Source organism: Nycticebus coucang, chromosome 6 (assembly GCF_027406575.1).
Source record: "Nycticebus coucang isolate mNycCou1 chromosome 6, mNycCou1.pri, whole genome shotgun sequence".
Taxonomy (NCBI): Eukaryota; Metazoa; Chordata; class Mammalia; order Primates; family Lorisidae; genus Nycticebus; species Nycticebus coucang.
Genome location: NC_069785.1, coordinates 42,920,856 through 43,176,688, shown reverse-complemented (window position 1 = coordinate 43,176,688; position 255,833 = coordinate 42,920,856). Strand labels below are relative to the sequence as shown.

General features: G+C 43.5%; 3 protein-coding genes, 2 non-coding genes and 4 pseudogenes across 7 annotated transcripts; 5 read left to right on the top strand and 4 right to left on the bottom strand.

Moving 5' to 3' along the window:
• Nucleotides 1-33,150: 33,150 nt before the first annotated feature.
• Nucleotides 33,151-213,552, top strand: INO80 (INO80 complex ATPase subunit). 3 transcript variants are annotated; one of them, XM_053595850.1, is made up of 36 exons: nucleotides 33,151-33,779; nucleotides 65,528-65,713; nucleotides 65,955-66,124; nucleotides 66,216-66,283; nucleotides 70,510-70,677; nucleotides 74,927-75,047; nucleotides 77,545-77,759; nucleotides 84,769-84,822; nucleotides 85,493-85,696; nucleotides 90,723-90,918; nucleotides 91,785-91,852; nucleotides 92,954-93,163; nucleotides 93,997-94,077; nucleotides 94,892-94,987; nucleotides 103,169-103,228; nucleotides 103,961-104,103; nucleotides 105,697-105,781; nucleotides 107,627-107,744; nucleotides 109,973-110,058; nucleotides 115,397-115,564; nucleotides 115,762-115,895; nucleotides 116,896-116,963; nucleotides 118,482-118,575; nucleotides 120,442-120,613; nucleotides 135,243-135,383; nucleotides 143,668-143,893; nucleotides 150,217-150,344; nucleotides 164,140-164,234; nucleotides 173,889-173,961; nucleotides 196,560-196,718; nucleotides 198,437-198,539; nucleotides 199,352-199,440; nucleotides 206,644-206,796; nucleotides 207,033-207,192; nucleotides 208,162-208,377; nucleotides 211,949-213,552. In XM_053595850.1, exons 2-36 carry the CDS (start codon nucleotides 65,571-65,573, stop codon nucleotides 212,164-212,166), a joined length of 4,683 nt encoding a protein of 1,560 aa, XP_053451825.1. In that variant the 5' UTR covers nucleotides 33,151-33,779; nucleotides 65,528-65,570; the 3' UTR covers nucleotides 212,167-213,552. The 3 variants fall into 3 exon arrangements, with proteins under 3 accessions (XP_053451825.1, XP_053451826.1, XP_053451824.1); XM_053595851.1 differs by having other exon boundaries at nucleotides 33,152-33,779; nucleotides 74,933-75,047; nucleotides 206,641-206,796; XM_053595849.1 differs by having other exon boundaries at nucleotides 33,153-33,779; nucleotides 206,641-206,796.
• Nucleotides 113,962-114,777, bottom strand: LOC128589022 (thioredoxin reductase-like selenoprotein T; annotated as a pseudogene).
• LOC128587658 (protein FAM32A-like) lies at nucleotides 123,994-134,191 on the top strand (annotated as a pseudogene).
• On the top strand, nucleotides 175,069-175,175 carry LOC128589353 (U6 spliceosomal RNA). Its single transcript, XR_008380946.1, has one exon. It is a non-coding gene; the product is annotated as a U6 spliceosomal RNA (small nuclear RNA).
• On the top strand, nucleotides 203,351-203,462 carry LOC128589537 (uncharacterized; annotated as a pseudogene).
• A 273-nt stretch (nucleotides 213,553-213,825) lies between the features above and the next one.
• On the bottom strand, nucleotides 213,826-213,963 carry LOC128589280 (U4 spliceosomal RNA). Its single transcript, XR_008380882.1, has one exon. It is a non-coding gene; the product is annotated as a U4 spliceosomal RNA (small nuclear RNA).
• A 16,682-nt stretch (nucleotides 213,964-230,645) lies between these two features.
• LOC128589538 (uncharacterized) lies at nucleotides 230,646-230,725 on the top strand (annotated as a pseudogene).
• A 3,504-nt stretch (nucleotides 230,726-234,229) lies between these two features.
• Nucleotides 234,230-237,666, bottom strand: LOC128588997 (uncharacterized). The gene is given in 3 exon segments (XM_053595862.1): nucleotides 234,230-235,951; nucleotides 235,953-237,192; nucleotides 237,277-237,666. Coding segments are annotated over 2 exon segments (2,655 nt in total). The 5' UTR covers nucleotides 236,903-237,192; nucleotides 237,277-237,666; the 3' UTR covers nucleotides 234,230-234,246.
• Nucleotides 237,667-245,224: 7,558 nt separating this feature from the next.
• On the bottom strand, nucleotides 245,225-250,300 carry CHAC1 (ChaC glutathione specific gamma-glutamylcyclotransferase 1). Its single transcript, XM_053595888.1, has 4 exons — nucleotides 248,106-250,300; nucleotides 247,545-247,892; nucleotides 247,123-247,158; nucleotides 245,225-246,335 (listed from the first exon to the last, which is right to left on the bottom strand). The coding sequence occupies exons 1-4, from the start codon at nucleotides 248,151-248,153 to the stop codon at nucleotides 245,934-245,936; spliced, it is 834 nt and encodes a 277-aa protein (XP_053451863.1). The 5' UTR covers nucleotides 248,154-250,300; the 3' UTR covers nucleotides 245,225-245,933.
• Nucleotides 250,301-255,833: the final 5,533 nt, after the last annotated feature.

Here is a 255,833-nt window from a genome sequence, read left to right as displayed (position 1 = left end):
TTTAAGATCCTGACGCAAAGAACTGGTCTTACAGCATGTACCCACCTGTCCAGGGTGCCTTGATTTATTGTCCTATCAACACTGGTCACAGTGAGGGAAAAGAAATTTCCCCAAAGGAATCTAAGTGAAATGCCAAAGAAAGAGGGAACTGAAGATCTACTTTGTTGAGGAGTTGTGTTTTATCCTAACTAAAGGAAACCGTTAAGAATTATGACCAAGGACCTGAGATGATAAGAGATGTAGATTATAGATCATCCTGGTTTCAGCTGGAGGATGGATTGAAAAGGAGGATAATTTTTTTAGAGAGTGTCACTTTATCGCCCTCAGTAGAGTACTTTGGTGTCACAGCTCACAGCAACCTCCAACTCCTGGACTTAGGTGATTCTCTTCTCTCAGCCTCCTCAGTTGCTGGGACTATAGGCGCCCACCACAACACCCAGCTATTTTTTGTTGTTGTTGCAGTTTGGCCAGGGCCAGGTTCAAACCCGCCATCCTTGGTATATGGGGCTGGCGCCCTACCCACTGAGCCACAGGCCCCACCTGATTTTTTTTTTTGAGACAGAGTTTCACTTTGTTGCCCTTGGAAGAATGCCATGGCATCATAGCTCACAGCAACCTCAAACTCTTGGGCTCAAGTGATCCTCTTTCCTCAGTTTTTCATTTTTTAGTAGAGATAAGGTCTCGCTCTTGCTCAGGCTGGTCTTGTACCTTTGAGCTCAAGTGATCCACCTGCCTCAGCCTCCCAAAGTGCTAGGATTACAGGTGTGAGCCACTGCAACCAGCTCTAATACAAGATACTTTTGTAACAAAAATACTGTACTCCCTTAACATTTTGAAATTTTAAGATGGTGCCTGTGGTTCAGTGGGTAGGGTGCCGGCCCCATATACCCAGGGTGATGGGTTTGAATCTGGCCCTGGCCAAACTGCAACAATAAAAAAAAATTTTTTTTTTTGAAATTTTAAAACTTGAGGGAAAAGCTGGTATTGATACAAGTGAGAAATGATGACCGCTTGAATTTGGGGAGGGATACAGAGGAATACAGAAGTTGGTAATATGGAGACAACCACACAAATATGGATGATATTTAAGAAGTAGAACAAACCAAATGACCAGTTGAATATGGGTGGTAGAGGAGAGAGAGAAGTCTCAGTTGATTCCCAAACATCTGACTTAAGCATGTTAGGAATTTGGTGCCATTTACAGAAAGAATACATTGAGAAGATGTTTGAGGAATTGATTTAAAAAGAAGTGGAATTTTACATGTTTCACATTTAGATTGCATTTGGAATCTCTAAATGGATATGTCTAATAGGCAGTTGGGTATACAGGGATGCAGAAAAGCAAAAAACTCTGAGCTAGAAAGACTAGCAGATGTAAATGGCCCTTGAAGTCTTGGACATATATAATATTTTTCAGGGTTTGAGTATAGAGTGTAAGAGAGAAGGAATGAGAAAAATCACATTCTAAAAGCAGGGTAAATGGACAGGAGTGGTGATCACATCTGTAATCCTAGCCCTCTAGAAGGCTGAGGCAGATGGATTGCTTGAGCTCAGGAGTTTGATTCCACGGCACTCTACTGGGGGTGACAAAGTGAGACTCTGTCTCAAAAATAAATGAATAAATAATAAATAAAAACAGGGTAAAGAGGAACACACAGAGAACAGGAAGGAAAAGACAAATTAGAAGAAAATCATGGTAGTATCATGTAAACCAAACAATAACTCACTTATGGTTTGATGAACATTCATTGTGAATGTGTCAACCACAAATTATTTTTAACAGCTTTAATAAAGAAAATATAATTGATATAGCATACAAGTCATCCGTGTAAAGTGTACACATGTACAATACAATTTTTTTCTTTTTTTGCAGTTTTTGGCTGAGGCTGGGTTTGAACTCACCACCTCTGGTATATGAGACCGGCGCTCTACTCCTTTGAGCCACAGGCACCGCCCTACAATACAAGTTTTTAGTATGTTCACAAGTTGTGTAACCTTTACTGCAATCTAATTCTAGGACATTTTTGTTTCCACTAAAAGGAAGACCATACTCATTAGCAGTAACTCCTCATCTCTCCTTCACCCCTCAACAGAATTAAGCAACTGCCCATCCAGAATCATACACCTCGTGGTATTTTGTGGCTGGCTCCATTCACTTAGCATGTCAAGAGTCATTCATGTTGTAGCATGTATCAGCATGTTCCTTTGTTTGTTTAAGACAAGGTTTCACTCTGTTGCCCATGCTGGAAGCAGTGGCACAATCACAGCTCACTGTCGCCTCAAATTCCTGAGCTCAAGTGTTTCTCCAACCTCAGCCTCCCAAATAGCTGGGACTACAGATGCTTATCACCATGCCTGGCTAAATTTTTAATTTATTTTTATTTTTTCTTTCTTTCCCTTTTTTCTTTCTTTTTCTTTTTCTTTTTTGAGACAGAGTCTCATTTTCTTGCCCCCAGTAGAGTGCCGTGTTGTCATAGTTCACAGAACCTCAAACTCGCTTAACCGATCCTCCTGCCTCAACCTCCCAAGTAGCTAGAACTATAACCACAACACCTGGATGATTTTACTGTTTTTAGTAGAGACTGGGTCTCCCTCTTGCTCAGGCTGGTCTCCAACTCCTGAGCTCAAGCAATCCACCCCTGTTGACCTCCCAGAGTGCTAGGGTTACAGGCATGAGCCACTGTTTTTCAAAGTGGCTGCACCATTAACCATACATTATTCTAAACATTTCTCTAGGAATATTTGGATGTATAATTACATTGAAGAGCTATATAGTTTATAACTTAGTATAATAAAATGAACACTCTTGAAGCAAACACCTAGGTCATACAAACAAACTTTACTGGTTATCCTAGAAGATCCTCCAGATGCCTCAACTCAAGCACAGCCCCAGCTTCTGTCCAAAAGCAGCACCGTCATGATAATAATATTATATCTGTATATCTTCTACATCAAAAATTCAGGTTCTGGGCCAGGCACGGGCTCATGTCTGTAATCGCAGCACTTTGAGAGGCTAAGGCACCAAGAAAACTTGAGGCCAACCTAGGCAAAACCCTATTTCTAAAAAAAGAATTAAAATTAGCTGGGAGCGATGAAGCACAACTATAGTCCAGGTACTCAGAAGGCTGAGATGTTCCCACTTGAGCCCAGGAGTTCAAGGTTACCGTGAGCTGTGATCAAGCTCCTGCACCCCAACCTGGGTGACAGAGCGAGATGCAGTCTCTACAAATGAATAAATGAGCAAATAAATAAAATAATTTAGATTCTTAAGGACCTCAGTGATGTTAGATTACATCCTGTAACATTTGCTTTGTCCACTTTGCACATGTAGATGTTTCATAATGATAATACTAGTACTACCACCACCAGATTATGTTTACTGAAAGCAAAGAAAGTTTTTCTGCATATCTTATTCTCATTCTTCCTACATTTAAAAATAACTATTATATTTAAATTGTCACATCATGTAGCTATTATATAATATGATATCTCTTTTTTCAACCTTTATGTAGTTTTTTTTGAGACAGAACATCAAGGTGTTGCCCTTGGTGTGACATCTTAGAGTGCTATGGAATCATAGCTCACAGCAACCTCCAACTTAGGCTCAGGCGATCCTCTTGCCAAAGTTTCTTTTACTTTTTGCAGTTTTTGGCCAAGGCTGGGTTTGAACCTGCCACCTCCAGTATAAGGGGCCCACACCCTACTCCTTGAGCCACAGGCGCCGCCCCTTTTTTTTTTGTAGAGACAGAGTCTCACTGTACCGCCCTCGGGTAGAGTGCCGTGGCGTCACACGACTCACAGCAACCTCCAGCTCTTGGGCTTACGCAATTCTCTTGCCTCAGCCTCCAGAGCAGCTGGGACTACAGGCGCCCACCACAACGCCCGGCTATTTTTTTGTTGCAGTTTGGCCGGGGCCGGGTTTGAACCCGCCACCCTTGGCATATGGGGCCGGCGCCCTACTCACTGAGCCACAGGCGCCACCCTTTTTTCTTTCCTTTTTTATTAAAAAAAAAAGGAGAGACTTTTTTTATGAAAAAAGTCTGAAATGGCCATTCTGATAGCCTGGGATACACTATTCCAGCCACAAGCCCAGGAACATGTTTCCTGTTACTCCATTTTCTTCTGACACAAAATATTGCTATTTGCATCTAATAGTATTCACTTAATTTTACTGCTGACTTTATTTCACACAGTATTCTTATCTAGATAAACACAGGATTCTTTTTCTTTTCTTTCAAGCCAAATAAATTTACTAGATTATTTTTGTTGGTGGTCATTTAGTATCACCATTTTCAGAAATACAATATGATTTTTTATTTTATTTTACTTATTCTTATTTTTTTAAATAAAAAAAATTTGTCACCCTTGGTGACAAATTTAGCACTCTAGTGCTATTGTATCACAGCTCACAGCAACCTCAAACTCTTGGGCTCAAGCCTCCCTAGGAGCTGGGACTACAGGTGCCTGCCACAGTGCCAGGCTATTTTGCTTTTTCTTTCTCTTTTGGTTTAGCAGGCCCAGGCCAGGTTCGAACCCATCAGCCCCAGAGCATGTAGCCAGCACCCTAGCCACTGAGCTTCAGGCACCCAGCCTACAATATGATTTTTTTTTGAGACAGAGCCTCAAGCTGTCACCCTGGGTAGAGTGCTGTGGCATCACAGCTCACAGCAACCTCCAACTCCTGGGCTCAAGCGATTCTCCTGTCTCCGCCTCCCAAGTAGCTGGGACTACAGGCTCCTGCCACAACGCCCAGCTATTTTTTGGTTGCAGCTGTCATTGTTGTTTGGTGGCCCTGGGCTCTATTCGAACACACCATTTCAGGTGTATGTGTTAGCTGCTTGAGCCACAGCCACAATATGATTTTTTAATATCCTTTAAAAAAAAAAAAAAAAAAAGAGATGGGTTTTCACTATGTTACCCAAGCTGGACTCAAACTCCTGGGCCCAATCAATTCTGTCTCAGCCTCCTGAACAGCCGGGACTACAGGTGTGGGCCACTGTGCCAGACTTGTATAGGTTTTTGTTTTTGGCCGGGACTAGGTTTGAACCTGCCACCTCCAGCATATGGGGCCAGCACCCTACTCCTTTGAGCCACAGCTGCTGCCCACTCGTATAGGTTTTAAACTTGTTTTTATATTATTATTTTTTTTTTTGTAGAGACAGAGTCTCACTTTATGGCCCTCAGTAGAGTGCCGTGGCCTCACACAGCTCACAGCAACCTCTGATTCCTGGGCTTAAGCGATTCTCTTGCCTCAGCCTCCCGAGTAGCTGGGACTACAGGCGCCTGCCACAACGCCCGGCTATTTTTTGGTTGCAGTTTGCGGGTTTGAACCCGCCACCCTCGGTATATGGGGCTGGCGCCTTACCGACTGAGCCACAGGCGCCGCCCTAAACTTGTTTTTAAATTCTAGGAAACTTGGCTGGCTACGGCGGCTTATGCCTGTAATCCCAGCACTCTGGGAGGCCATGCAGGTGGATTGCCTGAGCTCAGGAGTTTGAGACTAGCCTGAGCAACAGCAAGACCCGTCCCTCCGCCCCCCCCACCCCCACTCCCATCTCCAAAAATAGCCAGGTGCTGTGGCGGGCTCCTATAGTCCCAGCTACTAGGGAGACTGAGGCAAGACCCAAGAGTTTGAGCTTGCTGTGAACCATGATGCCACAGCACTTTGCCCAGGCACAGAGTGATCTCAAAAAACAAAAAAAACAACAATTTTTACAGAACCATGGGCTCTATAATCACCACTTTCTGCTTATTTGAACATACTTTCTAATTTTCAGTTGAATTTGTTTTCCTGAATTTCCCATCTATTGAGTCTCCTATGTGCCATGGAGTATAAATTCATTCCCTCTCCCAAGAGATAGCCCTTTGATGGAGATAAAAATGTCATGACTTCTCTGAATCTCCTTTTCTTCCTAGTCAGACCATTTTTGGTCCTTACCCTGTTCTCCTACATCTGCTGTTTTTCAGATGGATTTGTTCAATGGAAAGCACTGGCGGAATGTAAGAAGCCAGGATGTTGCACTCCCTCATTCTGCCCTGCATAGTATCTCTAGCATTGGTTGCATCTCCTCCATGGCTCCATTACCAGCCTGCCAGGGTGGTTCTGGCTCCCAGGCCCAGTAATGTCACTTATTTTTTTTTGTTCCTCAGCCACGATCAACTGTTGGCTGCTCATCTTCTCCAGTAGCTGTGCAATTTATTTTATGCATTAAATTTCCTCTGTTTCAAATACTATCTATTTCCCTGGTTAGAGGCTACCTAAGTTTTTTTTTGAAGATAAATGCCCTAAAAGGGCATAAGGAGTGCTTATCACAATTGTCTTTCTCCCAGGGACAGGAAATTATTATGAATTTGTGTTTTCTTATTTGTGCCCTGCCACCCATGTAATTCCTGCAGGAATAAAAGAAACCCTATTTCCAGAGGTGCTTGTAATTAGATGAAGGAAACTTCCAATAATGATGTTTTAGAAAATGGTATATTAGTGAGTCGTAAGCACTGGAAAGAAAGTTTTGTTGGAGTGATATACTGTAAATGCGATTAGAAGAAACATGACAACCAAGGAAAAATTAGGGATCAGGCAGAAATTAGGTATCAGATTTCGGTCAGGCAGATGAACAAAAAGCTGACTGTATATTGAAAATCTCCCTTTAGTAAGAAAAAAAATAGGTCCAGTCACTATGATGAAATGCAAATACCAGTAATATTGGATGACTTATTGCTAATGTTTCAAAACAAACGGGGAAATCAAAATATCATTCATCAGTAGTGTTCCTCATATGACATAGGTTAAATATTCTATTTTATATTTTTATAAAATCTCAACAATGTGTCATTGTTACTTTCATACATCTGTGTGTGCCCTGCAGGCACTAAACAAATACTAGGAGTTCGGGAAGATTAAGGAATGAATACATGAATTTCAAGAAATGTTTCTGGGGCTCAGCACCCTTTGCTCAGTGGTTAGGGTGCCGGCCTGCTAAACAACAATGATAATTACAACAAAAAATTAACCAGGCGTTGTGGTGGGTGCCTGTAGTCCCAGCTACTTTGGAGGCTAAGGGAAGAGAATTGCTTAAGCCCAAGAGTTTGAGGTTGCTGTGAGCTGTGACACCATGGCACTTTACTAAGGGTAACAGTGAGATTCTGTCTCAAAAAAACCAAAAAATATTTCTGGAAATCACCATACTGCAACTATGATCTCAGCATTAAATAAAATAATGGAATAAATGTTTAAAAAGAAAAAATGTGTCAGCCTTTAAAGGATGAAGGAATTCTGACTAATCAACAGCAGTGATGAATTGTAAATAATGGACCTTGCCAGATTGGTATAAGTGGTTTTCTGGGGGGTTTTTGGGTTAAGAATTCCAGGAACAAGAGCAGGAGAGAAGTGTTAAATAGTCTATATTGGGCTGTCAGTAAAGCATTTTGATATAGTATCTTGTGAAATCTCAATTATGAAACCAATTCATTGTGATTTCCAGGTGAGAGTGATAACTGGAAACTTTCAAGGAAGACTTATAGGAACAAGTGAGCAATGCCTGGGAATTTTTTTTTTAACTTTTTTTTTTTTTCTTTTTCTGAGACAGATTCTTACTCTGTCACCCTGGGTAGAGTGGTAGAGTGCTGTGGCATCATAGCTCACAGCAACCTCAAATGATCCTCCTGCCTCAACCTCTGAAGTAGCTGGGACTATAGGCACTCTCCACCACACTAGGCTAGTTTTTCTATTTTTAGTAGAGATGGGGTCTTGCTCTTGCTCAGGCTCGCCTTGAACTCCTGAGCTCAAATGATCCTCTTGCCTAAGCCTTCCAGAGTGTTAGGATTACAGATGCGAGCCACTGCACCAGGCTAGCAACTTTTTTTCATTATGAAATATACACAGAATGGCTCGGCACCTGTGGCTCCAGCGGTTGAGGCGCCAGCCACATACACCTGAGCTGGTAGATTCGAATCCAGCCTGGGACCGCCAAACAACAATGACAGCTGCAACCAAAAAATAGCCAGGCGTTGAGGCAGGCGCCTGTAGTCCCAGCTACTTGGGAGGCTGAGGCAGGAGAATAGCTTGAGCCCAGGAGTTGAAGGTTGCTGTGAGCTGTAATGCCGCAGCACTCTACCCAGGACAACAGCTTGAGCATCTGTCTCAAAAAAAAACAAAAGAAAAAGAAATATACACAAAAGTTAATAAAATGAAAACTTACTATTTACAGAAAAATCAAAAGTGAACATCCAGTTCAAGAATTAGAATATTGCACTACTACAGAATCTCACTTTGTATTCTGTTCCGTTAGAACTCCCTCCCACCTCACCACTCCTGGAGATAACCATTATTCTGATCTTTTTTCTTTTTTTTTTTGAGACAGAGTCTTACTTTCGGTAGAGTGCTATGGCATCACAGCCCACAGCAACCTCCAGCTCTTGGGCTTAGGTGATTCTCTTATCTCAGCCTTCCAAGTAGAGTAGCTGGGACTATAGGCGCCCACTACAACGCCCAGCTATTTTTTTTTTTTGTAGAGACAGAGTCTCACTGTACCGCCCTCGGTAGAGTGCCGTGGCGTCACACGACTCACAGCAACCTCTAACTCTTGGGCTTACACGATTCTCTTGTCTCAGCCTCCCGAGCAGCTGGGACTACAGGCGTGCGCCACAATGCCCGGCTATTTTTCTGTTGCAGTTTGGCCGGGGCTGGGTCCGAACCCGCCACCCTCAGCATATGGGGCCGGCGCCCTACTCACTGAGCCACAGGCGCCGCCCTGATTTATTTATTTATTTATTTATTTATTTTTTAGAGACAGAGTCTCACTTTACAGCCCTCAGTAGGGTGCTGTGACATCACAGCTCACAGCAACCTCCAACTCCTGGGCTTAAGTGATTCTCTTGCCTCAGCCTCCTGAGTAGCTGGGACTACAGGCACCCGCCACAATACCCAAAACAAAACAAAAAGGCTTGGCGCTGGTAGCACAGTGGTTACAGTGCCAGCCACATATACTGAGACTGTTGGGTTCAAACCTAGCCTGGGCCACCTAAACAACAATGACAACTACAACAAAAAATAGCCAGGTGTTGTGGTGGGCGCCTGTAGCCCCAGGTACTTGGGAGGCTGAGGCAAGATAATTGCTTGAGCCCAGGAGTTTGAGGTTGCTGTGAGCTGTGATATTTCAGTACTCTACTGAGGGTGACATAGTGAGACTCTATCTCGAAAACAAACAAACAAACAAAACGCTCAGATTGGATTAAGGCCCACACTAACATTGTCACTTTAATGTACTTGCCTCTTTCAAGATTGTATATCCAAACACAAATTTTGCAAAGAGAGATTCAACATAAGAATTTTTATGAGACATAGTTCATTCCATATCAGTTGAATAATTTATTTTCAAATGTATAACTCTGGCTTTTAACTAAGTGTTTTAAAAGTTATACATTTATAGGCCACACCTGGGCCTATAAATGTATACAGGGATGGCTCACACCTGTAATCCCAGAACTCTGGGAGGCCAAGGCAGGTGGATTGCCTGAGCTCAGCAGTTTGAGACCAGCTTGAATAAGAGCAAGACCCCATCTTTAAAAATAGCTGGGCATTGTGGCAGGTACCTATAGTCCTAGCTACTTGGGAGGATGAGGCAAGAGGATCACTGAGCCCAAGAGTTAGTTTGAGGTTGCTGTTAGCTATGACATCATGGTACTCTACTGAGGGCAACAAAGTGAGACTCTGTCTCAAAAAAAAAAGTTATACATTTCTTCAGGATTGCAACTGTGACCCTACTTTTGTTCTTCATGGATCTCATGACTGATTGGTACTGGAACCTCGTTATTTTAAACTTTCATTATCTTTGCATTATTTAGTTTTGTTTGGACTACCTGGTTCTTGTTGATTTTCACTTTGATTTTAATTTTATTGACACCAGAACCTATTGATTTTCACTTTGATTTTAAATTTATTGACACCAGAACCTATGGCCTATTTTTTATACGTATATACATGATTTTAAATTAGCTGAAATTTTCCCAGTAGCCATTTGCAGTCATAGATGATTGATGTCATGAGCTTACTGAAGTGAAATATAAAGTCTCTACATTTTCATTAAAGCTTCAAAAAAAAAAAAAGTACAAGAACAGAAATATACAATATCTGCTTCATCCAGACCCTCTAAATCAGAATCTGCATTTTAACAAGATTATATGATCCAAATGTACATAAATTTTAGAATCACTACTTTAGATATTATTACCACCACCTATTGTGAGAAAAAAGGCAGAATTTTAGCCAGGGACTTCCTGAGAACTTTTCTAAACCTTTAGCACTGCTAACAATTGTATTGTGCTTACTAGGATATCACCAATGTAATACCCACAGGATTCAGCCAACCTACCTGAGCAATTACCTGGGTGGCGAAGTAGAAAGAGTAGACTTTGGACTAGGCAGACTTCTACTTATCCCTTTGAACGTTATCTGTAAAATGATATAATAGGCCAGGCATGGTGGCCCATGCCTATAATTGTAGCACTCTGGAGGCCAAGGCAAGTGGATTGCTTGAGCTCACAAGTTCAAGACCAACCTGAGGAAGAGTGAGGAGGCCCTGTCTCTACTAATAATAGAAAAATTGAGGCAAGAGGATCTCAAGAGTTGGAAGTTGGGCGGCGCCTGTGGCTCAGTGAGTAGGGCGCCGGCCCCATATGCCGAGGGTGGCGGGTTCGGACCCAGCCCCGGCCAAACTGCAACAACAACAACAACAACAACAACAAAAAAAAAAAAAAAAATAGCCGGGCGTTGTGGCGGGCGCCTGTAGTCCCAGCTGCTCGGGAGGCTGAGGCAAGAGAATCGCGTAAGCCCAGGAGTTGGAGGTTGCTGTGAGCCGTGTGACGCCACGGCACTCTACCCGAGGGCGGTACAGTGAGACTCTGTCTCTACAAAAAAAAAAAAAAAGAGTTGGAAGTTGCTGTGAGCTATGATGATGCCATGGCACTCTACCCAGGGCAACAGCTTGAGACTGTCTCAAAAAAAAAAAAGATATAAATAGTGTAAAGTACTTTGCACAGTGCATGGCATAGAATAGATGCAAAGGAAATGTTAGTTACTTGTCCTTCCCACAGGTTTATAGTTTTTGTACTATAAACTATTTTGATGATTTCAGAAAGACCCAGACATTACAATAACAGACCCCCACTTTAAAAGATTTTATAGTGTGGGCCCGATGAAGGAGCTCACGCCTGTAATCCCTGCACTCTGGGAAGCAGAGGTGGGTGGATTGCTCGAGTTCAGGAGTTTGAGACCAGCCTCAGCAAAAGCAAGACCCTGTCTCTACTAAATATAGAAAAACTGAGGCAAGAGGATCGTTTGAGCTCAAGAGTTGGAGGTTGCTGTGAGCTCTGATGCCTTAGCACTCTACCCAGGGTGAGAGCTTGAGACTTGATCTGATAAAAAAAAGAATACATAGATTTTATAGTGTGAAACTAAAGCGAACACTTGAAGATTGTAAATCTGTGGTTGTTAGATATTGCTCATTTTTGTTTTTGTTTTTTTGAGACAGAGTCTCAAGCTGTCGCCCTGGGTAGGGTGCCGTTGGTGTCACAACTCACAGCAACCTTAAACTCTTGAGCTCGAGCAATTCTCTTGCCTCAGCCTCCCAAGTAGCAGGGATGACAGTCACCCACCACAACACCTGCCGATTTTTTGGTTGTAGTTGTCATTGTTGTTTGGCAGGCCGGGCTGGCTTTGAACCTACCAGCTCTGGTGTATGTGGCTGGCACCCTAACCACTGAGCTTAGGCACTGAGCCTTTTTTTTTTTTAGACCGAGTTTTACTTTGTCACTCTTAGTAGAGTACCGTGGCATCCATCATAGCTCACAGCAACCTCCCACTTGGGCTCAAGTGATCCTCTTGCCTTCCTTTTCCTATTTTTAGTAGAGACAAAGTTTCGCCCTTGTTCAACCTGGTCTTGAACTCGTGAGCTGAAGCAATCCGCCTGCCTCGGCCTCCCAGAGTGCTAAGATTACAGCCATGAGCCACCGTGCCTAATCAGTTCATTTTCATAAATTATTTCTCTTTTCAATATCTGTATTATTATCTTAGTTCAAGCATTTACCTTTTTTTTTGCCTGTATTACTGCATCAATATTCTGAATTTGTCACAAAAACCACATATTAGAGGATTCCATTTACATGAAATGTCCAAAATAGGTAAATCTATAAAGACAGAAAATAGAATGATGATATCCAAGGGTTTGGGGAAGGAGAGTTCCAGAGGAAAATGAGGGAGTTTTTCAGGCTGGTAATCCTGAAAAATGGGTACATGGTCTCTTTTGGGGGACTGAAAATCACTGACTTGGGTACTTTAACAGAATGACTTTTTTTTGTTTGTTTTGTTTTGTTTTTTATTTTTTTTGGTTGCAGTTTTTGGCCGGGGTTGGGTTTGAACCTACCACCTTCGGCATATGGGGCTGGCGCCCTACTCGTTGAGCCATAGGTGCCACCCAGAATGACTTTTTTTTAATTAATTAATTTATTTTTATTGTTACATCATAGCTGTGTACATTAGTGCAATCAAGGGGTACAATGTGCTGGTTTCACATCTCAAATTTTAAAGAAGGTCAAACAACAGAGTAAGATGGAACAGCCTTAGTTGAAACTAGTAATACCATTTGGAGATCAATTTAGCAATAGTAAAAGTGACAGAAAGACATTTGAAATCTTTGATTTTGTAATTTCATTTTTAAAAATCAATTCTAAGAAATCAAACTGAAAAGCAGACACAGATATTCACCACAGCATTATTTTTAGTTGTGGAAAAAATGGCAATAATCTAGGCTTTATGAGAATAGTTAAGTAAATTATGTTAAATACTTTGAAGAATTTTACTTTATTTTATTTTATTTATTTTTTGTTCCAAAGTCTCAAAAAATAAACAACTAATATTTATAAATAAAAATAGATAATTTAAAAAAACAGATCATGCCAGATCTTATAGACAATAGAAAAAGAATACTTCAAAATCATTCTACTTCAACTGGATATACCTGATACTAAAATTGGAAAATATAAATTATTATAAAGAGAAATTACAAACATATTTTACTTATAAATGAGGGTGCAATATCCTAAACAACATATTAACAAGTTCAATTAAAAATTATTGTTCAAATAATGTATCTTGGTCAAAATTAAATCCAATTTATGTGAGAATTAGTCTTTTCTTTTTCTTTTCTGTTTTTTTTTTTTTTTTTATAGAGACAAAGTCTCACTTTATGGCCCTCGGTAGAGTGCCATGGCATCACACAGCTCACAGCAACCTCCAACTCCTGGGCTTAAGCAATTCTCTTGCCTCAGCCTCCCGAGTAGCTGGTACTACAGGAGCCTGCCACAATGCCCAGCTATTTTTTGGTTGCAGTTCAGCCGGGGCTGGGTTTGAATCCGCCACCCTTGGTATATGGGGCCGGCGCCCTACTAACTGAGCCACAGGTGCCGCCCTTTCTTTTCTGTTTTTTTTTTTTTTTTTTTTTTTCAGTTTTCGGCCAGGGCTGGGTTTGAACCTGCCACCTCAGGTATATAGGGCCAGCACCCTACTCCTTTGAACCACAGGCGCCACCCTCTTTTTCTTTTTTTTCCCCATCCCCTCCCTCCTTCTCTCTCTGTCTGCTCTCCCCTTCCCTCACCCCCACCATGTCATTAATTGTCATTAATTGTCCTCATATAAAAGTTGAATACATAAGATTCATACTTCTCCATTCCTGTGATGCTTCACTAAGGATAATGTGTTCCACCTCCATCCAGGTTAATACAAATGCTGCGAAATCTCCATTTTTTTTTAAAGTCTGAATAGTATTCCATGGTAAACATATACCACAGCTTGCCAATCCATTCCTGGGTTGAGGGGCGTTTAGGCTGTTTCCACATTTTAGCGATTGTAAATTGAGCTGCGATAAACAGTCTAGTACAAGTGTCATTATAATAAAAGTTTTTTTTTCCTTCTGGATAGATGCCCATTAATGGGATTGCAGGATCAAACAGGAGGTCTAGGTTGAGTTCTTTGAGGTTTCTCCATACTTCCTTCCGAAAAGGTTGTATTAGTTTGCAGTCCCACCAGCAGTGTAAAGGTGTTCCTTTCTCTCCACATCTGCACCAGCATCTGCAGTTTTGAGATTTTGTGATATGGGCCATACACCCTGGGGTTAGATGATATCTTAGGGTGGTTTTAATTTGCATTTCTTTAATAATTAGGGATGATGAGCATTTTTTCATATGTTTGCTAGCCATTTGTCTGTCTTCTTTGGAGAAAGTTCTGTCCATCTCTGGTCCCCATTGATGTATGGGATTGTTGGCTTTTTTTCATGTGGATTAATTTAAGTTCTCTATAGATCCTAGTTATTAAGCTTTTGTCTGATTCAAAATATGCAAATATCCTTTCCCATTGGGTAGATTGTCTATTACTTTAATTGTTTTCTCCTTAGCTGTACAGAAGCTTTTCAGGTATTTTTTTTTTCTTTTTTTTGAGACAGAGCCTCAAGCTGTTGCCCTGGGTAGAGTGCCAAGGCATCACAGCTCACAGCAACCTCCAACTCCTGGGCTCAAGTGATTCTCTTGCCTCAGCCTCCCAAGTAGCTGGGACCACAGGCACCCGCCACAACACCTGGCCATTTTTTGGTTGTAGTTATCATGTTGTTTGGCAGGCCCAGGCTGGATTTGAACCTGCCAGCTCTGGTGTATGTGGCTGGCGCTTTAGCCACTTGAACTACAGGCACCAAGCCAAGCTTTTCAGTTTAATTAAATCCTATTTGTTTATTTTTGTTATTGTTGCAATTGCCAGGCAGTCTTCTTCATGAAGTCTTTCCCCAGGCCCATGTCTTCCAGTGTTTTTCCTATGCTTTCTTTGAGGATTTTTATCATTTCATGCCTTAAATTTAAGTCCTTTATCCATCTTGAATCAATTGTTGTGAGTGCAGAAAGCTGCAGGTCCAGTTTCAGTCTTTTACATGTGGATATCCAGTTCTCCCAGCACCATTTATTGAATAGGGAGTCTTTCCCCCAGTGGATGTTCTTGTTTGGTTTATAGAAGATTAGGTGGTTGTAAGTTGTTGGTTTCATTTCCTGGTTTTCTATTCGATTTCAAATGTGGACGTCTCTATTTTTGTGCCAGTACCATGCTGTCTTGATCACTATGGCCTTGTAATACAGCCTAAAGTCTGGTATGGTGATGCCCCCAGCTTTATTTTTATTACTTAGAAATGTCTTAACTATGTGGAGTTTTTCTGGTTCCATACGAAACACAGAATCATTTTTTCCAAGTCTTGAAAATAGGATTTTTTTTTTTTTTTTTTGCAGTTTTTGGCCGGGGCTGGGTTTGAATCCACCATCTTGGGTATATAGGGCCAGCACCCTACTCCTTGAGCCACAGGTGCTGCCCAGATGTTGGTATTTTAATAGGGATGGTGTTGAATCGGTAGATTGCTCTGGAAAGTATAGGCATTTTAACAATGTTGATTCTTCCCAGCCATAAGCATGGTAGGTTCTTCCATTTGTTAAAGTCCTCTGCTATTTCCTTTCTTAGGGTTTCATAATTTTCTTTATAGAGGTCCTTCACCTCTTTTGTTAGGTATATTCCTGGGTATTTCATTTTTTTTGAAGCTATGGTGAAGGGAGTTGTGTCCTTAATTAGCCTCTCATCTTGGCTGTTTTGGCGTATACAAAGGCTACTGACTTATGGACATTGATTTTATATCCTGAGACATTACTGTATTTTTTGATGACTTCTAGGAGTCTTGCGGTTGAGTCTTTGGGATTCTCTAAGTATAAGATCATATCGTCAGCAAAGAGGGAGAGTTTGACTTCCTCTCCTCCCATTTGGATGCCCTTTATTTTCTTGTCTTGCTTAATTGTATTGGCAATAACTTCCAACACTATGTTGAATAGTAATGGCGACAGAGAACAACCTTGTCTGATTCCAGTTCTAAATGGAAAAGCTTTCAATTTAACTCCATTCAGTAAAATATTAGCTGTGGGTTTGTCATAGATAGCTTCGATCAGTTTAAGAAATGTGCCACCTATGCTTAAACTCTTGAGTGTTCTAATTAGAAAAGGATGCTGTGCCTGTGGCTCAGTCGGTACAGCGCCAGCCCCATATACCGAGGGTGGCGGGTTCAAACCTGGCCCCGGCCAAACTGCAACCAGAAAAGGATGCTGGATTTTATCAAATGCTTTTTCTGCATTTATTGAGAGGATCATATGGGCTTTGTTTTTGCTTCTGTTGATATGGTGAATAATGTGTATAGATTTATATATATTAAACCAGGCTTGCATCCCTGGGATGAAACCTACTTGATCATGATGTAGAACTTTTTTGATGATTAGCTGTAATTATTGGCTAGGATTTTATTGAGAATTTTTGCATCTGTATTCATTAGTGAAACTGGTCTGAAATTCTCCTTTTTAGTTGGGTCTTTTTCTGGTTTTGGTATTGGGGTGATGTTAGCTTCATAGAACATGTTGGGGGAGATTCCTTCCTCCTCAATTTTTTGGAATAATTTCTACAATTATTTTATTTATTTTAGACAGGGCCTCACTTGGTCACCCTGGTAGTGCTGTGGTGTCATAGCTCATAGCAACCTCAAACTCCTGGGTTCAGGTGATTCTCATGCCTCAGCCTCCCAGTAGCAGAGACTATAGGTGCCTACTATATCTGGCTAGTTTTTCTATTTTGCTTTAGCCTCCCCAGTACCTGGGACTACAGGCACCTGCCAGCATGGCTGGCTAGTTTTTCTTTTTTTCTTCTTTTTTTTTTTTTGTAGTTTTTGGCTGGGGCTGGGTTTGAACCTGCCACCTCTGGCATATGGGGCCGGCGCCCTACTCCGTTGAACCACAAGCGCCACACAAGTTTTTCTATTTTTAATAGAGGCATGGTCTCACTATTTGCTCAGGCTGGTCTCAAACTCCTGAGCTCAAGTGATCCACCCACCTTTGCCTACCAGAGTGCTAGGATTACAAGTGTGAGTCACTGTGCCTGGCCTAGTTCTCCATTTTACTACATTCCGAGAAAGAATTCTTAGTCATTGTAGGGTATGTTTCAGAGAGCCCTTAGGATTGTGATTATAATTATTGTTATATATTAACAATATATTGTTATATTTTACAATTTGGACAATATTTATCTATAATGGCTGATTTGCTGAAGTTTTTCAGGTTGGTAATTCTAATTCATCTGGGTTCATAGAAATGAGATAGTTTCTTTTTCTCTCTTTTTTTTTTTTTTTTTTTTGTAGAGACAGAGTCTCATTGTACCGCCCTCGGGTAGAGTGCTGTGGCGTCACACGGCTCACAGCAACCTCTAACTCTTGGGCTTACGCGATTCTCTCGCCTCAGCCTCCCGAGCAGCTGGGACTACAGGCGCCCGCCACAACGCCCAGCTGTTTTTTTGTTGCAGTTTGGCCGGGGCTGGGTTTGAACCCGCCACCCTCAGCATATGGGGCCGGCACCCTACTCACTGAGCCACAGGCGCCGCCCTCTTTTTTTTTTTTGTAGAGACAGAGTCTCACTGTACCGCCCTCGGGTAGAGTGCCGTGGCGTCACACGGCTCACAGCAACCTCTAACTCTTGGGCTTACGCGATTCTCTTGCCTCAGCCTCCCGAGCAGCTGGCACTACAGGCGCGCGCCATAACGCCTGGCTATTTTTCTGTTGCAGTTTGGCCGGGGCCGGGTCTGAACCCGCCATCCTCGGCATATGGGGCCGGCGCCCTACTCACTGAGCCACAGGCGCCGCCCTTCTCTTTTTTTTTTTGAGACAGCGTCTCAGTATGTCACCTTGGTAGAGTGCCATACGTCACAGCTCACAGTAACCTCAAACTCTTGGGCTTAAGTGATTCTCTTGCGTCAGCCTCCCAAGTAGCTGGGATGAGATAGTTTCTTCAATGAGAATGACAATCTCATAAATTTTCTAAAGTGATTTCTCTGTGGAAGAGAGTGGATTGTTTCACTCTGGCTCAGGCATGTCTTAAACCTGTGAGCTCAGGCAATCCACCAGCCTTGGCCTTCCAGAGTGCTAGCATTACAGGAGTAAACCAATGCCACTGGCCCTAGTTTTTTCCTTTCTTTTTTTTTTGAGACAGAGTCTCACTTTACCTTGGTAAAGGCATCATAGCTTTTACCTCGGTAAAGGCATCATAGCTCATAGCAACCTCCGACTCTTGGGCTCAAGAGATATTCTTGCCTCAGCCTCCCTCGTAGCTGGGCTACAGGCACCCACCACAATGCCTGGCTATTTTCTTTTCTTTTGTTTAGCCAGCCCAGGCCTGTTCGAACCCACTAGACCTGGAGCATGTGGCCGGCACCCTAACCAGTGAGCTATGGGAACCCAACCAAATTTCTATTTTTCGTAAAAATAAGGTCTTGTTCTTACTCAGGCTGGTCTTGAAATTCTGAGCTCAGGCAATCCACCCGTCTCGGCCTCCCAGAGTGCTAGGATTATAGGCATGAGCCATTGTACCCAGCGATGTGTTTGTATTTCTCACTAAGGTATACTTCTTAAGGGCAGAGCCAAGTTTTACTTAACTTTGCAGCCCTCATGGTATGTAGTCAATATTCAACACACATATATATAATATGTATATTATATACATAATTATTATTATTTTTTTTGAGACAGAGCCTCAAGATATCACCGTATGTAGAGTGCTGTGGCATCACAGCTCATAGCAACTTCCAACTCCTGGGCTTAAGCGATTCTCTTGCCTCAGCCTCCCAGGTAGCTGGCACTACAGGCGCCCGCCACAATGCCCAGCTATTTTTTGTTGTAGTTGTCGTTGTTTGGTAGGCCCAGGCCAGATTTGGTTCCCTTGGCAGTATATGGGGCCGGCACCCTACTCATTGAGCCACAGGCGCCACCCCACAGTAGAATTCTTGTCATTCTCTCTTGTCTGGCATCATCACAAGGAATACTTTCCATGTGTTGACATTTGGTCAATCTGAAAATATTGACCCCCTTTTTTTTTTTTTTGAGACAGGATCTTACACTGTCACCAAGGCTAGAGTATATTGGCATGATCATAGCTCACTATAACCTCAAATTTTTGGGCTAAAGCAATCCTCCTGCCTCAGAGTAGCTAAGACTATATATAGGCTGACCCCTGAAATTTAAGAATTGTTCCCTTGGCATCTCAGTGTGATTGCTTGCCAAATCCCCTCTCTGATGCTATTCCATTCTATTTCCACTCTAACCAGCTGGCCATCCTGTACAACCTGCTGACCATTATTTCATTCATTCCTTATTTCTTCATCAAATATATTGAACATTGGCTTGGCGCTTGTAGCTGAAGCTGCTAAGGTGCCAGCCACATACACCAATGGGTTCAAACCCACCCCGGGCCCGCCAAACAACAATGACAACAACAACCAAAAAGTAGCTGGGCGTTGTGGTGGGCACCTGCGGTCCCAGCTACTTGGGAGGCAGAGGCAGGAGAATCGCTTGCACCTAGGAGTTGGAGATTGCTGTGAGCTATCATGCCACGGCACTCTACCCAGAGTGACAGCTTGAGGCTCTGTCTAAAAAAAAAATTTCTTTTTTTATAGTTTAGGGACTTTACCTAATAAATGCAAACATTATAACCTCAAATAATTTTTTGTTTTATATATGTTTATATCCTTATATTAATCTGAAAAAGAAGAAAAAAAAATTTTTTTTTGAGACAGAGTCTCACTTGGTCACCCTTGGTACAGTGCCATGGCATCTTAGCTAAAAGCAACCTCACGGGTTCAAGTGATTCTCTTGCCTCAGCCTCCTATGTAGCTGGGACTACAGGTGCCTGCCACAGCACCCGGTTATTTTTTAGAGATGGGGTCTCACTCTTGCTCAGGTTGGTCTCAAACTCGTGAGCTCAGGCAATCCAACCACCTCAGGCTCCCAAGTGCTGGGATTATAGGTGTGAGCCACCGTGCCCAGCAAAAGGAAAAAAAATTTATAGTTTTGAATCTTGCATTTAAGTCTGTGATCTACCAGAGTTAATTATTTTTCCAATTTTATTTTTTTTGAGACAGAGTCTCACATTGTTGCTCTCGGTAGAGTACGGTGGCATAATAGCTCATAGCAACCTCAAACTCTTGGGCTCAAACCATTCTTTTGCCCTAGCCTCCCAAGTAGCTGGGACTACAAACACCCACCACACTGCCCGGCTAGTTTTTCTATCTTTAGTAGAAATGGGGTCTCGCTCTTGCTAGGGATGGTCTCAGACTCCTGAGCTCAAGCAATCCACCCATTGTGACCTCCTGGAGCGCTAGGATTACAGGCATGAGCCATCTCACCTGGCCAGAGTTAATTTTTAATATGATGTGAGACTTAGATCAAGGTTCATTTTTCTACCTATAAATGTCCAATTATTACAGCACATTACTTTTCCTCCATTGATTTGATTTTGCAATTCATTTGTGACCTGTATTAGGCAATAGTTGCCTAGATATCATACCAAAGGCACAAGCAACAAAGGAGAAATAAATAAATACATTGGATTTAATAAAAATTTAAAACTTCTGTACTTCAAAGGACACCATCAAGAAAGTAAAAACCCATGGTTTGGTGCCCGTAGCACAGTGGTTACAGTGCCGGCCATATACACCGAGACTGTTGGGTTCAAACCTGGCCCAGGCCAGCTCACCAACAATGACAACTGCAACAAAAAATAGCTGGGTGTTGTGGCAGGTGCCTGTAGTCCCAGCTACCTGGGAGGCTGAGGCAAGGGTATCCCTTAAGCCCAGGAGTTTGAGGTTGCTGTGAGCTGTGACATCACGACACTCTACTGAGGGTGACATAGTGAGACTCTGTCAAGAAAGAAAGAAAGAGAGAGAGAGAAAGGGAGAAAGAAAGAAAAAAGAAAGAAAGAAAACAATGTATACTAGTATATATACTATGGAGTGCTACTCTGCCATCAAAAATAAATGAAATAATGTCTGTTGCAGTCACTGCCATCAAAAATAAATGAAATAATGTCTTTTGCAGTCACTTGAGTAGAACTAGAGACTGTTATCCTAAGTGAAGTATTGCAGGAATGTAAAATAAAGACTACTTGTAATCCCTAATAACTGGGAGCTATTGGAAGATGTAAAAGGTCATTGGAAATCAAGAAGAGGGAAATGAGAAGGGAAGAGACAAAAAAGGACTTACGAGGTACAATGAACAACATTTGAGTAATGGGCACACTAAAAGCCCCAACTTAAGCCCTGTGTAAAAGGTAGCCAAATGACAAAAACATTTGCACTCCCTTAATGTTTTGAAATTTAAAAAGTGCTCTTACAACTGAAATGACAAAAATACAAATAACTCAATTTTTAAAATGAGAAAAAGATTTTAATAGTTCTCAATAAACACATGAAAAGGGAAGAGATTCAGCCATTGTTAACCTAAGGGAAATGCAAATCAAACCCACAGGGAGATACCCACTAAGAGAGCTATGATAAAAAACACATAATAACCAGTGTTGCTGAGGATGTCAGGAAATTGGAACTGTTGGCCGGGTGTGGTGGCTCATGCCTGTAATCCTAGCATTCTGGGAGGCCAAGGAGGGTGGATTGCTTAAGTTCAGGAGTTGGAGACCAGCCTGAGTAACAGTGAGACACCATCTCTAAAAAAAAAAAACAAAAAAACAAAGAAATAGCTAGGCATTGTGTTGGGTGCCTGTAGTCCCATCTACCTGGGAGGCTGAGGCAATAGAATCACTTGGGCCCAAGAGTTTGAGGTTGCTGTGAGCAATGGTACTCTACCAAGGGTTGCTGTGACACCACAGCACTCTACCATGGGAGAGACTATTTAAAAAAATTATATATATATATGGGCTCAGTACCTGTAGCACAGTGGTTACTGCACCAGCCACATATCCTAAGGGTGGCAGGCAGGTTTGAACCTGGCCCGGGCCAGCTAAAAAACAATGTCAACTGCAATAAAAAATAGCTGGGCATTGTAGTGGGTGCCTGTAGTTCCAGCTACTTGGGAGGCTGAGGCAAGAGAATCACTTGAGCCAAAGAGTTTGAAGTTGCTGTGAGCTATGATACTACGGCACTCTACTGAAGGTGACAATGTGAGATTCTGTCTCAGAAAACAAAACAAAACAAAACAAAAAACCAAAGGTGCTATACTAGATGTATACTAAAAGTATAATCTTTGTGGAATATGAAGTTCATGTATATGGAGGGCTAAGTTTTGCATGGGTACTCCAGAGCCTACTGTGGGATTTGAGTATGCTTAGTGGGTAGGGTGCCAGCTATATACACCCAGGGTGGTGGGTTTGAACCCAGCCCAGGCCAGCTAAAAACAACAATAGCAACTGCAACAACAACAACAAAATAGCTGGGCATTGTGGCGGGCGCCTGTAGTCCCAGCTACTTGGGAGGCTGAGGCAAGAGATTCGCTTAAGCCCAAGAGTTGGAGGTTGCTGTGAGCTGTGATGCTGCAGCACTCTACCGAGGGTGACAAAGTGAGACGCTGTCTCAAAAACAAAACAAACAAAAAAAAGAGAAAGAAGGGCGGCGCCTGTGGCTCAGTCGGTAGGGCGCCGGCCCCATATACCAAGGGTGGCGGGTTCAAACCCGGCCCCGGCCAAACTGCAACCAAAAAAAAAAATAGCCGGGCGTTGTGGAGGGCGCCTGTAGTCCCAGCTACTCGGGAGGCTGAGGCAAGAGAATCGCTTAAGCCCAGGAGTTGGAGGTTGCTGTGAGCTGTGTGATGCCACGGCACTCTACCGAGGGCCATAAAGTGAGACTCTGTCTCTACAAAAAAAAAGAGAAAGAAATAATCCTATTAATACAAGCAGCAAGAGAAAAGTTTTAAGTCATATATAAGTTAATCTCCAGTAGGCTAGCAGTAGATTTTATAGGCCACGGCTGGGTGTGGTGGCTCATGCCTGTAATTCTAGCACTCTGGGAGGTTGAGGCAAGGGATCCCCTGAGCAAGAGAGAAACCCCATCTCTAAAAATACCCAGGCATTGTGGTGGGCACTTATAGTCCCAGCTACTTGGGAGGCTGAGGCAAGAGAATCACTTAAGCCCAGGAGTTTGAGCTTGCTGTGAGCTATGACACCATGGCTCTCTACCAGGATGACAAAGTCAGACTCTGTCTCAAAAAAAAAAAAAAAAAAAGAAAGGGCGGCACGCCTGTGGCTCAGTCGGTAAGGTGCCAGCCCCATATACCGAGGGTGGCGGGTTCAAACCCGGCCCCGACTGAACTGCAAACCAAAAAATAGCTGGGCGTTGTGGTGGGCGCCTGTAGTTGGAGGTTGCTGTGCCTCAAGCGATTCTCTTGCCTCCAGCTACTCGGCAGGCGGAGGCAAGAGAATCGCTTCAGCCCAGGAGTTGGAGGTTGCTGTGAGCTGTGTGATGCCATGGCACTCTACCAAAGGTGATAAAGTGAGACTCTGTCTCTACAAAAAAAAAAAAAAAAAAATCCTAAAATTTGTATGGAATCACAGAAGACCCTGAGTAGACAAAGCAATTCTGAACAAAAGGATCAGAGCTGGAGGCATCATACTACCAGACTTTAAAATACACTATAGGCTGGGTGGTGCAGTGGCTCACACCTATTATCCTAGTGCTTTGGGAGGCCAAGAGTGAGACTCTTGTCTACTAAAAATAGAAAAATTACCTAGGCATTCTGGTGGGTGCCAGTAGTCCCAGTTATTTGGGAGGCTGAGGCAGGAGGATCACTTGAACTCAGGAGTTTAAGGTTACTATGAGTTACATTGACTCTATGACACTCTAGCCTAGGCAACAGAGCAAGACTGTCTCAAAACAAACAAACAAACAAACAAACAAACAAACAAACTAATCTCACCCACAAAATATGCTACAAAGCTGGTTAGATGTGGTGGCTCATGCTGAGTGAGTGTGGGAGGATTGTTGAATGAAGGAAGTCAAGATTAGTCAGGGCAACATAGTGAAACTGTATCTCTACCAATAACAAAACAAAACAAAACCGGAGATGTGCCTGGAGGTGCACACTTGTAGTCCTAGTTACTTAGGAGGCCAAGGTAGGTGGATTGCTTGAGCTTGCAATTGGAGCTCAAGTCTGAGCAAGAGTGAGATTTTCTCTCTACTAAAAATAGAAAAACTAGTTGGTTGCCGGGCACCCATTGCTCAGTGGTTAGGGTGCTGGCCACGTGCTCCAGGGCTGGTGGATTTGAATCCGGTCCCGGCCTGCTAAACAAACAAACAAACAACAACAACAACAACAACAAAAAATAGCCAGGCGTTGTGGCGGGTGCCTGTAATCCCAGCTACTAGGGAGGCTGAGGCAAGAGAATTGCTTGAGCCCAAGAGTCTGAGGTTGCTGTGAGCTAGGATGCCACAGTACTGTGCTGAGGGGGACGAAGTGAGACTCTGTCTCAATAAAAAAGAAAAAAAAGAAAGAAAGAAAAGAAAAACTAGCTGCTAATTATGGTGCATGCCTACTCAAGAGGCTGGGGCAAGAGTTTGAGGTGGCTGTGAGCTATGATGGCATGTGCTGCCCAGGGCAGCAGAGTCTGTCTCGGACTCCTCTCCCCAAACTGTACTCTTTTTATTATAGGAGTCCTTTATAAACTATAGATACAGCTTCTTTGTCAGATATATATGTATTACTAATACATATTCTCAGATTGAAAGATTATTATTATGTATCAATTCTCCCTTAAGACATCCATAGATTCAACACATTTCCAATCAAAATCCCATAAGGATTTCTGAAGAAATTGACAAGTTGAATCTAAAATTTATATGGACCAGCCTGAGCAAGAGCTCACACTTGTAATCCTAGAACTCTGGGAGGCTGAGGTGGGTGGATTGCCTGAGCCTGGCAGTTTGAAACCAGCCTAAGCAATAGTGAGACTTCGTCTCTATGCCGGGCTGCTGGCACGCTTGTAATCCTAGCACTCTGGGAGGCCAAGGTGGGTGGATCTTCTGAGCTCAGAAGTTGGGAGACCAGCCTGAGCAAGAGTGAGACCCCCTCTCTACTAAAAATAGAAAAAATAGCCAGGTGTTGTGGCTCACACCTATAGTCCCAGCTACTGAGGAGGCTGAGAATAGAGGACTGCTCAAGCCTAAGAGTTTGAGGTTGCTGTGAGCAAGATGCCAAGGTGCTCAACCGTAGGGTGAATGAGTATGATTCTGTCTCAAAAAATAAAAATAAAATCTTTGTTTATAAAAAATTTTATTTATTTTATTATCATTATTTTTTAGACAGAGAGTCTCACTTGTCATCCTAAGTAGAGTGCTCGGCATCAGAGCTCAAAGCAGCCTCAAATTCTTGGGCTCAAGGGATCCTCTTACCTTAGTCTCCCAAGTAGCTGGGGCTATAGGTGCCCATTATGCCCAGATGTTTTTAGAGATTGTGTCTTGCTCTTACTCAGGCTGGTCCTGAATGCCTCAGCTTAGGCAATCCACCTGCCTCAGCCTCCCAGAGTGCTAGGCATGACCCGCCTGGCATAGTCTTCTAAATTTTATTTATTTATTTATTTATTTTTAGTCTTCTAAATTTTTTAAATAAATAAAATAAAATAATCTGTGTGGCCAGGCGCGATGGCTCATGCCTGTAATCGCAGCACAATGGGAGGCTGATTGCCTGAGCTCACAGGTTTGAGACCAGGCTGAACCACAGTGAGACCCTGACTCTAAAAATAGTTGGGTGTTGTGGCAGTGTCTTAGTCCTAGCTACTTGGGAGGCTGAGGCAAGTGAATTGCTTGAGCTGAAGAGTTGGAAGTTGGTGTGAGCTATGACTCCATGGTGTCTACCGAGGGTGACAAAGTGAGACTCTGTCTCAAATAAATAAATAAATAAATAAATAAGAAATAAAATTTTTTCTGTTTCAGAGGACCCTATTAAGATAGTGAAAAGAGTTGGGTGGTGCCTGTGGCTCAGTGGGTAGGGCTCTGGCCCCATATACCCAGGGTGGTGGGTTCAAACCCGGCCCCAGCCAAACTGCAACGAAAAAATAGCTGGGTGTTGTGACGGATGCCTATAGTCCCAGCTACTCAGGAGGGTGAGGCAAGAGAATCGTTTAAGTCCAAGAGTTTGAAGTTGCTGTGAGCTGTGATGTTACAGCACTCTACCGAGGGCAAGATAGTGAGACTCTGTCTCAAAAAAAAAAAAAAAAAAGATAATGAAAAGACAACTCATGGAAGGAGAAATTATTTGCTAATCATATAACAGAAAAGGGACTTGTATATTGAAAATATAAAGAATTATTATAATTTAGTAGTAAAAAGAAGAATAACCCATTTTAAATATGGGCACAAGATCTGAACAGACATTTCCTTTCCTTCCTTTTCCTTGTCTCCCCCATCCACTTCTCTCTCTCCTTCATTCCTTCCTTTGTTCCCTTTTTCCCCTCTTTCTTTCATTCAAAATGGGGTCTTACTATCTTGCCAGGCAGGTCTCAAACTCTTGGGCTCAAGCCATCCTCTCATCTCATGAACCAATATATATATATATATATATATATATATATTTTTGCAGTTTTTTTTCTTGGACGGGGCTGGGTTTGAACCCTCCACCTCCAGCGTATGGGGCCGGCGCCCTACCCCTTTGAGCCATAGGCGCCACCCATGAACCAATATTTCTTTAAGGAAAATATACAGATGTCCAAGAGGCACACAAAAAGATGCTTGATATCATTAATCATTAGGGAAATGCAAATCAAAACCATAATTAGACACTGTTTCCCACCCAATAAGGGGGCTAGAATCAAAATTCAGGTAATACCAAGTGTTGATGAAGATGTAGAGAAATCGGAACCCAGGTCAACTTTTGGTAGGAATGTAAAATGGTATAGCACTTTTGAAAACAGTCTAGCAGTTCCTCAAATGATTAAATATTGACTTACCATATGACCCAGCACATCTACCCAGGAGAAGTGAAAACATATGCCCATACAAAAACTTCTACACAAATGTTCATAGTTGCATTATTCTTAGGTGAAAAAGTAGAAATAATCCAAATATTCATCAAATGGTAATGGATAACAAAAACAGTATGTCCATATAATGGAGTATTAGTCATGAAAGGGAATGAACTACTATTTTAGACACAACACAGATGAACCTTGAAAATATTACACTTTCCAGATGCCTCCATGGGCATGAGAAGAAAATAGTACAGAGAGTGAAAGAAACCAAACACAAAAAGACTATATGTTATATTATATGATTTACATGTCCAGAGTATGTGAAGCTATATAGATATAAAGTAAATTAGTGGTCACTTAGGGCTGGAGCAGATGGAGATAGGGAGTACTAGTGAACATTAGTGTAGTAAAAGAATACAGAACTGGGCATTTGAGACCTGGGTATGAGGTCCTGCTCTAGCACTTAACTATTTGTGCAACCTCCCTCAAGTTACTTGTTGCTGGCGGCACCTGTGAGTAGGGTGCTGGCCCCATATACCGAGGGTGGCGGGTTCAAACACAGCCCCAGCCAAACTGCCACAAAAAAATAGCCGGGCATTGTGGTGGGTACCTGTAGTCCCAGGTACTCGGGAGGCTGAGGCAAGAGAATCGCCTAAACCCAAGAGCTGGAGGTTGCTGTGAACTGTGACGCCATGGCACTCTACCAAGGGCAACAAAGTGAGACTCATCTCAAAAAAAAAGTTACTTGTTGCTTAATCATGTTAAGCCTCAGTTCCCTCTTCTAAAAAAATATGGTGTTTTTGTGAACATTAAATATGTATTGTCCCTATAACACTACCTAGCACAGTGTAGGTGAACATCTGTATGATGAACATCTTTATGATCATACAGATGTTCATAAAGCATTAGATATGTTTGTGTTTTCAAAACAGCATTTACAAACATGTACTAATTAAAAGAAAAAACATCTGAGATGGCTTGGTGCCCATAGCACAGTGGTTATGACGCCGGCCACATACACTGAGACTGGCGGGTTTGAACCTGGCCTGGGCCAGCTAAACAACAATGACAACTGCAACAAAAAAATAGTTGGGCATTGAGGCAGGTGCCTGTAGTCCCAGCTTCTTGGGAGGTTGAGGCAATTGAATCTCTTAAGCCCAAGAGTTTGAGGTTGCTGTGAGCTGTGATATCACAGCACTCTACCGAGGGTAGCATAGTGAGACTCTGTCTCAAAAAAAAAAAAATCTGAGACAAACTGAAATAAATGAAAACAATCTTTTATTGTAATAATTGTACACTGAAATATCTGCAGAAGTTTAGAAAAAATAGTGTCAGTGATAAACCCAAATAACTGCTAGTGATAGGGACTCACGTGAGCGGGAAAGCCTATGCCATGTCTAAAGGGAGAAACTATGGTTCACTTCCACTTAGCTATTGGACTAGTATTGCTACATCTTCCTAGTTTTCAAAAGAAGAAACACTATGCCAAACAAAACCACACATCTGAAGATCAGTTTTGGCCAAACCACCAGTTTCTGGCCCTTGCTTTAATTCTTAAAATGTGCTCGCTGTACATCCCAAGGAGAAAGCATTTTTTCTTTACCTCCCTGTTTTTCCCTGGAATATCAGAGAACAGTCAGGATGGTGGTTAACTTTTTTTTTTTTTTGCAGTTTTTTTGGCTAGGGCTGGGTTTGAACCCGCCACCTCCAGCATATGGGGCCGGCGCCCTACTCCTTTGAGCCACAGGCGCCGCCCGGTGGTTAACTATTTTAAGGAGCCAGTTGATCATAGTTTCATGTTATCATTGTTAATATTGTTTATTTATTTATTTATTCATAGAGTCTCACTATGTCGCCCTCGTAGAGTGCCATGGTGTCACAGCTCACAGCAACTTCTAACTCTTGGGCTTACGCGATTCTCTTGCCTCAGCCTCCTGGTAGCTGGGACTACAGGCACTTGCAACAATGCCCGACTACATCAGGAGCTCTTTCGGATTGGTTTCTGTGTGTTTATGCCATTTTTTTTTCTTTTTTTGAGTATTTTCTTATTTTCTGGCACCACAAGATATTTCAGTCTTATATTTTCTCTGTTTCAGCTGAAGAAATTATTTTCTGAGATTTTTCCTTGTAGTTTTCGTTGGAGAATTTTTCTTTTTTTTAAGGACACATTAAAATTTGCTTTAATACTTCTTTGGGGAAAAAAATCACACTTTTAATGAATGAACAAGAAACATTTTTACAGTGGCAGTATGCTATTATTTTTATCTACCATGCCGTGAATTCATAGGGAAGAGGTTCCAGTAGCTTAGGGAGGCACCTTGCCATTGAATGTGACAAAGTGTTTTGAATTCATGGAAAATAGGTTCCAGCACCTTGTATCACTGTTACATGGGGTCTATTGGTTATCCTGTGTGCTATGCTGTACACCTATTATGCCATGAGCTCATGGGGAATAAATAGATTCTTGTATCTAAAAACATGGGTCCACTGGTACTCCTATGTAATACTGTGTGCTATGTTACATGCTTATTATGCCGTGAATTCATAGGGAATGGGTTCCAGGAGCTCAGGTTCCTTTCCATTGGTTCTCACAAAGTGGGCTTCTTTGGGTGGCGCAGGCTGGCGCTTCAGTTGAACCCAGGTACCTTTCTCTTTGGCTTCCTTCTTTTTCTGATCATTTTCCTTCACATGTTTCAGGAAGCTATCTCAGCTCTTAGAGTGCTTAAATGCTCAATATGAACGTTAATTCTCTTGGCAAGCATCTTGCACTTAACTTGTTTACAATAATGCCAACAGCATGCTGGGTGACACTGTAGACTCTTCCAGTTTTGCCATGGTAACATTTGTGTGGCATGCCTTTTTGAATAGTACCCATTCCCTTGATGTCTACAATATCACCTTTCTTGTAGATTTGCATATATGTGGCCAAAGGAACAACTCTGTGTTTTCTAAAAGGCCTAGAGAACATGTATTGGTGCCTCTCCTCTTTCCCTTTGTGTTTGTCATTTGGTGAATTACTGGAAGATGGCATCTCTGGCCGAAAGGAAGTTTTTTCTTAAGTATTCTTTTTAAGAGACAAGAGTCTTACTTTATTGCTCTCAGTACGGTGCTGTGGGGTCACAGCTCACAGCAACCTCCAACTCCTAGGCTTAGGTGAGTCTCTTGCCTCAGCCTCCCAAGTAGGTGGGACTACAGGCACCCACCACAATGCCTGGCTATTTTTTGTTGTTGTTGTTGCAGTTTGGCCTCGGCTGGGTTTGAACCCACCACCCTCCGTATATAGGGCCAGCGCCCTACCCACTGAGCCACAGGTACCGCCCTTCACTGGAGAATATTGTTCAGACTCTTTTAACAGAGAGAATTAGGAAATATATGTATATTAATTCACACATACACACAGATCTACGGTTCTATATGTACTGTATATGTTCAAAAAAACATTTTGTTTATACTGCTACATCTATTTTCAATCCAACACCACAGTCATCATTTTAGTTTTCTTCTCTTTTTTTTTTTCAGAGACAGAGTAAAATATTACTTTGTCGCCCTTGGTAGAGTGCCTCGGCATCACAGCTCATGGCAAACTCCAGCTCTTGGGCTTAGGGATTCTCTTCCTCAGCCTCCAGAGCAGCTGGGACTACAGGCAACTGCCACAACGCCCGGCTATTTTTTTTGTTGCAGTTTGGCTGGGGCTGGGTTTGAACCCACCACCCTCAGTATATGGGGCTGGTGCCCTACTCACTGAGCCATAGGCGCAACCCATTGATTTTAGTTTTCTATTTTTTTCTCTAACAAAGAGAATCCAACACATTATCTACACTATATTTACTTATTCTTTTCAATTCTAGTATATATATAGCTTCAAATTGCTAACCCATATCCCTGTAAAAATCTTAACATGGATCATGGCATTTACACAATGGTCACTTGGTTTTATCCTTAAGTATCCAGTCAAAATACTGGTTTTTTGTTACTTAGGTGAGTTCTTTTCTTCCTCACCCCCTGTAGAGTTTACTCATATAGAGTTTTACTCTAATATAGCTAAATTTGTTTATTAGTTTTTACATTCAGTTTTGGGTCTCCCCTTACTCTTACACATTTTGGTTTTGGTTTATTACTTTACGATCTGAATAAGTTGACATATAAAGTTTTTTCAAATTGATGGTTAAATAATATTCTGTATGCTTTCTTTACTTTTCAACGTATTTTAAACAATACCTTAGCCCAGTGACATCAGTGCCAGAAGTCTGACATGGATTCTATTCTATTCTGTTCTATTGATTTATAATATAATAATTTTACGTTTCTTAAATTTTTGTACTATAGCAGAGAAAAATGTATGCTGTTTTAAGCCACTAAGTTGTGGCTGTTAACAAAACAATAGCAAACTAATAAGAGAAAACCTACATTATTATTTTTTTTTTTTGAGTCTCATTTTGTCACCCCCGGTAGAGTGCCGTAGCATCACAACTCACAGTAACCTCCAACTCTTTGGCTTAAGTGATTCTCTTGCCTCAGCCTCCTGAGTAGCTGGGACCACAGGCGCCTGCCACAACACATGGCTTTTTTTGTCCTTGCAGTTGTCATTGCTGCTTTAGCTGACCGGGGCCAGGTTCAAACCTGCCACCTTTGGTATATGGGGCTGATGTCCTACCCACTGAGCCACAGGTGCCACCTCAGAAAACCTAAATTTGAACTTTAAAGGGCTCTACAACTTGGCCTTGCTAACCTACTGATTATTCTCTTCTTATTCCTTTCCTTTTGGTTTATGCTGCAGACAGACAGAACAGCTGGTTGTTACTCAAATGTTTCTCTAATTGGGTTTTGCTGTTTATTTTGGGGGTACCTGAGCGGTATATGAAATATTACTATGGTTTAAGAATCAGCCCTATACAAAAAGATTTACCATTCCCTCCTCAATCCTGCTAGAAAATTCCTATTCCTTTCCTCCCTCCCACACTCCCAAGAAATTAAATCATGTTAATTTCTGTTTAATTTTTCTTGAATTTCTTTAACACAAATGAGCAGATGTTTGTGTTTTCTTATATTCCTCTTTTTCTTTCGGAGTAGAACAATTGTCCCGCGTATTTGAGGGGAATGGTTCCAGGACCCCAGAGGATACCAAAATCTAAGGATGCTCAAGGACCTTATATACATGTAGTATTTGCAAGTAAACTACATACCCTTCCATGTACCTCAAATAATCTGTAATTACTAATAATACCTAATTCAATATAAATTCTATGTAAATATTGTTATATTGTTTTTTTGAGACAGAACCTCAAGCTGTCACCCTGGGTAGAGTGCTGTGGCATCACAGTTCGCAGCAACCTCCAGCTCCTGGGCTCAAGGGATTATCCTGGCTCCGCCTCCCAACTAGCTGGGACTACAGGCGCCCACCACAACGCCCTACTGTCATTGTTGGTTGCAGCTGTCATTGTTGTTTGGCCGGCCTGGGCTGAATTTGAACCCGCCAGCTCAGGTGTATGTGGCTGGTGCCTTAGCCGCTTGAGCCACAGGCGACGAGCCTGTTACACTGTATTTTAAAATTTTTATTATTTTTCATTTGAGTATTTTTGATTCGATGTTCGTTGAATCCAGGGATGCAGAGCTCACGGAGCCCAGCGATAGGAAGGGCCACACTTTTTGATCTTATAGTACTAGAGACTACCTGATGACTTTAAACCAGTGGTTTTCTACTTAAACGCTAAGGGCTAGGTCGAAATGTATTAAAGCAGGTGACGTGAGGGAACTGAAATGGCATACTTAACTTTTAGGAAGTTCTAATCCTCATTTATAGCTAGGTTCTACACTAGGTTTATTTCTCACCTCAGATCCTGGTAGTCGGGTTGAATTAACAAATGTGGGTAGCAGGGGATTGAAACTTTAAAGTTAGCACAGATAAAATCAATTGTTCCCCTTTCAGAGGCTCACAGTGAGGACGTGACAACAGATCTGCGTGTTTCCAAATCCTTGAATCCTAAAACCTTCACGTGTACACCTCATCTAACTATGCCGTCTTAGCTAACCTATCGCTTTCTAGGTCCCAGAGTCTAAACGGGAGCCCCAAACTACCACACGGAAGTGACACTAAACACCAAGCACTTCCCCGGTAATCCGCAGCCCCACCTAGAGAGCCCCAAAACTGAGGATAAAATAACAGTTTCGAGCCGGTCTTTCCTCTCAAGCGATCTTATCAGGGTTGGGTAGCACCTTTCTACCTCCAGCCAGTGGCGACCAAGGTTCCCAGGAACCCTAGCGGTTTCGATTGACGTTACTTCCGGGAAAAGTAACCTTCCTTCGGCAGTTGCAAGCCAGAATTCTCGCGACATTTATCACCGCGAGATCTGCTGGCTCACTCTAGCAGTGACATCCACCTCCTCCTCCCTACCGCCTTTCGGCAATCTTAGCCAGTCCCAGCCTCGACCAATCTGCACTCAGATGGCATGGATCAGAGTCTCCCCCCGAACCCCGGTCCGCCCGGGGTGTCAGGCAACACCGGTGGGATGCGAGTTGCACGAGGCCGACGGCAGCGGCACTACGGGCAGCCACAGGCCGGCAACGAGCAGTGAGTGTGGGCGGGGCGGGGGTAAGCCAGCCGAGTAGCTGCTCGATTGTTCTGGCCTGGCTATGGCGCCTCTCCTCCCCCCCGCCATGGCTCCCCGTGTCCCTGCTCCGCTCCTCTCAGTGAGTGAAAGTGGCCGCCGCCGCCGCCGGCCCAGCGCCCGCAGCCGCCTCAGCGCCGCCGCCATCTTGGGGTCCCAGGAGCCGCCGAGGGAGCGAGCTAGGAGCGTCCACATCCAACGCAGTCACCGTCCCACGGCCTCAGAGAGCGAACCGCGGCTCCACAGTCGGCGGGGCGACCCCCCCCTCCGGACCCCGCCCGCACCCCGCCCCCCCTCCGCCGCCGTCGCGGCGGCGGGGCCCGGCGGCCCGAGGTGAGGCAACTAGACGTGGGCGGGCGAACGGAGGGGGGGGTCATGTAGGCCCTGTTGCGCCCCTCTGTACGGGCGACGACTGGGCCGCGTCTTAAAGGGGCCGTCGCCCCCGGCCCTCAGATTTGTTGGGGTTAGTATGGAGGATGGGTGTGGACACTCCCTGCCTGGTTGAGACCTTAGGGATCTGGGCGGTCTCCTTCCCCTTTTATACCTTTGGAGATCCGGGGTCACGGCGGTGACCTTAGCTATCTGGGAAAGCCCGTGGGGCGCCCACACGTGGGGTGTGTGTTAGACCAGGTGCACGTGGGACCCTGTGGGGCGGTGTCGGTCTAACACGTGTGTGGGTTTGGGGATGGGGAGGGGCAGGGCGGGGGCTGGTTGGGCTAGAGTGGGAACCTGGTGAGGGTTATACCTGTCATTTTAAACGAGATTTAAAGGCTTTTGAGTGCCAATTTGTGGGGACCAAGTTGGGATACGGTTGAATGGTGCACTCTGCTTATTAATGTTGGGTGGGGGGAGACTAACACGTGCAAAGACTTAAAGAATGTGTAGGTGACACCTCTTGTGGTTTTTTAGGCTTTTCTGGGACGTCCAGGCAAGTGTCATCCTATTTTGACATTCCTTCTTGAGCTTGCTGATTAAAAGTACTACTTCCGTAATCACTGAGGATGGAAGCCCCCTACAGTTTAGGAGTGATAGAGCCTAAGGAGGCACTTAACTATTCTAGTTAACAGCCAACTGTGCCTGGAATTGTTTGATTCACGTACTGTCTTTTAGTTTCCTGTTCTTGTTAGGAATGGGGGAGGGAATTTAGAGGTTGACCTTGTTAACATCACAGGTTAGTTTTCCAGTCAGTGACTTTCATGATTTCCTTTCCCACCAAAATTTTAATGGTGGGTTTTCAGTGGCACCTTTTTTAAAAAAGATACATTTCAGTAAGAGCTTTATTAAGATATGATTCACATACCAAAAAATTTAACCTCTTAAAGTGTGTAATTCAGTGATTTTTTTTTAGTGTATTTGTTGAATTGTACAGTTACTAATTCACTATTTAATTCGTCACCCCGAAAAGAAATTCTAGAAGTCACTTAGTAGTCATTCCTCATTCCATCTCTCCCCAGTTCCTGGCAACCACTAACCTATTTTCTATTTTGGTAAATTTGACTATTCTAAACATTTCCGTTTATATACACAGAATCATACAACGTGTGTCCTATGTCTGGCTTCTTTCAGTATGTTTTCAAGGGTCATCTGTATTGCAGCATGTATTAGGACTTTATTCCTTTTTACTGTCAAATAATATTCCATTCTGGTTGTATTTTATGCTTGAAATCTCTAAGCTCCTCTATCTAGAAAACCAAAATTTAGGCTCAGCACCTGTAGCTCAGCAGCTAGGGCACCAGCTACATGCACCAGAGCTGGGAATTTGAATCTAGCCCGGGCTTGCCAAACAACAGTGACAACTACAACCAAAAAGCAGCCGGGAATTGTAGCTGGCTCCTGTAGTCCCAGCTACTTGGGAGGCTGAGGCAAGAGAATTGTTTAAGCCCAAGAGTTGGAGGTTGCTGTGAGCTGTGACGGCATTCTACTGAGGGCGACATAGTGAGACTCTCTCAAAAAACAAAATTTAGAATTATTATTATATATGGTAAAACTTGCAAATCTTCTAGATTTTAAAATGAATTTTATTTTTTTGTCTCACTATGTTGCCCTAGGTGTATAGTGCTATGGCGTCATAGCTCACAGCAACCTCAAACTCCTGGGCTTAAGCAAGTCTCTTGCCTCAGCCTTCCAAGTAGCTGGGACCACAGGCGCCTGCCACAACGCCCAACTGTTTTTTTGTTGCAATTGTCATTATTGATTTTAACTGGGCTGGGCTGGGCTGGGTTCGAACCCACCAGCCTAGGTGTATGTGGCTGGTGCCCTATCTACTGAGCTACAGGTGCCACCCATGAATTTTGTTTTTAAGGCATTAATTTCCATTGTCTTAGTTTAACTTAGTTCTTCTGTATGTTTTGTTTCAGAAGAGTGCAAGTCAATTTTTTTTTTTTTTTGAGACAGTCTTACTCTATAATTCAGGCTAGAATGCCATGGTGTCAGACCTAGCTCCTGGGTTCAAGCAATCCTCCAGCCTTAGCTTCCTGAGTAGCTGGGACTATAGGCACCCACCACAATGCTCTGCTATTTTTTTTTCTATTTTAAGTAGAGATGGGGGTCTTACTCTTGCTTAGGCTAGTCTTCATGAACTCAAGCGATCCTGCCATCTTCATCTATCAGTCTTAGGATTTCAGGTGTGAGCCACAGCACCTGACCAAATTTTTTTTTTTTTTTTTTTTTTTTTTGAGACAGTCTCACTTTGTCACCTTTGGTAGAGTGCCGTGGCGTCACACCTCACAGCAACCTTCAGCTCTTGGGCTTAGGCGATTCTCTTGCCTCAACCTCCTGAGTAGCTGGGACTATAGGCGCCCTCCACAACTCCTGGCTATTTTTTTTGTTGCAGTTTGCAGTTTGACCAGGGCTGGGTTAGATTCCGCCACTCAGTGTATGGGGTTGGCGCCCTAGTCACTAAGCCACAGGTGCTGCCCTTTTTTTTTTTTTTTTAATGGGCTCTTGCTCTGTTGCTTGGGCTGGAGTGCAGTGGGATCATCACAGCTCATTACAACCTCAAATACCTAGGCTCAAGTGATCTTCTTGCCTCAGCCTCCCAAGTAGCTGGGACTAAAGGTACCTACAACAGTGCCTACAACTACACCAGGCTAGTTTTTCTAATTGTAGGGACAGGGGTCTCCTTTTGCTCAGGGTGGTTCTCCTAAGCTCAGCGATCCACCCGCCTCAGCCTCCCAGAGTGCTATGATTATAGGTGTGAGCCACCTTGCTGGGCTGAAAACCAAGATTATTATTGTTATTATTTTTAGAGACAGAGTCTCACTTTATCGCCTTTGGTAGAGTGCTGTGGAGTCACAGCTCATAGCAACCTCCATCTCCTGGGCTTAGGCGATTCTCTTGCCTCAGCCTCTCAAGTAGCTGGGACTACAGGCGCCCACCAGAACACCCGGTTATTTTTTGTTACAGTTTGGCTGGGGCTGGGTTTGAACCTGCCACCCTCAGTATATGGAGCTGGTACCCTACCCACTGAGCCACAGGTGCTGCCCGAAAACCAAGATTATTAATAAGATTCTTTATGTGCTTTAAGTGAGAAATGCAGTTACAGAAGCGTTAGATTCACTTGTTAGTCATGAAATGGTAGATTTACTTTAGTTTGACAAGTTGGTCACAAAGTGCATAAGGGAAGTTGCCTTATGTGTTTGGCCAGAAGTAGATCAGGAATAGTAAAATCATTCTAAAATGAGAGACAAAAAAAGCATTGTGACTAAATCCTATCCACTTTTTTTTACTGACCAGAGCAAAATTGTGTGACATTCCTTTTGGGGGGGCGGGGGCGGGCGCTAGAGTGCAGCCGCAAGATCTTAGTTCACTATAGACTCAAACTGCTGGGCTCAAGCATTTTTCCTGCCTCAATCTCTTGAATATCTGGTGCTACAGGCATGTGACATCATGCCCAGCTAATTTTTTTCTATTTTTTAAACTCAGGCTAGTCTCAAACTCCTGGCCTTAAGCAGTCTTCCCACCTCACACTCTCAGAGTGCTAGAATTACAGGCTTGAGTTACCTTGCCAGGCCAACATGGCCTTTATATAAACCTTTACCACCAAGGATTGGTATCTCCTGTGATGTCTCTAGAGCAAGGTTCTTATTTTTTTATGTGCCTTGGACCCTCAGGCAGTCTAGCGAAGGCTATAAACACCTTAGAATATGAGTTTTATTTATTTTTTATTTTGAGACAAGAGTCTTACTTTATTTCCTTGGGTAGAGTGCTGTGACATCATAGCTCATAGCAACTTCAAATTCTCTGGGTTTCAGCAGTCTTCTTGCTTCAGCCCACCCAGTAGCTGAGACCACAGGCATGTACCACAACCCCCAGCTAGTTATTATATTTTTAGTAGGGTCTGGAATCTCACTCTTGCTCAGGCATCGAACTCCTGAACTCAAGTAGTCTACCTTCCGACAGTGCTAGGATTACAACTGTGGCCACCACACCAGGCCAGAATATGACTTTTTTTTTTGAGTCAGAGTTTTGTCACCGTTGGTAGAGTGCAGTGGCATCATAGCTCACAGCAATCTCAAACTCTTGGGCTCAAGTGACCCTCTTGCCTTAGCCTTCCAAGTAACTGGGACTACAGGCACCTGTCACAAAGCCTGGCTTTTTTTTTTTTTTTTAGAGACGTAGTATTGCTCTTGCTCAGGCTGGTCTTGAATTCCTGAGCTCAGGCAATCCATCCTCCTTAGCCTCCCAGAGTGCTAGGATTAGAGGCGTGAGCCACCATGGCCGAATAGATAGAATATGACTTTTAAATGTATAAAATATAGTTCTTATATTTAAAAACAATTTGTGATATAAGAAATTTGCTTATTATTGAATTAAGTAACTAGTGATTGTCTTGTTAATACTGCTGTGTTTGCTGCCTACATTCATAATTGAAGGAAATGCTAATTTCAGTTATAAGTTAGTGTAAATTTTTTTTTTTTTAATCTAAGTTCATAGACCTTAGTTAAAGAACACCTGCCCTAAGCTAAGGGGTCCTGACCACATAGCTGAGTTATTACATATGGGGCAAACCAGTGAGCTCTGTACAAGAAGAAGGATTATTGATTTCTCAATTCTTGTTCACGAGAACATGAACATGATGACTTCTTAAAGGAAAAGACTTTAATAGTATAAGGAGAAACCTGGTAGTATAGGAAATAGACTTTGGTTTTGGACTTAAAAAGACTTGGGTGTGAGTTCTACCTACTGGGGATCATAATTTCTGCTTCTGTGATTAAATGATATGTTAACAAAAACACTCAACATACTGGGCATGGTGGCTCACGCACATAATCCTAGCACTCTGGCTGAGGCAGGTGGATTGCCTGAGCTCATAGGTTCGAGACCAGTCTGAGCCAGAGCAAGACCTCAGCTCTAAAAATAGCCAACCTTGGCCCCTGTAGCTCAGAAATTAGGGCACCGGCCATATACACTGGGGCTGGTAGGTTCAAACCCAGCCCGGCCTGCCAAACAATAGTGACAAGTACAACAAAAAAATATCCGGGCCTTGTGGCAGGCACCTGTAGTCATAGCTACTTGGGAGGCTGAGGCAAGAGAATCACTTGAACCCAAGAGTTTGAGGTTGCTATGAGCTATGATGCCATGGCACTACTGAGGGGGAGAAAGTGAGACACTGTCTCAAAAACAAAACAAAACAAACCCCAAAACTCTCAACACATCAGTGAATGTTAGTGTATTTTCTTCTTTGAAGAAATAAATATAGCAAAGACTGGCATACATTTAGTTTCAGTTTGGAAGAAGAGAAATAATTTATGTAATTGGAAGGAACAACATATATGTAGATGGATTTTTCTCAGGGTAGTCAACTACAGAATATACCTTTGGGGAATGCTATTGACAGTATTTTTGTTTCTTGTAAAAGAATAAGTGAGGTGCCTATGGATTTGCATGCAACAGTTAACTCTTCTGGTAAGAAGTTTTTAGCTACCTGATATATTTAAAGTGTGAGTAAATCTTTCATATCTGTGCACGAATGGAAAAATGGCTAGTGAACATCAGTGTGGTAAAATGAATGGTAGGCCATATGATCATTTTATGCCTGAAAATGTTGCCTAAATATATTGTTAAAAGGGCCAATTATTAGTTATTCTCAGCCAGGCGAGGTGGCTCACGCCTGTAATCCTAGCACTCTGAGAGGCTGAGGCGGGTGGATTACCTCAGCTCATGGGTTCAATACCAGCCTGAGCAAGAGAGAGACCTCGTCTCTAAAAAATAGCCAGGTGTTGTGACCACCGCCTGTAGTCCCAGCTACTCGGGAGACTGAGGCAAGAGAATCTCTTGAGCCCAAGAATTTGAGGTTGCTGTGAGCTGTGATGCCATGGCACTCTATTGAGAATGACAAAGTGAGACTCTGTCTCAAAAAAAAAAATAAATAAATAAAAGTGCACTTCATTATCTTGGTAAGAAACCTCTATATATCCACTGTTACATTATTGAATGGAGATTCCAATTACTTACCTCAATAAGAAAGAAAAAAATTGGGCAATAGTGAAGTTTCCAGAAAGCGGCAGTAAAAATGATAAAGGCACTAGTCAGGCTTTCATATGAAGATAAAAAGAGCTGAGTGTAGTGGCTCTTGCCTGTGGTCCCAGTTATTTGGGAAGCTGAAGCACGAAAATGGCTTGAGCCTAGGAGTTGGAGATTACAGTGAAGTATGATAAGGTGGACTGTGATTAGGTGGCTACTGCACTCCAGCCTGGGTGACAGAGTTGAGACCATGTCTCTTAAAGAAATTTGACCCTGGCTCGGCGCCTGTGGCTCAAGCAGCTAAGGTACCAGCCACATACAGCTGAGCTGGCAGGTTCAAATCCATCCTGGGCCCACCAAACAACAATGATGGCTGCAACCAAAAAAATAGCCGGGTGTTGTGGTGGGCGCCTGTAGTCCCAGCTACTTGGGAGGTGGAGGCAGGAGAATCGCTTGAGCCCAGGAGTTGCTGTGAGCTGTGATGCCACAGCACTCTACCCAGGGTGACAGCTTGAAGCTCTATCTCAAAAAAAAAAAAATTGACCCCAGAATGAGATAGATTGTGAATTGTACTGAGTTGGGAAAGAAGCGTGAATAATAATCCCAGAAAATTAGAACTAGCTTGAAAGATGAATATTGTTTGACAGAGCCTGAATAATGAAGGCTTCATTTTCAAAGCTTCTTAGTGCAGACGGTGGTTCAGGCTCAATAACAGACGAGACAGAATTCAACAGTTATAAAACCAGAGACTTGAGCTTTTGAGATCCAACCCTCTTTCAGTGGCTAGTATACCTTTTTTTTAAAAAAACAGAATTTTACTGTTGCCCAGGGTAAGATTGCTCACAGCAATCTCAAATTCCAGGATTTAGGTGATCCTTCTGCTTCAGGCTCCCAAATATTAGGGACTATAGGTTACATTATTGAATGGAGATTCCACAACACCTGCCACAATGCCTGACTAATTTTTTATTTATTAATAATTTATAAATTTTATTTATGAAAATAAAATTATAAGTGGGAACCACCACCGTTCCTGGCCTGGTAAACTATTTATTGATACTTGTACCTAGTGGTTTGTGAAACTCCTTATTTCTTTCATTTATGTACTTAGTAAATAAAGTTTATTGAACACCTAGTGCATGCTTTTTTTCTTTTCTTTTTGTTTAAGAGACAGAGTCTCACTTTGTTGCCCTTGGTAGATTGCTGTGGTGTCACAGCTCACAGCAACCTCCAGCTCTTGGGCTTAGGTGATTCTCTTGCCTCCGTCTCCAGAGTAGCTGGGACTATACGTGCCTGCCATAATGCCCGGCTATGGTTTTTGTTTTTTTTTTGTAGAGACAGAGTCTCACTTTGTCACCCTTGGTAGAGTGCTATAGCATCACAGCTCATGGCAACCTTCAACTCCTGGGCTTAGGCAATTCTCTTGCCTCAGCCTCCGGAGTAACTGGGACTACAGGCACCCACCACAACACCCAGCTATTTTTTTGTTGCAGTTTCGCTAGGGCTGGGTTTGAGCCTGCCACCCTCGGTATATGGGGCCGGTGCCCTTTCCCCTGAGCCACAGGCACCACCCCTGGCTATATTTTTGTTGCAGTTTGGCTGGGGTCAGGTTCGAACCCACCACCCTCAGTATGTGGGGCTGGCGCCCTACTCACTAAACCACAGGTGCTGCCCTGCTTGCTTTTTTTTTTTTTTTTAATATTAGGTCTCCCTCTATTGGCCAGGCTTTGTGCAGTGATGTGATTACAGCTCCCTGCAACCTTCTGGATTTAAGTGATCCTCCTGCTTCAGCCTCCCAGGTAACTAGGATTTTCACTTAGTCAGGGATGCCCCACCATGTTTGACTTAATTTTTTGTAGAGTTGAGGTCACATACTAGTCCTGGATTCTAGTAATCCTCCTGCCTTAGCCTTCCAAAGTTCTAGGGTACAGATGTGAGCCACTATTGCCTTGGTCAAAGAATGCCTTTTGGTCCTTCCATAAACTGATAAACTATTTTTTTGAACATCTGCCATTCAAGAGTCTGTAGGGCATACATGAATCAATCTAGTTATCTTGTGTAGAGAGTTCACATTGGCACTACAAAGGTAAACACAAAATTAGCCGTACTCTTAAGTGCCATAGAAAAGTATTAACCTAAACGGTTCTCTCTTTCTCCTTTTTATTTTTTTTTGAGACAGTCTCACTTTGTCTCTCCCTGTAGAGTGTTGTAGCGTCATAGCTCACAACAACCTCTAACTCTCAGGCTCAAGCAGTTCTCTTGTCTAAGCCTTCTGAGTAGCTGGGAGTATAGGTGCCTGCCACAACACCCGGCTGTTTTTAGAGATGGAGTCTCACTGTAACTCAGTCTGGTCTCGAACTTGTGAGCGCTGACGATCCGCCCACCTCAGCCTCTCAAAGTGCTAGGATTACAGGCATGAGCCACCTTGCCTGGCCTCTAAATGTTTCTCTTGAGGTGCAGATAGCAATTATTTGTACTTGGTTTTTTGTTTGTTTCTGAGATAGTCTTACTCTGTCCCTCTGGGTGGAGTGCATCATAGCTTACAGCAACCTCATTCTGAGTGAAGTGCTTAGCACCATTACTGACAAATAGTGTTTAGTAAATACTATATAATTATCTAATTTACCCCCCTATTTTATTTTATTATTTTATTTTGGACAGTCTTACTCTGTCAGCTTGGTAGCATGCTGTGGTATCATAGCTCATAGCTTCTTCAAACTCTTGAGCTCAAGTAATCCTCTTGCCTCAGCCTCTGAGGGTAGCTGAGATTATAGACACCTGCCACAATGGCTAGCTATTTTTAGAGATAGGCTCTCACTGTTGCTCAGGTTGGTCTTGAACTCCTGAGCTCAAGCAGTCTACCCTCCTCAGCCTTCCAGAGTGTTAGGATTGTATGTGTGAAGGTTGGTCACATGGTTTACACCTGTAATCCTACCTCTCTGGGAGGCTGAAGTGGGTGGATTGTCTGGATTCAGGAGTTTGAGACCAGCCTGAGCTAGAGTGAGACCTTGTCTCTAAAAATAGCCGGGCATTATGGAGGGTGCCTGTAGTTCTAGCTACCTGGGAGGCTGAGGCAAGAGAGATTCCTTAAACCCAGGAGTATGAGGTTGCTGTGAACTGTAATGCCATGGCACTCTACAAAGGGCAATAAAGTGAGACTCCATCTCTAAATACATAAATACATACATACATAAATAGATAGGATTACAGGCATGAGCTACCACACCCAACTAAACTCACACCTCTTGATGTTATTTCCATCAATGGTTGTAGCACCATTTAATTTAGTTAAAATTACTGGTTGGTGAAAGTGTTCTATTTGATACTATAATGTTGGATACATTGGTTAAAACCCAGAACCTATATAGAATGTTACAGTATAAAAAGTAACTCAAAAATTGTCTGTCCTACAGAGTGCAGTGGTGTCATCATACCTCACTGTGACCTGAAACTCCTGGGCTCAGGCAATCCTTTTGTCTCAGCCTCCCAAATAGCTGGAACTATGGGTGCAGATGACCATGCTTAGCTAATTTTTGTTTTCTAGTTTTTGTAGACATATGGTTTTGGTGTATAGCTCATGGTGGTCTTGAACTCCTGGTCCTCACACCTTCACTTTCTGAAGTGCTAGAATTATAGGCTACCTGACCTGGTCAAGAGTAAACTTTTAATGGGTGCGTATTTAAAAAATCATTTAAGAGGCCAAAGGATTTTAGTAACAAATGCAGACTGTGAAGGGAAAATATAGCTATCACAAATGTGTGAAACAATCTTACCCTAAGGGTGGACGGGAGGAAGATGTTGACTTAAGTAATCTTGGAAATGACAGGAATCTATGAGACAGAAGAACTGCACATTAGCACTTTACACTGATAAAGTTGTATCCTTTAGGGCAATGGTTCTCAACCTTTCTAGTACCACAGCCTTTTAATATAGTTCCTGTGAGTCAAGATCCACAGGTTGAGAACCGCAGCTTTAGGGGTATAGGTTAACAATTCTGATACTGATATACATTTATACTGCAATTGAACTATTAAGTAAGTGGATGGTAGGAGATAGATAGATAGAACGTGTTACATGTAGTCTTCTCACTGTTGGAATGAGAATTTACAGATAAGCAAGGGCAGGAGGCTGGAATGATTCATGTAATACATTGGAGTTCGAGATAACAGTAAGAACCCATGTTTACACGTAGAGATATTTGTGGAGATATATATATATATATGTTCTTGGCTTAATATACACGTACATTTCCATATTCTGTAAGCTTATAAAATTAAAAGCAACAAGGAGCACACCTAGTGTCTAGATCCTAATTTCTTTTTTTTTTTTTTAATTTTTTTATTAAATCATAACTGTATATAATGATATGATTAGATCCTAATTTCTAAACTAATACTATTCTCCAATAAAAGGAGCTAGGGCTCCTTGGAGAAGTGGCTGATACTAGGATTGGCAAGAAAGGTAAGCATTATATGTGATGTAGCACCCTGTATTAATGGTGCTGCATCAAAGGAGCATGGGAACCCACTGAAGGAGCTCCCAAGTGGCCAAAGCTAGAACAATTTTGAGTCGTGAAATAAAGTAGTATTGGATTATAATCTTTAGTATAAAACAAACATATGAGTCTATATTGACTGAATAAAGTACTGCTTGAAATACTCCAGTGGCCTGGTTTTATGATATGGGAGCCTCTGGTCACTGGAGGTAGTTCAGACGATGTTGGGCTAGTCTTGTGGGGCTTTGGAGTCTCGGATTTTTTTTTTTTTTTTTTTAGAGACAGAGTCACTCTTGGTAGAGTCCCGTGGCATAACAGCTCGCAGCAACCTCCAGCTCTTGGGCTTAGGTGATTCTCTTGCCTCAGCCTCCCAAGTAGCTGAGACTACAGGCACCCGCCACAACACCTGGCAATTTTTTGTTGCAGTTTGGCCGGGGCCAGGTTCGAACCTGCCACCCTTGGTATATGGGATGGCGCCCTACTCACTGAGCCTTAGGCAGTGCTTGGGTCTTTTTTTTTGTTGTTGTTGTTGTTTGTTTTGTTTTGTTTTGCCCAGGCTAGAGTACCATGGCATCAGCCTAGCTCAAAGTAACTTCAAACTCTTGGGTTAAAAAGATCCTGCCTCAGCCTCCCTCTTGGGGAGCCGGGACTAATGCCCTGCCACAATGCCCAGCTAATCTTTCTATTTTTAGTAGAGACAGTCTCACTCTTACTCAGGCTGGTCTTGAATTCCTGAGGTCAAGCAATCCTCCCATCTCCGTCTCCCAGAGTGCTAGGATGACAGGTATGAGCTACCATGTCCTGCTTAAAGTCAGGCTTATTGGATTCCAATCTTGGCCCACTCTGGCTGTGTACCTTGGGCAAGTTGTTGAAGCTCAGTTTCTTTATCTTTGAAAGGGTGGTTATAATAGTATGTATCTCACATAGGGTTTAAATGAGCTTATACATATATAAAATGTACATGTATGTAAAGTGTTTAGCAGATAGCTCTCAATTTAACGTGTTACATGTAGCCTCCTTATTATGGTAGTATTTGATAAAATCAAAGACTTGGTACCCCTTGGAATTTTTTTTTGAGACAGAGTCTCACTTTGTTGCCTTTAGTGGAGTGCTGTGGTGTCATAGCTCACAGCAACCTCAAATTCTTGGGCTCAAGCGATTCTCTTGCCTCCTCCTCCCAAGAGCTAGGGCTACAGGTGCATACCACAATGCCAGACTATTTTTAGAGATGAGGTCTTGCTCTGGCTCAGGCTGATCTCCTACCTGTGAGCTCAGGCAATCTGCCCGCCTCGGCCTCCCAAGTGCTGGGATTACAGGCATGAACTCTTCAAAAACTTCTTAACCATAATTTTTTTGCAGAATTACTGAAAGATACACACATGCATATCTTTTTATTCAATCCAGACATCCCTGTAGTAACTTTTCTGACACATTTTCCTTAAAACCCACACAGTCAGAAGGATCCAGAAGCCCCAGTTTCATGGTCTGTGTTCCTGCTAAAAATCAAGTGAGATTTATTTATTTATTTTTGAGACAGAGTCTCACTGTCACCCTCGGTAGAGTGCCGTGATGTTGTGATGTTATAGCTTACAGCAACCTCAAACTCTTGGCCTTAATCGATTCTTTTGCCTCAGCCTCCCAGGTAGCTGGGACTACAAGTGCCCGCCACAGTGCCTGGCTATTTTTTTTTTTTTTTTATCTTTTGCAGTTTTTTGGCTGGGGCCGGGTTTGAACTTGCCATCTCTGGTATATGGGGCCAGCACCTACTCCTTGAGCTACAGGTGCCGCCCATGGCTTTTTTTTTTTTGGCCGGGGCTGGGTTTGAACCTGCCACCTCCCTGTGTATGGGACCGGCACCCTACTCCTTTGAGCCACAGGCACTGCCCAACCATGGCTATTTTTTATTTTAGTTGTCATTGTTTAGCTGGCCCAGGCCTCGTTTGAACCCACCAGCCTTGGTGTATGTGGCTGGGACTATAACCACTGTGCTATGGGCGCAGAGCCTATTTATTTATTTTTGAGACAGAGTCTCACTTACTTATAATTGGTAGAGTGCCCTTGTGTTATAGCTCACAGCAATATCAAATTCTTGGGTTCGAGGTTCTCTTGCCTTACCCTCCCCAGTAGCTGGGACTGTAGGTGCCCACCATAGTGCCCAGCTAGTTTTTTTTTTTTTTTTTTTTTTTTGAGACAGAACCTCACTTTGTCAACCTTGATAGAGTACCATGATGTTGTAGCTCACAGCAACCTCAAATTCTTGGGCTCAAGTAATTCTCTTGCTCAGACTCCTGAGTAGCTGGGACTGTAGCTGCCTGCCACAGCACCCAGTATTTTTTTCTATTTTTAGTAGAGGTGGGGTCTCGTTCTTACTTAAGCTGGTATCAAACTCCTGAGCTGAGGTGATCCACCTACCTTGGCCTCCCAGAGTGCTAGGATTACAGGCATGAGCTACCATGCCCAGCCTTGTTACAATTTTTAGCTTGTTTATTGGGATATAATTTACAGTTCCAAAATCACCTATCAAATGTGTATATGGCTTTAGTATATTTATTCACTGGTTTTACTGTATTCATGGAGTTGCAACTCTCAACCACCGTTTAAGTTTATTTTATTTATTTTTTTTTTGTAGAGACAGAGTCTCACTTTATAGCCCTCGGTAGAGTGCCATGGCCTCACACAGCTCACAGCAACCTCCAACTCCTGGGCTTAAGGCGATTCTCTTGCCTCAGCCTCCCGAGCAGCTGGGACTACAGGCGCCCGCCACAACGCCCGGCTATTTTTTGGTTGCAGTTTGGCCGGGGCCGGGTTTGAACCCGCCACCCTCGGCATATGGGGCTGGCGCCTTACCGACTGAGGCATAGGCGCCGCCCAGTTTATTTATTTTTTTTATTATTATTTTTTAATTGTTGCAGTTTGGCCGGTGTTGGGTTTGAACTCACCACCCTCAGTATATGGGGCCAGCACCCTACTCACTGAGCCACAGGAACCACCTACCGTTTAAGTTTAGAACTTTTTTTGTTGTTTTTTATTTAGTAGGTGAACTTTTTTTTTTCTTTTTGAGACATAGTCTCAAGTGTCTTCCTGGGTGAAGAGTGCCATTGTGTCTTCGCTCATAGCAACCTCCAACTCAGGCTTAGTGATTCTCTTGCCTCAGTTTTTCTATTTGTAGTAGAGATGAGGTCTTGTTTTTTTGCCCAGGCTGGTCTTGAACTTGTGAGTTCAGGCAATCCACCTGCCTTGGCCTCCTAGAGTGCTAGGATTATAGGCGTGAGCCACCACACTGGACCTGAGCTATTAAATACTCCTCCATGAATTTTGACTGCTATTGTCAACAGCAATGAGTGCAGTCCTTCTGTGGAAAGAAAAACCAACCATATTTAATATATAGTATTCCTCCCCCCAACCCCCCTCATCCTTCTCTTCCTTCATTGTGGTTTTGATTTGCGATTTCTTTTTTTTTTTTTTTTTTGTCGTTGTTGCATGTAGTAAGGGTGAGAATATTGTTTTGGAGAATAATTGCAGTTACATATACATATCACAGTAATATAACCTGTTTATACTTGTGATATAAAATGCATTTCTTACAATATGCTGTATTTTTTTTTTTTTTGAGAAAGAGTCTCACTCTTGTCATTGCTATTTACCTGGCCTGGGTCAGGTTCGAACCTGCCACCCTCGGTGTATGTGGCTGGTGCTGTAACCACTGTGCTACGGGCGCCGCCCAATATGCTGTATTTTTAAAAGTTTGAAAACACTGCATGATAGGCACCTTTACATATATCTCCCTTGAGAGGAAGTATTGATATCTTCATTTACACATGAACAAAGGGCTTTTGCCTGTAGCTTATTGGGTAGGGCACTAGCCACGTATACCGAGGCTGGCAGGTTCAAACCTGGCCAGGGCCAGCTAAAAACAACAATGAGAACTGCAACAAAAAAGTAGCCGGGCATTGTGGTGGGCGCCTGTAGTCTCAGCTACTAGGCAGGCTGAGGCAAGAGAATTGTTTAAGCCCAAGAGTTGGAGGTTGCTGTGAGCTGTGATGCCATAGCACTCTACCCAAGGCGACAGCTTGAGACTCTGTCTCAAAAAAAAAAAAAAAAAAAGTACAGATGAACAAAGAAGATATGTGGCCAAGGATACACAAGCGAGGTCTAGAAATAAGGCCTTAAAAATCTACTATAGGCTGGACACGTAATCCCATGGCTCATGCCTGTAATCGCAGGACTCAGGGAGACTGAGACAGGTGGATTGCCTGAGTTCAGGAGTTTGAGACCAGCCTGAGCAAGATTGAGATCCTGTGTCTAAAAAAGAAAATAGCCGAGCATTGCGGGGGTGGGGTGGGGGGTGCGCCTGTAGTCCTAGCTACTCAGGAGGCTGAGGCAAGAGGAGCACTTGAGCCCAGGAGTTTGAGGTTGCCGTGAGCTAGGAGGCCATGGCACTCTACCTGGGGAAGAAAGTGAGACTCTGTCACAAAAAAAAAAAAAAGGACTGAGCTCGGAGGCTCAGGCCTGTAATCCCAGTACTTGGGAGGCCAAGGTGAGTGGATTGCCTGAGTTCACAGTTTTGAGACCAGCTTGAGCCAGAGTGAGACCTCATCTCTAAAAATAGCCGGGCATTGTGGTGGTCGCCTGTAGTCTGAGCTACTTGGGAGGCTGAGGCAAGAGAATCTCTTATGCCCAGGAGTTTGAGTTTGCTGTGAATTGGAACACCACAGCACTGTACCAAAGGTGACAAACTGAGACTCTGTCTGAAACAAAACAAAACAAAAAAACTACTACAAGTTCATAAGTTTAAGAATCACCTGGGAGCACCTTTTAGATGATGATTCCCAGTCTCTCTGCAGAGATTCTGGTGGGGTGAAGGAGGTAGTTGAGAATATGTATTTTTAATATGCACCTTCTGGTGATCTGTATGCTGGCAATCTTGCCTGTCACACTGTGCTTATTGCTTTGGAGCAGTGGTCCCTCAAGAGGTGTAGGCCTGACCCACGGTGGGGCTGGAAGAAAGCATTTGAACATCAATATGTTCATGTAGTTTTAAATGTGTATGTGTTTCATAATCTATGTACTGTATAATTGTACATGTGTATAATTTACAAACACCTGTGTGAGTAAACAATGTGTGTCTGGTTTTGTATACACCTGGCCTTATACAAATGCACATTTGGGCACACAGTATAAACACAATTAAGAGCATATGATGGGGGTGTTAGCATTCTTCACTGGGAAGCAAAGCAATGAGAAAAGGAAGATTGCTGGTTTGAGCCATAGGCATCACGGTGTGAATCTTGTTTTCAGAGAGATGATTGGTTTTTGTTCAGGTTGTTTATTTGAAGAGGTCGTGGACAGTTCTAGACCTTCTGTTGTATGATCCTTTATTTAGCCAAACAGGATCAAGATGGCTGTTCCATCATTTGTCAAGAGGAGGTCCAAATTGCAATCCTTCATCCTGAGAAAGTGGATCCAGCAACTTGACTCCAGGGTTCCATTGTCAAATTTCTTTGAACTCAGTACATGAAGGAGGAAGTGAGCACCACAAGCCTTTGGAAGCCAGTGTTTGGAAGAAGTTGAGAGGGTCAAGAAACTTTGCAGATATGTTTCACAACTTGTATTTCCTCTAGTCCCAGCTACTCAGGAGACTCAGGCAGCAGGAGCACTTGAGCCCAGGAGTTTGAGGTTGCAGCAAGCTATAATGATGCTACTGCACTCTAGGCAGGACAACAGAGCAAGACCCATTCAGAAGGACATGGCTGGGCGGTGCCTGTGGTTCAAAGGAGTAGGGTGCCGGCCCCATATACCAGAGGTGGCAGGTTTATACCCAGCCCCAGCCAAAAACTGTAAAAAAAGACAGAAGGACATGGCTGAGAAGGTGAAAAATGTCAGACAAAGGCCACCAGGGTTTAAAATGACTAGTGATTTACAATTTCTTTTTATTTATTTATTTATTTATTTGCAGTTTTTGGCTGGGGCTGGGTTTGAACCCACCACCTCTGGCATATGGGGCCAGCGCCGTACTCCGTTGAGCCACAGGCGTTTCTCCAATTTCTTTCTTTTTTTATTTGAGACAGAGTCTCATTATGTTGCCCTCGGTAGAGTGCTATGGCATCACAGCTCACAGCAACCTCAAACTCTTGGGCTTAAGCGATTCTCTTGCCTCAGCCTCCCTAGCAGCTGGGACCACAGGCTGCCTGCCACAGTTCCCGACCACCTTTTTGTTGCAGTTGTCATTGTTTGGCAGGCCCTGGCTGGATTCAAACTGGCCAGCTCTAGTGTATGTGGCTGGCGCTCTAGCCGCTGGAACTACAGGCTCCGAGCCAGTGATTTGCAATTTCTTTTTTTTTTGTAGAGACAGAGTCTCACTTTATTGCCGGTAGAGTGCCGTGGCGTCACACAGCTCACAGCAACCTCCAGCTCTTGGGCTTACGTGATTCTCTTGCCTCAGCCTCCCAAGCAGCTGGAACTACAGGCGCCCGCCACAACGCCCGGCTATTTTTTTTTTTTTGTAGAGACAGAGTTTCACTTTATTGCCCTCCGGTAGAGTGCCGTGGCGTCACACAGCTCACAGCAACCTCCAACTCCTGGGCTTAGGCGATTCTCCTGCCTCAGCCTCCCAAGTAGCTGGGACCACAGGCGCCCGCCACAACGCCCGGCTATTTTTTTGTTGCAGTTTGGCCGGGGCCGGGTTTGAACCCGCCACCCTCGGCATATGGGGCCGGCGCCCTACTCACTGAGCCACAGGCGCCGCCCAACGCCCGGCTATTTTTTTGTTGCAGTTTGGCCGGGGCTGGGTTTGAACCCACCACCCTTGGTATATGGGGCCGGCATCCTACTCACTGAGCCACAGGCGCCGCCCGATTTGCAATTTCTTTTTTTTTTTTTTTTGTAGAGACAGAGTCTCACTGTACCGCCCTCGGGTAGAGTGCCGTGGCGTCACATGGCTCACAGCAACCTCTAACTCCTGGGCTTCCGCGATTCTCTTGCCTCAGCCTCCCTAGTAGCTGGGACTACAGGCACCCGCCACAACGCCCGGCTATTTTGTTTTGTTGTTGCAGTTTGACCGGGGCTGGGTTTGAACCCGCCACCCTCGGCATGTGGGGCCGGCGCCCTACTCGCTGAGCCACAGGCGCCGCCCGATTTGCAATTTCTTGATGGCTATAAATATTAAAGCATGATTAGCCATTGGTATATCTTTTTTTTTTTTGAAGACAGAATCTAACTCAGTTGCTCTGGGGTTGAGTGCCAGGGCGTCATTGCTCAAAGTAACCTCAAACTCTTGGGCTCAAGTGATTTTCTTGCCTCAGCCTCCCAAGTAGCTGGGACTACAGGTGCCTACCACAGCAGGGTCACACTCTTGCTCAGGCTGATCTTGAACTCCTGAGCTCAAGCAATCTGCCCACCTGGGCTTGCCAGAGTGCTAGGATTACAGGCATGAGCCACCGCATCTGGCCAATTGGTATATCTTTTTTGAGACAGTCTCACTCTATCACCCAGACTATAGTGCCATGGGGTTAGCCTAGCTCTCAGCAATCTCAAACTCCTGGGTTCAAGTGATCTTCTTGCCTTAGCCTCCCAAGTAGCTAGGACTACAGGTGTGAGCAACTGGGCCTGACCTCTCATTTTTTTAAAATTAAAAAAATAAAAAATAAACCAGACTCAAAAACTGTTAGAGTAGGCTGCAATTTGAACAGTATTGCTTAGCTCATTTCCATCCAATGATAGGGTGACTTTCTCTCCAAGTAGATGCAGTTATTAGACTCTCTGTTTGAAGGTAGATATAAATCCTATCAGGTAAGAATTGGTGATTTGGGTGCTGGGCATTGTGGTGGGTGCCCATAGGCCCATAGTCCCAGCTACTCAGGAAGCTCAGGCAGGAAGATAGTTTGAACCCTTGCTGTGAGCTAGGCTAATGCCATTGTACTTTAACCTGGGGTGACAGAGAGGAACTCTGTCTAAAAAAGAGAAAGAAAATTGGTGATTTGGGATCCTTGTCTCACCATACACAAAAATCATCTCAAAATGGGTGAAAAACTTAAATGTGAGGTTTGAAACCATAAAACTGCCAGAAGAAAACAGGGGAAACATTAAGGACATTGTTCTAGGCAGAGATTTTATTGGTAAGATGGGCAAAAAACCAAAAAATAGACAAATGTTACACAACTAAAAATAGACTATGTTAAACAAGTCCTGTGCACAGCAAATGAGAAATAGTCAACAGGGTGAATAAACAACCTTTTGAATGGGAGAAAATGTTTGTAAACCATTCTCCTCATATGGGATGGATAGGAACTCAAATAATTCAACAGCAAACCCCCCCAAATCTAATTAAAAATGTACAAATGCTTTGAATAGACATTTCTCAAAAGAATACAAATGACCAAAAAGTATGTGAAAGTATGTTCAGCGTCATTAATCATCAGGGAAATGAAAATTAAAACCACAGTTTGTATCATTTTACCCCAATTAGAATGACTATCATCAAAAAATCAAAAAGTAACAAATGCAGGCAGGCTTATTGAGCATTTTTGTACTTTGTTGGTAGGAATCTAAAAGTACCTCAACACATGAATGGATAAAGAAAATAGTGTATGTACACAATGGAATACTATTCAGACATAAAAAATAAATCCTGTCATTTACAGCAACACTGTTAGGTTGGAGGACATTATGTTAAATGAAATAAGTCAGGTTCAGAAAGGTGCCGGTATACTGCTTGTGCTCATTCATATTTTTGAGCTAAACATTGAGCTTAGAGAGTGGAATTGTGGTTATTAGATTTGGGTCTGGGAGGAAAGGAAGGTAGGGAAAGATTGGTTAAATTATTAAATGGAAGGAGGAATACTTCAATAACTTCCGTCAGTTCTGTAACACTGCAGATAAATATAGTTAAGAGTGATTAGTTTATATTTTCAGAAAGTCAGAAGAGAAGAGTTTGAATGTTCACAACATAAATGACAAATGCTTGGGGTGATGGATAGGCTAATGATCCGAATCTGATTATTACACATACTCATGTATTGAAATATCATACTCTGTTTCATAAATATGTACAATTATATGTCAGCTAAAAAGGCAAAAAGAATTGGTGGTTGGTTGTAGGTACACTTCAAGTTCTCATTTGTCCAATATTTAATAGCTTCTCTGGGATACAGTGTTTTTTTTTTTTTAATTTTATTTCATTTTATTTTTTTAAAATGGGGCATTGGCTATGTTGCCCAGGTTCTTTTTTTTTTGTGATTTTTGGCCAGGGCTGGGTTTGAACCCGCTACCTCCGGCATATGGGACTGGTGCCCTACTCCTTGAGCCACAGGCGCCGCCCTTACCCAGGTTCTTAAACTTCTTAGCTCAGGGAATCCTCCTAGCACAGCCTTCTGAGTATGAAAGACAGTTTTTATGGAAGATTTCCAGAAGGATAGTTAATTCTTGCTTTCTCTTGTTCTTGTTCGCAAGGGTTGTTGTGAATGACTGGACACATTCTGCTACTTGACTTTTGTATCTTTAGTTTGATTTATGTAACTTATTTCCAAATCATGTATCCATGGGGCCAGGCGAAGTGGCACACACCTCTAATCTTTGCACTTTGGGAGTCTGAGGTAGGTGAATTGCTTGAGCTCAGGAGCTGGAGACCAGCCAGAGCAAGAGTGAGATCCTGTCTCTAAAAATAGCCCGGCGTGTGTTGGGTATCTGTAGTCCCAGCTACTGGGGAGACTGAGGCAGGAGGATCACTTGAGCCCAAGAGTTTGAGGTTGCTGTGAGCTGTGATGCTATAGCACTCTACCAAGGGTAACAAAGTGAAACTCTGTCTCAAAAATAGAAAAAGAAAAAATCATGTGTCCAGATGGAGCCAGAGGCCTGTGGTCCTTAGCTACAAATTATCTTTATATAGAATGTAACATTAGAAGTAGAGTTTTTTTTTTTTTAAGAGACGGTCTCACTTTGTTGCCTTCGGTAGAGTGCTGTGATGTCACAGCTCACAATAACCTCCAGCTCTTGGGCTTAGGCGATTCTCTTGCCTCAGTTTCCTGAGTAGCTGGGACTACAGGCACTTGCCACAATGCCCGGCTATTTTTTTGTTGCAGTTTGGCCGGGGCCGGGTTTGAACCCGCCACCCTCTCCGTATATGTGGCCGGCATCCTACTCAGTGAGCCACAGGTGCCGGCCTGGAACTAGAATTTTATAGCCTTGACGTTTAAGACTGTGGTAAAAATTAAGTTAAGGTAGTCATTTGTAAAATATCTGAAGCAATTAGATTCATGAGATATGAATTCCTTCTCCAAATAGCTTATAGTTTATTTATTTATTTTTTGAGACAGAGTCTTACTTGGTTATCCTTGTTTAGATTACCCAGGTGTCCTAGCTCATAGCTGGGACTATAGGCATCTGCCACAATGCCCAGCTGTTTTTAGAGACGGGATCTCGTTCCAGCTCAGGCTGGTCTCGAACTCCTGAGCTCGGGCAATCCACCTGCCTGGACCCCCCAGAGTTCTGGGATTACAGGAGTTAGCCACTGCACCCAGCCTGAGTTGTAATTTTCAATAAAAATTTTTGTTGATGGGTAACGCCTGTGGCTCAAAGGAGTAGAATGCCGGCCCCACATGTTGGAGACGGCGGATTCAAATCCAGCCCTGGCTAAAAACTGCAAAAAAGGGCGGCACCTGTGGCTCAAGGAGTAGGGTGCCGGTCCCATATGCCGGAGGTGGTGAGTTCAAACCCAGCCCCGGCCAAAAGCCAAAAAAAAAAAAAAAAAAAAAACTGCAAAAAAGAATTTTTTGTTGTTGTTGATAAGACAGACTTCTTTCTGTTTCACTATTTTGTCCTGATGATATAATCCTTCATACATAGAATTGGCAGCATGTTTTTACATATAAATGCACTTTTCAAATTCTAGTCTTTGAAAACTTGCAGAAATTTACTACAAATAAAGCAGAAAACTATACTATTTTTGGCTTGACAAAAAAATAGTTATTTGTCCATTTTTTATTGAATAATCTTCATTCATAGATTTTCTTTTTTTGGATTTTTTTTTGAGATGTTGTAGAAGTCATGTTGGAATTAAAAAATAAAAATAGATAAATGACTATATTTACTTTTTTTTTTTTTTGACTATATTTACTTTTATGAAAATTAATTGACCAGAAGATAGAAGTAGGGTTTGTGCCATTCCACATTGTTGGCTCCTGATGCTGGGCAATGTGTGTGGTGTTCCTGAGGTATGGAAGTACCTTTAGTAATCAAATGAAAATGCTTACCTGGGGCGGCCTCTGTGGCTCAAGAAGTAGGGTGCTGGCCCCATATGCTGGAGGTGGCGGGTTCAAGCCTGGCCCTGGCCAAAAACTGAAAGAAAAAAAAGAAAAGAAAAGAAAATGCTTACATGAGGGCTGGGCAAGGTGCCTAACACCTGTAATCCTAGCCCTAGGAAGGGCAAGGTGGGAGGATTGCCTGAACTCACAGATTGGAGACCACCCTGAGCCAGAGCAAGACCTCGTCTCTAAAAATAGACAGGCATTGTGGTGGGTGCTGTAATCCTAGTGACTTGGGAGGCTGAGGCAAAGAGAATCACTTGAGCCCAAGAGTTTGAGGTTGCTGTGAGCTATGATGCTACGACACTCTACCAAGAGCAACAAAGTGAGACTCTCTTGGTCTCAAAAAACCCCACAAAGGGTGGCACCTGTGGCTCAGTGATTAGGGCGCCAGCCCCATATACCAAGAGTGGCAAGTTTGAACCCGGTTCAAAGTTGAACACTATGACACAATGTCATCTACAAAGTTTACACTGGAGAACCATGCGATCAATTTCCACCAAAAATCTCACAAAAAAATATCATTAATATTTTCAGTAAATCTATAATGTTAGAGTGAACTGCATTTTTTTTTTTATTTTTATTTATTTTTTTTTTGTAGAGACAGAGTCTCACCTTATGGCCCTCGGCAGAGTGCCGTGGCCTCACACAGCTCACAGCAACCTCCAACTCCTGGGCTTAAGCGATTCTCTTGCCTCAGCCTCCCGAGTAGCTGGGACTACAGGCGCCCGCCACAACGCCCGGCTATGTTTTGGTTGCAGTTTGGCCAGGGCCGGGTTTGAACTCGCCACCCTCGGTATATGGGGCCGGCACCCCACCGACTGAGCCACGGGCGCCGCCCGAGTGAACTGCATTTTAATCATACTGGGCTGCAAGTTGGACACTCTTGATCTATGATTTTAAAAACCGATATTATGCCCTAATTGTCATATATTGGGGAAACAAAGTAGCTCATCTTAACACAATTCGTACTTTTAAAATATGTATGTATGAGCTTAACCCACAATAGATGATTGAAGAAGTAGTCATATCCTTTGTACAAGTATGTGGAATCACCTTGACTGAAGAGTTACAAATATAGGTTGATAAAGTCTGTTTGTATTGACTCATATACCACAAAAATAAGAGAGGAAAACAGTGAGCTATGGTTGAATTAAAGAGAAGGGAGAGATTTGCTCCTCAAACTCCTCCAAGGTAAAAGAGAGGGAAATGAATTTATAATTTTGAGGAAGAAGGAAAAGGTTCGAGGTAATTTTTACAGAGAGTGAGAAACAGTTGATAAAAGAGGGGTAAAAGTGTAATCTCAGTACTTTGGGAGGCTCAGGCTGTAAGATCACTTGAGGCCAGGAGTTCAAGACCCACATCTCTACAAAAAATTAGTTGTGTGCTGTGGTGTGCATCTTCATTCTTAGCAATTTGTGAGGCTGAGGCAGGAGGATCACTTGGTCCTAGGAGTTGGAGGCTGCAGTGAGCTGTGATCATGCTACTGTACTCCCTCCTAGGAGACAGTGAGACCTTGCCCCCCTAAAACAAAGTGAGTAAAAAAAAAAAAAAGTTGGTAAAAGGGCTATTAAGAAATGTAAGGTGCTCTACTGAAGATGGATAATAACACCATCAGGTATGTGGCCCTGCAGTTTTCTTTCTTTCTTTCTTTTTTTTTTTCTCCCTGAGTCTCAAGCTGTCACCCTGGGTAGAGTGGCGTGGCATCACAGCTCACAGTAACCTCCAACTCTTGAGATCAAGTGATCCTCTTGCCTCAGTTTCTCTATTTTTAGTAGAGATGGGGTCTTGCTTTTGCTTAGGCTGTTCTCCAACTCGTGAGCTCAGGCAATCCACTGGCCTTGGGCTCCCAGACTGCTGGAATTACAGACATGAGCCACCACGCCTGGCCTGACCTGCAGTTTTCTTGTAGACAGTGAAAGATATAGGACATGAAAGTATAGTTTAATTAGAGTAACAGCTTATAACATGCTATGCAAGGCATCTAGGTTGACTAGGGTTTTTAAATGTGATTAAAAAATAATTGTGGAGAGAGTGGGTTGTCTGGAATAGGAAGAGGAACCTTTTGTATTGTCAGCAACCAAAGTGAGAAATAAATGGGGGTGATGTTGAGAAAGGCAAGACAAATTTTCGCCAGAAGTGTGCCCAGTGCCACACGGTAGGAAAAGGAGACAAGCATAAGACTGGGCCAAACCTCATGTTCTCTGTGGGTGGAAGACAGGTCAAGCCACTGGATTCTCTTACACAGATGCCAGTAAGAACAAAGGTATCATCTGAGGAGAGGATATACTGATGGAGAATTTAGAAAATCCCAAGAAGTACATCCCTGTAACAAAAATGGTCTTCACCAGCATTAAGATGGCAGGAGGAGCAGACTTGATAACTTATTTCAAAAAAGCTACTAATGAATGATATAATAATTGGCCACTGCTTGAAATTTATTGCAAAACAAATAATTCATGACTTTTTTTTTTTTTTTGGTAGAGACAGAGTCTCAGTTTATCACCCTTGGTAGAGTGCTGTGGTGTCACACAGCTCACAGCAACTCCAACTCCTGGGCTTAGGCGATTCTCTTGCTTCAGCCTCCCAAGCAGCTGGGACTACAGGCGCTCGCCACAAAGCCTAGCTATTTTTTTTTGTTGCGGTTTGGCCAGGGCCAGGTTTGAACCTGCCACCCTTCGCATATGGGGCCAGCGCCCCACCCACTGAGCCACAGGCGCCGCCCATATTTCATGACTTTTTAAATGTGTAGCATAATGCAATTGGTTTTGTACACAAGAACTCAGATCATGAATGAGTGACAGATGTTTTTGTTAGATAGTCCTGATTTAACACTGATTTGTGGTTAAATGAATATTTTGAATTTTGATAGTAATTGCAGGTCAGTAAATGGTGTCACTGTTCTCTAAAAATACGATTAGGTTTGGGCGGCGCCTGTGGCTCAGTGAATAGGGCGCCAGCCCCATATGCCGAGGGTGGCGGGTTCAAACCCAGCCCCGGCCAAACTGCAACCAAAAAATAGCCGGGCGTTGTGGCGGGCGCCTGTAGTCCCAGCTGCTCGGGAGGCTGAGGCAAGAGAATCGCGTAAGCCCAAGAGTTAAGAGGTTGCTGTGAGCAGTGTGACGCCACGGCACTCTACCCGAGAGCGGTACAGTGAGACTCTGTCTCTACAAAAAAAAACCCAAAAAACAAAATACGATTAGGTTTAATTACGAATGTTCAGCTTTTCACAAAGATGGTGAATTGCCATCTTAAAACCTATTCAAGGTGGATTTCATATATATAAAACATATTCCCACTAAGTATCAAATGATCCTTTATTAAAATATTTTCTTCTTTAGTTTTTAACTAGCTGGGCGTTCTGCTGTACCACTGTTGATGTCATCTATGATGCCATGAGGGTGGTGACCATCAACATTGCAGCCCACAGACTGGGCAGTCCTCAGGATCTCTAATGGTTTCAGAGAGTTCACTGTCTAAAGATTAGTGCTGCCTCTGTCTGACAATGTTGACAATCTCATCAAAAGTGATTATTTCCATTGTTTTTTTCTGTTTCTTCCTGTCTCTCAGTGGTTTCTTGAGGGCTTTTATGATCAGGGCAGAGACAGAAGGAACCACTTCTCTATCTGGGCCTGTCTGTTCTGGATAGTTACTTTCACTGTAATCCTCAGGCCCTTCCTGTCTCCAGTTGCCTGGGTGATGTCATCACCAACCTTTTTAGAGTCAAACCCAGGAAGCCAGTCTTGGGGGCCAGGGCACATGTGGCACTGACTTTGCCACTGGTGCACCTCAGGTACAACACAACTTTGATCTTGTTGGGGTCGAACTTAGTATGGCGGAGCCAACTAGTGTAGGATGAACCCAGATGCAGGATGACCAGAGAAAGTTGGTCTTTGGCTTCCCTCCAAGCCAAAAGCTATATTTATATTTAAATACTAGGGAAATTCCTTCACTATCTCAGACTCACTGGTATTTTAATTTGTGTTCTTTAGCCTGTTAAATGTGAAGGCTGGAGACAAGGTAGAAATGTTTACTTTCTATTGTTGGTCTTCACTATGCCAGTCTAATTCCCGTGTCCCCTATATGATGCCTTTTATTTATTGAAAGGCATTTTAGTGTGGTTTACAGGTAATATAAAATAAAGAATATTGAACACTGCTCACAGTTCATACACAATCTGGAAGTTTAAGTACTTTTAAATGTCAATGTGGGTTGGGCAAGGTAGCTCAAATGCCTGTAATCTGAGCACTGGGGAGGCCAAGACAGGTGGATTGCTTGAATTCAGGAGTTTGAGACCATCCAGAGCAACGGTGAAACACCATCTCTACTAAAAATAGAAAAATCAGCCAGGTGTTGTGGTGGGCCCCTGTCATCCTAGCTACTTGGGAGGCTGAGGCAAGAGGATTGCTTAAGCCCAGGGGTTTGAGGTTACTGTGAGCTATGAGGCAACAGTGTTGGACTCTGAATTTAAAAAAAAAAAAGTCGATTTGACAAGAAATAGCAAATTAATCTTTTGAAGAGGTTACTAAGTCAGACTAAGTTACAATTTAGGATCATTTTATACAGTTCTTCAAAAACAAAATTGTAGAACTTACCAACTTATTAGAAGGATTAAAGGAGATATACACAAATTTTAAAATTATGTGCGATATAATTTTAGATAATTAAAAACAAACTCACAGGCTTGGCTCCTGTAGTTCAAGCGGCTAAGACTCCAGCCACATACACCTGAAGTGGCAGGTTCAAATCCAGCCCAGGCCCACCAAACAACAATGACAGCTGCAACCAAAAAATAGCCAGGTGTTGGGCGGCGCCTGTGGCTCAGTTGGTAAGGCGCCGGCCCCATATACCGAGGGTGGCGGGTTCAAACCCGGCCCCGGCTGAACTGAAACCAAAAAATAGCCGGGCGTTGTGGTGGGCGCCTGTAGTCCCAGCTACTTGGGAGGCTGAGGCAAGAGAATCGCTGAAGCCCAGGAGTTGGAGGTTGCTGTGAGCTGTGTGATGCCATGGCACTCTACCGAGGGCTATAAAGTGAGACTCTGTCTCTACAAAAAAAAAAATAGCCAGGTGTTGTGGCGGGTGCCTGTAGTCCCAGCTACTTGGGAGGCAGAGGCAGGAGAATCACTTGAGCCCAGGAGTTGGAGGTTGCTGTGAACTGTGATGCCACTGCACTCTACCCAGAGCGATAGCTTGAGGCTCTGTCTTAAAAAAAGAAAAAAGAAAAAACAAACTCACAGATTATGAAAAAAATGGATGGTGGTAATGGTTGCATAACAGTGTGAATACACTTAACGCCTTTGAGCCGTACACTTAAAAATTATTAAAATGCTAAAATTTATGGTATTTTACCACAATACAGAAAATAATCAAACACTTAAAATATTAATTGGCTCTCCATATATCATCATAAGACTTCTTGTGGGGGTATGTTAAGAACTTCATGACTGTAGCACCTTTTCCTTGTAGTCTCTTGGACATAAGGGAATGCATCATAACTGCCATTTCAGCCATCAGTGGTAATATGCTACAAAGATGATTCTGGAATGAATCAAACTACAGGATTGATGTGTAGTAGGTGTCATAACGAGGCATATATTGAGCATTGTAGAATTGCACAGATAACTATGATCTTTTCTCAACACATTGCTTTTAATTTCATGTTTACATGCAGCTTCTTAACTGAGGAATGAATTTTGAAAGCATTGCGTTATTTTGGATCACCCAGTATTTTTTTTTCTTTTTTTATTTAGAGGTAGACTAAACTTTATCGCCCTCGGTAGAGCGCTGTGCTGTCACAGCTCACAGCAACCTCCAACTCTAGCCTCAGCCTCCCAAGTAGCTGGGACTACAGGCACCCGGTATATCGCCTGGCTATTTTTTGTTGCAGTTTGGCTAGGGCTGGGTTTGAACCCACCACCCTCAATATATGGGGCCGGCACCCTACTCACAGAGCTGCAGGCGCCGCCCTGAATCACCCAGTATTACTTTTTAGTCATACCTACTTTATTATGATCATTTTTGTTTGTTTGTTTGTTTTTGAGACAGAGTCTTAACTTTGTTGCTCTTGGTAGAGTGCCATGTTGTCACAACTCACAGCAACCTCAAACTCTTGGGCTTAAGCGATTCTCTCTTTTTTTTTTTTGCAGTTTTGGGCCGGGGCTGGGTTTGAACCTGCTACCTCTGGCATATGGGGCCAGTGCCTTACCCCTTTGAGCCACAGGCGCCACCCTTAAGCGATTCTCTTGCCTCAGCCTCCCAAGTAACTGGGACTACAGGCGACCACCATAATGCCCAGTTATTTTTTGGTTGTAGTTGTCGTTGTTTGGCAGGCTCAGCTGGGTTCAAACCCGCCAGCTGTGGTGTGTGTAGCTGGCATCCTAGTTGCTGAGCTATAAGCTCCAAGCCATCATTTTTGTTTTTATTTGTTTTTTTGAGACAGAGTTTCATGTTGTCACCTTCAGTAGAGCGCTATCACATCATAGCTCACAGCACCTTCCAACTCCTGGGCTCAAGATATCCTCTTGCCTCAGTTTTTCTGTTTGTAGTAGAGATGGTGGTTTCCCTCTTCCTCAGCCTGGTATCGAACTCGGGAGCTCAAGCAATCTACCTACCTCCGCCTCCCAGAGTGTTAGGATTACAGGCGTGAGCCACCGAGCCCAGCCTACAGATTTCTTTTTCTGGAAATTTCACGTAAGTGGAATCATACAAGACGTGGGTTTTAGTGTCTGGCTTCTTTTACTTAGCATGATGTTCTGAGGTTCATTCATGTACCTATATCAACAATAAGTTCCTTTTTATTGCTGGATAGTATTCATTTGTCTGGATGTACCACATTTTGCTTATCCATTCACTAGGTGATGGATATTTGGATTGTTTCACTTTTGGAGTATTATGAAAAATGCTATGAACATTCGTATAAAAAGGCTTTGGATAGATCTATGGATGTATTTTTATTTCTGTCAAGTAGATATCTAAGAGTGGACGTGCTAGGCTATATGGTAAATTTATATTGAGCTTTTAAGGAACTGCCGAACCTTGTCAAAATGACTATTTTTTATATTTTTGCCAGCAAAGTATGAGGGTTTCAGTTTGTCCACAACTCTCTAAGAATTGTTATTGTCTTTTTTATTACAGCCTTTCTAGTGGGTTGAGTAGTATGTTGCTGTAATTGTAATTTTTAAAAATTTTATTTATGTATGTTTAGAGACAAATTCTCACTGTCTTACTTGGGATAGGGTTCAGTTGCCTGAACATAGCTCATTGTAACTTCAAACTCCTGGGATACTCCCATCTCAGCCTCCCACGTAGCTAGGATTATTGGTGCACCTCTAGCCTAGCAAATTAAAAAATATTTTTTAGAGCTGGAGTCTCCCTATGTTGCTGAGTCTGGTCTCTAGCTTCTAACCTCAAGTAATTCTCCCACCTTAGCCTCCCAAAGTAGTAAGATTATTGGCGTGAACTACTGTGTGGGGCTCAATCGTGTATCTTTGGCAAAATATTTGCCCATTTTTAAATTAGGTTATTAGTCTTACTGATTTGTATGTGTTGTTTATGTACACTGAAAACTGTAATAAAAAAGATTTGTTTAGATATTGTTAATATAAGACTTTTGTCAAAAAGATAACTGTTTGATATCTTTTAGTCTTTGGCTTGTCTTCATTTGGTTTTTTTCTTTTGAGACAGAATTTCACTCTGTAGCCCCAGGTTAGAGTACCCTGGCAGCTAGCTCACAGCAACCCAAAACTCCTGGGCTCAAGCTATCCTCTGGTTTCAGCCTCCCAAGTAGCTGGGACTACAGGTGCCTGCCACAGCACCCAACTATTTTTTAGAGATGGGGGTCTGGCTTTTTCTCAGATCTTTAACTCCTAGGTTCCAAGAATACACCTGCCTCGGCCTCCCAGAGTGCTAGGATTACAGGTGTGAGCCACTGCACCTGGCCTCAAGTCATCCTCTTTCCTCAACCTCCACAGTAGCTGGGACACCAATGCCCAGTAATTTCTTTTTTCTATTTTTAGTAGAGATAGGGTCTCTCTGTTGCTCAGGGTGGTCTCTAACTCCTGAGCTCAAGCAGTCCACCCATCTCAGCCTCTCAGAGGGTAGTATTACAGTCCTGAGCCACCTCGCCCAACCTGTCTAGATTTTCTTTTTTAGTGAGACTCTGTCTCACTTTGTCACCCTCTGTCTCACTTTGTCACCCTCATTAGGGTGCTGTGGCATCACAACCTCCAGCTCTTGGGCTTAGGCAATTCTCTTGGCTCACCCTCCGGAGTAGCTGGGACTGCAGGCTCCCGCCACAATGCCCGGCAATTTTTTTGTTGCAGTTTGGCCAGGGTGGGTTCAAACCTGCAACCCTCCATATATGGGGCTGGCGCCCTACTCACTGAACCACAGGCGTCATCCCTGTCTAGATTTTATTTCTTTCTTTCTTACTTTCTTTTTTTTTTTTTAACATTTAATGGTTTTATTTTTTGTTTGTTTTTTTTTTTTTTTGCAGTTTGGCCTGGGCTGGGTTTGAACCCACCACCCTTGGTATATGGGGTGGTACCCTACCCACTGAGCCACAAGCGCTGCCCCTGTCTAGATTTTGTTAATGGTATCTTTTGAGATGTAAAAAATTTAAATTTCGTTATTCTAATTTATCACTTTTCTTTAAAACATGGGTTATGCTTTTTATGTCATATCTAGAACTTTTTGCCTAACAAAACTCAATCTTGAAGATTTTTGCCTGGTTTTTCTAGAAGTTTTGTTGTTTTAGGCTTTTACACGTAAGTCTCTATTTTGTGTTAATTGTTGTGCGTGGTGTTAGGTGAGGGTTTAAATTCATTTATTTTGTCTATGGTTATCCAGTTGTCCCAGCACAATTTGTTAAAAAGGCTATCGAAAAAAAAAAGGCTGTCAATTGTTTTGATACTTTTGTTGGAAATTGATTAACTATAAATGCAAGTCTTTATTTCAGAATTCTCAGCACAGCTGTTTCGTTTAGTCCGTATGGCTTTCCTTATGCCAGTTTCACACTGTCCTTATTAGTATAGATATGTAATGTTTTCATATCAGTAAATATAAGCCGTGTAACTCTGTTCCTTTTAAAAATTCTAGCTATTCTGAGTCCCTTGTGCTTTTGTATAAATTTAAGGATCAGCTTTTCAATGTCCATATAAAAAGAAAAAAAGCCCTCTAGGATCTTGGTAAGGATTATATTAATTTGTACATAAGTTGGGAAAGAATTTTTAACATTCTCTTTAAGTAGATTGTTATGAAACTTTACAAAAGTTATAAGAGAAGTCATTAACACAGAGATGTGCTATGATTGACTTTAAAGCTTATTAGTTTGTTGAATTATGAGTTTTTAAAAAATAATTTATGGCTTATTGAGTATTCACTGTATCTGGTTAGATGGTGAGTTTATTGTTATAAGTTATCTAATTATTTAATTCTGACTTAATCCTTTAAGTCTGAAGATCACTTGCGGTATAGATTTGGATAGTTGTTCATAATTGTGAGTTAATGTTAATTGTAAGGGGAAAAGGAAGTGGATATACATTTTAAGGTACTCTTTCGAATAAAGTATATGAATTTTCATTGTGATATATGGCAGTATTTCTTTATTCTGATGTTCTTCTCATCCTTTTAACTTCTGCCTTTGTGTTATGAGGCAGTGCCTAACAAGGACTTTATTGTGATCTTTCTATAGAGATCTCTCTTTTCAATGTCTTGTGTTCTAGAAGATCTGATTTCTCTTCATATTGAGAACAAGCAGGCAAGAGTAAAGGAGAATGTATTCTCCTGTAGTATTTCATCTTTCACTACTTATTTCCATTCTGCAGCCGTGCAATCGGAGGCCTTTGTGCATGAAGACAGGTTTGTTCTATGGCCTCGGAGTTGGGTGCCGGGGACGATGGCGGCTGCACTGAGCTGGCAAAGCCCCTCTATCTTCAGTACTTGGAGAGGGCCCTCCGATTGGACCATTTTTTGCGACAAACATCAGCCATCTTCAACAGGAATATTTCTAGGTGTGTTATTCTGTCTTTGTAATATAATGTTTTACCACATTTCTGATTTCCATCATCCCTATAGGTTTTGGGAGTAAATCATTTTATGATTTTTATGTTTATTCTTTTCCTTCTTTCAAATAAAATGTACCTGTTATTCAAAGGATCATTTTCTTCTATAAATTGTCCAGTTCTACTAATCTTTAATTATATTTTGCTGGGTCAGCTATGATTTGTGGACTTATCATTCTTTAACTTATAGTGATGATAGTGAAGATGGACTGGATGATAATAATCCCTTATTGCCCCAGTCTGGGGATCCCTTAATACAAGTTAAAGAAGAACCTCCAAATTCATTGCTTGGTGAAACTTCTGGAGCAGGCAATGCGGGAATGTTAAACACATATTCACTGAATGGAGTTCTACAGTCAGGTCAGTGTCGTGTGAGATTCCTATTTGAACTGTCCGTTATCTTGGAGGAGTCATCTTTTCATTTTTTTATTCTTTATGTTTCTTTATGTAGAATCAAAATCTGACAAGGGGAATTTATATAACTTCTCTAAGTTGAAGAAAAGCAGAAAGTGGCTAAAGGTAAGGGATAATGCAGAATGTTTATAATTTAAATAATTTACTACTATATATATATATATTTTTTTTTTTTGTAGTTTTTGACTGGGGCCAGGTTTGAACTCGCCACCTCTGGTATATGGGGCCAGCGCCCTACTCCTTTGAGCCACAGGCACCACCCAATTTACTAAAATTCTTTTTTTTTTTTTTGGCCGGGGCTGGGTTTGAACCCACCACCTCCGGCATATGGGACCGGAGCCCTACTCCTTGAACCACAGGCGCCGCCCTACTAAAATTCTTAATAGATAGGAAAGCTACCACTCATTTTGGCAGATTGACGTATGTTTTTCCAGATCTTAGTCTTTTTTATTATTTTTTTCCGGAGACAGAGTCTCAAGCTGTCGCCCTTGGTAGAGTGGTATAGCATCACAGCTCACAGCAACCTCCAACTCTTGGGCTTAAGCAATTCTCTTTCTTTTTTTTTTTTTTTTGTGAGACAGAGCCTCAAGCTGTCACCCTGGGTAGAGTGCTGTGGCATCACAGCTCACAGCAACCTCCAACTCCTGGGCTCAAGCGATTCTCCTGCCTCTGCCTCCCAAGTAGCTGGGACTCCAGGCGCCTGCCACAATGCCCGGCTATATTTTGGTTGCAGCCATCATTGTTGTTTGGCAGGCCAGGCTGGATTTGAACCCGCCAGCTCAGGTGTATGTGGCTGGCGCCTTAGTAGCCTGAGCCGCAGGCGCTGAGCCTTAAGCAATTCTCTTAAGCCTCCCAAGTATCTGGGACTACAGGCACTCACCACAGTGCCTGTCTACTTTTTTGTTGCGGTTGTCATTGTTATTTAGCTGGCCCAGGCCTGGTTCAAACCTACCAGCTTCAGTGTATGTGGCTGGCGCCATAACCACTGTGCTACAGGCGCCAAGTCAGATATTAGTCTTTTATACTGGATATGTTTTTATGAAGAGATTATAGAAAAAAATCTGGATGATTCAGTGAGGTTAATTTGGCATACATTTATTAAGTATAAGTTGAATGTTCCCTATCTAAAATGCCTGGGACCAGAAGTGTTTTAGATTTTTTTTTTGTGGGGGGGAATATTTGTAATAGATATCTTGGAGATGGGACCCAAGTCTATAAATGTGAGCATCATTTATGTTTCGTTTACACCTTAACCACATAGTCTTAAGGTAATTTTCTTTTTACTTTGGGGACACTAAATACTCTGTGTTGTGTACTAGTGTTTCAACTCTGACCTCCCATGTATCACATGAGGTCAGATGAAGAATTTTCTACCTATGGCATCATGTTGGTAAAAAGTTTCAGATTTTGAGGCATTTCTAAATTGCAGAATAGGGATGCTCAACCTGTTATAGAGCACCATGGGAAAGGAATTAAAAAAATCAATCCTCACCCTCATGGGCTCATATTATAATCTGAAATATTAATCTGTCTTTCAATTTTGGTTGAGCGCATCCATGTGCCAAGTACATGTATGATGTACGTGGGCAAGTATCTTACTGTGTGGAGTTTACATTCTAAAGGAAAGAGGCAGTCTGTAAGACTGTAAACAAATAAATATAGCTTCTTTAAAGAGGTAACGTTTGAACTGATTTCCAAATGGTCAGAGAGAACCACGTTAATGTCTAAGAGTATTTTCATCAGCAGGAACAACTGTCCTGTCGTAAGAAGCAACTCACTATGTTTGGGGGGGAAAAGAAGGCCATATGGCTAGAGCAGTGAAAGAGGAGGATGGTTACAGATGAGGTTACAGTGTATGATCACATAGGACCTTGTACACTATGTCGAGGAATTTATATTTTACTCTAATTGTATAGTTGTAAGCCACTGAAATGTTTATAAGTGGAGGAGTGGAATAATTTCACTTACACTCTAGGAGAGTACTATCATTGGCCAAACTGAATTAAAGGTATTATTTCTTCTGTTGAAACTAATTATTTCTTTATTTTATGCTTTTCCTGTGGAGAGTGCAAAGCAATTAAAAAATCTTTAATTATTATCACGTAGGCCTTTTTTTTTTTTGTAGAGACAGAGTCTCACTTTATGGCCCTTGGTAGAGTGCCGTGGCCTCACACAGCTCACAGCAACCTCCAAGTCCTGGGCTTAAGCGATTCTCTTGCCTCAGCCTCCCGAGTACCTGGGACTACAGGCACCCGCCACAATGCCCGGCTATTTTTTGGTTGCAGTTTGGCCGGGGCCGGGTTTGAACCCGCCACCCTCGGCATATGGGGCCGGCGCCCCACCGACTGAGCCACAGGTGCCACCCATCACGTAGGCCTTTTAAAAGGTTCATGTGTAGAAAGGTCTGATTGTTCCATATCACTAAGACTTTAGAGCTGTTGGGTATGCAGAAATTGTTACGTTTACCTATCTTTTTTTTTTTTTTAAGACAGAATCTCACTATGTTGACCTGGGTAGAGAGTGCCATGTCGTCACAGCTCATAGCCATCTCAAACTCCTGGGCTTAAGCGATTCTCTTGCCTCAGCCTCCCAGGCAGCTGGGAATACAGGCACTTGCCACAACGCCCAACTTTTTTTGTTGTTGTTGCAGTTGTCATTGTTGTTTAGCTGGCCTGGGCCAAGTTCGAATCCACCAGTCTTGGCATATGTGGCTGGCGCTGTAACCATTGTGCAATGGGTGCCGAACCATGTTTACCTATCTTATTTTGAAAAATTGAACTATAATTTACTTGGTATAAAATTTACCTTTTCGGGTAGTGCCTGTGGCTCAGTGAGTAGGGTGCCGGCCCCATATACCGAGGGTGGTGGATTCAAAGCCGGCCCTGGCCAAACCACAACAAAAAATAGTTGGGCATTGTGGCAGGTGCCTGTGGTCCCAGCTACTTGGGAGGCTGAGGCAAGAGAATCACCTAAGCCCAGGAGTTGGAGGTTGCTGTGAGCTGTGATGCCACGGCACTCTACCAAGGGCGACAAAGTGAGACTCTGTCTCTAAAAAAAAAAAATTAAAAAAAATTTACCTTTTCATGGTAAAAATTAGTAATTTTCAAATATATTCACAAAGTCATACAGCGTTTACCACAATCTAATTTTAGAACCTTTTTTCTTGGATGAGGAGAGCACAGTCTTGCTGTGTTGCCCAGTCCTGCATCAGTCTAACTCACAAAATCCTAAAGCTCATGAGCTCAAGTGATCCTCAGTGCCCAAAATAATGCCCAATTGATTTTTTCAATTTTTACTAGAGATCGTGTCTCACTCTTACTCAAGCTGGTTTCAAACTCTTGAGCTCAAATGATCCTCCGGCCTTGGCCTCCCAGAGTGCTAGGATGGATGATAGGTTAACACCCTAAAATGGATCCCATGCCCGTTAGCTGTCACTTCTCATTCTCTGCTTTCCTCAGCCATTGACAACCACTGATCTTTTTGTTTTGATTCATGTGCCTACATTGGACATTTCATAACAAATTAAATCATATAATGTATATGGTCTTTTGTGACTGGCTTCTTTTCCTAAGCAAAATGTTTTCAAGATTCTTCATGCTATAGCCCCTGTTAATGCTTTGTTTTCTTTTTATGGCTGAGTAATATCCTATATGAATATACTGTATTTTGTTTATTCATTCATCAATTACTGGATATTTGGCTTGTTTCTCGTTTTTTAGACTTCATACTTGGCTTTCTATATTCCTTCATATTCTGTTGGTAGTTTTCTTATTTTGTTTCGATTATTTTACCTTAGTTAGAATATCTCTTTTTTTTTTTTTTTGAGAGGTAGAGTCTCACTTTGTTGCCCTCGGTAGAGTGCTGTGGCATCACAGCTCACAGTAACTTCCAGCTCTTGGGCTTAGGCCATTGTCTTGCTTTAGCCTCCCTAGTAGCTGGGACTACAGGTGCCCGCCACAACGCCTGGCTATTTTTTGTTGCAGTTTGGCTGGGGCCAGGTTTGAACCCTCCACTCTCAGTATATGGGGCCAGTGCCCTACTCACTGAGCCACATGCGCCGCCATAGTTAGAATATCTTAGAACAATTAAGCCTTTTTTGCTGATTATACCATCTCCCATGCTTTATTGCACTTTAATTTGTGCTCACTAGGTTTAATTAATATCTTTAAATTTTCAGTTGAATTGATAAAAGTGTATACTGTAAGGGAAATTGCAATGACTATTCTCTAGCTATGTTTGTTGTTTTGGGGGGATCTTGAAAAAAAATGCTTGGATTATAAATGTACTTGTTTCCCAACAAAAGTTACAAGTGGATTTTTGACCTTTTTCAGAGCATTCTGCTAAGTGATGAGTCTAGTGAGGCAGATTCTCAGAGTGAAGAGGATGATAATGATGATGATGATGAAGAACTCAATCTTAGCAGAGAAGAACTTCACAACATGCTTCGACTACACAAATACAAGAAACTTCACCAAAATAAGTATAGTAAAGACAAGGAGGTGAGAGTTTCAGGAGAAATAGACCTTCACACTGGGTATTTACCCTCTGGTTTATAGTAATTAAAATGTACCTTTTTTTTTTTTTACAGTTTCTGGCCGGGGCTGGGTTTGAACCCGCCACCTCCGGCATATGGGGCTGGTGCCCTACCCCTTGAGCCACAGGTGCCACCCTTAAAATATGTCATTTTAACTTTATATTTAATTAGTGCTGGTTGTTAATAGCTTTATTGAGATATAATCCACATATATGGATTTCATACATAGAAATAGATATAATTCATCTCAAAGCGTGCAGTTCACTGATTTTTAGTATAGTCATAGAGGTATATAGCTATCATCAATGTCTAATTCCAGAACACATCACCCTATAAAGAAACCATCCATGCTCCTTAGCTGGTGCCATAACTTAGCACTAGGTAACTAACCTCTGTTTCTATAAACGTACATATTTTAGACATTTTATACAAATGGAATTGTACAACATGTGATTCTTTTTTTTTTTAGAGACCGAATCTCAGTATGTCACCCTTGCTAGAGTGCTGTGGCATCACAGCTCATAGCAACCTCAAAGTCTTGGGCGTAAGCCAGTGGTTGTCAACCTTCGAAATGCCGCAGCCCTTTGATACAGTTCCTGTGGGTTGTGACCCACAGGTTGAGAACTGCTGGCTTCAGCAATTCTTTTGCCTCAGCCTCCCAAGTAGCTGGGACTACAGGCGCAACTCCCATCCATTTTTTTTTTATTTTTGTTAAGGTTTCACAGGTCCTGGCTGGTTTCGAACCCACCAACCCTGGAGCGTGTGGCTGGTGCCCTAACCACTGGCCTACGGGTGTTGAGCCTCATCTCTTGAGCTCAGGCAATACACCCTTCTGGGCCTCATACAGTGCTGGTCTAGTGGTTGCTTATTGATACAATTTCTCTTTTAGAGTGTTCATATCTTGGAAAAACTCCCTTTCTTCATACAATAACCTTAAAACAATGATAGTTTTTTTTTTTTTGTAGAGACAGAGTCTCACTGTACCGCCCTCGGGTAGAGTGCCGTGGCGTCACAAGGCTCACAGCAACCTCTAACTCTTGGGCTTACGCGATTCTCTTGCCTCAGCCTCCCGAGCAGCTGGGACTACAGGCGCCCGCCACAACGCCCGGCTATTTTTTGGTTGCAGTTTGGCTGGGGCTGGGTTTGAACCCGCCACCCTCGGCATATGGGGCCGGCGCCCTACTCACTGAGCCACAGGCGCCGCCCAAAACAATGATGGTTTTAAGTAACAGAGAACACTGTCACCAAAGCCTTCTGAATTTTTTTTAGTAGAGTTGCACATTTTGTATAATGAACAACAACATGTTTGAAGAACTAATAATTTTCTACCAATTACTTTAGGTACTGAATTAGTTCAGATGGCTTGGAATAATATGCTGAAGCTTACAAACTGATAGAAATGATAAGCAGAATATCTGACCAATTTGATTGAGACAGAGTTCCTTCTTAAAGTTCAGTGCTAAGGCACATGGCTCTACAAATATTTACTTGCTATTTATTTATTGAGACAGAGTCTCAAGCTGTTACCCTGGGTAGAATGCTATGGCATCACTGCTTACAGCAACCTCAAACTCTTGGGCTTAAGCAGTCCTCTTGCCTCAGCCTCCCAAGTAGCTGGGACTATGAGTGCCTGCCACAATGCCCAGCTATTTTTTGGTTATAGTTGTCATTGTTGTTTGGCGGGCCCGGACTAGATTCGAACCTGCCAGCTCTGGTGTATGTGGCTGGCGCCTTAGCTGCTTGAGCTACAGGCGCTGAGCCTATTTTTATTTTTCATTTTTTGAGACAGAGTCTTACTATGTTGCCTTCGGTAGAATGCAGTGGCTTTACAGCTTACAATAACCTCAAACTCTAAGGCTTAAGCAATTCTCTTGCCTCCCAAGTAGCTGGAACTATAGGTGCCTGCCACAACGCCTGGCTATTTTTTGGTTGTAGTTGTCATTAGTGTTTGGCAGGCCTGGACTGGATTTGAACCCACCAGCTCTGGTATATGTGGCTGGCGCCCTAGCCGCTGAGCTACAGGTGACAAGCCCCTAATTTTTATTATTTTTATTTTTTTTGAGACAGAGTCTCAAGCTGTCGCCCTGGGTAGGTTGCTGTCATAGCTCTCAGCTACCTCCAACTCTTGGGCTTAAGTGATTCTTTTGACTCAGCCTCCCAAGTAGCTGGGACTACAGGAGCCTGCCATAGCACCTGGCTATTTTTAGAAGCAGGATCTTGCTCTTGCTCAGGCTGGTCTCAAACCCGTGAGCTCATGTAGTCTACCCATGTTGGTCTCCCAGAGTGCTAGGAATACAGGCATGAGCCACTGCACCCAGGCTTTGCTTGCTTTTTAAATTGAAGTAAAACATTGTAGCAGCCCATATAGCATATGGCAAGGAGGAGTGAAGAGTTATAAAAACACCTATATAGCTAGGTAATACAACACCTTGGTGATTATAGGGCATGGGGAGAGATTTTGCTTTCCTAACAAACATGAGAGCTTGCGGGAGGAGAGCATCACTGATTAGCAGTCTCTACACCTGTGTTAAGAGCCATAGGGTGTGTCTATAAGAAGCTGGAGGAGAAGGCAGTCGGGAGCGCGCATTCTATCACAGACCCGCTCATTCTGTCACTTCTCCTGCCTGCAGAGCGCCTGCACCGTGTCTCTCTTCCAAAGACTACTAAGATGTATTCTTCTACTAAGACTTCTCTGCTCCCTTAAATACTATCTTTCTCTCTCTCTCTCTCTCTCTCTTCCTTCTTCTAAAGCAAATAGCCCTCAGGCATGTAAGAACAATTGTTCCCGAGCAAGGTAGCCTAGTGGTCTGCGTCTGGAACCTAGATGGGTAGGGGGCTGGAGACCTGGCCAGTCCCAGGCCCCAGGCCCTGACAAGTGGCGACCACAAAGGGACCTGACAAACATACATAGAGGAGAGAGTTCACAGACATTAAGTGTTCAACTTGATGAATGTTCATTTAATTTTTACCTTTGACAGAGGACTTAGTAACAATTCTCCTTGTTATTCTTTCATCCTAGTTTCATTCCTTTGGACAACTCATTTGGTTATAACCCAGGAAAGAAATTCAACAGTGGACTACCTAATTTATATTTATAGTTACATATTAGTAATAAGTGAGACTATTAATGAGAGAATGGGGTTAATTTAAAGTTAATTTTAAAAAATAAAATGAAGTGCTAGAATGGATTTGCCACTTTCTGAATGAAAACAATTAGATCATTCATGTTATTTAGCACTATCCATAATAATAGCAGGTTCTCTTAGTGGAGTGGTTCTCAACCTTCCTAATGCTGCGGCCCTTTAACACAGTTCCTGTGGGTCGCGACCCACAGGTTGAGAAGCGATATCTTGGTGGGACATGAAAAGCATGAATCTTGGAAGAATCAAGAATTGGAATGACTGGTGACTATTGAAAGTCAGAATAGCATGCATAGTGGCTTTAGTAAATCTGAAGACTTATTGGTAATAGAAATGTGGGTTATTTCTTGTTGATGAATTTTCAAGAGGAGACCTTTCTATAAAGAATTAATTCTATCTCAAATATATGTCATTTGTAAGTAAATATCCTGGTAGAAATTCAGAAGCATGAGGAGTTTTCCTTTTCTAGTAACTTTTTTTTTTTTTTTTTTTTGAGATAAGAGTCTCACTATGTCACCCTTGGTAGACGGCCTTGGCGTCACAGCTCACAGCAACCTCCAACTCTTGGCCTTAAGCGATTCTCTTGCCTCAGCCTCCCAAATAGATGGGACTACAGCCTCCTGCCACAATGCCTGGTTTTTTTTTTTTTGTTTGTAGTTGTCATTGTTGTTTGGTAGGCCCTGGCTGGATTCAAACCCGCTAGCTCCAGTGTATGTGACTGGCACTCTAGCTATTGAGCTACAGGCACTGAGCCAAGCCCTGCTATTTTTTGGTTGCAGTTGTCATTGTTGTTCACCGGGCTCGGGCTGGGCTCAAACCTGCCAGCCTTGGTGTATGTGGCCGGCACCCTACTCACTGAGCTACGGACACCAAGCCTATTTCTAGTAACTTTTGCTATGCATAGCAGTTTGGTTTTTAAATTAACAAAATTATTTCCTTTAATGAACTAAATCCTTCCCTATGGGAAGAATGCTGTGTTTAGGAGCAATGATTTCTTCTGGCTCAGCTTTCTGTAGTAAAGATGATTTGTGGGCTGTGCTATAAAACACAGACCCATCATGGTCTTTGCTTCAGTTGCAGCAGTATCAGTACTACAGTGCAGGCCTACTTTCCACATATGATCCTTTCTATGAGCAACAGCGGCACCTACTTGGACCCAAAAAAAAGAAATTCAAGGAAGAAAAGAAACTTAAAGGTGAGCATGTTGATCTACCTTACATATTTATTCATTCTTATTTTCAGAATTATGTGTGGCTTGGTAATGCCTATGAACTTAAATATAATCCATATGGTAGAAATTTGCTTTATCTGTAAAACTCTAGTCTCCCCTTCTATTTAGTAGTAAGTATAGTAGTTGTCCCTGGTATGCACGTGGAATTGTTTCAATCTCATACCTCCTGGCAATTAACAAAATCCAGGGATGCTCAAGTTCCTCATATTAAATGGTGTAGCATTTGTTTACAACCTGCGCACGTCCTCCCATAAATCTAGATGGGAAGTGAGATGTCTAGATTACTTAAAATATCTAAAACAGTATAAATGCTATATAAATAGTTATACTATATTGTTGAGGGAATAATAACAAAAAGTCTGTGCATTCATTCCCCAAAAAATATTTCTTATCCTTTGTTATTTAAATCCATGGATACAGAGCCCATGGATATGGAGGACTGACTGTGTTACTAACCTCATTTTATATCTGAGTTATGGTCTTTTCTAGAATTGGAAAGAGTTAAGAGTTACAGATTCCTAGCTAAAGGTTTCAGCAAATTTTATTGCTGTTTTCTTTTTCTTTTTTTTTAATATTCCAGTTTTATTTATTCGTTAAACATTCATACATAGTATTTTATTTATTTATTTATTTATTTATTTATTTATTTATTTTTGAAGTTTTTGGCTAGGGCCGGGTTTGAACCCACCACCTCTGGTATATGGGGCTGGCGCCCTACTCCTTTGAGCTACACGTGCCGCCCCTATTGCTGTTTTCTTATACATGCTCTGCAAATGTTGAAAGTATTCTGAGATGGGAGGAAATTGGTTATACATAGGAACATATAAAGAGTAACTTGAAGTGTTAAGAATAAGTTATAATTGCTGCTGAGGTGATTTAAAATAGATCACCTCTCGATCTTTGCATGTTTGCCAGGAAATGTCCTTTCCTCTCTTGCTGAATTCGAAGCAGCTGGAAATCAGGAAGAAAACAGGATGGGAAAATTTTAAGCTATTTAATGCAGATTTTATTTCCCTGAATGTATGTATGTACTCTACTCAGAAAGGCACTTTTTGGGGGTCTTCTTCACTTTTTCCCACTTGCTTATCTCTAAGCTTTCTAATCCTCCATAACCCCCCATTAGGTTTTTATTCGATGTATGACTTTTCTCTTGCAAGTCTTTTTTTTTTCTTTTCTATTTTTTTTTTTGTCCTTGAGATACAGTCTCACTTTGTTGCCCTTGGGTAGAGTGCCATGGTGTCATAGCTCACAGCAATGTCAAACTCATGGGGTCTAGTGATTTTCTTGCCTCAGCCTCCCAAGTAGCTGGGATTATAGGCACCTGCCACAACACCCGGCTCTGTTTAGAGACGAGGTCTTGCACTGACTCAGGTTGGTCTCCAACCTGTGAGCTCAGAATCCACCTGCCTTGGCCTCCCAGAGTGCTAGGATTACAGGTGTTAGCCACTGTGCCTGGCCACTGCAAGTCTTAATGTTTTAAGGTTTTTTAACTGCCTTATATTGCGACAATGTTGAAATAAATTTTCTTCTTTGTGATATTTTACACATAACCTTTTAAACAGGATTTTTGCTTTTTATAGTATAAATTGGTTGATTTAAAAGACTTACAAAAGGGCAGCGCCTGTGGCTCAGTCAGTAAGGCGCTGGCCCCATATACCGAGGGTGGCGGGTTCAAACCCGGCCCCGCTGAATTGCAACCAAAAAAAATAGCCGGGCGTTGTGGCGGGCGCCTGTAGTCCCAGCTACTTGGAAGGCTGAGGCAAGAGAATCACTTAAGCCCAGGAGTTGGAGGTTGCTGTGAGCTGTGATGCCACGGCACACTACCCAGGGCCATAAAGTGAGACTCTGTCTCTACAGGAAAAAAATAAATAAATAAATAAAAGACTTACAAAAACACAGTAAGGTAGAGATTATTTTTAGAATTATTAGTGCTCTGTTAAAGACCAGGTAGAATTAGAAAGTTAGAGATAGTATTGAGTGGGAGAACACCTGACTAGCTCTAAGGCTTTAGATACAGTGCAGTTGATTACATGTTAATCTTGTAACTGTTACTTGAGCCCATGGTACTTCATAAACCTCCTATCCTACTGTCAAATTCAAAAGAAATTTGGTTCTCGGGCTGCGCCTGTGGCTCAAGGAGTAGGGCACCGGTCCCATATGCCAGAGGTGGCGGGTTCAAACCCAGCCCTGGCCAAAAAAAAAAAAAAAAAGAATATAGAAATTTGGTTCTCAGGTTTTATTCTATATTTTTCTTTCATATAAACAGAGGAAGTTCTTTTTCAGATTTGTGGCATCTTTTTGGAATATTCATGAGTCTGAATAGATAAAGGGATAAACATTGCCAGTCTCAGGTGGAATAAGGAAAGGAACTTGAATTTTCTGAAAATGGTAAAGTTGCTTTGTGATTGTCTCATATAGAAGGGAAGAAATACAACCTTGTTAGCATCTATTTCCTTTGCAGCCAAGTTGAAAAAAGTGAAAAAAAAAAGAAGAAGAGATGAAGAACTTTCCTCTGAAGAATCCCCTCGTCGCCATCACCACCAGACCAAAGTCTTTGCCAAGTTTTCTCATGATGCACCTCCCCCTGGCGCCAAGAAAAAGCACTTATCCATTGAGCAGCTTAATGCTCGTCGTAGGAAAGTATGGCTCAGCATTGTGAAAAAGGAGCTCCCAAAGGTAAATTTGAATGACTTCAGTGGAGGGGGATATGGGTAATATTTTTCTTTCTTATCCTCAAAGAAGAACTATGACAGCTGGATAAGTATACAAATAGGAAACTATACAAAAAGGAAACTAATCTGTTGAAATTAAGAGATTTCTGAGCTGTATTCTCTTTTATTAACTATTTTTTCTAGAATTTGGTTAGAATTCACAACAGTTACTATCTGCTGCTTCTTGGTCAGAAAAAGGGAGAGAAACCTCTTAGAGGAAGGAATGTAGTTTTCTTAAATATAGGAATATTTATTTGACAGCAAATAGATAAGTGATAATAGAGAAAACTGAAGTAAAAAGGAAATGATTTATTTCTTACAAAATTTACAAACACTTGGAAGTTGCTGCATAATCATAGGCACTAGAAGTAAATGTGAATTTTGTTTTGTTTTTTCTGTTTTTTGGGGGGTGGGGGACAGCGTCTCATTCTGTCGCCCTGGGTAGAATACTGTGGCATCATCATAGCTCACAGCAAACTCAAAACTCTCTCAAGTGATCCTTCTACCTAATTCATCCAAGTAGTTGAGACTACAGATGCCCAACAAAACACCTGGCTAATTTTTCTATTTTTAGGAGTGATGGGGTCTTGATCTTGCTTAGTCTGGTCTCGAACTTCTGAGCTCAAGCAATCCACCTGACTGAGGCTCCAGGGTGGTAGGATTATAGATGTGAGCCACTGAGCCCAGCCATTGTGAATGATTTTTTTATTTTTATTTTTATTTTTTTTTGGAGATAGAGTCTCACTATGTTGCCCTCGGTAGAGTGCCATGGCTTCACAGCTCACAGCAACCTCCAGCTCTTGGGCTTAAGCCATTCTCTTGCCTCAACCTCCCAAGTAGCTGGGACTGCAGGTGTCCACCACAACGCCCAGCTATTTTTTATTGCAGTTTGGCCTGGGCTGGGTTTGAACCCACCACCCTCGGTATATGGGGCCGGCACCCTACTCACTGAGCCACAGGCGTCACCACTGAACAGGATATTTTATTGAGAATTGGATATTTTATTATTATGATATTCTATCATTTGAGACAAGCTGATACTAAAGTCCATATGATTAAATCAGTAGGCAAGAGTAGGTTGGGAAGAATTGAAAAAGTCTCACCAAACATTAAAACATACTACAGGTTGTGTAGAATGGCTTACACCTGTATTCCCAACACTTTGAGAGGCTAAGTTGAGAGGATCTCTTGAGCCTAGGGGTGCAAGGTTATACTGTAAGCTGTAATTACTACTGCACTTCAGCTTGAGTGAGACCTTATCTTAAAAAATAAACAACCAAAAAACTCCATCTACAATTAAAACAATGTAGTACTGGCACACAAATTGGCAAATTAGACTAGTAGAATAAATCAGTGGAGTGGTGCTGGGAAAACTGAGTAGCATTTTAGAAAAACATTCTTTGTAATGTTTTTTGGAAAAAGAAAATTAGATCTGTATCTCACACTTATACTCCAAATGGTTTAGGGATCTCAACGTAAACAAAAAATGAAACCATATGAACACTAGAAGAAAAAGTGATTGCCTTTCCATACAACCTTTGTGTAGAAAAAGAGTTTCTAAGTATCATTCAGTGTCTAGCAGAAATAAAAGAAAATACTAATAACTGAATATATAAAATAAAATTTTGCATGATATAAAACAAAATCAAAAGACAACGTATAAAGTAGGAGAAATTATACACATCATATGCCACAGTAAAATGGCTAATAGCTAAATACAGGCGTCCTCAAACTTTAAACAGGGGGCCAATTCACTGTACCTCAGACCGGTGGAGGGCCAGACTATAGTTTTAAAAAAAAAAAAGTATGAACAAATTCCTATGCACACTGCACATACCTTATTTTGAAGTAAAAAATAAAACGGGAACAAATACAATTCACACCGCTTCATGTGGCCCGTGGGCAGGCCACAGGCAGTTTGAGGACGCCTGATCTAATATGTAAAGAACCCTTTAAAATTGAGGGGAAAAGGATACTCAGTAGGCAAATGAAAAAAGGCAAGAATAGACAATTCACAATATAAGTTATAAAAATGGCCCTCAAACATATGAAAAAGGTTCAGAGTCTGGCACAAATTTAACAATATGGGAACATGTTCTGTTAATGAAGCTGCGGGAAACAGGCATTGCTACTTGGAAAGTTGAGAATACCTTCTCACAAACTACATTGTACTTATTAGCTTTCAACTCAACACGCCTGATTCTATGAATCTACCCTGAAATAAACTTCTAGCAGTATAAAAATCCATGTACCTAAGGTTATCCATTGTAGCATTATTTATAATTGCAAAAGAAGGGAAACAACCTACATGCCCATGCATGTGGATAGTACTTGCATTAAACTGTGTTGGAAATATGCATTAGAGTTTTATACAGCTGTTAAAAAAGAAGAAATTCTCTTTTTTAGAAGTTTTTTAGGATACACTGTTAAGTGAAAAAAAGCAAAGCATAAATGAAGATTTACAATATGTTACCCTTCATGTAAGAAAAAAAGCAGGTAAGAAAATACATAAAATATCTGGTTATTCATGCAAAGTAAATTTAAGAAGATTAAACTAAAAATTAAAGTGATTGGAAAGGGATAAAAAAAGATTGGGAACAATGGGAACAATGTAGCTAGAATGAGAATGGAGTATACTCTAAGGTATGTTTGGGAGCAGCCAGGCCATCACAATAAAGTGAGTCACACATACTTTTTTGGTTTCCTAGTGCATATTAAAGGTCTGTTTATGGGCAGTGCCTGTGGCTCAGTGAGTAGGGCACCATATACCAAGGGTGGTGAGTTCAAACCTGGCCCCAGCCAAACTGTAGCAAAAAACCAGCCTGGTGTTGTGACGGACTCCTGTAGTCTCAGCTACTCAGGAGGCTGAGGCAAGAGAATTGCCTAAGCCCAGGAAGAGGTTGCTGTGAGCTGTGACACCACTCTACAGAGGGCGACAAAGTGAGACTCTGTCCCTTATTGTAATGTAGTCTGTTAAGTGTGCAGAAACATTATGTGTACATAAACAATATGTATACTTTAATTAAAAAATACCTTATTGCTGGCTCAGTGCCTGTATCACAATGGTTATGGTGTTAGCCATATGCACTGAGGCTGGCGGGTTCAAACCTAGCCCGGGGCCTGCTAAACACAAACGAAAAAGGGTTCCTGGGCATTGTAGCGGGTGCCTGTAGTCCCAGCTACTTGGGAGACTGAGGCAAGATAATCGCTTACACCCAATAGTTTGAGGTTGCTGCAAGCTTTCACGCCATGGCACTCTACTGAGGGCAATGTAGTGAGACTCTGTCCTCCCCACCCCCCAACAAAAATATCTTACTGCTAACAATTTTGACATAGATACACTAAGTGAGCACATGCTGTTGGAAAATAGACTTGCCTGATGCAAGGTTGGTATAGTCTTAACATTGTAAAAATTGCATATCAGCCAGGTACAGTAGCTCATGCCTATAATCCTAACACTTTGGCCGGCTGTGGTGCAGGATCACTTTGAGGACAGCCTGAACAACATAGTAAGATCTTTTTCCCACAAAATTTAGAAAAATTAGCTATGTGTGCTAGTGTGTACTTGTAGTCCCAGCTATGTGGGGAGGCTGAGCAAATTTAGAAAAATTAGCTATGTATGCTAGTGTGTACTTATAGTCCCAGCTATGTGGGGAGGCTGAGCCCTCAGAAACCATGAAGATACCTTTGCCTAGATCTTAATTTCTAAAGACATTTTATTCACCAATGAAGGGAACCAGGTTTCCCTGGATAAATGTATTGTTCCAGAAATGTACAGGAAAGATACAAAATAACCTTGAAACATCTTGTGGTGCCAGAAAGTAAGGAAGTGTTCAAATAAAGATACGGGATTGTCTGCTGGGTCCCTGTATTTCAATTGTTAGAGCGCCGGCCCCGTGCACTGGGGGTGGTGGGTTGAAACCCAACCTGGGCCTGGTAACCAACAGCAACAAAAAGGCTGGGTGCTTGTAATCCTAGCACTCTGGAAGGCTGAGGCAGATGGACTGCCTGAGCTCACAGGTTCAAGACCAGCCTGAGTCAGAGCGAGACCTGTCCTAAAAAATGCCTCAGCCTCCCAGGTAGCTGGGACTACAGGCATTGTGGTGGGTGCCTGTAGTCCCAGCTACTTGGGAGGCTGAGGCAAGAGAATCGCTTAAGCCCAAGAGTTGGAGGTTGCTGTGATCTGTGACGCCATGGCACTCAACTGAGGGCGACATAGTGAGACTCTTGTCTCAATAAAAAAACAATTAAAAAAAAAAAAAAAAGGAGTTCCTAATGGCCAAAGGTAGAATAAGTTGAGCAATTACAAAGTAATGAATACTGTTATAAATAAATAATTGAATAAGTACATAGATGAGGTAGAAGGTACATTCTTTTTTACAGTATTATTCCAATTAATAAGTATAGAAGAAAAACAGGAAATAGAGATTATCACCAGACAAATACTAAGTAATAATTGTTGGAAACCAGATCCATTGATGAATGCTGAAGTTACAGGGCAGAAGTGAGACGAGAATCTTGTTTTGCATAGATTCAAAATATTTACTCCAGCATATGATTAGCACAAGGGAACAGATGACAGTGATAGTGACGAAAACTGACAGCACTTCAACCAAGTGTTTAAAGTAAGCATCACTGGGCAGCACCTGTGGCTCAGTGGGTAGGGCGCCAGCCCCAGATACCGAGGGTGGCGGGTTCAAACCCAGCCCTAGACAAATTGCAACAACAACAAAAAAAAATAGCCAGGCATTGTGGCGGGCACCTGTAGTCCCAGCTACTTGGGAGGCTGAGAAAAGAGAATCACCTAAGCCCAGGAGTTGGAGGTTGCTATGAGCTATGACGCCATGGCACTCTACTGAGGGTGATAAAGTAAGACTCTGTCTCTATAAAAAAAAAAATAGTAATAATAAATCAAGTAAGCATCACTGATATAAATTTTCAAGTCGTGGGCGGCGCCTGTGGCTCAGTCAGTAAGGCGCCGGCCCCATATACCGAGGGTGGCGAGTTCAAACCCGGCCCCAGCCAAACTGCAACCAAAAAATAGCCGGGTGTTGTGGCGGGCGCCTGTAGTCCCAGCTACTCGGGAGGCTGAGGCAAGAGAATCGCTTAAGCCCAGGAGTTGGAGGTTGCTGTGAGCTGTGTGACGCCACGGCACTCTACCGAGGGCCATAAAGTGAGACTCTGTCTCTACAAAAAAACAAACAAACAAACAAATTTTCAAGTCATGAAATCTTTAATGTGATGCACTAAGAATGTGTCATTTCTGTGTTACTCTTACCCAAAAATGCATAACCTTATTCCATCATGAGAAAACACTAGAAAAATCTCCAGTTGGGGATCCTTCTACAGAATAATTAATTAGTATTCTTCGAAAGTGTTAAGGACATGAAAGAGGAAGATGAGGTTAATATTATAGACCTGAAGAGAGGAAAGAGAAAACCAGGCAAACACAATGTGAGATTCTACATAAGATTCTGGAACAGTAAAAGAATATAAGTGGAGGGGCGGTGCCTGTGGCTCAGTGGGCAGGGCGCCGGCCCCATATACCAAGGGTGGCGGGTTCAAACTTGGCCCCAGCCAAACTGCAACAAAAAAAATAGCTGGGCGTTGTGGCGGGCGCCTGTAGTCCCAGCTACTCGGGAGGCTGAGGCAAGGGAATTGCCTAATCCCCAGAGTTGGAGATTGCTGTGAGCTGTGTGACGCCATGACAGTCTATCATGGGCAGTAAAGTGAAACTCTGTCTGTACAAAAATAAAAGATAAATTAAAAAAAATATAAGTGGCAAAATTGTTGACATTTAGTTAGTAGACCTGTAGTTAATATTTTACCACTGTTAATTTCATTTTCCTAATAAATATACCACGGTTATAATATACTTTCAATAAGATATTGAAAGTAGGGAAGCAAGGGAAGAGATTTATAAGAACTCTGTACTATTTTTGCAACTTTTCTGTAAGTCTACAATTAGTTTAAGCCTGGCACAGTGGTCAGCACCTGTAATCTCAGCTATTTAGGAAGCTGAGGCAGGAGGATCACTGGAGCCGAAGAGTATGAATACAGACTGGGCAACATAGCAAGTTCTTGGCTCTTAAAAAAAATTAAAAGTAAAAAAATTCTAGGTGGCGCCTGAAAGCTCAGTGGGTAGGACGCCAGCCCCATATACCTAGGGTGGCGGGTTCAAACTCAGCCCTGGCCAAATTGCGACAAAAAAATAGCTGGGCGTTGTGGTGGGCGCCTGTAGTCCCAGCTACTCCGGAGGCTGAGGCAAGAGAATCGCCTAAGCCCAGGAGTTGGAGGTTGCTGTGAGCTGTGATGCCACGGCACTCTACTGAGGGCAAGAAAGTGAGACTCTGTCTCTACACACACAAAATAAAATTCTAAATATATGGCAAGATTATGCCTTTTATTCTTTACTCATATTTAGCAAATGGTTACCTCATTAACTTTTTTTTTTTTAAACAGTCTAGCTCCATCACCCAGCAAGAGTGCAGTGATGTCATCAGATCTCACTGCAACCTCGAAGTTCTCGGCTCAAGCCATCCTCCTATCTCAGTCTGTCTCCTGAATAGCTGGGACTACAGGTGTATGCTACCACGCCTGGCTTGTTTTTCTGGGTTTTTTTTTATAGAGATATGATCTTGCTCTTCTCAGGCTGGTCTTGAATTTGCAAACTCAAGAGATCTTCCCACTTTAGCCTCCCAGAACACTAGGATTACAAATCTTGAGCCTTGGCAGCTGGTGTTAGCTTAAAAACCCAAACCATTTTTAATGTTTCCTTAGTAGCTTTATGTATGATGCTAAAGCAGTACATCTGATTGACTTTTATCTTATATATATACTTGGCTTCATATTTTCTCTTTTTATATTTTCACATTTTATTTTCCCACCTTCTAGGAATTAAATAAAAGATAATTGTCCGTCTATATAATGTTATTTATAAAATTAATCCTAAATATTATTTTTTAATATTTTAGGCCAACAAGCAGAAAGCTTCAGCTCGTAACCTGTTTCTCACCAATAGTCGAAAGGTAAAATTGTAGTTTTAAATTTCATGTTTTGCTGGAATATCTATTCTTTATGAAATGATCAATTTGAATTCCTTCCCTTAGAGCAATGGTTCTCAACCTTCCTAATGTCACGGCCCTTTAATACAGTTCCTGTGGTTTGCGACTGGGTTGAGAACCGCTGCCTTACAGGGAAGTAACACAACTTCCTTTGTGTTTTGAAGATCAGGTAAAGTTACTAGTTATATTTCCCTAGGGTAGTCATTCAACTTCTTTGTTTTCTCATTTATAAAATGGGAATTACAAATAATACCAACTTTCTGGGGGTTTTGTGAAGATTAAGTTAGTTTAACACATGTTGAAATGGTCTGAAAGATTTAATAAATGGTAATAGCTCTTATATGTGTGACAAAACTTTATAACTTTGTAGCACATCTTACGTCCTTCTTAGTCATTATATTTTGTTTTTTTGTTTAAGGTGATAGATGTAGATAGATTTCTTATCCTTGCTATTATTGCAGATTCTGTGTTATATTACTATACAGGGACATTTATCAAGTTGGGGGAGAATAAGATGTGGCCAGAGGATTACTACTTGTACTGAACAGTTTGAAGAATGATGTTGTTTAGGGTCCAGAGAGAACCATCCTCTGGTGTTGTGTCCTTCCTGTTGTGATGATAGTGTTGTTTGCAGCTTGCCCATCAGTGCATGAAGGAGGTGCGTCGAGCTGCCTTGCAGGCCCAAAAAAACTGTAAGGAGACCTTGCCTCGTGCCCGCCGCCTCACCAAGGAGATGCTTCTGTACTGGAAGAAATATGAGAAAGTGGAGAAGGAGCACCGCAAACGTGCAGAGAAGGAAGCTTTAGAACAGCGAAAATTGGATGAGGAGATGCGGGAGGTAGGGCAAAAGGATAAAATTTTGAAAACTCTCATTACTATAACCATATCAAGGGATTAGTTTGCAATCTTGAAAATCATACATCTAGGCTCAACACCTGTAGCACAATGGTTATGGCACCAGCCACATACGCTGAGGCTGGTAGGTTCGAACCCAGCCCCGGGCCAGCTAAACAACAAGATAGCTGCAACAAAACATAGCTGGGCATTGTGGTAGGTGCCTGTATTCCCAGCTACTTGGGAGGCTGAAGCAGGAGAATCACTTAAACCCAAGCGTTTGAGGTTGCTGTGAGCTGTGATGCCATTGTACTCTACCCAGAGCAACATACTGAGACTCTGTCTCAAGAAAAGAAAAAAAAAGAAATTATACATGTAATCAAGAAACTGTCAAAACATTTTTAGACTTGAAGGTAGTGATTTTAGTGTAGTGAACTAATTCTATTTCTTTTTCATTAAGACCCTCCCACTGAGATTTGCCTGTTTTCTTCTATGCTATCTTTCTCTATTCTCTGCACAAAAATGAATTGCAAAAGAAACAGAAGGCATCTTGTAGTTCTAATTGGCTTGCTTCCAAATGCTGGCTGTAGTTTTGATTTGGTGGGCGGTAAGAACTAGATCCCAAATTCAGGGACAGTGTACAATTAGACTGATTTTTATGAGGCCCACCCTCCACCTATTTTACTGTTTTAACTTGCAGCCATTACTATTATTAAACGTGATGTGAGCTGATCTAGATTGTGTATATTGTTGAGGGAAGCAAGAGGAGAAAATAAGAAGACAAAGTTATTATGTTACCATTTGAGATGAATGGAAGGAAAGTGAAGGTTTATAGAAAGAAGGGAATCAGTGGATTGCAATGTTTTCTTTCAGATATAGTGAAAGAGAGTGGCGTGGCCAGGCGTGGTGGCTCATGCCTGTAATCCTGGCACTCTGGGAGGCCAAGGCAGGGGGATTGCCTGAGCTCATAGGTTCAAGACCTGTCTGAAACAGAGCGAGACTCTGTTTCGAAAAATAGCCAGGCATTGTGGTGGGCACCTGTAGTCTCAGCTACTTGGGAGGCTGAGGCAAGAGAATCATTTGAGCCCAGGACTCTGAGGTTGCTGTAACTATGACGCCACGGCCCTCTACCAAAGGCAACAAAATGAGACTCTGTCTTCAAAAAAAAAAAGGAAAGAAAAAGAAAATTAAGCGGAGTGTTGGAGCATCTTCTGAGCTCTTGATCTTCCCTTCTTTATCATGGATTTTGGAGAAATATGGATTTTGCTCAGTTCTCTTAAGTCCCTTGAGTAACTTGTATTTTTGCACATAAGATAATTATATTTTTGAGTTAGTATAAACATTTGATGCTGTTGGGAATAATGTAAGTCACTGAGGTCATTCTCACTGAAGCATTTGAGACGTAGCCAGAAATCTTGACGTTTTCTAAGTGGCTTATGTTATAATCTATATTTGTGAGATCTAGATTCCCTCAGTTATGTTGATAGCTAGCTGATAAGAATTTTATCTGTGGTTATGCTTGCTTATATGTCTCTCTTTTAAAGTTTTGAAATAAAATTACGCTGTATTTTTATTTTTCTCTTAGTTTATATTCATTTCTCTTAATTTATATTCATTGAAACATGAACAGGTGGTAATTAACTACTTTGGGGTAAAAGCAAATGTAACTTTTTTTTTTTTTTTTGAGACAGAATCTCACTTTGTTGCCACAGTACTCGTGATAGCTCACAGCAACCTCAAAGTCTTAGGTTCAAGCAATCCTCTTGAATCAGCCTCCTGAGTAGCTGAGACTATAGGCGCCTGTCACAATGCCTAGCTAATTTTAATTTTTTTTTGCAGTTTTTGGCCAAGGCTGGGTTTGAACCCGCCATCTCCGGTATTTGGGCTGGTGCCCTCCTCTTTTGAGCCACAGGCACTGCCCACTAATTTTTCTATTTTTAGAAGAGACAAGGGTCTCATTTGTGCTCAACTTGAACTGCTGAGTTCAAGCAATCCACTCACCTCAGCCTGCCAGAATGATAGGATTACAGGCATGAGCACCATGCTTGGCCTCTTTTTCTTAATTGTTTTATTTTAGAAAGTTTTTCTTGATAGCTCTTTATTTTTGAAAAATGAACATCCATTAAGAGAAAAACTTTTTGACATATCACATTATATATTTAAAGAAAGAAAAAGAAGGCTGGTTGTGGTGGCTCACTCCTATAATCCTGATAGTCTGGGAGGCTGATGTGGAAGGATGGCTTTACGACCAAGAGCAGTGTCTCCACTCTTTATGATCAAGAGCGGAGACACCATCTCTACTAATAATAGAAAAAATTAACTGGGCATGGTGGTATGTGCTTGTAGTCCAGCTGCTTGGAAGACTAAGGGAGGAAGATCCCTTAAGCCCAGGAGTTTAAAGCTACAGTGAGCTGTGATCACACTACTGCACTCTAGCCTGGACTATAGAGCAAGACGTTATCTCAAAAAAAAAAAAAGAAAAGAAAGAAAGAAAGAGAAAAATTTTGGGTATTCTGCCATTCTCTCTCAGATTTTCTTCTAATCTGAATCTGAGTCAAGTCTATAAATCCTTTAAGAGAAAGGATAATTTTATATAGCATACTGGTTTGTAAAGTATACTTTAGGACTTTAGCTCTTTCTTTGTTGTGTTCCTTATTTTATTGTTTTTCTTGTGGGGAGGTAGCTCCAGGATAAACCAAATATACTTTGTATGAATTTTATTCTAAAATAGAATTCAAAACAATTCTTTAATTTGGTATTTATAGTACATGCTATATTTCATATAATTTGGTCTTTTGGATTATTGTTTATTCATTTTATTGTTTAACTTAAGAATGATTGTATTTTTTGACAGAACGATCATTTTTCTTTTCTTTCTTTCTTTTTTTTTTTTTAAAGACAGTCTCACGGTTAGGTGCAATGGCTCACACCTGTAATCCTAGCACTCTGGAAGGCTGAGGTGGGCAGATCACTTGAGCTCATGAGTTTAAGACCACCCTGAGCAAAAGCGAGTCGACATTGTCTCCCCTAAAAATAGAAAAATTGGGCGGCGCCTGTGACTCAAAGGAGTAGGGCACTGGCCCCATATACCAGAGGTGGTGGGTTCAAACCCAGCCCTAGCCAAAGAAGAAAAAACTGCGATAATAATAATAATAATAAAAATAGAAAAGCTGAGGCAAGAGGATCGCTTCAGCTCATGAGTTTGAGACCAGCCTGAGCAAAAGCTTGTCTCTACTAAAAATAGGAAAACTGAGGCAAGAGAATCGCTGAAGCCTGAGAGTTGGAGGTTGCTATGAGCTATGACGCCATGGCACTGTACTTAGGGTGACAGCTTAAGACTGTCTCAGGGCAGTGCTTGTGGCTCAGTGAGTAGGGCGCCGGCCCCATATACTGAGGGTGGCGGGTTCAAACCTGGCCCCAGCCAAACTGCAACAAAAAATAGCTGGGCATTGTGGCGGGTGCCTGTAGTCCCAGCTACTTGGGAGGCTGAGACAAGAGAATCACCTAAACCCAAGAGCTGGAGGTTGCTGTGAGCTGTAATGCCATGGCACTCTACCATGGATAATAAAGTGAGACTCTGTCTCAAAAAAAAAAAGACAGTCTCACTCTGTTGCCCCGGATAGAATGCCGTGGTATCATAGCTACAGCAATTTCAAACTCTTGGGCTCAAGAGTTCTGCTTGCCTCAACCTCCCAAGTAGCAGGGCCTATAAGCACCCAATACAACATTTGGATAGTTGTTTTTTTCTTTTTTTTAATAGAGATGAGACCTTGCTCTCTTGCTCTTGCTCAGGCTAGTATTGAACTCCTGAGCTCAAGAAACTCACCCACCTTGGCCTCCCAAAGTGCTAGGATTATAGGCATGAACCACTATGCCCTGCCTGATTATTTTTCTTATATGATTATTTCAGAGGCACTTTATATTTAGCTTTTTCACAATGTCTGCACGTGTGTGTGCGTGTATGTCTAATCAGTCTTTAATTCATGTTTTATAGTTGTTATAATCAAAACAGATGGCCTGTACATTGTTTTGGGGAATATTTTCTTTCTTTGGCCTCTTAATCTCATATATTGTACTGACTTTCGGAGTAATGTATATAGGTTTTGTCACTTATTATGACTTTCAGTATAGTAAAGGAGAGGGTTTTTTTGTTTGTTTGTTTTTTTGAGACAGAGCCTCACTATGTCACCCTTGGTAGAGTGCTATGGTGTCATAGCCCACAGCAACCTCCAACTCTTGGGTTTAAGTAGTTCTCCTGCCTCCGCCTCCCAAGTAGCTGGGACTACGGGTGCCCGCCATAACGCCTAGCTATTTTTTTGTTGCAGTTGTCATCTTTCAGCTGGCCCAGGCTGGGTTCTAACCTGCCAGCCTCCGTGTATGTGGCTGGTGCCCTACTCACTGAGCTACATTTGCTGCCCTAAAGAGTTTTTTAACATGTTTTCTTTTTTTTTGTAGAGACAGAGTTTCACTTTATCGCCCATGGTAGAGTGCTGTGGCGTCACAGCTCACAGCAACCTCCAACTCCTGGGCTTAGGCAGTTCCCTTGCCTCAGCTTCCCGAGTAGCTGGGACTACAGGCGCCCATCACAACACCTGGCTATTTACGTGCTTACATTTTTAAGAACAATATGATCATACACATGTATCTGTCACCAAGATTATAAAACAGAATATGTTGTTTGAATTTTTTTGTTTGTTTGTTGTTTTTTTGATGTTGTTTGAATTTAGTTGATGTCTCAGTGCTTCACTATAAAATTAATATAGAGAAGAAGTAATAGAGAACAGAGTCATAATATAAAAGTGTTCACAATGCAGGGTATTATTACACTATGAATGAAGTTATTGTTTTTAGAGCCACTGACTTTACTAACATAAAAATATTCATTTGCAATTTTTACCTTTTAAATCCTTTTTAAAAATAAAGGATTTGTAAAGGAATTATATATATATAAGTGTGGTGAATTCTGTTGATTTCTTGAATATAATTGATGGTTTGAATCTATTTTTGCTTTCAAATTCTTCTCCCTTTAGGCGAAGCGGCAACAGCGAAAACTCAACTTCTTAATCACCCAGACAGAATTGTATGCGCATTTCATGAGTCGTAAACGAGACATAGGTCATGATGGTATCCAGGAAGAAATCTTAAGGAAACTGGAAGACAGTTCTGCTCAGAGACAAATTGACATTGGTGGAGGAGTGGTAGTTAACATCACACAGGAGGATTATGGTGAGTCTTTATTTAGGAGTTAGAGAAAGTGAGTATACCTATTTTTCATATCTAAGGTTATATATATAAATATATATTATTAATTTTGTTTTTTCTTGTTTCATTGGTAATATCTGTCAGAAAAGGGGGAGTTACTGTATTTGAGTAAGGAAAGTGTGTGTTTCTATAAAAGAAGCCTATAAAGGCCTGGCGAGGTGGCTCACGCTTGTAATCCTAGCACTCTGGGAGGCCAAGGCGGATGGATCACCTGACCTCAGGAGTTTGAAACCAGCCTGAGCTAGAGTGAGACCCCATCTCTAAAAATAGCCGGGTGTTGTGGCAGACACCTGTAGTCCCAGTTACTCAGGAGGCTGAGGCAAGGATTGCTTGAGCCCAGGAGTTTGAGGTTGCTGTGAGCTATGACTTTTAGCTCCTTATCTGTAAGAATTTAGCCTTTCTCAGGCTGGGCTCCGTGGCTCATGCCTGTAATCCCAGCACTCTGGGAGGCCAAGGAGGGTGGATTGCCTGAGATCACAGGTTAAGACCAGCCTGAGCCTGAGCCAGAGTAAAATCTCGTCTCTTAAAACAGCTGGGCGTTGTGGCAGGCGCCTGTAGTCCCAGATACTCAGGAGGCTGAGGCAAGAGAATCACTTGAGCTCAAGAGTTTGAGGTTGCTGTGAGCTGTGATACCGTGGTACCAAGGGAGACTAAGTGGGACTCTGTCTCAAAAAAATTTTTAAAAAAGAATTTAGTTTTTCTCTTCCTTAGCCCTCAGTGAACTTAGGGATAAGAAGGACGAGGGAATTAGCAATCCACATGTTATGTAAATTGCATCTTTGAAGGAGATTAATTGATGAGGTGTGATAATCTACAATTTTCCTTTTCAGATAGTAACCACTTCAAAGCCCAGGCCCTGAAGAATGCTGAAAATGCTTACCATATTCACCAAGCTCGGGTAAGTCTTAATAATGAAAAGATAGTGTGTAACTGCCCTGGAAATACTCCATAATCCTTTACTTAGGTGTCTTAGTCCTAGTCACATTTTCAATTAAAAACACTGCCCAACTTTTGTATGTATGTAGAGTCCTGGGGGCTGCATCTCTGTTTCCTTTAAAATAGCAGAAATACTTGAGGAAAGGCAGAAAACTCACCTTCACTTGTCTATAAGCTTTAGGAATATGTTGATTTGAAGTTAGAATAATTTGTGTGATTTTTTTTCTTCTTGAGTGAAAAAGATCATATATATTCTTAGCTTATTAAAAGAGACATAACATGCTTTGAAAAAGCTGCTAAGTAATTAGTTTCTTCACATTAGTGATAACTTGGTCTCTGTTATTCATAATATAGTGATGTTTAATAAAATAGGGACGAAATTTCAGTTAAGTTAAAATGAGTAAAGAAACGCAATTTTCGGCTCGGCTTCTATAGCTCAAGCAGCTAGGGTGCCAGCCACATACACCGGCACTGGTGGGTTCGAATCCAGCCCAGGCTTGCCAAACAACAGTGACAACTACAACTTAAAAAAAATAGCTGGGCATTGTGGCAGACGCTGGTAGTCCCAGCTACTTGGGAGGCTGAGGCCAGAGAATCACTTAAGCCCAAGAGTTTGAGGTTGCTGTGAGCTGTGATGCCATGGCACTCTACCCAGGGCGACAGCTTGAGACTGTGTCAAAAAAAAGAAAAAGAAAGAAATGCAGTTTTCTACATAGGAGACTATTTAACTTTGACAGGGTCCAAGTCACCCACCTCTAACCAAACACATTATGTATAAAATCTTTAACAAATTCCTCGAATCAAATATTGTTGTAATATGGCTTACTGGATGACTATCAAAAACATTGTAGTCCTAATATTATTGTTATATTAATTAAATAATTAGTAATGTGTTTTATATATTATATCATATTGCATTATATAATCAGCTTATTTTTTCAGAAATGTTATTTTAGTTGTTTTTCTTAGCATAGGATAGATAGATTTGTTGTTATTGTGAATTTTATTTGCATTTAATATTTTTTCATCTTATGCTTTTCTTTGGATTTTAAAAATTTTCCAGACAAGGTCATTTGATGAGGATGCAAAAGAAAGTCGAGCAGCTGCCCTTCGTGCCGCAAACAAGTCTGGCTCTGGGTTTGGGGAGAGTTATAGCCTGGCAAACCCATCTATCCGGGCTGGTGAGGATATTCCGCAGCCCACAATTTTTAATGGCAAATTGAAAGGTTATCAGCTGAAAGGCATGAATTGGTTGGCCAATCTCTATGAACAGGTGAATTTTAGCTTTCTGACTTTTGCTACCTTATAACTCCATTTATTATCTGTTTTTCTTAAGTCAGTTCAAAGTAATGGTAAAATGAGTGCAATATTAATAATGTTTTTAGACTTTATCCCTTTAAAGGGCTTTATCTCTTTCTCTTTTTTTTTTGAGACAGAGCCTTAGTTTGTCACCTTCAGTAGAATGCTGTGGCGTCATAGTTCACAACAACTTCAGACTCCTGGCCTCAAGCGATTCTCTGGCCTCAGCCTCCCATTTAGCTGAGATTATAGGTGCCCCACCACAAGGCCCGACTATTTTTAGAGGCTAATTTGACTGGCTCAGGCTTGTCTCAAAGTCTGAGTTCAGGCAATCCATCTGCCTCAGCCTCTCAGAGTGCTAGGATTACAGGCATAAGCCACCATGCCCGCCTTATCTTTTTTTTTTTTTTTAAACAGAGTCTCCCTCTGTTTCCCAAGGTGAAGGGCAATGACATCATCATGCTTACTACAATCTCAAACTCCTGGGCTCAAGCAATCCTCCTACCTCATGCTCCCAATTAGCTCTGACTATAGGCTCGCACCAGCATACCTGGCTGATTCTTAAGTTTTTTATAGAAATAAGGTTTTGCTATGTTGCCCAGGCCGGTCTAGAATTCCTGGCCTTAAGCAATCTTCCTCCCTCAGCCTCCCAAAGTGCTGGCATTTACATGTATGAGCCACTGTACCTAGCTTCTAATCACACTGTTTGAATGAATTATATATTATCCTATATAATACTTTTTGGTAGTAGGTTGAACCATGTGTGATGAAATGTGTGAGGTGTCGAGCATGTATTTTATTTTCCAGGGTATTAATGGCATTCTTGCGGATGAAATGGGCCTTGGTAAAACTGTACAGAGCATTGCCCTCTTGGCTCATCTGGCTGAGGTAAGAGACGGAGTTTTTTCTGTCTTTCCCTTACCAGAATTTAGAGTCATTTTCTATTGAGTTAGCTACTTACAAAGTAGTATGCTACCTATGCTCTGTAGCATACCAAGAGAGTCAGACTTGTTCCTTGCCTTCAAGGTTTTTCCAAGGGAATAGTATAGTATAACTTCTTGGTTTTTAAGAAGGCTAGGTCAATTTTGAGCATCTGTGGTTCAATTCACTCCTTCCTACTCCATGTTGATTACTACTAGTATAGTTGCCAGGACACTTTAATTAGAAGCCTTGATTCATACCTCATCTCTGCCCTTACTTGCATTGTAAACTTGGGCAGTTCACTTACTCTCTTTTCCAGTCACTTCACTTTAACTCTCTGAGGCTTAGTTTCCTCTTTTGGAAAGTGAATATGCTATATTTATGGTAGTGTTGTGAGAAATAAGAAAATTAAAACACTAAAAAATGCAAAAGCTGTATATGTACCAATTAAATAATTGTAAAATTGTTATGATAATCTAGTATAGGAATAAGCAATACATACAAGTCAGTGTGTCATACATAAATGCTTTGTGAATGATATAAATTAGGACCTCTAAGAGGCCAGAAAAAGAAACAATTGCTTGAGATTTTTTTCTCAAGCTGTGTCCTTGCTTATGTTGTTGTTATTAATGTAGGATATTATTTACTGTGCAGATTTGAGAACTAGGCATCATTTCTCTTGTTATAAATTTCCTTTTCTTAAACTGCTCTTCTCAGTAATTATAATTTTGAATTAAATATCTCCATTCTACAGTTGACTGACCCAGTTTTTCTGTTGTAGAGAGAGAACATTTGGGGACCTTTCTTAGTAATTTCACCTGCTTCTACGCTTAACAATTGGCACCAGGAGTTTACAAGATTTGTTCCTAAATTTAAGGTAAAAACCAATCCAACGCCCCCCCCCCAAAAAAAATCTGTTGCTGCTTAAAATAAAGTTTTTGACTCTTTCTTCACTGTTTTACTATTTACTCATGAGCATTTTACCTTTATCCCCTTGTTTATAAATACCTTGCATTTGTTCACTATAAGAGTTGTTGATGGGAGCAGTAGAGATAATATTTTACATTTAGCAATGTGTATTGGCACTTGTGGTCAAACTGTCATAGTATAAAATTTCTACCTGGTTTGGTTTAACATAGATTTTGACAAATCGTATCATCGGGACATATATAGTATAACTTAACAATGTTGCTTCTTTCCATTAAATCTGCTCATAAATTATTTATATTCTTTACTCTGATGCCTGATCTTTGGTCTTAGTCCTGCTTTTAGTGTTTAAAACAGATAATGTGAAAGTTGCTTTAACTAATTTGAGGAAAAGAATTGAAGTTGAGGTAGGACATGATCAGCAGAGAATTATGTTTACCTCATGTTGGACAAGACTTAAACATGAGGTAAACAAGATTTAAACAGGAATTTAAAGAGATGAAAGTTACAGAAATTTGAAGGGATGTAAAATAAGAGTGGGTAGGAGTTTTCGTGTTGTTTGCAACTTAAAAGATTAGAAAATAAGTTAATTATTTGTTCTGTCCCTGAAGAAATATAATGATAATAAAGTTACAGGGTCAGGAGGATTTTATAAAATGTTAAGCAGTGGTAGGCGGACCGCAGTGGCTCACCCTGTAATCCCAGCACTCTGGGAGGTCGAGGCAGGTAGATCACTCGAGCTCACGAGTTGGAGACCAGCCCGAGCAAGAGCGAGACCCTATCTCTAAAAAACTAGCTGGATGTTGTGATGGGTGCTTATAGTCCCCAGCTACTTGGGAGGCTGAGGTAAGAGGATTGCTTGAGCCCAAGAGTTTGAGGTTGCTGTGAGCTATGATGTCACAGCTCTCAACCAAGGGTGACAAAGTGAGACTCTTGTTTCAAAACAAAATTTAGTGACATGATCTCTCTGATTTGGGGTCTCTGTAAAAGTTTGATGTAGCTTAAAGGGCCTGAGATAGGATGGAGATGAGAGGCAGTTATTTTTCTGGCTTATGTTTTTTGTTGTTATTGTTTGTTTGTTTGTTTTGAGAGAGGAGGCAGCCTCAAGTTGTCACCCTGGGTAGAATGCCATCGCGTCACAGCTCACAACAACCTCCAATTCCTGGGTTTAAGTGATTCTCTGGTCTCAGCCTCCCCAAGTAGCTGGGACTACAGGTGCCTACCACAGCACCTGGCTATTTTTTGGTTGCAGCCGTCATTGTTGTTTGGCGGGCCCAGGCTGGATTCAAACCCACAGCTTAGGTGTATGTGGCTGGTGCCTTAGCCACTTGAGCCACAGGCACCAAGCCCTTTGATTTTTTTTATTACTTGATTTTTAAAATATTTTTTCTGGTGATAAAATGTATATAACATAAAATTTACCATTTTAACTGTTTAAAGTGTGCAACATATTACCATTAATTAAATTCACAATGTTGTGCAACCATCACTCCTATCTAGTTCCAGAAGTCTTTCATTACCCTAATGGAAACCCCCTGCCTGTTAAACAAATCACTCCCTATTCCCCTCTGCCTACAGCCTCTGGCAACCACAAATCTGCTTTTTGGCAATTGGATTTGTTTATTCTGGATAATTCATATAGATGGAGTAATGCAATGTATGACTTTTATGACTGACTTTTTTAACTTACCATAAAGATTTTGAGGTTTATCCATGTTGTAACATGTATCAGTGCTTTATTCCTTTTTATAGCTGGATGATATTTCATTGTGTATACATACGTGTATCACAGTTTTCTTTTTTTTTTTTGTAGAGACAGAGTCTCACTGTACCACCCTCGGGTAGAGTGCCGTGGCGTCACACGGCTCACAGCAACCTCTAACTCTTGGGCTTATGTGATTCTCTTGCCTCAGCCTCCCAAGCAGCTGGGACTACAGGCGCCCACCATAACACCCGGCTATTTTTTTGTTGCAGTTTGGCCAGGGCTGGGTTTGAACCCACCACCCTTGGCATATGGGGCCGGCGCCTTACTCACTGAGCCACAGGCGCCATCCGTATCACAGTTTTCTTATCCATTCCTCTGTTGATGGGTATTTGGGTTGTTTGCAGCTTTTGGCTGTTGTGAATAGCATTGCTATGGACATTCATGTGCATACCTTTGAGTGGAACAGCTTATTCATATGGTAATTCTTCTTACTGAGGAAATATTATTATTTTTTTTTGAGACAGAGTCTCACTATGTCACCCTTGGTAGAGTGCTATGGAATCACAGCTCACAACCTCCAACTCTTGGGCTTAAGCAATTCTCTTGCCTCAGCCTCCCAAGTAGCTGGGACTACAGGTGCCCACCACAACACCCAGCTATTTTTTGGTTGTAGTTATCGTTGTTTAGCAGGCCTGGCTGGGTTCGAACCTGAGAGTTCCGGTGTATGTGGCTGGTGCCCTAGGCCCTGAGTTACAGGTGCCAAGCCCATTTTTAAATTATTGATTAAAAAATAATAATATTTCTTAAGATGTGACACATGAAGTTAAAATACGTATGTGTTAGAACACAGCTACACTTTTGTTTCTGTATCATTTATGGCTCATTTTCACTAAATAACAGAGTTGAATCATGATGGACTACAAAGCCTAGAATATTTACAGATTATGTTTGCTGACTGCTGCTGTAGTTGATTCTTTGTTTCTATTGCCATTGCTCTTTTAGGTTGTCAGAAATATGTTCACTTCCCTATAGAACATAGATGTGAACTCTGCTCAGGTGCATAGTTAGATGATATTCAAAAGATACTTACAGCTATGAATGTAACACTTGAAAGTTCGTTGTATTTGTCAGGTCCCTGAATCTTTAGGGTCATGATATCAGTAGTGCCTCTAACTTCCTCTTTGTTTCTTTTGACTTCCTTCTTTTTCCATGAAATGTAATTTGTTTTTTTGTTTTTTTTTCTGAGACAGAGTCTCACCACACCACCCATCACCCTCAGTAGAGTGCTTGGTATCACAGCTCATAGCAACCTCCAGCTCTTAGGCTTATGCGATTCTCTTGCCTCAGCCTCCCAAGTAGCTGGGACTACAGGCGCCTGCCACAATGCCTGGCTATTTGTTGTTGTTTGTCCTTGTTGTTGCAAATGTCATTTTTGTTTAGCTGGCCCAGGCTGGGTTTGAACCCACCAGCCTGGGTGTATGTGGCAGGCACCCTACCCACTGAGCTATGGGCACCACCCCCAATTTTTCTTTCTGAAATCGGTTATTATATATATATGTTTTCTATATCATTTTTTTCTCTATTATTCTTTTCCACTTTCTTTCTCTTCCATTTCTTTTTTTGTAGAGACAGAGTCTCACTGTACTGCCCTCAGGCAGAGCACAGTGGCGTCACACGGCTCACAGCAATCTCTAACTCTTGGGCTTAAGCGATTCTCTTGCCTCAGCCTCCCGAGCAGCTGGGACTACAGGCGCCCACCACAATGCCCAGCTATTTTTTTGTTGTAGTTTGGCCGGGGCTGGGTTTGAACCTGCCACCCTCGGCATATGGGGCCGGCACCCTACTCACTGAGCCACAGGCACTGCCCTCATTCTCTTCCATTTCTAATGCCTTGAAATGGAGTTTAGGGTATTATTGATTTTCAGCTTTTTTTTTTTTTTTTTTTTTGTGGTTTTTGGCCGGGGCTGGGTTTGAACCCGCCACCTCTGGCATATGGGACCGGCGCCCTACTCCTTGAGCCACAGGCACCGCCCGATTTTCAGCTTTTGAAAAATATGCATTTAAAATATGTACATTTCTAAGCATCTTGTTAGCTATCAGTTTAAAATATTTTTCAGTATAAAATAATCTCTAACTTTCATTGCAAGTTCTTCTTTGATTGATGGTTTATTTAAAAGTACAGTTCTTAATTTTGAAATGACACAGGTTTTTTTGTTTGTTTTTTGAGACAGAGTCTCACTTTCTTCCCCTGGGTAGAGTGCTGTAGTGTCATAGCTCACAGCAACCTCAAACTCTTGGGCTCAAGTGATCCTCTTGCCTCAGCCTCCCTACTAGCTGGAACTACAAGTGCCCACCACAATGAATGGCTAGTTTTTTTATTTTTAGTAGATACGGGGAAGGGGGAGGGTCTGACTCTTCTTACTTAGGCTGGTCTTCAACTCCTGAGCTCAAGCAATCCACTCACCTTGGCCTCCCAGAGTGCTAGGATTACAGGCATGAGCCAACGTGCCCAGCCACAACAGAGAATTTTTTAGATGCCTTGTTTATTTTTAATTTATAGCTTAAATCCATTCTAAGAAGATAATATGGTTTTTGTGATTTTAATGCTTTGAAGTTTGTTGAATTTTGCTTTTATGGCATAGCATATGGTAAGTTTTTTCTTATCTTTTTTCTTTTCTTTTCTTTCTTTTTTTTATTTTGAGACAAACTCTCACTTTGTTGCCCTTGGTAGAGTGCCATGGAGTAACAGCTCATAGCAACCTCAGACTCCTGGTCTCAAGTGATTCTCTTGCCTCAGCCTCCCAAGTAGCTAGGGACTATAGGTGCCCACCACAATGCCCGGGTAGTTATTTAGAGATGGGATTTTCGCTCTTGCTCAGGCTGGTCTTGAACTCGTGAGCTCAAGCGATCTACCTGCCTCGACCTCCCAGAGTGCTGGGATTACAGATGTGAACCACTGTGCCTGGCCTGGCCTATTTTTTTTAGAGATAGGTGTCTCACTCTTGCTCAGGCTGGTCTGGAATCTGTGAGCTTAAGCAGTCCACTCCCTCGGCTTCCCAGAGTGCTAGGATTACAGGTGTGAGCTATTGCTCCTGGCCTCATGTGGTTAATTTTTATATGTTCTCTATGTGTTTAAAAAGTGTAGCTCTTCTGGAGGGCGCCTGTGGCTCGGTGAGTAGGGCGCCGGCCCCATGTGCCGAGGGTGGCGGGTTCAAACCCAGCCCCGGCCAAACTGCAACGAAAAAATGGCTGGGCGTTGTGGCGGGCGCCTGTAGTCCCAGCTGCTCGGGAGGCTGAGCCAAGAGAATCGCCTAAGCCCAGGAGCTGGAGGTTGCTGTGAGCTGTGTGATGCCACAGCACTCTACCGAGGGCCATAAGGTGAGACTCTGTCTCTACAAAAAAAAAAAAAAAAGTGTAGCTCTTCTGTAGTTGTTTTGGACATTACATATATGCTGATTAGGCCAAGTTTGTTAATTTGTTCACATCTTCTGTGTCTTTATTGATTTTTTTTTTTTTTTGGTCTGTTTTATCACTGAGATAGGCATGTTAAAATTTACCACGATTAAAGATTTGTCCATTTCTCTTTCTCTCTTTTTTTTCACTTTTGCTTTATGTGTTTCGAGGCTGTAAGATTTATAGAGATTTATAATTTATCTTCATGGTGAACTGAACCTTTTATTATCGTGAAATTCCCTTTCTAAAGACTTTTTGACTTAAAATACTTTTTTCTGATAGTATGTAGTTTTATTTCAGTTAATTTTTATGTGGTGTGTTTTTCTTTGCATAATTTTCTATCATTACTTGTGAAGTATATTTTATGTCTTTTTTTTTTTTTTTGAGATGGCATCTTGCTGTGTTGCCCAGGCTTGGGTGCAGTGGCATCATCATAGCTCACTGTAGCTTTAATCTCCTGGTCTCACCATGCCTGGCTAATATCTTTATTTTTGGAGAAATGGGGTCTCTTGCTCTGTTGCTCAGGCTTGTCTCACTACTGGGCTCAAACATTCCTACCACTTCAGCCTCCCAAAGTGCTATAATTCTAGGTATGAGTCTGTGTAAATCTGCTGTCTTGTTGTTTTATGCTTGTTTCACCTCTTCAATTTTTCTTTCTCTTTAATTTATTTAATTAATACGAGGGTATATACCGTTAGGTTACATTGTTTGCATCTGAGTTGTAGTTGAGTCCTTTGCCCAGGAGGTGTGCCATATACTCCTACATTTTACCTGTTAAATGGGAACTTACCAAACCCCCTCCCCCTTCTTGAATTTAATTATTTTTTTCTCCAGTATGTGCTTGTAGTTGTTAATCTACTAGTTTCCATTTAGTATTAAGTACGTGGAATACTTGCTTTTTCATTCTTGAGATACTTTACTAAGGAGAGTGTTCTCCAAATCTATCCAGGTATATACAAAAGATGCAAAGTCTCTTAGCCGGGCGTTGTGGCAGGTGCCTGTAGTCCCAGCTACTTGGGAGGCTGAGGCAAGAGAATCGCTTAAGCCCAGGAGTTGGAGGTTGCTGTGAGCTGTGTGATGCCATGGCACTCTACCGAGGGCCATAAAGTGAGACTCTGTCTCTACAAAAAAAAAAAAAAAAAAAAGATGCAAAGTCTCTATCTTTTTATGGCTGAATGGTATTCCATGGTATACATATACCACAGTTTATTAATCCTTTCATGGGTTGATGGGCACTTGGGTTGTTTCCATATCTTGTGATCACAAATCGAGCTGCTATAAACATTTAAGTACAAATGTCCTTATGATTAAGTGACTTTTTTTCCTTCCTTTTTTTCCATACCTAGTAATGGGATTACAGGATCAAATGGAAGGTCAACTTTTAGCTCTTTGAGGAGTCTCCATACTTCTTTTTTTTTGCAGTTTTTGCTGGGGCCAGGCTTGAACCCCCACCCCCAACCCCTATATATGGGGCTGGTGCCCTACTCCTTGAGCCACAGGCACTGCCCGAGGATTCTCCATACTTCTTTCTTAAAAGGCTGTATTAGTTTGCAACCCCACCTTCAATTTTTCTTCTTTCTTTATGTCCTTTTGGATTGATTCAATTTTATTACTTTCCCTCCTTGTCAGTTCTGTTAGTCTGTATTATGCTGCTATAACAGAATACCTTATAGATTGCATAATTTATAAAGAAGGTAGATTTATTTTGTATCGTTCCAGAGACTAGAAGGCCAAGGTTTAGGGGCTATCATTTCGTGACAGCCTTCTTGCTACATCATGCCATGTGAAAATGTATGGAAGTGCAATAGAGTACAAGGATAGGTAGATTGGTGCATTTGTGGTGTGGGAGGTAAGTGGCCAAGCTCATCCTTTAATTTATCTGTTTGTTTGTTTGTTTATTTATTTATTTTTTGAGAAAGAGTCTCATTCTGTCACCCTGGATAAAGTGCCAGTGGCATCATCATAGCTTACAGCAACTTCAAACTCCTGGTCTTAAGCCAGCCTTTTGCTTCAGTCTCCTGGCTATTTTTTTTCTTGTAGTTGTCATTGTAGTTTTAGCAGGGGCAGTGTTTGAACCCTCCTGCCTTGGTGTGTGTGGCCAGCACCCTAACCACTTAACTATGGGTGCCGAGCCAAAAAGTTGAATTTTTAAAAGTCTGTATTTTTCCTGTGGCACAAATACTTTAATATCCTCATAATCTAGTCAAGAATTGAGATGATTTGGAGCTGGGGTTTAGTACCAATTAAGGCAGGTCTGTGTATGGTTTACCTTTACTACTTGTGTATGGGATTTGAGTTATACCTTAAAGCCAGGGATATGGCTGGATACCACAGTTGTACTCCTTGAACTATAGTTTTTGTTCTGTGTATCTGTGTCCCTTAAGGAATACTCTTCTCAGTTTCCTATCCTCGAAAGTATTGGAATGGATCAGCACCATCATGGGAAAGTATTGTCTCTTTTGGCTTCCTTTTTTTTCTGGTTCTTACCTCCAGAACCTGCTTTCTTTTTTCTTTCTTTTCTTGTTTTGTCTCACTTTGTCACCCCTGGTAGAATGCCGTAGCGTCACAGCTCACAGCAACCTCCAGCTCTTGGGCTTAGGCGATTCTCTTGCCTCAGCCTCCTGAGTAGCTGCGACTACAGGCTAAAAGAAAAAAGAAAAAAAACAACGCCCAGCTATTTTTTGTTGTTTTGGCCAGGGCTGGGTTCAAACCCACCACCTTCAGTATATGGGGCCAGTGATCTACTCACTGAGCCACAGGTGCCACCCTTTCTACTGCTTTCTAACAAATGTATTATATTTATCTTTTTACTTGGTCTATAGGAGATTAAACCATCTAGTTTACCGCTCACAGAAGAGGAACTCCTATACTTTATTTGCTTCTTTTTCAGTCATTCTAAATAACTAACTTCTTTGAGATGATGCCCTTAAGATTGTCAATAGAAAGTAATGTATATGTTGGCCCTTTTTCCAGGTGCTACCATATTGGGGAAACCCTCATGATAGAAAAGTCATCAGGAGATTTTGGAGTCAGGTAACTTTCTGCTTACTACAAACATACATTACATGCAGTCATTATTTTTCCAGTTGATTTGAATGCTTTCTATGGACAAAATCTTATGTATTATATAGAGGGTGCCAAAAAATATATACACATTTTAAGCAAGGAGAAAACTGTATTGAAATTGCAATACTCAGGGTGGTGCCTGTGGCTCAAGGAGTAGGGCGCCAGTCTCATATGCCAGAGGTGGCAGGTTCAAACCTAGCCCCGGCCAAAAAAAAAAAAAAAAGAAGAAATTGCAATACTCAATATATACCCATAATAAAAGATAAATACAAATCACTTTGAGCACCTCTTATAATTGCAGAAATCAATTGCAGGGTGACTTGAGTATTATAAATTTTATGCAGTTTTTTACTTTCTTAAAATGTGTGTACTCATTTTTGGCACCCTCTGTATTTCTGAATACTGAGCAAGTATCTGTTTTTCTGATAAAATACTTTTCCTGTTATAGGCAATCAGCTGGACTTAAAGTCCAAGATTAAGTAAGAATTTTTTAATAAGCTTTTAGCGTAGATCGTGATAAAGGTGAGTGCTTTAAAAACAATTTTGGTTCACTTTATTGCTTATCTCCCTATCACATTGGAGAAGCACATCTTCAGGACTGTCTTAAATATCTTGGTCCTAGAGTATAGTCCATAACTTTATAACCTTGTTATGAATTTTTAGGTATACTTTTTCCCCTTTCCTCTCTTATATTTACAGAAGACCCTCTACACTCAGGATGCCCCCTTCCATGTGGTTATCACCAGCTACCAGCTGGTGGTACAGGATGTAAAATATTTCCAGCGGGTAAAGTGGCAATACATGGTACTGGATGAGGCTCAGGCGCTCAAGAGTAGTTCCAGGTAATATGAGTAGTAGCAGCCAAACTCAGTGGATTGGGTTATTCCTATATATGAATGAATGAGGATCAAAGAACATGGATTGACATGTCTATGTATCTGCCTTGTAATTGACCAGAAGGCACAAATTCCCTTTTATATTTTTTCCTGGGATACACATATTAAAGCATAGATTACAATGATTTGTATCCATTGCTAGCACCCTATTCAGTAATTATGACTGTTTAACAAGTTGTTTTTCTTCAAGGTAAATTTCTATGAAGGAAGGGGTTTCTTTTTTTCTTTGTTTCTTTCTTTCTTTGAGAGATTATTTTAAACAGCAGTTCTAAATAGTAAGTAAAATGTTTCATTATGTGAATTGGTGGTTCTATTTTAATGTTGATTGTCTAGTTGCTGAATAGTTACTAGACCTCCAAGAATGCTTTTAAAACTGAGTATAAAGTGTTACTTAGTAGTCAGGTTTGGTATATTTTTATTATCACTTGGTGAGTCCATAGCACTTTCTTAGAGTTCTATTTTAAGTGGCTAAATGGTATTTTCCATGGAGTTTTTCATCCTCTGAAGTGGATTATTTCATATTACTTTTTTTTTTTTGAGACAGAGTCTCACTATGTCACTTTCTCGGTAGAGTGCTGTGACGTCACAGCTTATAGCAACTTCTAACTCTTGGGCTTAAGCGATTTTCTTGCCTTAGCCTCCCATGTAGCTGGGACTACAGGTGCCTGCCACAACGCCCGACTATTTTCTGTTGCAGTTCTCATTGTTGTTTAGCTGGCCCGGGCCAGGTTCAAACCCTCCAACCTTGTTGTATGTGGCTGGTGCCGTAACCACTATGCTACAGATGCCAAGACATATTACACTTTTTTGAAGGAGGATTCACCTGTGGCCAGGAGCGATGAAGACTAATTTTATTTATTTATTTATTTTTAGAGACAGAGTCTCACTTTGTTGCCCTCAGGAGAGTGCTGTGGTGTCACAGCTCACAGCAACCTCCAATTCCTGGGCTTGGGAGGCTGAGGCAGGAGAATCTCCTGAGTAGCTGGGACCACAGGTGCCCACCACAATGCCCAGCTATTTTTTGTTGCAGTTTGGCCTGGGCCAGGTTTGAACCCGCCACCCTCTGTATATGGGGCTGGCGCCCTACCCACTGAGCCCCCCGTGCCACCTGAAGACTAATTTTATATTTTCTTCTCATATCCCCTCTTCTTCCATTGCTCCCTCCTGTACTCACATCAGAAGTACACAGATTAACTTTAATTCTTTGTCCTCCCCATAAGTAACTTCTAATTAAATAAACAAAATGTACCAAAGATAATAGAAGAGTTTCTAAAGCTAGAAATGATTTTACTCTGCCAGTTTGAGGACTGTGTTTTGCCTAAGCCTTAATTCTGTGTTTTTGGTATAGAAGAGTCAGTTCCCTTCACATTTCCTATTCTTAGCATTGTTAAATAATCTTTTCAATTGTATATATGATGGAATAGTAGTTTGCAAGTATTACTTTTTTGGAAAATACTTTTAGAAATATGGGGTCTCAGTAGGGTAAACAAAGGAAAATTTACAGCTAACATGCAATTTATAACTTATTTTATTAAACAGTGTTCGTTGGAAGATCCTTTTACAGTTCCAGTGTCGGAATCGGCTTTTGCTAACTGGGACCCCCATTCAGAACACCATGGCAGAGGTAGGCACTTAGTTTAGGTCTTAGGTTTATGTGTTCATAAAACAGAATGGTTCCAGCACAGCATAGAATTCTCTACCCATGACCCCATGGAGTGCTGCTGCTCTATACAAATTAAATTATAGTTCCCACATAAAAGGAAGAATTTGACCATAGTTTGCTCTAAGTCATGTTTTAGGCATCATTCATATTTTCTAATTCTCTGGCATAAAGCTAATGAATTATTTTATTCCTTTGTGTAATAACTAGTGACCTCTTTACGAAATGTTTTCCATCTAATTAAGAGATGTTTTTATTCTGGAGCTGAAAAGTAATACTCTTTAACAGTGAAAGAAGTTAATTAATTTATTTATTTACATAGTTTCATTTTGTTGCCCTCGGTAGAGTGCTGTGGCCTTATAGCTCACAGCAACCTCAAATTCTTGGGCTTAAGTCATTCTCTTGCCTCAGCCTCCCAAGTAGCTGGAACTACAGGCATCTGCTATAATGCCCTGCTATTTTTAGAGATGGGGGTCTGGCTCTTGTTCAGACTGGTCTCAAACCCATGAGCTCAGGCAATCTACCCACCTCTGCCTTCCAGAGTACTAGGATTATAGGTGTGAGCCACTGCCTAGCCAAAAATTTTTTTTCCTTTTTTTTTTGGTTTCACATAAGTCTACCAGACAAAATATTTTCTTTAAGAAAGATAATTGATCATCTTTCTAAAATAAGGATCAGAACACTTTCTGTAAAACTCTAGATAATTTAGACTTTAGAGGCCATATAGTCACTATTGCAACTACTCACCTTTGCCTATGTAATATGAAAGATACATAAATAGGCATAGCTGGGTTTTAATAAAACTTTATTTACAAAAATATCACAGATCAGACTTGACCCCATAAGCCATAATTTTCTGACCTCTGTCGTAGGGTTATTAGTAAATAACAACTCAGACTATATTCAGTTGTGGAGCATATTTTTGTTTATTTATTTATTTATTTATAAATTTTTGAGACAGAGTCAAGCTGTCACCCTTGGTAGAGTGCTGTGGCGTCAGTGCTCACAGCTCACAGCAACCTGAAACTCTTGGGCTTAAGCAATTCTTTTGCCTCAGCCTCTGAAGTAACTGGGACTACAATGGCCCGCCACAATGCCTGGCTATTTGTTGTTGTTGTTGTTATTGTTGTTGCAGTTGTCATTGTTGTTTTAGCTTGTCTGGCCACCCGCCAGCTTTGGTATATGTGACCGGAGCCCTACACACTGACTTACATGTGCTGCCCAATATTTTTTATTTTTTTTTTGAGACAGAGTCTCACTATGTCACCTTTGGTAGAATGCTGTGGCGTCATAGCTCATAGCAACCTCAAACTCCTAGGCTTAAGCAATTCTCTTGCCTCAGCCTCCCAAGTAGCTGGGACTACAGGCTGTCCACCACAACGCCTGGCTATTTTTAGTGAGATCTCACTCTGGCTCAGGCTGGTCTCAAACTGCTGAGCTTAGGCAATCCATCTGCCTTAAACTTCCAAGTGCTGGGATTCAGGTGTGAGCCACTGTGCCCAGCTGGAACGTATTTTTAAAATAAGATCTTTAAAACTATCCCATTGTAAAATTTGAACAGGACTTATACTTTCAAATGTTCAGTTTGAAATTAATTAAAGAATAATCACAACATCTAGTAGAATTAAAGTTGGTTGATGAGATGTGCTTGCACTTCTTCACTTTCTCTTTCACACTTAAACTTGTGTCAGACAAATACACAGGCACCTTCAACTTTCTCTCACTTTTTCTCTTCTAATATATCGTTACAAATTCATTTTACTGCCCTGTAGCTATTTCAGTGTTTGTTTTTGTGTTGTTTTTTTCCAGCTCTGGGCTCTGCTACATTTCATTATGCCAACATTATTTGATTCACATGAGGAATTTAACGAATGGTTTTCCAAGGACATTGAGAGCCATGCTGAAAACAAGTCTGCTATTGATGAGAGTGAGTACTATTATGAGCTTTCTTGCTTGCTATCTATCTCTCCATGTAGGCAATCACATAACTGTGTATTTTCTTTTTTTTACACTCGGCGCTATACTAATGAGGAATAATTGTGTATTTTCTTCTATGTGAAAAATTTTTCTTACAGTACACATAGAAGAATCAAGGTACAAAAAGTTTTTTCTCTCATATAATAATAATTATTAATGATAATATTATTTAATAATTATAATAATTTTTTGAGAAAGAGTCTCACTCAGTTGCCCTGCAGTTAACTGCCATGGCATCATAGCTCACAGCAACCTCAAACTCTTGGGCTCAAGTGATTCTCTGGTGTCAGCCTCCTGAGTAGCTGGAACTATAGGTGCCTGCCACAACACCCAGCTATTTTTAGATGCCGGGTCTCACTCTTGCTGAGGCTGGTCTCAAACCCGTGAGCTTAGGCATTCTGCCTGCCTAGGCCTCCCAGAGTGCTGGGATTACAGGTGTGAGCCACCATGCCTGGCTGTCATATAATAATGTTCTTTGTATATATTTAATAGTTAGAACAAGGACTAATATAGGTGTTGGCTACTATCAACACCTGCACTGAGCAGGCATAATTTATAAAGTACTACATTTTGGTTTGCAGGCTCTCCATTATCTACCTTGATCTTGAAAATATCATATTAGAATTATATTATTTGTGTAATGGGTCAAGGTCTTTTTTTCTATCATAAAACTGAAACATATTGGAAGGGTTATTTTTGTTGACTTTTTTTTTTTTTTTTCCAGTTTCTGGCTGGGGCTGGGTTTGAACCTGCCACCTCCAGTATATGGGGCTGGCACCCTACTCCTTTGAGCCACAAGCTCCACCCTTGATTTTTTTTTTTTTTCTTAAACATATAGTAAGATTTGTTAGGCAGTGCCTGCAGCTCCTTGGGTAGGGTGTAAGCCACGTACACCAGAGCTGGTGGGTTCAAACCTGCTAAAACAACAATGACAACTGCAACAAAAAAAATAGCCGGGCATTGTGGTGGGCGCCTGTAGTCCCAGCTACTTGGGAGGCTGAGGCAAGAGAATCGCTTAAGCCCCGGAGTCTGAGGTTGCTGTGAGCTGTGAGGCCATGGCACTCTACCCGGGCAACAGGTTGAGACTCTTATCTCAAAAAAAAAAAAAAAGATTTAATTGTATTGTGAACATCCTTATCCTTGTTTATCAATACTTTTTGCTATATTGAATTATATCTGCCTGCTTTTGAGTGTATTCTGGGTGTTTATTACATACATATGAGGTGAGATCTAGCTATTAGAAAAACCCTTAAGTGATTGTACACTGCAAGCTAATTTGCTAATATTTTTTGAAAGATAATCTTTAGGGAACACTAAGAGCTCCTTAATGTATATGAGGTTTTTCTTTTCTCTTTTTTGAGACAGTGTTTCACTCTGTTACGGAGGTTAGAATACTGTGGCATCAACCTAGCTTTTTTTAATTAAAAAAAAAATTTTTTTTTTTTTTTTTGAGACAGAGTCTCACCTTGTCACCCCTGGTCGAGTGCCATGGCGATAGCTCATAGCAACCTCAGATTCTTGGGCTCAAGCGATTCTCTTGCCTCAGCCTCCCAAGTAGCTGGGATTATAGCGCCTGCCACAATGCCCAGCTATTTTTAGAGACCAGATCTCGCTCAGGCTGGTCTCAAACTTGTGAGCTCAGGCAGTCCACCTGCCTTGGCCTTTCAGAGTGCTAGGATTACAAGCGTGAGGCACTGCACCCGGCCTGTGTCAACCTCGCTTACGGCAACCTCTACCTCCTGGGTTTAAGCAATCCTCTTGCCTCAGCCTCCCAAGTAGCTGGGGCAATAGGGGCCCACCACAATGCTCAGTTAATTTTTTAGTAGAGATAGGGTCTTGCTATTGCTCAAGCTGGTCTAGAACTCTCGAGCTGAAGTTGTCATCCTGCCTTAGCCTCCTTAAGTGCTAGGATTACAAGGATGAGCCACTGCACCTGGCTCTAAAAGTGAATTTTAGTGAAAATAGAGCCTAATGCATTTAATCAATTTACAATAGCAAGATGTTATAGAAAATGAAAATTCATTGATTTTCTACTTGAGCAAAATATTCCATTTTACTTTCAGAGAATCATTGAGCGAAAAGGTGGTTAAAGGCATTAGTGAAAGATGAGTATAGTATTTGTTTTGATTGTATTAAATCAATATAATATATTATGTGGGGGGCCTTCTGACATTTCAGATCAGCTCTCTCGGTTACACATGATCTTAAAGCCATTTATGCTGAGAAGAATCAAGAAAGATGTGGAAAATGAATTGTCTGACAAGGTAAGAAAAGAAGACTTCATCAGTTTAAGCCTCATTTGGCATCAACTTAGGGTTCCTGGGTTTGGGACACTTTTTTCTTGACACTTTTTTTCTGTGCCATGGCAACAGCCTAATTCACAGCAACCTCAGATTCCTAGATTCGAGCAATCCTCCTGCCTCCACTGCCCAAGTAGCTGGGACTCAAAGCACCCACCACAATGCCCTTGTAATTTTTGTGTTTTTAGTAGAGAGGGGGTCTTACTCTTGCTCATGCTGATCTAGTTTCCCTGAGTTCAAAAATCTATGTAATTTTTGTGTTTTTAGTAGAGAGGGGGTCTTACTCTTGCTCATGCTGATCTAGTTTTCCTGAGCTCAAAATCTAGGATGTAAGGGCGGCGCCTGTGGCTCAGTGAGTAGAGCGCCGGCCCCATATGCTGAGGGTGCCGGGTTCAAACCCAGCCCTGGCCAAACTGCAACAAAAAAATAGCCGGACGTTATGGCGGGCGCCCGTAGTCCCAGCTGCTCAGGAGGCTGAGGCAAGAGAATGGCATAAGCCCAAGAGTTAGAGGTTGCTGTGAGCCGTGTGACGTCTTGGCACTCTACCCAAGGGCGGTACAGTGAGACTCTGTCTCTACAAAAAAAAGATAAATAAATAAATAAATCTAGGATGTAAGATACTCCTGCCTTGGCTTCCTAGAGTGCTGAGTTTACAGGCTTGAGCCATTACACCCGGCCTGGGAAACTTCTTGGTATATGTTTAGTTGAAGATTAATTAGAATGTTCAAGGAAAGACTTTTTTTTTTTTTTTTGAGACAGTCTCAGGCTGTCACCCTGGGTAGAGTGCTGTGGCATCATAGCTCACAGCAACCTCCAACTCAAGTGATCCTCTTGCCTCAGTTTTTTTCTATTTTTAATAGAGACAGGGTCTTGCTTTTGCTCAGCCTGGTCTCAAACTTGTGAGCTCAAGCAATCTCCCCACCTTAGCCTCCCAGAGTGCTAGGATTATAGGCTTGAGCCACCGCACCCAGTTTGAGCAAAGACTTTTAATCTTGAGTGGATTAAAGAAGACTTGAAATGAGGCAAGTAATCAAAGAAAATATCTTCCCTCTGTCCTTTTTTTAATACTTTTTTAAAATAGTTTTTTAATGGGAGAATTTTAAACATTGCAAAAGCAAAAAGAATAATAGTGTAATGAACTCCTTTGTACTCATTATACAGTGTCAACAATGATCAAATCATGGCTATCCTTACTTCTGTGGATTATTCGAAAGCAAATCCCAAATATATTTTATTTGATTTATAAATACTTTCGTATGTATTTCTAAAACGTTTGGTCTTTTTAAAAACTGACCACTTGCCACTATCATCCCTACTAAAAAAGTTCCATGATAGTGTTATGCATCTGGTCAGTGCTCAGATATGCCTGTTCTTCTTTGTGCATTTTTTATGTGTCTCTTTCTGTCTCTTAAAGAACTCGTTTTTTAATTCAAGATACAGGCAGGGGCTAGGGCGCCGTCCACATACACCGGGTCTGGCAGGTTTAAACCTGGCCTGGGCCTGCCAAACAGCAATGACGACTACAACAACAGCAAAAAGAAATAGCCAGGTATTGTGGACGGCAACTGTAGTCCCAGCTACTTGGGAGGCTGAGGCAAGAGAATCACTTCAGCCCAAGAGTTTGAGGTTGCTATGAGCTGTGACACCAGGGCATTCTACCCAGGGTGACAGCTTGAGACTCTCAAAAAAAAAAAGATATAGGCACAGTCCATACATAGCTTTTGGGTGATAGTCTTATACATCTTTCAGTCCTTTCATTCTTGTTTTCCCCTTACAATTCTTTGTTGAAGAAACAAGAGGGGTTTTGGCCTGTAGAGTATCTCGCATGCTAGATTTTGCTAAATGCATTATTATGCAATATGTTTCTCTCTCATATATTTGTGCAAACTGAGAGATATAGGAGTGTAATGTGCTTTGGTTTGTGGCATTTTTTTAAAATATGAAGCCAATAATTTTTTATTGGCTCGTAAATAATTTTATGGGAAAGAGTTCTTGCCAGAAAATTCTTTAATCCTGTATTATTTCCTGTAAGTCCTTTTCCTGTTCTTCTTTCTTTTTCTCCTGGTTTCCAGTTGTTTGGGGTGGGGAGAGTTGTTCCATCTTCCATAGATTGCTCTTTTTCCTTATGATTCTAATCTCTGCCTAAATATATCTTTCCAGGATTTGGTTTTTTTGTTTGTTTGTTCGTTTGTTTTTTGAGACAGAGTCTCACTGTTGCCCTGGGTAGTGTGCCATGGTATCATAGCTGACAGCAACCTCAATCTCTTGAGCTTAAGCAGCCTCAGCCTCCTGAGTAGCTGCGTCAACAGGCACCTGACACAAGGCCCAATTAGTTTTTCTATTTTTAGTAGAGATAGGGTCTCACTCTTGGTCAGGCTGGTCTTAAACTCCTGAGCTCAAGGGATTCACCTGCTTTGGCCTCCCAGAATGCTAAGATGACAGGTGTGGCCGGCCATTTTTCCAAGTTCTTGATAATATCTTGGTAATCTTCCAGATTTTCTTCTATCACAGCTGGAAAGGTGGATTATTTTGAGTTTAGTGACTCTGAAAGGTTGTGGTGGGGAAAATTACTAAGTCCGGCATCATATGTATACACTCTTCAAATACAGGAATAGAACCGTACCTACATTTGATTACTTTTACTAAAAATTTTGGCAACTATTTTATTAACTGGCTGATTTTACCTCAGAGAACTATAGTAGCAGTTTTGCAGATATGTCTGGTAAGAGGAAAACACTAAAAAAAAAAAAAGATGAATCCTTTAGACACTTATATCAGAAAGGGCTTATACCTGAATAGCATTCATAATTTTTGTTGTTTCATATTAAATCGGGATGTTATCAGACGATGTATTGTGTTTCTTAACCAATGTACTTTGTATACATTTCGTAACCATTATTTGATGTTTATAATCTGATTATAGTTAGGGAAGGCAATAAGGTAGAGGGGACATATGAGGTGGGTCTTGAATGATGAATTGGTATTTACTAGGAAAATATGGTGGGAACAGGGTGCTAGGCCCAACGTGGCATGAGCAAAGTTGAATAATGTAGCATGCTTTGGAAAACATTGTTGAGATTGTTGTGGCTATGGGTTATTGGAGGTGGTGAAGGTAGTAATGAAAGTGAGATAATGGGGTGGGGTCAGAATGTCAAGGCCTTTTCTGTCTAGGTGAGAAGTTTCCGTATTTTAGTATAAGTAAAAATGCACTGTGAAGGGTTTTTAGCAGTTGAATTACTTTATAAGATTTATATGGGATGTATATTAGAACCAGGAGAGACTGGAAGCATGAAGATCGAAAATATATATATTTTTTTTATTTAACTCGTATCTGCTTAGTTTTTTATTTAGTTAAGTATAAAGGCCCAGTTAATCAACTTATTAGGTTGGTCAAAGCAAGGCACTTGAACTAAATAACAAGATTTAAAAAGCAGTTGGTTTTTTAATGGTTCTCTGGTAATCATACACACATATACACACAAATTTGTAGAGTACTCTGGATATAGGTATTTCCCCCATAATCTCGTATAATGCACTATTCACAATCTGCAGTATTTTGAAAACTATATAAACTGGACATAGCCAAATCAGAGATATCTGATAAACTCTTGTAAAGTATTTGGGAACATTAGCTATATTCCTAAAAAGATTAATCTGAAACTATAAAAAAGGAAAATTCATATAAAAGCACAACAGATTTAAACAGACATTTTGGGGGAAAGAAAAATCAAATTGTAACTCAATTGTCCATTTTTTAAAAAATATGACTAAGAAAAAAGTTACAAACAGTAATGTTTACTTTTTTTTTCGAGTATTCAGAAGTAATGTTTACTTAAAAAAAAAAAACTGGGTGAATTTGTCGGGGAAGAAAGCTATACAGTATTATTGCACTCCATGAATGTGCAGAATTCCAAAATGCGCCAGCACTGGAAAACTCTTGCGTTGAGGTTTTCCAAAAGGTACAATGAGCCTGCCAAGAAAGCATCTGGTCTGTACTAACAGCTTGCTGTCTTCAGTACAGGCCTTCATACTGTCAGTTACGCTGCTCTTGCAAAAATCCCTTAATGTAATAGAGTTTTCAGTGCTGATGGGTGGGGCTGTGATCGATGATGCGGGATTGAATCCATATGCACATTGAGCTTCATCTCATTTTCAAGAATTTGAACAAGTTGTTGCATGGAGGGAGATGACCATATTCCAACTTAGACCATACAGGTACATCGTTTAAAGTTATCTCAAATGCACCTGTTGTCATACACTGGTTCTCAATCGTGTTGCTCAAGAAGAAAACCATGATACATGCATAGACTTTATTTTCTTGGCCCCACTGCCAGATACTAGGAGCTTGCATGCCAAAGAAAGCAAAAGGATCCTTGCCAACAATTATTAAGCCTATTAATACTAATATGAAGATTGATAGGAAAGATGCTATGTGTCTATATATTGGTCGAGGGAGGTAATTCTTACCTTCAGTGTGGATGCCTGGGTATCACTGGCTGACAACGCACATGTACTCCTCAAACACCCTCCACAACCTCAGGAAACACAAATCTGGAACTTGAGCAGCTGCCCTGTGGTGTACTGCATCTTTAATCTCTTGCTGGGCACGCCGCCTATGTTGGCTGAGGCCTCGCTCCAGACCACCACCCATGCTGCCACCAGGAGAAGCAGCAGAAGCCTCATCTTAAATGAGACAGCCACTTCAGCCACCCTCAAATCGAGACTGCAAAGAAGAAAAATATTAGCAGAAAAATATTAGCAAAAATATTAGGAGAAAAATATTAGCAGCCTAGGCTATATCAGATGAGGGCCTAATAGTAGGGAAATAAGAACAGTTAAAACAGTGATTCCTAATAAATTTCAGGGTGAATTGATGGATTTAGGAAATGGTAGAGCATTAATGTGAGAGTGAGAGAGAAATCAGAACTGAAGGAAATTAGTCTTTGGGCAACTGAATGAATGATAAAGCTGTAATATTAACTAATTTAGTGAATTATAGCAAAGACAATTTTTTTCCTGATATGTCACATGAGAAATTGCTGCAGAGTAAGTGCTTCTTTCATAGTAGTGAAAACATGAATTGGGAGATGTTTGGGAATATATTTTTGCAAGTGACTGTATGAGTCATATAGTTGGTGGTACTGGAAATGGAAGAGATTCCCCAGGGAGAGCATGTAGAACGAGACAAGAGAAGATGACTAAGTAAAGAATATCTTTTTCTGGGTAATTATCTGTATTGTTTACTCAGTGATGATCCGTTTTACATGTGTTTTCAACTATAAATGTTCTTACTGATTTTTAGATTGAGATTCTAATGTACTGCCAACTGACCAGCCGACAGAAGCTATTATATCAAGCACTAAAGAACAAAATTTCTATTGAGGATTTGTTGCAGTCTTCTATGGGCTCTACGCAACAAGCACAGAACACCACCAGCAGCCTCATGAATCTGGTCATGCAGTTCAGGAAGGTAAGAACTTAGATCAGTTGCCTTGAAGTTGTCTTCATTAACCCACTTCAAGAAAAAGGCTTTAGCCTTGATGCCAAATAAAAACTTAAAAAGAGGTCAAAATCGGAAAGTATACATTCTCAAATTAAACATTTGACATTTGGGATCCCTCATTGTTTCAGAGTGATGTGTGGATTTACTATTTCCTTTCCTCCTAGGTGTGTAATCACCCAGAGTTATTCGAACGGCAAGAAACTTGGTCTCCATTTCATATTTCCCTAAAGCCATACCAGATTTCAAAGTTTATCTACCGTCATGGACAGATCAGGGTCTTCAATCATTCACGAGACAGGTGTGCAAGGTGTAATATGTTTACCTCAAGTATTCTTGTAATTTGGGATTTTGTGGCTTAGTAGAGAGTATGAGTTCCCCAACAATGAGACATTTAAGCATAGGATTGATAATTATTGTTGAAGGATCTGTGGTAGGAATTTGAGCATCATTATGGCATAGATGACCTTAAAGACAGAGCTAATATAATACCACTTGCATTCACAAAATAAATGTGTGGTCCATTCTATGCCTCTGAATTAGGATGGGCCTGGCTTCTGGATATTTTAATGAGTTCCCAGAGGATTTCTGCTCACCAATGTTTGAAAACCATGGTTTGAGAAAACTCCTTCTATAGAGTTATAAAAATAATTATCAACAGTATCTAGCAACTAAAACTGAAACACATTTATTTTACTTTGTGAGTTCTCTGTGATAGTTCCAGGTTAATAATACTTAATTGGATAAGCTATAGTAGTTTTTATTTAATGACATATAGGATAACTTACTTTGCTAAAATTATGATCTTCTGAAATAAAGTAAGCCTACTTTGAAGTTGTATTATCTTCTCACATTTTCATTAAGTAATTGTACTTTTTGGTTTTTTGAGACAGAGGATATGTCACCCTCGGTAGAGAGCTGTGGTGTTACAGCTACCTTGAACTCTTGGGCTCAAGCTATTTTCTTGCCTTAGCCTCCCAAGTTGGGACTACAGGCACCCGCCATAGCGCCTAGCTATTTTTTGTTGTAGTTGTCATCATTGTTTAGCTGGCCTGGGCAGGGTTCGAACCCACCAGCCTTGGTGTAGGTGGCTGGTGCCATAACCACTGTGCTATGGGCACCGAGCCATAATTGTACTTTTTGATATTTATGATTTTTGTCTGGTAATATGGCATGAAACTTCTTAAAAGTAGAAACACTTTCAGAACTAAAAGATTCTCCTTAATTTGGAACCTCTGATCTGATTAACTTTTCATTATTTATATTTGGATTTGGATTTATTTTATTTATTTACTTTGCAGGTGGTTAAGGGTTCTTCTTTCTCCATTTGCACCAGACTATATCCAACAGTCTCTCTTTCACAGAAAAGGTAGGTGTTTTGATCTTTGGGAAGGAAAGTGTTCTTTGAGTAATTGATTCGTAACTACCCCGTTTCCCTGAAAATAAGACATCCTCTGAAAATAAGACCTACTTACAGGAAAGATGAGACGTCCCCTGAAAATAAGACCTAGCGCATCTTTGGGAGCATACCTTAAAATAAGACACTGTCTTATTTTTGGGGAAACAGGGTAGTAGTCATTTTTCCTGTATATGCTAGGCCTTCATTTATAAAGTATTGATAAGATTTAATTAAATAATTTAGTCACCTTTATGTGTATACACTCTAAGATGTGTGACTATAACAGGGAACAATGGAAAATGATTATATTGACCTTCCATCTTTATTTTATACTTGCCTTTTAAGAATTTCTTGCTAAAGTCAATGCTGGACTCTCTTTCTCTTTCCTTTTCTTTTCTTTTTTTTTGAGACTAAATCTCAAGCTGTCACCCTGGGTAGAGTGCCATGGCATCATAGCTCGCATCAACCGCCAACTCTTGGGCTAAAACGATCCTCTTCAGTTTTTCTATTTTTAGTAGAGATGGGGGTCTTGATTTTGCTCGGGCTGGTCTTGAAGTAATGAGCTCAAGATATCCGCCCACCTGGGCCTGCCAGAGTGCTAGGATTACAGGCGTAAGCCACTGTGCCTGGCCTCTTTTTTCTTTTTTTGAAACAGGTTCTCTCTTGTTCAACCTGGAGTGCAGTTGTATCATCATAACTCATTGCAACCTCAAACTCAAACAATCCTCCTGTCTCAGCCTCCTGAGTAGCTTGACTATAAGCACACATTCCTATGCCTGGCTAATTTTTTTCTATCTTTAGTAGAGACGGGAGTCTCACTCTTGCTCAGACTGGTCTCGAACTCCTGACCTTAAGCAATCCTGGCTTGGCTTCCCTCAGTGCTGGGATTATAGCCTGAACCACTATGCTGGGCCATGTCCTATCTTTTTCTTTTTCCTGGAATGATAAAAGAAAAAGCTCTTAGCAGGCCGGGCACAGTGGTTCACGCTTGTAATCCTAGCATTCTGGGAGGCCGAGGCAGGTGGATTGCCTGAGCTCACAGGTTTGAGACCAACTGGAGTGTGAGTGAGACTCCATTTCCAAAAAAATTGCCAAGCATTGTGGCAGGTGCCTATAGTCCCAGCTACTCAGGAGGCTGAGGCAAGAGAATCACTTGAGCCCAAGAGTTTGAGGTTGCTGTGAGCTATGACGCCATGGTACTCTACTGAGGGTGACAAGTAAGACTCCGTCTCAGAAAAAAAAAAAAGGCAGTTATCAAATGATCCAAAAATCCACTCTGGTCCCTTTGTCATATCTCACCAAATTGCCTCTTCTACCTCTGATTAAAGTACAAAGATATGGCACTCTGACTTCCATCAAAGTGGCTAGATCAGAACCTTTAGAATATCTTTTGATTGTTAAGTCAGAATTCAAGTTGTTCAGCAGGTTTTAGTTGAGTATTGTCTTTTGGGTGGCTATTGAGTTTTAAATTGTCCTTTGATATTCCAGGGATTAATGAAGAAAGCTGTTTCTCTTTCCTTCGCTTTATTGATGTATCTCCAGCAGAAATGGCAAACCTCATGCTTCAGGGACTTTTGGCCAGGTAAGAAGTTTGCTTATTGTTTGATAAGAGAACAATTGGAAATTAACTGGGACAAAGGTTAATACTGTGGAATATTTTATCATCTTACAGAACCTCTCATTCTTTTTCTATTGTTAAGAATTATGCTCAATCAAAAACAAAAAAAATCTATCCCGAAGAAAAAAATCACGCTATCATAAACAGATTTACACTAGATTGTTTATCGCAGCTCAGTTTATAATTGCCAAGATGTGGAAACAGCCTAAATTCCTATCATCCCAGGGATGGATTAACAAACTGTGGTATATGTATATCATGGAATACTGTTCAGCCATAAAAAGATGGAGACTTTACATCTTTTGTGTTAACCTGGATAGAGTTGAAATACATTCTCCTTAGTAAAGTATCACAAGAATAGAAAAGGAAATATCCGGTGTACTCAATACTAATGTGAAGCCAGTGGACAATCTAATATAAGCCCACATTAGAGAAAAAATTCAATTCAAATTTTGGGGAGAAGGAACAAGGGAGGAGGTAGATGAGAGGAAGGGAAGAGATTGGTGTACTCCCAGTTCATTGGCACAATGTAAGGATATGTGGCACACTTTTTGGGTGCAGGACACAACTACAAGAGAGACTACCCCAAAAATGCAAATACTGGGCTCAGTGCCCGTAGCTCAGTCAGTAGGGTGCCAGCCACATACACCAAGGCTGGCAGGTTCGAGCCCGCCTGGACCTGCTAAGCAACAATAACAACTACAACCAAAAAATAGCCAGGTGCTGTGGTGGGCACTTGTACTCCACCTTGGGAGGCTGAGGCAAGAGAATTGCTTGAGTCCAAGGGTTTGGGGTTGCTGTGAGCTATGAGGCCACGGCACTCTACCAAGGGCAACATAGTAAAACTCTGTCTCAAAAAAAATGTAAATACTGTAACTTAGTTGTTTGTACCTCACATTAACTTGAAATTAAAAAAATTTAATTTCATGCTCAATTATGAATTAGAGCTGAGGAAAAAAGAATAACATTTGTTATTTATAAGGAACTTGTAATTTTCTTTTGATCTTTTAATAATAACATGACACTTCATGATATATGGCAATACTATTTAGTCTTTTCTTCCATGTACTACTAGAGCAGTTCTCAACCTGTGGGTTGCGACTCACAGGAATTGTATTAAAGGGCGGCGGCATTAGGAAGGTTGAGAACCACTGTACTAGAAGGTCTTCAGATCTTCTCATTCCTAGTTAATCTGTTATGCTTTACTTTCTTCCATAGGGCAAATGGTGGCTGGTGATTTCTTTTAGTTAGTGGTTGATGACAGCATAGCCTCCCTCAAATGTTCTAAGAAATGTAGTTCTATGTTCTTATTCTTTGGTGTAATGAATTTCATAGTAACAAACCAGTAGCCTGTAGCAGAGTGGTTACTACACCAGCCACATACACCGAGGCTGGCGGGTTCAAACCACACCAGCCACACACACCGAGGCCCAGGCCAGTTAAACAATAATGACAACTGCAATAAAAAATAGCTGGGTGTTGTGGTGGGCACCTGTAGTCCCAGCTACTTGGAAGGCTGAGGCAAGAGAATTGCTTAAGCCTAAGAGTTTGAGGTTGCTGCGAGCTGTGATGTCATAGCACTCTACTGAGGGCGACATAGTGAGACTCTATCTCAACAACAAAAAAAAAAAAGTCATGCCAACAATCTACAGAATAAAAGTATAAATCTGTTTTATCTTGAAAGTAAGAAAGACTGTTTCTAAAGTGATAAAGATTTACAAATCAGTTATATTAATGAAAGACAACCCTTGGATGGTTCCTCGCTGCTGTGAATGACCCTCAAACCTCCATGGAGCACTGAATAAGCATGTCTGCTATGGTTTGTTTCAGATGGTTAGCTCTTTTCCTGTCTCTGAAAGCCTCCTACAGGCTCCACCAGCTGCGCTCATGGGGAGAGCCAGAAAGGGAGAGCCAGCAGAGGTATCTGAAAAACAAGGATTTCCTTCTTGGAGTTAATTTTCCACTCTCCTTTCCCAACCTTTGCAGCTGCCCTTTGTTAAAGGTAAGCATTACTTGAGCATAAATTACTTTCTTCGTCCCCGCTTTCCTTTCCTTTAAATTAGTAAAAAGCATAACATAAATGAAGGCTTGACCAGAGCCAAAAATTCCCAGAAGAGTGGGTGCTGTGTATTGAGTTATAATTCAATGTACTTTTTGTACAATTTTAAGTGTATATATCTTTTTAAAATACAAAAATTTTTGTTGTTGTTGTTGTTGTTGTTGGGACAGAATCGCACCCTATTCCCTGAACAGAATGCAGTGGCATCATAGTTCACTGCAACCTTAGACTTGGGCGGTGGGCACCCCGCTGCCTCAGCTTCCCAAAGCCACTGGGATTACAGGCATAAAATACAAAATTTTTTTTTTTTTAAATCATTTACTACCCTACTGATTTTATTCAATTCTATAGTTTCAAATAAACTCCTATAATCCATGACTCTCAAGTGCTATTTCCAAATCCACTCTCTACCTTGAGCTCCAGACTTGTATATCTAATTGCCTATAACATATGCTTGAATATTTACTGGGTATCTCAAATGTACCACATTGAAAATTGAACTTGTGATTTTTCTCCCAAAACCTTGTTCCTCTGGTATTTCTCATTTCAGTAAATGTTAACCATTTATGTAATTGTTCAGACTAGAAACCCTGGGGTCATTCTACATTTCTTTCTCTTATACCCTAAATCCAACACATAAATAGTTCTATAAGCGCTATCTTCAAAGTAAATTATGAATCTAACCACTTGGCACCACCTCCATTGGACCACCTGAGTCAAAAAAATACAAACTTTTTTATGTAACTTTATTGTAAAGTACAATAATCTTGTACAGCTCTATAAATTTATTCATGTCTGTACACTTAAGTAACAAGCCCCTATATCAAGATATAGCACATTTCCAACACCTGGAAGTTTTCCTCATGTTCTTTCCCATTTAATGCCTCTAGTTCAGAACAGACCAACAGATAAAAGTAATCACTATTCTTCTACTTCTATCATTGTAGATTGTTTTTGCGTGTTTTATACTTTATATTAATGGAATTATCTTACATATTTTTTGTGTGTCTGGTTCTTTAACTAAATATTATGTTTATGAGTTTCAGCCATGTTGTTTTTAGCATTCTTTTTTATTGTTCTGAAGTGTTACATTGTCTGTATAAAACCACAGTTTATTAATCCATTTAGGTTGTTTCAAGTTCAGGGCTGTTACGAATAAAGCCGTTGTATACATTCTTATTTAAGTCTTTTGAGGAATATAAGTACTAATTTCTTTGGAGTTTATATCTAAGACTGAAATTGCTGTACCATCAGGTATAAATATGTTTTGATTTAGGAGCTGTTGCCAAAATGGTTTTACAAATTTACATTCTTACCAAAAATATGAGGTGTCCTATTGTTTCAACATCCTCTCCTAAACCTGAGATTATTAATCTTTTTTTATTTCCCCTGACTTCTTATGGAGAATCAATCCTTTTAATTTTAGCCATTTTTATGAATGTATAGTGGTATCTCATTTTGATTTTCTTATTTTCTTTTATTTTTGGAAAAATATTTATTGAGCACCTGTTATCAAGGGCTGGGAACAATAAGACACTAGGGCCTGCTCTTGAGGTAGCAGTATAGTGAGGAAGGTAAACCTAAACAAATCACTATGATTTTGCATTTTCATGAAAAGTAATGGTATGTGCACATTTTTCATATGATTGTTGGCCTTTGCAGAATAAGTAACACACAAAATAATGGGAAATGAAGTTATAGATGTACAGCCAGGTCATAGGGAGCCTCATTGGTATTGCTTGAATGTTTGGATTTTATTTTGAATGAAATAGGTACTACCAGAGAGTTTTGAGATAAAGAGTGACAATTAGTTTGCATGTTATATAGTTCTTCAACTAGATTAAAAGTTTAAATGCCAGGTCATTTTCTTTGTTGAATCCTTTAGAAAATTTTAAGGGTTTTTAGTAGGAAATGCAGGACATTCTTTGGCCAGATTCATTATTTGGCCCCTGTACCTGGAAGGCCCACATAATCTCCTTGTCTTCTATTTCACAGTTGGTTTGTCAAGTTTTGTTCTATACTATTTTGGACTTGGGAATAGGATCAGTAATGCAAAAGGAAAATAAAATGGGTTCCAATTTTGGAATAATGTGGACAGGTCATTTCCTCCTGGTAAAATATTTCTAGTGCTTCTGGAAACACTAATAATTTCTAATGAAGAGTTGCTCAACCTCCTATGGACTAATTCCTTCTGTCAATCCCTAATTTTGATAATTTGTTACTATAGCAATACATTTTTACTAGTTCTATTTTTCTTTTTATAGAGACAGAGTCTCACTTTATTGCCCTCGGTTGAGTGCTGGCGTCACACAGCTCACAGCAACCTCCAACTCCTTGGCTTAGGTGATTCTCTTGCCTCAGCCTTCCAAGTAGCTGGGACTACAGGCACCCGCCACAATGCCCGGCTATTTTTTGTTGCAGTTTGGTCGGGTCCAGGTTTGAACCCACCACCCTCGGTGTATGGGGCCAGCACCCTACCCCCTGAGCCACAGGCGCCACTCACTAGTTCTGTTTTTGGTACACAGAGCAACATTCTACCAAGGGTTTGATATGCCCTATTATGCCTTTTCTTCAGATAGAGTAGGATGCAGTAGACACCTCCATCTTAACTCCTGGAGATCGGCATCACTTATTTGTATTCTGTGTTTTCTGAAAATATAGTAATGTTAGAGCATCTGCTCATTGAGGTCCTTTTATCAATTAGAATTACCTGAGAATTTTAGATGTGGATAGTATTCTTTATGCAAGACTGGTAGTGAAATCTGAAAGTTTGCCTAATTAAAAGATTAACTTCCGGGCGGTGCCTGTGGCTCAGTGAGCAGGGCACCGGCCCCATATACCGAGAGTGACGGGTTCAAACCCAGCCCCGGCCAAACTGCAACAAAAAAATAGCCGGGCATTGTGGCAGGCACCTGTACTCCCAGCTACTTGGGAGACTGAGGCAGGAGAATTGCCTAAGCCCAGGAGTTGGAGGTTACTGTGAGCTGTGTGATGCCACGGCACTCTACCAAGGGCGATAAAGTGAAACTCTGTCTCTACAAAAAAAAAAAAAGATTAACTTCCATTTCCTTTTCCTCCCTCCCATCATTCATCGATCTAATTGTACATTTATTTTTGCTGTGTTGAGGCGTAGAGGCAACTTTTGTTGGCTAATGAGGAACACTAGAAAGATGATCAATAGAAACAGCAAGAGAAATTGCAAACGGGCTTAACTGTGGGTATTTGCTCCTATAGAAGTTATTTATACCTACATATTAACCTAAAACCTAGAAATTAAAGCAGTAAACACTTGATATCTCATGTTATTTCTATTGTTCGGGGACATGGAAACAGGTTAGCTAGGTGATTCTAACTGAGAATACCAGGGTAACAGTTAAACAGTTATCTTAAAGGTTGACTGGAGCCATAGGATGGGTTTCTGGTGTAGCTTGCTTAAATAAATGCCTGACAAGTTTGTGCTCACTCTTAGCTAGAGGTGGCTGTAACTTGTGTGGAACTCTCCACATTCCTACTTGAATGTCCTTACAGCTTGGCAGCTGACTTCCACTAGACTGAATGATTTGAGAGAAAACAAGGAAGAGCCACAGTGCCATGCTTTTTTAGGAACTAGTTTTGGAAGTCATTATATTAGGTACTTTATTATGAAGTTTATTTTAGATTCTCTGTTACGAGATTTTGCTTAGGCCATAGCTGGTTTCTGACTGTGGGACCATGTAAGTTCTTAAACTGGAAAGGATTTTGGAATCTCCCCTTGTTCTCTGTCCTCATGTCTCTTCACAGTTTATTAGCTACAGCAAATGTCATTTGGGAAAGATACTAAGTACAGTGTAATATCTGATTTTTATCTTCAATAGAGATTTTCTATTTATAAGCTCTAACTCCTTGTGCACATTTTTATTTCATTGCAAGCTGTGTTCTATTCTGTATTTTGCATTTTAATTTGCGAGATGGGATGTGGTTATATAACTTTAATTATTTGGAATCATATTCACAAGAGATGCAGTTTCTTAAGCTCTTTGTTTTGTTTTCTTTTGTGGTACTAGGAAGTTGCATAGTCTTGTTTTAATGTGCAAAGTGAACACAAATTATGTTTTATGGGGTTTCTTTTTTTTTTTTTTTTTTGAGATAGAGTCTCACTAGTTGCTCTTGGTAGATTATGCTTTGGCATCACAGCTCACAGCAACCTCGAACTCTTGGACTTATGCGATTCTCTTGCCTCAGCCTCCCAAGTTGCTGGGACTACAGCCACCCACCACAACACCCACCTGTTTTTTGTTTGTAGTTATCATTGTTGTTTGGTAGGCCCAGGCTGTATTTGAATCCACCAACTCCAGTGTATGTGGCCGGCAGCCCAGCCACTTGGCTACAGGCACGGAACCTGTTTTATGGTTTTAATGGAAGATGTGAATTGAACTCAGATTTCATGTTCCAGTTCAGGTTTGGGGTTATTCTTAGGCAAACAAACCAGAGAGAAGAGACAAGGGGAATGCAGAAATTGGTAGCAATATTACTATTCTTTCTTTTTGAAAATTCAAGTAACATTTCAGAATAAAAACTCGATTGAGTCACCAAATTAAGTTTGAATTAATTTTCCCAAATTCAGCTTTGTGCTCGTAAGGCAGAATATCCTTCATTCTGTTCTTTTCTGTGCCTTCATTTGTTTCATAAAGAGTAATACATACTGGCTCGGCACCTGTAGCTCAGCAGCTAGGGCACCAGCCACATACACTGGAGCTGGCGGATTCGAATCCAGCCCAGGCCTGCCAAAACAACACTGACAACTACAACCATGACTTTTAGGGATGTTTTAGACAAAGGTTAGGGTCTTTTTCTTTTTTTTTGAGACAGAATCTCAAGTTGTCGCCCTGGGTAGAGTGCCATGGTGTCATAGCTCACACCAACTTCCAACTCTTGGGCTCAAGCAATCCTCCTGCCTCAGTTTTTCTATTTTTCGAAGAGATGGGGTCTCACTTTTTACTCAGGCTGGTCTCAAACCCATGAGCTCAAGCCATCCAATCCACCTGCCTCGGCCTCCCAACTGTGCCCACAGGTTAGGGTCTTTAAAATAATTTCTTACTTGACACGAATGCTTTTCTGATATTTCATTTTATGTTTCTTGAACAAAAACCAGCATACTTAATTTTTATTGTACTATGTATTCCACCCTGCTTTGCTGTTAAGAGTTTCAGTTATAGACTTGGCGCCTGTAGCTCAAGCGGCTAAGGTGCCAGTGACATACACCAGAGCTAGCGAGTTCAAATCCAGCCCAGGCCTGCCAAACAACACTGACAACTACAACCAGAAAATAGCCAGGCATTGTGGCGAGTGCCTATAGTCCCAGCTACTTGGGAGGCTAAGGCAAGAGAATCACTTAAGTCCAGGAGTTGGAGGTTGCTGTGAGCTGTGATGCCACAGCACTCTACCCAGGGCGACACCTTGAGGCTCTGTCTCAAAAATAAAAGAATTTCAGTTATAGTATTAGCTCAAATGTTTTATAAATTCAGTCTCATATACCTTCTTCCCTATTGCGTACTGTGCCCAGAGTGCTTTCCTCTTTTACAGGGGATAAAGAATGTAAATCTCATGTATATGAATTTTTTTTAATCTTGTTTTGCTTAGAAAAAGACAAAACCCAGAACCTATAGGAAATACAACTTTTGGTCATCTTTCTTAGGACAGAACAGACTTTAGCCTATATGCAATTAAATGTTATATTAAAAAATGATGGTTGTAGGGCAGTGCCTGTGGCTCAGTAAATAGGGCACCAGCCCCATATACCGAGGGTGGTGGGTTCGAACCCAGCCCTGGACAAGCTGCAACAAAAAAATATCCAGGCATTATGGCAGGCACCTGTAGCCCGAGCTGGAGGTTGCTGTGAGCTGTGACGCTACAGCACTCTACTGAGGGCAACAAAGTGATACTCTGTCTCTAAAAAAAACAAAAAAAATGATGGTTGGGCCATGGGCCAGGTACAGTGGCTCACCCCTGTAATCCTGGTACCCTGGTAATCTGAGACAGGAAGATCACTTGAAGTTAGAAATTGGAGATCAGCCTGAGCAAGAGCAAGACCCGTCTCTACAAAATATAGAAAAATTAGCTGCTGTTGGGATGATGCCTGTAATCCTAGCTACTTTAGAAGGCTGAGACAGGAGGAACCCTTTAGCCCAGAACTTTTAGGTTATAGTGAGCTAAGATGATGCTACCATGCTCTAGCCCAGGCTCACAGAGCAAGACTCCATCTGGGACATGGGCGAGGAATGATGCTTGACTGAGCAGATTATTACAGTACCAGTATTTTTTTTTTTTTTAAGAGACAGAGTCTTATTTTGTCACCCTCGGTAGAGTGCCATGGCATCACAGCTTACAGCAACCTCCAGCTCCTGGTCTTAGGCGATTTTTTTTTCTCAGCCTCCCAAGTAGCTGGGACTTACAGGTGCCTGCTACAATGCCTGGCTATTTTTTTGTTGCAGTTTGGCCAGGGCCGGGTTTGAACCCATCACCCTTGGTGTATGGGGCTGGCACTCTACTCACTGAGCCACACGTGCCACCCTTTTTTTTTTTTTTTTGAGACAGAGCCTGAAGCTGTCACCCTGGTAGAGTACTGTGTCATCATAGCTCACAGCAACAACCTCCAACTCTTAGACTCAACTGATCCTCTTGCCTCAGTTTTTTCTATTTTTTTTTTTTTTTTTTAGTAGAGATAGGGGTCTCACTTTTGCTCAGGCTGGTCTCAAACTCATGAACTCAAGCTGACCATCCACCTTGGCCTCCCAGAGTGCTAGGATTACAGGTGTGAGCCACCACTCCTGGCAATACCAGTATAATTCTATCCCCTATCTCAGTCTCAGTGAAACTGTTACAATAATATCCTACTTAGACATAGTACATGTTAAAATCTTTGTATAATCTTGCACAAAAATAGAGATACAGATCTATGGAATAGTATAGAGAATCTAGAGATGAACCTAGCCACATGTCATTATTTAATCTTTGATAAGCTTAACAAAAACATGTAATGTGAAAAAGCATCCTTATATAACAAATGGTGCGGGTAGAACTGGTTATCCACATGCAGAAGAGTGAACTGGACCTGCCCGTCTCACCATTGACAAAAATTGATTGTCATTGGATAAAAGAATTAAATTTAAGACACAAAACAATAAAAATTCTAGAAGAGAGTGTGGGGAAAACATTTGAAGATATTGGCCTGGGGAAAAACTTTTATGAGGAAAACCCCACTCTAGCAATTGTGATAATACCAAAAATAAATAACTAGGACTTGATCAAGCTAAAAAGCTTTTGCACAGTACCACAAACAAAGCAAATAGCCCTCAGAATGGGAGATTTTTGCATGTTATGAACCTGACAAAGGCCTGATAACTAGAATCTACAGAGAACTCAAACAATAAGAAAAGTGCAAACAGCCCTCTCTATAAGTAGGCAAGTGATTTGAACAGAAAATTCTGTGAGGATGATAGACAAATGGCCAGTAAAGTCATGACAAAATGCTCACCTTTAATCATCAGAGAAATGCAAATCAAAACCACTCTAAGGCAGGGTGGTGCCTGTGGCTCAGTGAGTAGGGTGCTGGCCCCGTATACCGAGGGTGGTGGGTTCGAACCTGGCCCCAGCCAAACTGCAACAACAACAAAAAATAATAGCCAGGTGGCACCTGTGCCTCAGTGGGCAGGGCGCCAGCCCCATATACCAAGGGTGGCAGGTTCAAACCCGGCCCTAGCTAAACTGCAAACAAAAATTAGCTGGGTGTTGTGGCAGGCGCCTGTAGTCCCAGCTACTCAGGAGGCTGAGACAAGAGAATCACCTAAGCCCAGGCATTGGAGGTTGCCGTGAGCTGTGACACTACGGCACTCTACCAAGGATGATAAAGTGAGACTATGTCCCTAAAAAAATAAAAATCAAAAAAATAGCTGGGCATTGTGGCAGGCACTTAAGGTCCCAGCTACTTGGGAGGCTGAGGCAAGAGAATTGCCTAAGCCCATGAGCTGGAGGTTGCTATGAGCTGTGATGCCATGGCACTCTACCAAGGGCAACAAAGTGAGACTCTGTCTCTAAAAAAAAAACAAACAAAAAAAAAACACTCAAAGGCTCGGCACTTGTAGCTCAAGTGGCTAAGGCACCAGCCACATACACCAGAGCTGGTGGGTTCAAATCCAGCCCAGGCCTGCCGAACAACAATGACAACTACAACCAAAGGAAAAAAAAAATAGCCGGGCATTGTGACAGGTGCCTGTAGTCCCAGCTTGGCAGACTAAGACAAGAGAATCTCTAAAGCCCAGGAAATGGAAGTTGCTATGAGCGATAATGCCACGGCACTCTACCCAGGGCAACAGCTTGAGGCTCTGTCTCAAAAAAAAACCACACACACACAAAACACTCTAATATATCACCTAACCCCAGCAAGGTTAGCCCATGTCACAGTGTCCCAGAACACTAGATGTTGGCGTGGATATGGAGAGAGGGGAACACATCTACACTGCTGGTGGGATTACAAAGTAATACAGCCCTTTTGGAGATAAGTATGGAGAATCCTCAAAGATCTAAATGTAGACCTTCGTTTGAGCCTGTAATCCCATTACTAGGTATCTACCCAGCAGAACATAATTCATTTTACCACAAAGACCTTTGCACTGGAATGTTAATTGTGGCTCAATTCATAATAGCCAAGTTGTCAAAGCAACCTAAGTGCCCATCAACCCATGAATGGATCAACAAACTGTGGTACATGTATACCATGGAACATTATGCAGCCATTAAAAAAGATGGAGACTTTACATCCTTTACATTTACCTGGATGGAATTGAAATATATTCTTCTTAGTAAAGTATCACAAGAATGGAAAGATAAATATTCAATGTACTCCGTACTAATATGAAATCAATATATAAGCAATTACATGTTCTTAAGAACAATAAAACACTATTATAGTCCAGTTCACGGGTAGAGGGGAGCAGGAGAGGGGAGGGAGGAGGACATAACGGCAGAAAGGAGGGCAGGAGGCATGATCCCACCTAATGTGCACATGGTGAGGGTATATAACAGACCTCCTGGGTGAGGGGCTCTTCTACAAATGGAACTTTACCCTGGTAGTGAGAACAGTGTAACCTAAATATTGTACCTTATATTAATTTGAATAAAGTTTTAAAAAAAATAAAATTTCAAAAAAAAATCTTTGTATAATCTGTAAGTCTAGTGAGTCAGATAGCTCACAGATATTTGGGACGTAACAGATTTTGCAATTTAATATATACAAAAGGTTCTAAACATAAAGAATGGTTTTGAAAAGAGAGGCATGTGTTTTAAGTTTCAAACACTGTTCTTCATTAAGTGCTTAGAGAGCTTTGGTTATTCAGGAAGAATCCCCCAAACAGGAATTTTTAAAAAAATTCTTCTATTGGTTCGCCGCCTATGGCTCAAGCAGCTAAGGCACCAGCCGGACCAGCCAAACAACAATGATGGCTGCAACCCAAAAACAGCCAGGTGTTGTGGCAGGCACCTGTAATCCCAGCTACTTGGGCTGCAGAAGCAGGAGAATTGCTTGAGCCCAGGAGTTGGAGGTTGCTGTGAGCTATGATGACATGGCACTCTACCCAGTGCCACAGCTTGAGGCTCAGTCTCAAAAAAAAAAGGGAAAAAAATTCTTCTACTAAATGTTAATTTTCAACTGTAGAGGCTCAGCGCCTGTGGCTCTAGCTCCTAAGGCGCCAGCCACATACACCTGAGCTGGCAGGTTCAAATCCAGCCCTGGCCCACCAAACAACAATGATGGCTGCAACCAAAAAATAGCCGGGCGTTGTGGTGGGCACCTGTAGTCCCAGCTACTTGGGAGGCAGAGGCAGGAGAATCGCTTGATCCTAGGAATTGGAGGTTGCTGTGAGCTGTAATGCCATAGCACTCTACCCAGGGTGACAGCTTGAGGCTCTGTCTCAAAAAATAAATAAATAAATTTTCAGCTGTAGAATCTATATCTACCATCATTTACTGAGATTGTGAGTGCTGCCAACACCCTTTGTGGTATACTTTGGGAAACTATTGTGGGTTTTTGTATTTTATTTTCTCCCTTTTTGTTTGGACACTTAACATATCTGTGCAAATAGAATCCATGTAGTCTATCACTTGATTTGTAAACCCTTTTACCCTTTCATTTAAAGTGAGACTCTTTCCTCTATATGTTAATTTTACATATTCTTTTTTTTTTTTTTTTTAGAGACAGAGTCTTACTTTGTCGCCCTCAGTAGAGTGCTGTGATGTCACAGTTCATAGCAACCTCCAGCTCTTGGGCTTAGGTGATTCTCTTGCCTCAGCCTCCCAAGTAGCTAGGACTACAAGCGCCCACTACAACACCCAGCTGTTTTTTGTTGCAGTTTGGCCGGGGCCGGGCCCAAACCAAGTCACATGCCCTATAATGTGGCATTCTGTTTGCTTTTTTCCAAAATGTTGTGTGGCCAAAATATACTAAAGAAGTAATGAATGACTTTCTTCCTATCTTTATCCCCCAAGCCTTCTATACATAATTTTGTTTAAGATGTTCCTTGTCTTCCATGCCAATAATTAATTTCTGTATCTAGCAATGTCTGGCAACGTGTAGCAGTTCATATTATTATAAAAAGCAGCACTGGGGCGGTGCCTGTGGCTCAAAAGAGTAGGGCACTGGCCCCATATACCAGAGGCGGTGGGTTCAAACACGGCCCCAGCAAAAAACTGGAAAAAAAAAAAAAAAGCATACAGAAGCAGCACTGGATAGTACAGTACTGAGGACCCAAGGTGGAACAATGTTAAGAGAAAATAATCTAAAAAAGAACATATTATATATTCCAGGGATAGTCAAGTTTCTTTAAAGCTAAAGCTATTATGCTAAGCATTTTGAACAGTAAGTTTTTTTTTTTAATCTGGAATTAAAAAGTGTAAATTGCCTTGGCTTAGTGACTTCTAATGAGAACAGCATCATAACTTAGCTTATAGAAGACAAGTGAATGTGTTCTACTTTGGAAATAGAAATATTCCTAGAGAGATGTTTTTCTAGGAAGGTATTATAAATAATATATTTTGTTAAAAGGACTTTCTAAGGTAAGTTGTCTCCCTTTCTTTGTTATAACAACTATGTTGAAGAGAAGATAATTGGAAGATATGTTCAATCTGTTATTTTCTACTTTTAAATTTTTGTAGGGTTTTTATTACTTATATTTTTGGACTAAAGAAACATTTCCGCTAAATTGTCTGGAGGTCAGCTACTGCTGCTACCTCAGCCAGCTATCCAAGTATGGGCTGAGTGGCAGGACCTCTGAACTGTAACTCTAGTTGGCTCAGACAAGCAGTTCACAGGACCTCTGAACTGTAACTCCGTAGTTGGCTCAGACAAGCAGAAGTTAGACTTGAGTCATCTTTTCTTTTACAACACCTACACTGGACAGGAAGGTCTACTTCTGATGCCAGAAATGCACATTTAGGAAACAACAAAAAAACTGGCTACATCTTTTCATCTCCATCTATACATTAGCAATAGGAGTTGGTGGGTGATAATCCTAGCTATTTGGTATCCAATTTTAGTAGAACATGGTGGCACCCAGCCAAATAATCTCTGTAATGATCCTCACACAAGGCATTCAGGTAATAACAGACATAGATTTGTAGAGAGATAGATGAAGTTCACTGCAGATGCTAGCCAAAATAAAGATGAGAACAAAGATGTTGTTGAAAAACTGCATTAGAAGATTAAAATTCTTTTCTGGGTAATGATAGGGACATCAACAGTATTAGCCAAAGTTGTAATACCCTGTTTCCCCGAAAATAAGACATCCTCCGAAAATAAGACCTACTTACAGGAAAGATAAGATGTCCCCTGAAAATAAAACCTAGCGCATCTTTGGGAGTACACCTTAAAATAAGACATTGTCTTATTTTGGGGGAAACAGGGTAGCTACATGGGGTCAGCATTATAATCAAATGGAAAGACTTCCATTCTGTGTGATTAGAAAGTACCAAAGATAGCCCAGCTAAGCTCCAAGGTAGCTAAAGTCTCTTCATTTTGTTCATGTCAGTTATTTATAAGATGCTAACTGGTCCATGGAAATATATAATGATGCATACATGTGTCCTGCTAGACAACTTGAGATTACTTCTCTCAAACTATGATTCTAAAGAACCCATTTGATTTAAGCTCTGTGTGAAACAGGCCTGTATGAGTAAAAGAGCAGGATATATATTAAAGAAGCCTTTAAGAGAAAAGATTTGGTACTGGCTTGGCACCTATAGCTCAGCACATAGGGCACCAGCCATATAAACTAGAGCTGGTGGGTTCAAACCCAGCCTAGGCCTGCCAAACAACAATGAAAACTACAACCAAAAAATAGCTGGGCATTGTGGCGGGTGCCTGTAGTCCCAGCTACTTGGGAGGCTGAGGCAAGAGAATCGCTTAAGTCCAAGAGTTGGGGGTTGCTGTGAGCTGTGACACCATGGCACTGTGCCAAGGGCGACATAATGAGACTCTCAAGAGGGAAAAAAAGAGGTTTGGTACTGAAATTGTAACAATGGCTGTTCTGACCATGCAGTTTGTATTCTTGGTCTTACAATAGTGTACAAATTAGATTGCCTTGTGTATTATCTTCACCCATATGGTTTTAGATTATCAACCTGTCTTATTGAGAAACCAGTAAGACAAATCAGTAATTAAAAATGTACATAAAAAAGAAAAAGAGGAGCAGGTCCACAAGGGACCCCTGAAGCTGAAAGGTGTTGCAGAGCTCGGTGTGACCAAGCGGAAGAAGAAAAGGAAGGACAAAGACAAGGTGAAACTTCTGTAAGCAATGGCAACGAACAAGAAGAATGAGGAGGAGAAGCTGCATGGCCTGGACAAGAGGACCCCGGCCCAGGTGGCCTTCTAGAAGATGCAGGAGAAGTGGCAAATGGAAAGAATCCTGAAGAAAGCATCTAAAACCCACAAGCAGAGAGTAGAGGACTTCAACAGAAAGCTGGATACACTCACAGAGCATTACGACATCCCCAAAGTCAGTTGGACAAAGTAGCCTCCTGGCCCTGGGTCTGAAGTGGCATCAAGAGCAAGAAGAAGGCCAATTTCAGGTTATGCTTGGTCCCTCTGATATTTTCTAGAAACATTGCTTTACACACGCCCTCGTGGTTTCTGCTGTGACAGTACTTTTGCAAGCTGTGTGACCTCATTTTGGAATTGATTAAAGTAAGACTGTCCTTTTACTCAACTTAGGTTTCTTGGTAACACATACAAGATAGACCTTTTTCGTTTGGATAGAAATTTTTGAAGGTTCATCTAGAGGTAAAAGTCATTTCTTTGGGCTCTGTAAAAATGATTTTACTCCCAAGTCATGGCTAACCTCTGAGGCCAGCCAGCTATCTTCACCTGAATGAGACAGACTCCAGAGGATAAGGAGATAATGCTAATGTGGCCTGCAGTATGCAGACCACTGCAAAACCCTGTGTGGGTTGCCCTGGGAAGCCACTCACAGCTTTGTGGCTTTCACACTGCCTCTTCAGCCACCTAGCCAGTGGGACAATGCAGCATGGGTAGCAGAACCACTACTTACGGCAAAGATGGGTTATTGCCATGACAGGCATTGCCAGTCAATCATAACATTCTTTGTAATGGAGCCCAGACACAGCCTGCCTCACAAACCTCAACCTAGACTGCAAGTAGCCTCTCGTATTCACTCAGAATTGGCATATCACATGGAGCCAAGTGTTGAGTCTGGGGCTGTCCTGTGTAAACTAGAATAAAGCAAAATCCAGTACTTTAAAAAAAAAAAAAGAAAAGAAAAAATGCACATCAAAAGGTAAAATGTATAGCATACTAAAGGAAGAACTTCTGTGTCTCCAATATAAAATACTGTGTCCCGGCCAGGTGTAAAGGCTCACACCTATAATCCTAGCACTCTGGGATTCTGAGGTGGGTGGATTGCTTGAGCTCCTGAGTTTGAAACCAGCCCAAGCAAGAGTGAGATCCAGGCTCTAAAAAGTAGCTGGGCATTGTGGCAGGCTGTAGTCCTAGCTACTCAGGAGGCTAAGGCAAGAGGATCACTCAACCCCAAGAGTTTGAAGTTGCTGTGAGCTGTGACATCACAGCACTCTACCAAGGGCAACATAGCGAGACTGTCTCAAAAAAAAAAAAAAGAAGAAGAAAAAGAAAACTTTAGAAGGAAATAGTGTTAGTCTGCATTGTTTATAACTCAAGATGTGAATTTGTATCCACAGTATAACAGATGAGCCAAATTTCCCTCCACATTTACAGAAAGTATTTTGTCTAATGAAGTTTTGCTCTGCCAATTTATGATTAACTCTATCTCATTCAGAAAAATAAATGACAGCTGCTTAAGATACATTAATAAAACCACAGTTTGATATTAACATGGGCATTGACTGTTACTATATGCTTGGTTCTGATTAGTGGTTCATTGTATATTAGAATTGTTAATATTCACTAGGAAGAAAATTGTTTAAGTTACATATTTAATATGTGGCAATTTTTCATTTTGCTTACATTAAACATTAATTGTCATCGTCACTAATTTGCATTTTTATTTTGTAGTCTCTTGTTTTCAGCAGCCACTGTAAAGCAGTGAGTGGCTACTCAGACCAGGTCGTCCATCAGCGGAGATCAGCTACCTCCTCGCTTCGTTGCTGTCTGCTCACTGAGCTGCCATCTTTTTTGTGTGTGGCCAGTCCACGAGTAAGTGCTACAGAAGGGAAGAGACAAAATAGATGAAACTAGAATAAATACACCAATTTTCAGGGGATTTATTTCTTAAACAGAACTATTTTGAGCTATTTGAACTTTAAGAAACATATCAATATTAGTATTCAAAACAGAGTAGAATTATTGATTTGAGAGTAGTTGTATGGGGAATAGCTTCTTCCTCTCATTTAGTCAGTGGCTCTCAACTATGATGAGAATAATCCATCTGGCAGATAGATTATCATCCACCTGCATTGAGGTTTTTGAGGAGTTTGATAGGAAGGGGCCATATTAATGAGGAGTGATTTGATCTGGCCTTAACTTATCACCTCAGTACAGTCTCTAAATAACAAAAAGAAACACAACACTCCAGCATCAGGAAACTTCTCAGTCTGGCGTTTTATCATTTTCCTAAGCAAACTTTGCATGGACTATAGTTTACAAGCCTATTCTATCTGAAAATAGACTATTGCCTATTATTCACCATTCAGCAGTTGTACTCTTATTTATAGACTGTGAGTATTTTCTCTTTCAGTTGTTATTTTGAGCAGCAGTCTGGATCTTTCCAAATACCCTGTTTATCAAAACAGAGTACTCCTACAATCACTAGCCACCATTAACATGTTGGAGTTGTTTATTTTGCTTACATATTCCAATTATTTCCCATCCTTGTTGATCAAAGCCAGGCAAAAGATGTTTTGTCGCATCCATGAAGAAGTATGTGAAGGCACAGTGGCAAAAAAAACATGGAGGGGAGTGGGAGAGGAAGGGAGTGGAGGGTCAAGGTGTGGCACACCTCTTAGGGGCAGGACACAATTATAAGAGGGAATTCACCTAACAAATGCAATCAGTGTAACCTGGATCTTTTATTTTATTATTATTATTTTTTTTTTTTTGGCTGGGGCTGAGTTTGAACCCGCCACCTCCGGCATATAGGGCTGGCACCCTACTCCTTTGAGCCACAGGCGCCACCCCCTGTAACCTGGATCTTTATACCTTCAATGAATCCCCAACAACTAAAAAAAAAGAATAAAGATGTGGGCATATCCTGTGGTCAGAGCAAATAATGAATTTCTGTCTTCCCAGCTTCTTGTTTCATTTTGCTCTAAGTGGAAGCTTTTAGAGGAAGCTCTGTTTTTATCTTGTTTCTCCTTATCTTATCCTTCTCTGTTTTTATCTTGTTTCTCCACTCATTATAGCAAGTCTACTGTTTCACTGTTTTAAAGAAGAAAGTGCCTTTTCAGAGTTTTTTGTAAATAATTTTCTATCGTTATTTTTTATCAGTTTGCATCCTTTATTATCAAAAGACAAAATCTGATAGGAGATACAAGGAAAGATGATGAATGGAAATGAAGTATTGACTCCTGTATGCCTAGCTTTCTTTCTGCAGGTCTAGTACTATCTGAATGTAATTCTCTTTTTTTATTTATTTGAGACAGAATCTCAAGCTGTTGCCCTGGATAGAGGGCCGTAACATCATACCTCACAGCAACCTCAAACTCTTGGGCTTAAGCAATTCTCTTGCCTCAGCCTCCCAAAAAGCTGGGACTACAGTCACCTGCCACAATTCCCGGCTATTTTTGGTTGTAGTTGTCATTGTTGTTTGGCAGGCCTGGGCTGGATTCGAACCGGCCAACTCCGGTGTATGTGACTGGCGCCCTAGCTGCTGAGCAGGTGCCAAGCCATGACCATAATTCTCTTACTGCCATTGACTTTGTTTAGTTTATATTAACTATCCAAAGGTATTTAGATTTTTGTATGTATCTTAGTATTCTAAAATATTCTTTGTCTTAGAAGCTTAACTTGATGCAGGAAATCACTTTTTCTAGGAAGCATCTGAAGCCAAGTTCTTCCATACAAAACAGCCTTCTGTCTTCATGGTTGCGTGGTTGGTTTTGTTCTCTTAGTCTCATTGGTGTATGCCAAGAGGCCTAATAAAAGGAAGTTAGATTTTTGAGAGCAATATACCTAGTCTTTTTCACTTCTCCTGTTCCCAGTGTTTTATAGAGTCAATAAAAGTAAGCTATCTTGGGCTATAATGGCATTTATTGACATAAAAAATTTTCACTTGAGGCTGGGCGTGGTGGCTCACGCCTGTAGTCCCAGCGCTGTGGGAGGCCGAGGCGGGTGGATTGCCTTGAGCTCAGAGGTTCATAACCCATATGAGCAGCAGTCAGCCAGAGTAAGACCCCGTCTCTACTAACAACATCAAAAACAGCCAGCACCGCAGGAGAAAGAAGAAAATCAACAAAAAAGGAGTACTTCAAACAAAGATGAACAAGCACACTGAAATTAAAAATAAAAATAAATTAAAAAAATTTTTTTCACTTGTTATCACTCAGATTTCCCCAGATCTCAAATGCCATCTACTTTCAAGAACAGCCCCCTGGCTCAGTGCCCATCGCTCTGTAGTTAGGGCATTGGCCCCATATACCAGGGCTGATGAGTTTGAACCTGGCCTGGACCTGCTAAACAACAATAACAACTACAAAAAACAAAAATTGCTGGGCGTTATGGCAGGCGCCTGTAGTCCTAGCTACTTGGGAGGCTGAGGCAAGAGAAGCTCTTAAGCCCAAGAGTTAGAGGTTGCTGTGAGCTGTGATGCAACAGCACTCTACTGAGGGCGACATAATAAGACTCTGTCTCAAAAAAAAAAAAGGAACAGCCCCACTCTGTCATACGTGCATACCCCAACTGTACTACTTTGGTATTGATTAGCCAGAAATCTAAGCTACCATCTTTGATGCTGCTCTTTTCCCAAAGAATGGTAAATGTTTTGAACTGTAATAGCTGTAAATGTGTGGTGGCAGGAAGGATTCCTAGAAAGCTTCTATTGCCTGAAAGCCTCCTCCCACCCCAACTCCCTTCTAACTCTTCCCCTCTCTTCATATATGTTCTTCAAGTTTCTTCTTACGGCATGTGTTAAACCTGAAAATGGGACTAATTACCCATTCATTATAAGGACTGAAGAAGAAACGTTTTAAACATGTCTCAATATTTTATACACATATACCCAGCTTTCACCAGAGTCCTGGGGATTAAGATCAGTAGTAAATAAGGCAACATTTCATGAGATTACCTTAATTATCTTATATGAATTTCTAACCCATCTGTGGTGGGGAGAAACTGATTTCTTTTGAACCCTTGATCATAGCCTTATGTTAACACAAATTCATTTCTTATGAATTTTTTATGGCACATGCTATAAAAACTTTAGGGTCGAGTGGCAGGTTCAAACCCAGCCCTGGCCAAACTGCAACAAAAAAATAGCCGGGCGTTGTGGCGGGCGCCTGTAGTCCCAGCTACTCGGGAGGCTGAGGCAAGAGAATCGCTTAAGCCCAGGAGTTGGAGGTTGCTGTGAGCTGTGTGAGGCCACGGCACTCTACCGAGGGTGATAAAGTGAGACTCTGTCTCTACAAAAAAAAGAAAAAAACTTCAGGGTCAATTTAGAAAGAACCTCCTTAGTGGCAGGAAAGAGTTGTTTTATCATTGGCTGAGAAAATAATTCTACAGAGTTAATAAACTAAGATCCTGGGAATTCATTTTATCAACATACTGCGGCGTTTAGAGCAGTTATGCTTTTTAGAGCTAGAGCAGGAAAATATATGTCCTCCAGAAGAACACACTGAATATTTGAGAAGACAACCCCTGAAGGTACTGTAGTTTCTGAGGTTAATGAAGCAAGAAGTGGGTTGCTCATGCGGGACTAGAGGGCGTATGCATTTCCAACTGTGGGGGGAAAAAAACAGTATGTCATGCTTCATCTCCCCCTGCTTTTTTTTTTTTTTTTTCGTTTTTGTTATATGTTTTATTTCTGTTTTAAATATCTTTATTATTTCGTATTAGAGGATTTTATAATTTTTTTTTTTTTTTGTGGTTTTTGGCTGGGGCTGGGTTCGAACCCTGCCACCTCCAGCATATGGGACAGGCGCCCTACTCCTTGAGCCACAGGTGCCACCCATAAATGTCTTTTTTTTTTTTTTTTTTGGTAGAGACAGAGTCTCACTTTATGGCCCTCGGTCAAGTGCCGTGGCCTCACACAGCTCACAGCAACCTCCAACTCCTGGGCTTAAGCAATTCTCTTACCTCAGCTTCCCGAGTAGCTGGGACTACAGGTGCCCACCACAATGCCCGGCTATTTTTTGGCTGCAGTTTGGCCGGGGCCGGGTTTGAACCCGCCACCCTCGGTATATGGGGCCGGCGCCCTACCAACTGAGCCACAGGCCCTCCCCCTGCTTCTAAAAGCAATTAGGAAAGCCACTTGGACTTAGCAGAATGGGTGGAGACTGTCTAGGATAGAGCTGACTTAGAAAACAGGATTTATTCTAAATAGAAGTGGACCTTTTTGCCCTCTTTTGGATCTCATGAGTACACTGCTTATGTATGTACAACATGGCATTCTGTGATTTTTACATATATCTTGATCCAAAATATATATATTTTTACATATATCTTGGCTTTTCCTGGCCAGAAAAGCTTATCAAAACATTAAAAAATATTTTACTAAGAACCATGTCTTACAAACCTCTCATTATTTAGCCCTGGACTGGGAAGGATGTTAGCAAAATAAAAATTGGAAAATAGGTGAAAGGTTTTTTTTTTTGTTTTTTTTTTTTGTAGAGACAGAGTCTCACTCTATGGCCCTCGGTAGAGTGCTGTGGCCTCACACAGCTCACAGCAACCTCCAACTCCTGGGCTCAAGCGATTCTCTTGCCTCAACCTCCAGAGTAGCTGGGACTACAGGTGCCCACCACAATGCCCGGCTATTTGTTTGTTGCCGGTTGGCCGGGGTTGGGTTTGAACCCGCTACCCTCCGTATATGAGGCTGGCGCCTTACCGACTGAGCCACAGGCACCGCCCAGGTGAAAGTTTTTTATAACTGGAAAAAGTTGTTTTGTTTACAAAACTATAAGAGTGCCTAGCAATGAGACCTAGGCAAAAAAAAAAAAAAGATGCTCTTTATGTCAGTGTTCTCCCTTTATTCCTTCATGTTGAGTTTCTAGTTTTTGACTTTTCATCTTGAGAATTTGGGGTCAAAGTCCTTATTAGTCTTTTCTCCCCTCACCACCACCCCAAATCAAAGCAGTTAAAGAGCATAAAATTGGCTCATATGAGTCTCCCATTAGAAAAGACTTAATGTGTGGGTGTGCCTGTGGTTCAGTGGGTAGGGTGCCAGCCACGTATACCGAGGGTGGCAGGTTCAAACCCAGCCCCTGCCAAACTGTGACAAAAAATTAGCCAGGTGTTCTGGCAGTCGTCTGTAGTTCCAGCTGCTCGGGAGGCTGAGTCAAGAGAATCACTTAAGCCCAGGTGTTGGAGGTTGCTGTGAGCTGTGACACTACTGCACTCTACTGAGGGCGATAAAGTGAGATTCTGTCTCTAAAAAAAAAAAAAAAAGAAAGAAAAGACTTAATGTGAGGCCGGAAGTGGTAGGTCACGCCTGTAATCCTAGCACTCTGGAAGGCTGAGACTTGTGGGAGGATTGCTTGACGTCAGGAGTTTTTGTTTTGCTTTTTTTTTTTTTTGAGACAGAGTCTCAGTATGTTGTACTGTGGTTTCACAGTTCACAGCAACCTCAAACTATTGGGCTCAAGCGATTCTCTTGCCTCAGCCTCCCACGTAGCTGGGACTACAGGTGCCCTCTACAACGCCTGGCTATTTTTTGGTTGTAGTTGTCCTTGTTGTTTGGCAGGCGCAGGCTGGTTTCGGACCTACCTAGCTCCAGTGTATGTGGCTGGTGCCATAGCCGCTGAGCCACAGGCGCTGAGCTGAGGCCAGGAGTTTGAGACCAGCCTGAGCAAGAGCAAGACCCCGTCTCTAAAAACTAACTGGACGTTATGGTGGGCTCCTGTAGTCCCAATTACTCAGGAGACTGATCTAAGAGGATCACTTGAGCTTAAGAGTTTGAGGTTGTTGTGAGCTATGATGCTACAACACTCTGTTCAAAAAAGAAAGAAAGAAAGAAAGAAAAGACAACATGCTTTATACTTCAAAATTATGCATGCTGTTTCAGTATATAAACCTGGTCATACTTCTATAATCCATACCACTACTTATTTAACTGTTTTTATAGAAGTATAGATGCTTTGGGGTTTTTTTGAGACAGTGTCTTACTATGTCACCCTCGGTAGAGTGCTGTGGCATCACAGCTTACAGCAACCTCAAACTTTTGGGCTTAAATAATTCTCTTGCCTCAGCCTCCCAAGTAATTGGGACTGCTAGCACAGGCCTGGTTTAAACCCACTGCCTCTGTGTATGTGCCTGGCGCCCTAACCATTGAGCTATGAGCACCAAGCCAATATAGCTGCTATTAATTCTGTGTATCTCGGGCACATTTCCTACAAAGGAAATGTCTACTCTGCCCCAGGTCCTACTGGGGTACTGCCAGTACAAGCCACAGCAAGAAAAGACCCAATTTTTATCTACCTGCATTGTCTTTCAGTATTTACTTTCCTGTGCTCAAGCATCAGTGGGAAAAATTAGTAAGCTGAAAGCAAAAAAACAAAGATGGTATGAGCTCCTCATACTATATGGAAAAACTGATTTCTGTGGTGAACACTGTGGGTTTTGAACTCCAGGCTCAGTTTGCTGCGACCCTCTGTAGTTTTCCATCTGGACCATAGATGGCACTGCTCCCAAGTAAACTCACTTCAGCTTCATGTGCAAGCCAGTATAGTTTATTTATTCTTTGGTTATTGGTAAATGATGCTCTTTCTTGTGACCTTGGTACCGTCTTGTACTGAGGGGAGGCACCTTCAGCCCCTTGGTCAGCTAGCTGGCTTTTCATATTCTAAGGCAGTGTTTTCCAGGCTTGGCTAAAGATATTGGGGTGCTTGTTAAAAATATACATCTATTGAGTCCTTCAGTCCTTCTGGATCAAGATTTGTACTTTTGATCTGCTTCAAAGGAGGCCCTTATGCGTATTAAAACTTGACAGCCTAGTGCCCTAAAGATTGGTTGACACAAAAATAGAAAAGTTAAAACATAGCAAGCTAGAGTTTCCTAGGTGCCTAACTTCCAAGCAATAAATGAACTTCATTGCTAAGTTGCAATGTTTTATGTTCTGATCTCTCATATCTCAGCTCTTGCTTCTTATACTCAGTTTCTCCTCAGCTCTTAAGTCTAGCTCTAGTGTACTCCTAAGCAATCTACTGCTGATACCTGATGAGTATCTCTTATCCAAAAATCCAAATTTCACACTGCCCCAATAAGCATTCCCTTTGAATGTCATGTAGGCACTAAAAATTTTGGAGCATTTTGGATTTTGGATGTTTGGATTAGGGATACTCAACTTGTTATGGGCTTTTAGCATTTTTATCAACCTAGACTTGGCAGATAATCATAGCCTCCACATTTTAACAAAAAGGTAGCCTTGTCTACCTCATCTTCCATTGGCTTCTTAATAGTTGATTTCACAGCCATTTGAATACATAGCTACTTAACTAGAGTGGGAATAGATCCAGGTAACTGAATTAAGAATGAAACCTATGCTTCTGAATTTGCAGGAGCCCCTTCTCCATAGGAAAGGCAGCATTTAGTGTTATTGGGTTGTACCTGTGTTGAGATAAGAATTTGTGCAAAGCCTCTGCCCTAACCAGGAAATAAATCTGCTACTCTTTGGCAGTTGCTTCCCTCTCATCTCCTACCCTCCCAACTCTACTTTTCCCAGCATACAGACTGCAAAGAAACTTTTCCTTATCTTCCATTAGTTTTGTCAGCACCTCGGTCAGAGAAGAGGAGAAAAAAGTCTTGATATATTTTGGAGTTTTGCCTCAAAAGCATTAAAGATAACTTCAAATACACCAGGGCAATACTCTTTAGTTCCTTAATGATATCTAACTAGCTCCAGCTCCCTTTCTGTCATTACTGTATGTGTGTGGCTGTAGAACTTAGCCAAGAATAATATTTACCAATGAAAGGAGGAGGCAGAGCAGTCAGATAATACAGTTTAATGCAGTTTTAAATTGAACGCAAACTTTATGGCCACTCTATATATGTGTATAGTAGAATTATTGCTGACCCAGTATCTTGATTTATCTGCAAACTTCAGCTCTCTTTGGATCTTTACTTTGTTTACAGGTTCATGTTAGAAGATGTTGACCTTTCTTTGGGAGAAGCTCACTGCATCAGCTGCCAGGGACAACTTAATTTGTCAGAACAAGATATTTGAAACCATTACCCTAAGAATTATCCATATTGGTCAAAGTTGAGGTGCCCAAAGGGCTTAGTATGTATGGACAGTATAAAAGAGCCATCTCATGTGAATGTTTCACTGCAGGTTACCGCAGTGCCATTGGACTCATATTGCAACGACCGAAGTGCAGAATACGAACGACGAGTTCTGAAGGAAGGAGGGAGTCTGGCAGCCAAGCAGTGTTTGTTGAATGGGGCCCCTGAATTGGCTGCAGACTGGCTAACTCGGCAATCCCAGTTCTTCCCAGAACCAGTTGGAGGACTATGGAGCATCAGGCCTCAGAATGGCTGGTCTTTCATCAGGATTCCAGGTAAGTTCTTTATTCTCTTGGAATGTGTTCCCGGTTTGTCAAGGGGAGAGCCAGGGAGATATTCCATGTGGCACTTTTAGATATTTGAAATTCAATGTTCTTGAGGTTTTTATTTTCTCTTTTACCCTTAGTAATTTATAGCTGAGAATACTAGTAATTTGTGACTTGAGTGGAGAGATAAATAAATACTTTTAGATTTGTGCTTATAGCTGAAAGGAATGCCACTTAAGAAAAAAAAAAAAGTAGAAATGAGCCATGGTAGGAAAGGCTCCAAGTCAAATGAGTACAGTTGTCTTGTGCCATTGCCAGTGAAATGAATGAGAATGTCATCATAGAAAGCCCAGTTTAAGTAGCATTAAGTGTCCAGCATGAAGTACTAGAGATCTGGATGATAACCAGAGGAAAAATAGTGTGTTTTGTGCCAGTATGCTAGAGAATTCCCAGACACCCTTGGGTCAAGGCCAAGAGTTGAAAGGAAACTAGGTTTTCATCTTTCCTTTAGTTTTCCTCTTTTCCTTTACTTTTAGGGAACCTGAACACAGAGGGTTCATAGGCTCATTTTGTTTTATTACATCTGCTGGCAAGCTGGAGTGGTAGCTTGAGGCTACAATGTTAGTTTTAGTTGTCCAAATTCTTTTTTTTTTTTTTGAGACAGAGTCTTACTTTGTTGCCCTCAGTAGAGTGTTATGGCGTCACCGCTTACAGCAACCTCAAACTCTTGGGCTTAAACGATTCTCTTGCCTCAACCTCCCAAGTAGCTGGGATGACAGGTGCCCACCACAATGCCCAGCTATTTTTAGAGCTCAGGCTGATCTCAAACCTGTGAGCTTAGGCAGTCCACCCACCTCAGCCTCTCGGAGTGCTAGGATTACAGGCGTGAACCACTGCATCTGGCCTTTGATTTCTTGATTGTATTCAGCTTATGGCCTATAATGGAAGTAAACTCAAAGTAAACATTCAAAAGAATACACCTGCTGGGCGGCATCTGTGGCTCAGTGAGTGGGGCACCAGCCCCATATACTGTGGGTGGCGGGTTCAAGCCCGGTCCCGGCCAAAATGCAACAAAAAAAATAGCAGGGTGTTGTGGCAGGCACCTGTGGTCCCAGCTGCTCGGGAGGCTGAGGCAAGAGAATCACCTAAGCCAAGGAGTTGGAGGTTGCTGTGATCTGTGACGCCGATCTGTATTGCCTCTACCGAGGGCAATAAAGTAAAACTCTTGTCTCTACCAAAAAAAAATAGAATGCACCTGCTATTTTCTAAGAGATGATTGGATTCTGATTTTTAAGGTCTGGTTTTTCCATTTAGTGTTAACTTTGACAAGTGACAAGGGGTTTGTATCAGCCGTTAGGAGTTTCGGGAGTTCTTTAAACTGGAAGATGCCTTTTTGGGTATATGAAAACAGCATTGCATATGGACTTATAGCTGACTTAGAACACATGAAAGCTGTGGGTAAAGGTATATTGTTTGAAAATGAAAGGAAATTTAAGTGTAAAGCAAGCCTATATGAATCACAGAATCCTAGGCAGGAGCTGAGCACAGGAATTGAAAAAAGCAAGATAACACCTTATTTCTTCTTTATCCCTTCTTCATTCTGGCTCCTAAGTTCCCAGTATAGGAGTAGAACACTTATTGCTGGCGCTGTGGGAATCTCTTGTGGCTTTTCCTGTTCTTTGAAAGAAAAATGGACCTTGTTTAAATAGCAGGAAGTGTCTGAGTTCTTTTTGCATCGATAAAAAGCACCAGCCTCACTGGCTGTTTACTGTGAGAACCTACCAGCTCCTCACTGACCCCATTGTGCTCTGCAGACTAGCTTGGCCGGGAGGGGCAAGGGGCTCACTGGAACCTGTATATTATCTCTCCTTCCTCTATATTTTTACATTTGCTGAATCCCTGAGCATGATTCTTCATACTCTTTGAGAGACTCACCAAAATCTACTGGGTCTAGGGCCAGGCTCGGTGGCTCGCACCTGTAATCCTAGCACTCTAGGAGGCCTAGGTGGGTGGGTGGATTGCCTGATCTGACAGGTTCAAGACCAGCTTGAGCCAGAGCGAGACCTCATCTCTAAAAAATTAACCAGGTGTATAGCGGATTCCTGTAGTTCCAGTTACTTGGGAGGCTGAGGCAAGAGAATTGCCTAAGCCCAAGAGCATGAGTTTGCTGTGAGCTGTGATGCCACAGCACTATATTAAGGGAGACAAAGTGAGACTCTGTCTCAAAAAAAAAAAAATCTAGGTTTCACACGTTGATTACTTCTGTTTCACTAGAAAGAAGTACAGTCCCTTCAGAAGTCATATTTCCTTGGAAAGGAAGATATTATTTAATCTGTTGCTCTGATTTTAGTGCTATGGGCTGTATTTGTTATTGTTGTTGATGTTGCTGTTTTGTCTCTGAACAGTATCTAACACTGGACGCTACAAACCTGTATCTAAATGAAAGTACTATAAGAGCCTACTTTAGGATTATAGAAAAGGTTGTGAGACAGTAGGATAGGTTTATTCGTTTTAATGTTTTTTAAGCTCGGCTTGATACCCATAGCTCGGTGGTTAGGGCGCTGGCCACATACTCCGGAGCTGGTGGGTTCGAATCCGGCCAGATCTACTAAACAACGACAGCTACAAAAAAAAAAAAAATAGTGAGGCATTGTGGTGGGCGTCTGTAGTCCCAGCTACTTGGGAAGCTGAGAAAAGAGAATTGCTTAGGCCCAAGAGTTTGATTCCATGGCACTATGAGCTGTGATGCCATGGCACTCTACCCAGGGTGACATAGTGAGACTCTTGACTCAAAGTCTTTTTTTTTTGAGCTCCTGTTTCCAGACTCAAAGCTACTGAGTTTGATTTGGCAAGATCACAGCCCAATTCCTAGGGAATTGTGCTCCTTATAGCTCCACGCCCAGCTTAGCAATAGGTGGTGCTCTTGTCCAGTGCAACTTTGGTAACTCCTAAAAAATTGGGAAATGAATGCCAGGCCCAAAAGACACCAGTGTAGGCAAATAAAGAAGCCTCTTTTTTCTACATATCTCACTAAGGACAAATACCGAAGGATGATTGCCTGTGTCTAGCATGCTCACAAAAAAATCAGAAATATTGTTCTTTGTCTAAGTGTTTTAAGGCTTCTGCTGAAGTCTGTTTTTTCAGGGCAATCCAAACAAGTTCAGTCTATCCACTTCTACCTACACAATAACAAGCTGACAACAGGTACCACTTCTTGCTTCCTTTAGGCACATCAGAGTTTTGTCCTTATTAAGTATGAATGTCTTCACCTCTGAGCTTTTCTAATCTTTTTTTTTTGGTTTTTTTGGCCAGGGCTGGGTTTGAAACCGCCACCTCCGGCATATGGGACCGGCGCCCTACTCCTTGAGCCATAGGTGCCGCCCGAGCTTTTCTAATCTTAACATCAGCTCGTTCTGGCTCGACGCCTGTAGCACAATGGTTACAGCACCAGCCACATATACTGAAGTTGGCGAGATCAAACCTAGCCCTGGCCAGCTAAAACAATGATAACTGTAACAAAGAATAGCCGGACATTGTGGTGGGCGCCTGTAGCCCCAGCTACTTGGGAGGCTGAGGCAAGAGAATTGCCTAGGCCCAAGAGTTTGAGGTTGCTATGAGCTATGATGCCATGGCACTCTACCTAGGATGATGAGAATGACATAATGGGACTCTGTCTCATTAAAAAAAAAAAAAAAAATCAACTCATTCTGGTTAGCAAAGTAAAGCAGATGTGGGAAGCAAGAATTTGTGAAAATCATTGAATCATGACTTTGAAATGAATCAGAGCTTTTCAAAATTTGGATACAGCCAGATTTAGATATGCTTTTTTTTTTTTTTTTTTTTTTGAGACAGAGTCTCAGCTGTCACCTTGGTAGAGTGCCGTGGCATCACTGCTCACAGCAACCTCGAAGTCCTGGGCTTAAGCGATTCTCTTGCCTTAGTCTCCCAAGTAGCTGGGACTACAAGCACCTGCCACAACACCTGGCTATAGATATACTCTAATATTTATGCTGAGAACATATGTATATATGAATGGAGAGAGAAGATAAGCAGGCTGCAGAAATCTGATAAATTTAGCTTGTGCACTCTCATTCAATGACTGAAAAATATATGAGCTTTTTTTTATTTCTTCCTTGCTGTGCTTTTAATTAAAACAGACAAAAAATAAAACAGAAAGGAACATAATGTCTAAAGCTGATTGGGGGTCTGTGGGGAATGTTTAGGAGTTGTCAAAATCAAGAGACCCCAGGGGATCCAATTAATAGAGAAGGGTAATTGTGATAAGAGAAATGTTTAAAGTTGTTATGAAAGCTTTGCTGTCTGCTCAGACTTGGAATTTATATAGGCCTCCTTGTCTGGTGCCAGGGAAAGGGCTTAGCGGTCAATTCTGTCCCAGCTGCAGTTATTTAATTGTGTTGGTATGGAGACCAACAAAAAGAAGAGCATTTCAGTAATCTAAACAGGGCCAAATAGACTGAACAAAGGTGTATACCACAGTGTCAGGGATAGGGTAGTGGAGGGAAAAATATGGCCTGGCTGTGATCCGAAGGTGGGAAAAGGCAAGCTGTGATGCAGAGAAGTAAACAGCTAGGATCTGCAGCTTTGTAGCAGAAACAGAGTGGCTAATGTTTTGTGGTGGTACTGTCAGCACATCCGTTCTTGTTCAGTTTATACAATAATCGTGCACTTGGCAAATCGTGGTGAGAACAGAGAAATGACTGTTGAGAACTCTTCGATTGCTCTCAGTAGTCAGCCTCTGTAGTTCTGAAGGAAAGTTGTGAGTTCAAACCTAGAAATTAAGGAAGGACAGTATGTTTTCTATTTTACTTTTGGTTATTACTTATCTGAGTAATATCTCTATCCTTTCCCTCTCCCTTTTTGTGTCCCATGGCCAATTCCACAAATGCTCTTACCCAACCCCTTAAGTGCCTCATCTCTTCCCCTCTTAATGGCAGCAATTGTTAGAGCGTGTTTATGGACCAGTCTACAAACAGGAAACTCTCCTTCCTGAAATATCAGGGAAGTTGAATGATACTGAATGGGTAAGAAAATTTGTGAGTTAAGTGTTCTTTAAAGAAGATTTGTGGCTGAAATGGTTTTCTTATGGAAAGAGGAGGGAAAAAGCACAAGTTAGCAAGTGAAAGTGGCTTCATTGCAGAGAAACTCAAAGTCCATCTTTCTGAAAAGCTGAATAAGGCTTGATGTTTATACTGAATTACAGCTTGGTTAAATGATAGTTACCAGCCAACCTATTTGTGGTCCTCCAGGAGAGGGAGTTTGGGTTTTAAAAAAGTATAGGCAGGGCGGCGCCTGTGGCTCAGTGAGTAGGGCGCCAGCCCCATATGCTGAGGGTGGCGGGTTCAAACCCAGCCCCAGCCAAACTGCAACAAAAAAATAGCCGGATGTTGTGGCGGGCGCCTGTAGTCCCAGCTGCTCGGGAGGCTGAGGCAAGAGAATCACGTAAGCCCAAGAGTTAGAGGTTGCTGTGAGCCTTGTGATGCCACGGCACTCTACCCGAGGGCGGTACAGTGAGACTCTGTCTCTACAAAAAAAAAGTATAGGCAAGAAGGGAATCAAGGGGGTAGGTATGTTTATCTGCATTTCTTGGTGTTTAAGTGTCTCTAAAGGCAGGCAGAAGCAATCCTTGTTTCCATACATTCTCATGCTTTCAGGACCCAACACTTAAATCACAGAACTAGCAGATTTTGCAATGAAGTATGCGATGAAAAAATAACAAAGAGAAACAGATAGGATAAACAAAAAAAAAAAATAGAGCTAGGATAAATAAAGAAAAAATAGTCACATCTCTAGAAAGAGGAAAAAACATAGTAATTTAATTCCAGTGAGCACCTTGATTTTTTTTTTTTTTATAAATAAAAATAAGTCTGCATTCTGGTTTTAAAGGATGCGCTGTGTAAGCTATGTGTTTTTCGGCACTGATGTGTTGCTTATTAAATACTTTTGTACCATGAAAAAGAAAAAATAGATTTTTCAAGTCACTTACAGCAAGTAGGATATAGATATCCATGTATACCTGGTGCCCCCTGAGTAAGGATATGGACCAGGGGAGCTTTCAGATGTATTAGTAACAGATATCTCATGGGGAGCTGTCAATTGGGAGGGAATCTGCACCTCCCTCGTTTCACAATATTTCTTCCTTGATTACTTCTGGAGTCATGGTGTTTTCAGGATTTTGCATTCTTTCTCTAGAGTATTTTCCTGCTCTTGTGACAAGCATCTTGGTTGAAATTTGGATTACATATAGCTTTGTAGTGAGTGATTTTGTTGCTTCGATTAAATACCATTACTCCCTCCCCTTTTCTTCTCCCCAGGCAAGGAGAGCCTTATCACTGACAGTGGAAAGCTTTATGCCCTTGATGTTCTGCTGACTCGGCTCAAGTCTCAAGGGCATAGGGTCCTTATCTACTCCCAGATGACCAGGATGATAGACCTGCTGGAGGTAGGAGAAAGAACTTTGGAGACCTAGGATACCTTGACATTTAACTTGTAGAAATCACATGTTCCATGGCTAATGTCAGTGCTGCTTAATGAGAACCCCAAATTCCTCCTTTGATTTTGCCCTCTATAGAGGGAGCAGAAGTAGCTTCTGGCAGATGGAGAGTATGCAAAGGGCATCTGCAGCCTCCTTCCCTACTCCAATGAAATAGAATACCTTTCATGCCATTCTTTTTACTAGGGAAGATATTCCCTAATTTTAAAGTAGATCACAACCTAGAAATCTCTTGAAAAGTGCTCCGAAATTCTGTATGAAAAACTAGAGAGCATGGGCAGCGCCCGTAGCCGAGTGGTTATTGTGCCAGCCACATATACCAGGGTTGGCGGGTTCCAACCTGGCCAAGGCTTACAAAAACAACGACAACTGCAACAAAAAAAGTAGCCGGGCGTTTTGGCAGGCTCCTGTATTCCCACCTACTTGGGAGGCTGAGGCAAGAGAATTGCTTAAGCCCAAGAATTTGAGGTTGCTGTGAGCTGTGACGCCATGGCACTCTACTAGGGCAACAGCTTGAGACTCTGTCTCAAAAAAAAAAAAAACTAGAGAGCAGCTTTCAAACTGAATTAATACAGGGATTCTCAGCTGGACTAAATATTGCCAATTGCCAGGAAGCTTTAAAAAATATGGATGTTTGGTCCCGTCCCCAGAGATTCTTACATAATAAATTTGGAATGAGGCCTGATCATCAGGATATTTGAAAGTTCCTGCAGTGATTCTAATATTCAATCAAGGTTAACAGCCTCTGAGTTAGCGGTGAAAGATGTAGCTGTGTCTTAACTGCAAGGCAACTTTTAATTACTTCTATCTCAAGGTTCTATCTTACTTTCTTGTCTGAGTAGTGGCTTACTATTTGAGGGAGAAGAGATCATAGACCTAGAAACAGGAAAGTGAAAATGAGAACAAATAATCACAAACTGTCAGAGTAAATTGTTAGGCAAGAAAGATTGAGAAGCTAAAGCACGTGGGTATCAGGAGAATGTAAATATTCTCGTGTTTTTTTCTTTTTTTTAATATGTAAAGCTTCATATTCTAGCCTTCTACTCTAGGGAATAGTGATACGTAAGTAGGATTGGACCATAATCATCCCTATCTAGGAATAAAAGAATATGGACCATATTAGTACAGAAAGAATGAAGGCTAGCAACAGGGAAGATTTTTAGGCTCTGAATCTGATGGAAGGGTCCTTACAATAATTTGGCAGGCTGGGCGTGGTGTCTAGTGCCTGTAATCCTAGCATTCTGGGAGGCTGAGGCAGATAGATTGCCAGAGCTCAGGAGTTCAAGACTAGCCTGAGCAAGAGGGAGACCTTGTCTCTACTAATAATAGAAAAATTAGCCCAGCATTGTGGTGGGTGCCTGTCCAGATGTGGGAGGCTGAGGTAAGAGGATTGCTTGAGCCTAACAGTTTGAGGTTGCTGTGAGCTATGACACCATGACAGTCTATCCAGAATGACAGAGTGAAACAGTTTCTCCAAAAAAAATTAATTAAATAATCTGGCAACTTCTTTTAGCAAAAGATATAGCAAATGATATTTGAAGTCAATGTAATCACCAAGTCTTAGGTTTCATAGCCCCTTGATTACTATTGACAGGCCACACTCCTCTGGTTTGAATTAAAAATAGGTCACTTTTTTCTAAAGGGTGGAAATACTTATGAGTGGCTCCAAGTCACTACAAAAGGTGATTAAACCATTGTATTTGATGCAAGTATTGACTACATTAGAGGCCCTAATAATAGTTATCCAAAATAAAGGACTGCCTGCATCTCTAATGTTCTGTTCAAATCAAGTGATGCCAACAGCCAAAACAATGTAAGGCCCTTTTTAAATACAGTGCATTTGCATTCTCCTAAATAGTCAGGGAAAATACAGATGAAGTAATAATTTTTAGCTCTGATGAATTAATAGAAAAAAATATGCTATGAGCTAAATGTCAAGCGTATTTGTGAAGAAATATCCTTTTTGGTCCATTTTGGGAATGAGAGGCACTTCTTGATCTTTATGAATGACAGGTTACTGTTTTGCCTTATTGCTTAACTTAATGTAATGAAATAAAGCAGACAAAGCTTGGGTGTAAAAAAAAAACAAACAATATGCTAAGGATTTAGTAAGGGATGTGATGATCTTTCTTTTCCAAGGCTATAGAAGTATATTATAGAGTCCTAAAAGTTGATTTATATTAAAGGGAAATTCCAAGGAAATGTGGGTGAGCAACCAAAAAATAAGTTAACTCTGATAGGTAAAAGTGTGTGTGGTTGGATTAAGTTTGATGCAGCATTACATTTTAGGTCCTTCATTCTGTATATTACAAACTTCTAGGTACTCTAAAACAAGTAATTCAAAGTAAGATAATGAGTTCAGGGTGAGTGTTGTATGCCTACCCACCCAGATCATTTCCTATCTATCTGTCTAGGATCCAGCAGTTGTTTTGGAGGTGTGGATCTAGGAGGTAGGTTTTGCAAACAAGGCAATTAAAGAACCTCTCTAAATGTAGATGCATCTCCTGGTGGGGAATTCCAAATTAGGGGAAAGCATATTCAAAGCCTGAATTTCACAGCTGCTGACATTCTGTAGCCATATGTATCACATGCCTCTAAATGATGAAGCCAGAGAATGTTGCAACTATTACTATTAGTGTGTTTCAAAAAACTAACCCACCTACCCCACCACCACCACCCCACCCACCACCCCTGTTGCTTTTTTTTTTTTTTTCTTAGTTCAAGTTTCATTGTGTCATTCTGTGTCCTCAGGCTGTGATACATTGCCAGCTAGGCTCAAGTGATCCTCCTGCCTCAGCCCTCAGCCTTCCAAAGTAGCTTAGACTACAGGATGTGCCACCACACACTACTAATTTTTTTTAACTTTTTGTAGCAACAGGGTCTTGCCTTGTTGCCCAGGCTAGTCTAAATAGCTGGGCCTTGGGCGGCACCTGTGGCTCAGTGAGTAGGGCACCGGCCCCATATACCAAGGGTGGTGGGTTCCAACCCGACCCTGGCCAGACTGCAGCAAAAAAATAGCCAGGTGTTATGGTGGGCGCCTATAGTCCCAGCTACTCAGGAGGCTAAGGCAAGAGAATTGCCTAAACCCAGAAGCTGGAGGTTGCTGTGAGGGTGAGAGGGTGATAAAGTAAGACTCAGACTCTTAAAAAAAAAAAAAAAAATAGCTGGGCCTTGTGGTGGGTGCCTATAGTCCCAGTGACTTGGGAGGCCAAGGCAAGAGAATTACTTACGCCTAACAGGTGTTTTTTTGTTTTGTTTTGTTTTTTTAAGAGACAGAGTCTTACTTTATCTCCCTCAGTAGAGTGCCGTGGTGTCACAGCTCACAGAAACCTCCAACTCCTGGGCTTAGGCAATTCTGTTGCCTCAGCCTCCCAAGTAGCTGGGACTACAGGCACCTGCCACAACACCAGGCTATTTTTTTTCTTGCAGTTTGGCTGGGGCCGGGTTTGAACACGCCACCCTCAGTATATGGGGCTGGCATCCTACTCACTGAGCCACAGGTGCCACCCGTAAGCCTAGGAGTTTGAGGTTACTGTGAGCTGTGATGTCACAGCACTCTACCCAGTGTGACATAGTGAGACTGCGTCTCAGAAAAGAAAAGAAATTCACATTAGCAGCATTGAAGCTCTATTTTGTAGCTATAGAGTATGTCAACATCTCACTTTTATCCCATAGCTTTTCTTGGGTTTTTATTGTTATTCTGTGGATTAGCCCTGGGTAGATGTTTGTCTCTTTATTTCTGGGACTCAGCAGAACTGGAAAGTGGTAAAAATTAAATACTTTTGTATAGCCAGGTTTCTCTTCTGTGAGAAATACTAGTTCTAGATACTTAGTATTTGCCCACTGTTTTCCAAAATGATTGATAGCTTCCTTTTTCTCCTGGGTAAAAATCTGACTTTAATTTAAACTTCTTGTGTATATATTAGATCTTCTTCCAAGCAGAATTCTATGTTCAAGAAATGTTTTATACTTTTACCTGACATCCAACTAGTATTACTACTTAGGGAATAAAAAGGGGCGACTGCTCAATTTTCTAGGGCCAGGGACTTTTAGGTTGTCACAGGCAGAAGTCGAGGACATAAATATGCAAATATTACAGATTACTAAATGTCATGTTAGGGGTTTATTTTATATTTACTGAATCACCTCTAAAGTTTTGGCTGTTGGAGATATGCTGTGTGGAAACAGACAATAGCCGCTGTGCTGGTGGTGTCCAGCTGGCTAGCAGACAAAACTTTTTCTACCAGCAGTTTAACCATAACTGGATAGCCCCTCCATATTTTGGTAGTTGCACAGAGTTTTTAACTCACTGCAGATGACTTGTATTGTCTCTGGTCTTCTCTTTTGAGTTATATTCCTTTTGCATCAAGCAACTAAGTCTGTAGTTTAAGAAAATAAGCCATTCAGTATTTTCTATGGAATATAAAAGTACTTGGAAAGAGTCAGCCAACTTATGCTATATGTGTTGTGATTGTTAAGCACTGAAATCTAGACAAATCTTGAACTATACCTATGTACAAAAATAGTGCAACACAGAATTAATTAAATCCAGATGTTCCATAGCTAATGATGACATTTTAGACATCAGCTTATATAATTTGACAAATCTAAGTGCCATATCTTACTGGGTGAGGATTCATCCTGAACATTACATCATCTGTGAGTGAATTTCTCAGAATTCCCAAGTTACCTTTGAGCGCTGTGATTCTGAAAATTAACAGGAAGCTGTGTATTCTAAAACTGCCCCATGAGTTCTTTCACAATGGCTTCCTGCGCCCAGCTCAGTGGCTCAGTCTGGGGCCCCAGACAATGCCCAGAGTTCTCCACACTCCTGCTCAAGCTCTCCCCAAGGCAGTTCAACTGAGTGCCAAGTCCAAGAACAACGAAACAGTTCACAGAAACGGAATCTCACTTTACTGCCCTCGGTAGAGTGCCATGATATCGCAGGACTCACAGCAACCAACAGCTCTTGGGCTTCCACGATTCTCCTGCCTCAGCCTCCCGAGCAGCTGGGACTATAGGCGCCCACCACAATGCCTGGCTATTTTTTTGTTGCAGTTCGGCCGGGGCTGGGTTTGAACCCGTCACCCTCGGTATATGGGGCCGGTGCCCTACTCACTGAGCCACAGACACCATCTGCACTTAACTCATTCAGCATAAGATTGTTTAATGTCCATGCCTTTGTGTGAAGTTGAACGTTTTTGTTGGAGTTGAGTTTCACTTTTATCGCCTTATGGTCTGAGAAGATGCAAGATAAAATTTCAATTGTTTTGAAAAAATAAATAAAATTGCCCCATGGAATATAAAGCAAATTGGGGTCACCGTTAACTAGAGTTTGCATTAGGTCTTACAAACCATAGAATGAAATTTCTCATCTTATAACCATGCTATTTATAATCCTCTATATTATTTTTTCCCTCAAGCCACCATGAGCAAAGTATTATACCAGGCACATGCAAAACATACACACACACACACACAAATAACTGTCAAGTGAACCCTGATACTAGTACGAAAATGAAGTATGAACAGAGCTGAGGATAGCAAGAGGGATGTGTTTATTTTTAACTAAGTCACTTTTTTTTTTTTGAGACAGAGTCTCACTATGTCTTCCTCAGCAGAGTGCCATGGTGTCACAGCTCACAGCAACCTCTAACTCTTGGGCTCTAGGGATTGTCTTGCCTCAGCCTCCCAAGTAGCTGGACTACAGGCGCCCGCCACAACACCCGGCTATCTAGGTCACTCTTGAGGAAGAGATCACATAAATAATGACATCTAAACTTAAATAGAATTCTCTGCCATCATGGAGAAGAGAATTTGAGACCATGGAAGCCAAATAAAAAAGTCAAAGAGATGAGAAAGTATAAGATGTTTGGAGAGAGTAAGTAGTCCATTGTGATCAAATGGATATTGCATAGGTGGAAAGGGAATAAATAATACAAGTAGGTTGAAGGCAGATTATTATGGGATCATGATTGCCTTGTGTTTACAGTCTTGCTCAGAGGGCTCTATATTAGATGAAAGAAGTGTGGCTACTAACATACCTCAAATGTTGCCAGTGCTGCTCATCTGAGGACCATGCCTGAATACCTGAATAGCAAGGTTAAAAGGTACTGTCCTGCCTTCCTTCTATAGTGGTTGTGGTCAGCTGCTGATACAGGTTATGTGTTGGAATCATCTTTGAAGCTCCCCCCACCCCAGATATATCAAGGTATACTTGATAAATGAAAATGGTATACACACCAAGCGTGAGGTGTAATCCCAGCACTCTGAGAGGCTGAGGCAGAACAGATGGCCTGAGCTCAGGAGTTCAAGACCAGTCCGAAATAGAGCATGACCCCCATCTCTAAAAATAGCTGTGTTATGTTAGGTGCCTTTAGTCCCAGCTGCTTGGGACTACAGGTCCCAATTCTCTCTTTTGCTTGAGTCCAAGAGTTTGAGGTTCCTATGAGCTGTGATGTCATGGCACTCTACCTACGGTGATAAAGTGAGACTCTGGCTCAAAAAAAATGATACATAAGATAGATAATGTGGGCAGCGCCTATGGCTCAGTGAGTAGGGCACCCACCCCATATACCGAGGGTGGTGGGTTCGAACTTGGCCCCAGCAACAAAAATATAGCTGGGCGTTGTGGCAGGCGCCTGTAATCCCAGCTACTTGGGAGGCTGAGACAAGAGAATCACCTAAGTCCAAGAGCTGGAAGTTGCTATGAGCTGTGATAACACGGCACTCCACTGCAGGTGACAAAATGAGACTCTGTCTCTAAAAAAAAAAAACAAAAAAAGATAGACAATGTGTTAGAGACAGGTCTCCCTTCATCACCTACAGTGAGTACAGTAGCCCAATCACAGCTTACTATAGCCTTAAACTCCTAGGCTGAAGGGTCTTCCTGCCAAGACACCAGAATAGCTGGGACTATTGGTGCATGCCACGATACCTGGCTAATTTTCTTAATTTTTTTGTGGAGATGGGGGTCTCACACCTGTAATCCTAGCACTCTGGGAGGCCCATGTCTCAAGCAGTCCTCTTGCATTGACCTCCCAAAGTGCTTGGATTACAGAGATGCCACATGCAGCTTAATAATATTATTATTTTTTTATTTATATAGAGACAGTTTTACTTTGTTGCCCTTGGTAGAGTGCTGTGGTGTCACAGCTCACAGCAACCTCCAGCTCTTGGGCTTAGGTGATTTTCTTGCCTCAGCCTCCCAAGTAGCTGAGACTACAGGTGCCTGCCTCAACACCTGGCTATTTTTCTGTTGCAGTTTGGCCGGGGCCGGGTTTAAACCTGCCACCCTTGGTATATAGGGCTCAGCGTATAGCGCCCTACTCACTGAGCCACAGGCACTGTCAGCAGCTTAATATTATTAACCATAGTCACTGTGCTGTATGTTAGAGCTCTAGAACATTTTCATCTTGCATGGCTGAACCTCTTTGCCTTTAGAGGAGCATCTCTCCATTTCCTCCAGCCCCTAACAACCACCCTTCTATCCTCCAATTTTATGACTTTACACACATAAGTTAAATCAAACAGTATTTGCCTTCCTATGTTTGGTATATTTCACTCAGCATAATTTCCAAATTCATCAACATTGTTAGAAGTAGCAAGATTTCCTTCTTTCTTTTTTTTTTTGTAGACACAGAGTCTCACTTTACTGCCCTCAGCAGAGTGCCATGGCATCACACAGCTCACAGCAACCTCCAGCTCTTGGGCTTATGTGATTCTCTTGCCTCAGCCTCCTGAGCAGCTGGGACTACAGGCGCCCGCCACAACGCCCGGCTATTTTTTTGTTGCAGTTTGGCCGGGGCTGGGTTTGAACCCACCACCCTTGGCATATGGGGCCAGCGCCCTACTCACTGAGCCACAGGTGCCACCCGATTTCCTTCTTTCTAAGGTTAAATAATATTCCATTCCATTGTGTATATATATTACATTTGCTTTATCCCTTCATCTATCTCTTTTTTTTTTTTTTTTGAAGACAGAATCTTACTTTGTTGCCCTAAGTAGAGTGCTGGGGCATCACAACTCACAGCAACCTCCAACTCTTGCGCTTAGGCGAGTCTCTTGCCTTAGCCTCCCAAGTAGCTGGGACTATAGATGCCCGCCACAACACCCGGCTATTTTTTGTTTGCAGTTTGGCTGGGGCTGGGTTCAAACCTGCTACCCTTGGTATGTGGGGCTGGTGCCCTACTCACTGAGACACAGGCGCTGCCCTATCCCTTCATCTCTTAATGGGCACCTAGGTTGGTTTTGTATCTTCACTATTGTGAATACTACTGTAATGAACATAGGAATGCAAATGTCTCATGGAAATGCTGCTTTCTTTTCCTTTGAAGATATATATATATCCAAAAGTGAGATTACTGTATCATATGGAAGTTCCACTTTTTTTTTTTTTTTTTTTTTCTGGAGACAGAGTCTTACTTTCTTCCCCTCGGTAGAGTGGTGTGGCATCATAGCTCACAGCATCCTCAAACCTTTGGGCTTAAGCTATCCTCTTGCCTCAGCCTCCCAAATAGCTGGGACTACAGGCATCCACCACCATGCCCAGCTATTTTTTTAGAGACAGGGTGCAACTCTTGCTCAGGCCGGTCTCCAACTCATGAGGTCAAGCAGTCCACCCACCTCAGCGTCCAGAGTGCTGGGACCGCACCAGCCTCGTTTTTCTATATTTAATAGAGACAGGGTCTCCCTCTTGCTTAGGCTAGTCTCAAACTCCTGATCTCAAGTGAGCCACCATGTCCCGCTATCTTCAGTACTTTATTTTTTTTATTTTTTATTTTTTCTGAGACAGAGCCTCAAGCTGTCAACCTGGGTAGAGTGCTGTGGCATCACAGCTCACAGCAACCTCCAACTCCTAGACTCAAGCAATTCTCCTGCCTCCACCTCCCAAGTAGCTGGGACTACAGGCACCCGCCACAACACCCAGCTATTTTGGGGTTGCAGCCATCATTGTTGTTTGGCGGGCCAGGGCTGGATTCAAACCCACCAGCTCAGGTGTATGTGGCTGGCACTTTAACTGCTTGAGCCACAGGTGCCAAGTCTATCTTCAGTACTTTTTAAGGTAAAATATTATCTACTGAGGGCAGGCACAGTGGCTCGTGTCTATAATTCTAGCACTCTGGAAGGCTGAGGCAGGTGGATTACCTGAGCTCACAAGTTCAAGAACAGCCTAAGCAAAAGCATCTCTACTAAAAATAGAAAACTGAGGCAAGAGGATCACTTGGGCTAGGGTTGGAGGTTGGAGGTTGCTGTGAGCTATGACACCACGGCACTCTTCCCAGGGCGACAGCTTGAGGCCCTTTCTCAAAAGAAAAAAAAAGGGCTTGACGACTGTAGCTCAGCAGCTAGGTCGCCAGCCACATACACCAGAGCTGGTGGGTTCAAATCCAGCCCGGGCCTGCCAAACAACAGTGACAACTACAGCCAAAAAACAGCTGGGCATTGTGGCAGGCGCCTGTAGTCCCAGCTACTTGGGAGGCTGAGGCAAGAGAATTGCTTAAGCCCAAGAGTTGGAGGCTGCTGTGAGCTGTGATGCGACGGCACTCTACCCAGGGCGACATAGACTGTGTCTCAAAAAAAATTATCTACTGTAATTGTATAAGTCTCAAAACTTCCTAAATGTTAAAAGCCATAACTTTTATTTTATGTAAGTAGTATTAGAGTTTATTTGCTTCATACTTATTGACCCCACCAGAGTCATCTTGAGTACTTGGGTTCATTTTTGTTTAAGCAAAAGAAGGTACTGGGGTACTACATTATGACACCTCTAGAAGAAGACAAAAGTCTATATTTGAGTTCTGTCTTTGCTGCTTTAGATAGAACAAAAAAGAATTCCGCTTGCTTTGTGAGGCTCCAGGAAATTTAGTCATACCGAATATTTTGTGAGCCTTTCCTAAATACTAGAAATGGATTTGATGAGAGGACCTTCGTTTCTACAGAGTATCTAATGTAAGGAAGAACAGGGTGGGTAATGGATGGTCTTTCTGTGCCCATCAGCCCTCTTTAATCCACAGAAGTTACTGCAGACCATAGTAATGTCAGACTAATCATCCAGCAGTGATCTTTAGACATGGGAATGAGATGTTGTGAGATGAATAGGAATGATTGCATGACCTGTAAAAGAAATCTAACCTGGGCATAGTGATGTACACCTATTGGGGAGACAGAGATCTAGCTGTACAACTCAGTGAGTAGACATTTTCTAATTAAGTAGATCATAGCTGCTGACTTTGGAAACGTGAAGGAAGGCTTGGCACCCATAGCTCAGTGGTTAGGACGCCAGCCACGTACACGAGGACTGGCGGGTTCTAACTTGGCCCAGGCCTGCTAAACAACCATAACAACTACAACAAAAAAATAGCTGGGTGTTGTGGCGGGCACCTGTAATCCCAGCTACTTGGGAGGCTGAGGTAAGAGAATATCTTAAGCCCAAGAATTCAAGGTTGCTGTGAGCTGTGATACCATGGCACTTTACCAAGGGTGACAGCTTGAGACTTTGTCTCAAAAAAAAAAATAAGAAGAAAAAGAAGAAATACTCTTAAGATAAATTTTACAATGGTTGGGTGTGGTGGCTCACACTTGTAATCCAGCACTTTGGGAAAGTGAGGTCAGATGATACTTGAGCTTAAGAGTTTGAGACCAGCCTGATCAAGAGCAAGACCTTGTCTCTACAAAAAAAATAGAAGAGGCGGCGCCTGTGACTCAGTGAGTAGGGCGCCGGCCCCATATGCCAAGAATGGCGGGTTCAAACCCAGCCCCGGACAAACTGCAACAAAAAAATAGCCGGGTGCTATGGCGGGCACCTGTAGTCCCAGCTACTCGGGAGGCTGAGGCAAGAGAATCGCTTAAGCCCAGGAGCTGGAGGTTGCTGTGAGCTGTGTGATGCCACGGCACTCTACCAAGGGCCATAAAGTGAGACTCTGTCTCTAAAAAAAAAAAACAATAGAAGAATTAGCTGTGGTAATGCACACCTATACTCCCAGCTACTCAAAGGCAGTGGCATTAGGATTGTTTGAGCCAAGAGATTGAGGTTATAGTCAGCTACGATGATGCCACTGCACAATATCTTGAAAGTGCTGTTAGTACCATCATAGCATTTGCTTTTAGAATTTATATTTTGGGGGTGGCACCTGTGCCTCAGTGGTCAGAGCACCGGCCCCATATACCAAGGGACCAAGGGTGGCGGGTTCAAACCTGACCCCAGCCAAACTGCAAAAAACATAGCTGGGTGTTGTGGTAGGCATCTGTAGTCCCAGCTACTCAGGAAGCTGAGGCAAGAGAATCACTTAAGCACAGGAGTTGGAGGTTGCTGTGAGCTATGATGCCATGGCACTCTACCAAGGGTGATAAAGTGAGACTTTTTCTCTTTAAAAAAAAAAACTTATACTTTGGGCCTAGCACCCATAGCACAATGGTTATGGCGCCAGCCACATACACTGAGGGTGGTGGGTTCAAATCCGGCCCGGAGCAGCTAAACAACTACAACAAAAAAATTGCTGGGGGCGGCGCCTGTGGCTCAGTCGGTAAGGCGCCGGCCCCATATACCGAGGGTGGCGGGTTCAAACCCGGCCCCTACCAAACTGCAACCAAAAAATAGCCGGGCATTGTGGCGGGCGCCTGTCGTCCCAGCTACTTGGGAGGCTGAGGCAAGAGAATCGCTTAAGCCCAGGAGTTGGAGGTTGCTGTGAGCTGTGTGAGGCCACGGCACTCTACCAAGGGCCATAAAGTGAGACTCTGTCTCTACAAAAAAAAAAAAAAATTGCTGGGCGTTGTGGTGGGCGCCTGTAGTCACAGCTACTTGGGAGGCTAAGGCAAGAGAATCACTTAAGCCCAAGAGTTTGAAGTTGCTGTGAGCTGTGACTCCACACACTCTACCAAGGGCGACATAGTGAGACTGTCTAAAAAAAAAAAAAAAAGAATTTATACTTTGTATTTGCATTTTAACAATATAGAATGGAATAGTTCTAAAAATAAAAATTTTTAGAAAATGTTTTAAAAATCTAAAACATTAGATTTTTTAGACCATGTGAAAACTGAACCAAGAATGGTAATGGGCACAATTTTTAAAGTTTAACAGAAGAAATTAAGTATTGCTTTCCATATGGACATTTGATTATATGAATTCTCTTCTTCTAAACAGCCCGGAATTTTAGACACCTAGAATAGGTTTGGATGGAGGTGCCTGTGGCTCACTGAGTAGGGCACCAGCCCTATATACCAAGGGTTGTGGGTTCGAACCCAGCCCCAGCCAAACTGCAACAAAAAATAGCCGGCATGTGGTAGGCGCCCTAGTCCCAGCTACTCAGGAGGCTGAGGCAAGAGAATCACCTAAGCCCAGGATTTGGAGGTTGCTATGAGCTGTGATGCCACGGCACTCTACCGAGGGCCATAAAATGAAACTCTGTCTCAAAAAAATCAAATATGTTTGGAATAGTTAAGATTTGTGAATGTATTGAATTGATTTTTCAACCCATTCTTTTATCTTTTGGGTTTTTTTTATTTTTCTTCTGATAGCATGAGGATGTAGACATTGCTCTTTTCAGGTTTGGACTGATTTTTCCATATCCATTTACTTGTTGTTCTGAAGATATTTACTGAAATAGAATTTAAACTTATCTAAAACCTTATGAAATCCCACTACTCCCCTGGGTGGTCTGGCTAAGGCTTTGGGTAGTAAAAAGGAAATATTCATTTCTGTTTTCTGAATAACAGGCTGTCTGTAATTAGGATTGGTTTGATTATGGTCTAGGAATAATATCCTTGGTAACGTGCTAACCTTGATATGTAAACATGTGAACAGCAAGATTTATAAGAAAATTCATCAATATTTTCACGAGTCTGAAAGTTCTGGTTTAGAGGGCATAAGGGGGGCCTGATGTAGTGGCTCACTCCTGTAATCCTTGCACTCTGGGAGGCTGAGGTAGGAGGATCCCTTGAGCTCAGGAGTTATCCACCAACCTCAGCAAGAGCACAACCTCTCCTCTACTAAAAATAGATAAGTGAGCCGAGTGTTGTGGTAGGCACCTGTAATCCTAGGTACTCAGAAAGGCTAAAGCAAGAGGATGACTTGAGCCCAAGAATTTGAGATTGCTGTGAGCTAATTGGGCATAGCACTCTATGGAGGGCAACAAAATGAGACTCTGTCTCAAAAAAAATAAATAAAGGTTGTAATTCCTCTTACAGATGATGTCAAGAACATTCTGTGCCAAAATTACCTTGTCTTCTTTTTCACTCTAATGCTTATGCTTGCTTAACAGTGATGCATGCTCTGATGGGAGAAGGAGGCTTAAACTGTAAATTGAAGGACTTTAGTCAGCAAGGACTTCCTAAGGAGATATACATTACTTTAGGATTAATGTTACTCACTAAAAGAAAACTGGATAGATTCATAGCTGTGAAAAATACCTGGTTGATAATTGAAAACCCATTTTGGTTTGGAGATATTCTTTCTTTCTTCCTTTTTTTCTTGAAACCTACAGAAATCTACTGGAATAAGATTAGGTTCCAAATTGAAAATGAGGGTTATTATAATCTTCAGGTTGCCCTGGATTTTCAGACACTGGCTGAAAACTCATTTATAAATTAAGTTCCTGTGCTTTGGGGGTTGCTTTCTCCCCATTCTGGATATTAATATAATGATTTGCACCCAGTATGGATGAGGTAGAAGGTGGTTAGATGTTTATGAGAGTTAGAATGCAGTACTTTACATTAGATTTATTGTATTCTTTTTCCTGATTGGCAGGAATATATGGTTTACAGGAAGCACACCTACATGAGGCTTGATGGCTCATCCAAGATCTCAGAGAGGCGGGACATGGTTGCTGATTTTCAGAACAGGTAATATTAATGGAAATTATAAAAATTCTTATTTTGATATTTCTCTAGTATCGGAAATGGTAGATTTAAAAGAAATCCCAAGACATCTCAGGTTGTAAGCAATTATAATTCCTACCATTTTAAGAGGTTGCTAATTCTACTTCTAAGTGATTTAGATCTATGTGTCAGAGAGAGAGAGCGAGCGAGTTCTGAGTATGAGACATGATCCTCCTCTGTATGTAATATATATGTGGGAAACAGTCCATAAGGCTGTATTCCTAATTGTTAACAATAGTTCTTTCTGGGGTATTGATCTTTAGTTTATTTCTGTGTTTCATTTGTGTGAGATTAAGGAAATACACCTTTCTTTTTCTTGCCTTCTTTCCAGCATGGAAGCAGTACAGCGCAGTATAGTTGTGCTGATCCTTGTTCAGTTGGCAGCTCTCAGCCAATAGTACCTCTCCCACCTGCTAATGATCCTGTGAAATTTCTTTCCTTTTCTTTTCTTTTTCTTTTTTTTTTTTTTTGAGACAGAGTCTCACTTTGTCACCTTTGGTAGAGTGCTGTAGTGTCATAGCTCACAGCAACTCCAAACTCTTGGGCTGAAGTGATTGTCTTGCCTCAGCCTCCCAGGTAGCTGGGGCTACAGGCACCCAGCACAACACCCAGCTATTTTTAGAGACAGGGTCTTGCTGTAGCTCAGGCTGGTCTCAAAACTATGAGCTCAGGGTAGTCCATCCACCTCAGCTTTCCAGAGTGCAAGGATTATAGGCGGGAGCCACCATGCCTGGCCTTCTATGAAATTTCTTTTCTTTTCTTTTTTTTTTTTTTATTTTGAGACAGAACCTCAAGCTGTCACCCTGAGTAGAGTGCCATGGGTGGCATCACAGCTCACAGCAACCTCCAACTCCTGGGCTCAAGCGATTCTCTTGCCTCAGCCTCGCAATTATCTGGGACTACAGGCGCCTGCCACAACACCCGGCTATTTTTTGGTTGCAGCCATCCTTGTTTGGCGGGCCCAGGCTGGATTCAAACCCACTAGCTCAGGTGTATATGGCTGGTGCCTTAGCCATTTAAAATTTCTATGAAATTTTTAATATGATCTACTGTTTGCTGATGGTTTATAGAGCCATAATTATCCTGAGTGCAGGTTCTCTTTCTAGTAACCAGAATCTTATTCCTTTCACCTAAGGAGAAAGCCAACCTCCACTATTTTTTTTTTTTTTTTTTTTTGAGTCAGAGTCTCACTATATCACACTCTGTAGGGTGCTATGGCGTCACAGCTTACAGCAACCTCAAACTCTTGGGCTTAAGCGATTCTCTTGCCTCAGCTTCCCAAGTAGCTGGGACTACAGGCGGCTGCCACAATGCCCAGCTAGTTTTTGGTTGCAGTTGTCATTGTTGTTTAGCAGGCCCAGGCCAGACTTGAACCTGCCACCTTTGGTGTATGTGCCTGGCACCCTAACCACTGAGCTATGGGAGCCGAGCATTTAGCCTTCACTATGAACAGATCTGCTGCACTCCATCCTTCAGTTTCTTCTGTAGACTTGGAAAATTGGGGAATCATGTTTGTAAATCAGAACAATTTTGACTTTCTGGCCTTTGATTTTTTTGACCTATTACTTTATTTTTTTAAGTTTTTTTTTTTTTTGAGACAGAGTCTTCACTTTGTCACCCTTGACAGAGTGCCGTGGCGTCTTAGCTCACAACAACCTCAAATTCTTGGGTTCACATAATCCTCTTACCTCAGCCTCCCAAGTAGCTGAGACCAAGTGGCACCCGCCACAACGCCTGGCTATTTCTTTTTTTGTTGTAGTTCTTTAGCAGGTCCAGGCTGGGTTCAAACCCACCAGCTCCAGTGTATGTAGCTGACGCCCTAACCACAACTACGGGTTCTGAACCAGCCTATTAATATTTCACTTTTGAATTCTTAGGGAGAAAATTAAGCATATAGCCCTTTGTATTTAGATTATAATTTTTAATTTGTTTAAAGCATTCTAATTTTTTTTTCTTGATACAGAGTCTAACTTTGTTACCCTTGGTAGAATGCTGTGGTGTAATACTTCACAGCAACCTCAAACTCTTTAGCTCCCAAGATCCTCACAAGTCCGGAATAGCTGGGACTACTGATAACTGCCTCAGACTATTTTTAGAGACAGGGTCTTGCTCTCACTCAGGCTGGTCTTGAATCCTGAGCTCAAGCAATCAACCTGAGGTAGCCTCCCAGAGTGCCAGGATTACAGGTGTGAGCCACCTCGCCCAGCCCAGCATTCTACTTTTAAAGCATGATTTAATTCAGATGTAAAATAATTTAGGGTAAGATATGTTCATAATTCAAGAAAGAATGCCCTGGACCATGGCAGTGGCTCAAGCCTGTGATCCTAGCACTCTGGGAGGCCAAGGCCCTTCGATTGCTTGACCCTGTCTATAAAAATAGCTGGGCATAGTGGCAGATGTCTATAGTCCCAGCTATTTGGGAGGCTGAGACAAGAGGATCACTTGAGACTAGGAGTTTGAGGTTGCTATGAGCTCTGACACCAGGGCACTCTACCCAGAGCAACATAATGAAATACTGTCTAAAAAAAGAAAGAATCCTCTCTGAGAATTTGTGCTATTGTGCTATTCTTTACAATGAAGCATGGATAAGGAGATAAAGTAGCACCTCTGTAGTTTACCACCTGCCTACTGTAGCCCCCTCCTTAAGTTGACCTATCTTTTTTGTTTGTTTTTTTCTTTGAGACAGACTCACGTGTTGCCCAGGCTAGAGTGAGATGTCAGCCTAGCTCATAGCAGCCTCAGACTCCTGAATTCAAGTGATCCTCCTACCTCAGCCTCCTGAGTAGCTGGGACTTCAGGCTCCTGTAACAACTCCCAGCTAGTTTTTCTGTCTTTAGTAGAGACAAAGCCTCACTCTTGCTCAGGATGGTCTTGAACTCCTGGGCTCAAGCAGTCCTCCTGCCTCAGCCTCCTAGAGTTCTGGGATTATCAACATTGGCCACCACACCTGGCCATGTTGACATAATTTTCAGACTGGACATGTACCACACGTACTTAGCAGTACAGTAGGCCTAGTTCCTTATGTTGACCAACTCTGTATGTTCACCAATTTGTTAAAGTCACTTGGGTGGTCTATTTACAGAGAGAGGTTCTACTGTATGTCCTAATGTTTTTGTTTACGGTGTATACTCATTAGGCCAGTAACTCCTAAGTTAAAACTATATACTAGAATTGCAAGTAGCCATTTCACCAACAATAAAGGGGAAAATCTACTTTGAACCTCAGTTTGCTACCTTGGAGCAACTGTCTCGATAGCCTGGCCTATCTTCTTTCCTAGCTGAAGTTATCTGCAGATCCTAAAATTGATTATTTGAAGCATGATTAAGCATAGCAGTGCCACTTAACCCACCACATTATTATGATCAAAAGAAAAAAGGGTTACCTGGCTCGGCACTTGTGGCTCAAGAGGCTAAGGCACCAACCACATACACCTGAGCTGGTGGGTTAGCATCCAGCCCAGGCCTGCCAAACAACAGTGACGGCTGCAACCAAAAAATAGCTGCGCCGGTAGTCCCAGCTACTTGGGAGGTGGAAGCAAGAGAATAGCTTGAGCCAGGAGTTGGAGGTTGCTTTGAGCTGCAATGCCACAGCACTGTACCCAGGGCGACAGCTTGAAGCTCTGTCTCAAAAAAAAAAAAAAGAAAGAAAGAAAGAAAAGACAAAAGGGTTACCAGGTGATCTTCATCTTTTCTTGATTCTGAAATCAGTGAGTGTGTTTTATCACATCCTTAGCTACTCCAACCTAAGAGCTCCAGTTGACAAGAATCTTATGTGCAGCCTGGGCCAGGTGGCTCACACCTATAATCCCAGTACTCTGGGAGGCTGAGGCAGGCGGATTGCCTGAGCTCATGAGTTGGAGACCAGCCTGAGCTAGAGCGAGACACCGCCTCTAAAAATAGCCGTGTGTTGTTGCGAGCGCCTGTCTTTTCAACTACTTGGGAGGCTAAGGTAAGAGGATTGTTTGAGCCCAAGAGTTTGAGGTTGCTGTGAGCTATAACACTACAGCACTTTACCAAGGGTGACAAAGTAAGACTCTGTCTCAACAAAAAAAAAAAGAGAGAGAGGAAATTATACTGAAAAATAAATAATACAACTAAGGGGCAAAGCCAAATCCTACCCCTTGGTGTAAAGTGAACTCAACTGTTCAAGTTGTAAAGGGTAATTAATATCGTGTGTCGTAGTCCAAGTGGTCAAGGTACAACTTACAGAGGTGGTCAATATATAGAAGTCAGTCTTCCATTCAATACATGTGGTGCATGTCTGGTCTATGAAAATTAGCTGAACTTAAGGAGGTGGTCAACAATGGAGGTTCTACTGTATTTCACTTGTTGATAGTATATTATAAATAGGATTTTGTGGCCTGATCTCTTCCACTTAACATTATGTCATGATATTTTCACATAGCATTAAAAAGACTTGGAAAATTGTGGAATCATGTTTGTAAATCAGAACAATTTGGCTTTGTAGCCTTTAATTTTTTTGACCTATTTATTTTTTTAATTATTTATATATATTTTTGAGACAGAGTCTCACTATGTTGCTCTCGTAGAGTGCTGTGGTGTTACAGCTCACAGCAACCTCAAATTCTTGGGCTCAAGTGATCCTCTTGCCTTAGCCTCCCAAGTAGCTGGGACTACAGGCGCCCACCACAACACTGGGCTATTTTTTGTTGTTGTATTTGTCATTGTTGATTATAAGGCCCAGGCCAGGTTTGAACCCTCCAACTCCGGTGTATGTGGCCAGCGCCCTAACCACTGAGCTATGAGTGCCAAGCCTAAAGTCTTTTTCTGATTTCTGCCTACATTATAAGCTAAATACTTAAGAGTTGAGATTATGACTAAGAAATAATCTACTTACTTCTCACGTACAAAATCTGAACTGTGCCTGTGCTGACCAGAAACTTGACAAGCTAACCTCTCTCAATGGGAGGTAAACAGTACAGTCCAACTTAATAAATTTGTTTTTAAAAACAAAAAAGTATTCCTTGCCAAGTATTTTCATATTATTAATGAAAGACATCAAAAGAAAAAATTGTAGTTTCAACTAGAAAGGCCTTTGGCTCAAAGGTCAGCCAGAGTAAACAAAAACTCCTATAAAAAGCCATTTACATTCCCTTCATACGGATTTATTTATGAGAGATCCTTCCAGGAAAAAATCTGACTGAGACTAAAGATTGTTTGGCCGTGATGTCCTGACTGGGCAACATTCAGAACATGTGACTAGTGCATGATCCTAGAAACCATTCACCAGGTCTTTGCTCTGTGTTGCCTTGGCCTTTGCTTCCTTTCCTCCTACCCTATGACCTTTGCCAAATGGATCCCCACTCCATTATCTGACCACTCAGGGTAACTCTTTGGAAAATGTGAGAAAAAGTGACTACAGCATAGGTTTTTTTTCTTGATTTAGAGTATTAGAGAGCTCCAGTGTCATGTTTCATTGTGGTTCTTTTTCAGTCATTCAATGAGCTTTTATAACAGTTGGTAATGTATCTAGCAATATTTAGGTACTGTGGTGCAAAGAGGCCTCAGTGGGTCATTAAAGAAGAGCAAGAGTGAGACCTATACCTGTGTTTGTTCTGTGGTTTCATAGGCTACTTACGCTATAGCCTACCCAGAACCTGGTCTCTTAAGGCCTGTTCCAATGGAGACTCTGGGTTTATTGTCAACCCCCTAGAGGGTACCCAGACCACCAGGTTGCTATCTGGTATTATATTTTCATCTGTTTAGTCAGAGTCCCTAAAACATTAATTCATATTATCAATATTAGATTTTTTTTTTTTTAAGAGACATGATCTTGCCTATTGCCAGGCTGGATACAATAGCCTGATCATAGCTCACTGTAACCTTGAATTCCAGGGCTCAAGCAGTCCTCTTGCCTTAGCCTTCCAAGTAGCTGGGACTACAAGCACATACCACCATGCCCAGCTTTTTTTTTGGTAGAGATGGGGATCTCACTAAATTACCCAAGGTTATCTCAAATGCCTAGGCTTGCGTGATTCTCCCACGTTGGCCTCCCAAAGTGCTGGGATTAAAGGCATAAGACACCATCCCTAACCCAAACCCCCTTAGTTTGTAGTGTATGATTTATTCATAACAGATGACAGCCTATAAATCAAATAGGTAAAATCATCAGGGCCAGGTGCAGTGGCTCATGCCTCTAATACTACCTAGCATTCTGGTAGGCCAATGCAGGAGGGTCACTTGAGCTCAGGAGTTTGAGATCAGCCTGAGCAAGAGCCAGACCCCATCTCTACTAAAGATAGAAAAAATTAGCTGAACGTGATGCCCTGCTAAAATTCCTTGATAAAATTCAAGGATAGACTAGTAGGACTTTCTTGGGAGTATAATCTTTTGGAATCATGAAGTAAGATAGGCCTGTAGACATGTTCTGTTGTTCAATCCTGCCTCTACAAAAGTTGTGTTTAATTAAATGCAAATAATGGACAAGTTTCTACTAGAACCTCACAGCTTAGTGATTAACCAGGATGCTTATTTCAGAATAGTTCCTTCACTGATATTCATGTTTGACACTGATATATCATCAGTTAATCACTTCAAGGGTATTCATAGCATCTTCATTTTATAGTCTAGGAAATAGGCTTTCATTAGTTAAGTGACTTGACCAAGAAAGAATAGTCTGAAGGGATAGGAGCATCTAATGTCAGTATGTTTCTATTATTTTGTACTGGAACCCACAGAATAAAATTCATTTTACAATGTGATTTAGTACTTTTATGCAGTATCTGAAACTTCACAAAACAGAACTTACCTTTATGACCTGTAATGCATTCACATATTTTCTAATCTCTTTTTTATTTGTTTATTTATTCATTTTTTTAGACAGTCTTACTTTGTCACCCTTGGTAGAGTGCTGTAGCGTCACAACTCACAGCAACCTCCAACTCCTGGGCTTAAGCAATTCTCTTGCCTCAGCTTCCCGAGTAGCTGGGAATACAGGTGCCTGCCACAACGCCCAGATATTTTTTTGTTGCGGTTTGGCCGGGGCCAGGTTCAAACCCACCACCCTCAGTATATGGGGCTGGCACCCTATTCACTGAGCCACAGGCACCACCCTCTTTTTTCTTTTATTAATTTACTGCTTTAATGCATTTCAGATCCCCTAAATTGATTTGATGGTAGGTATGACGTGCAATTTGAATAACACTAAATAAATTTCTGGTTATATTCCTCATTTTAGACATAAAGAAAAGGTGTTTAGCAGCTTGACTTAAAGGACTGTTAGGTTTATTCATCAGTATAATGCAATCCCTTGACCTTAGATATATTCTGGGAAATAACCTAGGGTGGCAGGAACATGAAAATGCAAGATAATCTTAAGATATATTTATGGGCCAGGCACCATGGCTCACACCTGTAATTCTTTCTTTTTGAGACAGAGCCTCAAGCTGTCACCCTCGGTAGAGTGCTGTGGCATCACTGCTCATAGCAACCTCTAACTCCTGGGCTCAAGCAATTCTCCTGCCTCAGCCTCCCAGGTAACTGGGACTATAGGCATCTGCCATAATGCCCGGTTAGTTGCAGCCGTCATTGTTTGGCAGGCCCGGGCTGGATTCGAACCTGCCAGCTCAGGTGTATGTGGCTGGCACCTAAGCTGCTTGAGCCACAGGCGCCAAGCCTCACACCTGTAATTCTAACACTCTAGGAGGCCAACGCAGGGCGATTGCCTGAGCTCACAGGTTCAAGACCAGCCAGAGCCAGAGCAAGACTTTGTCTCTAAAAGTAGCTAGGCATTCTGGCGAGCATCTGGGAGTACAGATGGGAGGCTAAGGAAAGGAGCCCAGGAGTTTGAGGTTGCTGTGAGCTATGACTTCACAGCCCTCTACCAAGGGTGACAAAGTGAGACTATCTCAGGGAAAAAAGATATATTTATGTTATCTGCTAGAACTGGGCTAAAAACAGTCCCACCCTATTTGTGTGTATGTACACAGGTAAGCCTTTTCTTTGTGGTCTGGCATGGGCCTTTTCCCTAAAAGATACTCAGTAAATATTTGTTGTCTACATGAGTGACATTGGCACCTACTAGTTTATTTCTAGTCTAATTCATAGTTTCTTTAAAAGTATGTGGGATTTAAAAGGAAACTAAGAAAACTATATGTAATTATTTCTGTGTAAGGACAGTGTTGGCATTCATCCCACAGCACTTTAAGCTGTCTTCATGGATTAATCCAAAATTTCATTTAGTATATTTAAAATCATGGTCTGGGTCTTAGCCCTTTTAGCCCTTATCCCTAATCTCAGGTCATTTTTTTCTGAAACTGATTTTCTTTTCTTTTTTTGAGACAGAGTCTTACCATGTCACCCTAGGTAGAGTGCCATGGCGTCACAGCTCACAGCAACCTCCAACTCTTGAGCTTAAGCGATTCTCTTGCCTCACCCTCCCATGTAGCTGGGACTACAGGTACCCATCACAATGCCCGGCTATTTTTTTTATTGTTGTTTAGTAGGCACAGGCTGGATTCGAACCCGCCAGCCCTGGTGTATGTGGCCAGTGCCCTAACCCCTGATCTACAGGCACTAAGCCTGGAACTCATTTTCTTCATCTTAAAAAGAGACCTTTGAAATAGTTGTCATTAGTTCCCAAGGTATTGCAAGTCATGGTTCTTGGGGAAAATCAGGAAATACTGATTTATTTGGCCTTCTATATGAATTAAGAATGCTTTAACTCGTTAAAAATATGACTGTTGCAGGTGGCACCTGTGGCTCAGTGAGCAGAGCGCCGGCCCCATATACCAAGGGTGGTGGGTTCAAACCCGGCCCCAGCCAAACTGCAACAAAAAATAGCCAGGCCTTATGGTGGGCGCCTGTAGTCCCAGCTACTTGGGAGGCTGAGGCAAGAGACTCACCTAAGCCCAAGAGTTGGAGGTTGCTGTGAGCTGTGACGCCACGGTACTCTACCCAGAGTGACAAAGTGAAACTCTGTCTCAAAAAAAAAAAAAAAAATCGGCGGTGCCTGTGGTTCAGTGGTTAGGGTGCCAGCCTCATATACCGAGGGTGGCGGGTTCAAACACAGCTAAACTGCAACAAAAAAATAGCCGGGCGTTGTGGTGGGCGCCTGTAGTCCCAGCTACTTGGGAGGCTGAGGCAAGAGAATCGCCTAAGCCCAGGAGCTGGAGGTTGCTGTGAGCTATGTGACGCCACAGCACTCCTACCGAGGGCGATAAAGTGAAACTCTGTCTCTACAAAAAAAAAAAAAAAAAAAAAAAAATCTATAGATATAGATATATATAACTATTGTATACAGAGTTATTTATATTTCTGTGGTAACACATTTTTCTGTTATTTTGCTGCATGTTTACATTTGTATTGTCTATCAGTCAGACATTAATGGGCAGCAAAAGTTTATCTGGGAATTGGAAGATGACTTCCATCATTTCATCTTAGCAACAGAGCACCTTTGTACAATGTTTAAAGAAACATCAGTCACACACCAAAAAAAAGAAGAAGAAGAATAAAAAAAACATCAGTTAGGCAGGCCTCGGTAACCACTAAAACTCTTTCTAGTTGTAGATTCTGTGTTGATATTTAGAGATCCCTCTTTTGCTACATGAATTTTTCATTTTCAGTTTTTCCTCCTAACATATCCCTAACTTTTCCACAGGAATGATATCTTTGTGTTCCTGTTAAGCACACGAGCTGGAGGACTGGGTATAAATCTCACTGCTGCAGATACAGTAAGTAATGAGACCACTATACACTAGCGATCCAAGTTTTCTACTATAAATGCCATTTGGTTTGTTTTACCCTTTGCTTTGTGTCACATACTTTTTGTTTCTATTTTATTTGCCTCTTGTGTTAAAAGACTATAGCTGTATTAGGCATCGTGGTTTAGGCTTGTAATCCCAGCACTTTGGGAAGCTGAGAGGATGGGTTAAGGCCACATAGGAGTATGAGACCAGCCTGGACAGCATAGCAAGACCCTGTCTCTACAAACCTTTTGAAGAATTAGCTGGCTCAGTGCCTGTGGCTCAAGCGGCTAAGGCATCAGCCACATACACCTGAGCTGGCCAGTTTGAATCCAGCCCGGGCCCACCAAACAACAATGAGGGCTGCAACCAAAAAATAGCCAGGTGTTGTGGTGGGCGCCTATAGTCCCAGCTACTTGGGAGGTGGAGGCAGGAGAATCGCTTGATCCCAGGAATTGGAGGTTGCTGTGAGCTGTGATGCCACAGCACTCTACCCAGGGTAACAGCTTGAGGCTCTGTCTCAAAAAAAAAAAAAAAAAAAAAAAAAGAAAGAAAGAAATAGCTGGGAATGGTGATGTGCACCTGTAGTCCTAGGTACTCAGAAGGCCAAGGCACGAGGATGGCTTAAGTACAGAGTTCAAGGTTCTAGTGAATTATGATCATACCACTGCCCACCACTGTGGGCAACAGAGCAATACCCTGTCTCTTTTAATAAATGGTTATAGTACTTTGAAACTGGAGCATTTCAACTTTCCTTTTGGACTTTTTGATCTATTTTCTTTGGTTTGGGATTTAATCATTTATTCAGCCTGTCACCAAAAGTTTGGCACTTGTCCCCGAAGCTGCATCAGAAAACCAGGGACCAGCAGTGTGAAAAGGAAAGACAAGTTTATTAATTTGCCAGCAGATGAGGAGACTAGCAGACTGCGGTATCAATAATAGTACCCCTTCTGAATAAAAGGTACATTGCCCTTTTTTAAAAGGTTCTGATTAATTCCATAATCCCTTCTTCAGCTGAAAGGATCTTGTGGCCTCTACCCAGATGATTCCTGTGAGCTGTCTCCTAAGGCACAAAGAATAAAAGACATTCCTCTGGTGCTTGCTTCGGCAGCACATATACTAAAATTGGAATGATACAGAGAAGATTAGAATGGCCCCTGCGCAAGGATGACACGCAAATTTGTGATGCATTCCATATTAAAAAACAAAAAAGACGGCGGCGCCTGTGGCTCAAGGAGTAGGGCGCCGGTCCCATATGCTGGAGGTGGCGGGTTCAAATCCAGCCCTGGCCAAAAACTACAAAAAAGAAAAAGAAAAAGCAAGATCTTAAAAAAAAAAGATATTCCTCTGCCCCTCCTCACCACTGGCCTGAGGCAAGGATATAGATTTTAGTTCTCGTAAAAATGGATAAGGGATTTTTGAAGAGACAAACATTTTTACCCAAGCTATTCTCTATTACATATTCCTCATTGTAAATTTTACCCTTCCATGTCTCTGGGAGGAGGGGCATCATAGTATTTATCATAGTATTTACCTTGAGGTGCTAGGAAGAATATCTTATAAACTGTTTTTTAGGGGCTTAACTTAAGCCTACTTCTAAAGGGCTACCCTCATCCAGGAGGGCAAGTGACAATACCTTACTCCATTTTAGGTAGGCTCCATGTAATTCTCATTCTTCTTTTTTCCCATTTTTCTTTTTCTTCATTATTTTGAAGATTTTCAGTTAAGATTTTCCTGTTTCTTTATGTAATTTTCACTCTAGATATAGGGCTTTGCTTACTTGCTGGGTTACCTCTGCTACAAAAGAGAGTTCATTATCATATAGTTTCCTACTAGGGGTTCTCTCAGAGAAGCTCATGGATGACCACAGTGATACTGTGTGGCATATCCAAGTGCTGACAGTGGGAACCAAAGGTGTGCATCCTCCTGCTGCCCCCAGTCAAACGTGACAATTCCTTGAGGAAGAGCTGCTGAGCTGCCTGCCATGTCTGTCACCATCATGCTATTCTCCATCAACTTGGCCTGTTCTAGTTTCCTCCTGGATAAAGATAGCCCATTAAAGCAAATCAGAAAGGATTGTTTTGTTACTCTTATGCATTATTCCATTACTGGAATAGTTCATGTTTTTGTATCCTAAACTTGAAGATGTGATTAGAGACTAATGAAACTGGTGATTTCAAAAATAAGAAAGACATTTTAATAAATTATCTATTGCCAGACATAGTGGCTCACACCTGTAATCCTAGTCCTTGGGAAGCCAAGGCACATGGATTGCCTAAGCTTACAGATTCAAGATCAGTCTGAGCCAGAGCAAGAACTCAGTTCTAAAAATAAGCGGGCACCTATAGTCCCAGCCACTCTGGAGGCTGAGGCAAGAGAATCGCTTAAGCCCAGGAGTTTGAAGTTGCTGTGAGCTATGATGCAATGGCACTCTACCAAGGGTGACAAAGTGAGCTCTGTCTCAAAACAAACAAACAAAAAATAAATAAATAAATAATCTATTATACCCCATATCCTTCTAGGAATACTTCACTGCATGAAAGGGAAAAGAACAGAACATTGTTTTTGAATCTCAGAATTATTCTCAGGATTCAAATTTATTTATTTAGTTCACTCATTCTTTTATTTATTTTAAAGAGAGAGGGGTCTCAGTCTTTTACTTAGGCTAAAGTATAGCATCATGACTATAACTCACTGTAGCTTCAAACTTCTGGGCTGAAGCAGTGAAATATATTTAATAACAATTTAAAAATTAACAAGGAAACTAACAATGACAGATCTACAGGTAAGAAAAGTCTCAAATTCAAAAAGTGGGGAGGGAGTTCAGTAGCTTCCCACTCAGTAGGTATAATGCATGGATATATGGCACACTCCCTGGGTATGGAATACAACTACAACTCTGAATTTTACCTGTCATGTGTAAATTGTATAACCTACTGGTTTGTAACCTCATATTAATCTAAAAATAGAAAAAGAAAAAGATAATTCTTTGGCTGGGTGCAGTGGCTCCACCTGTAATCCCAGCACTCTAAGAGGCCAAGGCAGCTGGATCGCCTGATCTCAGGAGTTTGAGACCAGCCTGAGCAAGAGGGAGACCAATCTCTTAAAAATAGCAAGGCATAGTGGCAGGCAGGGTCTCAGCTATTCGGGAGGCTAACGCAAGAGGATCACTTCAGCCCAAAAATTTGAGGTTGCTATGAGCTAGGACTGTGAAATACAGACAAGTGCAAGGACGATGCTAACTCAGGAGGATTGTCAAGAAATGGGATACAGAGTGGTGGAGGCTTGAATAGACTCACAACAGCAAAGTTGAAACTATATCCCTTGTTTCCCCGTCTCCACTCTCATGTTATATCTACTTTCTCCTTAACTAACTTACTATGCCACAGAACAACTGCCTGCTTTCAAGAAGGAAAAACAGATTCTATAATTTTATTAATCTGAAATTATAGATTCTTTAATATCATTATAGGAGTCATCTATGCCTTTCTTGGCATCTAAACCTTGTCAGTCTGTTTATCAATTGGGAAGGGCTTATGGGCCTGAGAGACACTGGAGGAATAGCTGGGTAGATGGACATCATCAGCTTCTGTCATCTTATGGGAAGGTTGTCAATAGTGGTGAGTGACGTTCTTGTGGGTGCTCTGATGTAGTGGCTCACTACAGACCATAGAAAGGTAGTAGCAACTTGCCTTTCTCCTTGTTCCTCTTCCTCTATTTTTTAAACATTTCATGCAATTCCGATATAGTCATACTCTCCATGTGAGTATCAGATTCATCACTTTTCTCATACATGATCTTTTGTGCTTTAGTTGCAGTTCTCACCTGTTAATCCAAATCCATTCTTTAGTATGCTGCTACTCCATTGGTTTGTTTATACTCTCCTTCTTTGTTTAAAACTCTTCAGGGATTTTCCATGATTTATAGGATACAGTATAAGTTTTTGTACATGACATCGAAGGCTTTTCACTTATAGCCTTTCTAGCCTAATTGCCATACCACTTTCCCTTCCAAAATTTATGTTCCCATCACTGACTTGTAGTTTCCTTAACATACCATGCCATAACACACCCTTCAGTAAACTGTTCCTTCAACCTAGATTGTCCTCCTATGAGCCTCCTCTTCCACATGGTAAGCTTGTTCTTTGTAATCCCATTCAGGTGTCAACATTCTTTCCTGGGCCCCTCCCTCTACTGAAGTTAATCATATTAGATTGCAAGTAGATATTTTATATATTTGGGGGTTTTTTGTTTTTTCTTTTTTAGAGACAGTGTCACTTTGTCGGCCTCGGTAGAGTGTCGTGGCATCACAGCTTACAACAACCTCCAGCTCTTAGGCCTCCCAAGTAGCTGGGACTACAAGCACGCACCACAATGCCCAGCTATTTTTTTGTTGCAGTTTGGCTGGGGCTGGTTTTGAACCTGCCACTCTTCAGTATACGGGGCCAGCACCTTATTCACTGAGACACAGGCACCGCCTATTTTACATATTTGACTTACATAATTTGACTTTACATATTTTACATATTTGACTTAGACTTCATCAATGGAAGGAAAGCATCACAAGTCTGTATTTGTGGTACCTAGAAAAGTTTGGTAATTTGTTCATTCATTAATTCAACAAATGTTTAATAAGTATGCCTCAAGGGCCCAGCATTGTTTTAGATATTAGGAGTGCAGTGAAACAAAGTTCCATTTCTGTACTCATAGTTACCAGAAATTACATTTCTAGGCTCTGCCCATACTACAGTGGTTACAGCGCCAGCCACATACATGGGTTCAATCCCAACTGGGCCAGCTAAACAACAGTGACAACTACAAAAAAAAAGAATAGCCTGGCATTGTGGCAGGTACCTATAGTCCCAGCTACTTGGGAGACTGAAGCAAGAGAATTGCTTAAGTCCAAGAGTTAGAAGTTGCTGTGATCTGTGATGCCACAGCACTCTACCAAGGGTGACATAATGAGATTCCCTCTCCAAAAAAAAAGAAAGAAAGAAAGAAATTACATTGCTAGTGGAAACTGGGAAGAAGACAGAGCATAAATGAATGGGATAAAATGGGCTTGCTTGGGGTCCATAGCTCAGCAGTTAGGGCTCTGGCCACATGCACCAGGGCTAGTGGGTTCAAACCAGCCTGAGCCTGCTAAACAAAACAAACAAACAAACAAACAAAAATAGCCAGGCATTGTGGTGGGCGCCTGTAGTCCCAGCTACTAGGGAGTCTGAGGCAAGAGAATCATTTGACCCCAAGAATTTGAGGTTCCTGTAGGCTGTTCTACCAAGGGCGACATAGTAAGACTCTGTCACAATAATAATAATAATAATAAAATGAATGTGATGAAGAATAACATAGCAGGTAAGGAGTGCTAGATTAATGGGTTGGGGTACTTTCCAATTTGAAATTGAGAGAAAAGCTCAATTAAATTCAAGAAGGAGTCCAGGCTTCGTAGCTCACGCCTGTAATCCTGGCACTCTGGGAGGCCAAGGCAGGTGGATTACTTGAGCTCAGGAGTTCGAGACCAACCTGAGCCACACAATGAGACCCTGTCTCTAAAAATAGCAAGGCCTTGTGACAGGCACCTGTAGTCCTAACTACTCAGGAGGCTAAGGCAAGAGGATTGCTTGAGCCCAAGAGTTTGAGGTTCCATGAGCTATGATACCACAGCACTCAATCCCAGGATGACTGAGACTTCTGTCTCAAAAAATAAAAAAAAAAGCCCAAGAGTTTGAGGTTGCTGTGAGCTGTGACACCACAGCATTCTACTAAGGATTACATAGTGAGACTGTCTCAAAAATAATAATAATAAATAAATACATACATACATTTAGGGCCAGGTGTGGTGGCTCATCCCTGTAATCTTAGCACTTGGGAGGCTGAGGTGGGAGGATTGCCTGAGCTCACAGGTTTGAGACCAGCCTGAGCAAGAGCGAGACCCCGTCTCTAAAAATTGATGGCATTATTATGGGCACCGTAGTTACAGCTGCTCAGGAGGCTGAGGCAAGAGAATTGCTTAAGCCCCAGAGTTTGAGGTTGCTATAAGCTAGGATGCACTCCATCATGACAAAGGGTGACAAAGTGAGACTCTGCCTAAAAAAAATAAAAATAAAGAATGAATAAAAATAAATAAATAAATTCAAGAAGGATGGAGGGGGTTCATAGCTTCCCACCCAGTAGGTACAATGCATGGATGCACACTCCCTGGTGTAAAATACAACTACAACTCTGAATTTTACCTGTCATGTATATTACATAACCTGTTCGTTTGTACCCTCGTATTAATTTGAAATTTAAAAAAATACAAAAAAAGCCAGGTGCGGCGGCTCACGCATATAATCCCTGTGGGAGGCTGAGGAGGGAGAATTGCTTGAGCGACGGTGAGACCACGACTTCTAAAAAAATGGAAAAAACCAGCCAGGCGCCACAGTGAGCACCTGTAATCCCAGCAGCTTCTGGAGGTTGAGGCAGCAGGATGCCCATGCCCGAGTCTCAGGTTGCAGTGAGCTATGATGCCATTGCACTCTGCTCAGGGCTTAGTGTGGGACTGTGTCTCAACAGCAACAATGAAAAGCAAAGAAATAAAAATTAAATATAAGCAAGGAAATTTTTAAAAATGCCCAAAAAAGTAATAACTTTCTTTTTTTCTACTCAAAAATATTTAAAAAGTAGGGGGTGCTGTTCTTTATGAGTTAGTTGGTAAAGCTTCTGTAATATGGTGACATTTGAGCCAACATCTGAAGAAAGTTAGGAAGTAAGCCATGCATATATCTGGCAGATACAAGAGCATTCCAGACAGAGGAGTTAAGTGCAAAGTCTAGAGGTGAGAACACGCTTGGCATAGTCAAGCAAAAGCTGGGAACCCAGAATAGCTGGAAAAGAGTCAATGATGGGGAGAGTAGCATGAGATGGATATTGCAAAAGGAGATTGTGTACGGCATAGGAGGCCATAGTAAGGACTTTGAAATGAGGATAAAAACTGGAAGGATTTGAACAGAGGAATAACATATTCTGTCTTGTTCTTTTTTATTTGTTGTGTTTTGGGTTTTTTGAAACAGGATCTCAAGCTCTGTCACTCCTGCCAACAGCATGCAATGGCATCAACCTATCCCACTACAGCTTCACACCCTGGCCTTTTGCCTGAGCTTCACTATGACTGGGACAATAGGTGCATCTGACCATATCCAGCTTAATCTAGTTTTGATTTTATTTTTGAGACAGAGTCTCACTCTGTTAGCCGAGCTAGAGTGCCATGGCCTAAGCCTTGCTCACAACAACTTCATGCTCCTGGGCTCAAGGATCTTCCTGCCTCAGCCTCCCAAGTAGCTGGTTTTGTTTCTTGTTTTGGGTTTTTGTTTTTTTTTTTTTTTTGAGACAGAGTCTTACTTTGTCACCCTTGGTAAAGTGCTGTGACATCCTAGCTCACAGCAACCTCAAATTCTTGGGCTCTAGTCACTGACTCTCTTGCCTCAGCCTCCTGAGTAGCTAGGCCTACAGGTGCCCACCACAATGCCTGGCTATTTTTAGAGGCGGGCGTCTTGCTCTGGCTCAGGCTGGTCTCGAACCTGTCAGGTCAGGGCAATCCACCCACCTCTGTCTCGAAGAGTCCTAGGATTATAGGCTACAGGCGTAAGCCACCATGCCCAGCCTTTTTCTTTCTTTTCTTTCTTTCTTTCTTTTTTTCTTTTTCTTTTTTTTTTTTTTGAGACAGAGTCTCACTTTGTCACCCCCGGTAGAGTACCATAGCATCCTAGCTCACAGCAACCTGAAACTCATGGCCTAAAACAATTCTCTTGCCTCAGCCTCCCAAGTAGCTGGGACTATAGACGCCTGCCACAATGCCCAGCTATTTTTAGAGACAAGGTCTTGCTCTTGCTCAGGCTAGTCTCAAACCTGTGGGGTCAGGGCCTTCCACCCACCTCAGCCTCACAGAGTGCTATGATTACAGGCGTGAGCCACCTCGCTTGGCTCCTAGGTAGCTGGGACTACAGCCACCTGCCACAATACTTGGCTAATTTTTCTTCCTTTTTTTTTTTTTTTTTGAGACAAGAGTCCCTATGTCATCCTCGGTAGAATGCTGTGTCTTCACAGCTCACAGCAACCTCAAACTCTCAGGCTTAAGTGATTCTCTTGCCACAGCCTCTCAAGTAGCTGGGACAACAGTTACCCACCTCAACACCTGGCAATTTTTTGGTTGCAATTGTCATTGTTTAGCAGGCCTGGGCCAGGCTCAAATCCTCCACCCTTGGTGTATGTGGCCAGCGCCCTACTTACTGAAATATAGGCACCAAGCTAATTTTTCTTTTTTTTTTTTGGTTGCTATTTTTATTTGCTTTTCACAAGTAAGATGAAAGTGAAGCGGTGAAGATGTGTGCTGTAGCTCCACTCATTTGTCAATGACACAGTGAATTCTTTGCTAAATCAGATGAAGGTTTTGAACACTGGAAGAATGTTCAAAAAGAAGAAACACTTTTGTGTTTTCACAATGTAACACACAACCATATTCTTTTAATTCCCCAATTTCTTTTTTTTTTTTTTTTTTTTAAGCAGAGTCTCACACTGTCGCCCTTGGTAGAGTGCCCTGGCATTACAGCTCACCGCAACCTCCAGCTCTTAGGCTTAAGCGATTCTCTTACCTCAGCCTCCCCGAGTGGCTGGGACTACAGGCACCCACCACAACGCCCGGCTATTTTTGTTGCAATTGTCACTGTTGTTAAGCTGGCCTGGGCCAGGATCAAACCCGTTACCCTTGGTGTATGTGGCTGGCACCGTACTGGCACTGTGCTATGGCACCAAGCCTAATTTTTCTATTTTAAATAGAGACAGGATCTCACTCTTGCTCAGGCTGGTCTCAAACTCTTGAGCTCAAGGGATCCTCCTGCCTTGGCCTCACAGAGTGCTAGGATTACAAGCATGAGCTACCATGCCTGGCCCTGGCTTAGGTTTCAAATGCATCTCTCAGGCTACTATTTGGAGAGTTGGGAAAACAAAAGAGTATAGGGAGAGAAGTAGAAGTAGGAAGATCAGTTAGGAGTATCAGACATTAAGTAGCAATGTCACCCAGGCAGAGTCTGAGGTTCAAGGGAAAGATAAGGGCTGAAGATGTGTTCTGGAGCCATTAGGTTGTAGATGATATTTAAGACCATCAGGCTGGATAAGGAGATCTGGCATAAGTTTGTTATATTAAAATATATTTCCCGGGGCGGCACCTGTGGCTCAGTGAGTAGGGCGCCAGCCCCATATGCCGAAGGTGGCGGGTTCAAACGCAGCCCCTGCCAAACTGCAACAAAAAAATAGCCGGGCGTTGTGGCAGAAGCCTGTAGTCCCAGCTGCTCGGGAGGCTGAGGCAAGAGAATCGCCTAAGCCCGAGAGTTAGAGGTTGCTGTGAGCTATGTGACATCATGGCACTCTACCTGAGGGCGGTACAGTGAGACTGTCTCTACCAAAAAATATATATATATATTTCCTGGCCGGGCACAGTGGCTCATGCCTATCATCCTAGCACTCGGGGAGGCTGAGGCAGGTAGATTGCTTGAGCTTAGGAGTTCGAGACCAGCCTGAGCAAGAATGAGAGCCCATCTCTAAAAATAGCTGGGTGTGGCAGGCACCTATAGTCCTAGCTACTCCAGAGGCTGAGGCAAGAGAATCAATTACTTGAGCCCAAGAGTTTGAGTTTGCTACGAGCTGGGACACCACAGCGCTCTAGTGAGGGTGGCATAGTGAAACTCTGTCTCAAATAAAATAAAATAAATTCCTTTTTTTTTTTTTTTTTTAGAGACAGTCTCACTTTATCACCCTCAGTAGAGTGCTGTGGCATCACAGCTCACAGCAACCTCCAGCTCTTGGGCTCAGGCGATTCTCTTGCCTCAGCCTCCTGAGTAGCTGGGAATACAGGCACCCACTGCAACGCCCGGCTATTTTTTTGTTGCAATTTGGCTGGGGCCGGGTTCGAACCCGCTAACCTCAGTATATGGGGCCAGCGCCCTACCCACTGAGCCACAGGCGCTGCCCCTAAAATAAATTTCTTATTTCTCTTCTTTTCAATTTGCTTGTCTCAGGTATTGGTCCATGGTTCCTTTTCTTTTCTTTTTTTTTTTTTTTTTTTGAGACAGAGTCTCACCATGTGGTCCTCGGTAGAATGCTGTGGCATCACAGCTCACAGCAACCTCAAACTCTTGGGCTTAAGCAATTCTCTTGTCCCAGCCTCCCAAGTACCTGGGGCTACAGGTGCCTGCCGCAACACCCAGCTATGTTTTCTTTAGAGACGGGGAACTCGCTCTGGCTCAGGCTGGCAAACCTGTGAGCTCAGGCAATCCACTAGCTTCGCCTCCCAGAGTACTAGGATTACAGGCATGAGCCACCACACCCTGCTTAGTCTATGGTTTCTTATAGAATGATTCCTCTTGTTGCTCCTTTGGTCAAAAAAATAAGCAGATTTGAAGGCAGCACCTGTGGCTCAAAGGAGTGGTGCGCCGGCCCCATAAGCCGAAGGTGGTGGGTTCAAATCCAGCCCTGGCCAAAAACTGCAAAAAAAAAAAAAAAGAATTTAAGAATAAGTAGATTTTGGGTGGCGCCTATGGCTCAAAGGAGTAAGGTGCCAGCCCCATATGCCAGAGGTGGCGGGTTCAAACCCAGCCCTGCCTCCCTCCAAAAAAAAAAAAAAACTGCAAGAATAAGCAGATTTTGGTGGCGCCTGTGGCTCAAAGGAGTAGGGTGCCAGCCCCATATACCAGAGGAGGGGGGTTCAAACCCGGCCCCTGGCCAAAAACTGGAAGAAAAAAAAAAAAAAAAGGCAGATTTGAAGGGGGATATTAGAATCATGTTTAGGAGGTTCATATACTTTATCCTTTGGAGGTGACGAGCTCCTGCCAGCCACAAAGCCCCAAAGTAGGCCTACGCCTCTAATCCATAGCTAGAGGAACAGAACTAGGAATTCTTTTTTCTAGAGAGAAGCTCTGAATTCCAAAATAATTTACATTTTAATTTTGAAGGGAGGGCTTGAAGATCACTTGTAAATTAGAAGCTCCTAGTATATATTCCTTACATAAACAAGATAAGATTGAAATTAATTCCATAGTTATGCTTTGTGTAAATTCATTATGCTGTGTTTGTGTATCTGTGTGATGTTAGAGAAACAGGTTTAGCTGCTTACATGGCATTTCTCCTTTGCTCTGAGATTTATTTGGCTTTGGGAGATCCCCAGAACCATTTATAGACAAGGAAGAAGTTAGTCAACATAAAAATGTCTTATGATTGAGAATGCATATGTAGGGGCGGCGCCTGTGGCTCAGTGAGTAGGGCGCCGGCCCCATATGCCAAGGGTGGCAGGTTCAAACCCAGCCCCTGCCAAACTGCAACAAAAAAAAAGAAAAAAAAAAAAATAGCCGGGCGTTGTAGTGGGCGCCTGTAGTCCCAGGTACTCGGGAGGCTGAGGCAAGAGAAACACGTAAGCCCAAGAGTTAGAGGTTGCTGTGAGCCGTGTGACACCACGGCACTCTACCGAGGGCGGTACAGTGAGACTCTGTCTCTAAAAAAAAAGAAAAAAAGAGAGAGAGAATGCATATGTAAACAAGTGATCCTCTTGCTTCAGCCTCCGTAGTAGCTGGGACTATAGACACCAACCACAGTGCCCTACTGTTTTGGGAGATGGCTGGGCTTGAACTCATGAGGTCCAGCCATCTGCCCGCCTGGGCTTCCCAGAGTGCTAGGATTACAGGCGTGAGCCTCCACGCCTGGCCCAAGTAAACATGAAATCTGTTAACAGTAGCAATCTATTTGGCCCACTCTGTTAGTAAAAACATGACTTGGGCAGCACCAGTGACTCAGTGACTATGGCACCCATATACCCAGGGTGGCAGGTTCAAACCCAGGCCCAGCCAAATTGCAACAACAACAAAAAATAGCCAGGCATTGTGGTGGGGGCCCGTAATCCCAGCTACTCAGGAGGTTTAGACAAGAGAATTGCCAAAGCCTATGAGCTGGAGGTTGCTGTGCGCTATGATGCCACGACACTCTCCTGTGAGTGACAAAGTGAGACTCTGTCTCTTAAAAAAGGTGGCACTTGTGGCTCAGTGAGTAGAGTGCTGGCACCATATACTGAGGGTGGCGGGTTCAAACCCAGCCCCGGCCAAACTGCAACAAAAATAGCCGGGTGCTGTGGAGGGCACCTGTAGTCCCAGCTACTCAGGAGGCTGAGGCAAGAGAATCACCTAAGCCCAAGAGCTGGAGGTTGCTGTGAGCTATGATGCCGTGGCACTCTACCGAGGGCAACAAAATGAGGCTCTATCTCTAAAAAACAAGAACCAAAAAAAGTAAAAACTGGCTCCGTGCCTGTGGCTCAAGTGGCTAAGGCGCCAGCCACATAGACCTGAGTTGGCAGGTTCGAATCCAGCCCTGGCCTGCTATGAGCTGTGATGCCACGGCACTCTACACAGGGCGACAGCTTGAGGCTCTGTCTCAAAAAAAAAAAGAAGTAAAAATATGACTTTAGTTCAAGACCACCCTAAGCAAGAACAAGACCCAGTCTCTAAAAGTAGCTGGGGTGTTGTGGCGGGCACCTATACTGCCTCTACTCAGGAGGCTGAGGTAAGAGACTTGCTAAAGCCCAAAAGTTTGAGGTTGCTGTGAGCCATGATGGCATGGCACTCTACCAAGGGCAACTGAGTGAGACTTCTGTCTCAAAAAAAAATAAATAAAAATTTTAAAAATTAAAATACGCTGGGCACCTGTAGCTCAGCAGCTAGGGCACCAGCCAAGTACACTGGAGCTGGCAGGTCATCCAGCCCAGGCCTGCCAAACTAACGGCAACTACAACCAAAAAATAGCTTGGCCTTCTGGTGGGTGCCTGTGGTCCCAGCTACTTGGGAGGCTGAGGCAAGAGAATCGCTTAAGCCCAAGAGTTTGGGGTTGCTGTGAGCTGTGACATCACGGCACTCTACCCAGGGTGACAACTTGAGACTCTGGTTTTTTTTTTTTTTTGTAGAGACAGAGTCTCACTTTATGGCCCTCAGTAGAGTGCCGTGGCATCACACAGCTCACAGCAACCTCCAACTCCTGGGCTTAAGCGATTCTCTTGCCTCAGCCTCCCGAGTAGCTGGGACTACAGGCGCCCGCCACAACGCCCGGCTATTTTTTGGTTGCAGTTTGGCCGGGGCCGGGTTTGAACCCGCCACCCTCGGCATATGAGGCCAGCACCTTACCGACTGAGCCACAGGCACCGCCCTTGAGACTCTGTTTTAAAAATAAATAAATAATAAATAAAAAATAGAAAAACATGTTTAGCAAATGATGAATGGCAGCTGCCCCTTACAGTCCGTTTTGATTTTTATGTATCGTTCCTAGAATAGACTGACTTGTATGTTTTTGTTTATGTGTCAGACTAGTTTTACATGGTTACATGTAAAGAGAATGAGGCTCTTTTGTCCTTCAGTAGCAACATGAGAAGTCCTTTGTCCCATAGGACAGCTTTTAGCCCCATCTCCCACCACGAAGGGACTGAACTACCACCCATTCTCTTGGGAGAAAAAGGATCCATCCTTCAAATGTTGGTCCATATTTTTCCAGTTGTTCCTCTAGAAATTTTCCAGTTTTTCATTTCATTCACTTGTGCCTGAAACCCCTCCTCATTGACCTATATATAGCCAGCCTCCATAACCCCTGTCTCCTCTCTCACCCACCCCATGCCTGCCAGCTTAATGTTTACAATTGCATGAAGATGCTGACTGTTAACTACATTTATTTCCCCTTAGTCATTGCTGGGCCATCCTGTGTGGATTTACTTGCTTTAATATTTCATAGTTAAGTCATTTGTTCTAGTCCTTTGCTTGTTACTTATTTTTTTCTAGGATGTCTCACTAACCCGATTGCTAAATACAGATATCATCTCTGTGGAGCATTGTCTCCCTGAGTCCTCCCCCTAAGTCATGTTGTGGATTCAGTGTTTGGTTGTCAAATAGGATGATAACTATGCATGTGTCTTGTTTTTTAGATTTTTTACTCTTTTTAACCTTTTGTTCTCACTCTATTGGTTTATGTACATTTCATATTTTTCCTGTGTAATTATGCTTCTGAAGAGAATCCTGCTTTATTCTCCTTTCCTCCCAAATTCTTCACCTCTTTTAATCCACTTAAAGGATAAATAGCCATTAAATTTGGGTGTTTTTTGTTTTGGTTTCCTTTTTGTTGGGTTTGTTTGTTTAGAAATAGTCTTACTCTGTCACCTGGGCTAGAATCCTGTGGCATGATCATAGTTCACAACAACCTCAAACTCCCCAGGCTCAAGCAGTCCTCCTGCCTCAGCCTCCTGTGTACCTGGGACTATTGGCTCCTGCCACTAACTCTAGCTAATTTCTATTGTTTGTGGAGAGAGAGTAAATTTGGGGTATGTTGAAGTTAAATTGTAAAGCTATCTCCTTATGCTTTAATTTTCTTTTTGTTTGTGAGCTCAAAAGAATGAGAGTTGAATCAGGTTTGATTGCCACTGACACTTTTAGGAAAAAATGTAAATATTAAGACAATAGCTATGAAATGATTCATGATGTAGGCCTTCTTAATGTGAATTCATGTTAAGCCATAGGCTCAGGCTTAGACATCTCAAGTTACTGTCTTTTGAGTAAGACATAAGCCCCCAATTTCCACATTAAGTAGTTATTTTAGATATTTTGGACAAGTAGTGTTACCCCCAGTCCAACTGGAGGTCTTCTTTTCATTAATCCTCCCTTAGCATTTTTTTCTTTTTTTTTTTGTTTGTTTGTTTATTTTTATTTTTTGTTTTGTTTTTCTAGAATTTTGTTTTGGTTTTCTAGAATTTTACATGTGCTATTTGAAACTCCAACAGTCCTGTGATCAGGTTTGCTATGTTCCTTTACAAGTAACCGGCATCTTATACTCCAGATCTTAGATCTGTAGAACACCATGGGTTAACAATAAACTTTGTTTGTTTGTTGTAGAGACAGAGTCTCACTTTGTTGCCCTCAGTAGAGTGCCTCAGCATCACAGCTCACAGCAACCTCTAGCTCCTGGGCTTAAGGCGATTCTCTTGCCTCAGCCTCTCCAGTAGCTGGGACTACGGGTGCCCACCACAACACCCGGCTATTTTTTTTTGTTGCAGTTTGGCCAGAGCTAGGTTTGAACCTGCTGCCCTCCATATATGAGGCTGGCACACTACTCACTGAGCCATAGGCGCCGCCCAACAATAAACCTTCACATTGACTTTTTCTTTGGCCAGCAGTTTGCAGTTTTCTCCCCAAGGATTCTAACATGATAAAAATTGTACAACTGGCTTAGTGCCTGTAGCTCAGTGGCTAGGGCGCCAGCCACATATACCAGAACTGGCAGGTTGAAACCCAGCCCGGGCCTGCCAAACAACAATGATAACTCCAACCAAAAAATTAGCCAGGTGTTGCGTCAGGCGCCTATAAGTCCCAGCTACTTGGAAGGCTGAGGCAAAAGAATTGGTAAGCCCAAGAGCTGGAGGTTGCTGTGAGCTGTGAGCTGTGACGCCACGGCACTCTAGCGAGGGCGACAAAATGAAACTCTGTCCGGCGGCGCCTGTGGCTCAGTCGGTAAGGCCCTGGCCCCATATACCGAGGATGGCAGGTTCAAATCTGGCCCCGGCTGAACTGCAACCAAAAAATAGCTGGGCGTTGTGGCGGGCGCCTGTAGTCCCAGCTACTCGGGAGGCTGAGGCAAGAGAATCGCTTAAGCCCAGGAGTTGGAGGTTCCTGTGAGCTGTGTGAGGCCATGGCACTCTACCTGAGGGCCATAAAGTGACACTCTGTCTCTACAAAAAAAAATGAAACTCTGTCTCTAAAAAAAAAAAAAAAAAAAGAAAGAAAAGAAAATACTGGCCTTTTGGCTCAGCACCTGTAGTTCAGTGGTTAGAGCACAGGCCACATACAACAAGGCTGGCAGGTTCGAACCTGGCCAAGGCCTGCTAAACAACAATGACAACTGCAACAAAAAAAAAGGCCAGGCATTGTGGCGGGTGCCTGTAGTCCCAGTTACTTGGGAGGCTGAGACGAGAATGACTTAAACCCAAGAGTTTGAGGTTGCTATGAGCTGTGATGCCATGGCACTCTACTGAGGGTGGCAGTAAGGCTCTGTCTCAAAAAAAAAAGGAGGCTGGGTGCCTATGGCTCAAGCACCTAAGGCGCCAGCCACATACACCTGAGCTGGGAGGTTCAAATCCAGCCCTGGCCTGCCAAACAACAATGGCAGCCGTAACCAAAAAATAGCCGGGCATTGTGCCAGGTGCCTGTAGTCCCAGCTACTTGGGAGGCGGAGGCAGGAGAATTGCTTGAGCCCAGGAGTTGGAGCTTGCTTTGAGCTGTGATGCCATGGCACTCTACCCAGGGTGACAGCTTGAGGCTCTGTCTCAAAAAAAAAAGAGAAGAAAAGAAAATACTGGCCTTTTGTCCATCTTTACCCAAGGTCTGGATTATATAGAAGATAGCAAAATTGCCTCCATCTTTGAATTAGAAAACAAATAAATTTCTTAGAAATAGTGTTAAGCAATGGGAAAAGTGTCATAGAGAAATAGTTTCAATAAAGATGGCTCTTTAAAATAGTATACATGAGGGCGGCGCCTGTGGCTTAGTTGGTAAGGCGCCGGCCCCATATACTGAGGGTGGCGGGTTCAAACCCGACCCCGGCTGAACTGCAACCAAAAAATCGCCGGGCGTTGTGGCAGGCGCCTGTAGTCCCAGCTACTCAGGAGGCTGAGGCAAGAGAATCGCTTAAGCCCAGGAGTTGGAGGTTGCTGTGAGCTGTATGATGCCATGACACTCTACCAAGGGCCATAAAGTGAAACTCTGTCTCTACAAAAAAAAAAACAAAACAGTATACATGAAATAACTAGATGCCCATAGAAGATATTAAGTGGGGACTTGGACAAAGGTAGGTATGCAATGCAAAGTATTCCTGTTAGGGTAGGTTGTGGAGGAGACTGTTAGGTCAATCCCCAGCCTAACCACTCACTGTGATCTCAGGCCAGTCTCTTCCTTATTTGTAAGATGGAAGATAGCTACATAGGGTTTTTGTGAGACTCCAATAAGATAATGTATGCACATAGTCCCAGACACATAGAAAGTGCTCAACATATTTTAGCCGTTAATATTTCTTTTCTTTTTTTTGAGACAGAGCCTCAAGCTGTCACCCTGGGTAGAGTGCCCGTAGCATCACAGCTCACAGCAACCTTCAACTCCTGGGCTCAAGCAATTCTCCTGCCTCTGCCTCCCAAGTAGCTGGACTATAGGCACCTGCCACAACGCCCGGCTATTTTTTGGTTACAGCCGCCATTGTTGTTTGGCAGGCCTGGGCTGGATAAACCCACCAGCTCAGGTGTACGTGGCTGGCACCTTAGCCACAGGCATCAAGCCAGCCATTAGTATTTATAATAAGAATTTGGGGAATAAGAAATAAGGATAAGGGGCCAGGTGCAATGGCTCACACCCGTAATCCCACCACTCTGGAAAGCCAAGGCAGGTAGATTCCCTGAGCTCAGAGGTTTGAGACCAGCCTGAGCAATAGTGAGACCCCATCTCTAAAAAATAGCTGGGCGTTGTGGTGGGCACCTGTAGTCCCAGCTACTCAGGAGGCTGAGACAAGAGAATTGCTTGAGCCCAAGAGTTTGAGGTTGCTGTGAGCTATAACGCCACGGCACTCTACCGAAGGCAACAAATTGAGACTCTTGTCTCAAGGAAAAGAAATAGGGATGAGAAAAGGAGATAGGCAAGAGAAATGAGAGACGCCTTACTGGAAGTTTGAAATGAACCTAAAAGGACCGCTAATGAAAAGTTGAGGGATGTTCAGAGAAACAACTTGAGCAAAAAGAGGTACATGAGGAAACCCATCTGCCTAAAGGGAAGGGATGTGTTTGGGTGAGGAAAGAGTAAGAAATGAAGTTGGCTTTGTCTAGCAGGCCTTGATTATGTAGGGGAATTTGGACTTGATAAATATCCAGCATGGAGATGGACTGGTCTGTAGTGGTACCCAAGTTCTACTGAGATGTAGGAAGCCTGCCGATTTAACAGAGCACTAGTGATCCAAACATAGGTGATGAGGCCCTGGTCCAGAATGGTGACAGTGGTACTATAGAAAGGACAGGTTCATTTCTGAAGAAGCACTAGCTGAATTTGGTGACTTTGGATTGGATATTGAGTAGTACACATGGGAGATTAGGGCCATTTTGAGCTGAGATTCTTTCAGGAAGTCTCCTATGTTGGACAGCCTTAAGGATTCAAGACAATCTTGGTTTTAGAACCACTTGGTAGTGGTACATTTTGTTGTTTGTTATTCACCAAACTAGTTGTAGCTTCCAGGGAACCCATTCAACATTCCATCCCATCTTTGAAATTTGTGGGACAGGCAGTGGCCTTATTAATGGGAGCCTGAGAATGTCAGGAAAGCCATGTTTGTTTCTTTCCAAGATAGAGCCAGTCTTTTTATTTATTTATTTTTTATTTTTATTTATTTTTTTTTTTTTTTGAGAGAGTCTCACTCTGTTGCCCCTAGGGTAAAGAAAGTATCCTGGCATCAGCCTAACTCACAGCACCCTCAAACTCCTTGGCTTGAATTATCCTCTAGCCTCAGCCTCCTAAGTAGCTGGGACTATAGGCACCTGCCAGAACAACCAGCTAGTTTTTCTTTTCTTTTCTTTTTTTTTTTTGAGACAGAGTCTCAAGCTGTCACCCTGGGTAGAGTGCCGTGGCGTCATAGCTTATAGCAACCTCAAACTCTTGGTCTTAAGCAATTCTCTTGCCTCAGCCTCCAAGTAGCTGGGACTACAGGTGGCTGCCGCAATGCCCAGCTATTTTTTGGTTGTAGTCATCATTGTTGTCAGGCCTGAGCTGGATTTGAACTCACCAGCTCTGATGTATGTGCCTGGCACCCTATCCGCTGAGCTACAGGCACTGAGCCTTTTTTTACAGAGAGTTTTACTTTGTCGCCCTTGTTAGAGTGCCATGATATCATAGTTAACAGCAACCTCAAACTCTTGGGCTCGAGCGATTCTCTTGGCTCAGCCTCCCAAGTAGCTGGGACTACAGGCACCCACCACAACACCCCACTATTTTTAGACATGAGGTCTCACTCTGACTCAGGCTGGTTTCGAGCCGGTCAGCTTAGGCAATCCACATGCCTCAGTCTCTGAAGTGTTAGGATTACACGCGTGAGCCACTGCCCCCAGCCTAGTTTTTCTATTTTTAGTAGAGACCATGTTTGGCTCTTGCTCAGGTAGTCTGAAACTCCTGAGCTCAAGTAATCCTCTCATCTTGACCTCCTCGGGTGCCAGGGTATCTCCAGCCTTAAAGAGAAGGCTTTCTCCTATCTCTCACATCCTAGGCTTACCACCGTAGACTGTATGATCTTCAGTAAGTTCTCCAATTTTTCTTTGCCTCAGTCTCTTCAACTACAAAATGGGAGGGGGCAGTATTAATAGTACCTAAATCATGGTGATTGTGGGGTTTATATTAGTTTATGCACTTAGAACAAGGACTGTACTAATTATCAACATTAATAATAAATAACTATTAATATTACTGCTCCTTTTTTTTCTTCTCTTTTCCTATTTTTTTAAAGTCACTTTGTTGCACAGGCTGGAGTACAGTGGCATCATCATAGCTCACCATGATCTTGAGTTTCTGGGCTCAAGTCATCGTCTCACCTCAGTCTCCCAGGTAGCTAGGACTACTAGAGCGGGCCACTACACCCAGCTAAATTTTTTTCCACCTTTTATACAGACAGGCTCTCTCTCTATGTTGTCCAGGAATATCTCATAACTCCTGGGTAAAAGTTGACTTGTCTCTTCAGCCTCCTAAAATACTGGTATTGCAGACATGAAGCTATGATGCCTGGCCATGCTCTCTCTCTTTTATTTTTTATTTATTTATTTTTTGAGACAGAGTCTCAAGCTGTCACTTGCATAGAGTGCTATGACATCATCGCTTACAGAAACCTCAAACTCTTGGGTGGGTTCAAGAGATCCTTTTGCCTCAGTTTTTCTATTTTTAGTAGGGACGGGGTCTTGCTTTTGCTCAGGCTGTTCTCAAGCTGTCCACCCACCTCAACCTCGCAGAGTGCTAGGATTACAGGCATGAGCCACCATGCCTGGCCTAGTGCTCTCTCTTTTTAAATGAAAATTGGAAAAACCTACAGGGCACAGTGGCTCACGCCTGTAATCCTAGCACTTGGGAGGCTGAGGCGGGTGGATTGTCTGAGCTCACAGGTTCAAGACCAGCCTGAGCAAGACCAAAACCCAATCTCTAAAAAATAGCCAGGCGTTGTGGTAAATGTCTATAGTCCTAGCTACTCGGGAGACTGAGGCAAGAGGATCGCTTGAGTCCAACAGTTTGAGGTTGCTATGAGCTGTGATGCCATGGCACTCCACCAGGGGCGACAAAGTGAGACTCTGTCTCAAAAAAAAAGAAAAAGGAGGGAGGCGCCTGCGGCTTAGTGAGTAGGGCACTGGCCCCATATACCAAGGGTAGCAGGTTCAAACTCGGCCCCGGCCAAACTGTAACAAAAAATAGCCAGGTGTTGTGGCTATAGTCCTAGCTACTTGGGAGGCTGAGGCAAGAGAATCGCCTAAGCCCAGGAGCTGGAGGTTGCTGTGAGCTGTGACGCCATGGCACCCTACCGAGGGCAACAAGGTAAGACTCCTGTCTCTGAAAAAAGAAAATTAAAAAACCCAGGAGCATGTCATTTTTGCTAAAGACATGTGAAGGAATGGTTGGTTTTATGAGTAGATGTAGGCCAAGCTCTGTGGCTCACACCTGTAATCCTAGCACTCTGGGAGGCTGAGGCAGGTGGATTGCTTCAGCTCAGGAGTTGGAGACCAGTCTGAGCAAGAGTGAGAACCTGTCTCTACTAAAAAATAGAAAAAAAAAAAAGAAAGAAAGAACTGAGGCAAGTGGATTTTGCTTCAATTTTTTTGCTCAGAAAAACCGGCTCAGCGCCTGTGGCTCAAGCGGCTATGGCGCCAGCCACGTACACCTGAGCTGGCGGGTTTGAATCCAGCCCAGGCCCTCCAAACAAGAATGACGGCTGCAACCAAAAAATAGCTGGGCGTTGTGGCAGGCGCCTGTGGTCCCAGCTACTTGGGAGGCGGAGGCAGGAGAATCACTTGAGCCCAAGAGTTGGAGGTTGCTGGGAGCTGTGAAGCCATGGCACTCTACCCAGGGCGACAGCTTGAGGCTCTGTCTTAAAAAATAAATAAATAATAAAATAAAAAAAAAAAAAGAAAAGAAAAACCTTTAGCCCAGAAGTTTCAGGTTGGTGTAAGCTATAATGGCCCGGTACTCAACAAAGAGCAATAAAGTGAGACTTTGTCTCAAAAAAAAAAGGAGATGTATCTTCTAATCTCATATGTCTTTTGTCTTTTTTCTTTTTTGAGAGAGTCTTACTTTGTCACACTCTGTAGAGTGCAGTGGTGTCACAGTTCACAGCAACTTGAAACTCCTGGACTTAAGTGATTCTCTTGCCTCAACCTCCCAAGTAGCTGGAACTATAGGTACCCACCACAAAGCCCGACTATTTTTAAAGGTGGGGTCTCGCTCTGACTCAGGCTGGTCTGTAATCTGTGAGCTCAAACCATCCACCCGCCTTGGCCTCCCGGAGTGCTAGGATTACAGGCGTGAGCTACCTCACCCAGCCCTCATCTTAGATGTTAAAAAGCAATCTAGGCAGGGCATGATGGCTCATACCTATAATCCTATTGCTCTAGGAGGTTGAAATTGGTGGATCACCTGAGCTCAGGAATTCAATACCAGCCTGAGCAAGAGTGAGACCCCAATAATAGGAACAAAAGGCCAGGCACAGTGGCTCGCGCCTGTAATCCTAGCACTCTGGGAGGCAGAGGTGGGTGGATTGCCTGAGCTCGCAGGTTTGAGATCAGCCTGAGCAAGAGCAAAACCCCACCTCTAAAAAATAGCCAGGTGTTCTGGCAGGGTCTACATCACTTGAGCCCAAGAGTTTGAGGTTGCTGTGAGCTATGACACCATAGCCCTCTACTGAGGGCAACAAAATGAACCTGTCTCAAAAAAAAAAAAAGTGACAACAAAAAAAAAACTAGCTGGGTGTCTGGACAGCCACCTGTATTCCTAGTTACTTGGGAGGCTGAGGCAAGAGGATCACTTGAGCCCAAGAGTTTAAGATTGCTGTGAGCTGTCACACCACAGCATTCTACCCAGAGTGACAGAAACTCTCTCTCAAAAAAAAAAAAAATCTGACCCTAGCTCGGCGCCTGTAGTACAGTGGTTACGGTGCCAGCCACATACACTGAGGCCAGTGGGTTTGAACCCAACCGGGGTCAACTGCAACAAAAAAATAGCCAGGCATTGTGGCAGGCGCCGTGGTTCCAGCTACTGGGAGGCTGAGGCAAGAGAATCGCTTAAGCCAGGAGTTTGAAGTTGATGTGAGCTGTGATGCTACAGCACTCTACCGAGGCACCATAGTTAGACTGTGTCTCAAAAAAAAAAAAATCTTACCCTAATGACAACCAGAGGTGCAAATAGATAGTGGCGTGGTTGCTTTCTGAATTTCTGGTCTATCCTAAGAGTCCTTCAATCTTGCTATATTCTCATTTTGCCTGTACAGGTGATTTTCTATGATAGTGACTGGAACCCCACTGTGGACCAGCAGGCCATGGACAGGGCCCACCGTTTGGGGCAGACAAAGCAGGTTACTGTATACCGGCTCATCTGTAAGGGTACCATTGAAGAACGTATTTTGCAGAGAGCCAAGGAGAAGAGTGAGGTAAGCACAATGGAGAGAAATTACGATACTGGTGGAGAAAATAGAAAAAGTTTAGCCACATTGACTGGACTGAATCTATTTAAGATTTTCTTGCCGGCTCTGCGCCTATAGATCAAGCAGCTAAGGCGCCAGCCACATACACCAAACCTGGCAGGTTCGAATCCAGCCCAGGCCTGCCAAACAACAATGATACCTACAACCAAAAAATAGCTGGGCATTGTGGCCAGTGACTGTAGTCCCAGCTACTGGGGAGGCTGAGGCAAGAGAATCACTTAAGCCCAAGAGTTGGAGGTTGCTGTGACCTGTGATGCCACAGCACTCTACCAGGGCAACAACTTGAGGCTCTGTTTCAAAAAAAAGACTTTCTTGCCTTTCATAGGTCTTACAGACACTTAATTTCTTCTAAATAGAAAATAAAATCAGGGGCGGTGCCTGTGGCTCAGTCGGTAAGGCGCCAGCCCCATATACTGAGGGTGGCCGGTTCAAACCCGGCCCCGGCCAAACTGCAACCAAAAAATAGCCGGGCGTTGTGGCGGGCACCTGTAGTCCCAGCTACTTGGGAGGCTGAGGCAAGAGAATCGCTTAAGCCCAGGAGTTGGAGGTTGCTGTGAGCTGTGTGAGGCCACGGCACTCTACCGAGGACCATAGAGTGAGCTCTGTCTCTACAAAAAAAAAAAGAAAAGAAAATCAGGTCCTATACAACTGCAATCTCTGCTCCCTGGCCATGCCTCATTCCCTTTTTACCAGAATGGTATCCATGGCCTAGACTTGCCATTGTTCATGTGGAGACTAACACCAGTTAATTGCTTCTAACATTCAGAGGACGAAGTATTGATTTTTTTTTTTTTTTTTTTTTGAAACAGAATGTCACTGTGTTGCCCTTGGTAGAGTCACAGCTCACAGCAGTCTCTAACTCTTGGGCTTAAGCGATTTGTTTGCCTCAGTCTCCCAAGTAGCTGGGACTATAGGCACCCACCACAACACCCAGCTATTTTTTGTTGTTGTTGTTACAGTTGTCATTGTTGCTTTAGCTGGCCCGGGCTGGGTTCGAACCCACCAGCCTCGGTGTATGTGGCCTGTGTAGTACCCACTGAGCTACAGGCATCACCAAGGATTGATACTTTTCAGCTCTCAGCTTATCTGCCTCAGACTTGTATGCCACATTTGCTAGTTTCTGAGGAAATGATTAATTTTGTTTTCTTTCTATCCTGGTTCAGAATTATTGGACTTTTTAGCCATCAGTTAGCAGTCCCAAGCAATGAATTTCTCATTTTCCTTTCTGTTGAACTAATAATCTGGATGAGTGAGTCAACACCATCCAGAAGAAAGAAATAAGGAAACTAGGAACCTCACTTACGGAGCAAGTTGAGAAAGATGTTTAATTCTTGGCTGGGCGCCAGCCACATACACCAGAGCTGGTGGGTTTGAATCCAGCCTGGGCCAGCCAAACAAGGACAACTACAACCAAAAAAGAGCCAGGCATTGTGTCAAGTACCTGTAGTCCCAGCTACTTGGGAAGCTGAGGCAAGAGAATCGCTTAAGCCCAACAGTTGGAGGTTGCTGTGAGCTGTGATGCCACAGCACTCTACTCAGGGTGACAGCTTGAGACTTTGTCTCAAAAAAAAAAAGGAAAAAAAGAAAGATGTTTAATTCTTTCTGGATATTTGCCATAAGGGAAGGAATGCCTGAAAGTGATGTTTTGATCTGGTTTGGTGTAGATTCAGCGGATGGTGATTTCAGGTGGAAACTTTAAACCAGATACCTTGAAACCCAAAGAGGTGGTTAGTCTTCTTCTAGACGATGAAGAGTTGGAGAAGAAACGTATGTACTCTAAACCACTTTATGAACTCTCTTCTGTAGATCCACATAGCTGAGAACGGAAGGCATACTTGGCTATATGAAAACCCAAGCAAGAATGTGTTGTAGAAAAAGCAAAATTTGTATGTATTTAGAAGTAAATATGACTCATGTGACTTTTAGCTTGTTCAAGAAGGGCTTTACTCAACTTCTCAGTGTTAATGAATTTGTTCTTCTGCCTAGAGAAATATTTTTAAGGGGAAGTTGGAGAAGCACACTGCTTTTGCCATACAGTGTGCTATGTCTTTCTGCCTTTTTAGAACTTTGGGTTCCTATTTATCTTGTGAGCCTGTGAGGACTTCCACAGTGTCACATCCAGAAAATAAGCCCACGTTTGCCAGCACCTTCTAAAAGTCCTATTACTGTACTCAAATCTGCACAAAGCAGAGATATTAAAAGGCTGAAAATAAAAAGAGAGGGAAAGACAAGGCAAGAAAAGGCCCATAATAATTAAGTGGAATCTCAGTTTAAACCCAAAATGTATTAGGTATCTAAGAACTCTGTTCTAAGTTAAAAAACTATGCGTTGGGCGGCACCTGTGGCTCAAGGAGTAGGGCGCTGGTCCCATATGCTGGAGGTGGCGAGTTCAAACCCAGCCCTGGCCAAAAACCAAAAAAAAAAAAAAAAAACTATGCGTTACCAGCCTTAAATATTACTAGGTAGAAATCATATCTTAGAACATAAACGTCAGAGGGCATGTCCACTTTGATTTCAGAGAATGAAGGTTATGATTGCCACAGGTATGTCATCAGATCTGTTCTTTATTTTCTTGGTAGTAAGACTGCGACAGGAAGAGAAACGGCAGCAGGAAGAAAGCAACCGAGTTAAAGAGCGCAAACGGAAAAGGGAGAAGTATGCAGAGAAGGTATATCCAGCCTGGGGTGGCAGATAGGAGCTGCAGGGGTATGGAGTGTTAGAGAAAAGACTTTGGAGTATGTAGTTTGTTATCTTGATTGCTGGTTGATATCTAGCTCTAGCTTTGTGTGACTAATTGCAATTCTGGGCTGACATACATTTGACCAGAAGATTTGCAGCCTTGGTAGATTGGTACTCCCCACGCACACTCTTTTGATGGTCACAGTTTAATTATGGAAACATTTTTTTTTTTTTTTGTAGAGACAGAGTCTCACTGTACTGCCCTCAGGTAGAGTGTCGTGGCATTACACGGCTCACCCCAACCTCTAACTCTTGGGCTTACGCAATTCTCTTACCTCAGCCTCCCGAGCAGCTGTGACTACAGGCGCCCACCACAACGCCCGGCTATTTTTTTGTTGCAGTTTGGCTGGGGCTGGGTTTGAACCCGCCACCCTCTGCATATGGGGCCGGTGCCCTACTCACTGAGCAATAGGCGCCGCCCGGAAACCTTTTTTTTTTTTAATTAATTTATTTTTATTGTTAAATCATAGCTGTGTACGTTAATGCAATCAAGGGGTACAATGTGCAGGTTTCATATACAATCTGAAATATTCTCATCAAACTGTTCAACGTAGTCTTCATGGTATTTTCTTAGTTACTGTATGTAGGCATTTGTATTCTGCATTTTTTTTTTTTTTTGAGACACAGTCTCACTTTGTAGTCCCCATTAGAGTGCTATGGTGTCACAGCTCACAGCAACCTCCCACTCTTGGGCTTAGGTGATTCTCTTGCCTTAGCCTCCCAAGTAGCTAGGACTACAGGTGCCCACTACAATGCCCAGTTATTTTAGAGAGGTGATCTCTGTCTGGCTCAGGCTAGTCTCAAACCTGTGAGCTCAGTCAGTCCACTTGCCTTGGCCTCCCAACAGCTGAGATTATAGGCATGAGCCCCATGCCCAGTTTTACTATCTGATTGAGAATGCTAATGTTGGGCGGCGCCTGTGGCTCAGTTGGTAAGGTGCCGGCCCCATATACCAAGGGTGGTGAGTTCAAACCCAGCCCCAGCTGAACTGCAACCAAAAAATAGCTGGGCGTTGTGGCGGGCGCCTATAGTCCCAGCTACTCAGGAGGCTAAGGCAAGAGAATCGCTTAAGCCCAGGAGTTGGAGGTTGCTGTGAGCTATGTGATGCCATGGCACTCTACCGAGGGCCATAAAGTAAGACTCTGTCTCTACAAAAAAAAAAGAGAGAGAGAGAGAATGCTAATGTTTTCTGGTGAGTTTGTTTTACTTTGGGTTGTATTACCCTTCTCATCTTCACCAGCCCTAGCTGAATAATCTTTAACAAGATAGCTCCCTGAGTTTCAGGTATCTCCATAGCTCTGGTCCCTCAAATCCTTGTTCATGTCCCATTTCCCTGTCCTGTTTGGTTTTCCTGTTATCTGCCACATGTTCAAACTCCTTCTGCATTAAGTGGATCAGCTTCTTCCCTCTACCCAAGCTTGTATTGGGTCTCATGTCCCTTTGCCCATATGGCTTTGATGGTCAGTAGCCTAAGCACCTATCTGTATAATTTTTTTTTTTTTTGCAGTTTTTGGCTGGGGCCGGGTTTGAACCTGCCACCAACAGTATATGGAGCCAGTGCCCTACTCCTTTGAGCCACAGGCACCACCTTGTCTGTATAATTTTTTTATTCTTATTTATTGAGACAGAGTCTCACTTTGTCACCTGGGTAGAGTGCTATGGTGTCATAACTCACAGCAACTTCAAACTCTAGGGCTCAGGCAATCCTCTAGCTTCAGCATGTCCCAAGTAGCTGGGACTATAGGCGCCTGCCACAGTGTCCAGCTATTTTTTCTTTGTTTTTTTCAGAGATGAGGTCTCACTCTTGCTCAGGCTGGTCTCAAACTCATGAGCTCCAGTTGTTCACCTGCCTCGGCCTCCCAGAGGATTATAGGTGTGAGCCATCACATCCAGCCTGCCTCTCTGTATTATACCATCATCTTCCAGTAGATGTACCAGCTCTTCCTGTTGCAAAATCTACATCCTCAGTTAAACCTCATCCTAAGCAGAACTATTTCTAACCTGAAGGATGCCTCTAGTACTCAGGTCATTTACAAAGTTGAAAAATCCTAGGAATGAAAAATCAAAATTTGGCTGGGTGTGGTGGCTTATACCAGTTATTCCAGCACTCTTGGAGGCTGAGGTGGGAGGATAGCTTGAATCTAGGAGTTCAAGACCAGCCTGAGCAAGAGTGAGACCCCATCTCTACAAAAAAATTTTAAGGACTCAGCACCTGTGGCTCAAGCGGCTAAGGTACCAGCCACATACACCTGAGCTGGCGGGTTCGAATCCAGCCCGGGCCCGCCAAACAACAACGGCTGCAACCAAAAAATAGCCAGGCGTTGTGGCAGGCGCCTGTAGTTCCAGCTAGTTGGGAGGCACAGGCAGGAGAATCGCTTGAGCCCAGGAGTTGGAGGTTGCTGTGAGCTGTGATGTCACAGCACTCTACCCAGGGCGAGAGCTTAAGGCTGTCTCAAAAAAAATAATAATAATTAAAAAATGACTGGTATGGTAGCATGAGCTTATAGTTCCAGCTACGTACTAAAACAGGAGGTTTATTTGAGCCCCAGAGTTTGAGGTTGCAGTGAGCTTATGACTTTGGTCAGTGTGATAGAGTAAGACTCTGTTTGGAAAAAAAAAAAAGAATCATCCTAGCCTGAGCCGCTATCACTACCTATTTCCTGAGGCTCTCTTAATGACTCCACCCTCAATTATCTAACCTATTACTTTCTACTATTTAAAATAAAATAGCTTGGGCAGCGCCTGTGGCTCAGTGGGTATGGCGCCAGCCCCATATACTGAGGATAGTGGATTCGAACCCAGTCCCGGCCAAACTGCAACAAAAAATAGCCAGGCGTTGTGGCGGGCTCCTATAGTCCCAACTACTCTAGAGGCTGAGGCAAGAGAATCGCCTAAGCCCAAGAGCTGGAGGTTGCTATGAGCTATGACGCCACAGCACTCTACCAAGGGCGACAAAGTGAAACTCTGTCTCTAAAAAAAAAAAGTAAAACCAATTTGCATCACATACTATCTCTGCCCTAAACATAGAAGAATAAATGCCAGGGGCAGCCCCTGAGGCTTAGTGAGTAGGACACCGGCCCCATATACTGGAGGTGGCGGGTTCAAACCTGGCCCTGGCCAAAAACTGCAAAAAAAAAAAAGGGTGGTGCCTGTGGCTCAAAGGAGTAGAGTGCCAGTCCCATATACCAGAGATGGTGGGTTCAAACCTATCCTCAGCCGGGAAAAAAAAAAAAAAAAAGGGAACAATAAATGCCCAGTGTCTGGGTGGCGCCTGTGGCTCAAGGAGTAGGGCGCTGGTCCCATATGCCAGAGGTGGCGGGTTCAAACCCAGCCCTGGCCAAAAATCACAAAAAAATAAAAATAAATAAATGCCCAGTGGTACTGTAACCTGCACAAAGATATGCCTTATTAACCCTACTATAGATGTAGATAAAAATGCAGTAGTGCTGTGGGTGAAAGAGATTCCCAGATGTATCCAAGCTCATTCTATGATTTCAGGTCCCTAAACAGTGACAGAGCCCTATCGAACTTGGTTTAGAGATGCTTAGTATAGCTGAGTCACAAGTTTCAATGGATGTATATAGATCCTTTTGTAGTTCATAAGCATGATTGGATTTTCTTTTTTTTTCTTTTTAAGAGACAGAGTTTCATTTTGTCGCCCTCGTTAGAGTGATATGGCATCACAGCTCATAGCAACCTCCAGCTCTTGAACTTAGGCAATTCTCTTGCCTTAGTCTCCCAAGTAGCTGGGACCACAGGCACTCGCCACATCGCCCAGCTATTTTGTTGTTGTTGCAGTTTGGCCGGGGCCGGACTTGAACCCGCCATATGGGGCCAACACCCTACTCGCTGAGCCACAAGAGCCGCCCTGATGATTGAGTTTTCATGCTCATGTGTGAGATGTGCCTCACACTAATCTTGTTAGGAGGTCAGCACATTACCCGCCTGACATAAAAAAAAATTGGGCCGCACCTGTGGCTCAGTGAGTAGGGCACCATCCCTGGCCAAACTGTGACAAAAGTAGCCAGGCACTGTGACAGGCACCTGTAGTCCCAGCTCTCTGGGAGGCCAAGGCAGGGGGATGGCTTGAGCTCACAAGTTCGAGATCAGATTGAGCAAAAGCAAGGCCCTGTCTCTAAAACACTGGCCTGGTGTTGTGCTGGGTGCCTATAGTCCCAGCTACTTAATCACTTAAGCCCAAGAGTTTGAGATTGCTGTGAGCTATGATGCCATGACACTACCGGGGTCAACAAAGTGAGACTCTGTCTCAAAAAAAATAAATAAATAAACAGATATACAGAAAACGTATCGAAAACATTGTACTCTGTTGTGGAACTGGGTTCATTCAGCCCCAACAAGTGCTGCAGCTTGGATATACCAGAGGCTGGCCACATCCCTCACCCTGGGAGGATCAGGCTTGGTATGGTCTAGGTCAATGTGCTTGGACTTAGTAGCTTGTCCTACTTTTTTTGTTTTGTTTTGTTTTGTAATCTTTTTATTTTCATTTTATTTCATTTTATTTTACTTATTTATTTATTTTTTGAGACAGGGTCTCTGTCTTCCTGGCTAGAATGCAGTGACATCATCATAGCTTACTGCAACCTTAAACTTTTCGACTGAAGTGATCCTACTGTGTTAGCCTCTCAAGTAACTGAAACTACTGGTGTGCATCACCACACTCAGCTAATTTTTCTCTTTTTATAAATATGGAGTTTTCGGCTTGGCACCCATAGTTCAGTGGTTACGGTGCCAGCCACATACACTGGGGTTGGCAGGTTTGAACCCAGCCCAGGCCTGCTAAACAACAATGACAACTATAACAATAAAATAGCTGGGCGTTGTGGCTACTTGGGAGGCTGAGGCAAAAGAATTACTTAAGCCCAAGAGTTTGAGGTTGCTGTGAGCTGTGACACCATGGCACTCTACCAAGGGCAACAAAGTAAAACTCTGTCTCAAAAATAAAGAGAGGGAGGGAGAGGAAGGAAGGAAGGAAGGAAAACGAAGAAGTTTTCACTAAATACACATAAACTCTTTTTTTTGTTTGTTTTGTTTTGTTTTGTTTGAGACAGAGCCTCAAGCTGTTGCCCTGGGTAGAGTGCACGGCATCACAGTTCACAGCAACCTCCAACTCCTGGGCTCAAGCAATTCTCCTACCTCCACCTCCCAAGTAACTGGGACTACAGGCGCCCGCCACAATGCCCAGCTGTTTTTTGGTTGCAGCTGTCATTATTGTTTGTCGAGCCCAGGCTAGATTCGAACCCGCCAGCTCAGGTGTATGTGGCTGGCGCCTTAGCCATCCCTTCTTATGAAGTTTTTCTTTAAAATATCCTAATTGAGGCAGTGCCCATAGCTCAGTCAGCAGGGCGTTGGCCACATACACCTAGAGTGGTGAGTTCGAACCCAGCCCAAGCCTGCTAAGCAACAATGACAACTGCAGCCAAAAAATAGTTTGGTGTTGTGACGGGCACCTGTAGTCCCAGCTACTTGGGAGGCTGAGGCAAGAGAATCACTTAAGCCCAAGAGTTTGAGGTTATACATATATATGTGCTAATTGAGATGTTTATAAAGTAAAGAATAGGCCAAGTACAGTGGCTTACACCTGTAATCCTAGCACTCTGGGAGGTTGAGGTGGGCAGATCGCTTGAGATCAAACCTTCAAGACCCAACCTGAGCAAGATCCAGACCCTGTCTCTAAAAATAGCCCGGCATTGTAGCGGGTGCCTGTAGTCCCAGCTACTTGAAAGGCTGAGGCCAGAGGATTGCTTGAGCCCAAGACTTTGAGGTTGCTGTGAGCTACAATGCCACAGCAGTCTATCTAGGGTAACAAAGTAAGACTCTGTCTCAAAAAAAATAAATACGGGAGGAAGGAGAGAAAGAAAGAGGCCAGGCACTTGGGAGACTGAGGCATGTGGATTGCCTGAGCTTATGAGTTCAAAACCAGACTGAGCCAAAGGGAGACCTCAGCCAGACTTTGTGGTGGGCACCTATAGTCCCAGCTACTTGGGTGGCTGAGGCAAGAGGATCACTTCAACCCAAGAGTTCGAGGTTGCTGTGAGCTAAGATGCATGGCACTCTACCGAGGGTGACCAACTGAGACTGTCTCAATTAAAAAAAAAAAAAAAAGAGGGTGGCGCCTGTGGCTCAGTCCGTGGGGCGCCGGCCCCATGTACTGAGGGTGGCAGGTTCAAACCCGGCCCCAGCCAAACTGCAACCAAAAATAGCCGGGCATTGTGGTGGGCGTCTGTAGTCCCAACTACTCGGGAGGCTGAGGCAAGAGAATCGCTTAAGCCCAGGAGTTGGAGGTTGCTGTGAGCTGTGTGAGGCCACGGCACTCTACCGAGGGCCATAAAGTGAGACTCTGTCTCAACAAAAAAAAAAAAAAAGAAAAAGAAAGAAAGACTCTGTGAGGCTGAGGTGAGTGGATTGCTTGAGCTCATGAGTTCAAGACCAGTGTGAGAGCAAAAGCAAGATCCCGTCTCTACTAAAAATAGAAAAACTGCAACAAGAAATCAGTTGAGCCCAGAAATTGGAGGTTGCTGTGAGCTATGATGCCACGGCACTGTACTCAGGGTAATAGCTGGAGACTATCTCAGAGAAAAAAAAAGAAAGAAAGTAAAGAATAAAAATTCTATTCTTGGGAGGCCGCCTGTGGCTCAAGGAGTAGGGCACTGGTCCCATATGCCGGAGGTGGCGGGTTCAAACCTAGCCCCGGCCAAAAAAAAAAACCCAAAAAAAGGGTGGCGCCTGTGGCTCAGTCAGTGAGGCGCTGGCCCCATATACCGAGGGTGGCGGGTTCAAACCCGGCCCCGGCCAAACTGCAACCAAAAAATATCCGGGCGTTGTGGTGGGCGCCTGTAGTCCCAGCTACTCGGGAGGCTGAGGCAGGAGAATCGCCTAAGCCTAGGAGTTGGAGGTTGCTGTGAGCTGTGTGAGGCCACGGCACTCTACCCGAGGGCCATAAAGTGAGACTCTGTCTCTACCAAAAAAAAAAAAAAAAAAACCCAAAAAAAAAGAAAAAAGAAAATTTAAAAAAAAAAAATTCTATTCTTTTTTTCTTCCTTAATCCCATTTTCTCTTGAAAGTGCATCCTCAATATTTTTTCCATTTTTCCTGATCTGTGTGTTCCCAGAAGAAAAAAGAAGATGAATTGGATGGGAAAAGGAGAAAAGAAGGTGTGAACCTGGTGATACCATTTGTTCCCTCGGCTGATAACTCCAACCTCTCTGCTGATGGGGACGACTCCTTCATTAGCGTGGACTCAGCCATGCCCAGTCCTTTCAGTGAGGTGAGATTGTGGGGACACACTGCTGGGCAGCCTTTTTTTCTCTGGAGTCCTCCTGCTTTATAGAAGAGGGTTGCACATATGATCCATAAGAAGAAAAGCAAATGAAGACAAGTTGGCTTATTGAGTGCCAGAGAGGGTGGGTCTAGCCTCACCTATGATGCATGTTCTTACATGGGTGTAAAGCCATACGTGGCAGGTATTGGGAGTAGTAGTGATCTCAACTCTTCCTTTTCTAGATCTCTATCAGCAGTGAGCTGCACACTGGCTCCATTCCCCCTGATGAGAGCAGCAGTGACATGCTGGTCATTGTGGATGACCCAGCCTCCTCAGCCCCTCAGTCTCGAGCTACCAACTCTCCTGCATCTATAACAGGCTCTGTCTCAGACACTGTGAATGGTAAGTGCTGCTGCTGTGTCTTCCATCTTGGGCCTGGTCCACTACCCAGCATTGGTTTGGTGGTAGATACGGTCCTGATTCCTTCTAAAATAATGGCATTTACTTTTTTCTTTATAAAGGAGTGGAAGGGAGCAAGAAGATTTTTGTAAGCTTCTTCTTTCTTTTTTTTTTTTTTTTTTTTTTTGTAGAGACAGAGTCTCACTGTACCACCCTCGGGTAGAGTGCCCTGACATCACATGACTCACAGCAACCTCTAACTCTTGGGCTTACACGATTCTCTTGCCTCAGCCTCCCAAGCAGCTGGGACTACAGGCGCCCACCACAACGCCCGGCTATTTTTTTTTGGATGCAGTTTGGCCGGGGCTGGGAGCTTCTTCTTTCTATAGTCCTGTCAAGTCAAAGGAAGAAAGAAAGGTTTAGAGAAAGCAGAATAAGAACTTTATAAAGATTTAAAAGTTGTTTTCTACTCATCCCTGTCTTTCATATTTCACCCTTACTTTTGCTAGTTTTTGATTAAAGTTAGCCTTTCTGGACCTTTCCTCAGTTTGTTGTGTGAGGACCAGTGTTTTTGCTATTCCTTGGGGAGTTCTAAGTTTAAAATTTGGGAGCATTAGTTTAGTCTTCAAGTCAGGAGCACATTAGAATGTGCAGGTGAATCTCAGTAGCAAGTCAATTAGTAACAGACTGGTTTAAAGGAGAAATTCAGGTGTTGCAGGACCACTCTTTACAATGAAAAGTGGTTTGAGGAATAAGTATATTTTAGCTGTTTAGAATTCTTAGCAACTCTTTATGTCTCAGTGGCCTACCCATTAAATTGAGACATAGACCTTTCCCCTTTCCCAGGGGTCCTTAAACAAACACCCTGGGAAGAGGGAAATAAACACCCCCTAGCTTTCCCTGTCAAGGAAAGATTATGTTAACATTTTGAAGAGATTCATTTTTTTCCTCTTGACCCATTTGTTCCCACAGGAATTTCCATTCAGGAAATGCCAGCTGCAGGACGTGGTCACTCAGCCCGAAGCCGAGGCCGCCCCAAAGGTTCAGGAAGCACAGCCAAAGGAGCAGGGAAGGGCCGAAGCCGGAAGTCCACGGCGGGCAGTGCCGCTGCAATGGCAGGAGCCAAGGCAGGGGCTGCAGCGGCCTCTGCAGCTGCCTATGCTGCATACGGGTACAATGTATCTAAAGGTGCGGAAGCCCAGGGTGGCTTTAGGCTTCTTCTTATCAGGGACAGTCTGGAAATTCTGCCAGGTAGAACATGTGAAAAACTCTCAGGCCAAGAACCTCCTTCCTAGAGCCCAGATTGAAGTTCTGCTTCTTTGCATTGAACAGTCTTTTTTTTTTTTTTTTTTTGTAGAGACAGAGTCTCACTGTACCGGGAGTCACATGGCTCACAGCAACCTCTAACTCTTGGGCTTACGCGATTCTCTTGCCTCAGCCTCCCAAGCAGCTGGGACTACAGGCGCGCGCCACAACGCCTGGCTATTTTTCTGTTGTAATTTGGCCAGGGCTGGGTCCGAACCCGCCACCCTCGGCATATGGGGCCGGCGCCCTACTCACTGAGCCACAGGCGCCACCCGCGTTGAACAGTCTTGATTGTCCCTTGGCTTTATGACTTGGTACAGTGCCACCTTTGAATTGGAAGTAGGTGTGAAAAGAGAGAGCTGAATTGTGGGCTATAGTATTGAACACTCCGAGTTTTTCCTCCTTTTGAAAACTGTTTTTCTTCCTATGTTTTTTCAGAGAGCCACGTTTCAGTAATCCAGGCTAGCATAGTTAATATTCATTCAGCTATGTGATCCATCATCATAAGTAGTAAGTACCCACTGTGTGCATAGGAGTATAAGGTATCGACCTTGCTCCTAAGCGTATTCTACAAATGAGAAGGGGAAGCCATGTATGCAGTATGTTTAACAACAATAAAGGCGGGTGGCGCCTGTGGCTCAAGGAGTAGGGCGCCGGTCCCATATGCCGGAGATGGCAGGTTCAAACCTAGCCCCGGCCAAAAACCAAAAAAAAAAAAAAAACAACAATAAAGGCAGTATACAGATTTGTGAAAAGAGAGGGGAGGGTTCACTATGCTTATAGGATAGGAGGAGGAGGAACCATGGACCTACTGATAAGGTTGCCAAGCTGCAGTTCAAAAAGGAAAAGGATGAGGAAGGATTTCATTCAACTGGTAACAGATTTGGCAGTGTCAGTGAAGAGAAGCATGGGAGTCAAAGTTGGAAAGACATGCAAGACCTGATGGGCAGGAACATAGCAGGTGTACCAAGATCATGTGTACAGTTTGAAAAGAGAAGTGGCTGTTGTGCCTGTATTATGCGAACGATAATGATAGCTATGAAATACAGACATCTGAGTGTAGTGAGAAAGGGAGAGCCAACTTACAGACCTCTCTCCCCATTCAAAATGTGAGCTTAGGCTCAGGCCTGTAGCTCAGCGGCTAGGACACTGGGCACATACACCTGGGGTTCAAACCCAGCCTGGGTCTGCCAAACAATAACAACTACAACTACAACAAAAAAATAGGGTGTTGTGGTGGGCGCCTGTAGTCCTAGCTATTTGGGAGGCTGAGGCAAGAGTATCACTTGAGCCCAAGAGTTTGAGTTTGCTGTGAGTTATGACACCACAGCATTCTACCAAGGGTGACAAAGTGAGACTCGGTCTCAAAAAAAATAAATGAGTCAAAATGTAAGCTTAGTATCAGCTCATAGAATGTAGCAAGTAAAGGCATTCTCATATAGAAAATGCTTGGCCTGTAGTATGTGCTCAGTACTTTACCTCCCCTTTCTCCTGCTATAGGAATCTCAACTTTCATTGTCAGTTCATCCAGGAAATACGAATTATAATAGCCTATCCCAGTGTTTCTTAACCCTTTGTGAACTTACCACTTCCTTGGAAAACAACAGTCATGTCAAGGCTGCTGCGGCAGGGTCTCATCTGTAGTTGGGATAGAGCATGACACCCATCAGTGTTTCTCCTAGGTATGTGACTGAGAAGAGGGCAGCAGGAGTGAAGGAGACAGAGGGAATTGCAGCTTGAGAAAAATCAACCATGCTTGGCAACTGGAATGCAAAGCAAGGGAAAGGAAGGAGTTTAGGTGTTACCTTTAGTTCCACCATGTATGAGGCGAGAGTCATGTCTACCAACCAAGCACTTTGAATTCTTTTTTAGGAAAGTAAAACCAGTATGCAACAAACAGTAGAAGAGTCATGTTAGATAACGGAAGTGGATTTGGCTGGCTTCCAGTTGCCCAGAGAGTCATCACTAAAGATGAGGGATTTGAACTGCGTCCTTGAAGTGATAGGGCTTGCAGAGCAAAAATGGCTACAGCCAATACAAGTAGAACTGCTTGAGCATAGACCTTATGCTCTCTGGCTCAACTTACTAGAGAGTAGAGGATACCATCTATGAAATTAAGAGGGAAACTACTAATCATAACCCTTAGAAGAAAGAAAAAAAAAGAAAAGCCAGGTTGCTCACACCTGTAATCCTAGCATTCTAGGAGGGTGAGGTGGCAGATGGCTTGTGCTCAGGAGTTCAAGACCAGTCTGAACAAGAGTGCAACCCCATCTCTGTAGAAAAATTAGCTAGGTGTTGTGGCATGTGCCTATAGTATCAGTTACTCAGAAGACTAAGGCAGGAAGATTACTTGAACCTAGGAGTTCAAGATTGCTTTGAGCTACACTGATACTATGGCACTTTAGAATGGGCAACAGAGTGAGACTCTATCTCAAAAAAATGAAAAATAAAACAGGCCAACGGCAGCGCCCATAGCTCAGTGAGTAGGGCGCTGGCCACATACACCCAGGCTGCCAGGTTCAAACCTGGCCTGGGCCAGCTAAACAACAACAGGCACCTATAGTCCCAGCTACTTGGAAGGCTAAGGCAAGAGAATCGCTTCAGCCCAGAAGTTTATGGTTGCTGTGAGCTGTGATGCCAAGGCACTCTACCAAAGGTGACATAGTCAGACTCTGTCTCAAAAAAAACAAAACAGGCTGGGCATGGTGGCTCACACCTGTAATCCTAGCACTGTGGGAGGCCAAGGCAGGTAGATTGCCTGAGCTCACAGGTTTGAGACCAGCCTGAGCAAGAGCGAGACCCTATCTAAAAAGAAGAAAAAATTGCCAGATGTGGCAGATGCCTAAAGTCCCAGCTACTCAGGAGACTGAGACAAAAAAATTGCTTGAGCCCAAGAGTTGGAGGTTGCTGTGAGCTATGACACCACGACACTCTACCGAGTGTGACAAAGTGAAACTCTTGTCTCAAATAAATAAAGAAAAATAAAGAAAAGAAAAGAAAATTGCACTGGTGTCTATTAGGTTACAACTCTCATCCTGTATCCTCGGCATCCCAGATGGTATGTGCACTGTTCACAGTACCAAGGTGATCTCTGTGGGTGAGGTAATATGGAGAGAACTAGGCAGGTACCATTTTCTCTTAAAACCCCATCCCTCGGGGCAGCACCTGTGGCTCAAGGAGTAGGGTGCCGGCCCCATATACTGGAGGTGGTGGGTTCAGGCCCAGCCCTGGCCAAAAACTGCAAAAAAAAAAAAAAATCCCATCCCTCTTACTGAAAAGACCAGATGAAAGGAAGAGCAAGCAAACATGCCAAAAAGAAGTTGGCAAAGAATAGTAGGCAGGGAATCCTCACCACCTGTCCTCCAGCCTGGACTCTGGTTTCCAAGACCACAGGTTCCAAGGAAGCTCACGCAGGATTGGTGTTATACTCTTGTCTTTCTCTCCATCCCCACAGGAATCTCTGCCAGCAGTCCTCTGCAAACATCCCTTGTTCGGCCTGCTGGCCTTGCTGACTTTGGACCTTCAAGCGCCTCTTCTCCCTTGAGTTCACCTTTGAGCAAAGGAAATAATGTTCCTGGGACTCCTAAGACCCTCCACATGACCAGCAGCCTAGCCTCAGACTCCCTTGTCCGGAAACAGGGCAAAGGCACCAACCCATCTGGAGGACGGTAACATCTGGACCCTCCAGCTTCCTTCAACCAAACCAGGGTCTAGAGTCCTGGCCTGCAAATTGTCTTTGGATGGCTTGCCCAGTGCAGCATCTTAACATCCTGAGTCAAAGGGCGGAGATGTCCAGTTGCAGCAAGGGAAGCGTAGACAGGTGGTTGGTGTGAGCACTTTTATCACCTGTGTCTCAAAAGGAGTGTCTGAGGTACCTATAGGAGGAAGGCCCAGGACAGGGATCAGCCCACAGCATCTCACATGAACTGTATAGCCAAGTCTTAAACCTCTTACCAGGGAAGGGCCTGACACAGTCCCTTCACATGCTCAGGCACACCGTCTCTGTTCCCATTCCTCTCTTCGGCTCTGATCACGTCCCTTGCAAAGGCTCCACTGGTGCTGTGAAGAGCCTTCCATGATGGAGACCTCTCTTGAGGTTGTGAAAGATTCCCTATAGGGTTCAGAAGGGAGGAGATCACGTACCTGATGTCCACAGTCTTTGGGCAGCTCCCCAGGTCTCCAAAAACTATTTGCCAGAGCGTCATCACTGAAGAGAACAGTTGAGTGTAAGAGAAAGGAGTGCCTGGTCAGGATGACAGAGGCTAGAGGAAGTTTACCCACAGGCAGTTGTGTTCTCAGCTTTGCCTCCCCTGTCCTGCATGGTTCACACCAGAGAACCTTCAGGTCCTACCAGCAACAGTAGCAGCAGCTCTCACACAAGGGACTCCCAGAAGCCAGTAAAGAGACCAGGAGCCACCTCAATCAGCAGGACATCCTCACTGCCCCTCTTGTAGACTCCCCTTTGCCTGTCCTGAATGCACAGTCTCCCCACCCTCACCCTTCAGCCCCCTGCTTGGCTGTATGCACTGTCTGTATTGCACTGAGAAAGAAAGGGACAGCAGGAGTGAGGTAGAGAGGGGTGGAGAGAGAGGGCAAGCTGGGCACTGGCCTTCCCAGTCCCAGCACCAGCCCCACTGGCCTGCATTTGCACCCTCCAGCACAGGCAGAGGGGCAGTGTTTGCATGGGAGGTGTTTCTGCTTACCTGCCTGATGTCCCTGGTGGAGCAGGTGCTTCAGGCGGGCCAGCCTCTAATTTGCACACCTGAAAATCGCGGAATTGAGTTTAGATAGATTGATTTTTAAAACTTTTTGGAGTGGAGGTCGTAGGGGAATCATTTAATTTAAATCATTAAGATTCCCCTACGCAAACCCAGACTCCTGTGTACAGATGCTATTTAGAGGGAATCAGAAAAATGCCAAGCCTTTTTTCTCTTTGAATGTGCTGTCTATTTTTATAACTGAACTTGTACATATGTATAAAGAGAGACACATCTTTCTTTTACTAACTGGATAAAAAAAAAATCTTAAATAAAATGGAGTGAGATAATTTTATGTAAATTGGGGTGTCTGTGATCTTTGCAGCTGCTTCTCCTTGGAACCCTTGATGGATGTGGCAGAGAGGATAGGGGTTAGTGGGACAGGGAGTTAGCTGTAGATGTTTCCTCACTGGCAGAATTAAAATTAGGCTCAGGAATCGACCTCCAGCCTGCAGAGATGAGGCTTGACCAAGTGCCTGGCATATGGTGGCCAAGGCTCTTGAGTGTCAGCTTTTTATGACTTGGGATCTAGGCGTGGGCAGCTTAAATCTTATTTCTTTTTTTTTAACTTCAGTCTCTGTAGAGAATGTCAAAAATTGCCAATGATGAATATATTTCAAGTCATGGCAGAGGACTGGGAAAAGTTTTCAATTAGCAATAATCACGCCTCAGATAAACCTCATTGGCTACGATACTGCCACTGTGCAAAGCTAGCTTGAATCTTAATACTGACAGTGTTCTCAAAGTTAGCCATACTTGTAAGAATCACAAAAAGGAATATGTTCCTAGGAATTCCAAGGACATCCGGACTTGGAAAACAACTCAGTGATCAAAGAGGAAGAGCTCTGCCTGGACTCTCAGTGTTTCTCTGAGCTTAACAACGCTGTTCCCAAGTGTGCTGGCTGTGACCTCCTTAGCTTTGCTTACCTTGCACACATTTGATCAGGGTGGGCTGGCTCCTAGGTAGCTTTTGCTCACCCACAGTCACTAAGATCAGTCTTTCATTTTCCTGATCTTCAGTGGCATGATCGGATACTTCTGGGCCCTTCTTTTTTTTTTGAGACAGATTCTTACTGTTGAGGCATGCTAGCAGGTCATTCACAGCCAGCAACCTCCTCAAATTCTTGGGCTCAAGCAATCCTCTTGTCTCAGCCTCCTGAATAGCTGGGACTACAGGCATGCACCACCATGCCCAGTTACTTTTTTGTTGAGACACAGTTCTACCCTATACCCTGAGCAGAGGGCAATGGCATCGTAGCTCACTGCAACCTCAGACTCCAGCTGTGGGCATCCTGCTGCCTCAGCCTCCGAAGCCGCGGCACCCAGCTGGGTTTTTCCATTTTTTTCATAAATCGGGGGTCTCACTCACTCAGACAAGCCTCGAACTCCTGAGCTCAAGCAATCCTCCCACCTCAGCCTCCCACAGTGCTGGGATTACTGGCATGAGCCACCACACCCAGCAATGCCCAGTTACTTTTTTCAAATTTTAGTAGAGAGGAGATCTCACTTCTGCTCAGGCTGCTCTCTTACACTTGTGATCTCAAACAATCCACCCTCCTCTGCCTCCCAGAGTACTAGGATTACAGGCATGAGCCACCAAGTCTGGCTTTTTTTTTTTTTGCCTTGGGTAAAATGTGATAGCACACAGCCTGCAACATCAAACTCCTGGGCTCAAGCAATCTTTTTTTTAGACAGAGCCTCAGGCTGTCCTCCTGGGTAGAGTGCTGTATAGCTTCACAGCTCACAGCAACCTCCAACTCCTGGGCTCAAGCGATTCTCCTGCCTCCATCTTCCAAGTAGCTGGGATTACAGGCACCCGCCACAACGCTCGGCTATTTTTTGGTTGCAGCCGTCATTGTTTGGCGGGCCAGGGCTGGATTTGAACCTGCCAGCTCAGGTGTATGTGGCTGGCACCTTAGCTGCTTGAGCCATAGGCGCCGGGCCAAACAATCCTTTTTCAACAGCCTTCCCAGTGGCTGGGACCACAGGCACTCACAACTACAACCTGGCTAATTTTTCTATTTGTAGGAATGGGGTCTCACTTTTGCTCAGGATGGTCTCTTAACTCCTGAGCTAACAATCCACCTGCCTTAGCCTCCCAGATTGCTAAGATGACAGCAAGCTTGAACCACCACATCAAGGGCCTTATTTTTCCTACTGTTAATGAGAACTGAGCAGCTCTTTTTTTTTTTTTTTTGGAGACAGAGTCTCACTTTGTTGCCCTTGGTAGAGTGCTATGGCGTCACAGCTCACAGCAACCTCCAGCTCCTGGGCTTAGGCGATTCTCTTGCCTCAGTCTCCCGAGTAGCTGGGACTACAGGCGCCCACCACACAAAGCCCAGCTATTTTTTTTGTTGTTGCTGCAGTTTGGCCGGGGCTGGGTTTGAACCCACCAACCTCGGTATATGGGGCTGGAGCCCTACTCTGAACCACAGGCACCGGCCTGAGCAGCTCTTAACATTCTATGTAAAGATTTTGCATTTAGTCTCTGCACCTGTAGATCAAGCAGCTAAGGCACCAGCCACAGACACCAGAGCTGGCAGGTTCGAATCCAGCCCAGGCCTGCCAAACGACGACAAAGAAAATTGCTTAAGCCCAAGAATTTGAGGTTGCTGTGAGCTGTGACGCCACAGCACTCTACCGAGGGTGACATAATCAGATTCTGTCTCAAGAAAAATTGGCTCAGCACCCATATCTTAGTGGTTAGGGCACTGGACACATACACCAGAGCTGGTGGGTTCAAACCCAGCCTGCACCTGCTAAACAACAATGACAACTACAACAGAAAAATAGCCAGGCATTGTGGCGGGTACCTATAGTCCCAGCTACTTGGGAGGCTGAGGCAAGAGAATCACTTAAGCCCAAGAGTTTGAGGTTGCTATGAGCTATGATGTAACAGTACTCTACCTAAGGCGACATAGTGAGACCCTTGTCTCAAAAAAAAAAAAAATAGAGGGCAGCGCCTGTGGCTAAAAGGAGTTGGGCACTGTCCCCATATGCCAGAGGTGGTGGGTTCAAACCCAGCCCCGGCCAAAACTGTAAATAAATAAATAATAAAAATAGAAAAATTAGCTGGCCTTGTGACAGGTGCCTGTATACCTTGCTACTTGGGAGTTTGAGACATGAGGATCACTTAAACCCAGGAGTTTGAGGTTGCTGTCAGCTAGGCTGATGCCAAGGCACTGAGTGAGATTTTGTCTCAAAAAGTAATAATAGGCTTGGCACCTGTGGCTCAAGTGGCTAAGATGCCAGCAACATATACCTGAGCTGCCGGGTTCAAATCCAGCCTGAGCCCACCAAACAATGATGGCTACAACCAAAAAATAGCCGGTCGTTGTGGCAGGCACCTGTAGTCCCAGCTACTTGGGAGGCGGAGGCAGGAGAATCACTTGAGCCCAGGAGTTGGAGGTTGCTGTGAGCTGTGATGCCAAGGCACTCTACCCAGGGCAGCAGCTTGAGGCTCTGTCTCAAAACATAATAATGAAAACAATAATTTGAAACCTTTTCAGGCAGCGCCTGTGGCTCAGTCGGTAAGGCGCCGGCCCCATATACCGATGGTGGAGGTTTCAAACCTGGCCTCGGCCAAACTGCAAACCAAAAAATAGCCGGGCGTTGTGACGGGCGCCTGTAGTCCCAGCTGCTCGGGAGGCTGAGGCAAGAGAATCGCTTAAGCCCAGGAGTTGGAGGTTGCTGTGAGCTGTGTGAGGCCACGGCACTCTACCGAGGGCCATAAAGTGAGACTCTGTCTCTACAAAAAAAAAAAAAAAAAAATTTGAAACCTTTTCAATCATCCCTTTAAGGCAATGCCTTTCAAAGTTCATATGCATATGAATCACCTTCAGACTTTGTTTCCTAAGATCTAGGGTGTGACTTGAAACCAAACTTCTGAGCATATCTGGAATAATAGGCCCCTAGGGTATCTTCCAGCTCTGCCCTTTGATCTTTGCTTATTTGTTCCCACCTCAACCAGGAAGCCCTGTGTAGGAAATAGTACTTACTATTTTTCCTGTTGCTCAACTTAATTCACCTGATGACAGGAAATGAAATGCTAGCATTTCCAGGAAAATTCAGTCCCATGTATGTTTTTTCTCAGGGTTTTTTTCTTCTTTCTCTCATTTTAAAACAGTTCCCAAAAAAAAAAAAAAAAACAGTTCAGTGGGTGGGGCGCCAGCCACATGCACCAGGGCTGGTGGGTTCCAACCGAGCCCCAGCATGCTAAAAACAAAAAAATAGCTGGGCATTGTGGCAGGCGCCTGTAGTCTAAGCTACTTGGGAGGCTGCTGCAAGAGAATCACTTAAGCCTAAGAGTTTGAGGTTGCTGTGACACCACAGCACTCTTCCGAGGGCAACAAAGTGAGACTGTGTCTCAAAAAATAAATTAATTAGGCTCATCGCCTGTGGCTCAAGCGGCTAAGGCGCCAGCCACATACACCTGAGCTGGCGGGTTCGAATCCAGCCCGGGCCCACCAAACAACAATGGCAGCTGTAACCAAAAAATAGCTGGGTGTTGTGGCAGGTGCCTGTAGTCCCAGCTACTTGGGAGGCAGGGGCAAGAGAATCACTTGAGCCCAGGAGCTGGAGGTTGCTGTGAGCTGTGATGTCACAGCACTCTACCCAGGGTGACAGCTTGAGGCTCTGTCTCTACCAAAAAAATAATTAATTAATTAATTAAAAAAATAATAAAACTGTCAGTTCATGATTTTCCCCATCATCATCCTCCTGTCCTGGGTAGCACCTCTGTTAAGTTTGAGAAAAGGTCTTTGATTTGCTACTTCCCCCTCCAAAATATAGCCTGTGTCTCTTTGCTGTTATTTACTAGAACATTTGTGATCCTTGGACGCACTGTTTCCTGTGCATCGTGTCCTCTTATCATGCCTGCCAGATGATGAAGAGTATCCAGCCACCTGTCACTGTCAGCCAATATGCAGAGACAGGGATAGATCCACCCAGACTTTGTCAGAGGCGAGGATTCTGGAGAACAGTGAGAATAGCCTCTCCAAGACTGTTCTGATCTTCCATTTCCAACATTCCAGTTTTATAAAGTGTTCAAAGTGCAGACCATGGCTCAGCGCCCATAGCTCAGTGAGTAGGGCACTGACCACATACGCCAAAGGTGACAGGTTCAAGCCAAGCCCAGGCCTGCTAAAACACCAATGACAACTGCAACCAAAAAATAGCCAGGCATTGTGGTGGGTGCCTGTAGTCCCAGCTACTGGAAGGCTGAGGCAAGTGAATCACTTAAGCCCAAGACTTGGAGGTTGCTATGAGCTGTGACGTCACGGCACTCTACCAAGGGCGATAAAGTGAGACTATCTCTAAAAAAAAAAAAAAGATGGGCGGCGCCTGTGGCTCAACGGGTAGGGCGCCGGTCCCATATGCCGGAGGTGGCAGGTTCATGCCCAGCCCCCGCCAAAAAAAAAAAAAAAAAAAAAAAAAAAAAAAAAAAAAAAAAATAAAAAAAAAAAAAGAATGGGAGATGCAGGGATAGGAGGGGTGAAGGTCAGGCAGGACCTAAACCAGTTATGTCTTCCCTAGGCTGACAATTTTTTTCACTATATGTGCTTTCCCTTCCAGGTCAGTCAGCTTTCTCAACTAATTCCTAAGCACTTAGGGATATGGAGAAATCTGGCTGCTCTCCCATGCTTCTTTGAGACTACTACGGAGTCTGAGAGCAGCTGTGGTTAGTCCTGGCTGCCCAATTCAGCCATCTTCATGATGTACATTCTAGCCACTTAGATGTGGAAAGAGTAGGTAGGACATGCTATGTTCAAAACAGTGTCCAGGGCTCGGCACCTGTGGCTCAAGCGGCTAAGGCACCAGCCACATACACCTGAGCTGGCAGGTTCGAATCCAGCCTGGGCCCGCTAAAGAACAATGACAGCTGCAACCAAAAAATAGCCAGGCATTGTGGCGGGTGCCTGTAGTCCCAGCTACTTGGGAGGCAGAGGCAGTAGAATCGCTTGAGCCCAGGAGTTGGAGGTTGCTGTGAGCCGTGACGCCACAGCATTCCACCAAGGGTGACAGCTTGAGGCTCTGTCTCAAAAAAAAAAAAAGAAAGAAACTGTGTCCAAGTACTTGTTATACGGTAGCAAATGGTGCCATCTGTCACCCAGGAAGTACCTGGGGCACACAGCCCCACGACCAGGCTATGGAGATGCCACTCTCCAAAGACAGCTCCTAGGACTGGGCATAAGAGGAGTTAGAAGGACATGCCTGAGGCTCGCTTCCTGGTTGTTAGGGACCTTAGGAAACAGGGTGCCACCCTTATCACCAGGCCCCTGGCCTCTTCCTATGTTCCATTTCTTCCTTGCTTCAGGTCCTGAGACTTAGCTGGCTTCCCTTTCCTCTTCAAAATTGCCACTAACCCACTCTCCCTGTAGCAAGCTGCTGAGGGAGATACTTCTTTTTTTTTTTTTTTTAAGAGGCAGAGTCTCACTTTATCACCCTTCGTAGAGTGCTGTGGTGTCAGACAGCTCACAGCAACCTCCAACTCCTGGCTTAGGCAATTCTCTTGCCTCAGCCTCCAGAGTAGCTGGGACCACAGGCGCCCGCCACAACGCCTGGCTATTTTTTTGTTGCAGTTCGGCCGGGGCCGGGCTTGAACCCGGTATATGGGGCCAGCACCCTACTCACTGAGTCGTAGGAGCCACCCAGGAGATACTTCTTGTTGTTACCAAACTGCTGTCCAAAATAAGCATCTTCCTTTTTTTTATTGTTTTTTTGTTTGTTTGTTTCCCATTTCAAAAAAGTTTATTTTAATTTTACATTAAAGGGCGGCGCCTGTGGCTCAGTGAGTAGGGCGCTGGCCCCATATGCCGAGGGTGGCGGGTTCATACCCGGCCCCGGCCAAACTGCAACAAAAAATAGCCGGGCGTTGTGGCGGGCGCCCGTAGTCCCAGCTGCTCTGGAGGCTGAAGCAAGAGAATTGCATAAGCCCAGGAGTTAGAGGTTGCTGTGAGCTGTGTGACATCATGGCACTCTACCCGAGGGCGGTACAGTGAGATTCTGTCTGGGTTGTTATTACTCATTGTAAGTAAGAGGCTGCTGAGGAGCCGCACGTTGGAGTGCAGCCCCGCGGCCACCTGTCCCGCACATGGTCTATCACATTCATCCCTCCCAACAAGGCCGCAGGCAGCTGCTGCAGCAGCAAGAGCAACTCGAAGAAACCCACAGGCTCCTTAGGAAAGCCTTTTTTTTTTTTTTTTGTAGAGACAGAGTCTCACTTTATGGCCCTCGGTAGAGTGCCGTGGCCCCACACAGCTCACGGCAACCTCCAACTCCAGGGTTTAAGTGATTCTCTTGTCTCAGCCTCCCGAGTAGCTGGGACTACAGGCGCCCACCACAACGCCTGGCTATTTTTTGGTTGCAGTTCGGCTGGGGCCGGGTTTGAACCCGTCACCCTCGGTGTATGGGGGCCTTACCGACTGAGCCCTCTACCGAGGGCTATAAAGTTAAGACTCTGTTTCTATAAAAAAAAAAAAAGGAGTTCTGAGTGAGAGGCTCCCTGACTCCCCTAATTCCATTCCTCCTCCTTCTAGGGAGCTAAAGAGTTTGTTCCATACAGGCTGGCAGAAGTTCAATCTGTGAGCTTCCACAGGGCCTATGCCTCTCCTCTCCACTCCTTGAAATTTCGTTTTGGAACCCAAGCTGGAGAATGAATTCTTTTTTTTTTTTTTTTTTTTGAGACAGTCTATTGATGTTGCCCTCAGTAGAGTGATATGGCATCACAGCTCACAGCAATTCCAACTCTTGGGCTTAAGCGATTCTTTTGCCTTAGCCACTCAAGTAGCTGGGACTATAGGCACTAGTACAACACCCGGCTATTTTTTGATTGCATGTGTCATTGTTGTTTTAGCAGGCTCGGGCCAGGCTCAAACCCACCAGCCTCAGTGTATGTGGCCAGCACCCTACTCACTAAGCTACGGGCACCAAGCCAGAGAATGAATTCTTGACCAAGGGCTTGGGTTGCCTCATCTTGTGTCTTGCCTGGGCTAGGAGTTGGGCTGCAGCAGCCTCTGGAAATAGAAAAGCAGAAGCACAGAGATTCAGAATTACAAAAGAAGGTGGGGAGTTTTCTAATCTTGCTGAGCCAATGGCCCACTAGAACAAGTTCTCTGGGAAAGAATGCCCAACAGCAGCTCAAAATGTTTTGCTCCCTTTTTACATGCAGCACACAGACACAGATCCCCACTCTGAATCAATGGCCAACCCCACAGCTGTTCCTGGCTTCCAGAGAAGAGGAAAGGGGCTTCCCTCCCTTTTCCCAGGTGAGGGATCCCAAAAGACCTCAGGCAGCTCCATACCTTGCACCTTTGGAGAGAAAATCCCTGTTGGTTGGGGCTGTGAGGAGGGCAGTAAGTAAGGAACAGGGCGAGTTTTAACAAGTCGATTGTCAGTACAGTTCACCTTCAGCCATCTTGGTTTCCCTCAGCCCAGTGGGTTGGAGAAGGGCAACATAAACTCTTTTTTTTTTTTTTTTTTTGCAATTTTTGGCTGGGGCTGGGTTTGAACCCACCACCTCCAGCATATGGGGCTGGCGCCCTACTGCTTTTAGCCACAGGCGCCACCGGCAACATAAACTCTTTTATCCAGTATCTTTCTGTATAGCTTAGAAAGTCTTTCAGAGAGCTGACATTTTAACTCTGTTGAGCACCAGAATTTATCTTGGTTAGCACTCTAAGGGATTTTGTAAATGTCACTGCTCCTAGGTTAAACAGAACATAATGAACATACCTTAACCTTTGCTAAGGAGTTTCCAGATTCTCATGAGCACCCAGTGCTCTCAGGCCCACTGGGATGTGACTACCATTTCCCCAACATTAGAAAGTAATGCCAGCCGGGTGCAGTGGCTCATGCCTGTAATCCTAGCACTGTAGGAGGCCAAGGTGGGTGGACTACCTGAGTTCACGGGTTCGAGACCAGCCTGAACCAGAGAAAGACTCTGTCTCTAAAAATAGCTGGGTGTTGTGGCAGGCACCTGTAGCCCCAGCTACTTGGGAGGCTGAGGCAAGAGAATCTCTTGAGCCCAGGAGTTTGAGGTTCCTGTGAGCTATGACACCCTGCTCTACCAAAAGCAACAAAGTGAGACTCTGTCTCGAAAAAAAAAAAATTAATGCTGGGCAGTGCCCGTAGCTCAGTGGGTCATATAGACCCAGGCTGGCAGGTTCAAACCCGACCTGGGCCAGCTAAACAACAACTGCAACATAAAAATAGCTGGGCATTTTGGCAGGCACCTATAATCCCAGCTACTCAGGAAGCTGAGGCAAGAGGATCATGTGAGCCTAGGAGTTTAAGGTTGCTGTGAGCTGTGATACCACAGCACCCTACCAAGGGTAACAAAGTGAGACTCTGTCTCAAAAAAATAAATAATAAAATGCAAAGTCAGATTCAGTAGGTTTGCATTTCCAGTAAGCTCCCAGGTGATGTGGAGGCTGCTGGTCTAAGACCCCATTCTGAGCTGCCAATCATAAGATGTTCCTTGGCTGTCCACTGAGCATTTTCCCCTCCAAATCCTGCACACCTTGCCACCATCACCCGCTTAAGGATGGGCAGGGAATGGGCAGGGAACCCAGGCCCGAGGCAGCCAAGCCTAGTTTCCTTCCCTGATAGCTATCCTTTTATCAGGGGCCTAATCAAAGCAATGCAGAGGTCACCCTGGTCGTCAGGACAAGGAAGGCTTATTGCCCCAGGGATTGCAGAGGCACCAATCTACAGGTACCACTCTTGACAAAGAAAGGGAAAACCGAAAAAGCTACAGAGAAATGGACAGGAGCTCTTACTCAGCCTTGCTCAAAGCTTTCTTCCTCTCTTTACTTTTGAATTTTGCCAATAACTCCTTTTTGCCTCACATCCATTTGAACTGGATTTTATGTTAAATGCAATTTACAAGAAAGATCAGAGCAGCATAATTGGACCCAGCAAAAAAATTGGAACAATCAGAATGCCTCATTTAGGATTGGTTAAGTAAATTTTTTTTTTTTTTTGTAGAGACAGAGTCTCACTGTACTGCCCTTGGGTAGAGTGCCGTGGCGTCACACGGCTCACAGCAACCTCTAACTCTTGGGCTTACGCGATTCTCTTGCCTCAGCCTCCCGAGCAGCTGGGACTACAGGCGCCCACCACAACGCCCGGCTATTTTTTTTTTTGTTGCAGTTTGGCCGGGACTGGGTTTGAACCCGCCACCCTCGGCATATGGGGCCGGTGCCCTACTCACTGAGCCACAGGCGCTGCCCAGGATTGGTTAAGTAAATTTTTGTTTATGCATATAATGGTCTAGATTTTTTTTTTTTTTTTGAGACCAAATCTCACTTTGTCACCTTGGTAGAGTGCTATGGTATCATAGATCAAGGTCAAAATCTTGGGCTCAAGTGATTCTTTTGCCTCAGCCTCCCAAGTAGCTGGGACTACAGGTACCCACCATAACACCCGGCCATTTTTAGAGATGTGGTCTCACTCTGGCTCAGGTGGTCTCGAACCCATGAGCTCAGGTAGTCCACCCACCTCGGCCTCCCAAAGTGCTAGGATTACAGATATGAACCACCACACCCAGCCTAGAATATACTCTTAAGTGAAAAGTAGGGCACAAAAGGGAGGTCTAGAAGGAAGTAAACGTCCCTGGATGGTGGAATTACGAATGATGTTTAAATTCTTTATACCATTCTGTATTTTTCAAGTTTGCCACTATGATCACATTCTATTTTATAGTCATAATACATGCTATTTAGGAAAAAGAAGTTTATGTTTCTGAGGGAAATTGAGAATAAACTCAAAAGCAAGAAATAACTTTAGTCAAAAACTTCCCCTCTCCCCCACCTCCGGACTGTTCAGAGGAAAAATTTTTTTCCTTTTTTTTTATTTTTTTTTTTTGAGACAGTCTCACTTTGTTGCCCTGGGTAGAGTGCTGTGTCATCTTAGTTCACAGCAACCTCAGACTCCTGGGATCAAGTGATCCTCTTGCCTCAGCCTCCAGGCACCCCAGCCCCGGAAACCTGGCTAGTTTTTGTTTTTTGTTTTTTTCTTTTTTTTGTAGAGACAGAATCTCACTTTATGGCCCTCGGTAGAGTGCCATGGCATCACACAGCTCACAGCAACCTCCAACTCCTGGGCTTAAGCGATTCTCTTGCCTCAGCCTCCCGAGTAGCTGGGACTACAGGTGCCCGCCACAACGCCCGGCTATTTTTTGGTTGCAGTTCAGCCGGGGCCGGGTTTGAACCCGCCACCCTCGGTATATGGGGCCGGTGCCTTACCGACTGACCCACAGGCGCCGCCCTGTTTTTTGTTTTTTTCTAATTTTGGTAGAGACAAGGTCTCACGCTTGCTCAAGCTAGTCTTGAACTCCTGTGCCCAAGGAATCCACTTGCCTGAGCCTCCCAGTGTGCTAGAATTATAGGCATGAGCCACTGTGCCTGGTTTAGGAAAATAATTTTTTTTTCTTTTGAGACAAAGTCTCACTATGTCAACCTCCGCAGAGTGCTATGGTGTCACAGCTCACCGCAACCTCAAACTCATGGGCTTAAGCGATTCTCCTTCCTCAGCCTCCCAAGTAGCTGGGACTACAGGCGCCCGCCACGATGCCCAGCTATTTTTTGTTGCAGTTGTCGTTGTTTAGCTGGCCTGGGGCCAGGTTTGAACACGCCAACTTTGGTGTATGTGGCTGGCACCATAACCACTGTGCTATGAGCGCTGAACCTTGCCCAGCTTTTTTTTTTTTTTTTTTTTTTTGAGACAGAGTCTCACTATGTGGCCCTCAGTAGAATGCCATGGCGTCACAGCTCACAGCAACCTCAAACTCTTGGGCTTAAGTGATTCTCTTGCCTCATCCTCCCAAGTAGCTGGGACTATAGGTACCCACCATAATGCCCGGCTATTTTTTTTGTTGCGGTTGTCATTGTTTACCTGGCCTGGGCTGGGTTCAAACCCACCAGCCTAAGTGCATGTGGCTGGTGCCATAACTACTGTGCTAGGGGCCCTAAGCCCCAGCTATTTTTTTTTTTTAAATATTGTAGTTGTCATTGTTGTTTAGCAGGCCTGGGCCAAGCTGGAACCCACCAACCCCACTGAACTACAAGCTATGAGCGCCAAGCCAGGAAAATAATTTTTTTTTTTTTTTTTTTGTAGAGACAGTCTCACTGTACCGCCCTCGGGTAGAGTGCCGTGGCGTCACACGGTTCACAGCAACCTCTAACTCTTGGGCTTACGCGATTCTCTTGCCTCAGCCTCCCGAGTAGCTGGGACTACAGGCGCCTGCCACAACGCCCGGCTATTTTTTGGTTGCAGTTTGGCCGGGGCTGGGTTTGAACCCGCCACCCTTGGCATATGGGGCCGGCGCCCTACTCACTGAGCCACAGGCGCCGCCCGAAAATAATTTTTTTTTAATGAAAAAAAAACCTTACATCTTATCTCTCTTTGTCAGTTCAATCCATGTTATAAAATGATATCATAGGGCCGCGCCTGTGGCTCAGTGAGTAGGGCGCCAGCCCCATATGCCGAGGGTGGCGGGTTCAAACCCAGCCCCGGCCAAACTGCAACCAAAAAATAGCCGGGCATTGTGGCGGGCGCCTGTAGTCCCAGCTGCTCGGGAGGCTGAGGCAAGAGAATCGCGTAAGCCCAAGAGTTAAGAGGTTGCTGTGAGCCGTGTGACGCCACGGCACTCTACCCGAGGGCGGTACAGTGAGACTCTGTCTCTACAAAAAAAATAAATAAATAAAATGATACCATAGTAACACCTCCTTCCTCTGAATGTATTCAAGGGCACTGTACTTCAGGCAAAAGAGTGACTCTAAAGGTTGCAATTTGAGACACAATAGAGAGGTATTTCAAGTTTTTTTTTTATGCCTCAAATTAGATTCTGGGCATTCACAATAATTTGCTATAGTTTGCAAAGCTGATGTTTTAGTTTACCTGGGCATAATACCAGCTTTTCCTCTAGATTAAAAGGGAGCCCCAGGCGGCGCCTGTGGCTCAAGGAGTAGGGCGCTGGTCCCATATGCCAGAGGTGGCGGGTTCAAACCCAGCCCCAGCCAAAAGCCACAAAAAGAAAAAATAGGGAGCCCCCTGCATGGCCCACCACTAAAGAGTATTCTCAACCTCTGAGGGTTATTTCTAGCCCCTCCTTTCTTTTTCAGATCTGCATTTTATTTTTTACTTATTAAGAATAAGTAAAAAAAAGAATAAGTAATAAGGGCGGTGCCTGTGGCTCAGCAGGACACCGGCCCCATATGCCAAGGGTGGCGGGTCCAAACCCAGCACCGGCCAAACTGCAACAAAAAAATAGCCGGGCGTTGTGGTGGGCGCCTGTAGTCCCAGCTACTCGGGAGGCTGAGGCAAGAGAATCGCGTAAGCCCAGGAGTTGGAGGTTGCTATGAGCTGTGTGACACCACGGCACTCTACCCAGGGCAATAAAGTGAAACTCTGTCTCTACAAAAAAAAAAAAAGAGAATAAGTAATAAACTTGTACAGTTCAAAATCAAAAACATGCAAAAGGGCATAAGAGAAAAAAAATCTCTCCCATTCCATCCTCTGGCCTCTGATTCCCCTCCTGGGAAGCAAACTGTGTTGACAGTTTCTTGTGATTCCTTCCAGACACATTTCCATGCTATTTAAAGAACATAATTGTACTCATATTATATATCTAACTCTATATGCTTTCTCCCCCACTTATAGCAATAACGTTAACAGAATAAGGTAGAGAGTAAAATGTTTCTTACCATTAGTAAACAATCATAAATGTTCATAATGACTGCAAATATGACGTCAAAAAGAGATGAGTCATTTTTTTTAATTTATTTATTTTTATTGTTAAGTCATAGCTGTGTACATTAGTGCAATCAAGGGGTATAATGTGCGGATTTCATAAACAATCTGAAATATTCTCTTTTTTTTTTTTTTTTTGCAGTTTTGGCCAGGGCTGGGTTTGAACCTACCACCTCTGGCATATGGGGCCAGCGCCCTACTCCTTTGAGGCACAGGCGCTGCCCACAATCTGAAATATTCTCATCAAACTGTTCAACGTAGCCTTCATGGCATTTTCTTAGTTACTGTATGTAGACATTTGTATTCTGCATTTAGTAAGTTTCGCCTGTACCCATTCTAAGATGGAGATGAGTCATTTTATTCTCCAATTGCAGTCATTTCATTCTCCTCTCCCCTTAAATCCTTTGATTCTATTTAAGATGAAACTATCTATATAGGTTCACCAGCAATTGCAGGTTTAATTTGGACCTGGATTGGTCATTCACTCCCTAGGGACACACAACTTTGGGGTCAGGAGGAGGCCCTTGACCCAACCCAGAGGGATTGGTGGGGTGGTCCCTGGTCTGTGTAGCCTTCAGGGGCTGGCTGTGTGGTCCAAGCTAGCAGAGGAGATATATTTAGCTGGGTGAGATGTTGCTGACTGTGTCATGACCTAGGAGGACTGTGCTGTTGGGAAACAAACCAGGATGGCCTAACTGAAGCCAGCCCCTGTTCCTCTGCCCTCTCTCCAGCTTACTGGCCTGACAGGGGATGTGAGGAGGGGAGGAGGGCAAGACCAGGCGGAGGGCTCAGATAGAAGGGCACCTGCCAGGCACCCTGCCCATGCAGATTTAAGAAGTATTTTCTCTGTCTTTGTCAGAGCTTGGGCAACCCAGGAAGCATGTCCTTCCTGCTCCCTGCCTCCTCTCCCCCTTCCCATTCTACCTCCACCCCAGTCAACCTTATTTGCAGTTGCCATTGTTGTTTAGCTGTCGTGGGCCGGTTCGAACCACTACCCTCAGTGTATGTGGCTGGTGCCCTCCTACTGTGCTACAGGCACCGAGCCATTTTACTCTTTTTTTAAATCAATATAATTTAAGTGCGCTACAGACATTTAACTATAGGTTCAAGTGTGCATGAGGTAAAAAAAATAAAAATAAAAAGATTGAAAAACACTGCTCTAGGGCAGAGCCTGTGGCTCAGTGAATAGGGTGGTGGCCCCATATACCAAGGGTGGCGGGTTCAAACCTGGCCCTGGCCAAAGTGCAAAAAAAAAAAAAAAATAGTCAGGCGTTGTGGCGGGCACCTGTAGTCCCAGCTACTAGGGAGGCCAAGGCAAGAGAATCGCCTAAGCCCAAGAGCTGGAGGTTGCTGTGAGCTGTGATGCCATGGCACTATACCGAGGGCGACAAAGTGAAACTGTCTCTAAAAAAAAAAAGAAAGAAAGAAAGAAAGAAAGAAAAACACTGCTTTAGGTTCAGTGCCGCCTATAGCTCACATGGGAGTTGGTAGGTTCAAATCCAGCCCTGGCCAACTACAACCAAAAAATAGCCAGGCATTGTGGCAGACGCCTGTAGTCTCAGCTACTTGGGATGCTGAGGCAAGAGAATAGTTTAAGCCTTGGGCTGTGCCTGTGGCTCAGTGGGTAAAGGCGCCAGCATATGCTGAGGGTGGTGGGCTCAAACCCGACCCCTGTGGAATTGCAACAAAAAAATAGCCGGGCGTTGTGGTGGGCACCTGTAGTTCCAGCTACTCCAGAACTCCGCCTCCATGGTGCAAGAGGCGGAGGCAAGAGAATTGCTTAAGCCCAAGAGTTTGAGGTTGCTGTGAGCTATGACAGCACGGCACTCTACCAAGGGTGACATAGTGAGACTCTGTCTCTAAAAAAAATAAAATAAAATAAGGCTTGGCACCTGTAGCTCAAGTGGCTAAGGTGCCAGCCACATACACCAGAGCTGGTGGGTTCGAATCCAGCCCAGGTCTGCCAAACAACAATGACAACCAAAAAATAGCCGGGCATTGTGGCAGGTGCCTGTAGTCCCAGCTACTTGGGAGGCTGAGGCAAGGGAATCACTTAAGCCCAGGAGTTGGAGGTTGCTGTGAGCTATAATGCCACAGCACTCTATCCAGGGTGACAGCTTGAGGCTCTGTCTCAAAAAATAAATAAATAAATAAAAACATTGCTCTAGGGAGATCAGAAATAATCTAACAACTAATCAGGTGTTGGTGAAAAATAATGCTATTAAGAACAATTTAAAAAAATAACCAACTTTCACATGGTACTTTAAAGTATATAGAGTGTTTTCACCTGGTAGTATATCTAATCTCAAGAATCAGAGAGGAAGCTATGGGTGTCAGTCCCACTCTATAAATGAAGAAATTGCAGCTAAGGGATATTAAGTAACCTGGCCAAGTTCTTACAGCTGGTAATCGTAATTGGAGCCCCAGTTCTTGAACCCACTTCCTCTGACTTCAAGCCCATATCCCCCCTGAAAAGGAAGAGGCAGCGGAGTTGGCAAGGACTACTCTGGTTCAGCTCTTCATTTTACATTTGAGGAAATAGGTACAGAGAGCAAAAGTGCCTTGCCTAAAACACACAGCTTAAAACAGGGACTGGAACCTCTGGATCCCAGTCCAGTACTCTCTTTGCCTCAGAACAGCAGTCACATGTGGGGTGGTCGTGGTAGATCTGCCTTCTCCCCTCCCCTGCATCCCCACCTGACCTATCCCTCTGCTGGCCAGCCCCTCTTCTGGGGTAACAGCCCAGAGCATCTCTCCCAGCTGCCACCCTCCCCCCATCTGGCAAGTGCCTGCCTCTTGCTGGGTAAATGAGCTTTCCATTCAACAATTCATTCACCCCATGAGTGAGCACCTACCATGTGTAAGCTCTGCTTAGATACATTCCAACACACTTGATCCCTGCCCTGGAGGGCTTACAGTGGACTGGAAAGGTCAAGAAAGGGGAGGAATCGACAAGGTCATGGTGCAATCAATGCTGCAAGAGAAAAAGCATAGGGCGGTGCCTGTGGCTCCAAGGGGTAGGGGGCTGGTCCCATATGCTGGAGGTGGCAGGTTCAAACCCAGCCCTGGCCAAAAAGCACAGGCAGGCTGGGCGAGGTGGCTCATACCAGTAATCCTAGCCCTCAGGGAGGCAGAGGCGGGCCTGAGCTCACAGGTTTGAGACCAGCCTGAGCAAGTGTGAGACCCCATCTCTAAAAAACTAGCCAGGCATAATGGCAGGCACATGTAACTTCCAGCTACTCAGGAAACTGAGACAAGAGAATCGCTTAAGCCCAAGAGTTTGAGTTTGCTGTGAGCTATGATACTACAGCACTCTACAAAGGGTGACAAAGTGAGATTCTGTCTCAAAAAAATAAATAAATAAAATGAAACAAAAGGCTCGACACCTGTAGCACAGTGATTATGGTGCCAGCCACATATACGGAGGCTGGCGGGTCCGAACCCAGCCCAGGCCAGCTAAACAACAATGACACCTGCAACAAAAAATAGCTGGGGCTGTGGCAGGCGCCTGTAATCCCAGCTAAATGGGAGGCTGAGGCAAGAGAATTGCTTAAGCCCAAGAGTTGGAAGTTGCTGTGAGCTGTGACACCACAGCACTCACCCGAGGGTGACATAGTGACTTTGTCTCAAAAGAAAAAAAAAATCCTTTTGTAGTTCATAAGCGTGATGATTGGGTTTTCATGCGCATGCGTGAGATATGTCAGCACATTACCTGTCTGACATGAAAACAAAAAAAAAGGAAAGAAAAAGAAAAAACACAGGTGTCACACACACATGGCCGTGCAAACCTTGGTGGCATGGGATAAGGGAGGTTCAGGGAAGGCTTCCCAGAAGCTAAGTGACAAATTAGCCAGGCTGGAGCTTGTAAGGAAGAGATTTTCAAGATAAGGGAATTGAGGAGGGTACAAAACCTAAGGTAAGAAGGCAACCAGCACATGGCAGGGCTGTTGCATGTTTCTGTGACATCAGCTTCTGAAAGACTTGGGGCAGGACCCCCCACTCTGCCCTGAGCGATGACGACCCCAATCAACCGCAAGAGACGGCGCTTGATGCAAACAGCAAGAGGATTTTATTCCAGCATGCTGGGGCTTGACTCGCAACTCTTTTAGGAGCCGAGGAGTCAAGCCCTGAACAGCAGGTTTTACAAGCTTATAAAGGCAAAAACCACAAAGTAGGGAGGGGCAGCAGACATAGCAGGGGCTTTAGGGAGGGGTAGCAGACATAGGGGCTTTTCCAGATAAGAAGAACTCTGGTTCATTACTCATCTGTCTTAAGACAAGATCAGCAGTTAAACATTTGCTCAGCTTTTTTCCCTCGGAACCAGTTACCGGTTATGTGCTTCAGCTCGGGGCTATTTCCTAGGACAGTTACAAAAGGTCACATTCTTATGGTAGGGGGCGAGGGGTGCTGCTACATATCTGGTCCCCCTCCCTTTTTGGATTTGGTAGTACTTTCCTTCATTCCCCCATTTGTTTTTTGGGAAGTTCTAATCATGGAACTTCTGGCTCTATGTATTCATTCTCATGGCTATCGTCCCGGCGGAGAGACTGGTAATGCTGTCTGAGCATTAACACTTGTACAGCACTTACTCTCTCCCGGACAAAGGTGACTATACGGTTGAAAATGCAGGGCCCAAAGGTAAGAATTAGAAGCAGTATGATAAGGGGATCTATTAAATTGGAAACGAGAGTGGTGAACCACGGGGACTGGTTGTACCAACTTTCAAACCACCCTTGATGGGCCTCCCGGTCTCGTTGCCTTTTTTCCAGTCTCTCCCTGAGTTTAGACATGGAGTCTTTTACCATGCCAGAGTGATCTATAAAGAAGCAGCATTCTTCTCTCAGTGCAGCGCATAACCCTCCATCTTTTGAGCAGTACTAGGTATGGTCCTTTCCACCGTGGTTCAAGGTTGGCTGTCCAGTGGCGCCGGATGTACACCGAATCTCTAACCTGGAACTAGTGAGGTATTTGCAGATCTCCGGGCTTGTAGGCTTCGACCAGCTGGCTCCACACTTCCTTTTGCACAGTTTCAAGGGCTTTTAATCTGGTGTATAGAGATTGAGAGGAGTAAGATTCTGGGGAAGGGAGGTGCTGCATGGCAATGAGTGGGGGGTGAGCTCCATATAGGATTTCAAAGGGGGTCAGCTTGAGAGTACTAGGGGTGTTGCGCACACGTAACAGGGCAAAGGGAAGGAGGACTGTCCAGTCAATAATGCCAGTCTCTAAGGATAATTTAGTCATGGCCTCTTTTAGGGTTCTATTCATCCTCTCTACCTGCCCTGAGCTCTGGGGCCAATAAGCACAATGTAATTTCCATTCAAGCTCTAGGATTTTGGCCAAACCCTGACTAACCTGGGCAACGAAAGCGGGACCGTTGTCGGATCCGATTACTTTGGGTAGCCCAAATCTTGGAAAAATCTCTTCTAATATTATTTTGGCCACAACTTGAGCAGTCTCCCTCTTTGTAGGAAAAGCTTCGACCCATCCTGAGAAAGTGTCTATGAACACTAGCAAGTACTTGTATCCGTACTTAGCCGGCTTAATCTCAGTAAAATCTGTTTCCCAGTAGCTTCCAGGGTGATCCCCTCGGAGTCATTTTCCCTGAGGTAGTGTGCTAGGCTGGGTGTTTACTAATTGGCAAGGTCTGCACTCTTTTACAGCTGCATCAACGAGTTTACTTAATTCTATAATGTAGTATGGAGAGGACTGAACAATGGTTTTCAGATGCTTGGGGCCCAGATGGGTTAATTGATGAAGTTGCCTGAGAAACGTGATTGCCTGCTCCTCAGGGAGGATGTTTTTCCCTTCCGGGGTTTCTCGGATCCCCTCTGGGGATTCTAGGTGGAGGCCTAATCTGTCCATCCTCTCGAGATCCCGCTCCGAATATTTAAAGTTTTTGATAAGGGGGGGTGCTATTCTTTAAGGCTAGGCCTTAAAGTGTTTTCATATAGCGGTAGGATGTTGAGCCCTTGAGCCGCTAGCTTAGCTTCTTGGTCGGCTCTTTGGTTTCCCTCGGCAACTCTGGACCCCCCTTTCTGATGTCCAGGGCAGTGGATTATGGTCACTCTCTTAGGGAGGTGAACAGCCTCCAGTAGACTTAGGATTTCTTCCCTGTGTTTAATTTCTTTTCCTGCTGAAGTCAACAGTCCTCACTGTCTGTAAATGGCCCCATGGACATGGGCTGTAGCAAAAGTCGGTATATATGTTAACTTTTTTTCCTTCTGCCAAACGTAAGGCCTGGGTCAAGGCGACCAGCTCGGCCTTCTGGGCCGACGTCCCTTCAGGCAGACTACTTGCCCAGATGGTCTGCTTATCGTCCACCACCGCCGCCCCGGCCACCCTTTTACCTTCTATTATGGAGCTGCTCCCATCAGTGAACCAGGTCAGCTGGGCATCCGGCAGGGGCTGATCACAGAGGTCCCTCCGAGTTCCAGTCTCCTCAGCCAGTACTTCTTGGCATGTATGTAATACATCCTCCCGGACAGAGGTATCAGGTAGTAGGGTAGCCGGGTTGAGGATGACAGGCGGGCCAAACTGGACTCTGTCTCCATTTAATAGGAGACTCTGGTAGTGTGTCATGCGGGCATTGGACAGCCACCGATCAGGGGGCTGTCTGATGATGCTTTCTAAGGCATGGGGGGCAATGACTGTCAACTTCTGCCTCATAGTCAATTTGTCTGCATCTTTTACCAGTACCGCCACTGCCGCCACAGACCTCAGACAGGCTGGCCAACCACCAGCGACGGGGTCTAATTTCTTGGAGAGGTATGCTACCGGTCTTTTCCATGGCCCTAAAGGCTGCGTCAGCACCCCTCGGGCCACTCCTCTCTTCTCATCTACGTATAGGACAAAGGGCTTTGTTACATCTGGTAGAGCCAGGGCCGGGGCTGATAATAATGCCTTTTTAATGTTGTCAAAGGCCCGCTGTTGGCTGGCACCCCACTCGAAGGGAGTGCTTTCCTTGGTCAAAGGGTAGGGGGGGCTGCCAGAGTAGCAAACCCCGGTATCCATAAGCGGCAGAACTCCGCAGTTCCTAAGAATCTCACACCTGGTGGGGCGAGCGGGGAACTGGAATCTGAGTTACAGTATGCTTCCTGGCTTCCGTTAACCATCTCTGCCCTCCTCTTAAGGTGTAACCCAGGTACGTTACCTCTTTCTGGCAGATCTGGGCTTTCTTGGCGGAGGCTCGATATCCTAAGTGGGCTAGCTCTTCCAGCAACAGTTCTGTGCCCCGATGGCACTCTTACTTTGTCGTTCCAGCTAGTAGTAAGTCATCTACATATTGTGGGAGCGTTACCTGAGGGTGGCTGGCGCGAAAGTGAGCTAGGTCTTGGTGGAGGGCTTCATAAAAGATGGTTGGGGAGTTCTTGAACCCCTGTGGAAGTCGGGTCCATGTCAATTGCCCCGTCATTCCAGAGTCCGGGTCTCTCCATTCAAATGTGAAGATGTTCTGGCTAGAGGAGTGTAGTCGGAGGCAGAAGAAGGCATCCTTCAAATCCAGGACAGTGTACCAGATATGGTCCGGAGGGAGAGAGCTTAACAGGTTATAAGGGTTAGGCACGGTGGGGTGGATGTCTTGTGCCTGCTTGTTTACTTCTCTCAAGTCCTGCACAGGGCGATAGTCTCCTGTGCCGGGTTTCTTGATGGGTAATAAGGGGGTGTTCCATGGTGACTGGCACTTTACTAGTATGCCCAGCTGTAGGAGACGCTGAATGTGAGGCTTAATTCCTTCCCGAGCTTCCCTAGTCATGGGATACTGGTGCACTGCCACAGGAGAGGAAGTAGCTTTGAGTTCTATGACTATAGGCGGCCTTTCTGCGGCCAGTCCCATTCCGGTAGTTTCGGCCCATGCCCCGGGATATTTTTCTAGCCAGTCATGTATGAGACTAGTCCCTTTCTCCCGTTGCTTTTCAAAGAGTCTATGTTCATCCTCCAAATGCGTGGTCAGGGCTGTTACTCTCTTATTCTGGGTTACCTCTGGGCCATCAGGAGTGAAAGTGATCTGGGCTTCCATTTTGGTGAGTAAATCTCTCCCAAGGAGGGGCGCAGGGCACTCAGGGATAATTAAGAATGAGTGGGTTACCCGTCCCACTCCCAGATCTACTGATCTTCGGGTAGTCCATGAGTACTGCTGATGCCCTGTGGCCCCTACAACCCAGGATTTTTTCTTGGAGACGGGTCCTGATGGTTCGAGTAGGACTGAGTGTTGAGCTCCAGTGTCTACTAGGAACTCAACTGGCTTCCCCTCCACCTTAAGTATTACCCTAGGCTCGGGGAGGGGTTCCGAGCCCTGTCCCCGCTAATCTTCTTCTTTCTCTAAGGCCAGTACTTTCTTCCTTTTTTTAGGACATTCCCTGGCCCAGTGCCCCTTCTCCTTACAGTAGGCACATTGATCCTTATCTAATGAGACGCGGTTGCCCAGGCTACCTGACTTCTTAGTTCTACCTTGGGTCTGTTCTTGGCTCTTCTCCCCTACTACTTAACACGCGGCCAAAATCCGTGTTAAGTTTTTCTCCTGTCTTCGGTCTCTCTTATTTTCCCTTTCCTCTCTCTCTTTCTCCTTTCTCTGCTCTTTTTCTTCCTCAGTTTCTCTTTTATGGTATACTTTCTCAGCTTCCTTAACTAAATCCTGCAAGGTATAGTCCTGCAATCCTTCAATCCTCTGCAGCTTTCTTTTAATGTCTACAGCTGACTGCCCTATGAAAGTCATAGCCACGGAAGCCCTCTGTCCTTCAGAGGCAGGGTCAAATGGGGTGTAGCGCCTAAAAGCTTCCATTAGGCGCTCAAGAAACACTGAGGGGGGTTCCGTGGCCCCCTGTATTACTTCTCTTACCTTAGCCAAATTAGTGGGGCGTCTTGCCGCCCCACGGAGGCCAGCCACTAGAGCCTGGCAATAGACTGTCAGTCGCTCCCTACCTTCTGCCATGTTGAAGTCCCAGTCAGGTCTGGAGGGGAAAGGCAGCCTCGATGATGTTGGGGAGCTGGGTAGGATGCCCATCCGCCCCGAGTACATTCTTCCTAGCTTCTAGTAAAATCCTCTCCCTCTCTTCAGTAGTGAAGAGAGTCTGTATGAGCTGCTGGCAGTCATCCCATGTGGGCTGATGAGAGAACATCAGGGACTCTACCAGCCCAGTCAGGTGTTGGGGGTCTTCTGAAAAAGGGGGGTGATTAGTTTTCCAGTTATACAGGTCTGCGGAAGAAAATGGCCAGTACTGGAGGGGCTGGAGAGGAGGTGGTCCCTCATCTGTTGCCACCGGCGGGGGGCCGTATGCCCTCAGGGGCAGGGCAACAGTAGTGTCGGGAGACATTCCTCCCCAGCGGTGACTCCTGGTACCTTGTGTGGGCCCCAGTGAAGGTTCCCCCGGGGGTGCAGAGGGGGCAATCGCCAGATCCGGCGATGCGGGTCCTCCCTGCCCCCCGACAGGAGCCAAGGCGGGAGGGTATGGGGGAGGAGGGAGCAGAGGGTCGAGGAGAAGATGATCAGTCTGAATTTCCGGGTAGATCTTCTTAGGGGGGTCCGAGCTGTCACCCCCTTTTCTGGAACCAGAAGATTGGACAGCGAGCACCCGAGGATTAGACGGGGGCCTGGATGTGGCAGTCCACGGCCGAACCCAGGGGGGCGGATTCTGCACCAGGTCCTGCCAGACTATGATATAAGGTTGTTGATCCGGATGGGCTCCCGGTCCTCTCTGAAAAACAATCTCTTTGATAGCAAAAATAAGAGATAAGTCAAAGGTTCCTCCTGAGGGCCAGCCGACGTTAAAAGTGGGCCACTCCGAGGAGCAGAAAGTCTGCCATGGGCCTTTTTTAACCTCTACTGACAGGTCACGACCTCTTCTCTTCACTTCAGTCCAATGATCTAGAGTCAAACTCAGAGGGGTTGTCACAGTCTGTCCCATCGTCAGTAGATATGTCAGAAACACAAATAACAGGAATAACAGAAATATTACAGATACAAGGACCCACCTACCACACTTGGTCCCTCACAAGCCTACAACAGAATCAGACGGGCACGTTTCCCGTAATTTTTGATCGAACAACTGGACTCGATCAGCGCCCTTACAGCAGGAGACAACCAGGCATCCCTGGTTCTCCTCAGTTCCTGGGGCGTCCCCCAGGATTTCAGCCTGTGGTCCTCTGGGCACGTCTACCGACCACTGTCCGGCCACTCTCACGAGGTGCCGAACGGCTGCGAAATCGAAAGCGTGCACACAAAGTCAAACAAAGGACTGAAGACACAGACCAGACAGTTTTCGGGGTACCCCTTTCTTACCTCCAAGGTCGACTCTGCAGGTGAGGGGTGGTCGTCAAATCCCGGGAGAGCCCCCAAATGAAAGACTTGGGGCAGGACCCCCCACTCTGCCCTGAGCGATGACGACCCCAATCAACCACAAGAGATGGCGCTTGATGCAAACAGCAAGAGGATTTTATTCCAGCATGCTGGGGCTTGACTCGCAACTCTTTTAGGAGCCGAGGAGTCAAGCCCTGAACAGCAGGTTTTACAAGCTTATAAAGGCAAAAACCACAAAGTAGGGAGGGGCAGCAGACATAGCAGGGGCTTTAGGGAGGGGTAGCAGACATAGGGGCTTTTCCAGATAAGAAGAACTCTGGTTCATTACTCATCTGTCTTAAGACAAGATCAGCAGTTAAACATTTGCTTAGCTTTTTTCCCTCAGAACCAGTTACCGGTTATGTGCTTCAGCTCGGGGCTATTTCCTAGGACTGTTACAAAAGGTCACATTCTTATGGTAGGGGGCGAGGGGTGCTGCTACGTATCTGGTCCCCCCCCCTTTTGGATTTGGTAGTACTTTCCTTCACTTCTATCTGTTCAGCATGTATCATACTTTTCAGTCTACAAGTGACCTGTAAGCTGGAGCTGGGTCTCCCGTCTTCTGGAAGCTTCCATGGGTAAGGGCCTGCTATTGTGGATGGATGACTCAGGCACCCCATGTGAGCAGCTTGTTACCAGTTTTCACTACCCCTGGACTCACTATGCCTCCCAGATAGAGCCCCTCCCTGTCTTTTGCCACGGCACAGGACATGACTTGTCCCATGAGGGGCTGTACCTGGCTGGAGGATTTGTTTGTTTTGTTTTGTTTTGTTTCATACAGGGTCTCACTTTTTTGAGACTTGAGTGCTGTGGCATCATAGTTTACAGCAACCTCCAATTCTTGGGTTCAAGTGATTCTCTTGTCTCAGCCTCCCGAGTAGCTGGGACTACAGGCACCCGCCATACCACCTGGCTATTTCAGAGACAAAGTCTTGCACTTGCTCAGGCTGGTCTTGAACCTATAAGCTCAGGCAATCCACCTGCCTTGGCCTCCCAGAGTGCTAGGATTACAGGCATGAGCCACCACACCCAGCCTGGCTGCTGGAGGCTTTGATTGTGGTGGTGGTGGTGGTGGTGGTAGCACATTACTTATCTGAGCCCCCTTTCTCACCTGGTCACGAACATCAGTAGACTGTGTCCAGGGAAGCCAAGCTTCTTTCCCTGAGAGGATAGGAAGAGAGACAGTGGGGGTGGGTATACCACCCTATGAGAGAGGTACAAACATTCTTATAGCTTAGCACCAGATGGGGAAAACTAGCAAGGGGTAGCCCCTGCCCGGGTGTGCACTCAGGGCCCTGACCTCACAGAAACAGATCAGGGGGAAGAGAAAGGGACCCAACCAGGATGGCAGGTACTGGCTTGGATCAGTGCTGCCCCAAGTCAGGCACACACTGGGGCTGCCCATGCATGGTTGGTCTGCCCTTGCCCCTGTGGTTCCCAGGCCCACATTCCTGGGCTTTGCACATGAATATTCAGATTGACTATTTCCCTGGGGAAGCAACTTGGCACTCACCTTGGAATATGATTGAGGTTTTTATTGGGTCTTTCCTTCCAAGGTGATGTGTGACACTGCATTCAGAAGGATCATTGGCCCCTGTCTGGGGCCCAGCACTGTGCTCCTCAGTGGTGTTCTGTTCAGTGGGACGGACCTGTAAGTAGATAGTCAATACAACATGTTCAGCACCAAGCAGAGGCGGGCAGAGGCAGCAGGGTGGCAAGGAGGATGGCACTACCCGAAAGGAGAGTGGCAGCATGAAGCTGAGTGCTGACAGCAAGAGAGGGTGGGCACAAAGGGGGAAAGCAACAGGAGCAAAGGTCTGAGTGAACAGAGATAGCAGGAGGCAAGGGGGTGTGTGTCATGAGAGTCTGAGGGGGCAGCATGGGGACCATTTTGGCACTCTTTTACACTCTCCCTGTAACAACTGCCTCCCCTAACCTCCTGGCCTTGGGAATGAAGTTGCACTCACACCCTGGAACATCCCATTCCATCCCTCCTCAGATCCAACCCTGGGGAAAGAGGATCCCTGCTGAACAGAACAGCCCCCTCAGCAAAATCCTGGGCTCCCCAGTGTCCTCCCTGGCATCTCCAGTTGGCTGCCAACAGATATTTCCATCACCTCTCCTCTCCCTGGCTTCCCTGCAAGCCTCACCAGCATTTTCCTAGAACATCACAAAAGGCTCCCACGAGGCTGAGCTCAGTGGCTCACACCTGTAATCCCAGCACTTGGGAGGCTGAGGTGGGTGGATTGCCTAAGCTCACAGTTCAAGACCAGCCTGAGAAAGAGTGAGACCTTGTCTTTAAAAAATAGCCAGGTGTGGGGCGGTGCCTGTGGCTCAGTCGGTAAGGCGCCAGCCCCATATACTGAGGGTGGCGGGTTCAAACCGGGCCCCGGCCAAACTGCAACCAAACACTAGCCGGGCGTTGTGGCGGGCACCTGTAGTCCCAACTACTCAGGAGGCTGAGGCAAGAGAATCGCATAAGCCCAAGAATTAGAGGTTGCTGTGAGCTGTGTGATGCCACGGCACTCTACCGAGGGCCATAAAGTGAGACTCTGTCTCTACAAAAAAAAAAATAGCCAGTTGTTCTCAGAAGTCAGACCCCCATTTCCAGGCACAAGCAGACTGCCTTTTTGGGATACACCCTCTGGGCTCCAATAAGATCATGAACAAAGCAGCCTGTGATGGTTTGTTTGGGTGGTTCCACCTTGGGTAAGAGCACACACCCTAATCCCTTCTCAGGGACAAAGACTGTAAAGGACCAACTGCCAGCCATGTGTAATCCTCTTAAAATCCCTAGATAAAAGAGTCCATGTACAGACTCCTGGGAGAGTTCTTCAGTTCTTTCCCCCTTCCAGAAGCTCTGGTGCTTTTCTGTATTCCTTTCTAACTTCTAATAAAAGTCCTATCTTACCACTAGATAAAAAATAAAAATAGCCGGGCGTTGTGGCGGGCGCCTGTAGTCCCAGCTCCTTGGGAGTCTGAGGTAAGAGAATCGCTTAAGCCCAGGAGTTGGAGGTTGCTGTGAGCTGTGACACCATAGCACTCTATTTATTATTTACAAAATAAATAAATAAAACAATGCCATTCTTTTTGCTAAATTTGTTTTGAAAAAAACATACTATTTTCTTTTTCTTTCTTTCTTTTTTTTTTTTTTTTGATACAGAGTCTCAAGGTGTCACCCTGGGTAGAGCACCATGGCATCATAGCTCACAGCAAACCCCAACTCTTGGGTTCAAGCGATCCTCTTGCCACAGTTTTTTTGTTTTTAGTAGAGATGGGGTCTCACTCTTGCTCAGCCTGGTCTCAAACTCCTAAGCTCAAGCAATCCACCTGCCTCAGCCTCCCTGAGTGCTAGAATTACAGGCATGAGCCATCATGCTCAGACTATTTTCTTTAGAAATAAATTAACTTGTAATGGTTTTATTGATTGATTGATTGATCAATCGATCTTTTTTTTCTTTTTTTTGAGACAGAGCCCCAAGCTGTCACCCTGGGTAGAGTGCCGTGTAGAGTGCTGTTGTATCACAGCTCACAGCAATCTCCAACTCCTGGGCTCAAGCGATTCTCCTGCCTCCACCTCCCAAGTAACTGGGACTACAGGCACCTGCCACAACGGCTATTTTTTGGTTGCAGCCATCATTGTTGTGTGGTGGGCCAGGGCTGGATTCGAACCCGCCAGCTCAGGTGTTTATGGCTGCTGCCTTAGCCTCTTGAGCCACAGGCACCAAGCCAATTGATTTTTTTTTTTTTTTTTGTACCAACAGAGTCTCACTTTATTGCCCTGGTATAGTGCCATGGTGTCACATAGTTCACACCAACCTCCAACTCCTGGGCTTAAGTGATTCTCTTGCCTCAGCCTCCGGAGTAGCTGGGACTACAGGCACCCGCCACAACGCCCAGCTATTTTTTTGTTGCAGTTCGGCTGGGGCCGGTTTTGAACCCACCACCCCTGGTATACGGGGCCAGCGCCCTACTCACTGAGCCATAGGCACCTCCTGATTGATTGATTTTTGTTGTTGTTGCTGTTTCTTTTTTTTTAATTTTTGTTTTCAATTTCAGCTGGCTTTCACTCTTCTTCTTAGTTTGAAGTTTTTGTTTTTTTTTTTAATTTTCTTATTTTCCCATTCTTCCTTTAGCTAGTCTCTTGCCCTTTACCTCCCAAGTAGCTGGGATTACAGGTGCCCACCACAACGCCCGGCTTTTTTTTTTTTTTTTTTTTTGGTAGAGATGGACTTTCACTCTGGCTCACTCCTGCTCATACTGGTCTCAAACCTCTGAGCTCAGGAAATCCACCCGGCCTCCCACAGTGTGGGGACTACAGGTGTGAGCCACCACGCATGGTCTGTTGTTGTTTTTTTTTTTTTCTTTTGCACTTTTTGGCTGGGGCCAGGTTTGAACCCACCACCTCCAGTATATGGGGCTGGTGCTCTACTCCTTTGAGCCACAGGCACCACCCTGTTGTTGTTTTTTGATTGGTTGATTTTTTTTATTTACTTTTTTTTTCTTTTCAGAGTCTCACTTTGCTGCCCTCAGTAGAGTGCTGTGGGGTCACAGCTCACAGCAACCTCCAACTCTTGGGCTTAGGCAATTCTCTTGCCTCAGCCTCCCAAGTAGCTGGGACTACAGGCACCTGCCCAACTATTTTTTGTTGCAGTTTGGGCAGGGCCAAGTTCAAACCCACCACCCTCAGTATAAAGGGCTGGCGCCCTACCCACTGAGCCACTGGCGCCACCCAATTTTTTTTTTTTTTATTGAGACAGAATCTAACTATGTCACCCTCAGTAGAGTGCTATAGCATCACAGCTCACAGCAACCTCCAACTCTTGGGCTTAAGCAATTCTCTTGCCTCAGCCTCCCAAGTAGCTGGGACTACAGGCTCTCGCAACAACGCCCGGCTATTTTTTGGTTGTAGTTGTCATTGTTGCTTAGCAGACCCAGACCAGGTTCGAACCTGCCACCCTAGGTGTATGTGGCCAGCGTCCTTGCCAACTTGAGCTACAGGAGCTGCCCACCCAGCTTTTTTTTGTTGTAATTGTCACTGTTGTTTTAGCAGGCCCAGTCTGGGTTTGAACTCACCAGCCCAGGTATATGTGGCCGGCGTCCTAGCCACTGAGCTACAGGCACCAAGCCTTAAGTAATTCTCTTGCCTCAGCCTCCCAAGTAGCTGGGACTATAGGTGCCCACACAACACCCAGTGATTTTTATTGTTGTTTTTGCAGTTGTCATTGTTGTTTTAACTGGCCCAGGCAGGGTTCGAACTGCCAGCCTGGGTGTATGTGGCCAACACCCTACCCGCTGAGCTACAGGCACCACCCCCACCTTTTCTATTTTTAGTAGAGGGTCTTGTCCTTGCTCAGGCTAGTCTTGAACTTCAGAGCTCAAAGGATCCACTCGCCTTGGCCTCCCAGAGTGCCAAATGAGCCACAGTGCCTGCCCTAACTAATGAATGTTTTAAACTTCTCAATTTCAATTTTTAATATAGCAAATGTCAGTAGCCATATTCTATATAAACAAAAGCTCGGGAGCCCTCTTCTCCAAGTTTTCATTTGTAAAGAGGTCCTGAGACCCCTCTGTCTCTCTCCCTTCTTTGCAGCCACATTTCCTGAGAGCCGACTGATTTTTTTCACTGTCTCCTTAGCCCTGCCCTGTGGCTTAGCACCACAGTTCCTGAAATTGCTCTCACTGAGGCCACCAAGGACCCCCTGGGGTTTTATTCAATAGACACTCCTCTGTTCCCCTTTACATTTCAGCAGCATGACATTACACACTTCCTAGAAACACCTTCCACCCTGTTTCTCTGGCCACCACCTTCTCCTAGGTCTCTCTCCAGTGGTTCCTTCTGACCTCTTATGGCTTTGCTTAGACCATCAGGCCTAGGGATCTCAGGCCGTGGTCCAGCCCTCTTCTCTATCCTCCCAAGGGTTCAAGCACTTCTCCATGTGTTTGTTTCCCAAATCTGTTTTCTAGCCAAGACTTCTTTCCTGAGAACCGTATCAACATATACACTGTTCAGAACATCTATATGGATGTCATTGCCCACTCAGTGGTCCCCACTGCTCTAGGAACACTGGTCCTTTGGTTTCTACCCTGCCCTCACTCTGCGCATCCAACCAGCAGCCAAATCCTGTTGCCCTGCCCCCTAACCTGCTCTCTAGCCCTTTCCCAGTCCACTCCCACTGGCCTCCTTCACCTCTCCCCGGTCTCTCTTTGGCCTTCCTCCTCTAGTCTGACAGAGCAGCCAGTGTTCCCTCTTATGCAGATCTTTGCCCTGCTCAAAATTCACTGGAGGACCCCAATGACCCAGGAAGAATGCTACCCACACAGCATGGCTCACTAGGCTGACCTAGTGATGGAGTCCTGCCACCTGTCCAGCCTGTGTGCTCTGGCCCATGCTGCTCTGTGCCAGCTTGCCTCCCCCTCAGGCACATGGTGTTCCTGACTTTCCTACTGTTTCCCAGTAGCTCCTTCTCAGGCTCCCTCCTCCAGAAAGCCTTCCCTGACTGCCCTACTCAGGTAGGAGGCTATTCTAGGTACTCTAGGCCCTATTCTCCCATTTTATACTAGTTACCCTCAGTTTCTAGACTCCAAAGGTCCTTAAAAAGGAAAATTTCTTACTATAGTGTCTCCAGAGCATAGAATGATGCCTGGCACATAGTGGAACTTAGTATATACTTGCTGAATGAATGGCTTGAAGATCCCCAGGTGTGCAAGGGTACTGCCTTTATAGAGCAAGGGTCTGTCCTGGCTATCTGGCTCTGCCTTGATATAGGAGGCAGCTGCCCAGGGCTCCCCCATCGCCTCCTGTTGTGTTGCCCTGACCAGGCTCCTAGAAGAATCTGGCTGGACTCCATGCTTTTTCCATCAATGGCCAAGATATGAGGCCAGTAAGATATGGGCAGACAACCCAGTCACGGGCACCTTCCCCAGGCAAAATTGCTGCCCAACTTGGTCAGAGCTGACCCTGCCAGGGACATCCTGACCATAAGCAGGGCACCTGCCACAAGACGCACCAGTCACAAGCAACAGCAACACATACCACACAGCCTGGCTTGCCCCCTGTGTCATTCCATGGCTATTGTCCCCTCACAGAGAGTAAACTGACTCTCAGAAGGCTGAATAATTTTCTCATGGTCACTCAGCTAGTAAGGGAAGGGGCTGGATTGGACTCAAGTTCTTCTGCTGCTAAAACCTGTCATCTTGTTCCTGCCCCCATTCTGCAGCTCCAGCAGTCTAGTGACACTAAATAGCCACTCCCTTGTTAGTCCAAGGCCAGGCTAAGCCCCTGAAGCTGAGGTCTGCCCCCAAGGGCCAGGATAGGAGCATCCAGGGACAGGCAGGCGTGAACAAGCAGCAGTGTAGGGCACCCTGGTAACTCATTCTAGCATGAGCAGGAGTCCTGGCAGGTCAGAGTAATAGAGAAGGCACAGCCAACACCAGAGTCAGGAGGCAAATGACGCATGGACCCTGAAGGCAAAAGGGACACCATGTCCTCTGGGCCACAGGTCCCTGGTGTCAGCCTTGCCTCAGAAGTTATCATCCTACCCTAACCCAAAACCCTCCTTTATCAGGAAGCACAGGATCTGCCACAGCTGTCAGGAAGAGGCAGCAGCTGACCCTGAAGCTGGAGAAAAGCTGGTCTGAGCCTCTTCAGGGGCACTAGGCAGGGTGAGACACAGGGTCCCAAGTTGGTGGCAGGGACACTACACACAGGGATATCTAGTAGTGCTGCATGAGATAAATTCTGTGTAACTCAGCAGGCATGTACCCACGGGACTGATAACTGGTAGTCCTACCTGCTCAGTTACCCCCTCCTGGGAGAGAAGGCAGGAGAGGAAAAGGGAGCCCTTTCGCCTCAGGAGCCTTATAGGGTTTCATCACCTTGCTCACCTCAACTCATCTAAAGAAAGAACCACATTCAGCACAGCAGATAGACTGGTTTATGGATAATAGTATGGGACAGACTGGGAAGGTACTAGGGTCTGTAGTGATGAGCTTTCCAGGAATAGACAGACAGGAGTGGCCCTGACAGACCAGCAGACAGAGGGACAGGGAAGCAAAACAAATGGGTAAGCAGTTTGGTCCAAGCATCAGATACACCTCTGCCTTAGGGACTTGGCAGAGGAGCAGGGCTGATGGGGGTCTTCCTCCTGGTAGGGCCCCTTCTCACTCTCTGTTGCCCCTCATCCAGCATGTGGTGGCAGGTGTTATTTCCGGGGCTATGTAATGGTTGGTCTGGGAGGGCAAAGGATCAAGGCTTTTGGAGACTCCCCGGAGAGGTGGAGGTGAGGTTAGCAGCATAGGGGAGAATCTGGTCAGGCTCCAGGTGCCTAGGGTGAGGCCACTGCTCAGCAGGGCCCCTGTGTCTAGGGCAGGCCCTCACCCTGCCCACCACACCAACATGGTGCAATAAATAAAGTTTCAAGTAGTAAGTCAGTGTCAAAAAAGAGAGCTGGAGGCTGGCAGACAGGCAGAGGCTTAGAGAAGCTCCAGCCACCCACCATGTCCTCTTAGTGGGCTAAATGTTTAAGTCAGTCTTGGGCACTGGAGTGGGTATCTGGCCCCAATGTCCACATGGGCAGTCCCTGCAGGGGCCTAGCCCCTCAGACCAGTGCCAAAGCCTGTTCTGTGGGGCAGAAGCAGGGCAGCATGGTGCCCACGGCATCCACAATGGCTTCCAGGTGCTCATCTTGTGCCTGAGGCCCACAGAGCTGCATGAAGTCTGCCAGACGCAGCAAGTACTCAAGATTGTGGCCAGAGAAGCCTCGGCAGGCCAGGATTTGCGTAGCAATGGCCTCCTCAGGTGCGGGGCCCAGATAGCCAGGGTTCTGTGGGGTGGCCACATAGGCCAATGCCTTGAGGGGCTGGTCAGGACTATCTTGGGGATAGAAAGTGACTTCCTTGGTATCGTAGCCGCCGAGAACTGCCTCCCGCACATTCAGGTACTTCAGAGCCTCGCTCACCTGCTCACCTTGCACTTGGTATGCCACTCCCCAAGTGCAGCCCTAGGAGAGGAAACAGGGACATCTGGGGTCAGTGAAAATAGCTACTTCCTAGTCTCCTACCCATCTTAAAGTGTTACCCGCACCTCCAGCCCCAGGGTTGTGCTCTATAAAGGAAATGAGTGGCCAGCTGAGGAGCCATCTGGCAGCAATACATCAAGCCCTTATTCCTCTTTTTTCTTTTTTTTTTTTGGAAGGGGGGTGGAACAGAGTCTTACTTGGTCACCCTCAATACAGTGCCATGAAGTCATAGCTCACAGCAACCTCTAACTCTTGGGCTCAAGTGATTCTCTTACCTCAACCTCCCAAGTCCCTGGGACTATACGTGCCCTCCAGAATGCCCAGCTATTTTTTAGAGACAGGGTCTTGCTCTTGCTCAGGTTAGTCTTGAACTCCTGAGCTCAGGCAATCTGTCCGAATCTGTCCGCCTCAGCCTCCCAGAGTACTAGGATTACAGGCATGAGCCACCTCACTCAGCTTCCCCCTTTCTTAAGGGTTGATGAGGTGGTCTAGCCCCAGGGAATGACAGGATTCCTATTCAAAATGTGGTCCAGGAACCAGTGGCATCACCTGTAAGCTCCTTGTTAAGTATGCTGCATTTCAGGCCCCACTCTAATCCTGAGTTAAAATTTGCACTTTAACAAGATCCACAGGTGATTCTTGTGAGAAGCACTAAGCTAGACCAGCTTCTGTTCTGGCATCAGATCTAGCTCCCAGACAAGGGTCTCTGAGCTTTGACTACACCCTTCCACGTTTTGCCTCCGGGTCCCCTCTTGACTTGGACACGTACCTTATGATCTTCAAGGAGAGTCACTACACGGCCAGGCTAGAAAAGAAAGATTTTGAAAAAGACAAGTTAGAAATCAGCTCTGCCACCAGTGCAAGGAAACCCCATTGGCCCAGGCCTCAGACAGCCCCACTCTACATGCTCAGAGTACCACTCATGCAGGGGGATGTGGGAGAAGGATGTATAGATGCAGGAGAAATAGTAAGATAAATATAGGCCTGTGGCCCAAATTGGTAACCAACACAGGAATGTACGGTTCAGGGATTCCAGCCATCACAGTGACCCACTGGACACCACATTTAAGCTACAAATCCCAGAAACGGGTTTACACGTTCCCCTCCATCAGTCCTGAGAGCCCCGAACATTCCAGGATACTGGCACCCACTGTACTGTCACCATTTCCCTTATTCCCCTCGGATGCTCACCATCTTGTCGCTGCCCCGATGGAAGGTGTCTCCCTGCCAGAAACGGCGGCTGTAACCGCGCACGAAGCCCACTCGGCTGTCGCTGTAAGCGAAGTCGGGCCTCCACACCAGGGAGCCGTACCCGAAAATCCACAGAGAATCGCTGTTGTCCCGGGGTAGCGGAGCGGAGGTCGGAGGGGACGGTGATGTGGGCGAGGTGTTCGAGGCTACGGATTCCTGCTTCATGGTGCCGGGCTCAGGAATGGACCCAGGCGGCCTCCGGGGCCGGTCTCCGGCGTGGGCACGGAAGGACCGATGGACACTCACACCCGGCCTGGCACCTCTTGGTCGCTCCAGCTGAGCGCCCAGCTACAGAGGCGCTCTTTAAACCCCATGCAAGGTAGACCCCGCCCACCGCAGCTAGAAGCTGCGGTGATTGGGGCGGGGCAAATCCCATTTTGGCCAATCAACTTTGGATTTTGCTCATCGCTTTATCGCGCCGCCCTCTGAGTGGGTGGCTGAGCAGTCTGCCCCGATCCCAGCGTGCCCTTTGATTGGTTCGGCTCCCCCTCCGTAGCAAACCTGACAGGAGTGATGCAACTGCAGGGGAGGTTTCCCCAGCGCCGGCATGCAGCAAGGGCGCCTCGAATTGCGTCAGGCGGCGAGTGGGCACTGGTCCGGCACCGACGCGGACTTCGAGCGTCTCCCGGCAGCCCCTCCATGGCTTGGACCCCGAAGGAGACGCGGCGGACGGGTCCCAGGTGGTGTCTTCCCAGCGGTCCTGCTCGTGTACCTAGAGGTACACACAGCGTGAACTCAGTCTCAAGGCCCGTTCAGGTCACGTCCAGGAGTGCTCTGGGCGGCGTAAACTCTCGTCTCCGGGGCCCCGCCTTAGAGCCACGCACTGCGGGAAAGCTATCGGAGGCACTGTCCTCATTCCTGTCAGGTGTCTCATTGCTGTTGGCCCGCGTGAGCAAATAGAGAAACTGAGTCACGGGGGCGGCAAGGGGTTCTGCAGAGGCTGTGGGACTGAGTCAACCTGGGAGCCCAAAGCTTGCAGGCCTCACGTGAGGGCTACTCCCTGGACCAGGTGTGGGACCCCCTTAGCTCCGGTAGGCTGGGGAAGAGCTTGTCGGTGTGTTGGGAGTGGCAGGCTCAGGCCGTCGCTTAGGCAGTGGTGTTAGCACCTGCGCAGAGGGGTTTAAACCCCAAGGCGATGGGTTTAGTTCTTCTGGGTGGTGAGATTGAGCAGCAGTAGTTAACCCTGGGGCACCAAGGTTCCGTTCCAGCGCGTTGAGCTAGGAGAGCCCAGCTGAGGCCCCCAGAGGGCTGTGAGCAGCTACTGGCCTTCTCCCTTGGTTTGTGACCTCGCAGAGAGGGTCCAAAGGCCGCCTGGCACTGACCCACCAAGGAGCGAAAAGAGACCGTCCCCTGGAGATGTCCCTCACTGGAAAAGAGATACAGAGGCAGCTCAGGGCCTTCCAATCCTGGAACTGGCTCTGAAAGAGGGCTGGTAGAGGAAATGGGCAATATGGTTTCTCATTTGGTTCTCATTAGATATTTAAACTCAAAATTATCTGCACACTTCACATACTCATTCAAGAGTGTCCTAGATTTCACAGTGGGAATGTTGCACAAAGGTGTGAATAGTATGAAGCTATTTCAGAAAAAGTTACACAGATTAGTATCTGTGTATTAAATTATCTGGAAGAATATATCTAAACTGTTAGCCGAGGCCGGGCATAGTGGCTTATGCCTGTAATCCCAGCACTCTGGAAGGCTGAGGCAGGTGGATTGCTTGAGCTCACAAATTTGAGACCAGCCTGAGCAAAAGCGAGACCCCGTCTCTACTAAAAATAGAAAAATTAGCCCAGCAGAAAGGCTCATGCCTGTAATCCCAGCACTTGGGAGGCTGAGGTGGGTGGATTGCCTGAACTCACAGGTTTAAGACCAACCTGAGCAAGAGTAAGATCCTGTCTCTAAAAACAGCTGGGCGTTGTGGTGGGCACCTGTAGTCCCAGCTACTTGGGAGGCTGAGGCAAGAGAATCACTTAAACCCAAAAGTTTGAGGTTCCTGTCAGCTAAGATGCCACAGCCGTGTGTTGTGGCAGGCGCTGGTGGTCCCAGCTACTCCGGAGGCTGAGGCAAGAGAATCGCCTAAGCCCAAGAGCTGGAGGTTGCTGTGAACTTGGTACCAAGGGTTACCAAGTGAGACTCAGTCTAAAAAAAAAAAAAAAGAAGAAAGAAAGAAAGAAAAGGGAAGGGAGGGGAAGAGAGAGGAAACTGAGGCAAGAGGATGGCTTGAGGGTGGCACCTGTGGCTCAGTGAGTAGGGCCCTGGCCCCATATACCAAGGGTGGAGGTTTCAAACCCGCCCCTGGCCAAACTGCAACAAAAAACAGCCTGTTGTTGTGGCAGGCGCCTGTGGTCCCAGCTGCTCCGGAGGCTGAGGCAAGAGAATCGCCTAAGCCCAAGAGCTGGAGGTTGCTGTGAACTGTGACGCCACAGCACTCTACTGAGGGTGATAAAGTGAGACTCTGTCTCAAAAAAAAGAGGATCGCTTGAGCCCAAGTTGGAGGTTGGAGGTTGCTGTGACCTATGATGCCAGGGCACTCTACCCAGGGCAACAGCTTGAGGCTCTGTCTCAATAAAACAAACAAACTGGGCGGCGCCTGTGGCTCAGTGGATAGGGTGCTGGCCCCATATACTGAGGGTGGCAGGTTCAAACCCAGCCCCGGCCAAACTGCAACAAAAAAATAGCCGGTCATTGTGGTGGGTGCCTGTAGTCCCAGCTACTTGGGAGGCCGAGGCAAGAGAATCGCCTAAGCCCAGGAGTTGGAGGTTGCTGTGAGCTGTGTGATGCCATGGCACTCTACCGAGGGAGATAAAGTGAGACTCTGTCTCTACAAACAAACAAACAAAAAAAAAAAAAAAAAAAAAAACTGTTAGCCAAGGCTGCTACCAGAGGAGGACTTTCAACATGAAATTTATTTATTTATTTTGAGGCAGAGTCTCACTTTGTCACCCTGGATAGAGTGCTGACATCGCTCACAGCAACCTCAAACTCTTGGGCTCAAGCGATCCTCTCGCCTCAGCCTCCTGAGTAGCTAGGACTACAGGCGCCTTCCACAATGCCCAGGTATTTTTAGAGACAGAGTCTCACTCTTTTTGCTCAGGCTGATCTCGAACTCCTGAGCTCAGGCAATCTATCCATCTTGGCCTCCCAAAGTGCCAGGATTACAGCTGTTAGCCACTACACTCAGCCCAGCATGACATTTAAACATTAATGAAAAAGTTTGGATTTTTACAAGAAGCATGAATTTTCCAATTGGGGGGGAAAAAAGTACAGGCAAAATGGTTGTTTCTTTTTCTTTCCATTCCCCATGTTCACTCTCCCCTCTTCTCTCTGCTGTCCGCTTTAGTTCATATGTGCACCCCCTTTGCTGCTAGCTTCTTAGAATAGCCTCTTCTCCATTCACCACCATTGAGTAGTAGTAGGGTTTGGAGTGGAAACTAATACCAACATTTTGCTGGAGGTATCTGAATTGCCACAAACAGCCTTTGAGAAAGTATCTTGGTGATATAAATCAAGAATCATAAAAAAAAAATGAATAAAAAAAAAAAAAACAAAAAAAAAAAGAAAAAAAAAAAAAAAAAAAAAAGAATCATAAAATGTCCCTGCCTTTGACCCAATACTTCCACTCCAGGAAATTATTCAAAATATGGGAAAAGCCACATGCCTGAGGATTTTCAATGCATTGTTATTTATCATAGCAAAAACAAAAAGAAGAAAAACTAATCAAATATCCAAAAATAGATAAATGTTTAAGTAAATTATGGTCAATTCACGTGATGGAAAAATACATTCACACACACAAAAGAAACAAATATCCAGCAATAAAAACAATTCTGTAGCCATTAAAAACAATTCTGTGAATAAAATAAAAAAAAATTTTTTTAAAGAAGGCTGGGCGTGGGGCAGCACCTGTGGCTCAGTCGGTAGGGCACCGGCCCCATATACTGAGGGTGGCGGGTTCAAGCCCGGCCCTGGCTGAACTGCAACCAAAAAATAGCTGGGCATTGTGGTGGGTGCCTGTAGTCCCAGCTACTCAGGAGGCTGAGGCAAGAGAATCGCTTAAGCCCAAGAGTTGGAGGTTGCTGTGAGCTGTGTGATGCCATGGCACTCTACCGAGGGCCATAAAGTGAGACTCTGTCTCTACCAAAAAAAAAAAAAAAAAAAAGAAGGCGGCTGGGCGTGGTAGTACCCACCTGTAATCCTTTTTTTTTTTTTTTTGGTTTTTGGCCGGGGCTAGTTTTGAACCCGCCACCTCTGGCACATGGGACGGGCGCCCTACTCCTTGAGCCACAGGCACCACCCCCCACCTGTAATCCTAACACTCTGGCAGGCCAAGATGGGTAGATCACTTGAGTTCAGGAGTTTGAGACCAACCTGAGTAAGAGCAAGACCCCATACTTAAAAAATTATGTATGGTGGGCAGCGCCTGTGGCTCAAGGAGTAGGGCACTAGCCCCATATACCAGGGGTGGTGGGTTCAAGCCCAGCCCCAGCCAAAAGCTGCAAAAAAAAAAAAAAAATTATGTATGGCTATATTTATTGACATGGAAACATATCTATGATATATAATTAAGTAAAAAACAGGTTATAAAGTAAACTGGTATAACTTTGTGAATGTAAAAAGTCAGGATGTGTTTATTTGCACAGAAAAAAATCTGGAAGGACACATAAATATGCTCAGATGTAGCTGGGTGAGGCGGCTCATGCCTGTAATCCTAACACTTTGAAAGACCAAGGCAGAAAGACTGAGCTCAGGAGTTTGAGACCAGTCTGAGCAAGAACAAGACCCTGTCTCTACTAAAAATAGAAAAAATAGCCAAGCTCTATAGCAGGTACCTATAGTCCCAGCTACAGGGGAAATGGAGGCAGGAGGATTGCTTGAGCCCCAGAGTTTGAGGTTGCTGTGAGCTAGGCTGATGCCTAGGTGACAGAGTGAAACTGTCTCAAAAAAAAAAAAAACCAAAACTCAAAGGTGATTACCTCTGAGTAAAAGGATTACATGAGATTTGCAGTCTTTGTTTTTTTTTTTTTGAGTCTCAAGCTATTGCTCAGACTAGAGTACCATGGTGTCAGCCTAGCTCACAGCAGCCTCAACTCATGGGTTCAAAGAATCCTGCCTCAGTCTCCCAGGTGAGTAGCTGAGACTATAGTTGCCTGCCACAACACCCAGCCAATTGAGATTTGCACTTTTTTACACTACTTCTGATGGAGTTTTGTTTTTTGGAGGGGGAGGGGGAGACAGAGTCTTACTTTGTCGCCCTCAGTAGAATACCGTGGCGTCACAATTCACAGCAACCTCCAATCTTGGGCTTAGGCAATTCACTTGCCTCAGCTTCCCAAGTAGCTGGGACTACAGGCACCTGCCACAACGCCCGGCTATTTTTTTTTTTGCAGTTTGGCCAGGGCTAAATTTGAACCCACCACCCTCGGTATATGGGGCTGGCGCCCTACTCACTGAGCCACAGGCGCCACCCTCTGGTTGAGATTTTAAAAAAAGATGAACTATTGGGCAGCATCTGTGGCTCAAGGAGTTAGGGCGCTGGCCCCATGTACCTAAGATGGTGGGTTCAAACCTGGCCTCAGCCAAAAACTGGAAAAACAAAAAAGATAAACTATTTCCATAAATAAATAAATAATAAGGTGCATAAGGAATAGAGATGGGGGCACCAACAACTAATAATAGGTATTTTGAGGCGGCGCCCGTAGCTCTGTGGGTAGGGCGTTGGCCACATACACCGAGGCTAGTGGGTTTGAACCTGGCCCAGGTCTGTTAAAAGAAAGAAAGAAAAAAATAGCTGGGTGTTGTGGTGGGTGCCTGTAGTCCCAGCTAGTAGGGAGGCTGAGGCAAGAGAATCACTTAAGCCCAAGAGTTGGAGGTTTCTATGAAATGTAACACACGGCACTCTACCGAAGGCAACATAGTGAGACTCTGTCTCAAAAAAAAAAAAAAATACGTATTTTTGAGCCATTGGAGTTATGGTTCTTTTTTCTATTTTCCAGGCTTTTTGTTTGTTTGTTTTCATTTGTTTTTTTTTTTTTGAGACAGTCTCATTTTGTTGCCCTTGGTTGAGTGTCATGGTGTCATAGCTCACAGTAACCTCAAACTCTTGGGCTTAAGCAATTCTCTTGCCTCAGCCTCCCAAATAGCTGGGACTGTAGTACCCACCACAATGCCTGGCTATTTTTAAAGCTGGCGCCTCACTTTTGCTCAGGCTGGTCTTGAACTCCTAAGCTCAGGTGATCCACTCACATTGGCCTCCCAGAGTGCTAGGATTATGGGTATGAGCCACTACACTGGAACTCAAAGTCTCATGTTTTGGGGTTTTTTTTGTAGAGACAGAGTCTCATTTTATCGCCCTGGGTAGAGTTCCGTGGCATCACACAGCTCACAACAACCTCCAACTCCTGGGCTTAGGAGATTCTCTTGCCTCAGCCTCCCGAGTAGCTGGGACTACAGGTGCCCACCACAACATCCAGCTATTTTTTTTTTTTTTGGTTATAGTTTGGCCAGGGCCGGGTTTGAACCCACCACCCTCAGTATGTGGGGCCGGCACCCACCCACTGAGCCATAGGCGCCACCCCAAAGTCTCACGTTTTAACAACGCCTTTAGCAATGTCTTCAATAACCAGATCTTGCTCTAGCAGTGTTAGACACTTCCTCCTCTGTGCTCCTACGTCCCTTTAGATCACTTCTATTTATTTATCTGTCCCTTCCACTTCATGCTTATAACAGAAATAATCATTTACCCTGTGCCAGGCAGTTTGCTAAACACTTTTACTTCCTTTCTAATTATAAATTTCTTGGCTGGGCACAGTGGCTCACTCACTCCTGTAATCCTAGCACTCCAGGACACCAAGGTGGGAGGATTGCTTGAGCTTGGAAGTTTTTTTTTTTGAGCTCGGAAGTTTAAGACCAGCTTGAGGAAGAGCAACACCCTGTCTCTGAAAATTATTTCTCTAAAGATAGAAAAATTAGCTGGGCATTATAGGTGAAGGGTGGATGACATCTCTAAATTGTGGTGGGCACCCATAGTCCCAGCTTATTCCAGAGCCTGATGCAGGAAAATCATTTGAACCCAAAAGTTTGAAGTTGCTGTGAGCTAGGCTGGTGCCACGACACTGTAGGCTGGGCAACAGAATGAGACTGTCTAAAAATATAAAAAATTTTCCTCACTACTTTGTGAGGTAAATATCATTTCACAGATAAGCAAATAAGAAAGTTAGGTAAACTCCTCACAGTGACATACATAGCAGTAAGTGGTAGAGTCAGGGTCCACTACTGACTCCAGGCTGGTAATAGTGCAGCTCCAGAGCCTCCATGCTCATAATCATTGATATCCTGCCTCCCACCAACTGGAGAGCTGCCCAAGAGCAGGATTCAGCTTTGAAGGCTCAGGTGAATCAATACAGTGCTGGCATGTGGAGGGTTCTTCACAATCGCAAAAAGAACAAGTAAAGGCTGGGTGCAGTGGCTCACACCTGTAATCCACACTCAGAGAGGCCAAGGCGGGTGGATTGCTTAAGCTCAGATGTTCGAGACCAGCCTGAGTAAAAGCGACACCCATCTCTACTAAAACTAGAAAAACTGAGGGAAGAGGATCGCTTAGGTGACAGCTTGAGACCCTGTCTCAAAAAAAAAAAAAAAAAAAGAACAAGTGAAGCTCTCCCTTGGGAAAGGCCAGGCTGAGTTTCTTGTGCTGTGTGATACAGGTTCAAATTTGACCCTCTCGACATAGCCCCACTGCAGTTGGTTAAGGGGATGTTGAACACCTTCCTGGGAAGATGTCTTGCCTGTACACCGTTTCTTATTCTTGCCGACAACATTTGTCTCTTTTCCTCCCTAAGGGACACTTCCTGGTAGTAAACCAACCACTTAGCTGGTTCCTCTGTAACAGCCACAAACCCTTCCCATCTTTTCTTCTGGAATCCCTTCAGGAAGGGGCTTCAGATATCAAACTCACAGAGGTAGTAGCTCATGAGAGGTGGTGGGCCTAAGTATCACCTCCACCTTGCAGAGTCGCACATGCTTTGCACATGATGTGTACATGGTAGCTTCCTATTATAGACTTTCCCCAAATTAATCTTCCCTTATTGTTTTCCTTCAGGTGGTTACATCTCATCTCCTTGTGATCTGTTCCTTCCTGCTTCTCATTCCAGACACTGCAGTCAACTTCTGGTGTTAGCGAGCATGATTATGATTATCTGAAGCAAAGAAAGGGTATGTTTTGGAAGGTAG

Excerpts from the sequence above, each read along its gene's own strand:
- CHAC1 (XM_053595888.1), bottom strand. The coding sequence starts at position 248,153 with ATGCCGGCGCTGGGGAAACCTCCCCTGCAGTTGCATCACTCCTGTCAG. Across the intron at positions 247,159-247,544 it reads ATCGGGGCAGCGACAAGATG|CCTGGCCGTGTAGTGACTCT; the intron begins GTGAGCATCCGA and ends TTTCTTTTCTAG. Across the intron at positions 246,336-247,122 it reads CTCTCCTTGAAGATCATAAG|GGCTGCACTTGGGGAGTGGC; the intron begins GTACGTGTCCAA and ends TTCCTCTCCTAG.
- INO80 (XM_053595849.1), top strand. The coding sequence starts at position 65,571 with ATGGCCTCGGAGTTGGGTGCCGGGGACGATGGCGGCTGCACTGAGCTG. Across the intron at positions 94,078-94,891 it reads TCTTGGCTCATCTGGCTGAG|AGAGAGAACATTTGGGGACC; the intron begins GTAAGAGACGGA and ends TTTCTGTTGTAG. Across the intron at positions 104,104-105,696 it reads GCGCTCAAGAGTAGTTCCAG|TGTTCGTTGGAAGATCCTTT; the intron begins GTAATATGAGTA and ends TTTATTAAACAG.